A 219,050-nucleotide genomic window follows, 5' to 3' on the forward strand; every position below is an offset into this window, starting at 1 on the left:
CTCTGAGTTGCCCTTACCCTGAGGACCCCCTTCCCTCATGTAGAGGGCCACTTGCTTTTCTATCTGAGGTAGGGATTGAACTAACAGGAGTCACAGTGGAGGAGAAGGCCTCAGCATCTTGACTGGCAAAGTCTGCCAGGGGGTTTTAGAAATGGATGAAGGCCAAGGAAGCGAAGTGCTGGAAGCTGAGGAGGAAGACTGTCTGAGAGGAAGAAGCCTCCTGAGCCTTGCACAGCACAACCGAGCAGTACCACCACTCACACTTGCTTGCACAAGCACAAAGACACATTTCTGAAGAGTCTCTTGATTCGTGCTTGCAGGCAGCCAGCTGGATCCAGTCTTCCTGGCTCGAGAGAAGATTCCTCTGGCCAAATTGGCAGTGAAATACCAAGAGGAATCTAAGGGTATTGGAGGTGGCAGAGTCAGGTGAGTCTTCTGGAGAAAACTGCAGGGATCGGGGCTGTGAGGGCAGGTGAGCACACGTTGTGCTCCTGTTGTCATGAGAGTGAGATCTCTCCTCTGGCCACGCTGCCCATCATCACACTGAAAGGCTCTGGATCATTGCAAGGACCGTTGGTCTCTTGCTGGCCACATGGATTTCCTGCAGCACTGCCCTGAGTTGCAGCAGCCGGGGCACAGGCTGTGAGCCCAGCCCGGAGGAACGGGCTCAGGTTCTGCTCCCTGAGACTCTCCTTGTCCCGTCTCTCCAGATTTCTGCCATCAATTCCGGAGAGGCTCTCCAAGACAGACTGGCAGCCAAAGCCTGAAGTCCAGCCCCAATCTGAACTCCCTGCTTGTGCTGATCAGCCGTCAGGAAAGGTACAAGGGAGGCATTTGCCAACCCTGTGTGGGCCTCCCATCTCCAGAGAGGGGGCAGAAGAGGGGGGAACCACACCACCACCACCCTCAGCTCCATCCCAATTCTCCTGGGCCTGCCTTTTGGAAAAGAGACCCAGCTATGTGCAGCAGTGTTTAAGGGAAGTCTCATCTGCCTTTGCAGAGCACCCGTCCCTGTGTGATTAAGGATCCAGGAGCTCCTTCCCACATGCTCACAAAGGAGTACGATGAGAAGCTCAAGGACCAAATGAAAAAGCGAGCGCCAAAGAATGGGCCCCGTGGAGCCTCAGAAGCGCGAAAACGGGCAAGGCTCCCAGAGAGAGCCCAGAAAGAGTAAGTCTGTGCTGGCTCCTGCAGAGGCCTGGAAGCATTGGGTGACCGTGCACCACAGAGTCCACACTTCCCTGAACTCGGGGATTGGCATTGTCCGCTTCTTCATGACACCGCAACGGCCTGGAGTAGATGCTGCCTCCAGGGGCAGCTGCAGTCACAGCAGAATGGGATGAAACTTGTCCTCGGGTCTAACTGTGGCTACTAACAGTGACGGCTGTATGAGCCTGGATATGTGCATGTGTGCACATGTACACACGGGGCCTTAGGGAAGGGGAGGCATGGGCAGCATCCCAGCCAGAGCATGACAGAGAGCGTGTCCCTGCCATTGCAGCTTCCATTCCCCACGAGCCAGCCTCACCCTGAAGCTGCTGGAGACCTACAGAGCACAGCAGGATGAGTGGGCAAGGAAGGCTGCTCTCAACAGGGACTCAGTAAAACAGCAGGAGAAGCTGCTCTGGTAAGGGTCTCCCCATGTGCATGCGGCCTCCCTCTCCTGCCATGTCCTTCAGTGCCACTGGCAGCAGCCCCTGGGGAAGAGGGTCTTTTCTTGATGGCCTTCATCACTTTGGAGGCAGGTTAGCAAACTGGCCCTGAACAAGGGAGGTGTCATGGTCATCCAAGCCCTACTTGGCTGGCACTTGGAAAAGCAATTCAGTGCCCCCCCTCCCTGCACACGGTGGCTGAAGCTGAAAGCACTGCTCAGCTGTTCGGCCTTCGCTTGGTTCACTGGCACTGCAGGTAGCCTGTTTTGCACACACGGGCCCAAAGCCCACCACACACGCCACTGAGCTGGCCCCAGCAGCTCACCCAGGAACAGGGGCCTGAAGGAGGCCTGCAGCGTTTCCCTCTCACGTGCCTCACCACAGAGCTGAGGCCCTTTCTTTTGCATTCTCTAGCAAGGGGGAGAAGAAGCCGCTCTTTGACCGTTGCATGACAGCCCAAGCACTGCCAGGCATACCAGGAAGCCATGACCGGACTCAGAGAGTCCAAAGGGTGGCTCTTCAGCCATCGCAGCAGATGCTGAAGGTGGCACCAGGGACCATCTATCAACAACCGTTTTCTGCAAATGCAAAATAAAGACTGTTGGTCCCTCTTGCAGCTGCAGTAATCTCTCCATGCGGCCTGCAACACCCTTCTCTGCAGGAGCCCGTGGAGCTGCACAAAGGCCCTGTGCTCTCCCTACAGCCCTCATGGCTGGCCCTTCCAGGAGCCCTGAGAGCTGCCTCTGCTGGGGGAGGGCAGCTCCACTGGGAGGGACATAAGACAGGGTGGAGGGTCCCTGCAAAGCCAGGAACTCATTGGGCATTGGCCGCACTGTCGCTGGGGCCCTTCTCCACTGGAACGCCACGGTACAGGGGAGCTGGGGGCTGTGGCATCACTCAAGGGTAAGGGGGGACCAGCCTGGAAAGTGCAAGAGGACTAGGAAGCTGGGATGGGGCCTTCAAGGGGTGTCACCATCAACCCTGCTGCTCCTCAGGCCCGCTCTTGGCTTCCTGCAGCAGCAAATGGGCTGCAGGCTGAGGAGGTCTATGCAGCACTGGCTCAGGAGATGCACACCCAGGAGAGCCACTGTTGTGCGACCTGGTGCCAGGCGAGCTGCCTTTGAACACTGGTCTCTTCCTATAATGTGAAATAAAGGGCTGTCTGCCTTTTCACTGGCCCTTAACACAACTCTTGGGATCATTCTATCACCAGAAAGGACACTGGAGAAGTCAGGATGTCTCCACTCCCCTTCTGAACCCTCGGCCCTCGCCCTGGCTGAGATGTAAGTGCAAGAGCCTCACAGGCCCAAGACTCCCCACACAGTGCTGCAGAACGCCTGCCTCCTTGGTGAATGGTCAGAACACAAGCTTTATTTGCCAGTGCTTGCAACAGGAGAGAGGGCACATGGCAGCAGGAACCTCTCCAGGATGCCCTCCATGCTGGAGAAGCAACAGGGCTTTTATGGACTTTCTTACATCTTCTAGAACCTTTTTCTGAGTGCCTGTCCCCACCCCCGCCCCGCCCCGGCTGGGCTCACTCCATGCCCAGAGCCTGGGGAAAGGCCAAGGAGCCTGAGCTCGCTCTTCCCAGAGACTGACCAGAGGCAGCAGCAGCCCTGCTCTTCCTTCTCCTTCTGTCCTCCCCTTCCTTCAGGGCAGAGTCCAGCACAGACTCCTTCACCTGCCCACAATTGTACTCCAGTGTCGCCAATTTGGGGACACCTCCAGAGTCCCTTTCCCCAGGACAGCCCAAGTCTAGGCACCCCCTTGTGACCTCCCTGCCCCATGGCCTCCATCGGGGCAGGCGAGGGCAGGGGGCAGCATCCTACAGTGCCCCATTCAGCTCCTCTGTGCACACTGGGCCCACACCTGGCTGGGCCCACACTTGGCCATGCCCATGAGCCAAAGGGGTCGCAGACCTCTGTGACATGGCAGCGTGTCACAGCAGGGCACCCGCCTCACCGTGACACCTCCCTGCCCCCACCAGGCCCCGGACAGACTCCGTGGCGAGGCCTGAGTGACGCCAGGGTCTGTTTTTGCCAGCGCTCTACTGCGCCAGAGTTGCTGCAGCAGCAAAGGAGTTGCAGAAGAGGCGAACAGCAGAGCGGCTTTGCCCCTGCCGCAGCGCAAGCTTGAGCAAGGGTGTCAGAGATGGTGGACTACCGGGTCCTCAACCCCCCATTGGGACCTGAGAGGTTTCCAACCCTCAAGCAGCTCAGCACCAACGGTAGGGCTTTCCCTTTCCTCCCTCAGCTCAGTGTGTGCATCCTCCAGGCTGTCAAAACCTCAGCCATGCCGCCCCAGCCATGCACGTGCATGTCCTCAGCCACAGTGGGGGACTCGAGTTATCTTGACTCCGTGCTTAGGAGGGTGTTGCAGGGCAGGGTCACTCGGAGCATGACAGATCTTTTGCTTGCTTGCAGACATCGTTAAAATTTGGGATGGTGCCTGCTCCTCCCTCAGAAGAGAGCTTCTGCAGAAGAAGGTGAGCCTTGCATCCTGCTCATCCACTGGTCCCGGGAGGCCTTCTGGAGCCCTGATGCCCCCCTCTGTAGTGCGGACTACCTTTTTTTCCTTCCTCAAAGAGCACAAGAGACAGGAGGCTTAAGAGACTCAGCCCACCTCACACCCCTAGCCAAGGCGCACCCACACGCTGAGGCACTTGCCACAGCACACGGTCTCGAGAAGAGACGGGAAAAAAGGCGTCTGTCCCCCCTCACGCAGGGGCAAGGTGCCAGCAGAAGCCCTGGGGCATTCTGAGGCCTTTGAACCCAGCCACCAAGCTCACTGCCCAGCCAGGCAGCATTTGCTCTGCCTTTCATACCCCAGAAATGCTTCTGAGAGTGAGGAGGAAGAGGAGGGAAGTACCTCGCAACAGTGAGTCTTGCCCTGAGCTTTCAAAGGCCCCTTTGGATCTCTTAGAGCAGCCACGGCCTCAAGCACCATGCCATGGTCACCCAGGTGAGAGAGCAGCCTTCCCCCCAGAAGGCGCTTACTTTGCTTCCTGTGCTCCGCTTGTTTTTTCCAGGCAGTGAACATTGGCATTGGAACATTTGCAGTCTTCAAAGACCACATCTTTGTGGAGAAGGGTGAAGCTGTGGTGGTTCTAAGGCCCATGTTCCAGCTGTGCAGTTTTCTGAAGAGGTTTTATGCGCTCCGATATGCACAGAGGGACATTCCTGGTAAGAAGGCAGATAAATATCCTGCTCCCCGTGTGCAGCCCGGGTATGTTGCTTCTTGGGACACATCCCACGCATGGAGGAGCCAATGCACTGCCAAGCTGGATGACACTGAGCTTGGTGCACTTAGAGCAGCTCAGCCCCCTGTCCTTGCCAAGAGGACTGGCTCCCAATGACACCGCAAGTTCTTACAAGAGAGCAAAGTTCCATTAGGCTTCCTTCAGTCCTGAAAAAAACCTTGTGGACCCTTTGCACCCCCACTTGCAGAGGCCTTGGAACTAGATGCAGGAAGAGCCCTCATGAGCTCCCTTCTGCAGATGTCGTCAGGGTTAAAGAGGACCGGTCTCGCGCACTGTACTGCCAGGGGAGGGCGTGGAGCTCCAGATGCTCAGCCTGCATCAGCTCAGTACTGTAGGAGCAACTAGTTATTTTCTGCTTGTCTCCTAGCCAAGATGCCCGTTGTGCAGCTAAGCTATAGACAGATAGCCAAGGACACCGGCTTCCCGACAGGAACCGTGAAGCACTGCATAGAGGAGACCTTGCTTTACTTTTCGGGAACACTGGCAGAACGCAAGGATGCCACACTGGTGTTCAAGGATGTTGGCGTTCTTTCCGTAAAGAGACAAGTGGTCACCATGAAATTTTTTGATCACCATCTCATGGAGGTGGATGCCACAGGCACCATGGTACCAACTGTTCACATGGTGAGTTTGTCATTTCTCCAGGGAGCTGCAAGGAGCTCTCTGGAAGGTCCATCAAAGCTCCCTCAAAATGGCTTCCCAAAATGGTGGGTGCCTCCTGGTCTAGACCACTACGGCTGGCCACACTCTCCATGAGCAACAGCAGCTCTTAGTAGTGTGTCAGCTCGTTGAAATAAGGGCCGTGTGGTGCTGAAGAGAACATGGTAGGCTTTCCGAGAGGCAGCTCCTTCTCTGAGCAGCAGAAAGGGAGGCTGCGCAGGCAGCGACAAGCACATGTTCCTGATGTCACCTCCCATGGCTCTGTCCTGCTGTAGGAGTCAGAAATGACGGACATCATCACTTTTGATACGCGAAACGACTTCCATCGGTTCAGTCATGATGGCATCATTGTCTTGCCAAGGTGAGGAGACTCATTCCTGCAACCCCCCCAGCTGCCCCACAGAGCAGCTTCTCAGCTCAAACTTGGGACATCCTCTTGCCAAGACTTGCCTTCCCACACAACTATTCCAGGTCAACCCTATGCAAGCCAGGGCTTCCAGTTGCCTCCGTGCTCTCTCCTCCACAGCCGGGGCAGGGCAGACAAAGGGGCTGATGTGTTCTCAGTGGACACAGAATGCAAGACATGGGAGGCTCCAGTGACACCAAGGAGCCCTTGTGTAGAAGGAACTGGCTCTCTCACAACAAAGCAAGGGAAGCACTGCCAGAGATTGATGGAAACTGGTGTGGCCCTCCGGGCTCTGCTGTCATTCCCTGCACCCCTCAGATCCCACTATTGTTACCTACTCCATGAGTGCACAAGGAACTCGAAAAGCTCTCAGTAAAGACGCTATCGGTGCAAGCGGCCAAGGGACCATGTTGCCCTTTGTTCAAATGAGCCTCTTCTTTCCAGGTTTGCCCTTGAGTTCCCAGGCAAATCTTCACTCCATGCACGGTCTGTCAAGCCCAGGGAGGAGGTGGTGCCTGGTGAGCGCCGTAAGAGCCAAGGTAATGTCACAGCCCCCTTCTGTTAGGTGTTTTGCCTTCCCCTTTCATTCTTGCGAGGGAGGAAGAGCCAAGGCCATAATATCCCAGGGCAAGGGACACGAGAAAGCATTTGGGTGACTTTATGGACGTATCCTGGTAAATCTCCAGTGACTTCCCAGTAGATGCTCCCAGCACTCCCAATGGCAGCTGATGCCTGATGCTCTCAGGGTTGATACTCTGAGTTGCCCTTACCCTGAGGACCCCCTTCCCTCATGTAGAGGGCCACTTGCTTTTCTATCTGAGGTAGGGATTGAACTAACAGGAGTCACAGTGGAGGAGAAGGCCTCAGCATCTTGACTGGCAAAGTCTGCCAGGGGGTTTTAGAAATGGATGAAGGCCAAGGAAGCGAAGTGCTGGAAGCTGAGGAGGAAGACTGTCTGAGAGGAAGAAGCCTCCTGAGCCTTGCACAGCACAACCGAGCAGTACCACCACTCACACTTGCTTGCACAAGCACAAAGACACATTTCTGAAGAGTCTCTTGATTCATGCTTGCAGGCAGCCAGCTGGATCCAGTCTTCCTGGCTCGAGAGAAGATTCCTCTGGCCAAATTGGCAGTGAAATACCAAGAGGAATCTAAGGGTATTGGAGGTGGCAGAGTCAGGTGAGTCTTCTGGAGAAAACTGCAGGGATCGGGGCTGTGAGGGCAGGTGAGCACACGTTGTGCTCCTGTTGTCATGAGAGTGAGATCTCTCCTCTGGCCACGCTGCCCATCATCACACTGAAAGGCTCTGGATCATTGCAAGGACCGTTGGTCTCTTGCTGGCCACATGGATTTCCTGCAGCACTGCCCTGAGTTGCAGCAGCCGGGGCACAGGCTGTGAGCCCAGCCCGGAGGAACGGGCTCAGGTTCTGCTCCCTGAGACTCTCCTTGTCCCGTCTCTCCAGATTTCTGCCATCAATTCCGGAGAGGCTCTCCAAGACAGACTGGCAGCCAAAGCCTGAAGTCCAGCCCCAATCTGAACTCCCTGCTTGTGCTGATCAGCCGTCAGGAAAGGTACAAGGGAGGCATTTGCCAACCCTGTGTGGGCCTCCCATCTCCAGAGAGGGGGCAGAAGAGGGGGGAACCACACCACCACCACCCTCAGCTCCATCCCAATTCTCCTGGGCCTGCCTTTTGGAAAAGAGACCCAGCTATGTGCAGCAGTGTTTAAGGGAAGTCTCATCTGCCTTTGCAGAGCACCCGTCCCTGTGTGATTAAGGATCCAGGAGCTCCTTCCCACATGCTCACAAAGGAGTACAATGAGAAGCTCAAGGACCAAATGAAAAAGCGAGCGCCAAAGAATGGGCCCCGTGGAGCCTCAGAAGCGCGAAAACGGGCAAGGCTCCCAGAGAGAGCCCAGAAAGAGTAAGTCTGTGCTGGCTCCTGCAGAGGCCTGGAAGCATTGGGTGACCGTGCACCACAGAGTCCACACTTCCCTGAGCTCGGGGATTGGCATTGTCCGCTTCTTCATGACACCGCAACGGCCTGGAGTAGATGCTGCCTCCAGGGGCAGCTGCAGTCACAGCAGAATGGGATGAAACTTGTCCTCGGGTCTAACTGTGGCTACTAACAGTGACGGCTGTATGAGCCTGGATATGTGCATGTGTGCACATGTACACACGGGGCCTTAGGGAAGGGGAGGCATGGGCAGCATCCCAGCCAGAGCATGACAGAGAGCGTGTCCCTGCCATTGCAGCTTCCATTCCCCACGAGCCAGCCTCACCCTGAAGCTGCTGGAGACCTACAGAGCACAGCAGGATGAGTGGGCAAGGAAGGCTGCTCTCAACAGGGACTCAGTAAAACAGCAGGAGAAGCTGCTCTGGTAAGGGTCTCCCCATGTGCATGCGGCCTCCCTCTCCTGCCATGTCCTTCAGTGCCACTGGCAGCAGCCCCTGGGGAAGAGGGTCTTTTCTTGATGGCCTTCATCACTTTGGAGGCAGGTTAGCAAACTGGCCCTGAACAAGGGAGGTGTCATGGTCATCCAAGCCCTACTTGGCTGGCACTTGGAAAAGCAATTCAGTGCCCCCCCTCCCTGCACACGGTGGCTGAAGCTGAAAGCACTGCTCAGCTGTTCGGCCTTCGCTTGGTTCACTGGCACTGCAGGTAGCCTGTTTTGCACACACGGGCCCAAAGCCCACCACACACGCCACTGAGCTGGCCCCAGCAGCTCACCCAGGAACAGGGGCCTGAAGGAGGCCTGCAGCGTTTCCCTCTCACGTGCCTCACCACAGAGCTGAGGCCCTTTCTTTTGCATTCTCTAGCAAGGGGGAGAAGAAGCCGCTCTTTGACCGTTGCGTGACAGCCCAAGCACTGCCAGGCATACCAGGAAGCCATGACCGGACTCAGAGAGTCCAAAGGGTGGCTCTTCAGCCATCGCAGCAGATGCTGAAGGTGGCACCAGGGACCATCTATCAACAACCGTTTTCTGCAAATGCAAAATAAAGACTGTTGGTCCCTCTTGCAGCTGCAGTAATCTCTCCATGCGGCCTGCAACACCCTTCTCTGCAGGAGCCCGTGGAGCTGCACAAAGGCCCTGTGCTCTCCCTACAGCCCTCATGGCTGGCCCTTCCAGGAGCCCTGAGAGCTGCCTCTGCTGGGGGAGGGCAGCTCCACTGGGAGGGACATAAGACAGGGTGGAGGGTCCCTGCAAAGCCAGGAACTCATTGGGCATTGGCCGCACTGTCGCTGGGGCCCTTCTCCACTGGAACGCCACGGTACAGGGGAGCTGGGGGCTGTGGCATCACTCAAGGGTAAGGGGGGACCAGCCTGGAAAGTGCAAGAGGACTAGGAAGCTGGGATGGGGCCTTCAAGGGGTGTCACCATCAACCCTGCTGCTCCTCAGGCCCACTCTTGGCTTCCTGCAGCAGCAAATGGGCTGCAGGCTGAGGAGGTCTATGCAGCACTGGCTCAGGAGATGCACACCCAGGAGAGCCAGTGTTGTGCGACCTGGTGCCAGGCGAGCTGCCTTTGAACACTGGTCTCTTCCTATAATGTGAAATAAAGGGCTGTCTGCCTTTTCACTGGCCCTTAACACAACTCTTGGGATCATTCTATCACCAGAAAGGACACTGGAGAAGTCAGGATGTCTCCACTCCCCTTCTGAACCCTCGGCCCTCGCCCTGGCTGAGATGTAAGTGCAAGAGCCTCACAGGCCCAAGACTCCCCACACAGTGCTGCAGAACGCCTGCCTCCTTGGTGAATGGTCAGAACACAAGCTTTATTTGCCAGTGCTTGCAACAGGAGAGAGGGCACATGGCAGCAGGAACCTCTCCAGGATGCCCTCCATGCTGGAGAAGCAACAGGGCTTTTATGGACTTTCTTACATCTTCTAGAACCTTTTTCTGAGTGCCTGTCCCCACCCCCGCCCCGCCCCGGCTGGGCTCACTCCATGCCCAGAGCCTGGGGAAAGGCCAAGGAGCCTGAGCTCGCTCTTCCCAGAGACTGACCAGAGGCAGCAGCAGCCCTGCTCTTCCTTCTCCTTCTGTCCTCCCCTTCCTTCAGGGCAGAGTCCAGCACAGACTCCTTCACCTGCCCACAATTGTACTCCAGTGTCGCCAATTTGGGGACACCTCCAGAGTCCCTTTCCCCAGGACAGCCCAAGTCTAGGCACCCCCTTGTGACCTCCCTGCCCCATGGCCTCCATCGGGGCAGGCGAGGGCAGGGGGCAGCATCCTACAGTGCCCCATTCAGCTCCTCTGTGCACACTGGGCCCACACCTGGCTGGGCCCACACTTGGCCATGCCCATGAGCCAAAGGGGTCGCAGACCTCTGTGACATGGCAGCGTGTCACAGCAGGGCACCCGCCTCACCGTGACACCTCCCTGCCCCCACCAGGCCCCGGACAGACTCCGTGGCGAGGCCTGAGTGACGCCAGGGTCTGTTTTTGCCAGCGCTCTACTGCGCCAGAGTTGCTGCAGCAGCAAAGGAGTTGCAGAAGAGGCGAACAGCAGAGCGGCTTTGCCCCTGCCGCAGCGCAAGCTTGAGCAAGGGTGTCAGAGATGGTGGACTACCGGGTCCTCAACCCCCCATTGGGACCTGAGAGGTTTCCAACCCTCAAGCAGCTCAGCACCAACGGTAGGGCTTTCCCTTTCCTCCCTCAGGTCAGTGTGTGCATCCTCCAGGCTGTCAAAACCTCAGCCATGCCGCCCCAGCCATGCACGTGCATGTCCTCAGCCACAGTGGGGGACTCGAGTTATCTTGACTCCGTGCTTAGGAGGGTGTTGCAGGGCAGGGTCACTCGGAGCATGACAGATCTTTTGCTTGCTTGCAGACATCGTTAAAATTTGGGATGGTGCCTGCTCCTCCCTCAGAAGAGAGCTTCTGCAGAAGAAGGTGAGCCTTGCATCCTGCTCATCCACTGGTCCCGGGAGGCCTTCTGGAGCCCTGATGCCCCCCTCTGTAGTGCGGACTACCTTTTTTTCCTTCCTCAAAGAGCACAAGAGACAGGAGGCTTAAGAGACTCAGCCCACCTCACACCCCTAGCCAAGGCGCACCCACACGCTGAGGCACTTGCCACAGCCCACGGTCCCGAGAAGAGACGGGAAAAAAGGCGTCTGTCCCCCCTCACGCAGGGGCAAGGTGCCAGCAGAAGCCCTGGGGCATTCTGAGGCCTTTGAACCCAGCCACCAAGCTCACTGCCCAGCCAGGCAGCATTTGCTCTGCCTTTCATACCCCAGAAATGCTTCTGAGAGTGAGGAGGAAGAGGAGGGAAGTACCCCGCAACAGTGAGTCTTGCCCTGAGCTTTCAAAGGCCCCTTTGGATCTCTTAGAGCAGCCACGGCCTCAAGCACCATGCCATGGTCACCCAGGTGAGAGAGCAGCCTTCCCCCCAGAAGGCGCTTACTTTGCTTCCTGTGCTCCGCTTGTTTTTTCCAGGCAGTGAACATTGGCATTGGAACATTTGCAGTCTTCAAAGACCACATCTTTGTGGAGAAGGGTGAAGCTGTGGTGGTTCTAAGGCCCATGTTCCAGCTGTGCAGTTTTCTGAAGAGGTTTTATGCGCTCCGATATGCACAGAGGGACATTCCTGGTAAGAAGGCAGATAAATATCCTGCTCCCCGTGTGCAGCCCGGGTATGTTGCTTCTTGGGACACATCTCACGCATGGAGGAGCCAATGCTCTGCCAAGCTGGATGACACTGAGCTTGGTGCACTTAGAGCAGCTCAGCCCCCTGTCCTTGCCAAGAGGACTGGCTCCCAATGACACCGCAAGTTCTTACAAGAGAGCAAAGTTCCATTAGGCTTCCTTCAGTCCTGAAAAAAACCTTGTGGACCCTTTGCACCCCCACTTGCAGAGGCCTTGGAACTAGATGCAGGAAGAGCCCTCATGAGCTCCCTTCTGCAGATGTCGTCAGGGTTAAAGAGGACCGGTCTCGCGCACTGTACTGCCAGGGGAGGGCGTGGAGCTCCAGATGCTCAGCCTGCATCAGCTCAGTACTGTAGGAGCAACTAGTTATTTTCTGCTTGTCTCCTAGCCAAGATGCCCGTTGTGCAGCTAAGCTATAGACAGATAGCCAAGGACACCGGCTTCCCGACAGGAACCGTGAAGCACTGCATAGAGGAGACCTTGCTTTACTTTTCGGGAACACTGGCAGAACGCAAGGATGCCACACTGGTGTTCAAGGATGTTGGCGTTCTTTCCGTAAAGAGACAAGTGGTCACCATGAAATTTTTTGATCACCATCTCATGGAGGTGGATGCCACAGGCACCATGGTACCAACTGTTCACATGGTGAGTTTGTCATTTCTCCAGGGAGCTGCAAGGAGCTCTCTGGAAGGTCCATCAAAGCTCCCTCAAAATGGCTTCCCAAAATGGTGGGTGCCTCCTGGTCTAGACCACTACGGCTGGCCACACTCTCCATGAGCAACAGCAGCTCTTAGTAGTGTGTCAGCTCGTTGAAATAAGGGCCGTGTGGTGCTGAAGAGAACATGGTAGGCTTTCCGAGAGGCAGCTCCTTCTCTGAGCAGCAGAAAGGGAGGCTGCGCAGGCAGCGACAAGCACATGTTCCTGATGTCACCTCCCATGGCTCTGTCCTGCTGTAGGAGTCAGAAATGACGGACATCATCACTTTTGATACGCGAAACGACTTCCATCGGTTCAGTCATGATGGCATCATTGTCTTGCCAAGGTGAGGAGACTCATTCCTGCAACCCCCCCAGCTGCCCCACAGAGCAGCTTCTCAGCTCAAACTTGGGACATCCTCTTGCCAAGACTTGCCTTCCCACACAACTATTCCAGGTCAACCCTATGCAAGCCAGGGCTTCCAGTTGCCTCCGTGCTCTCTCCTCCACAGCCGGGGCAGGGCAGACAAAGGGGCTGGTGTGTTCTCAGTGGACACAGAATGCAAGACATGGGAGGCTCCAGTGACACCAAGGAGCCCTTGTGTAGAAGGAACTGGCTCTCTCACAACAAAGCAAGGGAAGCACTGCCAGAGATTGATGGAAACTGGTGTGGCCCTCCGGGCTCTGCTGTCATTCCCTGCACCCCTCAGATCCCACTATTGTTACCTACTCCATGAGTGCACAAGGAACTCGAAAAGCTCTCAGTAAAGACGCTATCGGTGCAAGCGGCCAAGGGACCATGTTGCCCTTTGTTCAAATGAGCCTCTTCTTTCCAGGTTTGCCCTTGAGTTCCCAGGCAAATCTTCACTCCATGCACGGTCTGTCAAGCCCAGGGAGGAGGTGGTGCCTGGTGAGCGCCGTAAGAGCCAAGGTAATGTCACAGCCCCCTTCTGTTAGGTGTTTTGCCTTCCCCTTTCATTCTTGCGAGGGAGGAAGAGCCAAGGCCATAATATCCCAGGGCAAGGGACACAAGAAAGCATTTGGGTGACTTTATGGACGTATCCTGGTAAATCTCCAGTGACTTCCCAGTAGATGCTCCCAGCACTCCCAATGGCAGCTGATGCCTGATGCTCTCAGGGTTGATACTCTGAGTTGCCCTTACCCTGAGGACCCCCTTCCCTCATGTAGAGGGCCACTTGCTTTTCTATCTGAGGTAGGGATTGAACTAACAGGAGTCACAGTGGAGGAGAAGGCCTCAGCATCTTGACTGGCAAAGTCTGCCAGGGGGTTTTAGAAATGGATGAAGGCCAAGGAAGCGAAGTGCTGGAAGCTGAGGAGGAAGACTGTCTGAGAGGAAGAAGCCTCCTGAGCCTTGCACAGCACAACCGAGCAGTACCACCACTCACACTTGCTTGCACAAGCACAAAGACACATTTCTGAAGAGTCTCTTGATTCATGCTTGCAGGCAGCCAGCTGGATCCAGTCTTCCTGGCTCGAGAGAAGATTCCTCTGGCCAAATTGGCAGTGAAATACCAAGAGGAATCTAAGGGTATTGGAGGTGGCAGAGTCAGGTGAGTCTTCTGGAGAAAACTGCAGGGATCGGGGCTGTGAGGGCAGGTGAGCACACGTTGTGCTCCTGTTGTCATGAGAGTGAGATCTCTCCTCTGGCCACGCTGCCCATCATCACACTGAAAGGCTCTGGATCATTGCAAGGACCGTTGGTCTCTTGCTGGCCACATGGATTTCCTGCAGCACTGCCCTGAGTTGCAGCAGCCGGGGCACAGGCTGTGAGCCCAGCCCGGAGGAACGGGCTCAGGTTCTGCTCCCTGAGACTCTCCTTGTCCCGTCTCTCCAGATTTCTGCCATCAATTCCGGAGAGGCTCTCCAAGACAGACTGGCAGCCAAAGCCTGAAGTCCAGCCCCAATCTGAACTCCCTGCTTGTGCTGATCAGCCGTCAGGAAAGGTAAAAGGGAGGCATTTGCCAACCCTGTGTGGGCCTCCCATCTCCAGAGAGGGGGCAGAAGAGGGGGGAACCACACCACCACCACCCTCAGCTCCATCCCAATTCTCCTGGGCCTGCCTTTTGGAAAAGAGACCCAGCTATGTGCAGCAGTGTTTAAGGGAAGTCTCATCTGCCTTTGCAGAGCACCCGTCCCTGTGTGATTAAGGATCCAGGAGCTCCTTCCCACATGCTCACAAAGGAGTACGATGAGAAGCTCAAGGACCAAATGAAAAAGCGAGCGCCAAAGAATGGGCCCCGTGGAGCCTCAGAAGCGCGAAAACGGGCAAGGCTCCCAGAGAGAGCCCAGAAAGAGTAAGTCTGTGCTGGCTCCTGCAGAGGCCTGGAAGCATTGGGTGACCGTGCACCACAGAGTCCACACTTCCCTGAGCTCGGGGATTGGCATTGTCCGCTTCTTCATGACACCGCAACGGCCTGGAGTAGATGCTGCCTCCAGGGGCAGCTGCAGTCACAGCAGAATGGGATGAAACTTGTCCTCGGGTCTAACTGTGGCTACTAACAGTGACGGCTGTATGAGCCTGGATATGTGCATGTGTGCACATGTACACACGGGGCCTTAGGGAAGGGGAGGCATGGGCAGCATCCCAGCCAGAGCATGACAGAGAGCGTGTCCCTGCCATTGCAGCTTCCATTCCCCACGAGCCAGCCTCACCCTGAAGCTGCTGGAGACCTACAGAGCACAGCAGGATGAGTGGGCAAGGAAGGCTGCTCTCAACAGGGACTCAGTAAAACAGCAGGAGAAGCTGCTCTGGTAAGGGTCTCCCCATGTGCATGCGGCCTCCCTCTCCTGCCATGTCCTTCAGTGCCACTGGCAGCAGCCCCTGGGGAAGAGGGTCTTTTCTTGACGGCCTTCATCACTCTGGAGGCAGGTTAGCAAACTGGCCCTGAACAAGGGAGGTGTCATGGTCATCCAAGCCCTACTTGGCTGGCACTTGGAAAAGCAATTCAGTGCCCCCCCTCCCTGCACACGGTGGCTGAAGCTGAAAGCACTGCTCAGCTGTTCGGCCTTCGCTTGGTTCACTGGCACTGCAGGTAGCCTGTTTTGCACACACGGGCCCAAAGCCCACCACACACGCCACTGAGCTGGCCCCAGCAGCTCACCCAGGAACAGGGGCCTGAAGGAGGCCTGCAGCGTTTCCCTCTCACGTGCCTCACCACAGAGCTGAGGCCCTTTCTTTTGCATTCTCTAGCAAGGGGGAGAAGAAGCCGCTCTTTGACCGTTGCGTGACAGCCCAAGCACTGCCAGGCATACCAGGAAGCCATGACCGGACTCAGAGAGTCCAAAGGGTGGCTCTTCAGCCATCGCAGCAGATGCTGAAGGTGGCACCAGGGACCATCTATCAACAACCGTTTTCTGCAAATGCAAAATAAAGACTGTTGGTCCCTCTTGCAGCTGCAGTAATCTCTCCATGCGGCCTGCAACACCCTTCTCTGCAGGAGCCCGTGGAGCTGCACAAAGGCCCTGTGCTCTCCCTACAGCCCTGGCCATGGCTGGCCCTTCCAGGAGCCCTGAGAGCTGCCTCTGCTGGGGGAGGGCAGCTCCACTGGGAGGGACATAAGACAGGGCGGAGGGTCCCTGCAAAGCCAGGAACTCATTGGGCATTGGCCGCACTGTCGCTGGGGCCCTTCTCCACTGGAAGGCCACGGTACAGGGGAGCTGGGGGCTGTGGCATCACTCAAGGGTAAGGGGGTCCAGCCTGGAAAGTGCAAGAGGACTAGGAAGCTGGGATGGGGCCTTCAAGGGGTGTCACCATCAACCTTGCTGCTCCTCAGGCCCGCTCTTGGCTTCCTGCAGCAGCAAATGGGCTGCAGGCTGAGGAGGTCTACGCAGCACTGGCTCAGGAGATGCACACCCAGGAGAGCCAGTGTTGTGCGACCTGGTGCCAGGCGAGCTGCCTTTGAACACTGGTCTCTTCCTATAATGTGAAATAAAGGGCTGTCTGCCTTTTCACTGGCCCTTAACACAACTCTTGGGATCATTCTATCACCAGAAAGGACACTGGAGAAGTCAGGATGTCTCCACTCCCCTTCTGAACCCTCGGCCCTCGCCCTGGCTGAGATGTAAGTGCAAGAGCCTCGCAGGCCCAAGACTCCCCACACAGTGCTGCAGAACGCCTGCCTCCTTGGTGAATGGTCAGAACACAAGCTTTATTTGCGAGTGCTTGCAACAGGAGAGAGGGCACATTGCAGCAGGAACCTCTCCAGGATGGGAGAGAGGGCACATGGCAGCAGGAACCTCTCCAGGATGCCCTCCACGCTGGAGAAGCAACATGGCTTTTATGGACTTTCTTACATCTTCTAGAACCTTCTTTCTGAGCGCCTATCCCCACCCTCCCGCTGGGCTCGCTCCATGCCCACGGCCTGGGGACAGGCCAAGGAGCCTGAGCTCGCTCTTCCCAGAGACTGACCAGAGGCAGCAGCAGCTCTGCTCTTCCTTCTCCTTCTGTCCTCCCCTTCCTTCAGGAAAGAGTCCAGCACAGACTCCTTCACCTGCCCACAATTGTACTCCAGTGTCCCCAGTTTGGGGACACCTCCAGAGTCCGTTTCCCTAGGACAGCCCAAGTCTAGGCACCCCCTTGTGACCTCCTGGCCCCACGGCCTCCATCAGGGCAGGGGGCAGCATCCTACAGTGCCCCATTTGGCTCCTCTGTGCACACTGGGCCCACACCTGGCCGTGCCCACGAGCCAAAGGGGTCGCAGACCTCTGTGACATGGCAGCGTGTCACAGCAGGGCACCCGCCTCACCGTGACACCTCCCTGTCTCCACCGGGCCCCGGACAGACTCCGTGGCAAGGCCTGGGTGACGCCAGGGTCTGTTTTCGCCAGCGCTCTACTGCGCCAGAGTTGCTGCAGGAGTGCAGGAGTTGCAGAAGAGGCAAACAGCAGAGCGGCTTTGCCCCTGCCGCAGCGCAAGCTTGAGCAAGGGTGTCAAAGATGGTGGACTACCGGGTCCTCAACCCCCCATTGGGACCTGAGAGGTTTCCAACCCTCAAGCAGCTCAGCACCAATGGTAGGGCTTTCCCTTTCCTCCCTCAGCTCAGTGTGTGCATCCTCCAGGCTGTCAAAACCTCAGCCATGCCACTCCAGTCATGCATGTGCATGTCCTCAGCCACAGTGGGGGACTCGAGTTATCTTGACTCCGTGCTTAGGAGGGTGTTGCAGGGCAGGGTCACTCGGAGCATGACAGATCTTTTGCTTGCTTGCAGACATCGTTAAAATTTGGGATGGTGCCTGCTCCTCCCTCAGAAGAGAGCTTCTACAGAAGAATGTGAGCCTTGCATCCTGCTCATCCCCTGGTCCCGGGAGGCCTTCTGGAGCCCTGATGCCCCCCTCTGTAGTGCAGACTACCTTTTTTTCCTTCCTCAAAGAGCACAAGAGACAGGAGGCTTAAGAGACTCAGCCCACCTCACACCCCTAGCCAAGGCGCACCCACGCGCTGAGGCACTTGCCACAGCACACGGTCTCGAGAAGAGACGGGAAAAAAGGCGTCTGTCCCCCCCTCACGCAGGGGCAAGGTGCCAGCAGAAGCCCTGGGGCATTCTGAGGCCTTTGAACCCAGCCACCAAGCTCATTGCCCATCCAGGCAGCATTTGCTCTGCCTTTCATACCCCAGAAGTGCTTCTGAGAGCGATGAGGAAGAGGAGGGAAGTACCCAGCAACAGTGAGCCTTGCCCTGAGCTTTCAAAGGCCCTTTGGATCTCTTAGAGCAGCCACAGCCCCAAGCACCATGCCATGGTCACCCAAGTGAAACAGCAGCCTTCCCCCCATAAGGCGCTTACTTTGCTTCCTGTGCTCCGCTTGTTTTTCCAGGCAGTGAACATTGGCATTGGGACATTTGCAGTCTTCAAAGACCACATCTTTGTGGAGAAGGGTGAAGCTGTGGTGGTTCTAAGGCCCATGTTCCAGCTGTGCAGTTTTCTGAAGAGGTTTTATGCGCTCCGATATGCACAGAGGGACATTCCTGGTAAGAAGGCAGATAAATATCCTGCTCCCCGTGTGCAGCCCGGGTATGTTGCTTCTTGGGACACATCTCACGCGTGGAGGAGCCAATGCTCTGCCAAGCTGGATGACACTGAGCTTGGTGCACTTAGAGCAGCTCAGCCCCTTGTCCTTGCCAAGAGGACTGGCTCCCAATGACACCGCAAGTTCTTACAAGAGAGCAAAGTTCCATTAGGCTTCCTTCAGTCCTGAAAAAAACCTTGTGGACCCTTTGCACCCCCACTTGCAGAGACCTTGGAACTAGGTGCAGGAAGAGCCCTCATGAGCTCCCTTCTGCAGATGTCGTCAGGGTTAAAGAGGACCGGTCTCGCGCACTGTACTGCCAGGGGAGGGCGTGGAGCTCCAGATGCTCAGCCTGCATCAGCTCAGTACTGTAGGAGCAACTAGTTATTTTCTGCTTGTCTCCTAGCCAAGATGCCCGTTGTGCAGCTAAGCTATAGACAGATAGCCAAGGACACCGGCTTCCCGACAGTAACCGTGAAGCACTGCATAGAGGAGACCTTGCTTTACTTTTCGGGAACACTGGCAGAACGCAAGGATGCCACACTGGTGTTCAAGGATGTTGGCGTTCTTTCCGTAAAGAGACAAGTGGTCACCATGAAATTTTTTGATCACCATCTCATGGAGGTGGATGCCACAGGCACCATGGTACCAACTGTTCACATGGTGAGTTTGTCATTTCTCCAGGGAGCTGCAAGGAGCTCTCTGGAAGGTCCATCAAAGCTCCCTCAAAATGGCTTCCCAAAATGGTGGGTGCCTCCTGGTCTAGACCACTACGGCTGGCCACACTCTCCATGAGAAACAGCAGCTCTTAGTAGTGTGTCAGCTCGTTGAAATAAGGGCTGTGCGGTGCTGAAGAGAAGGTGGTAGGAGGCTTTCCGAGAGGCAGCTCCTTCTCTGAGCAGCAGAAAGGGAGGCTGCGCAGGCAGCGACAAGCACATGTTCCTGACGTCACCTCCCATGTCTCTGTCCTGCTGTAGGAGTCAGAAATGACGGACATCATCACTTTTGATACGCGAAACGACTTCCATCGGTTCAGTCATGATGGCATCATTGTCTTGCCAAGGTGAGGAGACTCATTCCTGCAACCCCCCCAGCTGCCCCACAGAGCAGCTTCTCAGCTCAAACTTGGGACATCCTCTTGCCAAGACTTGCCTTCCCACACAACTATTCCAGGTCAACCCTATGCAAGCCAGGGCTTCCAGTTGCCTCTGTGCTCTCTACTCCACAGCCGGGGCAGGGCAGACAAAGGGGCTGGTGTGTTCTCAGTGGACACAGAATGCAAGACATGGGAGGCTCTCCAGTGGCACCAAGGAGCCCTTGTGTAGAAGGACCTGGCTCTCTCACAACAAAGCAAGGGAAGCACTGCCAGAGATTGATGGAAACTGGTGTGGCCCTCCGGGCTCTGCTGTCATTCCCTGCACCCCTCAGATCCCACTATTGTTACCTACTCCATGAGTGCACAAGGAACTCGAAAAGCTCTCAGTAAAGACGCTATCGGTGCAAGCGGCCAAGGGACCATGTTGCCCTTTGTTCAAATGAGCCTCTTCTTTCCAGGTTTGCCCTTGAGTTCCCAGGCAAATCTTCACTCCATGCACGGTCTGTCAAGCCCAGGGAGGAGGTGGTGCCTGGTGAGCGCCGTAAGAGCCAAGGTAATGTCACAGCCCCCTTCTGTTAGGTGTTTTGCCTTCCCCTTTCATTCTTGCGAGGGAGGAAGAGCCAAGGCCATAATATCCCAGGGCAAGGGACACGAGAAAGCATTTGGGTGACTTTATGGACGTATCCTGGTAAATCTCCAGTGACTTCCCAGTAGATGCTCCCAGCACTCCCAATGGCAGCTGATGCCTGATGCTCTCAGGGTTGATACTCTGAGTTGCCCTTACCCTGAGGACCCCCTTCCCTCATGTAGAGGGCCACTTGCTTTTCTATCTGAGGTAGGGATTGAACTAACAGGAGTCACAGTGGAGGAGAAGGCCTCAGCATCTTGACTGGCAAAGTCTGCCAGGGGGTTTTAGAAATGGATGAAGGCCAAGGAAGCGAAGTGCTGGAAGCTGAGGAGGAAGACTGTCTGAGAGGAAGAAGCCTCCTGAGCCTTGCACAGCACAACCGAGCAGTACCACCACTCACACTTGCTTGCACAAGCACAAAGACACATTTCTGAAGAGTCTCTTGATTCGTGCTTGCAGGCAGCCAGCTGGATCCAGTCTTCCTGGCTCGAGAGAAGATTCCTCTGGCCAAATTGGCAGTGAAATACCAAGAGGAATCTAAGGGTATTGGAGGTGGCAGAGTCAGGTGAGTCTTCTGGAGAAAACTGCAGGGATCGGGGCTGTGAGGGCAGGTGAGCACACGTTGTGCTCCTGTTGTCATGAGAGTGAGATCTCTCCTCTGGCCACGCTGCCCATCATCACACTGAAGGGCTCTGGATCATTGCAAGGACCGTTGGTCTCTTGCTGGCCACATGGATTTCCTGCAGCACTGCCCTGAGTTGCAGCAGCCGGGGCACAGGCTGTGAGCCCAGCCCGGAGGAACGGGCTCAGGTTCTGCTCCCTGAGACTCTCCTTGTCCCATCTCTCCAGATTTCTGCCATCAATTCCAGAGAGGCTCTCCAAGACAGACTGGCAGCCAAAGCCTGAAGTCCAGCCCCAATCTGAACTCCCTGCTTGTGCTGATCAGCCGTCAGGAAAGGTACAAGGGAGGCATTTGCCAACCCTGTGTGGGCTTCCCATCTCCAGAGAGGGGGCAGAAGAGGGGGGAACCACACCACCACCGCCCTCAGCTCCATCCCAATTCTCCTGGGCCTGCCTTTTGGAAAAGAGACCCAGCTATGTGCAGCAGTGTTTAAGGGAAGTCTCATCTGCCTTTGCAGAGCACCCGTCCCTGTGTGATTAAGGATCCAGGAGCTCCTTCCCACGTGCTCACAAAGGAGTACGATGAGAAGCTCAAGGACCAAATGAAAAAGCGAGCGCCAAAGAATGGGCCCCGTGGAGCCTCAGAAGCGCGAAAACGGGCAAGGCTCCCAGAGAGAGCCCAGAAAGAGTAAGTCTGTGCTGGCTCCTGCAGAGGCCTGGAAGCATTGGGTGACCGTGCACCACAGAGTCCACACTTCCCTGAGCTCGGGGATTGGCATTGTCTGCTTCTTCATGACACCGCAACAGCCTGGAGTAGATGCTGCCTCCAGGGGCAGCTGCAGTCACAGCAGAATGGGATGAAACTTGTCCTCAGGTCTAACTGTGGCTACTAACGGTGGCGGCTGTATGAGCCTGGATATGTGCGTGTACACACATGTACACACGGGGCCTTAGGGAAGGGAAGGCACGGGCAGCATCCCAGCCAGAGCATGACAGAGAGCGTGTCCCTGCCATTGCAGCTTCCATTCCCCACGAGCCAGCCTCACCCTGAAGCTGCTGGAGACCTACAGAGCACAGCAGGATGAGTGGGCAAGGAAGGCTGCTCTCAACAGGGACTCAGTAAAACAGCAGGAGAAGCTGCTCTGGTAAGGGTCTCCCCATGTGCATGCGGCCTCCCTCTCCTGCCATGTCCTTCAGTGCCACTGGCAGCAGCCCCTGGGGAAGAGGGTCTTTTCTTGACGGCCTTCATCACTCTGGAGGCAGGTTAGCAAACTGGCCCTGAACAAGGGAGGTGTCATGGTCATCCAAGCCCTACTTGGCTGGCACTTGGAAAAGCAATTCAGTGCCCCCCCCTCCCTGCACACGGTGGCTGAAGCTGAAAGCACTGCTCAGCTGTTCGGCCTTCGCTTGGTTCACTGGCACTGCAGGTAGCCTGTTTTGCACACACGGGCCCAAAGCCCACCACACATGCCACTGAGCTGGCCCTAGTAGCTCACCCAGGAACAGGGGCCTGAAGGAGGCCTGCAGCGTTTCCCTCCCACATGCCTCACCACAGAGCTGAGGCCCTTTCTTTTGCATTCTCTAGCAAGGGGGAGAAGAAGCCGCTCTTTGACCGTTGCATGACAGCCCAAGCACTGCCAGGCATACCAGGAAGCCATGACCGGACTCAGAGAGTCCAAAGGGTGGCTCTTCAGCCATCGCAGCAGATGCTGAAGGTGGCACCAGGGACCATCTATCAACAACCGTTTTCTGCAAATGCAAAATAAAGACTGTTGGTCCCTCTTGCAGCTGCAGTAATCTCTCCATGCGGCCTGCAACACCCTTCTCTGCAGGAGCCCGTGGAGCTGCACAAAGGCCCTGTGCTCTCCCTACAGCCCTGGCCATGGCTGGCCCTTCCAGGAGCCCTGAGAGCTGCCTCTGCTGGGGGAGGGCAGCTCCACTGGGAGGGACATAAGACAGGGCGGAGGGTCCCTGCAAAGCCAGGAACTCATTGGGCATTGGCCGCACTGGCGCCGGGGCCCTTCTCCACTGGAAGGCCACGGTACAGGGGAGCTGGGGGCTGTGGCATCACTCAAGGGTAAGGGGGTCCAGCCTGGAAAGTGCAAGAGGACTAGGAAGCTGGGATGGGGCCTTCAAGGGGCCTTCACCATCAACCTTGCTGCTCCTCAGGCCCGCTCTTGGCTTCCTGCAGCAGCAAATGGGCTGCAGGGTGAGGAGGTCTATGCAGCACTGGCTCAGGAGATGCACACCCAGGAGAGCCAGTGTTGTGAGACCTGGTGCCAGGCGAGCTGCCTTTGAACACTGGTCTCTTCCTATAATGTGAAATAAAGGGCTGTCTGCCTTTTCACTGGCCCTTAACACAACTCTTGGGATCATTCTATCACCAGAAAGGACACTGGAGAAGTCAGGATGTCTCCACTCCCCTTCTGAACCCTCGGCCCTCGCCCTGGCTGAGATGTAAGTGCAAGAGCCTCGCAGGCCCAAGACTCCCCACACAGTGCTGCAGAACGCCTGCCTCCTTGGTGAATGGTCCGAACACAAGCTTTATTTGCTAGTGCTTGCAACAGGAGAGAGGGCACATGGCAGCAGGAACCTCTCCAGGATGCCCTCCATGCTGGAGAAGCACCAAGGCTTTTATGGACTTTCTTACATCTTCTAGAACCTTTTCCTGACTGCCTGTCCCCACCCCCCCCCACCCCGGCTGGGCTCACTCCATGCCCAGAGCCTGGGGAAAGGCCAAGGAGCCTGAGCTCGCTCTTCCCAGAGACTGACCAGAGGCAGCAGCAGCTCTGCTCTTCCTTCTCCTTCTGTCCTCCCCTTCCTTCAGGGCAGAGTCCAGCACAGTCTCCTCCACCTGCCCACAATTGTACTCCAGTGTCCCCAATTTGGGGACACCTCCAGAGTCCCTTTCCCCAGGACAGCCCAAGTCTAGGCACCCCCTTGTGACCTCCCTGCCCCATGGCCTCCATCGGGGCAGGTGAGGGCAGGGGGCAGCATCCTACAGTGCCCCATTTGGCTCCTCTGTGCACACTGGGCCCACACCTGGCCGTGCCCATGAGCCAAAGGGGTCGCAGACCTCTGTGACATGGCAGCGTGTCACAGCAGGGCACCCGCCTCACCGTGACACCTCCCTGCCCCCACCAGGCCCCAGACAGACTCCGTGGCGAGGCCTGAGTGACGCCAGGGTCTGTTTTTGCCAGTGCTCTACTGCGCTAGAGTTGCTGCAGCAGCGCAGGAGTTGCAGAAGAGGCGAACAGCAGAGCGGCTTTGCCCCTGCCGCAGCGCAAGCTTGAGCAAGGGTGTCAAAGATGGTGGACTACCGGGTCCTCAACCCCCCATTGGGACCTGAGAGGTTTCCAACCCTCAAGCAGCTCAGCACCAATGGTAGGGCTTTCCCTTTCCTCCCCAGACCTGAAGGTCACACCAGAGACCATCTATCAACAACTGTCTTTTGCAAATGCAAAATAAAGACTGTTGGTCCCTCTTGCAGCTGCAGTAATCTCTCCATGTGCCCTGCACCACCCTTCTCTGTAGGAGCCTATGGAGCTGCACAAAGGCCTCGTGCTCTCCCTACAGCCCTGGCCATGGCTGGCCCTTCCAGGAGCCCTGAGAGCTGCCTCTGCTGGGGGAGGGCAGCTCCACTGGGAGGGACATAAGACAGGATGGCGGGTCCCTGCAAAGCCAGGAATTTGGCCGATGGGAAGGATGGAGCTGACTTCACTTGCGGAGGGATTCTTCATCTTGGGAACAGGCAGTTTCAGGGAGACCACATTGTCATCAGGCTAATTCATATGTTGGGAGGAGGGGTGTTGCCTGCGTTCTACCTACTGTCCACTTCCAGGACCATCCTCTACTGGCAAAAAAATGGGATGACATGGAGGTCTCTAAAACACTTGGCATGAAAGGGCCTGCTAGACTTCCTGGAAGAAGACAGCTGGTGTGTTTGCGTCTGTGCACATGCACACACACTGCTTTAGGCCTTCCCTCCTTGTTTTTGGGCAAACTATTCCATAACCCACGTAGGATGTAGAGTGGCACTTCTGTTACTGGAAGGCACACGCTGTCCTGCTGTAGGATCTAGTAGTTAAACTCACTACTATCAGTATAGCAGTAAAACTATAGTTTTAGCAGTAAAACTCACTGTAGGAAAAGGAAACTCATGAGAGTAGCAACTGAAACAAAACTGACTAGATGGAAAGTAAATAAAGGAAAAGAACAGAGGCAGAATAAAGAGTCATTTATAGAACAGTTATAACAGCTGCATTTATCGCCTTTGTTGCCAAAGAAGAAAATCAGCATTTAACCATCAGTGGTGATCATGAGGTTCTTCTTTCAGTGGTGGCATAATTTCTCCTGTCTCTAAAATTCTGTCCCCCTAATGGAACCAAAGAGAACATAGTCAGTAATTTATCATAAATAAAATGTATTCCTTTATACAGTATATTCTTTCAAGAAAGCTCTGACTTAATTATCATGTTTTAAGAGTTAGATTTAAAAGACTTGATAGCCACATACAATCAGGTATGACTTTTTGCTAAGTCTCAAAAAGAAAGAAAAACACAAATTCTGTGGTACCTGAAGAGCTACATAATCTTTCAAAATCAATATGATGCCCAATTTCTCCTTATTAAAAGTTCAGGCACTGTCTTGGCCTCCTGAGCTGACATAAGCCGAGTAGTTAGGCTGATGTGAGAGGCCCACAGTTTCATCTTTAGTATTTGGCTATGTAGTTGTTAAGAACATTACTGTTGTTTGATAAAGCACAATTACTTCTCATCTGTTTTACAGACAAAAAAAGAAAAAGGCAAAACTGGCAGAAATAGCTGAACTAGACTTATGCGAAAATATTTACCCACCACCTCACTATGCCAATCAATGAAAAACATCTCGGAGAGGTCCACAGCAATTAAGATTCAACAACCCAGCAGTTACTCTGGACCTCATTAACTCCCCCATCTCAGTGATCAGTGGCAAAACTCTGCCTGGGGGCAGCTGAGCACGGAGGGCTTCTGGGGATGCCTGGGACGAAGCCCACACAGCTGCAGGCAACACTCAACCTCTTCCTCCTGACTACTGAAATTACCACTCGGCATGGAGAGGTAGACACAGGCACTTTTCTGTAACTCTCTATTGTTCTATACATTAATAATCACATTTCCACAGAGGCGTTAAACATCCAAACTCCTTCATACTGGTCCTGTTACTGCATGGTAATTAAGCCATGCAGTTAGTCTGTCCACAGCAGGCACACGGGCTGGGCTTGCCCCTTTTCAGAGCTGAAGGATATGCCAGCACTTGAGAGTGTTATAGACTCAGCACTTCAGCTCTCTATACAACTGGGCACAAGCAACCATCTGAGAACCAAATAGGAAAGCTTTGGATTTCAGCAAGCTCTTTAGCTACCGTTCCCTGTATGTACTTCACCATTCACTATGAGACATCCCATAACACAAGGGAATGTTGTCTTCTCTGCCCAGGGCCACTGTGCACCATCAGCCAGGCAATAGAGTTTGTGGTTACAGAAAGAAGGTGCCCCTGAAACAAGGACTGCTCAGAAGCCCTGCAATCACTACACAGTGCTCATTCAGGACAGCCTGTCCACAGTACCAAGCACATCCTTTTAGACATAATCCTGGCAAACCTACTGCACAATCTTGAACCTTTTCTCCCCAAGCCACCCCTTTTACTGCCTGTATTTTATGAAACTACAAGATAAAAGAAACTTTAACAGACTTACTGGAAATATCGGTGGATTCGATTCAACAACACCATATGGCTTTTTCTGAAGGACAGGCGGTAGGAAGAGGTAGGCAAGGAGAAAGAGAAAGGAGTGTTACTGAGAGGATGTATGATATCCAAAACATGCAACATGTCTCTTCTAAAATACAAGCTCTAGAGAGTAAATGTCACATTAACCCTGCTTCTTCCCATGAGATAAATAAACACCTGGGGCTGGCCAAATTGTAACACCAGAACAAGATAGGACTACAGAATGGGAGGTCTTGCCCATCGTCAGTTTAATGCCCATTTCCCCTCCCCATACCAATAGCTGCAAGTCTCGTTGTCACCAGGAAAGTAACGGTCACTGCTCTCAGCTTTCTGGCTCCCAGGGAGGCAGTAGAGTGAAAACCAATCAATACCATAACAGATCACAGAACGTTTTCATAGCGCTCCCAGCACAAAAAGTAAAGCAAGGGATGGATAGGCTGGGAGAAGCCACCCTACCCAGCAGCCAACACTCAGGCAATATGTTCAGGAAATCCCCTGGGGCTGCTAGGGCGACTTAATCCTCTTCCTGCACTGCTTAACCTGGAATCCCTCCGTGTCCTTTTATGCCCCTGGGTCACCCTCTTCTCCCCAGCCAGGTGGCCTTTATGTCTTTAGGAGACCATCTCTCCCCTAGCCCTTCTGCCCTCTAGAAGGCTCAACCCCTCTCCTGGCAGGGCCACGCTGCATGAGCAGTGCTCATTAGGAGATGCAGCCTCCACCACCGCTGCACCCACGGCAGCACCGCGAGTGCCCGGGCCGCACTTACCATAACGTGGTACTTGATTATGTAGAGGGCGAGCCAGGAGGGCAGCAGCAGGCGCGTCACGGTGAAGACCCCACCTCGGTAGAGCTTGAAGACCTGCGGGCGACAAGGACATAGTGCGACCCGGGCCTGGGCCTGCTCCTGCTCCAGGCCCTGTCCCTGTCCCTGTCCCTGCTCCAGGCCAAGCCGCGGCCGCGCCGCTCACCTGGTGCCGCCACAGGCTGCCGGGCTGCAGGAAGCGCTCCCAGAAGGCGGCCACGGGCCCGAGGCGGCGCGGGGGCAGGACGGGCTCCCTCTCGCTGAGCTCCTGGTCGCGCAGCCAGCGGCGCCGCAGGACGCGCAGCTGCTGCAGCCGCAGCTTCTCGTCCGCGCTGTAGCCGCCCATGGCGCCGCCGGGAGCGACCGCCGCCGGGCGCCCTGTCCTTGGCGACGTCGCGTGGTGATGACGCAGCCGGCACCGCCGGGAGGGGAGGGGAGGGGCGCGCGGCGGCCAAGGGGACAGAAGTGCCACCAGGGGGCGCGGTGGCAAAGCCCCGCCCCAGGGCATGGCCCCGCCCCCTCATAGCCCCGCCCTCCGGAATAGCCCCGCCCACGGTATGGGCCCGCCCTTTGGAATAGCCACGCCCCTGTTTTGCCCCGCCCCCGAGTAGCCACGCCCCGTCACGGCCCCGCCCCCGGGCCACCTCCCCCCGTCGCGTCCCGCTCTGCTGCGCGCCACAAACCGCGGGGAAGGGGCTGTCCCCGGGAGCGAGCGCGCGGCTCCCGGCTCCCCTCGGGCCGCGCTGGTTCCTGCAGCGCAAGGCGGCTGCTCGGCGGGTTCAGCGCCATCGCGGCTGCGGGTCCTCGCCCCGTTCCCCCGGCTCCCGCGCGGTGCCCGGGCTGTGCGGAGCTCAGGGCGCGCGGGTGGCCGCGGGTCGTGCCCGGGGGAGCTGCTCCCTGGCGGCTTCCCCGGCATCGCACCCGCCGCGGGGCGCCAGCCCCGGCGCTGGCAGAGGTGCTGGGGGACACCGGGTGCTGCTAACAGCCCCCAGCGCCTCTCGGGCCTGCCGGGGAGAGGGGCTGCGGGGGGCAGTTTGTGCAAGAGGCGGTGGGAAGGGCTAGGGGTGCCCAGGGCTGTGTTTGAGGCCCGAAGCTCGGGTGAGAGGCGCAGTGGGAGCAGTCATGGGGAGTGCAAGGGTGGCCGGCGGTGTGTGGGGCGGGCCCGTAGGCACCTGTGTGCGCCTGGGATGGGCGGGCAAAAGGAGGCACGTGTGTGTTTGGGGCGGGGGGGATCATTTGTGTGCGTGTGGATGTGTGTGCAAGGGTGCACCGGGACGGGGCAGGGGCGGAGCGAGCAGCGGGGCTGTCACCCGCGGTGGGCTCTGCCCGTGCGGCAGTGGCAGAGGCGGCAGCGCAGGCAGTGGCAGCAGTACCTGGCAGCGGCAGCAGCGGGTGGCAGCAGCAGACACCAGCGGCAGCACCGGACACTGCAGCAGCAGCAGGTAGCAGCAGCTGCACTGGCGGCAGCAGTGGCACCGGCCACCAGCAGCAGCATCGGACACCAGCAGCAGCACCGGACACCAGCAGCAGCACTGGCTGCAGCGGCGCTGGGCAGCTGCCCGCAGCAGGGTGAGCACTGGCACAAACTCGGCCAGGTAGGTTCCTGCAGGCGCTGCCACCGGGACAGCCGGTCCTGCCGGTGCAGTGGGCAGAGCCAGGCACGCTGCCCGCCGTGGTGGAGCAACCGGGAGCAGGACAGGGTGCCGGGTCCTGCGGGGCGGGCGGCTGGCGGGCAGGGAGCCGGCAGAGCGCGGGCGGCCGAGCTGCGGCAGGACAGGGCGCCCAGGCTGCCCGAGGGGCTCTGGGCTGCCAGGGTGCTGGGTGCTGTCACTGAGGCTGAGCCCCGACCTTGCCAGGCAAAGGGGACTCTGCCTCGCCCGACAGCAGAGCAAACGTGGCCTCGTGTTAGTAGCTCTGCTGTATGAGTGGGAAACTGAGGCACCGTGTGCTGGGCACAGCAATGGCACCAGCAGAGCGACCCTGGGAGTCCCTGCTCCCACGTCTTCCAAAACAGCAAAGGTTCCCTTTGCCTGTTTTGAACCCTTGGTAGAAAATGCTGAGTCTCTTGGGGTCCTGTTCCAGCTTGGCCACTCATGGGGTTCTCAGCCCTGGAGACACGAGCTCCCCATCACATCTCCTTTGCCTCTGATAACCCTGTGTAGCCGATACTGTGAAGACATCACTCTCTGCCAGAGATGCTCCGAGTGTCTCCTTGCAAGTCACTTAGCATTTCAGCACCCCAGCATGGGGTAGTTGGCGTATTCCACATAAGAGAACATAAGGAGCAGCCCTGCTTTCACCCCGTGCTTTTTCCCATCTTCTGCTATCAGCATTGTGAGACTGCAAGAAGCTGGGGATCTGTCCCAGAGCTAACGCATTGGAGACTAAGATGTATTTCTCTGCTGTGTCAGTGAGCACCTGCCCTCTGTACCTTCTGTCTCAGTTCCTGCCCTTAAAGGGACTTGACCTGCAGGAGCCACAGGCCACCAGGGAGAACCTCCCCAAAGAGCCCAGGGACGTACAGCAGTGGCAGGGCTACCTGGCGAGGCACTTAGCCAGCCAGCATGTCCTTCCTGGCCCTGTGCTCCTCGGTGCTGGCTGCGCATGGAAAGCACTCACCGAGCGCACTGAACTCCCAGTCCTACCTGCTAAGAAATATGCTTGGTGCTGAGTGACAAATGATAACAGTAGTTATCATTTCCACGATAGCTAGAAACAGGTTTTCTAAAGTAAAGCAGAGAGGCAGAATGTATCTCCCTTGTCAGCTGTGTTACTCTGAAACGAAACCAAGGACTGTCCCATCAGAGCTGCCCTCCTTGGGGAATCCCAGACTTGGCACCACATGGGATTGTGCAGCAGCTGCTACTGCCAGAGGCATTTCCAGTCCTGCATCTAGCGGGCTGTGTTCATTCTCCATCAGCTGGACCAGCTGGGAGATCCTGGCTCCATCCCCACAGAGCAGGACTCTGCTCCCTCCACAGGGAGGGATACCGGCCTCTCCTCTCCCCCAAACTCCAATTTCTAGCATAGTCCATCCAAGAAGGCACCCAAGCTTGGGTTGCACAATCATTCCACAGCCAGAAGAGGGGAGCAGGAGACTCCTAACCGCCAAGCTAACCCTACCCTATGTGTCTTGCAGGCCAGCAGCCTTCGAAGGGACTTGCCAAAAAGCACATGGGTCTCAGAGCTAAGAGCTGGGCGCCAGTTGTCTGCAGTCAGCCATGAGCACATCAGCAGGCTAACAGGCCAGGCAGTTTTTTTCTCCAGACTCTCACATCTTGGCCTGTGTTGCTCCAGGTTCCGATACCTCATCACAGCCACAGCACAGAATGACGGAGCACGAGGACTTCGCCAGCTTGGCTGGATACTGGAATTCCTCCAACAGTTACCAGTTCAATCCTGCCAGTGTCATCGTCCCTGTGGTCTTCTCCCTCATATTCCTCTTGGGCACAGTGGGCAATAGCCTGGTGCTGGCGGTGCTGCTGCGCAATGGGCAAATGGGCCACAACACAACCAACCTCTTCATCCTCAACCTCAGCCTGGCTGACTTCTTCTTCATTGTCTTCTGCGTGCCCTTCCAGGCTACCATCTACTCCCTTGAGGGCTGGGTCTTTGGCTCCTTCATCTGCAAGGCCGTCCACTTCTTCATCTACCTCACCATGTATGCCAGCAGCTTCACACTGGCTGCTGTCTCCGTAGACAGGTAAGAATCTAAAGACACCTCGAGGCTGGGTGTGGAGGGAATGGTTCCCCAGTTGTTTAGTTTGACCATCTCATTGGAGGGAGAGCAGGGAAGGAGGGTGGTTCAAATTGCAGTGGTGCAGTCCAAGCCAAAGGCAGTTCAGGGACTAGTCATGTCTCCCTCTAACAACCACAGAGCAGCCCTTCCAGCTCTCCTGAATGCAAAACTTTTGCTGATCCTATCAGCACCTTCCCCAGGGAAGACCTGCCTGGTGGTAAGAGTGCTTCAGACTTGACTTCAAGTCCCCAGCAGATCACAAACTCCCACTAGGAGAGTTGCCTATCTGTGTTAGAGACGGCACAGAGGGAATAACAGCTATCCTCAAGCCAACCTTGTAGAGAATCATCACATGATAGCAGCATGGCAAACAGGTAGTATTGTAAGACAGATGCTCAAATTTCAGTCCTGCACCAAAGTTCTTTTTTCTCTGGCCTGCTGGCCTAGCACAAAATCTGTCCTCCAGCAATCCCTGGGCCTCGGCCCTCCTATACCCTGTGCAGAACAGTGTCCATGTCACAGGCTGAGCAGCTCCTGGCATCTCCCTGAGCAGCTTCCATGTGGACGCGGGGCTTGATTCGACCTGCGGCAATATAAGCAATGACCCTTGACTCCAGTCATGGGAACATGCAGCATGGAAACTCATTTCTGAAAAATTTGGGCCAGTCACCCTTTACTTAACAGAATTAAAGCCTGTCTTCACTGTGATCTGCTTCAGGTTCAGACTTGACTAACACATGCCTTCGCTTACACTAATGCTGTCCCCAAAACAGAGTTCAGGCAGACTCAGCCAAGAATTTGGCCTCCAAATTTGCAGAGGCAGGCTCTTGGGAGATTACACTGTTCCCTCTGGTCCCAAGGCACCTTCAGTGCCACCCAAATCATTTCCAAGGGCTCTGCATAACATGCATAACAGCCACATAACACTAATGTGTCAACTACCCTGCTCCTGCAGGAACGATGCAGCACAAGGGAGAGCTCTGTGTGGAGGTAAATGCCCAGCGTTCCCTACTATCCATGGGAACATGTCCCGGACTCGCTTGCTGTGCTTGCTTCCAAAGGTACCAAGACAAGACAGGGGTGGCTGCATTTCAGCGCAACATGAAATGCTTCTCACAGAGTCACGGGCCTCTTTCAAGACAAAATACAAACAACAGATTTTTACAGACTCTTTACACCAACAGCCTGTCTTATCCACCTGCTCTGCGTGCCTTGCAGTGCATAAAACAAACGTCATTCTGTGCCTGCTGGCAGGCTGCGGCTGTGGCAGAGACGCGCTCCTGTCTGCGCTGACAGCTCCTCTTCTTCCTCTCCCCACCCGCACCAAATCCTCTCTCCTCACTGTCATCCACTCGCAGCTCCTGCAGGAATGTCAAAGCAAACACGGGAATTCGCCTCTGCTGCTTGTCCACCTCCTCCGTGACGTGTGTGATGGAGCGGAACACGAGAGCAGTTCTGTGAGCTTTGCCCCGTGGTGCTGCCGGGAGGTGCGGGAGCAGAGTTGGCCCAAGCTGGCCATTTCTGACCGCTCTTGCTGGAGGGGAGCAAGCAGGCGGCTATGGGCTGGTCTAGAAACCAGACAGTGCCAGGAGGCAAGGTTTGCCTTGCCAAACCTGGCCTGTTTTGTGCCCAGGTTGGGGCTGCCACCGCCTCAGCTCCTATGAGCTAATCTCCTCCATGCCTGATGTGAAACCCAGGGAAGGCTGGTGAAGTGTCCTCAGGGAGACGGAGTCTGAACTGTGTCTGTCACCCAGTGAGATTCCTCCTGGCCTTGAATTCTCTGTTCAGTCCTTTTTCTGCTGGATAAGTGGGACTGTAGCCCAAGTGACAGTGATCTGTATGACCTCCACAGCCCCATCTCTCTGGCTGTAGCTTAGGGCCATAAGCCATCCTGTCCTGGTTTACCCCGGACCACTTATCCAAGAGGGCATAAGATAACATGGCGGGCCATTGCTCAGGGACCATTCTGAGAAAGAAACTCTTGTGTCCCAGAGCAGTGTTTGAGTGGCCAGGTAGAGCCTGGCTGCAATCTCAGAGCTGGTTGCTTTGATCTCTCCTCCAGATACCTGGCCATCCGCTACCCATTGCGCTCCCGGGAGCTGCGGACCCCCTACAACGCCGTGGCAGCCATGGTTGTGATCTGGGGCCTCTCAGTGGTCTTTGCTGGACCCTACCTAAGCTATTATGACCTGATTGAGTGGGAGTCCAGCTACATCTGCATGCCTGGCTGGGAGGAATGGAGGCGCAAGGTCATGGACACTAGTACATTTGTCTTCGGCTACGTCATCCCAGTAATGGTCATCAGCCTCTCCTACACCAGGACCATCAAGTACCTGTGGACATCAGTGAACCCTCTGGAGGACATGTCAGAGTCCAAGAAGGCCAAGCGGAAGGTAACCAAGATGATCATCATTGTAACCATCCTCTTCTGCCTGTGCTGGCTGCCCTACCATATGGTCATCCTTCGCTATCTCTATGGAGACTTCCCTTTCAATCAGGCCACCTATGCCTTCCGCCTGCTTTCCCACTGCATGGCCTATGCCAACTCCTGTTTAAACCCCATTGTTTATGCCCTGGTCTCCAAGCACTTCCGCAAGGGCTTCAAAAAAGTCTTCAGCTGCCTCCTGAGGAAGAAACCCCGCAACAAGGTCCATGTGGTGCACGCTGCTCGCATTGTGCCTTGCTTTGAGGCAGGCTCCACTGAGGTGTCCCAGATGCACGAAGAGAACGAGTGTGAGCTGAACCCGGCCTCCCTGGCAGCGCCCTCCAGCTCCTCCAAGCCTCCTCACAGTTCTTAGTAGTCCAGCCACACTACCTGTGTCACCAGCCTCAGGCTACCCTTTCACACTGGCAGAAGCTCTGCTATATCTTCCTCCTGGCCGTGCTATTTCTTCTTATTCCACAGACCAGCCGTTCTCCTAAACCATCTCCCCATGATGTGTTGCATGCAAAGGTGGGGAGGGAGCCAGACTTGCTCCTGATTCTCAGCCCACCTGAACTTCAAGGACTAAAGTTCCTTGGGACCGCACTGGCTTAGCGCCTGTCTTGGCTGCCATCCCTCCAACTCTTTTGTTTAGCGTCCTCTCTCGGACCCACCACTCTGGACATGTTGATTTGCTGTCACACAGTGCCTCCCACTGCCCCAATTCACCAGCCCGAGCCCCACAGCGGGGGTGGCAAAGGAGGCAGGCAGCACAGGCACCACCAGCGAAGGAGGTGGTGGAAGTGGTTGGCACAACCTGCAGATGGTTGCAGTGGTGGCTTTGGCACATGCTGCACTGTCCCAAGAGCAGAGTCCTCCTCCCTTGGGCTGTGGGGGTGTCTGCAGGCTATCTGCATGTGTGGGATGGTGCTGTACATGCCAAAGAGGTGTCTTTCTAATCCAGAACAAATAAACACACTTCTCTGACTAGGTAATAGTGCGGCTTACAGTGATCATTGGGATGGTGGATGGGCTGCCCCATACCTCAGTGGGGTCTTTTTCCTAGCTGATGTGGTCAGGAGAGCATCGTAAAAATCAGCAAGGAGCCAAGTCTTCAGAGGCAAATGTGACTCGTGTCACCTCTCCCTTTCAATGGCCACATTCAATGACTGATATGATCACTAGAACCCTTTGCCAAGCCTCAGACAAGGGGAAGCAAGGGACCTTCTTGTCCCTTCTTGCTGTAGTAAATTTACCTAATGGCTAGTGCCATAAACAAACAACATTTTTGCATGGTTCCTACCGGGGAAGAAATCCTCAGTCACCTCTGCCAGACTCTGACTAATAACAAACAGCAACCTGTGGTCCTGAAATACTCATAACACATCAGAAAATCAGTAACCATTCAGGTGCTATCACTGTCTATCATTGGCGCATCAATTAAGGCAAATTCATTGAAGCTATCCATCAAAAAAAAAAAAAAAGCAGATGTAGTGTACACTGTAGAGAGACTCTTTTGACCCCAGGAGACCTAGGGGAATAACCTGAGGGATGCTCTCAGGGTTGTCATATCTTCTGGAGAAGCAGATTCAAGACATCTGTCACAGCTCCAAGCACAGGGTGTCCCAGCAGGTGTTGAGCACAGCGCTGAGCTCTGGACACTGTGGCCAGACGGTGCCTCCGGGTGCCCCTGGCACCACTCACCCACCACCCATTGCTGCCTTTGACTAGATGTGAGCTCACAACCTTTAACTCAAGGCACAGAGCCCTGGGCTTCCAGCCCCGGGACCAAATCCCTGGAGAGCACAGCACTCAGCAAGCCGGGGCTCAGGGTTGGTGGCACTATTGGGACGCACTGGTGGCAGGGAAAAGACTCAGGGGTGGGAGCTGTGGCCCAGCAGAGCCAAAGAGGGGCAGTGTGTGAAACCCCCGTGAACAGGACCAGCGTGGCCACTCTGCAGCACCCGCGCTCCGCACGCAGCACCGAGTCAGTGCCTGCTCCCCGAGCAACAGCAGCCAGCCCTGTAATTACTAGGCTGCTTAGGGGGGCACTTATTTATTGGCTCACCAATTACAGCCAAATCAGATGCTGACCCAGAAAGAAGAAATGAAGATTTTTTTTTTTCATGGCTTGCGTCACCCAGAGTGTCTCACTACAACGGTTATTTATGAAAAACAGAGCCCAAGCAGGGAGCTGAAGAAAAAGGATGGGCAAGCAGGGCACAGCCTCGTAGGACAGCTTTGCCCAGGCTGGCAAGCAGAGTCAGAACATGAGCAACCTTCGCTGGCCGAGAAGCAGCTTTGTAGCTGTGCAGGACTGACCCCACGGCCTCCAGCCAGGCAGCTCAGCCAAGAGCAGCTGCTGCTGCCTGCAACACCTACCCTAGCTCTTCCAGCAGAGCTGCAGGGAGGAGGCCCTCCACATCCAGTTACCCCCACCAGCAGGTCCCAGGCTTCACTGGATCTCTGCTCTTGGGGCTGAGCATCCTGCTGTGACCATGCTGGTGCAGCCAGGAGGGAGATGACTGCCATTCAGCAGGCTTTGGGCCATGCCTTATCCTTTTGGTTGTCTTGCATCATTCCTACATTAGCAGAGGGCAAGCTATATTTCTGGCATACAAGAGTCTAAGCAAGGATTCCCCTCCCAAAGAAGTGTACTACTTCCATTTGTCCAGAATCCCCAAAGAAAAGGCCACAGGGATAGGTGACCTTTGCAGGAGCTACAAAGAAATCAGAGGTGGATGCTAGTGACTTCCTACTACTGGTCGTGCAGCAATAACTCAATGCACACTCATTCTTGAACTACAGTAACATGATCAGCAGCACCTCCAGATGGGGAAATGAAAGAACATGCTAATAGCCACTAGAGACAAAAAGGGAGAGAAATGGGCTGAAAAGGAGATTAAATCAGGAGAACACCATCTTTTCAGGATCTGAAAAGGATATTCCTAGTGGTGAACACCTCGTACAGTCAATGAGTCTTTTCACACTTGACTCTTTGCTATGACTGCTTTTCATTTATTTTTATTTTTATGTCCAAGGACAATGGAGAGCAAGGTGAGGCACAACAGTGAACAGAACTTTAAGTACCACCTCTAATTTTGGAATCCTGATATAGTTCAAACCAGACACCCTCTCAAAGCCGTGGAGAAGCATTAGCAAAGGCCTGCAATGCAGGGGAGCCCTGGAGCAAAACACGGGAGAACACAGGGAGCCCAGCACCCATGTAAGGACATTGTATGCCCAGATAGTCAAATGTCAATAGTAATACAATCAAAACCTGTTAAGTAGCAAACAAATTAACTCCAGCCGAGCTTCACTGGCTTCCTCACTAACTAGTGCAGCGCAGAGCTGATGGTAGAACCACAAAAAAAGGCTGCCGAGAGGCCCCAGGTACCCAGGCCACAGTTGGCAGATTTTAAAACCTTCCCACACGGGGCTCCTCCATCTTTTCCATCAACTCTTTTTTTTAGTGTCTAATCTGTCCCCCCAAAAAAATGAAACTATGGACTGTCTGTCACAGACTGAAGATAGAGAAAAGGTGTTGCACTGGCTTTGCAGCAGTGATTGTCCTATATGAAGACCTTGGCCTTGAGAGATGGAGAGAAGCAGAACAAGCCTGGTTCAATCTTCCCTCATAAATCAATTTTTCTAGGCCTCTGCTTGTTCTATCTGTCCCTGCCTTGACATGAGGGTTTACTGATACCCAAACAGGTATCTCACATACTTTGCCTTTAATTCCCTTCTTTCTATGTCTCAGGGAAGCATCTGCCTTTTCACATATGGATTACTTCCTTTGGCTCATATGTCCAGGAAAAACTTTCCAAAAAAAAATCCTCATCTGATCCAAATGTCACCATACGAGGTCATCCGATTCATGCCCTCTTGTACATGGAGATCTTGAATCTACACATGTGAATATGGCACCCACTTCCAAACATATACAATAAACTGTGCACAAAACGACTTCCACCACCAGCATTTCAGATCTCTCCTGCTCTGTGCCAGGGTGAACATGTCAGCAGTCTGGTGACAAGGGACCCAGCTTGGATCAAGTCAATCTCCAGCTCAGCAGGTGTCGTGACCATGTCTGTGAAGAGCATGCTGCTCGCTTTGAAAGGTGGCACCTCTTGGTGACCTTCCTTCTTGTAACACTACTTCAGACTTGTCATTCTTGCAGGGCACAGCTGCTCCAGATGACAGGTAAAAACACCAAAAAAGGGGAAGTGGCAGGATTCACCTGAGACCCATCAAGAACCAAGGCTACGTCTCAGTCTGTTGGGCAGCCTGGCTGAGTCTCCCATTCTGTGGCGGACACCTAGAGCAAATCAGGAATTAAGAGTCTGGCAAGATCTTTTAAGGTCAAAGAAAACTGAAAAAATAAAAAATGAAAGATTGAAATAAAATAAATGCAACCATGGGAAGAAGCAACTGCATTTTATATAGACATGTTCAATTAAAAGTAAAAAAGAAAAACCAGCGCCATGAACAACACAATATCCCCAACAGAAACCTCCAGGTAACAGAGAGTTCAGCACACAAATCCAGGCCACAAACACTGCATGTGGCGGCAGCAGGCAGCCGAGCCACGTCCCTCTGCACTGCAGGGTGTTCCAGCAAGGCTGTGGCGCAGACGGCCCACACACCCCCTGCCAGTTGGGGTGACAAGGACACGCAGACAGCTGTGCACAGCTCGGTGCCAAGGCCGGCCACAGCTGGCGGCGGGACTTCCCGCACAGCGCGACTCGGCTCCTCGTGTGTCAGATACACCTGCACCCAGCACGAGTCACACCAACAGAGAACCCCCTGCAGTAGATGCAGTAGTAAGAGCAGCGAAGTTTGACCCCCTTTCTGTCCAAGGGTTTGTTCGATGCAAAGGTTATAATATGATTTAAGAAGCAGACTGTGCTTCTTCCCTCCCAACCCAGGGGGAAGACCACAGCAGCATGCAGTGGGCCCAGGAAGGCTGTGTCACCAGCATGAGCAAGCAGGGAGCTCCTGAAGAAGAAAACTGGCACTATTCCATATTTCAGTGATTTCTGGGAGGCACCTGTCCCCTGCAGGGGCTTTACAGCTTTCCAAGGGAACTGAGGCTTGTTCTAAGGCCAAGGAGGGACCCCAGTGGGAGCAGAAAGGAGCACGTACATCACTTGGAAATCATCTCTCTCAGAGGACCAAATAAAGCAGATGAGTCCCCCAACACTGCCTCAGTTTAGTGCTAACCTTTGGGTAGGTGTCCTCCCCACTGGCAGAAGGTGTCCCTGGCCATGCTGGGCACAGCTGTTCCCTAGAGCAGGGCATCCCTTGGGCTCCTGGCAGGCTCCAAGGCACGCAGCTTTCTGGAAGGCAGCAGTAGCAGCTAGGAGAACAAGATATTGCATTTGCTGAGTTATTTATGGATGTCTTCAACTATAAGTAACTTGACAAATCTTATTTCTGCCTGACCTGCAGAGTGTGAACAATTTTCTTGGGTTTCTTTGTCACCTGTATCTATTCCACTGGACAGAAGAAATCCATCTCCATCCAATAGCACGTACAGCAGTAATGTCTGGACATGTGGTGAGTCGGATGAACACACACAGATGAGCACGGCACCTATTTCATGCCCAGCTTTAGCAACGTGCCACAAGTTGTCGTGCTCTGCGAGGGCAGTGGAAGGAGCTCGCTCACGCTTGCCCAGGCCATGCAGGACCGTGCAGGAGTAAACAGGCACCGGCTTCACACCAGTGGCCTCCTTCAAGCTGTAGCAGAGCAGCGTACGGTGCACTGGGGGTTTGGAGGAGGACCTGGAATGCGGGCCCAGCGCACGAGGGAGGGCACAGCAGTGGGCACAGACACGCAGCTGAGCAGGGTTTGGCGAAGGCAGGCAGGGTGGGAGAGCAGGGACACGTAGCCAAAGCCTCAGCAGGCAGGTAGAGAGCTGGGGGCAGGCAGCAAGCAGAGGCAGAGCAAGCAGAGCTCCTGCCAAGGCGGCCTCTTCCACCTGCAAGGGGTGAGATCCAGAGCCCTGGCCCTGCGCTTGGCCATGGCTGGACGTGCTCAGAAAAGCCCCCACGCCAAAGGCAGGGAACGTGTTTTAGTTGTCCTGGGTGCATAGTCGGCTCAGCAGGGTCTCCTGGGGTTTCTTTGTGGGACATGGTTGCCCTCTAGTATCACAGGTACCTGTGGGCTGTCTGGAAATCTCCACTTCTGCTCTGCACTGGGATGATTTGAGCAGACTAACACATTGAGGTTTTCTTCCTCATACGAAAGACCATTGCTCTCCATGCCTGGTACTGAATTGCTTGTAATAACCCTAATTATACACCTCTCTCCTAACAGCAGACTAAGACCAACACTAATTCAAACATATTGGCATGGATATGAGCCATTATTTAGCTGGGTGGCAAGTCCTCGTGCAGGGACCCCTGTTAAATGCAACAATGTCAGAGTAAAGGAAGAGATGCAAAATGAGCAAATTTATCTGGACCCAGAGACACACAAGCAGGGACACATCTCCACAGAGCATGGGGAATGTCTTCTGCGGGGCTGGGATGCATTCATGGGAGCTCCCTCTCCCATGCCTGCTTCTCCATCCTCCCAGCATAACAGCTGCACAAATGTCACCATCAGGGAGCCTGCAGCACAAACTGGCATTAATATAACCCAGGCTATGCCTTTGAACAAGAGTCACTGCACTTCCAGATGCCTTCAGAGTACTAATCCAGGCAGAAATAAATGTCTCCATCTGCTCTTACACCAAGTCCATCACTCCCTGCTGACCAAGACCATTCAGCTTTCAGAGGGCAATAATTGCAGTTGGATGAATAAGGCACCAGTCAATGGGAAAAGGAGCAGGGCTGGTGGGATACCAGGTTGTTATTCTGTTTGACATCTCTGGGTAGACATGCAATTTATTTATAAAAGTATGTTCAGTGGATATATTGGATTTAGCTTCAGGGTTCACACGACTGCCATACAGTCTTGTGCTCAAGTCATATTTTTTCCTCCTACATAGCTAGAGAAAGTCAGTGAAAATAATCCAATTGTTCCCACATCAAGTCATGAACCAAGAAACATAACATCAGACCAGACACAAAATCCATTCAAGAGAGAGTAGATTCCCTCTTGGATGGATGGATGGATGCAGGAATTACAAGAATTACTGTCCCACGGTGACAGTTAAGATAGCAGCTGTCTTCAAAAGTGGAATTCTCCTCAGCAGAGGAAAGTAGAGAAGTAAAATGCTCTGGTAGAACTGCAGACTCCTACCAGAGCAGGAGTCTCAGCCCTTGCCCCTAGTGCCCCTTGCTTGGCAGAGCCCCTCGGTCGCAGTCACCTTCCCTGCAGGCAGTGCCCGTTCCAGCCCCTGCACTGCGGTGGGCTGTGGCACCTGCTTGCCTGCAGCGTGGTCTGCGTGGTGGCTTGCTCCATAGCTTGCCAAAATCTTGTCACTGCTTTTAACTTGGTCTCCAGTAACCTTGAGACAAGCTTGCGAGGGCTATGTCTCATCCTTTCCATTTCTTCTGCCACTTCCTGGGATTCTGCACAAAAGGAGCTGATATCTGCAAAGGATGAAGGCCATCAACTCCCCCATACTCATCCTCATCACAGTAGGTACACACTAATGTGGGAGATGCCACCTCTTGGAAAGTAGCAGTGGTTTAACTCATTGCTCATCCTGGGACCTGCAGACACAGTTATCCCTGCAAGACCAAGCCTGAACAGCCCCCGCAGCCTTCTCAGCCTTGCAACCATTTTTCCTGGACTGTGGCTGCCTGAAATTTCAGATCAGCTACTACTATCAGCTACTGCATCGACAAAAGGATCTGGGTGAAGTCCATGACATAGTTTCCATTTTTCTGTCCAGAGGAAGACACATTTAAATGCAAATTGTTTAGTGCCTTCTCACATTACATACATTGATGCATTACAATCAATTTATGCCAAGAGCTTTGACACATGAGAAATACCTTCCATTAGGGAGTATTCTGCTTTAATAAAATTACTTCATCCTGTACTCAAGCCACATTTTCTCATCGATTTGTCTTGTCAAAAAAAACAGAAATGGAAGACACTTGAAAACAACAGAGAGACCTCACTGATGAGAATGGCAGAACCTGGGAAGAATATGTGGCACAGGAATGCAAACACACAGATCCCAGAGCAGAGCAGGCTAATGACTTTCCTGGAGCATCTCAGCACTTTTTTGCAGCACAAACTGCAAAATTTTAGAATTGCAAAATATGCAGCTTTTGCTGCAAAATATAAGACCATTAGCACTGTCTGCCTCCAACAAACTGCTTCCTCTTGACTTTTGCTAGACAGAGAAGTCCTAGTCCTGTGCCCTGCACGGCTTCCTGTCTACAACAGCCACCTGTGGTGTTCCTGCCCAAATGAACCTAAAACTTTGCAGCCATAGCTGAAATAATAGTCACAAGCTGAGTCCTCTTCCATGCCTCTACTGCAAGTGCTTGACCCTGTACTCTCACAGATGACCTTGTGAAAGCCTGTCAGGGCGGCCGTCTCCCAGGCCCCATCTGCTCGTCACTTCTCCCCCATCCCAGGAAGAGGCGCACAGATACCTCAGCACCTCCCCAGAGGTTTCCAGCTTACCTGGAGCAGCACAGAGCTCTTCGACCCCAGGCTGCTTCCCGGCCAGCAGACGGGCACACAATGGCTTCACCAGCCAAGGTTGTCTCCCCGTCGTGGGCCACACACTCAGGTCACGCAGGAGGTTCCTCACAGCCTGCCCTTTGGCAGGACGCTGAGGATGAACGTCACAAGGAAGGAACGAAACCGAGACCAGGGCCTGAGTTCAGGACTTGGGCTTTGCTTGAATTTGACTGAGCCACAGTGCAGAGCGGGTACAATGCTCTCCCGAACACCCTCTTCTGAACATCTGAACACCCGAAGCAGGACAGGCATGTCCTTTGCGACACCACACAGCACATGTCCAAGTCCTTCCAGTGCGGCCCATGCAGCATTACCTCAGCTCCTCCACATCATTACAGAGTTTGCAGCACTTTTTTCTTGTTTCTCCAGCATGAGACTTTCCCTTATATATTCATATACACACATTGGGCTAGAGACTAACTACCTACAACACAGGCCAGAGCCCACCTGGAAAACCAGTCTGTCAGCATGGGCTGGGCACCAGCATGCCCACAACACACCTTCGACCAGATTTGGGTGCCCAGGCTGGGGTTAAATGGGCACCCTGGATGCTGGGCCTGTGGGGAGGCCCAGGTAAGGTTGGCCCATCACCGCACTCAGGGCTGGTGCCTGTGAGAGCCCCACGGGAATCTAGGATGAGGACACAGGTGGACACCAGCGCTGGTGTGTCACACTCCTTTGGGAAAAGCAAGTCATCAGGTAGGACTTCTGCAAGCAAGGACTGAAATGAGACTGCTCAGCATCTGGTCATCACCCAGTCCCCATCACTGAATGCTGAAAACACAAGAGGAGCAGCTCTTGGTGCAACCACTTATCCTAGGAGAGGACAGGAGTGGTGCTGCAGCTCTCCAAAATCTCGTCTCTGCTGGCTTGGGAAGGTTTTTTCTGGGAGAACCGTGTCTTTCAAGAGGTCTTTTCCTCAGATTAATTGAAAGCAGAGTGAACAGAACAGCCTTGAGAAGTTTTTAATAAACGCAGCTAGGAATCTCCCCCATCTTGCCAACACACAGAACAGCTGCTGCATCACAGGAAATTTCCACCCTGAGAGGTAACACTAGCAAGTGCTTCCTGACAGAAGCCAAAGGTCCCTGGACCTTCTAAGAGCCAGCAAAGAGAGCTTCCTAACTTGAAGCACTGCAGCATGAATTAATTATATTTCACACTTCAGCTTGACTGATTAACATTCCTCTCTGGTTGATGGACCTGCGAGCTGAGAACGTTTTTTACAATGCAGCAGGAAGAAAAATGTTAAATGTAGTTAGATATATAAAAACAAGTCAAGCATAGAAGAGAAAATGAAAGCAGTTAGGAAAGAGCCTCTCCCCAGCCAATACATAATAAATAACAAAAGGAAAAAGTAAAGGCAATGAACATAATTTACAAGCTTGAAGCTAAAAAGTGTAGGAAACTACCAGTAAGGGAAGAAAGAATATTTTTACAACCAACAGAAGGAGTTCAGGGAGCTGCAATAAAAGTGCAGACAGGACAGAAGAGTTAATGAACACTTTTGTTACCCCTTGACGAGCACAAGTAATGTGTTCATATCACAGAGTACTGAAATGCTCCCCAGCAATAATGAACAATGACAATTCACAGAAACCCCAGAAACAGACAGTTATAAATCAGCAGATGCAGAAATCTTGCACTGAAGTTTTCAAGGCACTCTCAGGACAGCCAACAATGGCTTTCACTAAATCTCCAAGTTCTTGCGACACTCACAGGACTGGCATAGTGATTTGCAAAAGGAAACAGGATAACACAGGCCTGTCAGACTGATGCCAGCTCAGGAAAGTAATGGGAAAGCCGAAATAGGGTTCATTAATTAATATATCACATTATGGCAGGATAGAGCTTTTATGGATGTCTTTTTGCATCAAATACCCAGTTGCATTGAAAGCGATCAAGTGACTTTGATGGGAGCTATTTTCTGTAACATCACTTGATTGGAACTGTCTACCACACCAACCCTGAATGCATGATTAACGCACCAGAACAATACAAAATCAGAATAATACACACTAAGAGGTTAAAATTCTGTTAAAATGGCTGTGCTGCAAATAACTAGACATGGTCATTGCTGTGCGAGTACTGCTAGTGATGTGAGAGCCTTCATCAACCAGCTTGTTTACTAGGCTGAGAAAGGCACTTCAGTCTGGCTGAACATCACTGCTTTGTGCTGGGCTGAGAAGCCCCATTTCCAAGCCGGGATCTCAGACCCAGCTAGAAGTGGAGGTTGCACAGGCTCAGGCTGGAGCTGCACATGCATTTCCTTTGCCTAGGCAAGATCCCAGCCATAAGAATTGCTGACAGCAGATCTGCTCTGACAGAGGAAAACATCTGTGCCCAGGTTAAAAGCTTTCTAAGAGAAAAGCTCAAGGGCAGCTCCAGCAACGGGATCTGCAGGAGCAGGCGCAATGCAGCCTGCAGAAGAGCAGGACCCATTTCTGTGACCACACAGTGTGTCCAGAGCTCAGAGCTAGAAATCCCCTCACAGCCTGGCAGCCCTCCTGGGAGCAGCTTCCCCAGCCTCTCTCCTCTGCCATGCTAAGACCTGCCCCAGGCCTCCCCAAAGCCACCACGGTCCCTGCATTCCCTCCCGGTCCCCTTCACTCGTGGCCTGACCCGCCGTGTGGGATCAGAACCCCAAATCTCTGCATGCAGCATGGAGCTCATCACACTGATAAGCTGAGCTGCGTCGCCCACAGTATTATAAAGTGCACAGAGCCTGGGGAGCTAATTAAGGAATGGGAAATTGCTCTCTCTTGTCTTACATTTCATTACCCCTAACAATCAAAGCTGCTGAAAGCACAGCCCGCTCCCCTGGGGGTGCCCAGTGAGAGTCCCATTCCCAAGGTTTAATGGGGAAGAAGGACAACACAAGGGTGGACGGAGCAGCCTGGCTAGCTGGAAGGCAGCAAGGGGAGAGCAGAATGAGTGCTGTCCTCCCAGGGAGCTCTGGCTGTGACAGGAGCAGGGGGAACCGCGCAGGATGGCAGTGCCTCTGAAGCTGAGCCTGGGGGTTGCAGGATGTGCAGGATCCCGTTGTAGCTGGTCACATCACACCGGGCTGGCAGGGCTGCACGCGCAGCACGGCTCCCTGCCACTGCTCCCCTCACGCTGCAGAGGTGCACAGGGGGGTCATCAGCTTTCCTGCTCTCACCACAGCCTTGGTGAGATCCAACAGGGACATACAGCAAGATGCTGAGTGACCTGGGTGTCCAAAAGCCATGGAGCACCATGGTGCTGGTCCAGTGTTTTGCACTCACACTTCCTCTTGAACCACAAAACATTTCAGCACTAAGGTGAATGTGAGTCACCAGACTTTTCACTAGCTGCTTAACGTAGTTTGTGCTTATGTCCATTTACACCTATCTAGCCACTCAGCTAATAACTACATCACTTTGCCTCTCGCTCAATCAAGCTTTCAACCTCCCCATCTAACCACCATCTGCCTGTGAAGCCACTCAGCCCTCCAGCCAGCCAGCGGATTGATTTACCTAGCCAGCATCTCGCCTGCTGCTGCCCCTCATCCCATCTCTTACAAAGAGCAGCCCAACAAGAAGACATAAATGTGTTCCTGTCAGCAGGCAGTGAATCAGCACACAGGGATATCTTCCAGGGGAATTACAGACTCTCTTGATGAGAAACTGAAAGATAAAGCATTCACTTGTCTCAGCTGGCTGTAAAGACACTTTTCTTCTGACAGTTGTGGAATCTGGCCCTAATTACATCTAGGAGAGAGAAGCAGGGACACATTGTACATCCTGCGGTTCACAACAATCAGGACAAGCAATTCTCTCACCCCAGGCCATGGTTGAGGGGAAGGTGTATTTGTCCGTGGCTCCTTGGGTGCTGGTGCATCTCGTTCTTTTCCAGGCACCCCGTCAGGCACAGGAAGACTCCAGAAGAGCCACAAAGCCTGTTAGGACTCTGCACTGTAACTGCCCCCAGCCAAGTGCCAGTAGCTCCTTCCTGACTATGCCACAGGGTGAGGATGCAGCCCAGCACAGGGCTCAACACTATGCAGATTAAGCTCCTACCGATTTCTGTGCAGCGCCAGGATCACTCTTACAGAGCAGCAAAATCAATGTACACATCTCCTTCTTTCCCATTTCTACAGGGCACCTGGTGCATTGGACTGCTGCCAGCGCTCCCTGGAAGGACCATGTGCTGGCCCCTTCCCAGCTCTAGTTCCCACATCTTCATGCTCTAGGTGACCCTGCGTGTGCAGGGGGGTTGGACTAGATGATCTCTAAAGGTCTCTTCCAACTTTAATGATTCTACGATTCACTCACAGCCCTACCACGATGCTCCCATCTACTGACCACTCTACAAGGAGCCCTCAGGGATGATCCCCTGGAAATAAGCACTGCACCAAGGTTTACCTGTCCATCACTTCACCCCAGGAATGAGATCTGGGGCTCTGAAGACAGGGGATGCTAAAAGGAAGAGCTCTGCTACAGCAAATACCTTGAGACCCAAAATAGGAGCTGCCTAATCCCCTTCAGAAGCGGGAGGTTCTCTGTAGGGCAGCACGTCTGTGCCTAAACATCTGTGTCCTCTCCTCCCTCCCGCTCAGGGGGACAATGACAGCGGATAGGCATGACACACTGCTCAGCTGTGATCTCACAGAGCAGAAGCCATCTCAGAAACCATCTGTCACATGAGCTGTCACATCAGTTCATCTGTTGTCATATCAACGCAAGTTATCATGCCTGGGGTGTATGAGACCAACCCTGTCTCACCCACAAGAAGCAGGGCTGTCAGTGAGGATGGAGCAGACCCTGCCCGGGCAGCAGGACTGCCCATGCTCTGCTCTGTGCAGACAGGTAGACGCAGCGTGTCCCTTTTCTTCCAGACTGGCACATGTCACCTCCAGCCGGGGAAGCATCGTCCTGCTTGCACCTCCACGGGGCTGCTGCTAGGGCTGCTCTGAGCCAGACCCGGGCTCTGACCCCATGCTGCCTTCTTGGGAGAGCAGCACGTCCATCCACCTGAGCTGAAGGCCTCTTAGACTCCTTCAGGCCAAGTTATGCCAGGTGCCCCCAGCCCTTGTGAACCAGAGTCAAAACTTCAAGCCCTCGCAAGATGGCAGAACTGCTGAACCTGGACCTAAACCCACATCTTCGACTCATGACACTTGGTCAGCCCCATTCCTGCTCCAGCTGAAAAGCTTGTCCTGGCAAGTCATCTTTCCCTTCTTTTTTCTTTTTTTCTTTTGGATGCAAAAATGAAAAGCGCCTCTCAGTATTAGATTTTCCTGTCTGTAAGCAGCATTCCCTTGGGACTACTGTATTCGCCAGTAACTTGCACAAGATCTTTACCAGGAATGTATTTTTGTGGCCTCACAGAAGTCAAACTCTCTAGTCTGAATTTCCAACTCGGCTTTACAACTTTTAATGAGAGAAGGCATAGAGTAAAGGCAGTAAACATTGTCACGATTGGGGGGAAAAAACCTAACAGGTCCTGGGGGTGCTGCGCTCTTGCCCCACAGAGGGACCAGGAGGGCAAGGGGCTGTGCGGGCTGACCAGCTGGAACAGGGCCTCTAACGCGGACCCACCAAGCAAGGTTAGACTAGGCAGCCATTTTATGCCTCTCAATCAAAACACAAGCGAGACACAGCCCTCCCACGGGAGCTGCTTTGGGACTGTAGGAAAGCAGGGGGGCAGAGCGGCACCCGCACGCCTGGGGATGGCTGCGGGGGTCCTGCAGGAGGAGGCGCTGCCAGTCAAAACGGGACCTCCTGCAGCACCTGTGTCCCGCGGCCGCTCCCGCGGGCTCCCTGCCCGCCAGGCCCCGGTGCCCAGCACCAGCCCTGGCCTCGCAGCAGCACCAGCCAGCCCGGAGCTGCGGAGGGAGGCCCAGGCGCCAGCCCGTCCCCAGAGAGCAGGGGCTGCAGCCCCGTGCCAGCTCAGCAGGGCTGGCACGAGGAGGAGCTCCCAGCTGGGCCTGCTGGAGCCACAAGCGCTTTCACCCAAGGTGCGAGGGGACGACGCAGCCTCCGCAGCCCCGCTCAGAGCTCACCCCTGCTCACGTACCTGGCTGACGAACACTTCCTCCTCTGACGCTAATTGCAACCCATTCTCACACTGCCAGATATGTCACGCTGGTCCCTGCTGTGCCGGACTCGAGGTTACAGGCTAAGTGCGGCAGCAATCAGTCGCTCTGTGGCCGGCAGCGGAAGGAGCAAGTTCTGACCTGCCTTTCTTCGTCTGTCCTGCTTCCCTCTGCTCAGCCCTCCCAGGGCATCTCTTGGGCTCTAAGGAGGAATTTCTGAAGTGACAGCACACCGAGGCTTCGGGCAAAGCAGCTGTGAGCAGCTCCCACATAGGGCTGCAGCACTGCTAGTGCTGCTGATGACAGGAGCAGCGGCAACACGTGCAAGGGTGTCCAAGCCTCCACAATGGGGTCTTCCTTCTCAGTCTTCTTTCTGCTCCCCGCTCACCTCATCACTCTCTGGCCTGGGAGAGCGACAAGGGGTCTCCCACGCAGCAACCCTGGCTAAACCGCTTCCCAGGAACAAGCAGCTGCTCCTTTGGCTGCCCAAATCCTCCACCACTTCTCTGGAGTGCCCAATAAATCCTTGATAAAGGGCAAAGAGGCAGGTTTCCTGGCAGCCCGGCTGAGGTGGAGCTGACCCCACGGGTGCCAGGCCTGGGACACGAGCAGCACGGTGGCAGGTCTCCTTGCCTTAGCTGGCTCACAGGGACCCCTCAGTGGCCATGCACCCACTGGCCCAGGCAGGGGGGCTCTTACCAAGTAATTGTCCTCCAGAATGCCCTCGAAAGGCTGAATAAGAGGCCAGCCTGTATTTCTTTTCAGGGTCTTGTGCTCCATTCCTAGAACTTTTAGATCTTGTAAAGCCTTTTGGAGCAGCGAGCCAGTCTCCCTGATGCAGGTGCTGCATCACCTTTAGAAACTGTTTTTCCTCACCCTCCCCAGGGGACACACAAGCATGTGAAGCTGGAACTGCTCTGTGCAAGGCAGCAGTGACATGAGGCTTAGCATGGTCTTTGCGGAGGGTGCCTGGGCACAAAAGGGCAAGTTTGCTCTTCATCTCAAAGATCAGCTATGCCTCCCTCGTGAGAAGCATGGCCTCCTCACCCCGCCTCCCTGCAGCCCCTGGGGGAACCAGATGCAACCTGGTGCAGTTCCTGCTTTAGGGTGATATTCGGCATCTCCTTTGGGCTGGGGCACACACAGAGCAAGAAAGGCCAATTTCTGCCCCAAGATCCTTGGTTCCAGCACAAGGCACTCAGAAACACAGCCAGGGACTTGCTTGTGCATGGGAGCCTTGGTACATATCCTATCTTGTCAGCAGCCCCTGCCCCTGCAATGGCTCTCTGGGTGTTAAAGAACATTTTCACCATAGTTGGATGACAGGGTGAGGCTAGGAGTGTTGGGGACCACACAGAGCAATTCCTGGCAGCAGCAGTAGGCCTCAGCACACACACAAATACCTTTAATTTCATTTCCAACTCCAGGGAAAAAAAAAAAAAGTGATTATATCTTTATAAATCATTGTCTCTCCGATTGGCTCTCCGATGTCTGTTCAGTGCTGGGATATTGAGACAACTATCCCTGCATGCACTCACAGAAGGGATGGCATGAGATTCTGCTGGCTCTCTGTCACTACTCAGTGGGCAATGCATGAATAGCTGTTCAGATGGAGATAGGCTACAGGTGGGCATAAAATAAACTTTCTTCTTGCTCTTCATCTATGGTTCTGCTCTGTCCTTAGCTTGCTGCAGTGCTACTGCTGCCCTCCAAAACCAAAGTGGGCTATTTTTGTCAGAAGGAAACAAAACACACTGGGTTGCGTGTAATATCCCTCACAGCAGGGAGCTGGGCTGCAGAGGATGAGGCAATATTGATTTGACACACTGGTGTGAATTGAAAGAGGAGCCTCCATCTGCACACAAGGAAGGTTAAAGAGAAGATCAGGCAGCTCCAGAACCAGCAGAGAGGTGATTAACTATCAAAACACTCTAATCTGAGAAGCTGCTGATGGTGAGCAGTTCCACACATGCCTAATTGCTCTCTAAGCAGAGAAAGATCAGAAACAGAGCAAAGGCTGCTAAGTGCATACACAAAGCCAGGACTGCAGCTAGTTATAAGACTAATTACAGCATCAGTAATGAGTCTGCTATTGCATTAGCCCGTCCATGCCTCTCTACCTCCCACCTTTCATTACTCACTAACAAACACATTTACTGATCAGCTTGATACTCATTTGTAAGAACTATTACTGTCTGCAACCTGCAAAACAAGAACACACTGGACTAGGTACAGAACCAGCTGCCAAGTTCCCAGACAAGGAGACTGCAACAGTAATAGGGCTGGCACTTGGGGGCTTCACAAAAAGGCAGAAAGGGAGATCGCTAACATGAAGTGCCATATGTGTCCAGAGCAGAGATCTAGGCAGCAAAATCAAAGCAACCTGCCTATATTCCCATTTTGAGCAGAGGTTTTGATAGCACTTTGAACACACCAGGAGCCTGTGTGCAGTCAAGACAAGCTGTGAGGTGCCGTGTCTTGAAAGGAGCTAGGCAAGGCCGCAGCCCTTCCCTCAGCACACACCTAGCTGGGCTCCTGGGGAAGGCCCCCTGGCCAGGAAATCTCCAAGGACTGTCTGCAGGCTGGGCAGGGCTAGCTGAAGCCAAACAGGAGAGAGGTTACGCATCCTTTTCACTTGACAGACAGTTTCTACAGCCCCTTCCAAACATGATGGACAAAAAGTTTGAGAAATGCTTCAGGTACCACTTGGGTGTTGGATGAGAGCTGGAAGAGCTGCTGGGAGCAGCACTTTAGGGCTGCATGTTCAGGCTGCACAAACCAATCCCAGCCTTTGAAGAGCTGTAAAGCTCTGGCCTCTAGAGACCACTACAGTATTCTATCCTCCACCCTAGCCAAGCAGTAATCAAGCATGCCCAATACCACACCTAAGCACAGCTTAACCTCACTTGTGAACAACCACAGAGTCTTTGACACTTTATTCTCAGCACTGACACCCACAGGAGCACAGCAGGTTTGAAGATCTTTATTTCACAGCTATCATTGGCTAGAGGAATGAGTTACATACTGCAGCATCCACAGATAGGCAACAAGTCATAAGAACAACGTGGTACTCACTTTGGGTTTAATGACAGGATGTGAGACTGCACAGTGGGAACCCGAGCTCTGCTCTAGGTACTGGGGCAGCTCCAGAAGCTGAGAGTGAAAACAAGATAATAAACCTGGAAAAAAACAAGTGGCCCAACTAGGGCTTGGGAAAAAATATTAATATAGATGATCACATTGATGCCAGGGAAAAAAAGAGTTCAAATAGCAGCAAGTAAGAATAAACCCCAAAGGGGAATCATTAACGTGGTTAGGGACAGAACAGAAGAGGGAGAAGTTCAGGGCTAGCCAAAACTTCAGCTGGACCAGGTCACCACACCGTATTTTGCTACATGGAGCGGCAGCCCCGCACTGCTTGTGAAGGGTGAGATTAGTCTGTTTTCATCACTTCCCAGCCAGCTCATCGCCCAGCAGTTAGTTACTGCACTATGTGCAAATACAGTTAGAGAGAGTGGTCCACAGCCCTACACTGTCTCTTTGAACAGAATTACGCGGATCATCAGGGTTTTGCAAAGCACTAACCACAAACCCAGTTGTGAACAAGGACAGGCAGAAGCTCTTGCCAACCACACAGCACTGCTTAGTGTTCTGCACATGCAGCAGTCTCAGACAAGGCTACTGAAGGTTCCTCTCCAGAAACACCAGACCTACCCTATGGTGGGACATAGGGCAGTGAACCACAGCACTCCTCCTCTGGCTGACCTGGACTCAAATAAACAGGGAGACAGTGGCAGTGCTGTAAGGGCTTGGACACTCCACAGAGAACTAGTACGGCCTGTAGTTCCAATAACTGGAGAAAACAGAGATCTGGAAAGCAAGAGAAGAGGCAGGTAAGTTCCCGGTCCACCAGACTATAGAATAAAAAGCATACAATGTGTGTCAAGACTGAATTTTACAGCATTTCCCAGCACTGCATTTCAGAAGGGCAGATTTGCTACTGTTGTCACCAGAGCTTGCAGCACAAAGTTACTTGCTCAGGGTGGCAGGTCTACTGCAATTTGGTTTACTGAACAGGTTTCTACACCTCCTTTCCAGGACCTTGGCATTTCCCAACATCCAACTCATGAATGAGAACACACTCCTCTCCATCTAGTCACTAGGTCAGCAAACACATCTGCCATGCTACTACATCCATCCTAGAAGTCTGTCTGATGAGCAGTGCCAACCAGCTGTTTGGTTCCAGAGTACTGTAGTATATTCACCACTTGCTTTCTGTACAATATTTTTTTATAGATATACCTACACACACACACACATACTGAATAACATCATATAACATTTTTAGGCAATCTGAAGTCCTTTTAACAGCTGGGATCCTTTAAAAACAAAGCTTCTTTATTAAGGCCATTACCTTGTCCTTCAGCTGCTGGCAAAGCTGCAGTGAAACTGTGAAGAAGACAAGGGCGTCATTTAACCACGGCACAACACTTTCCACTTTATGAACATGGCTGACTTCATACCTCTGGTTGCCAAGCTCACTGTGGAGAAACAAGAGCACAGCTTCACACACACCTCCACTGTTCTCTTTTCATGAGAGATCACCACGACTTCTACTACACTTAAAACAGCACCTGGCAAAGTTACAGAACAAAAACGTCTCAGTCTGCTCCTGATCAGACTCAGAGACAAGCAAAAACTAAATAAAGTTTAAGTAGGAACATTACCACTTTCCAGAGAGGAACAATACAGGAAACGCAGATTGCAATGCCAACAGTTAATGCGCTTTTTGGCTGACAAGTCCAATCTCTTGCCAACCTCATCACAGTCTATGCATGGGCTGTATCCTGAAAAACTGGATCTCTGGGCCTCTCTAACAAAGTCATTAAAGAAACACTTTAAAGAAACACAGGTACACATGCATTCAGAGCCAGAGCAAATAGCTCAGTCCTGATTTCCCACTTAGCAGATGCTCCTCATGGGCCCTTTTCAAGGCTGCTTACAGCCACTTCAATCTTATCCTCAGCATCCTCCTATCCACATTACACAGCTCACAGTGTTGTAGTAACAACACTTACAACATAGCGCCAGGATTGTGCAGAACAGACCCTCCAGCAGGCTTGAAGTTCTAGAGGAGAAAGCAGAAGCCATTAGAAGTTGGCCACAGTAAATAAACTATTTAGAGAACCTTAAGATTTGCGGTTACATTAGCCTTATATCAACAAATATCTGTATTATATATGCATCTGTTTAAGAAAGTGTAATTAACATATTAAATCTGTGATATTTGACTCCTTGCTTCATCAGAAAGAAAAGTCTACAGAGTGGCTGAGGCTAATTTAGCTCTAAATTTTAGCATGACAGGAGTATATTTGTACTGATCTGAAGATGCAGAAGGAAAACAGAAGAGAGATTTTAGGAAAAACATCCTTATGGAGCGATTGCATTTCATTATCCTTAAGAGTTTAATTCTGTTTATATGAGATATCAAGCTGATCTATGTGTAACACTCTCAATGTAGAAATGTGAAACAGAAGAAAAAACATCAAAACTCAAATTATAAGACCTGGAGATGCTATTTTGATTAAAAAGGAAATAATACAACTATAACCTTCCAAAAATTCTAAAAATCACCATTATGTCATGCAATATAAAGCATTATTTAGCAAAAAAAAATACTCACTAGCTTTTTCCAGAACACTGATACTTCCTGCTTGACTAAAGTGGCCATGTGCCAAACTAAATTTAAATACAGTGTTTCAGCTGCAGCAGTTCTAAATACAGACATAGTCATTTCTGTTTTAACTTATATATAAGTTAATACATGAAGTTATATAACTTATAAGCAGTATACCACCTAACAGTGCAACCTCCTCCTCAGGGAGGAGGTCTGGGAAAGGTGAATAAAGGAGGCTGAAGCAACAGAAGGCGTCACCTTGGTTGTGCTGGGCTGCAGCACATGGAGTTGGTAGACAGTCAGGCACAGCTTATTCAGGTTAATATAGAAATTCACAAGGATGTCTGGAGGCAGAGCAGGGGTGAACATTTTCTGGTGAGAAGATAAGTAGTTTCTTCATCAGTGAAAGGACTGTTATTTTTAAAGCAAAGAAATCAATACTTTTTTTTCTAAGTGATACTGCAGTTACCTCACAGTGAGAGGGACATTAGGAAAGCAACAAAGATATCGAGCAAGGAGACTAGCATGCAAGGAACAGTTGTTCCTCTTGCTGAACCTGACCAAGGGGTACAGGTATAAGCATTGGTGACGGAGGAGGATGGAGCAACGTTCCATGATTCCTCTTACTGGTGCTCACAAGGCCAAATCAGCCCGACAAGTTTTCAAGGCACACACCAGAATCTCGTAGAGCTGGAGTCCTTACGCCCAAGCTCTTCCACGGGGAGATACACAGCAGTCAAAAACACCACTGAGCTCAGAGTTCTCATCTACTTCTGCTTTCTCTCTTTGGGCCTCAGGGGCACTTCTAAACCCCAATCCCACTGAAATGCAACAAAAGATCCTGGCAATTGGGTGCTGCCAGGTTGTATGCAGATGTAGAGCGGCACATACTTACTGTGAGACCACCGCAGGCAATTTCTGGTAGAGTCAGGGTGGCTGGAGTGGTGAGCCGATTCCGAGCTCTCGTGAGCTGCAACATCACAGCATCCATGAGCTGCAAAAATATAAAGAGCACACTACTGAGAGGTGATCCCTACACAGTCACACTGCAGAGTGCTGCAGCCTTTTATAGATATTAAAACCAGAACAATCCAGGTGAAGGAGAATTCATGTAGATATTGGGCCAATGGAGACCAAAGATCTCTTGACCTCAGATTGGGTTAGACTTGCAATCTGCTTGATCAGTGCAGGTAAGTTAGAGGCATGTCCTGCTAATTGCACTTTTATCTCCGCATCAAAACTGCACTCATTAGCCTGTTATCTCTTGCAGGATCCCTCTCAACCAGAAGTTCCTCTGTGGTAATAAGTCATTGAAAGTGCAGACACATCCCTCAGGAGCTCTTGCTGCTCCTACAGCCTGCCAGCACAGAGCCTGTAATATTCTACTGTCCTGAATTTCAACCAAGGTTAGTTTTAAATCAAATTTTTCCTCTGAGAGAGATTTGCATCCATAAGATCCCTATGGCACACTAGAGAAAAGTAGGAAGCAACACACATCTGGTATAGAGCTCATGACTGCTAAGATGGGGACCAACTTCTCTCTCTTCCCTTTCATCCAAAGGTAAAAAAGAAATAGTTTGATTTCTGCACCTCCTCCTCATTGAAGGCCCTTGCCTGTCTGGATACTAAGTTGGTTTAGCTTTCTTATGCTCAATACTGTGGTGAGTTTCTAATAAATAAGTCTGAACTCTATATGGTCCAGACAGCATTTCCAAGGAGACAGCTGGGCACTGTGCCACACAGCAGCTGGTCTGTACCAGACAGCAATGCCATTACTGCAAGTGAGAAAGCACTTTCAGATCATCAGTAAATCGTGAGCAGTAACCATAATCCATAGTAGTAACCATAGTTTGCTGACGGCCACCTCATTTCTCCTCTGCCCAAAAGCACTGACCAACTGGGGAGAGCATGACTTACGTAACAGCATCATTTAGAAAAGAGCAGAGGAGATGCTCTCAAAACATCACCACTGTGCTACAGGGCACTAACTGCTCAGGCAATCACAGAGATTTACAGCCACGTTTCTGATGTCACACTGCTACAGTCCCATATCAAATATGAAGCAACTCTTGACCCAGGTACATATGCCTAGGCTGGGGAATACATTTCCAACAGAGACTCAAACAGTAACATGCACTTTAAAGAGGGAGGAAAGAAACATGTGCATTCCTTCCCAAATTGAGTGCACTTTCTTCTCACCTTGAGGACCTCCGAGCCCGTTTTGAACTGGTAGTTTACATCTCTGTTCATAAGCAGGTAAATTGCTTGATTAACATGGTTTCTAGCATCCTGGATCTGCAAAAGTACAAAATACAGACCTATTAAAGAAGCACTCCCTACAATATACACTAGAAATTAAGGGTTCCCTCGACTATCTCTTTAACTCAGATGAAATAGTGATGACTCAAACGTTACAAAGGCTGTTTTTCTCTGAAGAGCAGACACCTATTCAGATGCATTAGTGATCTCTGCTGAAGAACTGGACATAGACAGTCTGACACCTACAACCTGGATTAGCAATAAAAATAGGGCTGCTGCCCTGAAGGACCAGTGATGTCGAGCACTCCATTCCTGAAAGCCATTGCAAACTGCACTCAAAGACCAAATACACTGATTACCTGCACTCAAAAAAAAAAAAATCTAAGGTATGGCATAGTAAAGTATCTGATATACATCTTTCTCCAACCTGCTAAGCTATGACAGATTAACTGTGGGAAGCTATCTTCAAGTCAGGGCCTTGGATGCTCTGAAATTAAGCTTCTCCCACTAAATCTGTGGGAAGAGTCAATGCTCTGACTAGTCACATTCTTTTAACTCCTTTATGGAAGGAATTCAGCTATGCTACAGAAAAACAAGGCAGTGAGATTTGCTCTCGGCAGTAAGAAGTGTGTCAGAACAAAAGTTATTGAGTTCAAAGCCTTCAAAATCACTCTCTGCCCTAACAGTCTTGGTTTTACAAAAAGTCACAAGGCCAGGACTGTGCAAGCACCCAAGGCACCCCTTTTAAAGTATTATGACTGCAGCTAAGGAAACCTTCAGCTTGCTAGTGCCTCAGGAACAAGCAGCACAAACCTCTGTACTAGCTCTGTAACTCCAATTTACTTTTATCCATTTCCTCCCTCAGCTTTCGCCATTGGAGTTGGATAATGCAGAATGGAGATCACACTCCCTCCCCAATAGCAAGGAGCTACACATGCTGATGGGGAAGCACAAACTCTGCACAAGGGCAGTTACCTAAAGCTAACAGTACCTGCTGCAGCTTCCACTGTTTGTCTTCCCGAAATGCAAAGTGCAGGAGCTGATTATTTCTGGGCATTTTCAAATTAATGTCCTTGAAGGAAGAAACAAACATGTGAGAGGAAGTCACCCTCATACCCAAAACACAGGATCTGCCAGTCCCACCCCACTCGAGCTCACAGGCTGCCTTCGCAAGCAACTAAAGGAAGTCCTGGCACAGCCAGAACCACCTTCCTTTTCCAGCAATAGGTTAATACAAAGGATAAGCAATGAGGCATTCAGTGAACTGTGAGCCAGGCAAGACCCATCAGCTCCAGTCAGAAGGCTGATGAGAAAATCTGATATTGCACCAAACATTACTGACAATATGGGCAATAAATCCATGTACAATCCCACTGCCTCATTCACCACAGAGATTTGGTATTAGCAGCACTACCTGCCATCACCATATCAACACACTTCAGTCAGGGGCAGCAGCTCACCGACTGCCTTCACCCAAGTAACTCAACCTGGAGGCATCTCACACCAAGTGCACAGTTCAGCTGGCACCCCAGCTTTTGCAAAACCATCCTTGGCACTGGCACAACTCAGTAGCATAAATAAGCCAGTTGTCATCGGACATGGGTATGTGAGCTGCTGGATCCTGACAACTTTCAATAGTTGCTAAAATGTTAAGTATTTCCAGCCTACCTTAAATAATAAACATAATAGGAATGAGTACTCCATCATTCCCCAATGTAGTACAAAGCAAGAAGCATGGCAAGTACTCACTGCTTGACACAAGGCATCTCCCTGAAGCGTTAACACACCTTTCACCTGGTCTGTGCTGAAACGACAAGAGGCATCCAGGCAACAGAGGTCAAGGAAGGCAAGAGACACCCACAGCAGCTGCCAGCACAGCAGCACCCGCCCCACGCCACGCGGCCAGCCAAGGTCCCAGGGCAAAACACAGGGGCAGGAGACAAAACATCTCCACTGCTGGACAAGGGTTTGCTTGGGGGATACAGATGACATCTCCAAAGAGGGTCTCGAGCTCCTCCATGGTATATGCTTTCTCTACACACAATTTCAAATCCCCAGTTTTCAGCCCTTTTAGCCTTCTCAGCTGCTGTCACATTCTTTATAGCCACATAACTGCCCTGTCTACATTACATTCTGTTCTGAACCCAGCTGACTGCATGTATTACCTATCAACAACTCGGTGGCTGTTAAAAGCGGCTCTAACAGGAACAAACATGAGATATGGAGAGATTATGACACAGGAGTGCTACGTGCTTCATGTACAAGTGCAGAAAAGCACTGCAGTCTCATCAAACTGTTTCCAAGGATTAAAATTCCCCTATTTTGCAGCAAGCCTGCAAACTGCCAGAGTGCAGCTGTCCAGACACAGGACTACACTGAAGGTCAAAAAAAGAACACCTATTTCAAATGTAATTTCAGAACTGCACTTCAGTAGCACCTTTTGCACAGGTGTTGGTTGGCTCTAACAGGTAGATTTATCTTTGCTATTTTAGGGAGATTAAGACAAAGGTTAAGATTTACCCAAGGTCAGAGCCAGAAACTGAACCAAGGCCAGAATTCAGGTCTTTTAACTCAATCCACCAGCCCCAGGAAATCAGACTAGGTCCCCTTGGCAAGGACTGCATAGATAGCAGTGCCCTGACACAACACAGCTGCGAAAGGTCAGGAAACAGTAACTGCATTAGAGATTTCAGTAGGAAACTGCACAGGTCTAAGGCAGCTCCCAGAACACACTCGTAAAACAGCCTTCTGTGAGAGTACGGGATTTGGGTTGTACTGAAGGAAACCCCTCCGCTCTGGAAAAGCCACGCAGACCATCAGTGAAGATGCTCACGTAAGTAATAATGCTGTTTTCCAGACTACAATATAATAATGCAGTTTTATGTTATGCATAATATAATAACGTTGTTTCTCCAGAAACAGGAGATTTCTTGAGCGTCACAGGCACTTCATGGAGCAAGGACAGCAGGAACAGTTCTCTAGCACCCCTTCATCTCACCAGTGACTTGCCTCTGGCAAGCACAGCCAAGCACATCCCCACCTGAGAGCACCAGCAGAGCAGAAGGAACGCGCTGGCAGTGCAGCCACTTACCCTGAAGTGCTCAGCACAAAGTTCTCCTGCTTGATCGCTCCTTCCGAACCACTCACAGGCAGAGCAAACCTGTGAGAAGCCTCCTGTCCAAGAGAGAGCACGTGGTAAGTGCGGGAGTTTCTGTGCCCAAGACAAAGACAACACAGGAGCAGAAGATAAAAGGCCGGTGAGTGGTCTGAGACGGCACAGCAAGGTTTGCGAGTCTCCAGTATCCTGACTGGTAAAAAAAAAAAAAAAAAAAGGAGCAGGACAAGGATTTCCCTCATTCTTTTCTAAGAGTGAGCTTAGCACAGCAGAAGGCTCAGTTTGCTTCACCACAAAGCTGTAGGAAAGCAGCAGGAAATTCACTGTTATAGCTCAGGCCTCTAGAACCAGAGGAAGATGTTAGTGCCCACACATGAGCTGGGGGAATTGCTGAGCTCCACACAGCAGGAAATTCACCTTACACAGCCCAGTACGTACGTGGCCTTCGGACTGCTGGCGCACTGCCCCGCTCTCAGGAAAACACTGGGCCTGGAGCTACAGTACAAAAGCAAGTGTTTTTTATACACAAGATAACCTTCAAACTGTAACAGGACCCCAACTGGTTTTACTAGCTAGCTACTGTCCTTTTAACCATGCTTCATCTTGAAAACTATGAGAGATTCTCCAGAACAGGTACTGCAGATTAGCCTCATCTATTATAAAGCTACATTCTGAAACAGAGCTAGTGTTACCTTCTTTGATACTTTTCCCTGCCTACATCTTCACGTTGGCGCCCCTGCTCTTGAATCACCTGTTATTTCTCATGGTAACTTCCCAGCATTAAGGGCCTGGCCTGCTGAAAACTGATCTAGCAGGAGAACATACGTTATCCTCCTGCATGTTCCTCTTCAGCCCCTATACCTGGTGCTGCGCGGTTGCCAGGGCCGGTGCGGGGAGCCGGCAGCCGCCACGAGCCCGCACAGCTCCGCGGCTAGAGCCGCCTGCGCCCGCGCGTGGCTCCGCCGGCACCTCGGTGCTCTGGAAGAGCAGCACGTGCTGAAGAAGAGGCTGTTTCAAATGCAGCAAGCACACGCTGCTGACTACTGCACAGCACTGGCTGGCCAGCTAGGGGTTATCAGGTTAATACACCTGCTTTCCACCATCACATGATGGAGTCTAAGGAAGCTCCCGATTTTCTGTTGCGAATGTTCACATCTCAGGCAAACGCCTGGCGGACACGTCCCGATGCCTCCAAACGAGCTCTCTCAGCAGAGGGTCAAGAACAGAGCAAACTAGGAGACTCCTACTTTATAATGCAGTTGTGAGAAGCAGGGGGCAAACAATGAGTGGTGACTGCACTGGACACAATGACCCGCTGCCCTTCTGCTCCAGGGAAGTTTACCCCTATTCCTCACATACAAGAGCAAAGAAAAATCCACACGACCAAACCAGACCAAGCAACCCTTACCTTCAAAATATCCTGCAGCTGTTTCAAGACAGCATGAACCTCTTCTTGTAAAAGCCACTTAAATTCTTCTTCCTATGCATGGAAAAATAGCAGTACAGTCATTTGAAGCGTCTGCCAAACACCCACACTAAGCATACTGCTAGGCACAAGCAGTTTACATCAACTGCTAAAAGAAAAACATATATTTTTTTCCACCTGACCTGGTCAGGTGCCTACTCTTCACTTTTCCTCCACAGACAAGTGAATTGTTCCTATTCCACTTTCAACTTTGTTCGACAGAACAGCATCCACACAAAGCATTGTACCAACAACCAGAGCAATGGGAGAAACAGACTGTACAGGGTGAAAGTTCCACCAAAAGCTGTGATACCTTTAAGTTGCACTCCTATTTCTGCACTTTACGAAACAACCACAACTTAAAAATAAGGCAAGCTAAATTAAAAAACAGGGGAAAAAATAACAACAGAGGATTCAGAGTTATCTGAGTAAACGCTGCAGCAAACAAGTCTGGATCTGACGACACCATGGCAGGTCTCGGCCAGCTGGCTGCTGTAGAAAAGCCTGTATAAAGCAGATCCCCAAAACACAAGCATTACTGCTAAACCACAAGCCCTGGTCAGAACATTATGTGAAAAGTGGGGAAAGCAACAAGGGATGAGGAGACTGAGCCCAGCTACCTTATGGAAACTCCTGGAAGGAAACTTTAAGGCAGGCGAGTGAGACGCCAGGCCCCTGGTTTCTCTGCTAGACACCTCTTGCTCACCGCGAAAAACACAGAACGACCAGAGGCTGCTGCAGGAACACCCGCTTGTGCAAGAGCGGATGAACAGACGCAAGCAGGAGGAACGCGAGTCGCCGCATCCCTAACCGTGCCTTTGGGAAAGAGCTGGGTTCCTGGGCTTTACCTATTGCTTCCCGCCCGCCTAGCTGCGTATCCATGAAAGTTCCTCTCCCTCTACAGGAATTTTTACTGCTTCTTCCACCTGCCCTCCGCGGCGGCGCCGGCACCACGAGCTGCGCAGCGTTTTGCCCACGCTCCAGCACCCAAACAAGCTCCGCGCAGCGGCCCAGGGGGGGCTTCCCGGGCCCCAGCGGAACCAAGCGGCGACGCCAGGGGCCGCCGAGCGCGCCCCGCTGCTCCAGCCCGGCGCGGCGCGGCACGGCACGGCCCGGCCCGGCACGGCACGGCCCGGCCCGGCACGGCGCGGCACGGCGCGGCACGGCACGGCGCGGCGCGGCACGGCGCGGCGCGGCCCTCACCAGCACGGCGCGCTCCGCCGCGCTCGCCATCGCCGCCGCCATGGCCGCCGCGGCCCCGCCCTTCGCCGGCCGCGAGGGTGGCGTCAGAGCGCGCCGCGTGACGTCACCGAGGCGGGAGGGGAAGAGTAAATAATATTTTTTAAATAAGAGATGCGCACGCGGCCTTTAAAAATCCTTCCACAGAAACGGGTCAACAGCTACCCCCGCTCTGACCCCACAACGTTACACTGCCCTGAGCAAGTGCCCAGGCCGGTTGGTACCCGAGGAGGGCCAGGCTCGCAGCGCGGCAGAGGCACCGACACGGCCCGGCCCCTCTTGCACAGCAGCTTCACCAAGCTCAAGGACGGTCTCTTCACCAGGCGAGGAAGAGGGTTCCGGACACACAGGCATTCCTCACTGGAGGCAGTGCAGCAGCAGCTCTCCCCATTCCCAGGGCGCTGTGAACCCAAGCACAGCTCCGCCACACATCACCTTCTGCTTTGCTTTCAGTCACAACATTCATTTTCTTTATCGTCCCTCCTTTTAACTAAAGCAGAACATTTACTAACTGCTGTCAGCATGAGCCCCTCTGGGGGAAGTATCAGTACATCTATGTTGCCATGAACAATGCACAGCTGGTACTCAACAGTAAATATTGCCTGGTTCTTCAGGGAGCAGTACTACAGTTTTTGCAAACTCTTTAAGTAAAGAGATCCTGTCTTCACCTCATTGGAAAATGTCATTCCCCACTGAGTCTACAAGAGTTGGTGCTCAAAAAAACACGTGCTAGAAGAAAGGGGAGTCCACACAGAGTCTGTTGGGCTCCCAACAGCACGTCACTGGGACAAGACAAATTTCTAATCACTGGAAAGTTCATGAGCTAACATACCTCGTGGTTCTTCACTCCAAGCTTCATCTTCCCTTTGGTCCAAATGCAGACAGCTCTGCTGTGCGTGGGAGACTGAGTTTATCCAAGCCCATCCTTTGGGGAACCTCCCCTGCAAGATCAGGCTGCTTCTAGCACCAAGATGCTTTCTGAGGTGTTTTTCAACCTCCATTTTGGGAGGGTAGGAAGCACACATGCGCTTTTTAATGCTACCACAGGCCTGAGGGGCTTCAGAAACTGCCACAAGAACATGGTGTTACCAAGAAAGGTTTTTATTTTTTTTCCTTGCCAGTAGCTTTGTTAATTGCACAAAAATCGTTTTGTTTTGCCATTTAAACATTTTCACACATCCTATTCTGAATGACAAACGTTAATTAAAAACAAGGCAAAAAATAAAAATTCACAACCTTAATTAACTATAGGATCTATCATCGAGAAAAAAAAAAAAGAAACTGCTTTTCTTACAAGCTTTTCACAAGTGTCACATTTTCTCTTTAAAAAGGAGGGTCAAAAAAAAGAGCAAATTGCTAAAACAGAAATTCTCATAAAAAGGAACTTTACAGAATTGTCAACAATATTAAGACAACATTTACTAGCCAGTTTTATTAGAGCATCTCTCAATCCACGGCTTCCCTCCCACGCTTTCCCTCCCCTCGATCTCAGGCCTAGGAACAGAATAAGATCCATGTTCAGAGGCTACAGAAATAAATATAAGGATCCAAGCGAGAGTGCCACTTGAGTCAATCTCAAACAGCATCTGAAACAGTCCAATTTTCACCATTTCCACCCCTGCTCCTCACTTGGGATGCCCTGCTGAGCTCTCGGGGTCTCTGCTCCCGGCGGGGTGTAGCTGTGGAGCCGGCAGGCAGCACCCCGGCCTGCAGCCCGTCCCCGTCCACCCGCCTCGCCGGGGAGCTGCAGCCCGGCTCTTACAGGACAAACTACAGGGCTGACTGGGCTGCGCCTGCCACTCCCACGGGCCCAACTGTCTCGGTTTTGAGGGCTACGGTATTTCTGGGAAATAAAACCTGCAGTGCCAGGATGACTGGGGAGGTACTGCCCCCACATACACGATTCTTGGGATTCGCTATGAAACACACGTCACGAGATTTGGATTTCCTCTTTTGGGCCTATCGCTGGTGGAGGCACCAGTGCGTAACAGAGGGAGACCCTGGACTGCGTGGGCTCAGGCCCAGCCGCCTCCCAGCCATTCCCGGTGGCCTCCACGGGGAGGGCTGCCCTGACTCTGCCCAGCTCCGCTCTCCTCCAGCTGGGTCTGACACAAGATCTCCCTCCCCAAGCATCTCTTACACAGTAAAACCCATGGTCTCCTCTCCCGTCCCCAAAATCACCATTTCCCCCAGATGCCCTCACTACGCAATCACGGGATTTCTTAACAGCAGTGTTTTAACCAGGGATTTCCAATGCTAATTGACGAGTTCTGCCGGACAGGGGAAAGCGTAACTGTGTCAAAAGCAGGCTAAATGGCTGGTTATCCTGGGTAGTTACATGTGCTTTAATATGAATATCTACATGCAGGATGACAGTTGTACTGCCAAAGAAATGTGTACGTTTTAACTAATATTGTTCACATATACCACTGAGAAACAGGCGAAGTGATGTAACAAGTCTATTACTAGATGTTCACCACAGGACATAATGCATAATACAATATTAGCCCACAAATAATAGTGATCAGCAGAGGTGAAATATTCAACACAAAGTAACATTTACAGCATTATGAATTAGATATCATGTTCCATAAGGGGTATCCGATTAACTTTCTCTGCTTCTTAATGAGGTGCCCCTGAGCGTTGCCCAAAGCAGGATTGGTAAGAAGTCTTCAGCCACAGGAAAGTTTCCCTAAATAGCCATTAAGTGCCTAGAAACATGAAACAGCAGGAGGAGCAGCCCTCAAGGCTTTAAAGGAACATGGCCTACTTGGAATTTGCTTTTTTTTTCTCCTTCAAAATCCCAACCCAAGGGAGGAGATTGTGTCACCAAGAAGCGATTCGAGCTAGTAAAGCTTCTTATCAGCATTTTACTAACTCTCAAATCTAAAATGCAAAGACTAATACTGAAAGAATTAAAAACTCCATGCTTGATGCATATTTAGAGACAGGCATCCTTTGGACTCTCTGTTGCTCTGTCAACATGGGCAGCTTCTCTGCTCTTAAGCATTGGCTATCTGCAGCTCAACTCCTGTATTTCTAGGCTAGAGCTCAGCAGAAGTCTTAGCTCCCATTTTATTTACCAGCCTTTCTAGAAGTTGTATCTGGGTACAAGCAGAGTCACAAGTACAGGGAAAACTTTCATGTTGCACTAGTGATATACTCAGAGCAGTAACACTATGGACATGTATGGAAAATCTGACATGTACAAAGATCACTGATCAGTACACAAAATACTCCTCTGAGGTAGGTAATTATCACCCACCTTTAAAGATGGGGAAACAGGTTAAGAGATAAAAAGACTATGTAAAGGCCAGAGAGAGCGCCTGGATTGGTGCTCAAACTCTTGGCTCTACAATCACTCCTCTTACCCCTCTTAGTCTCATCACCTTGCTTGTGACACTGCTACAGTCCAGGAAGCCGTTGTAAATATTAACTATGAGGGTACTTAAAAAAATTAAAATAAAAAGCAAGAGAAAATTAACATAAACTAAGGCCCGGAGCAACCTTAAGGTTCGTTCCCTCACCAACCAAAATACCCCTGGCCTAGTTTTAGGCCGTACACTTTTCTTACGGTTTTCTAGGCAAACATACTAATCTCCAATACTGTTTGTGGGATGGGCAGCTGTGATGAACTTTTTAGGAGGCTACATTTACAATGGCGTTCTCTCATTCTCCCTAAGGACTGTGTTCCCTAAGCTAAAGTTGTCTGTACAGGGGAAGACGTGGATGCAATCAGTTCTTCCCGTCAGTATGAGGGAATTCCTCCATCAAGGTGCCAGGGAGATGGAAGTTTAAAAAGGAAACAGAATCAAGACAGCATTGCATGCAACCCCAATATTACCTTCTGGAACTGCCCTTCTCCTCCATGGGAGGTGCTTTGTTCTCTAACAGTGGGTGATGAACAGGAATGCTCCTCACCTTAATTGGGACCAAGGCTTTTACTGATATTCACAGGTAGATGGGACATATGTGACCTGTCCCCTTGATGCAGAGAGTCCAACACACACATTATTTCACAGCAAAGGAGAAAAGGAATCATTAGAAACAGCATCTTGGACAAGCATACAAAGAGGAAAACAAAAGCAGCCAAGCAGCAGATTTCTGGCAGAGTTGCCTCAGAGCTTCTGAACAAGCCGCCACTGTCCTGTTCCATGACTGTCAGTGCATGGCATGGATTTCCTAATCAGAGCGCAACAATCCGAGCCCCCTCCTCCCCCCCGTTTGCCACCAGGGGAAGGTCACCGCAGCAGCTGCCTTCGTGGCAGGTCTCAAAGTCTGTGTATAAAAGGAAATGGAGAGACAGAGATGGACTGGTCCAGAGTTAAAACCCAGTATCATAATAATATTAATCAATAATCATAGTATTAACAGTAAGAATGGTGCAGCCTAGTGGATGTAGGCCCTGTACACTGCAGACATATCGTTGTCCGATTGGTCCAATGCTTTTGCTCGTTTATAGACCTAGAGAAGAGAAGTTGGAAAAGGATCAGTGACTACGCTCAGGGGGAAACTTTCTCTGGCACAAATTATTTTGCAGACCATTGCAAACAGAGAACTGTGTAGTATTCCAAGCCACTAGAACAGCACAGATCAGAACATGCTGGGCCTTGTTTAGGCCATCTGCGTTTGCTGAAGGTGACATTTTAAGGGCTTCCACAAGTACATCAATTCCCTTCCCTCCTACCCAAAATACACTACAGTCCCTGCTCCCATGTCTCAGAGACCAGGCTGCTCTTAAATTTTGTCTCTTGTTGGAAAGCGGCTCTCTACCCACTGAGGAAACACTGCATAACATACATCTCAACACTGACTCACCTCATTGGCTGCAGCTGCCATGGGAGTTGGGTGGTTGACAGAATCGCCCAATGCAATAGCTAATCTAAGATCCTTCTGGATGTATTTCAGGTAGAAATCAGGTTTAAAGTTTCCTTGCAAGATATCTGCAAGAGACAAGGGGGTGCAAAAAGCATGATAAAAGTAAATCAAGCCTAGCACACTGAAACAGCATGTAAAACACCATCAAACTTCCCTTTCCCACCAAGAACATCAGGAATGCTACTTCTAGCTCTTCTATTTCTCTGCTGTCTCCGCCCAGCTGCGGCAGACAATGTCACTATCACCCTCTGACAAAGTGAGCTCAGATTTCCGAGGAGCTTGCCCTCCATTTCACTTATTATCCAGCCCCAATGTCAACTCAAATTGTCAGCCTGCTGGTGGCAATGCAGAGCTTGGGGTGTTAGATTCCCAGAAGCCCTGGCTGTAAATGGGGAGGAAGGAAACTCAGCTCTTCATTTCCAGAATGCTTAAAAGACCCATAATCCCAGGCTGATGAAAATGGGATGGTTACCTTCTTCCTTCTACTATTAACTGAACTTTCCCTAGGTTGCAGCAAATGTTTGTATAATAAAACAATGTAAGATAACTTTACTTTGGCACTTCTGGTCCAGGAAGATGCTGGCAAGTTGACCCTGATTGAGGATATCCAGAAGGGTCTGTTGGGACTGACCAGTTACTTGAGCCAGAGTCAGTCCTTCTGCTATCGTAGCCATGAAGCTGCCTTGGACCATGTTCACAATAAGCATCATCTTCGCGGCGTTGCCTACTTCACCTGTGAGTGAGACACACCATGGGGCATTCCTCCAGAAGAAATGCAGCAGCCCTGCTCCCCCATCCCACACAGCATTCACACTACTAGGCTCTGCGTATTGTTCCCAGGCACTTGGTAGCTCTCCCTTCTCCCAAAAGACCTCAGAAACCTTGCTCATCTTTCCAAGCAGCTAAGGGAAGGGAGAAACAACTAAGTATGATTTAGAATAAAAAGCTTCACGTAAATCTCCAAAATTAGTCAATATTTTAAAAAGAAAGCGTAGGCTAGAGGCTCTGAGGTTGGCCAAACTCCACAAGTGCAGGCCAGCTTCCCATACTGTCTATGGAGATTGCCAGCCCCTCTTACCAGTGGCTTACAAAGATGATATGTGTACCTCCCAGACTCCTTTCTGGACACCTCAGTTCTTGTACTAAGAAACTGCTATCAGATCCCTGGTGTTTCAATTACCTAGAAAAAAAGAGGTCTTCCCCATTGCTTGGAAACAGCTACTGCAGTCCTCATATAAATCCTTGTCACCAGCTGCCAGGATCACGAGCATTCCATCGTTAGACAGCTGCTGATTTCCTGACACTGGTGCCTCCAAGAAGCGACCGCCCCGGGAAACTATCACCTGGAAAAAGAATGTCTCTGTTTAGCTGTGCATAAACACCAAGCATCCGTGCTAAGCAGTCAGCACAGCAAGAACATTGTTTAGGGATTCCTACCCCTAAAGACAGAATTTTAAAGCAGAGCAAGGAGTTCAGGCATACAAACAGGAGAGTGAAGCACTGTAAAATACCTAACAAATAATGCACCACATCCAACAAAGGAAAACTCCAGACCAAAAGCTGCTCTCACTTTCCAGAGCACCAGTAGTTCTCTGCCCCCCATCATTACCGTACATACATATTTTCAGCAGATGAGCCTATATGTTCTTGCCATTGCAGCCTGTAATAGCCGAGGAACAATGCTAAAGGTGCACAAGAAGCATGCGAATCTCACATTTACTTTTATTATCTTCCACAGAAAAAAGGCCTCTGACACACATCTTCAGTCAGAGATTTACTAACGGACATGACTCTACATTCTTCAAATTCATATGTTATACACTCCTGCGTCACAAAATTGACAGTCCTACCTGTTCCCCCAGAACATATACTGCTTTTAGGGCAGAGAAAAGCAATTAAGATGTCAAAAAAGAAATCAAAGATCTGCCTGTCAGAAGAACTCAAAGAACTTTTACAGAAAAATACAGAAATATAGAGAAATCTTCTCATAAAAATAATTCTACAGAATGAAACATGAACACACTCATTTCCCGCAACTAGAACATTTGAAATAAACAGAATATGGATTTAAGACAATTACTCATCCAGACAGTACTTCCTCCTCCTATTTGCTACAGAGTACTAATATGGCTGTAGACTTCAAGTTTCTCTGGCTGCTTACAATGGTGCCACATGACACTTCTGAGAAGTTTACCAGTTTTGCTGTTACTATCACAGTATTTATCATTCGGTTTCGTTCACTGGACAAATTTTGAAAATTTATTTTGTTTCATTCGCCTGGGACTTGAGTTCCCTCTAAAAGAATGTGGAGCATCTTAAGATACATCTGTATTAATTGACAGTTAAGTGCCTTGAACAACAAGAACCGCAACACTGCTGTTATATCACAAATATTAGAAGTTTGGTCACAAATATTAGAAGTTTGGTCCAATATTATTACCTGGGCCAGCTCTGTGACTGTATCTGCATCCACAGTGGACATATCCACATAACACTTCCCTGGGCGAATCCCCTGCAACACTCCACTCGGACCAAGTACCAGCTGTGGGGAACAGAAGAGCGGTAAAGCAATAGGGTGTCTGCAAAGAAACTCCAATCCTACAGGACAGCAGTTCAAGCAAGCCTGACACTGCACTAGAGGAATATCAAAACTGTCCCCTCAGGTATTACTTCAAACAAGTGGGATTTGAGGGTAGTAAAGGAAGAGGGAGGAAGTTTACTTTTACACAGGTGCACTGCTCAGCATGCAGATGCCAAGTCTACCATGGTCAGTAGGATAAGAAGGGGCATTCAGGGACTGCATGCTGCAGTCTATCTAGCAGAGGGAAAATAAGAGCTAATCCTTACATCCTTTGCTGCCTTGGGATCTGATACACAGGCAAAGGTGATGTCACAGGTGGAGACAACTTCAGCAGGGGTTCTTCCCAGTCGTGCCCCCTCCTGGATGAACAAATCACACTGCAAAATTCATAAATCCAAACGTAAGGAAAACGATGTACAGAGCAAATGGGTTCCCTAGTGTTCTTGCTGTAACAGAAACTCTTCTGGCTGGACCCAAAATAAAGTGAGTCAGGCCTGGCATATTAACTATATAATAACTTATTTTTTTGTTTGCATACCCCTCCAAAAACAAGGTCTCCTTTGACACTTTTCTGAGTCCCTAAGTGAAGAACTTAGGAAGAAAAAGAGATGGTTACTCAGGAGAAATCAGAAGAGATTGAATACCACGATTTTTGGAGAAAAAATGAGGAATAAACTGGTAAATAGACACAGCAAAACATGTTGCTGGCCAATAAATAGGAACCTGCACAGCTGAGAGTGGTATGGGTTATAACTTTTTGGGTAGCTCTCTGGTCTCAAACGAAAGGGCAGCAACATGGTGACTTTTCACCTAATAATGACCTTTTCAGGACAGACCACGCTAATCAACTCTGGCCATCAACAAGCACTTAGGAAAATATATTAGAACAAGACAATCCTTGTTTTTGTCTTGTGAACAAGGCAAGCTCTGCATTTTCCCAGTATCCCCTCCTAGGGAATGCTGACCCAAGGCCCTCCTGAACTTGAGGTGCTGCATACACACTTAAAAGGTGGTGGATACGTGTTTAGAAAGGCACTGTCTGTGCATAGCTAGAGCACGTGTTTACCTTCTCAGCAGTCCGATTCCAGACAGTGACAGTGTGACCCATTTTCAGCAAGTTGGAGACAATGCCACTTCCCATCAGGCCAAGTCCCAGAAATCCTATCCTGAGGGGAAGAGATAAGCATCAAGGCAGGAAAAGGAATGTGCAACAAAAAGTAACTGATGTTGGCACCATGGTCCTGAAACGATGAAGAACAAATCCTGGAGTATCACAAACAAACAAACAAAAAAATATACTGCAGTCACAGCTAGAATAAGAGAATGTTTAAGTCACCCTTTTCAAACAGGCAGATATAAGGCTTTAAGAAAAAGATGGCATTTATTTTGCTTATGAAATATTCATAAAAGTTTCCTGAAGAAAGTGTTCTAGTCTGCTTCAAAAGGCTAATTAAAGAATGAAGGTTTGGGGAGTTTTTTCTAAATTAAAATTGTGCTGTCTTTGTGCTTTCTTTTGTCACCCACTGTCTTACTGAAGAGAAAAAGGTAACATTTGGAGATCAGTAGATGCTTCTCAAATATATCTTTTGATTTTTATACTGAGTCATGGATACAATGGTTGTTCATACTGCTGAACACATCACAACTTCTCTTTTTGTAAGGCCTGGCACAGACTACTGGGCTAAGCATCACACACAGACCAAAGACCTAGTCCCTGCACTGCAGACTTGATTTTGGACAGACACAGAAATAAAGGAAGTAACAGGCCTGTACAGGTCAGCATGAGTGACAATAATCTCAGATATCAGCTGCTCAAGAGTTGGCAAAGGTCTTGTACTGTTTTAAAACAAAACAAAGGGGGAGGAGGGGTAAAAAGCAGAGGGGGAAGAAAAAAAAAAAAAAAAAACAACCACGAACATACACACCACATTCCTTCTCTATAACTACCCTGCAAGAGGAATTGTTTTGCATCACAACTGCAGGGATCTTTTTATACATCATACAACTTAATAGCAAAAGAAAAAAAAAATTTAGCAGGAAATGTGTTCAGCTACACGTCCGAGTTTACAATGAAAGTTGCCTTGCAACCCCCACAGTTAATTCTTCGGAATTAGCCACACTACAGAAGCACCGTGGCTTCAGCAAGCTGCCTGCACTCCAACTTGTAGCTAGGTTATGCTCTATTTTGTTAAAATAAACTAGGCAGGTCAGAGCAAGTCACTACAGCTCCTTTAGCGAGGTCCGCCTATTTTCTACCCTATCCAACAGAAGAGATGTTTTTTCTATTCCAACCCACCTCTGAACCACACTTCACTGAGAGACAGTTTTACCTGAATAGCTTCATTGTTATTTTGGTTCCCCTTGAGCACAGCTGAGAATTCGCATGCCAAGAAAACGACCCTAACGGCAAACAGGCCCCAGCCTGAGCTGAATTTGAACAGAGCGGAAGTTAAAGAGTGAAACAGGAAGCTTAACTGAGGCTTCTCTCACTCTAGAAAGGAGAAGAGGGACGTTAGAAGAAACCAGAAGGCTTACGTGCTACGCAGCAAAGCTCCTGTGCTGGGAGAACACGCCTCCCTCTTCCTCATCTTCTACATGCTCGAGATAGCAATTAAACAACCCCAGTCAACTGCCAGACACCAGCGGAAAAAGATACCCTTTTATCTCCCCACTTCATACGGCATTCAGAAATACTGCTCCTTCGTGTTCTGCAGCATGCCCCACAGGAACAGGGCAGCTGCAGGAAAGCCCTGAACTGCAAATGCAGCCGGGCCAGACGTCATGCTGAATTTTTTCTATAGTGTAGCACCTGTTTGTATCTATCTGCCTCCCTCCTCCCATCCAAATCAGTTTCACACAAGGACATAGGAGATCAGCAGTTAGAGAGAAACATTAGGTTTATTTATTCACAGTGACAAACTGGATAATGGCTGCATGTGTGAGATGGGAAGGAGGAAAAGGAAGGAAAATGGCTGAAGTGCGTTGGAGGTCTTACTTTTTGTCTGTAGGTGTGATACTGCCGTTGACTGCTGTGCTGTCTGCTGCCTGGATGGAGGTGGATCCCGTTTCCTGAAAAAAAAAAAACCCCATCATACAGTTCTGGAGGAACTGCAAGTTGTTATAACATTAATAAAAATCCACCAAAGCTAAGATTTGCCTTACCTCTTCGCAAACCTTCAGCTTCTTTGTGATAGCTTGGTAGCAGACAGCTGGCTGTATGAAGAGGACAAAACATTCAGTGGAAGGATGGTGCTGATTTGCTCCACTGAGCAAACAGACCCTATCCCTGCTACATAGGAAACAGGCAGCTCACCCACACACCACCATCTGCAAAGCAGGAAAACTCTCAGGCTTTCCTCAGTGAGAGAAAATAAAATCAGAAACATATTGCAAGGTAAAAAGCTTTTCCCTTCCTACCCTCACCCTAGCACTTCAGCCTCTCTTCTGATGCAGGTACTAAAAACTTCTCCTGCAGTTCACACAGCAGACAACTCTAGAGACAAGGGGCCACGGCATCCTCAGTCTCACATTTGGCCCGGAGAAATCAGAGATCCCTGAAGTCTATCACAGAGCAACCTCATACCTATGCTCAGTATGTCACTGCAGTTGTAGAAACAAAGTCTTTGTGTTAGTATGAGAAAGCATAGAGCTTTCCACAAGAGGTATGATAAACACTGCTCCTCCCTTGTGTTGCTTGTTGGGAGCTCAGATTAATACTGACAGCCCCTCAGAATTTACAGTTAGCTGCTCTTAATCTTTCTGGCTTTACCCAGATCCCCTGCTAGATACAAATCCTATTTCACTTAATTTGATCTCTTTTCCTCTGGATCTTCACTGGCTGAGGATAAAATCCTGCAAGACTACCAACTCCTGACTTTGTGATATACAGACTGTATTTTACATGGAACTTTCCTGGTCCTGTGAAACTCTTCCACCAGATTCAATTAACAAATTTACTATGATGAGAAACTGGAAAGACAACTGTACAAGACAACAGAGAAACAGCGTTTTTAAAAAATGCAAATTTCTTACTTCTCATGTTCGATCTACAGAATTTACTATTGCAGGTCTTTCAAATTCTGGTGCTATATAATCTGCAATGACTTAAACTATTTGTTGTCCTTAATGCTAAATTATTCTAAACCTCAAGGTTAGAAACTAATTAAACTACAAAATTGCATGCAAGAGAATCTTGTTTCCTCTTGCCCCAGAATTGTTCAACCGGTTACACACACTCCTTGTACAGCTGTAGCCCTTAGTCCCAGCAAAGGGCAAGATGCCAGGCTAGACAGACCAGCAGTATGATCCTGTCTGCCAAATCCTCACCTTCTCCGTCTGGCTCAGCAGGAAGTGATGGAAGTGTGGGTCACTGTCCTTCACGGGCTACAGAGAGAGAAGTACAGGCTCAGAAACATTCCAAGAGAATCACAGAGCATCCACAGCTACTTTCACAATTGCTTAAATTGGAAATACTTAGTCCATGAGAGCTTATCATGCAGCCTGTATCAACAAAGCAGTTCACATTGTGTTTTGTTCTCAAAAATAAAGTCGTTGACAACAAGTCACTGACAATAAGACAACAAAGTCAAGTCCCCCATTTACAGGCATCTACAGGAAAACCAAAGAAGATTATGAGCAAGATTAAGAAGGGAAGGAAGAGATATGTCTCCCTCTGATCAAGCTATTCACTGGTGCAGTCACAACTGCATCACTGGGTTCTCATATCTTTCTTCCTCCTTTTCCCAAGGTGAGGAAACCACTTCATTTTCCAGGTCCCAAGGGATTCCTTAAAGCAGCGATCTGAGAGACAGCTGTAGGTTTTTAATGCTAGCACTGTCAGATGTCCGGAAAACCACATTCACAGCAACAAGGATTGGAGTCCAGGTACCTCATCTCAGATGAGCATCCTAAGCATTAGCCTGGAGTCACAATACTCTTATTGATTAATGCTTCTTTACATATAAAAGGAAAGGTTTCCAGCAGCTAGTTATGAGGAAAACTGTTAACCTCCCAATGCTACACCAGAAAGTCTTTCACTGTTGCTCAGGGGAATGCCTTTGTTCCCCCGCTGATTTGGGGAAGCTAAATACTTTTGAAACGACAGCAAAAAATGCAGAAACAAGTCCAGTAAATTACATGAACCTACAAATGGTTCCACGATGAGTGAAATCTCACTTCTGAGCATACTTACCAGTTGCTCAGGATATTGTCCTTGCACACAACTGAATAGCATCTTATTTTATTCCTAAAGGAGCAGGAGAAGCTACTGCCATTTTAGAGTCCAGTCAAAAGGTTCTAAACAAACTCCCCCATGACATCTGTTTCTTGACCATCCCCAGCTCCCGGATCTTCTCTACAAACCCAGGGCTTCTCACCTCACTGACACTTGGTGGCCATTTGAATCCAGCCACTGTTCCAGTCATCACTCTCTTCACTGTACTTGACTCTGGAATTGTGAGGTCCTAAAGAGAAACAAGGCGGATCAGAAAGAGCTTAAAATCTATCTCAGTGGTTGGCCACATCACGTTGATCATAACAGCACACATACAGAGTTTTGAAAAGCACTACAAATGCCTTCTACTTCACGTGCCACTTCACAATGAAGTCATATGTGAGCACACAGTGCATTATCTGCACAGGTGAGATGAACATGAACCTGCAACAAAAGAATTTAACCACAGATATGGCTTCCATTCTTCACATGCAAGAGGAAGTACTGAATTTGTATAACCATGCAGTGAGCAGAGAAGCAAATGAACACGCCTCATCCAGCAATTCCCTCTGGTAGATGCATAAAGCTAAACAAAGGGGTCAAGAACATCACCACAATCAGACAGACATCTCAGCTTTTCTCAGCACATCAGTGTGTGTGTGTGTGTGTGTGTTTGTAAAATAGCAACCTATGAGAGGGAAAACCTTCAAAACATGAATCTGATGCAGTCACACCTGCTCAAATTAGTAGAACATATGAAATAGGGTCTGAGACGAGAATTGCCCCCCATTCACTTAAAATGCACTACTCTGCAATGCCATGATGATACAATGCTTAATGAACCACTGTGTTACTGTTGAGCACATCAGAATTTATCTGTCTTCTTTTCCCAAGATGCACAGGTTAAAATAAGTTTTCTACATCCTAGGTTTTATCTTCCTAAATTGAGAGTTCAAAAACGGAATCACACCTCCACTCCCCCCGCCCCCAAAATTACTTCCTGCAAACGCACATTATACCTCAGTGTCCACACAGAGCCACACGACAAGAGCACTACTGGCCAAAAATGGAAGATCGGCACTGTCATAAGTGATCCAGGTTAATTCCACTGCTTCATCTGTTGACAGGGCAATCTAGACATCACTTTCCAACATTAAAATGCTATTTCAGTGTAGAGGAAAGCTTGCATGTTAGAATTGCCTCCTTAGAACCCATGCTGTTGATTCAGCTGGTAAAGTGCGGATGAAATCTGCTCTGATATATGCAAAGCCATGCTGCTCCTTTGAAAATATTCACACAAGCTTAGAAGTGAGGTATTTGAATCATCATGTATGCCTGCCATGCATATCTAGACATGGCACACCTCAGCAATGACTGGATCCTTGAATTCTCTGCATCCCTATTACTCCAAAAGCCAGAACTTGAGACTGTGATGGAAGAAGAAAATATCTATCTACATAATGTACCAAACAGTGTAGCACTTCCGGACAATGACGTTAAAGGTTTATATACTTCTATCCTCAGGGTGAAGAATTTGAGTAAATCATGAGAACCAAGCACGCATAAGAAAAGATTTTAAAATTATTTTCACAGGCAGGGTAATAGCATTATGGTAGCACTATTATATTTTCATGATGTTTTCTCTAATTGTCTGTATATTACCTTTCCAGAAGCAATAAGGTTATCTTCATACATTAGCCTGCTTAATTTACACAGTTTGTGGCCAGACACTTATCACCTAGCTCGCACTTGTCACCTCTTTATGATAAGCTGTTTGAATCCACGCTTGCAATTTGCCAGTAAAATAATTTCTACTGCCACAATTAGCTCATCCCAACCTCTCTGATGCCGCAAGGTAGCTAATGCAGTACAACTAAGCATGCAGCATGATCACAATTCTTCTAACTATTCTTCTAGCTTAAAGACACAAAAGCATTTTGCATCAGAAAAAAAAAGGCCCAGTGGCTTCTCGTAACAAATGTTTGACAGTACAACATGCTTATAGCAACACACTTGAAGAGGGGAAAATAAGTTGCTGGTAAAGTGCTTTCCTGCATCAGTCAAGTCACAAGGTTCAGAACTATCAGTAAGAATCCATAAGTATGCATCCATTCCTTTCCTTTCCCTCCCCAAAAAGGAGAAAGTGATGTGCTCTGCATGGCCTTATTTCATAGAAGCTGGTTGTAAAAATTCAGACAGACAGATGAGAGAGAAACCTCAGAATCAGTATCTTGTTGCTAAATATTTTCTGCCAGCAGCTCCTTCATATCTAAAATCTGAGACAATCAGATTCTTTTTACTAGCGAGGCATCAAGAAAAAGGTTGCAGTTCATCAAGTCAAGGCCAATCCATTCATGATTTTGGAGATCAAAGACTACCATCTTGTGCTGCATCCTGAAGTGCATGGAAAGCAAAGACTGTGAAGCACACACATAATATGATCCCTTTGAAGCATGACTGAGCAAGCAGGCTGCCACATCCTGTATCAGTTGAAGTGTCACAATGGTGTTTTGGTGGAGTCTGATGAGCAGGTGCATCGTAACAATCCATTGAAATAATTATCCATTCAGAGAAGAAAGATCTGGACCACTGCAGTGAGGTCCATAATGAAAATGAAATGTTGGAATCCTAGATGAGGGTAGACAAAACACTGCTGACTGCTGTTGCTGCCAAGACATCCAGAAATAACAGGAATAAAACTAAAATGCTCAGATGTTAGACTTTTATCAAGGATGAAGAAAATATACTTAACAGCACAGATGTAGATGTTGAAATAAATGCAAATAATTCTTCTTGTGGATTCCTCGGGCTACAAGAATTTCTTCTTTTGGCCTCAGCCCTTAAGTACACCACACCTTTAGTAAGTATTGGGGATGAAGGTAATTATATATAAATCAATTAACCATACAAAGCAGATGAGATGGGAGAAGTCAGGAATCAGATGAAGGCCCACATCTCCTCACTAATTCTTCCCACACCAACTTAACTTGAGGGATGGCAAGATGGAAGGTGGAGTCTCATGAGAAGGCTCTCAAAGCTCTTCCAAAGAGATAAACAGAGCTACTCAGAATGACTAACTTAAAAATCCACAGGAAGAATCAACAATATGCTTGCCAAAGGTATCTGACAGCCAACATGTTTAGAAGCAGCAACATGGAACAGCTTAAAATAAATAAATAAATAAAACTGATACTGAACTGCATTCTTCCTGCTGGCCTGTTAGCCAAGGTGCCAGCCATCCCTAGAGTCCATCTGTAAAGTCCACAGGGCACTGGCTGACATGCACAACACAAACCTTCTCATCCTTGGGTGGACGCCCCCGCTTTCGGGGGCTCTGATCCTGGGCTCTTTTCAAAGGTGATTTTGATCCTCTCTCTGACGATACAGAAGAGACCCTCTTTTTTCCTTCCCCTGTGCCCTTCTTCAACTTCCCTTCAGACAAACTGGCTTTGCGCTTCTCTTCACCAGCAGATTGCTTGCCTCTCTCTTCACTGGAATTACGACGATTCTTCTCTTCACTGGAGTTATGGGAAGATGCCTGAGAGATTACAGAATAGAAGATGGTAAGGAAAGAAGAGAAGAGCTTGAATGATTTTCATGCAAAACCAAGGATGCGAAGAACCCTGTGCTGATTACTATCAGGCAAACCAACTGCACAGTAACATGAAAACTATGATATGTTAGCCCTTTGAAGTTGGTGAATGAAGATCCTGGTTAGCTCTCCTGCAAAAACACATCAGTTTAAGCAACTGATAAACAGAACAGGCCACTCGAAGACTTGCTGGGGAGGTGTGTGCTTGCACACGCTTCCAGTATACTACAGACAAGATTAGGAGATATTAAATTCTAGCCCAAGAGTTAAGACTGATTTAACAAAACATCATAAACTGATCGGTTTCTCCAAGAATATGCTCTTTTCTACCAAATGAGACTCAACACCGAGGGAGAAGAAGATAGGAAAAAATAAATAAAAAATAAAAAACATCACACTCACAAAGAAGCACACCCAACTTGCCAGAAAAAAAAAATCAATTTATTCCAGATAAAAATATGATCGACCATTACTCATGCCATGATTTGTTTTGATGCACACAGTAAATAAGAATCCACTCACCTGGTCCTTGCCTTTGGTTTTTCTAAGAAACTCCTCTACAGCATCCACGGCTTGCTGGAAGCGCTTACCCTTGTTAATCTTTATCATTTCCTCTTTGTGCGCGTGATAAGGCTTCAGCTGCTCCACTTTGATCCAAGCACTAAAAACCACAAAAAAAAGGTTAAGTATATTCTCCAGACAGTAACTTACTTAACCACCACTCTTCAATAGATACACAAACATATATTTTTTTTCACAGAGCAACTGATGATAGCAACCCGCTCGCTCACTTTCTATAACCTGAAGGGCTGTGATATCTACATTCACCAAGAACTTTCTTCTGGGACTTTCACTTGGCTTCTCCCACAAGTTTGATGCCCTCTTGTACAAGCAACACTGCCCTCGAAGCATTATTCAAATGACCTGTCAGCAACCTAGCTTTTGGATATGATCACAGGCACTTGTTCGGAGCAAAGGCATCAGGGAGACTGTTTTTATATCATCAGGGAGAACAACCACAATCAAGGGACTCCAAATAAAGTAGCTACTAATATTAATCTTCTTTCTAAGGCTGTTGCAAGAATAAGTCACTTAATAGTAACCAACTACATCAGTTCAAGCACACTGTGTATACACAAGTATCTGCAAAAAAACAGGAAGATTAAATACAAAATTAGATACCTAAATACAGCTGACCACAAATAAAGCAAGCGTAAACACCATACCTCACTGCATACATACTATGTTTCTGATGTATGTTGATATCCTGCATGAAATCAAATCTCATTTCTAAGACACATTTTTCTTCATTGTAGATACCTGATTTAAGATAAACTGGCACTGGTGTATTTCATAATTTAGCAGTTCGAGAACTCACTCGAGTTGTATGAGGAAACTCAAACAACCTCACTGTTTCCACTGCCGCTTAAAGGACTTCTTGACTTTTACCAAATGGATAAGCTCTCAACTACAAGGTCATGACTTCCCCTTCTATCAGGTTGGGAAGTTCTACCACTCTCTCCCCATGGCTCAGAGGAACACCTTTGCTCTCAAAGAGTTCAGACTACCTCAATTTCTAACCAAATTCAAGCCCACGTTTATCTGACATTGTTATAAAACTATTTCCACCCCTACGATGGAAAACAGTCCTGTATAAGCTTTGTAAGAGATTTTCTGAGCTCAGAGAGCTCAGCTTCTCAGCATACAACAGCACAGATCATCGTATAAGCCAGCTGAACTGTTTTTACCTGACTCCAAAACATCACTGTTTTACAAACAAAGTAAACATTATATTTTTCTGAGATTTCAATTTCTAAATAAAAATAACCTCCTTTCTACCCAGACATTCTTTTAAGTGTGTTTTTTTTTTCTCCCAGCCTGTATCTTATCCCTCCTCACTGCCTGTGCCATTAATTCCCTTTTCCATTACTTTTCGTTTGGGATGGAGAAAGGCTGAAACACAAAGCGTTCTCACTCCTGGCTGTCAGGGTAAACTTTGGTGCTTAGGATCACCAAGGACAAAGAGCTGGAGCTCAGAGACAAAGTAATGTGAAAACAGAGCCTCAGATGCTGCCTCAGGAAAAAAAAATAAACATATATGTTCACATATTTATGTATGCATCCCTCAGCCTTTTCCAATTTATCCTTTGTGTGTCTACTTGGACTACTTCCTACCAGACAGAAACACATCTTTTAACACTCAATGTCCATAAAGCATTTTCACGTAATTTTCTGGTGCTTGAAACATTAAAGAATGTCTCAAAGTCATTTATGTTTATACTGAAGATCTCTCCGTTGAGCAATAACCTCATAGCCAAAGAGCAATATTTACATAAGAGGTCTCAAGGATGCAACAGAAACAGGAACTATTATTTCTCTCCTGTTTCAGCAATGGAATAATGCCTTAGAAAAGCACTGGTGATATTACATTACTGAAGAGGTTGTATTTAAGATGAGATTGCAATGATATTGCTGCACAGTTATTTAATATCCATAAAGAAGGGTTGAAATGGAAAGTGAAAAGAGAACTATTTAAAAGGATATGTTTCAGTAATGGTTCTATTTGCCCATTTTCCCTCACCCTCCCTTCTTCCCTCTAAAATGACATTCGTTCAAAACCACAACTCACAGTAAAACCCATGTTCTATTCATGAGCAATAAAGACTCAGAGACGCAGCTAGAGATGTCAGGCTCAAATCCTTGATACAAGCTTAGCATAGGCAAGATAATTCCAAAAAACACTTTCTAGTCACTCTTTCACTCTAAAGATACCAATTCCTAATGATAAATTACACGAATGAAAGTGACAGAACCTACCCATATACCCACTTTCGCAAGCTTCACAGCCAGGACTGCAAAATGCAGCCACTGTAACTCAAAGTTTCTTTTAGCAAGTAAACTCCAGATAAGTTTTAATAAAGTTTACATTGTACTATTTTAGTTGCCTACATTAAATGCTAGTAAAAATCAATTTTGAAAGACAAAAACAAACAGCAAGGCTATTTTACAACCCCAGCATGCACGGGCACATAGCATTGGAAAGAAGCAAACGCTGAAATCTAGCTATGTTTCCTGCTCAGATGATCGTGTTGCAAAGTCTAGTCAGAGGCCTGTATATAGTCGTGCACCGCACGGTTCAACAGGGGGTCCAAAGCTGTTCAACATCCTCAGTGCCCTGGATGAAGGGACAGCGTGCACCCTCGGCAAGTTTATGGATGATATAAAACCGCGAGGAGTGGTCTGTGCTGCCATTCGGGGGACCTGGACAGGAACCTCATGAACAGAAGGGCAGAGTCCCGCACATAGGGAGGAATAACCCCAGGCTGGGCGCTGACCTGCTGGAGAGCAGCTCTATGGAGGAGGAGCTGGGGGCCCTGCTGGACAAGAAGCTGCCCGTAAGTCAGCAGTGTGCCTTTGGGGCCAAGAAGGCCTAAAGGCCAAAAAGGCATCCTGGGCTGCATCAGTAAGAGAACCAGCCGTTGGTCAAAGGGTAGCTGGTCTCCCCCTTTGCTGAGCCCTGCTGAGGCCACATGTGGAGTCCAATGCCCACGTCTGAGCCCTGCAGGATGAGACACAGAGCTACTGCACTGAGTCCAGCAAAGGACAACTAAGATGATTAGGAGAGTGGAGCATCTCTCATATGACAAGAAGCTGGGAGAGCTAGGATAGCTCGGCCTGGAGAAGACTGAGGGTGGATCTTATCATTAATAACTGAAGGGAAAATATAAAGATGAAGCCAGCCTCTTCTCAGTGGTGTCCAGGAATAGGCCAAGAAGCAATGAGCAAAAACTGCAACAGAGGGAATACAGTCCAAACATAAAAAAGAGCTCTTTGACTGCAAGGGTGATTTGAACAGGTTGCCCAGGGAGGTTGTGGAGTCTCCATCCTTGGAAATATTCAAAGGCCATCTGGACAGGGTCCTGGGAAATGTGCTGTAGGCAATCCTGCTTCAGCAGTGGTTTGGACTAGATGATCTTTAAAGGTCATTTGCAGTCTCTGTTCTGCTGTGAAGAGACTGCCCCAGTTTTCCTCAATAGGATAACTCAAAAGGCTGAACTCTAGAACCTGACATACAAATACCTTCATGGAAAAGAACACAAAAACACTACAGTACATTACACTGACAACCCATGCAGCTGAGAGAAGATACTTAGCAAAAGAAAGTGAGCAGAAGGAAAACACTGACAGAAGTACTTGATTTTTCAAATGTAAGCAGTAGTAAATTTTACTGGGTAATTACACTTCCAGAAATGTCAGCAAAAAGTAGAAGAGTTTTGACTTTATGGATTATCTACGGCACTCTTCCTACAGGGCTATAGCAACACTGCAGTTAGCTCTAGTATACAGTAGCCTACCTTTGGGCAAATGGAACTGTGCAGGGGATAGTTTGGCCAACAGAAATGCCAGCAACTCTTGCTAACCCTCTTTGTCCGCTTAGCTTATACCGCCTGGCTCCTCAGATTCCCAGTATTATATGCAATACCTGTCAAACTAAGAGTTTTCTGATGCTAGGAACTGAAAGAATACACTGTAAATATCCCATCCAAAAGTTTCTCTCTTCCCTGGAAGCCAGAGAGCATAGTGGCAGAGAGTATAGTGGTGTTAGCATTCCAACAGGATAGGGAGGATGGGAAAGCAATGACTGCTGCACTAAAAATCACTGTATCTGATGGAAATGGGCTGCAGATGATTATACTTATCTTGTATTGCAAACTTCCTCTGATTTTTCCTTAACCTTTCAAGTCAGGAAGCAACTCCTGACCTCGCTGCATTTAGTGAGACTATTTAGTTTTGTACTGCTGTGGTAAAAAGGTACTAAGAGTGAGAATGGGCTACTCTAGCTTGATATTAAGACTTTGATACCTATAACCTGCAAGATCATTTGGCTATTAAAGTACATCCAATGGGTTAAATGAATACAGTGAATGTATATGTGCATGTGTTCATACATGTACATTCACGCACATATACATATCCAAATACAGCCCTGACCACTATGCAACTCTTTAATACATCACTGAAGCAAAGTAGAGTGACAACACATTCATAACACCAAGCTATATTAGTTTTGACATAAAAACTCCTAAATGGGCAATGAAATGTCAGAATGTTTTAAACTGCACGAAGCACACTGAGAATTTCTGTAACACCCGTAGGCTACAGGCCTGCCAGTCTAGTAGTTCTAACTATTAATAGTAATGAACTTATCATAGAATCACAGAACTGTAGGGCTTGGAAGGGACCTCTAGAGATCATCTGGTCCAGCCCTTCTGCTGAAGAGGGGTCAGCTGGTTGCCCGGGACCATGGTTATAAATGAGCAAGTGTAAAAACCAGAGTAATTCTTGCATTGCAGCTCTTTCTTGGAACGACAAAAATCTCTCACAAAAGTATAGCCTCAGAAATAAAGGAACTCTCTAAAATTTCAAAAGTGCAATTAGGAAGATTTATAGCAGATCAGAGTCCTACCACTATTCAGAAAGACGAAATCAAATTTGTTGTTTTTATTCCAGTAACTACATGTTGTTACGTGCTTGCCAGCAAATTTTCTTGATTTTGGATGAAGAATCATTTTAAGGCTACTTCCTCAGGGGACAGCCATAAAAATCCACAAGAAGAGCTCCTAGGCAAACTAGAAAAAAAATTCTTTGCAAAGAAAAGTTAATAACAGAATTAATTATACAAGTGTATGTAAACATCTAGCACATCACCCAAAAAAGGACATGGATACTATTATCACTACCGTGAACACCAAGGCAGCTTTCACTGTGGTAGAGTGTAGGAGTATTCCACAGCTTAAGCAAAGGGAAAAGAAATCTCTTCCACAAAAACAAAATAGTTATCTTGCAGAAAAGCTATTACTTTAAAAAGTGATAAAAGCAAATAACACTAGCAACATTATAAAAGACCACAGGGCTCAGCAGAAACTTTACTAAAAGCACAGTAAACTTTACGAGAAGTCTGAATGCATTCATACTCTCGCTTTTACATCTCTGGCCAAAACTATGTATGTTGACTGGAGGGCTTTACTCCTTAGCCACCAGGAATATCACCCTCGGCCAATAAGCATTAGTATTCAATCCACGTGCAAGGTCACAGGTAAATAAAAATGGGCATTCTCTTTTCAGCTGTATCCAAAGCCATTCATGATTTCAGAAATAATAACTAGAGCCTACCTACATATTACACAAAACACACTGCCACGTTCCTCATGAGTGCATTTTCACTCACCCTTTCTCTCTGCTCAGATGCACAAAGTCACACTGCCTACCAGTTTACACTTCTAAAACGCTTCTGCCTTAATCTTTGGCATAGCACACTGCGGCTACATTAAGTCAGAAAGAAATAACTTTTCGCTAGCTAGAAAGAGTGGCCTTTCTGTCTGAACAGAGCTATCATTTGGGAAACCTCAGGAAGAGGAAGGAAGAAAAAAAAAAGGCAAAGAAAAAAAAAAGGCAGTACCTATCAAGAGCTTAAATGTGCTTGCCTGTGGATAAATTAGCAGGCAAACATCAGCTGAATTTTATTAGAGGGCTTCTACCTGCCAACTATCATTGCCTTAATCTTGCACCCTCTGGACAGTAGGCTTATGTCCACATGGAGTAAGGCAGTAACAGAAGAGCTACAAAAAAGGGATCCACAATATAATAATGTCATCCTATAGTCTTGAAAGAGGCAGAAAGAGGGAAGAACAAGTAAACAGGAGTGACTTGCACTAAAATTCCAGTATGAGTCAGTCTATGCATCACACCACTGATTACATTCAGTGATCGGAGTTTAACATCCAACCATTTATTATTTTGTTCATTTTGTAGAATAGTGATAGTTGGTGACTAGGTACTTCACTTACTGTTTATAAACATCTAAAACAAAAGTATTTGAAAAACACATTAGCTTACTTGCACAAAATAAAAGGACTTTCCCTTCAGGTTCAGATTTTTAGTGAAATAAATAACAGAATCAGGAAAAACTTAAATTGACTATGATCAAAGACGAAGATTTTCTCGAAGAGCTCTAATCAGCACACTTATAAAGGTCCAGGTCAGGACACTACAGGTTTCTCTCTCTCCTGTCTATAAATCCTGTTTTATAAAGAGACCAAAAGGGTCAATATTTATTTATTCTTAATTTTTAGGTAGGATATGCCAGATAAAACAACTGGATTTCTAATTCATGTGATTATCCAACAGGAAGTGATTAATTAAATTTCACAAGCTGGGGCGGGGGGCGGGGGGGTTCAGTTGTGGCTCTGTTAGCCTGCCAGCTGATTGGATTTTCCCTAGCCTGAGCTCTAGAATCATGTAATAAAACCCAATTATTTTGCAGCAGTGACCTCTTCACCTGAGATCAGGCTGCTAATCTCAGCTAGAGTACCCTTATTTATAACCGCTATTTCCAAGCTTGTCTTAATACAACTTACCATGAACACTGCTGTATCAGCACCAAAAAATATGCAATGCAAGATGAAGAGCAGTCAGGGGAGGAATAGTCAGTCTCCTCTGATTAGGTTTCATTAGTCAGTCTCAGTTTTAGGACCTGATTAGCTCCCAAATGACTATGGTAACAGAAAAGTCACTTCCACCCCTCCTCCTATCCTTCTCCCACAGTAAGAACTCAATCTCCCCCACACATACACCCCGCACACACACCTGCACTTGTCCTACGTTACTAGAAATCTAGCAGACCTTCCTATCAACATGCAGCATCCTCTCCAACAAGTTTAGATCTCGGTTCTTAATGGAAAATTACATTTTAAATATTCAACAAAAATAACATGTCTGTTAAAAATAATTTTCTAGAGAAGCATCTATTAACTGTTCTTAATTCTTGGTAGTTTCTATGAAAAAGAAAAGTGTTTTCATTTCTTACAGAAGATTATAATTTCCTCTCTCATTACATGACCAAATACAAAAGGCTATCAAAATAATTTTCAGTTTCATAAAGTATCTGCATTTTCTGGTTTTTTTTTTTTTTTAGTTTGCAAATATCTGAATCTAAAACGTGATTTTTCATGCATGATTGTAATAGATGAATTTTTCCTTGTGAAACGGTGGTCTATACTAGTTTTGCTTACCCTACGCTGCGAAGTCCTCCCAAAGCACAGCAAGAACCTTTTCAGTCGTCGTGCATGAGATATATCCTTATTACTAATGACAATTATAAAGCTGTTTCACAGTTATACTGGAAAAGCGAATGGACGCTCTTAGCTGCACCTTTCTCAAACATAATTACATGCTAAGTCTAACCCAGTCACATCACACCTACTCCCATAAAAATGGCAAGTTACCAAGAACTTTCCTGCATGGGAGCAGCTAAAATCCTAACACGCTGGAGTCCTCACAGCCCTCACACACCCACATGAGCTTCTACAACATGCAATAATAGTCACAATCTTTTGCATGTAGACCACCTTTTGCAAAGCTAAATTTTGTGTTCACAAAAAAATTCTTCCATGAAAGATCCACGTTACGTAGGTCAATCTTTTCATAAGATGAAAGCAAGGAGGTACATACTGATCTTCTGTTCCAAAAAACTTCACAAAGAAGCACTTTTTTCCACGAGGTTTCTTCAGGTCTTTAGGTGGATTAACAATCTGAAGGTGATTAAAGGAAAAAAAGTTACAAAGAGACTGTTTCAAACACACAGAATTTATTCGCTATGATTTTCTTACTAAATGTTTCATAGCTCTTGTAGGTTTTTGGTTTTGCTTTGTTTTTTTTCCAATTTGACTTGAAAGAGAACTTGAATTCATGACAAACCTCCCAAGTAAATTTGTAATCCCTATACTTCCTTAGATAAACCTATGCTGCAACATGGTACAAAAAACACAAAGCAAAGATTCACTGATCCATTGCTATGTTCTCAGTGAGGTTTTTGCCTCTGTATCCCCAATTAAATAAAATATTGGAAAATATTTTAAAAAGTTTGTTCCACTTTTAATTTACAATGCAAAGCTGTGTCTTTACCTGCAGAAGAGATTTCTTTAGTAATATTTTCAACTTTATAAGAGAGAAGCAGTCATTCTATTACTCAGGTGACAGCTGAAAGACTGCAGGTGAGCTTGAATTTAACTGGACCTGGTAACCAAAGTGCAACAAAGTATTCATGGCTGTCAACCACAGTGACAACGCTTTCTCCTGCAGCATGCTGCTATCTAAGCATGCATAGTTCTCAAACCTACACCGAAAACAAAAACACAGTACTTCTAGGGAAGGAGAAAAAAAAAATTTTCAGATATTATCAAAATTATGTTTTTGGCTCTTCATCAGAAAAAAAGAGAAAATGCAACACTTCTTCTGCCTCTCCTCCCAAATATGACAAAAAAGCATTAAAACAGCATTTCTGGAAAAAAAACAAAAACAAAACAAACAAACAAAAAAACCCACAATCCTCATTCCTAATATTTTAAATATTTATTATAACTATTTATTATGGTAAGAGAGGAACCTGTCTTGCAGAAAGTGACAAGAATTAAATTGCTAAATCTGAGGAATGCAATCAGCTCTGGGAGGAGATAAATTGCTGTTCCCTCTTGCTTTTCATTCCATTTGAACTAACAGCTGTTGGTAACAGGCTGAACTTCTGGATCATATAAAGCCCTTCACGCAGCATTTGCTTCACAGTTCAGATTCATAGGGTTTGTATTAAAAAAAAACATTTTTAACTAAAATTCATTTGGTGAAACTTATTCTGTGTGTGGTGGGGTAGGATAGAACACTCACCTTTCCAGGCCATGGAGGATACCGGCCCAGCTTCCCCCTATGAAAGAATGAAAAGATTAGGCACTAGAACATGGGGAAAAAACACCTATCCCGAGTCTGGTTTTTTATATTACACCGTATTTTCTGTATTAAGAGAGCACATTTTCAAGTAAAAACCTACCATGAAAGATGAGACACAAATCCTTGACAAAAGTATTACATTGCTGGATACCTGCACCTAAACTAAGCCCCTATATAATCCGTATAAACTCAATGGAGCATCAGCATTTAAGCCAAAGAAAGAGCAGCAGCAGCAGACTGCCCAGAAGACCTAGCGCAACAGCTCTTACTACTCTTTTAAGACTGAGCATTCCTTCACAAACTATTGAGCCAGAGTATTGATGCGGGCAATGAAACCAAAGTTCAAGTCGATAACTTGAACGATGCTTCAGGACAGATTGGTCTAGGAGGCAAAGCAGCCGCCGATTTCCAGCTCAGGCAGATGAGATTCTTAGAAGTTCTAACAGGAAAATATTTATGTCAGAACCCATTGAAGGATATCATTAGTTTCTTTATAACTTTCTTCAGATGCTCACCATCATAATAAGATACGCTAGAGATACAAAAGAACCATAAGAAAAGCTGAAATGTTTATTTCCTGCACTAGCAAATACGTCCATTATAAAAACTACACAACTTGCTTGCAGAAGAGAAAAAAGCAGTCTTAGCCCAAAGCATAGCAGCTTTATTATTACCTTTCCCTTCCCACGTACAGAGCTGCAGTACTTCCACAAAAAAATATCAGTTATTACCTTACAAGAGATTGGCAGAGAACCTCTGGAGCCCATCTGCTGCTGAACTAAAAACTCTCAGCAAATAGCAGCATTTCAGCCCCTCCTGAGATGACAATTGTGCACAGGAGATTCAGTGGTGACAGTCAGGCAGGGACACTGCCAAAAGCTTCAGCTATGACCATGGCTTATATCTGACACTTCTGTTCTTGTACTGAACAGGAATTTCATCTAAGCTGTTCATCTGTTGCCTTATTGTTACAATTCTTCCATGATGGGTCTAGGGATAGTACCTGTCTAAGTTGTCACGTGTGAAACTAAAGCTGGATAATCTGCATTCCAGCACTGACAGCAGTGCACTCCCCAAATGCTCATTTGAACAAATGTTGCTAAAAGGAACCAACCTTTACTTACTTTTCTATAAAAGGTTAGATAACTTCACATCACTGTCAATTTTTCGGACGAGCAACTGCAGTTGTCACAGACGGGAGCACGTACTTCTTTTTATCTGGGATATAAATATAAATGCATACACTTGCGTGTTGGGGATTAGCTATTTGTTGCAAACCCTAGCAGGGTGCTCTAGCCTGTCAAGTACAACAGAGTCTGTGTACTCAAAAATCGATGCTTGGAGGCCTCAAGAGAATCCTCTCAGGTCTCCTGATCAAAAAACTAAAGGGGGGAAAAAAAACTGACAGTTTCCGGATTGCTTGAGGATAAATCTGCAGTGACGTGAGGAAGTGGCAGTTTTTGTGAGTGTCAACAGGAACCTCCTAACCTGTAAAAATAATCACCCTCCCGTGCCGTTGTGCTGCTCCATTAAAGCATTCCCAAGGAATATCACCACAGCTCTTGCTGACTTTATTTACTTTTTATTTACTTCCCTGTCACCTCCCTTGGGAGGAGACGGTGTTTACAGCCGAGCTCTGAACAGTTGCTCCTCTCCCACTCCCCTCGCCCCTTCCGCCTTCCTCTTCCCGGTCACCTCCGGTGCCAGAGCTGAGCGCGGCTGCCCCGGCCCAGGGATAGCGGCGGGACCGCCCTCCCGGCCCGGCCCTGCCCTGCCCGGCTCGGCCCCTCCTCGAAGCCCTTGCCGAGGCGGCCGCCCCGCGGCGCAGGGTGACAGCGTTGCCCGCGCAGCGCCCAGGCTGCGGCGCTCCGCCAGGCCGGGCCGGGCACAGCCCCGCCGCCGCCCGGCTGCGCTCAGCCGCCACGGGCGGAGTCTCTGCCGCGCTCCCTGCGCGCTGCGGGGGATGTCGCGCCCCACAGCGCCGCCGCCCGCCCGGCGCCCGCGGCAGCGCCCGCGGCCGCCCCGCGCCCGGCGCGGCCCGCGCCGCCACTCACCACACCAGATCTCCGAGCCTCAGGCTCACGGCCGCCATCTTACCGACACCGCCACCAGCCGCACGGCGCAACGCCTGCCGGGAAGGACGCGCCCGCCGCGGGGCGGGGCGGGGCGCACGCGATAGGGCGGCCCTCGTCACGTGGGGGCGGCGGGGAGCCCCGCGCCGCTCTCTCGGGGCGTGACTGCGGCGGCTGCGCTGATTGGTGCGCTGAGCGTGACGTAAGGGGACGTGTCGTGACGTCGCTCGTTCCCTGCACGTGACGCGATAGCGCGGAGCGGAGGTGACAGCGGCCGCCGCCTCCGCCTTCCCCGCTGTTCCTCTGGCCACGCTTGTCTCCGCTTTCCTGCGCTCCGCACGGCCCGCCCGTGCCCCACGGAAACCCGCGAGCGGGCGCCCGGGGAGGGGCTTGCCCTGGGCGCCGGCTCCTCACAGCGTGACTTGCGCTCTGCCCGGCAGCAGCCGCTGTAGCTGCTCTGCGCTTTGTCCCGCGGCTGGGCGGACGGAAGTATCTCGTTCTAACCAATGTTAGCAGATTACGTAGTCAAATCTGCCCTCCGTGTTACAACGCCTCCCTCCTGATTTTCAGTGCTAGGAGAAAAGTCCGTGTTTTAAGAGAAGTAGCAGCCCTTTAAACCAGAGTGTGTGACTCGTTTTGCCATCCACCCCAACCAGCCTTTTTCTTCCGAACATTGACTATGGTTGCCTGCTAAGCAGCTGATTTCTGTGTCTGAGCATCTTTAATAAAGGTCTCTAAAGCAACAGCAGGACAGGGAGGTTTCTTTCTGTACCAGGTGGGGTATTTGGAGCGGACGATGGGTTCAATTCAACACAAACAGCAGCCAGTGCCGGGCGGGGCGCGAGCGGCCGGTCCCGCCGCTCCTTCCCCTCGGCTTCCTCGGCCGCAGCACAAACGTTCCGCCCCGCCGCGCGCGGGCCCGCGGCGCTTCCGGGCGCTGCGCCGGAAGCTGCCGCGCGGCGGAGAGCGGCGCGGTTCGGCTCGCCGTTGGTCCCGGTTCGGTTCGGATCGCATCGCTGAGCCCCGGGCGGGCGGGAGGCGCCATGGCCCGCAAGAAGCTGTACCGGCCCATCGCCGCCATGGCGAAGAAGATCCGCGAGTACCGGGCGCTCAAGAACCGCCCGCGGGACTCGGAGCGCTTCGCCCTGGACTACGAGACGATGCGGCGGCCGCTGACGCAGAAGCGGCTGCCGGTGCTGGCGTGGGAGGACGTGCGGCACGAGAGCCGCCTCTTCACGCTGCTCTGCCGCCTGCCGCTCTTCGGCGTGGGCCGCGTGGTCACGCGCAAGTCGTGGCTGTGGGAGCACCCCGAGCCCTGCTACTGGCTCATCACCAAGGTCAAGGTGGACTACACGGCCGAGGTGGGTCCGCGCGCGGCCCGCGGCGCCGGCCGCCCCTGCCCTGCCCTGCCTCAACCGCCTCTTGTTTCCTTTACAGAACATGGATCATGGCAAGGCCTGGGGCTACCTGACCTTCAGGGGTAAGGACGGCTCGCTTGCTTGGGCATTAAACAAAGCTTCAAACGTTTGTAAGGCCAGGGAATAAAGTGTGGGGGAGAAGCACAGCCTTCCCTTTAGGGAGGGTTTATTTTTCTTGACTTTGCTAATAATAATAATAAAAATATCCATAGCTCAGTTTCTAATGATGGGTCTAGCTCTTCTGTAGAATAGGTTTCCCAGGATATTACGGGAGAGATGGTGTAGGCTGACAGTGGGAAACGATGCTGCACTGACAGGGGTTTAGGGGAGGTAACAGAGTTGACTTCCATCCTTAAACTTCACAGGTAAGACATAGAGTGAAAGCATAAGGATATCCAGGTAAAATGATCAGCAATGTTGGCAAGTAAACTGGAATTGCATGCCCTTGAACATAGATGAGGGAATTTGCCTTTTTAAAAGTCTAATTAATATTTGCTTAATACTAGATATATGTTATTAGTAGAGTTCTTGAAACATTTTTCATTCAAAGTTTTATATATATATATTTCATTAAGCTTCCTATAAACATTCATTATTGTAGAGAGAAATTACTTTTATTCTTTGCCTACAGAAACTAAATCAGTGAGAGATGAAGTGACTTTTTAAATTAAAAGAGGAAATCAACCATAGAATTAGAGCAGCTTGCTTATAGTCTTCTCAATCTGTTTCTGTTTTAATTTCCATGGGCAGAAGTGAGATCGTGTACTTGTAGCAGTGAAAATACCGTGTGATCCTTTCAAAATCTACTGCCAGTTATAGCAGCAGTGATGCTGGAGAGCCTTCACTTGCTGCATTCCCCAGAGGGAATTTGTTCTTGATTGCGTTGTCCACATCATCTTCTTTTACTCAGGCAAAACCGAAGAAGAGGTGAGAGAGATTGACAAAGTCATGTACCATGACTGGCGAATGGTGCCCAAGCACGAGGAGGAGGCCTTCAAGAAATTCACCCCAGTGCCAGAAGAGACCATTCGGTACCTTCCGTACCCGCCTCTGCTCCGAGCCATGATCCTTGCTCAGTGGCAGAAAGAGGGAAAACCAATCACAGAGGAGCCGATGCTTGATCTGGAGAAGGTCACAGCTTCTCGCCCTCAGGTCTCGAAGCAGAAAGCTAAAGGAACACCAGTATAAAGAGTTGTATGATCCGAGCTGCCACGTGCTCTTGCTGGGTGTTAGAAGCATGTCAACTTCTTCCAGAAGGCACATCTGCCTACCGGGCTATGGTGCACCCAGCTTTTCTCACCTCACTTTCTCTCAAGAATGTACAGTGACCTCATCTGAAAGGGTATGGATACATGGAGGGGTTTTTTTTAATATATAACTTCAGTCTGTCACCAGAGGGACCTTGTAGGTTCTCTGTATATTCACTAAACTCATAGCTCCTGTCATTCAGCTACAATTCCGTGGAGCACAGTTCCCTATATAAATCACAGAAAGCTGAAAGCAAATAAGGATTTGCCTTATTTCTCAGAGCTGTTTCTCTAGCAGAATAAATCAGTTCTTACATCTGTAGCACATTTCTAAGAAAATAGCTTGATTTTTCTCTCCTGCTTTCCCTCCTCTCAGCGCATGGAGATCATCAGGATGGTTGGTTGAGGTCAAAGTGGGGAACTTGTGGAGATTCACCCAAGTTACACAGCAGTAAGTGACATAGGAGGAACACAACTTGACTTTGGGTAGGAAGCTTTATTCCCAGAGAGGGCCAGCAGGAGAGGAGAGAAACTTTAATTCTAGTGATGTGAAGTGGGTAGGATCAGCTCTTACTATTTGAAGCCAGCAGCAAACTACCACTCGTTTCAATGCCGTGTCATTACAAAAATGTAATTCCTTAGTGCAGCTCCTGGAGTTGCTGTTGGGTTGGTCACAGTGACGCTTACTTGTGTCATTGCTACCCCAGAGCATAGGGGGAGATTTCTGCACGGTGTCTCCTCAGACTGTAGCCAGAGTGAGCAAATTGCATACCTGGAAACCAAAGGCAAATGATGGTAGAAGACTGACCTGTGTTCAGTGGACTTGTTAACAGAATAGGAAATACAAAAATCACCAGACAAAATGGGATTTTTCCTAACTGCCAAAAAGCTGAGAAAGAAAATACTGCCAGCACGGTGCTCACTAACATGACCCTGTGCTTGAGACTGGCTTTTCACCTCAGCTGCATCGGACTGAGAATATATTTCTAATACATCTACATGCAACTTCTTTAATGGAAGCAGTTATGGATGGGATTTTCCTTATGTTACTATACTATACAGTGGCTTTGTAGGGGAACCACTACCACCCTGAGTGGGGTTAAATCATAGAAGCCCAAATCACCCAGGGTCACAGACAGGAGATACAGAGGCAAAGGTGCCCTCAGCTTCACAGCTGTGCTGCTGTGGCACTCAGTTGATGCTCCTTGTGGAGCAAAAAGGCAAATGTAAAGCAGCAGTGCCAATAAAGCCTCTTTCTTCTCCTGTGCTCTTTTGTGTGTGAGACTTCCCAGGTGGGAGCCTGGGTGACGGGGAATGGTGGGTACTACGCCTGCTCGAGTCCAGCCCACCCTAGTTATTGTACTGGTAGAGATGCTCCTTCTGGGGGCCTGGGGCCTCTTCCAGCTAGTAGGGACAAAAGGTGGATCCCTGATGATCCCTGGGGCTGCAGCTGCAGCCTCATGCACCAGCGGCCTGGTGGAAACCAAGCCCTGTAAGAGGGAGCTCAGCTGCCTCTTGGTGCCCCCATCTCTGCTCCTGGGGGCAGGTGGGGCTGGTCAGGGCAGCAGGTCCCACCTTGGCTCTCGTTCCTGTAGACTCTTGGCACCAAGCCCTGAGACTCCTTGAGCAATGCGTGCTGAGCGCTGTCCTCAATGCTGCACTGAATAACACATTTCAATCGACCCTGTAGTGTGCTGCTAACTGCAATTCTCAAGTGCCCTAGGGAGCCACAGGCAAAGCAGCTAATGAGGAAGCAGCCACGGCTTGTCAAGACATTAAAATCATTTAGGAAGCTAATGGCAAGGGAACCTGCTTTCTGCAACTTTAAAGCCAGACAACTGGCAACGCTACTATTCATAGCCTTATTCACAATCATTTTCACTACTTTCCTCTTGCTCCTTCCATATTATTGCTGCGAACATTCCTTGAGTTAATTAACTCCTATACAACAGGTATGAACTCATACAAATGCTACCAGGACTAGGATGACCAAACAGGTGGAGGGACCCGGCCCCCTGAAGGCAGGATTGCTGAGTGTCACTGACCCCAGGCGCCCCGTCACATAGCACCTTGTATTGAGGGGACGTCGGCAACTCGAGCTCTGGAAGCAGAGACTCAGCTGCTGAACTTGGGGCCTCAGCTGAAGAGGACCCTGCCACCACCTGCAGGGACAGCTGCAGACAGCCAGTAGCTAAATAGTGACCACTGGGGCTCCCTGCCAGGCCAACCCTTCCAAAAGCCTCGCTGCGGGCTGGGCAGGAAGGCCAGTGCCCGGAACACAGCACGCTGGCGCTCGCTGATGTTAACACGTTTATTACATACAGAACAGATATGGTTCGTTGTTTGATAGCATAGGGGACGAAGCATGGGAACGTATTCATACAGCAGTCTCTTTACAGAATGCCATCTTCTGACCGAACAGCGGAGTTTACAGGCCTTAAGACACTTTTTAAAATCCTTTTATAACATACAAGATACTTTACATACATCACAGTGGAGATATGACAGGGAAGTGTGTTGAAGCCAGTCAGCTCTTCACCTTGCTGCCCAGTAGCCACCAAACGCTGAGGAATGTGACAGCAGCAGCTGGTTTTACTTAGCTGTAGCCATCCCCTTTTAAACATGTGCTTCTCTGGGAGGAAAATAAGCATCAAACTGGCAAGGAACCTGTTGATAGAGGCCCCTCCTTATGTCCCATGGGGCTGGTGGGTAACAGGTGACCAGCAGTGTCATCCTGACTGCTAAAACCAGATACAGAACAAGCAGCAAGAGGTAACTGTGGCACTTCTGTGTTTTCGTATGGAAAGTTCTATAGAGCTACAAAAGGGCAGCAACTAGCGCTTTTTTCTCCCTTAAATTAGTTCAAATTAGAAAGTTTACTTGGCATGAACTGTTAGATGTTTGTGGTATCTGCTGCCTAACTGTCTACTTTCTTGTTAGCCTTTATGCACTTTGTGCTGGAACTCAAGGACCCATCCTAGCAGAAAGCATTTCAGGGAAGTGGTGGCAGCAGCTGGAGCTCCCCACTGCACACAAAATCCCCCAGCCGAACGGCAGCCCCAGAGCCTGCTGTGGTGGTGACTGGAGGAAGCCCATCCTGCTGCCTCCTGCTCTCTCTTCTCGAGGAGTAAGTGCGTGTTTGAGCCAGCCCTGCCCACAGGCAGTGACAGCAACACGGCCCCTGTGAATTTGGTGGCTGAAGCCTCTGTTCTCCGGGCACACACCCTTGTCTCTTGGAGGCAGCGCAGGTGCCCCAGCTTTTCTCTGAACTGCAGACCTGAAAAACACGTCAGCTCTGCTAAACCTGGACACTGCCGTGCCCGGCTGGCACTAGGATGTCTCAGTGAGCCCCAGACTTCTGCTCAGCTCAGGGAAAAACAACCACCAGCCTCCCTAAATCCACTGCTAACAACAGCTCCCCGCTCTCATCCTGCACATCCCAAGGGAGCGCTCCAGGGAAGCAGGACTTCTCCTTCTGGAGACAGGGCTGTTTCCACCCTCAGAAAGGAAGGGAATATGTGTTGGACAACGGTTACCTCTGTATCTGGAGCTAGCACTCTAGTCTAAAACTGCTCTTGCTGGCCCCACTTCTTGCTGCTTCTACGAGCAGGACAGGCTCCTGCAATCACACAGTGCTGCTTGCCCAAGTAGGGCAGTCAGTGTTTCCTTCGGGGATCATCATCCTTTTTGGGAGTCAGACACTTCCAGCTTTAGCCCTGTTCAGCAGCAAGGCCAGTCAGTGCTTGTCAAGCTAGGCAGAGAGGCCAGGGGATCTGGCCTCACGCCTCTGTGCGGCCTCCGGCACAACACAGCCCTTCTCTACCTTGACTGCACCCACACAGTTCTTCCTAACCTCACTGCTATGGTGTGGAGGGGGAGACATCCCCTCTGTGCTGAACACCAGCAGCTCCCAGAACGGGACACATCCTCATGAGTCAAGGTGACTTCACTGAGTTAACACACAGCTCATCAATGTATTCTGTACTCGTCTGCATTTTAAAAGCCCTCAAACACTGTACAGAGCCAGCTTTATCACTGAACTTTTCAGATTCACAAAAAGAATGAACTCAAGAGCCTTTTCCTACCTGACATTTTTGTAAGGGGGAGTTGCTGACTTTTCTGTTCTCTAACTAACAAGGTTCCAGCAGCCTTTTGCCACTGCAGATTCCAAAGCCCCTGTGTCCTCTGCCATAGAACACCCATCTTCCATCTGACCCTACTGCACAGCCCTCCCTGGCCACAGTCATCCAGAACAGTCCTGCTAAGACAACAGCAGCAGCAGCAGAGGGAGACCTTCCATTTGTACGTACAAAGAAGGTGTTCCCCACGGTAACTGTTTACGACACTGTTACCCTCTCCAGACAAACAGCAAAAGTAATTCCAAAACCTTGACACTCCTTTCTGTTGAAGATTCCTGGCTTGGTCCTGGCTGCTCTCAGTCTTTGGGATGTTATCCTGTGCTTTCGTGTACCCTGTGGAGAGTGGGCAGGGTGGAAATTTCACTGGTGAAGTAGAAGGGGTTTCCTCTGAGGTGCTGGAGAGTTGTGTTCAACTGTCGCTGCTTTGGTGGGGCTGCTGGGGTGACGCACTGCTTCTCATGCAGGTGGGAGTGAGGCAACCTGCCGGAGAATCCGCACCACCTACCCAGCTCCCGGGCCCTGGGCACAGGGCTTGCACCGTGCTGGCTCCAAGCTTCACTTCATCCATGAGCTGCCATTTCTCTCCTTGTAGATGCCAGCTCCAGAGCAGAACAATAATCCAACCACGCAGAAAGAGCACGGCCCAAGATGAAAGCTGCAAGTTCAGAGGTTAGAAGGGGGTCACAGTCCAAGGCAGGAGCTGTTGCAGTTGTCTGGGGTCGGTTTCCAGCAGTAGGTATAATGCAGGAGTTCTGTATGTACATCTTGGCATTCAGGTGGGAGGAGGGAGACTTACATTGGTAGGAAAGGAAAATTTCTCACTCAGGGATATATGATACTTGCCACACGATAATGTGGCTCCTTTCAGCCTTGGAAAGTACTGGCTTCACCTGGGTGGCATCTCCTGCATTCTCTTCTGTCTCATCATCTTCTCCATCCCCTGAAGAGAGAAAACAGAGTAAAGAAGCAGGAAGGAAAACATAAAGTTACACTGCCCTGGAGTCCTTCACAAGAGGCTAGTACCCCTGCTGCATGACCGCTGCAGCCTCATCACAAACAGCACCAGCTGAAACCTCCCCTGATGCCTGGAGAAGCTTTATAACCACAGGGTGCTCTTCCCAAGCAAGCCTGTATAAATTGGACAAACTGCCTCCAGGAGCAGGGAAGCCTATCACTCTTCAGTTTGAGGAAGCCAAGGTGTATGACACAAAATGACCTAGAGTGCCACAAGGGACACCAGTGTTTGGAGCTGTTAGTACAGCATTTTATTCTCTTCAGAGCCGTTATTGCAGCCTGTGTGGCAGCGCAAGCACAGACAGGGGCAGAGCTTGGCAGCCTTATGTTGCACAAGGAGGTACCCGCTGCCTGCCCTGGCAGCAGGGCGCAGAAGCAGGCGGCCTCCCTTCGCAGGCTGCTCCCCCGCAGCCACGTTCACCCTCTCCAGCGCCGTGGCCGGGCGCCCCGTCCTGCGCAGCCGCCCCAGCACAGGCGCTCACCGATGCGGAAGTCGATGTAGCCTTCCCCTCCGCTCAGCACCAGGACGTTCTTGAGCTTCTGCCCCTCGCTCTCGGTGGCCGCGGTACTGGGGTTCTCCGAGGGGCTATCCAACACGCTCCCGTTCAGCGTCGCTAGAACGTTGCCTGGAACAGGAGGGAGCTGCAGTCAGTGTCTGTGCCCGAGTCCCACACACTTAGCACAATTACACAGACTCCACTGAACAGGTCAATCCCTTCTGCTGGTGAAACCTATTACAGCCTAAACTACCAGGAGATCAAAATGATGCTGACAGCCCTTTGCTGCCGAGCAGCTCCTGCCCCTGAACAGACCACAGCAGAGGACTCTGTACGAGGAAGGGATGTGCTCATCCTTACCAGGCACTGAAACGAAGAATTTGACAGCATCACGGTGGCCATGGAAACAGAGCTGTGCCTGAGCCATGGAGCAATATGGAATGAAACTGCTGGCAGATTTGTCGCTGTTGTCATCGCCGTACACATGGATGACTCCACCAGAGCGGCTGCCCTCTCCAGAGGTGGGTGAGGTTTTGTTGGCTGAGAACAAGGAGAAGGAACATTGTGACAATTTTGGTCCCGTTTACAGATCAAAGAGAACATTTATGAGACATGAAGGAAAAGCTTTAAAGCCGTAGGTCTTTAAAGGTCCTGTGTAAGGAATGTGATACAGAAAACAACACTTGACTACACAGTCCATCTCCCTAATGGGTTGGGTAACACCCACTCATGAAAACAAACTAGATTTCTCATCAAATTTAGTATTTGGCTACTAATGAGATACACATCCCTGGAGGTGGTAAGAACAACCCTAAAGCACACCAGAGACAAAGTCTCTAGGTTGTCCCAATAAATGTCCCTTGCGGCAGCAATTCCATCCAACCTTCAGAAACTGTTTACTGTCCTAGGCATCAGCCTTGGTCTTTCATACTCTGCAGGGTAACCAGAAGTGTTTGCTGCTCCTATGACACAGTAAGGGCTTTTGTCCTTCCTACTCTTGACAAATTACTGCTATTTTTCTCAATCAGTAAACTTGCTCAGTTTCCAAGTCCTTTGCTATGCCAAACTATCAGCATGCAGACTTCTGTGGCTGAGGAAAGCCTCTCTCCTCAGTAAACTCTACAGCTGGGGATGGAGCTGTGGCCTTTCCTCGATTTAGTCCTGATACCAGAAGATGAGCTCTCACGCAAGGAACATCTCCTGAAAGATGTTCACCATCCACAACTTCCAAGGATTTCAGGCTGAGCTCAGGGGCCCACACCAATCATATCCAGACACTGACAGTATCAGTGTTTCCACTCGCAGGCAACAGAGAGAAGTGTTTCCTTTCACATGCACCCACATTAGTAAAAGAAAAATACTACTAAAATTATAAGGCCTACACTTTTTGTTTATTTCTAAAGAGAACCAAATTGCTTGCTTAACTGACAGTAATTCTGTATTTTGACATGGGCTGGATTTCAGTTACTACGGGCCTCAGAAACAAAGACGACTGACTTAGCAGGCTCAAGCCCGGATGCTGAGACAACACACAGATATTTGGATAGGAGAGTGAGAGTCAATGTGTGCAAGTGGAAGATCCCCCAAAACAAAAGCTTTCTGCACTTTTGTGCCTGGGTTTGCTGCGAGGAGCTGCACTTGGATGTTCTCATCTGACTGTAAGGCAGGGCTGGAACTCGTAGTTTGGTCTCCTACCTCAGTATCTTGCTTCTAACAGTGACCCAGCATCAGATGCTTTAAATGGGGGAGAAATATGCTGACAACAGTCCTGGGCAGGCACAGAAATGTCTTTCAGTGAGGAAAAAGTACCTGACTTTTGAGAGGTTGGGGTAAGTCTAAGCATAAATCTGAACAGTGAACTCCAATCCTGTCTTAACTGGCACAAAAACAAGCAATTTGTAACATTTTTCGAAGAAGTCCTTCTTGTATAAAGTCTTGGTTGACTATCCTCAGCTGGGAAGTACCACAGCACCTACTGCCACTGGCCTGGAAACTAATGGGAAAAGCACCCTTGAAAGAACCAGTGAGCAGTCTAGCCCTGGAAATAGCTGACTGAAGAAAACTTTATGGCACAGGTAGAGCTACTCCCCCTCCAAAACCTGTCCTACCAAAATAAGGGAACTACTGAGGAAGAATCAAGTACTCTGGTTACACAAAATAGATGTGATGGCTGGTGAGATGGATGCAAATGTTTTTAGCCATGGAGATTGAGGATATATTCGCTCTTGCAACTGGTCGCTCTTCTGCAACTTAAAATGAGAGAGTGACAAGGGAAATGGCTGGAGAGAACCAAATGGAAGGGCGGGAACGTGATTTCAAAGGTCAATGGGTGCGAAAGGAGTGAGAGCTGAAGGAAGGAGGCAATGGACTTACCCCGGAGCCCAAGGAGTTGGCCTCGGTGGAGGACTACAGCTACGCACAGGCAAGGAGTGGGAACACAGTGGGGCACGGGAAGAAATAGGCAGGATGGGAGAGAAGAAAAAGGTGATTACTGGGAGAAAATTCAGGGAGCAACAGAAATGTATAAACCTAGCAAAACTGTAACAGGAGCTATTGGTTCAGGATCAGTTTCTACCCGCACTACTCTTGCTCATCTTATGCTTATTTTACAAGGACAGATGCAGTATCTGAGGCAGGAAGGGATCACAAAGATCCATTGCTAAAATTCCTAGTGAAAGCTAGCTGTATCCCAACCACACTTTCACAGAAGCCCCAAAGGATAATGTAAGTGGTTTACAGCAGGGAACAAGCATAACTCAGAATTATGACAGCAGCCCCAAGAAAGACTGGGATTAAAACAGATTCAGAAGTGAGATACTGAGATTACAGTGCACAGAGGGGACAGCGTCACTGTCTTCCTCATGTTGGCCTTGGTGATCTCCAGCTCCATGGAGAGGAGGCAAACTGAGTGCCCACTTCCAGGAGAACTAGCACAAATTTGATCCTTTTATACAGCACTCATTTGCTTCTCTGCTTGAAACCATACCTCATTAAACTATGAAACAGACCTTCTGCAAAGGAAAGCTCAATTCTGACCTGGTCTCAGAACAAGATTACCGAGAACTTCAACTAACCTCCCTGCAGTAGAAATTCGCCTGTCAGCTACCGCTGATAGGTCTCCTCACCAGGTCAGATTTAGCTCGATACTGATTTCTGTTTGACTGGTAACAACTGGGTCAAAATTTGACTCAATGAAACTTTCCTATTTTCAGTATCTGGAAAATACTGTCACAGGGATGTTTATATGTCTACACCAATGCAAATTGCCCCAGAGGTCTTGCCAGTGATTTCTCATCTCATAGCCTCCTTTTGAACAAGTCTCTATGTTTTGTTTCTCCTGTTCTCCAGCAGCTCTAGAGTCAGTTCACATCCGTTTGCCCTGTCAAGGTTACACTCAAGAGAAGACTTTGTGGATAGTAGAGGTATGAATGGTCCCCTGAGGAAGAAACGGCTTCAGCTGAACTGAAAGGGACTGATCAAACTGAAAGGGGCAGTAACAATTATCTATTTGGCTTTAGGCAGGTGCAGGCTGAATCTGTTCAACACTATGTTTAATCCCATAATCAAGGAAGTGTTAAACCAAGCTTGAGGTCAGTCGTTGTCAGGACTCTCCAAATACTGCTATGATCCAAATATCACAGGTTCAGAGGAAAAGTATCCAGAAAACCAGAGCCATCTGCCATCCTGCATAAATAACAAGCATTGTTATTTGGGAGATCACAGAAGAATCTCTGATAAATGCCACTTACTCTCTGTCAACGGGATGGAGATGACAACACCGTTCCCTGTCCCTACCCAGAGGCGGTTGCCAGCAATGAGCAGAGCTGTAATCCGTACGAAGGAGAAGCCCAGCTTTCCAGTGCCTAGAAAGGATGCACAAGAATTGGAGAGCCAGTTACATGTGACTCAGGGCAATGCCTGCTAATGAATATTGACACCCCTCTGGTCACAGCAAGAAAGAGGCCATTTACTGACAACCACTACAGCCTCACCTAGCATCTTGCTGACATACGGTTCGATGTCCACATCCTGCAGATGTTGATGGCTGTGGGCATGGTAAAGCCTCAGAGTGGAATCCAGGCGGATAGAAACCCAGACTCCATCTCCAATCCATGCCAGCTGTCGCACTTGGCTCTCCCGACGAGGGTGTGCATCGAAGGATTTCTGAAACGCCAAAAGGTGAATAAATGTGAGTTCATGAACGGTCTACAGTTATCTAGACATATGCTCTGTTTTGTGCAGTTGTTCTCTTACCTCAATCTGCATCGTCCTAGGTTGGATGACGTGGATTTTGTTCTTGTAGCCACACCAGACTCTGTCATACACAACAGCCATGCAGCGGATGGAATGGTGAGTGTGACCCAGGTCCATTAGGTGGTAATTGCTGAGATCCCACTGACCATCTAAGGTAAAAAACATGTTGGGGAAAGATGCACTGGATCTTCCATGAGATGCCAATATGCAACAGAATCATCTATCTTATACTAAATTATACATGTTCAGCTAATACTCAAGTCCGTTTTGCCTCTATCTGTGAATTTTCACTGAATCCATAATGCTACCTGGGGCAATGCCTTGTACTTACCAAACTCATGACGATACAGATTAGTTTGGTGGGCTGAAAGCTCTCCAAATAAGGCTAATTTAAACATCCTTTATGTTGTAATAAAACAAACAGGTTTCCCTAACCATCACGACAAAACCAACAGGGGAATAAAAAAAGACAGTCTAAAGATGACTCTGTGGAAACTTGCCTATGTCTGTTGCATATCCACAGATCGATTCCATCACTAATAGAGCCTTCAACTTCTCTGGGAAGTCATGGGCCTATTTCATTTGCACTGCACAGATGATCTGCTCAGGTACCATACATCTGAGTTGTCTGCATGCATTTAACCTGTGATCTGTGATTGCACAGTACCATCCACACAGCCCAAATGTATCAAACTGTGCAGCACATTTGTTTCCTGGCAAATACTTCCTAGAAATGTTGTATAGTCACTCTGCCTATACTACAAAGTACATGAACACCAATTTTTGTCTAGGAAGTCTCATGAAATGGTGTAAAAATATGCCTATGTCTGTATAATAGCTACTTATTTAAGCATGTATCTGTGTTCAGGCAAGCTGGCACCTTTCTTCCTCAAAGCAGTATAGTTTGTCACACTGCCAAGCTTGCTTTTCTCTGAGTTCTCTTACCCTCTCCTCGGTGGAATATGGCTAGCGTTCCATCTGCCAGCGCAACAAGGACCCTTCCTTTCACGTGTCTGAAATCACAGAAAAGTACATACTTAACAAATCCTGACATCCATGCAAAACACCTTTAGGTTTTCATAACAATTCCTATTCAGTTTGACCCTTGAAGAAATACCCTTCCTTGCACCCTCAGAAGGATCTAAAATTTATACTTTTTATCTTCTGTGTAGTATAAACATAATCCATCAGTTTCTTGTTAAACTTAAATTCCCCTTCACACTATAAACTCCATCAATTTCAACAAATACCACCTAACTTACATCCTTGTGAAATTTGACTTTCTCTTTCCCACTTTTTTTCTCCCAGAATTGCTAATCTCATTTAGTACCTTATTCACTGAACTAGGTCAGATCTGCAACTGAGAAAGCTGTTCAAGATGAGGCTTCCCAGTGCGCCTCAGAAGGGCAAGGAAAAAAAAAAAAAAAAAAAACTGACAGAAGGGCCACCCTCACTAAGTAGTGATCACGCAGGCACTAAGTGTCACCCTCCGGTGTCCCCAAGCATGCACACTTACACTAGGCTGAGTACAGAATCCTTCAGCTTTATTGAGTGCAGACACTTCTTCCAGTTGGATACAGCAGAATGCACATAAAGCCTGCAAAGACAAATCAGAGAGTTAGCAGCAAGGCCCCACACCTTCTGCCTGACAGAGGTCAACTACGTTCCTTTTTTCTGGTAAGAAAAGAATGTACAGAGTGACATTACATCACAGTGCCCAAGATGAGCTAAGCGCTCAAAACAATGATAACTGATGAGTGAATGCTTTCCTAACTCCAGAAACATAAAATGAACTAGAGGACTTGGAAAGTAGATCCTGAAGGACCATGCAAGATGACAGAGTTCTGCCAGCTCCTGGGGCACCTACCAGCCATTTTGTGCTCCCAGCCACATGGTGGGGGCAGCACTGGTGCAAGTCCCAGCAGCATCCCCGTTCAATTCCTGATCTGTTGACCCTGTGCTTGACTCTGTCTTCTGCTGCCCGTTCTCACTGGAGAGAGAACATTTTTATTAATAGCAGAGAAAAGAATTCCCATTTATGCTCAGTCTGCACTGTGCAAATAGATACAGACACTGTACATACAGATGGCTTCTCTTCAGTCTTTTTTGATTGCTTGACTCCTGAATCTGCAATTTGCAATTTATTCTTCCCCCACAAAACAATTAAAAAGTACTTCATAGTTATATAACCAAAAAGTGTTTAGCAGTAGCATCATATAAGCAGTATTTTCGCTGTTCATTTCCAACCCCAAAGAATGTGGGATTAATGTATAGCATTCACTTTTCTAAAAGCAATATCTATCCAAGATTTCCAACTCACTATGTTGGTGCTCCCAGTTCTTCAGTTCAACACTTCAGTCTTTTGCATAAGAATTTTTGAGTCTTCTCATTACGTTTACAACATATTATAGGTACTAGTAGACTAAGTTTATAAGGAAGTGATGAGCTCCTCTGGCAGGAACATTAAATGCAGTGTATTTGACAGGATCTATTTCAACAGCAAAATTCTCTAAATTCACTTTGCAAGATCAAATATTTGCTCTTTAAAAGCTGCAACACAGACTGCTGCAGGCTAAACCATGTTTATTTTCATTTAATTTCTTCCTCTCCCTATCATTCCATCTGTAATACTCTGTGGGCACAAACATGGAAAGAATTGGCACTTTGTGAAACTGAGGAAGTCAAGCTGGTTCTCCTTGCTTACACCTTATGCAAACAGCAGATAAATAGCTGAGGTGACACATGGGCAGCCTACCTGTTCTGCCTAGGAGGTGCCTGAGGAGGGACTGGATCTGTAAACACATGCTCTGTGAGTGGCCCGGGCTGGACCTGAGCAGATTCGGTCTCACTTGTACCATTCTCTGGTATCTCGGTAGCTTCTGTTGCTTCCTCAGTAGACTGGGACTGGTTGATCTTCCCATTGCAGACAGCAGCCACCTCACCTGAAAAAGACACACGTTGCAAGATGTACAGTAGGCTGAAGACTGTGGTGGAAGTTAGCTATACAGAAACCTGGCTTTCAATTTTTAACCTATCCTTCCTTGTCCAAGACAATCAAGCCCTGAACTTGCATTAGACAGCAATTTATCCAGAGTCTTTTCTGCTCTAAGGAAAATACAGGGTATTTTGAAGTCGGGCACAATCTACAACTAGCAAAGCACCAGAAGTTCACTGAAGTTGTCACTACAGTAATTAACCAACAAGAACATAATTTACTTTTTCATGTAGGTTTAATTGACTTAACAACAAGATATGTCCCAGAGAAGAAAGAATTGAGAACAGAAGCAAATGTAGCGGGGCAAGCACTTATCACCTGTCCAAAATACTCCGCTTCACCACAGCCTAGGTGCAGGATCCATCACTCAGAGGAAAGAGGGGCTCTAAAGGGAAAAGTATCAAAGGGGCTTTGCCCTTCTTGTATGGAGTTAAATTGAGGTTCACCAAGTTGTTAAGTTGGGGTCAGGAAGGTGCAGCTGTAAGACTACAAGCTCGTAAGGGATGAGCTAAAACTGGACTACTGTTAAATTTTATGTCCAGAGACTCACTCTGTCCCTTGTCCAGCACAGGCGTGTCACCACGCGAGGAGCAGTTGCTTCGTGGCACATTGCAACGGGTCGCACAGCCCACCAGAGTGATTCCTGCCAAGACACCATCTGTTCCAGACGACTCTTCAGGATTAACATCTCCCTCCAAAAAGATCTCGCCTGGAGGATAATCACTCTCACTGGCCGCTGAAGGGCAAAGAACAAATTCTCCCATAAATCTAGCAGTCACTGCTAATTTAAATGTAGCAGTACTCCTGAGGTAGCCATACAGATGGAAGATGCTGATCCTTGGAGCTCAGTAGCCCCAGGGAGGCACCACAGCATCTACCAGCACCATGGCAAGTGCCCTCATCCTAGCCATCAACATGCAGGGCAGTTAGAGAGCCCTCCCAAACCTGGGCAAGGCTTGTTCCCAAGAGCCATCCTGCATGTGCCGAAGGAACCACTTACTAAATGCTCATCAAGATCTCCACAGAATAGCCCTAGGAGAAGGCAAGATCTGCGTTATGGTCTTGAGGGACATTACTCAAGCAACTTCTATGGGTTAGTTCTGAAGTAAGGACACTATTTGTGACTCCTCAAAGGAGTACGTGACCCTGGGCAGATAGGAGCCAGTGTCTGGGCCCTACTTACCAGGGATGCTGGAGATGCAGAGCACGTGAGCATTGCAGACTGTGAACTGGTCCACCACTGTACCAGGCTGATTGGCATCAATGATTACAACTTTACTTGTTGACAGGGTACTGGTGAGGATCCAGACACGACTGGATGTGGCATCCATTTCATGAAGCTCCTTTGCCTTCAGGAGAGCAAACACACAGAAGAATCAGTGCTCCTCTCAGATCAGAGTAAGCCAAACAATGCTCAACAACATTTGTGTATGTAGAGACCACACTGCCAGCTCTGGAGAGCCAAAATCTCCTCCCAGCTGAGAAAATAAACAATACAAGCAATGCAAATTTCCTTCACGTCACTGCACTTGTATTTGGAACCCCAGCCAAGGGGGTGTTGTCATTAGTTTTTCTTCTAAATTGTCTCATTAATGTGTCAGAGCACGTGTTTCAGATTGAATACCATGGATCTAGGATACACAAACTAACAGACTAAGCAAGCTAATTACAGAAACACCGTAAGACAACATTATGATACAGCTATGAAAAAAAAAACATAAACCAAAAGGATAGAAAATCAAATTATCATCTGCAAGTTACAGCTTGGTTCTTAAAAATAATTTAAGACTATCTTAAGAATTTAAGACTACCTTAAAAAACAGAGCTGGAAAAAATCTCAAGAGATTCCTGAATCAAATGGACTAATGGACTATACTAGATCTGTGTCCTTTTTAATAAAGCTTCTCCTCTCCCCTCCCCTCCCGCCCCCCCCATTTTTTTTTTTTAATTTCCAGAGATGAGGATTTCAGAAGCTTCCTAGCAACTTCATTAACTGCCCTTATCATAGGAAGTTTTTCCAAACTCTAAATGTGTTTCAAAAGCAGAACTTGAAATATTTTATAAGAGAAGACTTATTCCAGACCACACAGAGTTACTGTCAGAGCCAGGACACCACAAACCCTCTCCACAGGACGATGCCTCAGGAATATTGAAACAGCTGTAACTCCAGGAAAAATTTAACCCAGTGAATCCTACTAAGCTACCAAGACGGGAGGCAGATTAAAAATCAGTGGTGAAAAAAAAATCAGCTTCCTTTTCTCACCTTTTTCTTTTCAGGAGATGTATGATTGCTCTTGTTGTTCTCTCCTTCTACTTCTCGGTCACAGGTGAGAGGATCACGCCCAGGTTCCAGTTTCTGTCCATTCCCAGATTCCTGCTCAAAAGGTCTCCATCCCATGAGATTGACTCCAGCTGCACACCACAGCTAAGTAAGAAACAGAAATCTTAATTTAAGAATGCTGGAGACTCCAGGACCTTATGAAATTTTGACACTTTTACAAAGAACTGTATGCACATACTAAACCCCTACAAAATTTAGGTTTGTAACAATAGATTTTGTTGATTTCTACTAGAAGAATTGTCAGTTTTGACAGAGGGGAAAGAAAAGGAGCTCCACTGAAAAAGTGTTAAATATATGTCTTTTCTGTCAGTCTTTAACACGACATAAACTAGATGCACAAACCAGAGATTTTCAAGAGAAGAAAGTAGGGATTGTTCCCTAGGGGTCTGACCAACATTTCCCCTCTCAGTAAAACATATTTAGTACAGGTTGGAAATAAAGAAACAGCTCTTAGAGTGGGTATCTGGGTGTTATAGCCTAGCAGAGGATGAACCCAGAAGGGTCTGATGCTACTCTTTCCTAGTCCCTTCTCCTCTCCCAGCCTTGCACTGTTCTGCTTCCCTGCACTTCCCTCTTTGCCTAGACTTGTTAGATCCTAGAGCACAATTCAAGGAGCTAAGCCAGCAAAAAAATAAACTCCTCCAAAAGGAAATCTGCTTGTTTAGATCCCTACATAGTGAATTGATTAGAAGCACACTACCTATCTCCTGACAAATAAATTCAGCCAGCTATTACCAGGTAGCTTTTTAGGAGAATGCTGGACATAGTATTATATTATCACTACATACTGGATTTGTCCAAAATGATATGGAGAAATACTGAACAGACTATTGCTCACATTTTCCATGCCCTCCTTCCGCACTGGAATGGAATGTGGAGACAACATACCTTCATGGTTGGGTCCTTCTCTACTAGTGGACGACAATATACAGGCACGGGGACGTTCTTCATGCGAGTGTCTTCCTGGCCACCATTGGGACTCAGCTGTGGGGTAAGAGAAGAAGGGAAAGACAGTACAAGAGACTACACACAAGGCTACTGCAACAGAGATGCAACCAATAGCCTGGAATGAAGCTTCTGAGCTTCAGAGAGGGGATGCCAATGGCAGCTGATGCTTCATCTCACATGTTGTGTGAAACAGAGTGTGTAAAGGGATGGGATCAGCCTACCTGAAAGAACGTCTCGCTCATCATAGAGGGTTTTTTGTTTTTATAATTCTAAATGATTGGAAGTGTTCTCATAGCACAGGTAAAATATCCAATGTGCAAGTCCAGATAGAATAACACAAGAAATAAAAACAGGTACTGGGCTCTGGATGAAGAGAGTTAACTCTGTTTTAGGCTAGGTTCTTTCAGCACCATTCATGTAAAAGAATGTCCTCTCTATAGACTTTGGTGCAGATACAAAAAGGATATATTTAATCTCTGTCTACAATTATCATACAGATAAAACATGAATATTATACTTCTAAGTGGAATATTTAGCAACTAAGGCTACAGAATTAGATCTTCCCTGATGTCACTATAAATAGGATGACACATTCTCTTCCCTCAGCCTCTCAGGGGAGTGGTCCCTACCTGCTTGTACTTGGCAGGGAGACTCCAGCCACAGGCTTGCAGTCGCCCATCATCATTCCTCACGTGCTCCCGGACCTGGCGGTACTGCTCCCGCTTCTGCTCGCGACGTGCTGAGGAGGTACAGTCACTGAGGAGAGAAGCCACAGTGTTATTTCTCCAACTGTGTTCAGAATCAGAGGCAAGAGGTCCAGGATGCGTGGCCACAACAGGGAGAAGAAAAAATGGACAAGAAGTCAAAGAACACAAAGCAAAACAAATCCATCCTTGCACAAGCAGAAAGGAGATGTAGGAAATCAGAGACAGGGAAAAAATAGAACAAAACAATAAACAGAGACACCTTAAGTAGTGTACCTAAGCAACCCTAACCTCTAATTCCCTGTTACCTGGACAACTGTCATCTCCATTTCTGTATTCTAAGAACCCTTCAGAAACACGGAATCAACCTTCTATAAGATCATACCAATTTTTGCTTAACAAGCTGTTTCAAGTTGACTGATCTAATGTCTCCATCAAGAAAGCATTCAGACTTCTTCCCTTTTTTATTAGTCAACTGTTTATTTTTCTGTCCATTTTAAGATTTCTTCTGCTGACTAGGGAAATATGCACAAATTGTACTGCTTTCAACAGAATTACTCCAGCTTTGCACTGGCAAATCTAAGAGGATCAATTTGTGAGCTCTTAGGATACGTTTTACTATAAACAAAGGATGTGTGCTGTCAGTTCCAGCCCTCAATAGGTTTTTAAAATACCACAGATCCACAGTACAAACAACATCAGCAAAAACCCAAGCCAAAACAACTCCCCTCCACATATAAATATATATATGGACATACCTACTTAAAACAAAAAAACAATCCCTCACTAAAACAAAACAGTTCCTTGCACATGCTTCCTCTCCCGGGGAGAGGATGAGAGAACAAACAGCTTCTAATGGTGGTTGGTTACATTATTTAATGCGCTATTGGAAAGCACTCAGACGCCACATGATAACTCTGAAATTGTAACTAGAATTGAACTGCACAGTGAGTATCTATAAAATATAAATTCACTCTCAAAAGTAAACCTCTCCAGCCATTCCACTGCCTTTCCTACAAACTTTACCACCACATTCTCCAAAGTCCTTTCACAAAAACAGCACAAACTAAACAGTAACACTTCATAACGGTAAAATGCCATGACACATTCTAAAGTCCAGTAAAGCAGAAAATAGCTTTTTCACTTTTATCAGAGGTATAAAAGGCAGAGGACTCTGCAGTAGCAGTAAGCTCTTTTTCTTCATATTTAGCATTAAACTTAAACACACTGTAGAGAAAACCTTTATTTTTACCAAAATTCTTTGTCAACAGACCTGGATATTTTCTCCTCTATCTCAATGCTACTGTCATACTCTACCACAAAACCCTTCTTCACCCCCTCACACACAAGAGCCAAACTCAGGTTGAGGCCAACTCTGAGGCCTACTGTGGTCCCTGCTGACATGAATCATAATGGCCTAGAAAGCCTGTGGAAGCAATGGCAATCACATGCTTGGGAACACAAAGTTACTGCCAGTTTGCTGAGCTCATCTGTGTGGCAAATGCTGAGTGAAAAATCAAAAAGATAAACACTAGAGTCAGAAACTTATTAACACTACTTGGACTACTTTTTTTTTTCCCCACTGGAAAACAGCTCATGTAAAAAAAGTCAGCAGCTATTTGGCATAACTGCTGGGGGATCTGGCTTTGCACTTAGCACACGACTCACTCTTCGGGGAAGAATTCAAGAGTGCGGCTGCCGGAGGAGATCTGGCACATGGTGTGACTGCGACGCTGGCTGAATCCTGCCGTTGTTGGAGACTTGTAGTGGATGTTCACCGATGGGTAGGTCCTCTTTGCTGGTGGGGGACTTGAAGACGAGCTGAACAGACGGCTGAAGCTAGAGACAGGAAAAGGTAACAAATAAGAGAAAAGGGAGATAATCCAACACAGATTCATAGGAGGGGAAGCCAGAGGAACAAAATCAGGGACTTTAAGCCCTTCTTGAGAACTGCCCTACTTCATTTATTATACACATTTTTCCATTTCAGGTATTTGTTCTCAGATTGTAATCTTTCTGAGTTTGTAAAACCAAATTGCTATGAATGTTCAGAGCTGATTTTAACTAAACAACAAAGGAAGCCCATGTAGTCAAAGGGTTCAGCTAAGAACGCTTTTAGCGTTAACACCAGAGGAAGTTGATGTGTAAGATAGAAATGGAAACACTTTCCCTTTTCTTAATCTTAAACAAACCACCAAAGGACTCACAATTGCCAAATAGTGGACTTCTTTTTCTCCTGGACGGATGGGTGCTCACGGGACGCTCTAAGGACAAACACAGCAGACACAAGTTAATTTCAGTATTTTCTACCCAAATTCATGCCAACCAGCATGCCATTTCCATCAAGCAAGTTATATCAAAACCCCAAATTAAATTTAACAACATTTCAAAACACAGCAGAGGAAGTGACATATAGTCTTCTTCAACGGGAGCACATCTAGCAGGCTTTTCCTTCAACTTTCATATTAAGTGCAAATACGTTTGTTCAATTCCAAGTTTTATCAAGGCCCCTTAATGTTATCAGTACCAGAATGACCCCCTGGTAATCACAAACCCCAGAATTCACTAATTAAAAGCAATCCTCCCCAGTACAATTTCTCCTAGCCTAACTAGCACACAAAAAAACAAGATAAACAACTGTTCAGGCTCTTCAAGTTACTATGGCAACTCTAGTCTTGATTTGGAACTCAGGTTCAGGAATAAGAGTGAAAGAATTGTGTATCACAAGAGGAGCCTCTACAAGTTCAGAAAAACTTACAGCATTTCTCAAACCAGTATCTTCATAAGGGCTTCACCAACCACAAGGCTTAACATGGCCAGGTTCTGTCCTAAATGGGATTGTTCACCCAGCCTTACCTGATCATCTCTGTCCACCTTACAGCCTCCTGGAGCTCCATCAACCTCTCTTTGTATTGATTGCGTTCCATCAGAACCCGGGCCATTTCCACACGTGTGAAGCGGCGACGCTGAGCTATGGGAATGTTGTCCTGTAGAGGGGAGGAGCACTGCTTCAGCCAACAAAAAAATGTAAGGGGATTGATGTTAGTACTGGGGAAGTCAGCAGAGAGACATATTTGTTAGTTCTCTTCCTGTTCTGTTTAACTACCCCCTACCTTCCCCACGTGAGGTGCTAATTCTAGACCAGTGATCTTCAAACTGTGACCCATGGACCTCTTGATGTTCAGCAAACTCATGTAAAATAGAGCAACACCTCTGCATTGAAAACTTTATCCAGAGATTATCATCAATAAGGTGTTTTGGTGGCCTACAAGGAATTTGGAGTTGATAGTGGTCCATTGGTCCAGTAAGTTTGGAAACCACAGTCTTATTTAACAGATTTTGTACCAAATCTAATCACAAGTGGCAGGGAGCAACACAATGCTATGTGTCACCTCGGCAGGAGTAGGATGGAGTCAGTCTGTTAGTACACACTAAGCAGATAAAGCTGCAGGGCACAGAAAACTAAAGAAAGTCCTTCTCCTCTTTACCTGGTGTGACATAACTCACCTGCTCATTCTCAGAATATGGCTGAGGGCTGCTTCCCTCTAACCACTGTGCAGCATGGATAAAAGCACACGTTTGAAATTCCCAGTTTCAGTTATTTCCCTTGCTAACTGGTGCTACAGCCCCAAATGTTCACATATACAGAGGAAGTGTTCTGATAGTGGTCAATAAGTAATAGTTTTGTAAAAAATATTTCTAAGGGCAAAATGAAACACTCTTTACAGTTCACTAGGCCCAAGCTGCCAGCTCAACAAGTTCAGAGACACTAGTTAGTGTCACATATGAGCAAACTTTTTAATAATTCAGCCCTGAAAAATCTACAGTTCCAATATTTGTGTGGCCACCTGCAAGCCCAGAAACATGACTCCGGAACTGCAAGACTCACACAAAAATTAGTACTCAGGAGCCCTTCTGCATCCAAGGATCACTATGGGATTTTAATAATCTCTTTGTCATACAGGGAGCTTTCAGATACGATGTCCTGAAGGTTGTTAAGAAAGGACAGAACAGCTAGCTTCTATTTCCCAATTCCTTGCAATCTCTCTGTTCCCAAGGCCATTCCTACACTACTGCCTTGCATTTCTACAACTCTAGGTTCCCAGGGTGGGGACATAACATGGTCTTTTAAGGAAGATACATGGCTTTGTGTTGGGAAGAAACAGGAATGACATTCTATACCCATCTTTTGAGAGCTACCGGAATAAGCTGGGGAAAATACCTGCCTAAAAAGAAATCCTAAGGATTTGGGAAACTCATTACTAAGAAGTGGCACTGAGTTTGATTCTAGATAGAGGAAATCCAAACTCAGTCTGGCTGAGCTGCAACAGCACAAACTAGGCAACCTCCTCTTCAGGCTCCCAGACTTAGAATAAACCTGTATGACCAGCCAAAACAGGAAGTATGTAAATGAAAAGGAATTTAAGACCATCCTTTTCATCTTTTACAGACAGTCGGTCAGCTCAACTCAAGATGAGCCAGTTCTCTTCTGCAGCTCACAAAAACAACTTGCACATCTTCCTTTCTATCTAAATCCAGCAGACTAAGCTCCCCCTGCTATAACCCCAGTTACTGCATGATATTCTCACAACTTAGAGGTTCATAGTCACTACAAGACAATTTTGAGAAGCCTGAATATTCTAAGACTCTATGCGAATCCCAACTGCACATTAGGCTATCTGTAATTCAAAAGTGGGGAAAACCACATAAAAAGGGAAGGTGCTGGGCAGGTTACTGGTCTAGCACCATTTGGCAGAAACCACTTCTTACATTGTATCCTCGCGGTATTACACATCTATTTTGGCCAAACCATGGTTTGAAAGACATAGGTAGGGGTAATCTCCTATCATTTGGCTATTGCCAAACATCAAGATAATCTGCAGCTGACCTGCTCTGGCTTCATCTTAACAAAGGCTGAACAGTCTCCACCTGAAGACTCATATACACAGAGTAATACAGAATAAGTACATAAACCCCCTTTCCCCGCAGGCATTTTAGTAATGTAATATACCAATTCTGTACAGAGATAGCTGCTTACATCCTCCACCTCCTCTTTGGGTTCTCGTCGGGCAACAATCGCTTCAGATTTCACTCTAGGAAACAGAAAGAAATGCATCAAACCAGCAAGGGATACAGTGACCTACACTGCTGCGAATGAGGTGTTTGCAGGAGGAGGATCATCTACCAAAAGATCTAGAGGCATTACAGGGCAACATTCTCAAACCATGAGATGTACCTCCAAATAATGAGAAGCTTCTCTATTTTGTTTCTTCCACATGGGACATTAGCCCATTTCTTTGGAAGATTTTAAACGGGAGCTAGGCTCAAAAATACTGGTCACTATCTACCTCACAGCCACCATCTATGTTCAGCTACATCTTAATTAAATTGACTGCTGAGCAGCCAAAATCCTGGCTTAATTTCTTCTCCTGGACTGCTTCTCTTTTCAAAGCAGTGAAAAATCCTCAAATATGAAGGACTATATGCGCTAACAGTGAGGAACAGCACACCAAATATATGTTAACAAAATATTTACAGTATTTTTCAGTATTTCTTTTAAAAACATACTAAGCTCCATTCCCATTTAAATCACAAGTATTTTTTATTGACAGCAAAGGCATTGTGGAAAAAAAAATCTCACTCCTTGTCTCTTAAAAAGGTACACCAGCCAGTTAAAAGCCTGGGTCCCTACTACATTACTACAAGATGAGACACTGAAAAAGATATTTCAGAAAATTGCTTCTGTATGTCTGCTGCCTGTGAGACTCTTTTCATTTCAGGCATTTTCAACAATGACAAGAAACTAGTCTGTGTCATTCCTGGTGATGCTCTGTTCAAATTAGAGAATAACAGGTATCCTGGAAGATTCCAGCTGCAAATTAAGCACTGCTCTCCCATTCAAGATTTCATACTACAGTGTAGAGCCAGTCAACATACGATTATGTAGCTCTGAGCCCTACTGGGCAATTTTAGCTTTATGGATGTGATATGATCACAGGCTTTGCTGGGCATTCAACCTTAAATTTCTGTAGTTTGAGCAGAAAATAAGAAGTGGGATCCCTTCAAACACTACCCACATAGGGCTCTAAAATCTCTCCTGTTCTCCTCCTCACTCTTACCTTGAACAAAAGAATAATTAATAATATTGACATTTAAATACTGTTTGCAGAAATCTGTATTGGCTCTTTCATTAAAAGAATGCGCATTCATCCCTTTTAGAACTATCCTGGCTGCTGCAAGGATCAAGATCTTGATAGTTTCCTCAAAAATTATTCTTTTAGTAATCTCCCTATTTCTTTTTAATTACAATTTTCTGAAAGGTTCACTCCAGGGAGACTGGATTTGCAATCGCTGCTAAGGGATGCTAATGTATGGCAAGGGGAAGTTCTGCAGGTTTTTAAAGTTCAATAGCTCACCTCAAACTAAGACAACATTAACAAATAAATACACATACATCCTGGCCACCTACCACCTGCTTTTGAAACTCTCTGTGAGATAGTTTGAAGCTCAGCACTCAACTCCGAGACACAAGGAATTAAACTAATGGAGCAGCGAGATTTCCACTCAGGTTCTCCCAACTCCCTGGAGCAGTGCGAATCACTCACCTTTTCAGCTCTTCCTCCAGCTCCTTGACTCTGATTTCCATTTTGGCTTTGGCCTGTTTTGTTGCCTCCAGCTCTCCCTTCAGCACTTCTTGCTCTCCTGATAGCTGGTCCACCTTAGCAATCAAATCATTCTTCACAACGTTCAAAGCATTTCTTAAAGATGTGAAAGGAACAATAAGCAAAAACGCCTATAACCAGCAGCTGTTCATTAACAGAGACCTGAAAGTCAAGTAACAGACCCTAAAAGGGGATTTGAAATGAGTTTATTAAAATAATTTGGTTTAGCTAGAACTCATGGAAAAGTTGATTTTGTCAATGAGGAGCTGCAGAATGACCATAAGATCACCATAATGGTCAGAGTGAGGTTTGCCCAGTCCTGTATCCTGACTGACAGACCAACATCAGATACTCCATAAGAAGATAGCAGGCCACTAGCAAATAACAGGTATAAAGTAAACCTGCTGAAGTTTACTCCTATTTTTAATAGAGCCTGAACTAAGATTTGAGACACATTTTAAAATTTTGGTTATCTGTACTTATTGGCATTTTTGTGATATACATACACATATATATATACATATGCTTCTCCAATCAGTTCTGAAATATCTTAACATCTTTAAAATCAGCAGATTCCTATTACAGTCAGTTCATCAATTCTGAACCCTGGGAGTTCTTAGCCTTCCTTTCCATGGCTGCTTAGCTTCTTTTACTGTCTGGTTTACCAGCCTTCCCCAAAGAATACGCCTATTACATTGTCTGGGCCTCCTTTATCAACTATTACATCTTTGGAAAGGCTTTGATTGTGTCATTTTTAAGATTTTTTTTTTTCAAATAGAGAACTCTGCAGGTAAAAGCTTATAAACTGCAATATCTTCACAGTCATTTAAGCCCACAGCTAGACTCCCACAGACGTTAATGAAATGCTTGCCATTGATTTTAGGTGGGATCAGACCCTATCAGCACATGTGTGGAGACTTCACCCATGCGACTGCAGAAAAGAAACAGGAAAGCCACTCAGAAGAGGAATTCCTCTTCTATAATTCAAAGAACAAGCATTATTCAAACAAGCAAGCCCCACTGAGGCAGGAGTTTTGGCCAAGACCATCCTCAAGATGATGGTTCATTTATAACTAGACAGGCAATTGACAGCATGCAGCAGTTTCTTACTTGGTCTCCAGTAGCTGTGAGTTCTCCAGCAGCAGATTCCCCACTTCTTTGCCCATTCCTGTAAAGAAAGGCCAGGCAGTTTTCATCTATTCTCCTAGAAACATGGGAGCTTGTGAAGCATTGACTGACTCTCACTTGAGGAAGAAAAGGCACTTCTGTCAGGCCTCCCTACACTCCTGCCTTCTGCTGTGGAGAGTGGGGTGCTTGTTGCTGGAAGACCATGCAGCACAAGCAAAGCCACCCACGTGTTCTTACTCTAAAGAGCACAAATGCAGGCCTAGCCACTTCCCCAAGATTTCACAGACTCCCTTCAGGGGGATGAAGAGAAAACTTCACTAATATTGGTGAAGTTTTCACTAATGCTGAGGGGAAGTTAAGTCAATGACTCCCAGTTCAGACATGAGCTACTACAGCCATCCTCTATCATTACTCAAAGGAAGAAGCTGGGAGTTCATGGGTTCTTCACAGAGCAGAGCAGAACACTGTCCAAATTGCTGGCCACATTTGCACAACTGTGTTTTGAATTCTCACTTAGTATAAGCCAAATTTCCCGTTTCTCAGTACAGATCTGTGATCATGGTTGTTGTACCAGTTTTGTATAAATGAAAGGCTTCCCATTATCTGCCTTTCAACCAGGTCTTCAGATTGTGCATCTCTGCTATTGGCCTTTGACAGCTTTCTCACAGCTGCTTAAATGAATCTGGAGCCTCAGCCCGCACTCCGAATGCCCACATCAGGTGCACGGCACTTCCCCTCGCGCACAAACATGACGACTGCAATATGCACATCAGCGTTGCGAGCGCTTAGAAAAATCTGGGTCTAAGTGTGAAGGTTGAATTTCTTAAAACCAGACTCAAAGAAATTTAGAAACCAAAAGCACAACTGGACTTTTTCCAGCTTGCGGGGACCTGCTGAATCCCAGAATGAGCCTCTACTTTACAACAGGGAACAGAGGCCACCTGAGAACTGAAGGCAAAGAGCCCTCTCCCTTTCAGGAACAGTGCTGAGCTGCAGCTCATCCTCAACACAGGTCCCAGAGCACAAAGTCATCTCACAACCATCACAGTTTGTGCTGAAATTCTTCTATCCTCCTGAACTCTCTCTTCCTTTACAGCAAAGAACTTTTTTTTTTTTACCATCAATTTTTCACTGATTTTTTTTGCAGTAAAATAAAATTAAAAAAAACATAAACTTGAAGTAAACGGAAGTTAGAGAAACATGATAGCATACAAGAACTGTGAGCACATCACAACACTCCAACATACAGATCCTCTTCCCACAGCAAGATGGGATGAATTTATGATGGCAAAAGCGAATTCCCAGCAAGGATGAATAAGAAGCAGCATTTTCAAATAACATTTTAAAAATCAGTAGAGATAATTAATCACTTTGATGTTTCAGGAAACATGTTCTTTGATGCTGTGTCAAAGAATACTGCAAATAGCGAAGAAGTGGGAGACACTGACAACTGTATAAACTAGAACTTTATTTGTGTAGTGGGAAGGTGAAGGAGCTATACCTTTCTTTTTTTTTTTTTTTTTTTTTTTTTTGGATGTGCCATTGTTTGAACAAAGAGGTCATAGGATAAAGATATCTGTTCATTAAACAATATTCTTATTCCCTTTTACTGATTCTATGAATGTCCAAGTCAATATTTATCCATTAAAACACTAAAACAGCACAAATAAATTCCAGGTGCTGAGGGACAAGAGGAGGTGTTCTTCTCTGTTTTTTTTTTTGTTTTCGTTATGTCGTTTGTTTTGTCTTTTGAAGAGGGAGACTAATTCGTCTTCCATTCTCATTCTCAAGTTAGCTAACACTGCCTGGGTTTATCTCTAGGACAGAAAAGAACTCTGGTGAGGTGGGCGAGCTATCTGCTCAGGCTTAAAACCCATGAAGTTCAAAAGCCATCAGTATCCTGACAACAGCTTCTATCTTATTTGCGTGTAACACAGTCATGGCCGGATGCTCTAACCAGGAGCAGCATGAAGGGTTAAGTCTTATAGTGTTGAAATGGACTGAGCCATCACGGAGCAATGCAGCAAATATTAAAAGATAACTTCATGCAGGCTGTAATGGCCAAATCCTACCTCTGCCTCTGGAAGCAAGAACTTGGAGTGACTCTAAGAACCCTTCACTTCTTTGTGGTTGGGAGTGGAGGGAAGACAGGTCTGGACACAGCCATATCTTACAGAGCTATCCTACACTGTGCATCTCCCATATCCAGGCAGAGTGTTTGAAGCATCAAAGTGGATAATCAACTACATCAAAAAAACATAAGAAAATCCCCAAGCAAGTGATATGGGTATAAACAAGCTTCCTGCTTCTTGGAAAGGTGACACCATCACAAATAAAATCAACTGAGGTGATGACACACATATGGAGAGATGGAAGGTGAACAGAATAAATTTAGAAAAAAATGGTTTAAAAAAAAAAAAAAAAAAAAAAAGGCCTTCGCCTTACCAAAGAAATCATCCCGTACTATGAGAGCCATCCCATACGAGAAAGGGAACAGAAAGAGATGGGGACAAAGGGGGAGAAAGGAAGAGAAAAAAGCAGCCATTAAGTACCGATCTGTAAACAGCAAACAGTGCAGCTCGTCAGCGTGTGCGAGGATGTGTGCGTGTGCTGCCAGCATATGCCGTGATGCTCAGCAGGAGCTCATCTACACCCTGTTCTGCTTCAGCCCAGTCTAGCAGGGATTTACACCTGAGATCTCAGAACAAGCTCAACTTGAGCTCATATTTTTCTTCCACCTTCATCGTTTGGGCTCGCCACCCCCACAACAAAGGTACTGAACAGACATTATGAATATGGCAAGGGAAAGACAAGAGGGAGAGAAAAATAATAGGGTGAGAGGAAAAATAACAAAGCTGTTATTTGGGGAGACCCAAATCCATTTTCTAACTTGGTCAAATCCCAGACTAAACTTCATGGGAGGTTTTTTGAGAGAGGACTGTGACAAGGTGGCTTAAAGGAAAACACAGTTTATGCTAAAAGAAAGGTCAATATAATCCCTTCTTTTAACTTACAAACCCAGCACCAAGAGGCACGGAGTCCTCCCTAGCCTGCAGGCAGAGACACACGAGGGAGCTCATCGCTACCTCCATTGGCTCACAGCTGTTATGCCATGTCTTCTAACACACTGCATCTGTTAGAGTCACCTGCCTTTATTACAGAGAAGAACTAATCCAACTTGCACTGAAATCAAAAGAGATCCCCTCAACTTCACCAGAAGTTGCATTAGGCCCCAAATGTTTTATGGAAATGTGAAAGCTGCATGTGCAGAGCCTTGATGGTTGAGCATGGCTCTAGCACAGTGCAGCTCTTTCGCAAAAATAAGAGATGATAGAGATAGATCACCTCAGAGTTCTGCCCAGAAGACAAGGCTTCAGCAAAAGCAGATGCTCTGCCATTCTCTAATTTATCAAGAAAACACTTTAATTTTACAACAGCTGCTCCAGAAGAGGGCCAGTATGCATTAATTGACCTACAATGGCAACAGGCAAGCAGAGGGAGTCCTCAAAACTGTGTTCAGTTGGAGGAAAATGGAAAACCTAATTTTGATTTCTGTACCTTCCTGAGCTCTTCTCAATATACGATTCCAGTCCTGACAAAAAGAAACTTTCCACCCATAGAAAGAGAGACACATCAGGGTTTTCCCAAGACCCTGTGTGTCAGGTCAGTATAATACAGTGGAGCAAACCAGCAGAAAGCCACAAAAAATAAAAAAAATAAAAAGGCTTATCAAAATGCAGCAGCATGTGAGCACAAAGCAGCCACATCCCACTGCCTGGGGACCCACCAGGGCAAGGCAACCAAGCAAGGCAAAGGTGGGACCAAGTCTGCAAAGCCAACCGTGGGTGGACAAGAGCAGGGGAGTATCACACGTGTATACCACGTCATTCAATCTCGACAAGGAAAAAAAAACAATGAAGGAAACTGAACGGAGGAGAGATACACACCTGAGAACTCCCCTACGGGCCATGTCCAGCGAAGCACAGAGAGACAAGGGAAAAAAGGAAGTGAAAAAAGGATCAATCAGTGACTGAAACCAACAAAAATTTTGTTTAAAAAAATTAACAATGATTCAGCCATTTCAATGTCAAAAGGCATGAAATAGTAAGGACAGGATCTGCCATGGCTGCAGATGGCATGATTCTACATACAGGACATAAAAGAAAATCAAGGAAAGGTAACCCGCGGCACAACTGGAACCATACGCCTCAGCCGCCCCCACTTTTCAGACACCAGTCTGAGGAGATCCCATCTTGCTGGACTGGATAAACCTGTATTTTCTCAATCATGTACCATTAAACACAGGTTAATGGCTAGTTTCCACTACATTCTCATGCCCCCTCCCCTTGTGAGCCTAAGATAAAAGCTTTTTTAGTAACCAGATTTTCTCAGAATAAATGTGTACTTCAAGATACTCCGGTCTGCAAAAGACAAGCAGTTGTGTTTAAATCAGTTCTTGCCAATGCAGTGCTGGCACTGGTGGAGTAATCTCATTTCAGCTTCTTTATAAAAAGCTATATATAAACTTACCGCTAACACAGCTGAATTTCTGTCTTCACCACAAAACCCCTGTTATTTGAAGGGGAGGTTTTAGTCTCAAAGCAAAAACAGGCAGGTGTCCTAAAAACTCAAAGGAAGCACCTCCCCACAGCCAAATGGCCAGTTGGACTTTGTGTCCTGATTTTTGGGGGACAGTGACAAACAGGAAGTGGGAAGAAAAGGGGGAATGTGATCAGGATCAGTCTTGCAAAATCTAAAATTAACATGGGAGTATGCATAAAAATAGGCCAAATAGATAGCAGGACTGTTCATACAGCCATAGTGAGAAAGAAATCAGTTAAAATTACTCCAGGTAAATAACTGTTCTTCCACATTTTTTTTCCAAACTACATCCTCTATGAACTAATGTATGTTAGGCAAAAATAGTTAAACAGACTTTACTTGCAATTTTATAATTGAAAATTGCAATAGGGAGTGCCAATTTTGCACCAAGAGATGTTGGTAGCTTTGCAGATATCCAGAAGGCAAGACTGAGATTTGCCAGTCAAGAAGCGTATCTTCTAGGTACTGCCCAAGGGTAATTTCCATAATCTGCTTTTATTTTAAAGTCTTCTTTAATGACGTTTCTCTTCAAGAAACTGAATCCAAAAGGCTTAATAATACACTTCCAACACTGATTTCCAAGCTCTGAGAGGAAGTATCCAAATTTCATTTATACCAAATTGCTCTTTTTAGAGAAAAGTTATCTCCAAGTATGACTTAGAGAGAGAACTTTCAGCTTGGGCATCTCGCTGCTTCCATCATGTCCATATAGCACAATTTCCTCTGCTACTTTTCAGATCCAAAGATACGGAAGAAAAAGAACAATTTATCTAACAAGAAAGGCAAAATTGCGAATAATGTTCACAGCTCTGTCAGTACTGAGATGTAGCCCCTAGTCTCCAACTTTAGCAGAGATTCTTAGGGCTTTCTGTTGAACATAGTCAAAGAATATACAAATTATAGGGATTAATTAAATTAACATTATGTCAAGAAAAGCTAACTAATTTCACCCCATCTCGTCTTCCAGGCTTGCAAAGGGATAAGAAAACCACCTCCCTCCAGCTCTTCTGCTGGCCCAGCACCTAATAATCTCCACAAGTTCTGCTGCTGTGCTCCAAACCATAAAATTGTCCCAGGGAGCAGCATAGAAAAGCTGGTAAATGGCATCTCACATCATATCCTTTGAGAAGCTGGCAGCAAAGCTTTTCTTCAATCTATTTCTTCAGCAGCTTTGTGTAAGGGAACTTGGCACATAATGAACAACACAGCAACTTTCACAGTTCTTAAATTCTTCATCATTAGCAGATCATCCCAGTTATACCCATAAAGAAAAGGATAAATGCACAGAAAAAGGAGCTTTTGGGGCCTGGAAACATAGGGCTGTTGACTACAGTAGAATAGTCCATTTGATAAAGCCATCAGCCAGCACTTTCTAGTGTTAGACAGGGAGGTGGCTGCAGATCTCCCTACAAAGCATTTTATTTATGCAGGTATAATTAAGTTCTTGCTCTTCAGAATGAGCTCTGAAATGCTTTTATTAAATGGATTTTCTCAGTATGCTTCATAAAAAGAACAAAGAAAACATCCCCTGTCTCAGTAAGGTTGAAAACATGAGACCCGTTCAGAGAAGGGGTAACAGGACACTAACACTAGCTAACACTAGACACTATCTCTAATAATAACAGTGCTAGGCTGTAGAAAAAGACTGGTCAGTCCCCTCCTTCAGCGTTATGTCATTTGTGAATAGGCTAAAAAAAACATTTTCTCTGCAGCAACATAGTCTTTCAAAGTCTTGATACAAGGATCATACTCAAAGGTGATGTAAATATCTTCACAATTCTAAGTCTTGCCAAGATGAGCTGCTGCACTTCTGTATCATGACTCAGCTGGTTCTGTTCTGAATTTATATCCAAAAGCTCTTCAGTAAAAACTGTCTTTCCAGATCCAATTTGAGGTAATCCAGAAGCAGCGGTTATGTCAGTAATCACCAGAAAGGAAAGCCATGCTTTCAAATGAGATCTCTTGCTACTTGATGCATGTAAGGCACTTTGTCCTCATGTCCCCTAAGGCTCCTTAAATTGAGCAGCAAACAAAGTTGATAAAGTTCAAAATTGTGTAGATACCTATCAGCTGCCTGCATTGCCTGAGCATTCAAACCTCACTCATATTGTCCTGATTCAGGAAAACATTCACCGGGACAAAGAACATGCTTAAATTCTGCTATGAATTATGGTCTACATAATCAGAGCCCAACACCAAAAGGTGTGGTAAGGGAAGGACTGCAACTAAAACCAAAGTTGCTTCTCTGTTTGCTTCAAAGTCCTAGTCAGAATGTGGAATATAACCACACTTTGGATATGACAGACAAGCTCTTTTCAAGATCAGCCTAGAAAGTGATTATATTCTCAGATAAAAGGGTATAAAAGGGTAAAAGCCACAATTTGGACCATATCATCTCCGTATGAAAACAAGGAGCTATTGTTTGTTAAAACTTCAAAAGTTGGGAAAAGGAGTTATGTTAGTGCAGACATCAAATGAAATCTTTATCCTAAGTGAAGCTGCTGTTGTGCCAAATTACTGGGGAGAAAACATGGGCGAGGAAGGGGAAGGAGCAAGTTTTAAAGCATTTGTGCAGGAGATCCTACACAAAAATAACTTATGAACATAAAGACAACCCAAATTAACACTACCCAAACATTTAAATTAATTTCTTAGCACATTATTACTGTACTGCTGGTACATATGTCAGTCACAGCATGCCCCAAATTTCATGCCACTTTAAAAGGACACAGATCCAAAGCTCTGAAAAAAAAGAGAGAATTTAAATACTTCTAAAAACTCCACATAATTTTCACTGCACCAGAGAGAACAGAAGAGTTCTAGCATTTTTTTTTTTTTTTTTACCTAGCAGATCTGCTCCTTCATCAACATCCCCAATAACCTCGGACCCTGCTGTGGAAAGTTCATGATACAGAGAGTCTGTGTTGATGCCGAATGCTTTGTTCACAATCCCCTGTGTCGGGCTGTTGTTGGAAGAAAAAAAAAAGCAAGGACTCTTGTTACTTGGCAGCATTTAAGCTAGAACATTCCTCTCTGAAATGCTGAGCATCTCAGACCATTGCAATTAAAACCTTGAGAGCTTTATACCTGTGCACCATGGGCTCAACTCAGTGAATGTATTAAGAAAACATACACACACTTTATTCTTTGCATCAAGGAATTTGAATGGACTTATGCACAACTTAAAAGCTGACCTAGCTGATGCCCTTCAAAATCGTAATCATTTCTGACTACTATTTGACAGAAAACTTTCTACTCACAGAAGCTCTCAAGTCTCACTTTTAAGACTGTGCAATGATTCCCACATGCCTAGATAGCCCCATCTAGAGTACAAAATCAGATAAGCATTCAAACAACAAGACTTTTCTTTTTCCTTTCACAAGTTGTAAGTGAAATTAGCCTGAAAGGTTATGTTTCTTTGAGTGAGTTCACATGCACTGTACAAATCCATATTCACGTATCAGTAAAACACATTTCAGTAAAAGTAAATCAAAGAGAAGTTTGGAATTTGCAGATCAAATGTTATTTAATCCTACCACAGGGGAGCATGTTACCACATCTTCATCCCTTCTCCGCCATCAAAAATCTTGTATTTCTAGGCTGTCTAATAGCTCAAGCAGAAAAGAGCACAGTAACAGAGGGGGAAGCTTGTTTCTCTTCCCTGTAGCTTTCACTCTCTAGCTGCATCACAGATTATTCTGTGTTCTCCAATCCTTTCTGAGCAGGTTCAGACTGATCATCAGGCTTAGTTCATCAGACACTTCCATCTTCCACACACAGAGCTGGCTCAGATACCTAGATTCCTCCTGCTGTTGATTCTAAAAATTGCCTATATATCCTATACATTCTGAGAGCATCTTAACTGCAAATACAGTCTCGTCCAAATTATGACCACATTATACTGCTTCACAACTAAAAAATGCATCTTCTATTGCTGCCGATACCTGTTCCCGGTGCGTTCCAAGCGGGGATCTTGACACATATCCAGCTCTGGGGTAGAGTCTATGATGTCCTGAACATCGGACCACTCATCGCTGCTTCCCATCCCTAGGTAAGACAATACATATATGATCTAGAGGATCAGGACTCTCAAGGGATGGTGCTCCCAGAAAAGACGTGTGGGGCTTTGAATATTAAGACTTCAAAACTTCACAGATTATGTGCAAAGTGTTGAGAAAAAAAAAGGGGGGGGGGTGATCATCTGGAATTACAAAGCCACCAGTTCTGTGAAGATGGCCTTCACAATTGCAGAGCATTCATCTCAGAAGACAAATAAGTTTAAGTGAATCCCCATGGGGGGATACATGGGTGCACTCAAGGTCACTGGGTTGGATTGCCAGCACAATGTGATGGTCAGAAATTCTGCATATATTTAAATAACTTCAGAATTAAGTTTCTGCCTCTCAATAAAAACCCTTCACTTGCAAAGTACCTTTGGCCAAGATCTAAGACCAAACAGTAATTTTATACCCTCTTCACAGCAATTATTTAAATTATGAATCAGTACTGAGTCATTTTACTAAAATAATCTGCCAACACAAATTCTCAAACTCACAAGTGGTTTAGATAACCATTGCAGTGGATTCACTGAGAAACTGCATTATACTATATATTAAATCTATTCTGTTTTTGTATAATCTATTGCCTGAAATCAATATTCAAAGACAGTAAGAACTGACAGTTATCACATTGTAAGTATTACTAACATTACCAAACTGTTCAAAAGCCCAGATTAACACCTATTGTCAGAAGTTGTATGAACATGGGGTGCGTTCAAATATAAAATACTTGAAGAATTAAAGACTCATTTGTAAACTATATTCGTCCCCTTACTGTGTCAGATGTGAAATTTTTGACCTTTCTAAACAGCCCTAGCAGCCAAACACATAAAGCAAGGCCCGGACAACTTGAGTGATTTTGTTGTTTTAGGCTGGCATCATGCACCAGTTGGCAACAAGTGCCTTGTTTGAAGACAAAGCTTGATGTGTATCTATTGCCAAACTAGAGATCTATACCCCACTGGTTTTCAGCCTCAGTTATAGAGCATTCCTTCTCTTTACTTTTTCAAGTTGAGAAGCTTTTCTGCAAATGCAATTGAGTACCTTTTTTTGCAGGTTCTGCTCCTAGGCATTTGCATCACTGAGACAATTATTCATGCACAAAATAGATATTTGAATTATAATTATCTAAGTCTATCTAGAGCATGGAGATCTGATCCTACATTACATGTGAGAAATAGCTGAAAGGTTGAATATGCAGAGCACTTACAAAAGATACAATTATCAACCTTAAGCAGATCCAGATACTTTAACCAAAAAAATACAAATTTCCCTCCGTCCAAGGACTTCAGAGTTGCACACCTATATAAGAGAGCAGATTTTGGCCCAGGAAAGCTATTGATAGTAAACTAGCTCATAAAGCAGCAACTGTCAAAGTGACTGCAAGGACAATTATTTACAGGGCATAAGAACTATAGATCTCTGAACCCCATGGAGAAATACTGTCAGGCAAACTTACCTCTGAAGGAAATCCTGGAACCATGATCACTGGGAACTACTATAGCAATTTTCCTTACCTGTGTATCTAGTTTTCAATTATTCTTGTTATAAAGAAATCCTGGTCTCTAGCACAAAGACATCCAACTTCAATTTACCTAGTACTAATCCTTATGCTGACCTGCCTTGGCCAAAATCACAAAACACGTAGCAATTTAGCAGTTGGCTATGCAGAAAGCATATGCTTTTATAAATAATTGGTATCTGTCAGATTGTGCTCTTTGATCAGGAAGCCCCTCGACAGCTAGTATAAACACAGAAAAGGACTCAACTCACAGCAGTTCTCAGCCAGAAGCTGTAACACAAGATGTTATATGCTGTTTTATAGGTTTAATGTGACTCAAAGTCAGCAGGGGATCCAGGGAACCTCCTCCGTGTTACAAGGATAAAAATGACCCTCTGGTTCAGACATCAACCCTGGAGACCAAGGCTCAATCAGGTTTTCCTGCACAGACTTTCTTTATCATCTTCAGCTAGTTTTACAGTCCTTTTGTATGCAAGTTAGTGACCTGTGAAGCAGATCATTTCTCATTTCTGCTGCAAACATAAATACAAAACAAGCTAGGGGCTGCTTAGACCCTACGTTACTAGAACTATACTAAACACCACAGAGCACAGGTGCCTGATTTCCCTAGCAGACATCATGAATTCAAATCCTTAGAGGACTCCAGCAAGTAGAGGAAACTAACAACTGTATCTTCTAAAGATTTCAGAAGTTTCTTATGCTGGAAACAGAGTAAAGAAATCAGCTTATTTAGCTTTGAAAAATACAACGGAAGAAGGATGTAATTGCTACTTATAAATACATCAGGGTATGGGATAAACACAGAGAGGGGAAAACAACTATTTAATTTGACTGATAGTTTTTCCATATGAACAACAGGGTATAAAATACTTGCAAATAAATTCAGGCATGAAATTAAATGGAAGTTTTTTTAAAAACTATCAGAATGATGAGGTCTAGAAATAGCTCTCCAAAAACCCATTTAGACTAAGATGGGACTCAACTGTTCATGAAAGAGGTTTTGTGACACAGATGAGTGCAACCGCAGGGAACTGAACTGCAGTATAGGGAATAACCTATTCCCATCCTGATACTCATGAAACTAGCTAGGAACTAACTGTAGTACTGTGCTTTTTTTTTTTTTTTTTTTTAAATTGTCTATCCATAACACAGTTCACTAACTTAGCGTCTTGACCCTCGTATATCTTTCTAAGAAAGCCTGCCTCAAATTCTATACTTATGAAGCTGATTACCCCTCAGGTTCCCCTTTTTTTTTTCCTGTAACTGACAGACACAAGCACTGTGTAGTTAAGTACTTTAGTGATTAAATCCAGTTTCCATACCTATGCTGACGTTCCTCATCTCCTGCGTGACCTGGACTTCCATGTTCCGGCTGTTCCGCTTTTCTCGTGCCCTCTTATTGCTCTTGGCTGTGCCATTGTATTCACTGACAGGCTGGATGCTCTCATTCAGGGGGGTGACAGCAGCAGAGGGCACAGATGACGTGGGAGTGTTGGACTTGGTTCCAGTGGTGCTCGGTGTGGCAGCTGCTGAGGACTGTCCAGATTCGGACATTTCATCTTGGGGGCACTACGACAATTCCAGGGTGGGAGAAGAACAGAAAGGGAAAAGGAGAGCTATACATTTCAGTTAATTTCCCATGTGTTGGTTATGGCTGCCTTAAAGCATTATGGCCAAATGAGTCTCATCCATCACACCAACTAATGTCCAGAGCTTACTGGTCATGTTTGGCACTGCAACCACAATGAAGCAGTGAGTTCTCGTGCTGAACTCAGCAAGCAAATTCTACCTATTTAAGGACTGATACCCTCTTCCTCTACTGCTTAGCACTGGTCTTCAGAAGCAACAGCATGTGATCTGCTCATCATGTATCTCAAGGAAGATGGTCTTATCAACGCTGAAAAGCACCTGCTATTCCCACTGACTACAGTGGAAGTATTAGTACTTGTAGTAAGCCAGGCCAGTGTTTTCCAAGACTGAAAGGCAACATGGACACTGCTTGGAAAGGATCTGAACTGGCCTTTTATAGGTTCTGGATGTTGTCATTACTATAAGTCATTAAACGACTGGGCTGATAGCCCTTTGAAAGAACAGAGAAGTATTTTTGACACTAAACTGCAGAAGCAAAGTGGATACAAGGCTGGGATGATCTGAGTTTGCTACATGGGAGACCTATATCCACCTATCACTTTATGCAGAAGCCAGCCAGGCATGGATCCAGCTTGACAACACAGCAGAAGCAGATATGATCTCCCGACTTCAAAGTGACAGAAAACAAGACCCAAGAATTCAAAAATCAGAAGTTTACAAATTAACACATGAGATGGATTTCCAGTATGAAATGTGCATGAATGGGTCTTAGATTTGCAGACATGACAGCCCCATTTCTTGGGATACCACCTCTTGTAAAACAAGGGAGGCTTTAAGGACTGTCAGCATTTAACACTGCGACCCTTGTTTGTCACTTAAAGCAGCACTGCTACAAGTCCAGTAATTAACTTCCTAACCAATGGAGTAATCGCTCTCTAACCCAAATGAGATCTTCCTGTTCTTCATGTAGCCCACTCTAATTAGTTCCTGCAGGGAGATGACAAAATAAATTTTCAGTGTTATATGTGATAATGAGTTGCAACTGGGCGCAGTGACATTCAGAAGCTGGACACGCAGACCCAGCTACAATCTTTACTATTTGCCTCTCCTCTCTTGCACAATTGATAGGAAGCTTCTGTTCAGAGGCTGCTTCACGCCTCCCAGCCTTGGAGCTGTGATGCTGTTTCACTTCACTAATTTGGAAGTTTCATTCTGTTGTTCTAATAACTTCATAATGAGACAAAACGAAAAATCAAAATGGGATGAGAGAGAAGACTGAAAAATGGTGACTTAACCCTTTGCAGCCATCTTTTGTAAACCTGGACTCTTATTAACATACTCCTTTAATTAGAATGTTTTCTGTGTGCATAATCTTAAAATATCCTGTTGTACATTGCACTATGGAAGTCAAAGGTCTTACACTGTATCTGTGCCTTTACAGTGAAAAAGATCATTCTTAAAACTATATTGCCATTAAATATGATCCACATTTTTGGCATATTGTTCTCGGATTGTCAGCCCAAACAACACCCACATTCCCGCACGGACTTTCAAATCATCTCCTTGCACATTTGCTGATTTTTAGCATCAAAACTGATGGGGACATTTTACGTAGGCTGCTACATGTGAAAACCACACTTCCCACCTCTACTTCATATGCAGGTTCCAGGAACTATTTTTCTAAGGTGCAAAGAAAAAAATACCAAACCAGAAGCAAATATGACCCACAAAAGCCTTGTGCTACTTCAGCTGCAATTTACCCACTGTGCTTTCTAATTTACAAAGGGACAAAGAGTACCAAGTGTAAAGTGCAATTATAAAGTCTCTTTCCCACAAACAAAACTCCTCTTGTTTGCAATTCAGAGCTGTTCTTGTACCCTCTCTATGCCTGTAGGATGACCACAGTCTGTGAGGATCTTTGCACTGTAAAACAGACCCTCAGTTGGGCCCAGGGTCATTCCGTGTTCTTAGGAGCGATGATGTCATTCAGAAATGCTGCATCATCAGTGTCTGTAGGGCAATACTTGTATCAGAAACATACCCGTGACCTCTTACTGACTGACGCTCTTCCCCTCACCCAGAACGCACCAGTGACGTGATCACTCTGATCTCACACTCACCCTTTGATTATACATGTGGATTTTATGTTTACCTATAAAATGCCCTTCATACACCTACTAGCCTGCTTTGGAGGAATCCACTCTCAGACTGTAAATACTACCAAGGCACTCCTCTTAGCTATCCAGAAGCTCTACTAGACTTTGCTGAATCTTCTTTCTATTTTCCTGAGTGCTACATTAATAGTAACTATTTCACTAAGTTCACAGCTCTCCTCTATAGCCGAGGAAGTGTTCTCCATAACCCATAGCTCACCCCAAAAATACTCTCCATAACCACCACTTACCTACAGCCATACCTGTCAACCTCCTAAACATCAAATGTGTAGTAGTGACCTCCAAAATGCATTGCAAAGGCCCAACATTCATAGCAGTCATATGTCACCATGAGTAGCCACAAGTGTATGGTTACAACACTGAAAGCATAGTACATAAAAACAAAAACGTTAAGGATTTTCATCTCTAAAACATTACAAAAAATAAAGGTACAACTAAATGTAAAAATAAAATATAAAAATAAAATAATATAATGACAGAAATCAAAACAACAAAAAATACATAAGGACACTTAAGGTAATAACTACGAATATAACCCATGGAGAAGGAAAACTAGTCAGAAGATTCAGGATACACAGTTTGGGAAGGCAAGTTATGTGTATGCAGTTAATGCCAGCGAAATATCAGAGCTGCTGAAGAAGAGAAGAGGAGCACATCAGCAGTAATGCTGAGATTTCAGCCATGCAAAACACTTAAGAAACAGCATTTCAGTCAGAGAGTGCATAAGAAGTTTGCAGGAGGAAAATCTCCATTCCAAATTGCATGTCTAGTAAGTTAGTTAATCAAGTCCTTTAATTATTCATACATTTGCTCTGTCCTCTTAGAAAGACCACCATAATACACCATCCACTGGAGTTTTCCAGAGCCTAAGCACTCCAACTGCACCTATTAGCTAGCCTGTCCTGTTTCCAACTTTCTCTAACAAGCACCAACAGCAAGCCCAGCACAACCTGCCAGATCTACCCAGAGCAGCACACCAGAACCTCAGCACGATGCTCCCCAGGAACCAGAGAGAGAGTCTTGTCCCGCATCATGACCACCAGATTACAAAGAGACCCAGTTAGCAACCCATTATCTGAATGGGTTCTAATTTATCTGAATTCCTGTCGCATTCTCCTGCATGTGGATACTGAATCACTGTTGAGTACCACTCAACACTTACTGAAAAGCTTTTAGAGCTCTGCAGCCATGCAGCTGAAAGAACTACATCTTAGCAAGTCCGTGGAAGATGGATCAATCCCCAGCTTGCTCCCAGCTCTCTTCTAAAAGCTAACTCCTGCCACACAGGCCTTAGCAACAGAGGGCTCTGGGGTGTGTTTACACCATACGGTAAAGCACCGTCTTAGAGATTTCAAGAAACAAATTAACTCCAGAGCTAGCAGCAGCACGGTCTCTGTAACGCTTGGGTGCTGTGCAAGTCCTTGGAGCAGAGCTGTGTTGGCACAGACCTTTCCTTCAAGGAAAATATTAATCATATAACTTCATTTCCCATTTCTTGATTACATCAGTGCATTGTGACATTTCTATTCCCTAATTTCAGGAACTGCACTCCAGAAATTAGTGTAGGACATTTTGTGAGATGCGGTGGGTTTCAGTTTTCCCAAACCTGTGCACCTCCAACACTAGAGCAACCTTTGGGTTCCAAGAACAGCCTCCATCCTATCCAAGGATCTTGCTTATGCCCACATTATGCCTTTAGATTTTCAACTTTTTGCAAGAGCAGAGGGTTGATGCAGTGCTAAGATCTGCACTTTGACTGGCTGCTTTCCAAAAGCAGAGTTTAAAAAAATAAAAAAAGAGAGGTTGCTGCTTCATGTTCTGTGTACCGTTTGGAATTTGCCTGCATTTCTTGTGCTGTGCCTTCTGCACAGTCGCTCAGGCCTTAGTGTCATTAGCATAGTCTGCAGACCTGCAGAATAGCTATAATAACCTTTTCTGTTTTCTTTTTAGTGCTCTGTCTCTTTACTATTTTAATAGATTTACAGGATTATTGATTTGTAACTTTTCAAGACAGAGACAATCTCCTTTTAGGTTGCTTTAATACACGACATATGAAATACTTATGTTCTACATAAAACAAGTTAGGGACAGAATATTCTACCAGACACTTCTAAAGCAGACCTGGAAGCATTTCCAGGCTCTGTGGGATATTGGTGGACATGCTGCAAGGGTACATGTGCCACGGGCTGTCACAAGGGATTTGTGGAACATCACTCAAAGACAGAAATTTGGTAAGATTCTAATCTGCATGTATATTATTATTAGTATTAGTCAGCATGTATAGCCTAAAATGGGAACAAAATGCACGCAACTGTCAACTAAGAGTACAAAATCTGGGTTTTCAGGCTCAATATAGTCTCTGAAAGATAGAGCAGAGCATCACAAGCAACAGGCAGGACAATCCAGCTGCTTCAATGCAGGTGCAATGCTGGGAGGTTTCTGGCAAGCTTCAGTGGAGAAGGCAGGGAGTTGAAGATAACAAATGCAGGTTTAGAGCAAACTAAATGTGTGAGAAAATGCAATACCTGAAGTGCAATGTAAAACTTGGATATTCGGGTAAGATTAAGGCCTCTTCTTATTAAAGACAGTAAATCTAAAACTGTGGTCAACCGGAAAGAACAAACACTGGTGAGCAAATGCAACTCAGTGGCTGGTCTCAGCTGAAGTGCAGAAGCATTGCTCTTATAAACAGAGTGGGGTGGACAGGTTCCACCATTTCCTCTCCCAGGTAAACTATAAAAAGCAATGGATTTCTCCTTCCTATATCCCTAACTGCCTCCCAACATACTCTTCCCACTTGGGGCCAGCCAAGTAAAGGAGATTAAACACTGAGGTGAGAAGATGACAGGAAGCATGAGGAGCTGTTAGATCCCTCCCCTATCATACTACAGATCTGAAAACTGCTGGCCTCCCACCTACAGCACAGCTACTAGAAAGAGCAGATCCCCAGGAGGGAGAGGCTGCAAAGGGTTATGGACACAGACTGGTCTCTGTTTTCATGAGAACATGGGATGCTATTGACAGCTGGAGAGTGGGAAACCCTTGCTCCGTGATGGTCTAGAAAACCTTGTAGCTGGAGTTGGACTGCAGCTGGCCGAGGTCACTCAGGTGCCAGTGGTCCAGTGTTGGGACGATCTTGGCCCCTATCTGCCCACGTACCATTCCATCCGCGAGGGGGAAGACGTTCAAAGAGTTAGGACGTTCCTTCCTGCTAAACAGAAAAACAGAGAGAAGGGAAAACAACCAGTTAGCCACTCACAAGGTTCTTATGGAAAAGAAACCACACATTAGCTCATCTGAAATATCAGTCACCAGAAACTGAATTGCACTCCTGCCCCTCACTCACTAGCTGTGCAGACTCTGAACACCCACGCTTCCATGGTGTCCTCCCTTTAGTCCCATGGTACCTACTGCTTGGGCTGTACATCTCCTGGGGAGACCCTATAGAATGGGGAAAGGGCCAAGAGACCACAACAGACACAACTGGCCTCACAGTTGATAAAGGATTCTGTGGGAATGAAAAAGTGCAAGGGACACTGAGCCAATTTAAGTCATTGTGTCCTCTGAGAAACAGAAGGCATTATAGGAAAATAAGCCAAAGCAAACAACTCCCTTCAGTGGATATCATGCAGCTGACACCTCGGACTCGCCACAGATCCCAGAGACCTTATCAGAGAGTCACGAAAGAGGCTTAAGTGAGCATCACCTACGTGGTATTCCTGTATATCACAAATATGGCTTGCCCCAACAGCAGAAATCAGACTTTTGGATTACTTAAGGAAGAAAGTCATTAATCAGATTACTTAGGGAAGAAAAATAACAATTACACTCTCTGATCATCTCTCCATATCAACAATTCATTCAAATTCAGGATATAAATAAACATACAAATGAACACATCAGTCACATGCCCAGATGTCTGTAATGATGTTTTCTTCACACCTCATTTTTTCTAGCAAAGGGAGGTGACTATCTATCTCTGCGTTTGATTGTGAGAAAGATCAGCTGGCACAGCTTTTGAGATTAAATTCCAGTGAGAGAAAATCTCGAGCAAGTAGTGGAAGTAGAAAAGGCTGCAGCAGCAGGCCAAAACCAGCCCTAGTTTTTGTGCCAGGCAAGCCAGCCTGCAGGTACTTTGCAGGGCCCCGCAGCAGCCTCCCCAGCTGGGTTCCAGCACCTCTCCAGCAAGAAACCAAGCTGATCCTCAGGACAACACGTGCCCAAAATGGATTCAGTAATGATAATTCATCAATTCTTTTAGGTGTCTATTCCCCCTTTGCTCAGATTCGCACTTACTGTACAGGAAGAGGTAAAATCTCCCTGTATGAACACAAGAATGAACAACACTAGATCATAATGTGTCTTTCTTCAACGATTAGCAGTACTGGTCTAATTGCTAGGCAAAAAAAAAAAAAAAAAAGGCATGTTTGGCTGTGTGAAAGCTGAACAGATTTGCCTAACCAATCCATATTGGGGCTTCAAAAGCAAACTACACAGATGGGCTTGTTGGAGTCAATGCAGGAGGAACAGGGCAGGAGTAATCCCCTCTCAGATGCAGATGCATTCCCCTGCTAAGCAGGGCTCCATGTTGACCCTGTGGGATATCGCTCCTGGAAGCAGAAATCACTTCTCCTCAGACCCCGCCAAGTGCCTGTTACAACTGCTCCTCTTGGGACCTTGCATGAAAACAACTGCAACAAAACCTAAGACCCCGAGACCTGTGCAAAAGCACCAACACAGAGGCTGGTGCAAGGACCACTCATTTGCAGAGGAAGAGGTGGAGTGTGAATAGAAGCAACAATGTTTGTGCACAAATATCAAAGCACCCAGCCATTCCCTCCTCATTTTCTCACTGACCCAAGGCACTTTGTTTACACGCCAGCGTAGTTCATAGGGAGGAATAATTGCTTACTGTGGCCCATCTGTGACAGGCAGAAAGGGTAGAAAAGTGTTTCCCATGTAGATCAGCAAGAAAATTTGGAATCCACAATTAAATCTTCTGAAGATCCTGAAGGCTCATATGTGGAAGTTTCATAGAAAATCAACAAGTTTTCTTACAAGGGAGCACATAAATGAATTTAAAGGATCACTAATCACCCACACATCCTGAATAAGCCTACTTTGGTTTACAGAGTAGATACAATCACCTTTCAACTGATTCAAAAGCAGATTCATGTATGATTTGGATTACTGTTTTCTTTTAGCCTCTCCATTTAAAAGAAAGCCCTAAAAAATGCTGATTACTTTTTAAAATTAACAGTCACTGTACGCTTACGGAAAATATTCAATTTGTGAGCCAAATTCTTTCCCATGTAAAAGGCTCTTAACAGTTGATTAGTTCTGCCTAGCAGCCAAACATGAGATCAAGATGCTTTTTCAGCTACATCCTAAAGCTTATAAAACATAACCAAACTGCTTGTTTGCCAATACTCGAAGATGAGAACTGCTCTCTTTTTAGGCTTAGGACAGAGGACTGAGGCAGAAGTGCCAGCATGCATCTCTGTCCTGCTCAGAACACACGGATGCTTTGCACTTTACGGTAACCTAAAGAAAAAAAAAGACCTTTAAACATTCAGGGATGGGAAATGTAAACACCAAGCACACGGGACTGATTTGGTTTCGGGATTAAAATTCAGTATCTTTTGCTTCTGAGCACACAAGCTTCTTCTGACTTACTGACATAGCAGCTTGTTGGTTCCCCTTACATCAGCCTGACAAACTGTCACCTCCATGAGCAAGTCTAACATGGATCCTGGTAGGTGAACAGGCTGGTGCAACACATTCCCAGCACTCAACTGCAACCTCCAAAATGAAGATTAACAAAATTAAGATGCAGCAATAGGATTTACCTTTTCCTCCATGACTGGCGATGACTGTAGTGACAAACATAACAGCCAAAACAGAGCAGCAATTGCACAAGAAGCGAGACAAAAAAACAACCATTAGAGAGCAAAGGTCATGCAAACGTGCAGCCCTCCGACGGACGCGGTGTATCCATGCCCCACGTTCCCGCGTGCCGAACGGCGCACCCCACCCCTCACCGATGGCGAGAAACACCCGCAGCCCCCAACATTTCTTGCATAAACATTTCTCAAAGTGACAGATACACCCAGAGCACTTGTGGGCTTATGCAAATATGCAGCTATGGGGAATAACCACACAAAACGCACCCAAGCACATCTAGGGATGAAAATGAACAAGTGGATGCAGAGTCTTAGGAAGGCTGTGAGAAACATATGCGTTTTCTCCCCAGAACACAAATCAGTGCCCCACGATGCACAAAGGCTGGTGCTCATCCACACGTGGCTGCACGTTGACACAGAAACTCACATCCAGCAGAAATGCTTGTACTAATATACAAGACACAGAGGCACACACACACACACACAGGAACAGTACAAAGCTTGAAATGAAGGAAAAAGTCCTGTTTCCCACTGGTTGTTCATACAAATTCAGGTCAGAGCCTTGTCAGGGACTTTGACAGCTGTAACATGTCTAGCCTTTCTTTTTTCCCCTCCACTCCCAGGAGACAGCAGTATGCCACAGCTAAATCCACAAGGAAGTGCCACTTCTCCAGCACAGAGAAGCAACTGCTGATGAATGATCTTCCCCTCGCCCCAGGAGAACGGTGGTCTTGCAGCTACGACCAGGAAGGCTTTTCAGCGTGCTTCACCTTCGCTGAATCATAGCATGAAGCCAAAATTAATTTGAACTTAGCAGAAACTTAGGGAAGGGAAATCTCATTTAAATCAAATGCTACCATGCAGTCCAAACTTGGCAGTTACATATAAGAGCCATCGTTTAAAACATGGTGAATGTCCTTTCGCCTGCATTACGTTTATATTTTATGGTGGTAGAACTTCCACAGATATTCTTATTTACAGAGGGACACGGGAAGAGAAGGAAGTCTAACATTCTTATCCCATTAATGTCGTGACACAGGGATGAGCCTGGGTTCTAGGAACAGGCTAAATTCCCAGACCACCAAGGGGAGAGGAAAAAGAAGAAAGATCGTCAAAACAAAGGAGATTTTATGAATGATACCTGCTCTTACATTCCAAGAATCTACAAGCTATTATTTCTTCTTACACCATGTCTTATCTTACAGTCTGTACCCATCAGGCCTGTTCCATTTGCCCAGAAAGACTACCATCTATCTATTGCCCCTTTTTAATTTTTGTTTTTGTTTGTTTTTATATATTTTTATATTTTAGACAATCCATTTGGATACAGACTTCATCATTATCTTCCATCAGGAAATGGCCAGGCAACTGGTAAACACCTAATGCTGTATTTTATAATTATTTTTATTATTCTAAATCACTGTTTGTTGTGAGATTAGTATATACAATTTTGCAGAAAATACAAGAGCAAGATAACTCATTAGAGCCCATTTAATATCCACGTTGCCCAGAGAGATTGTGCAGTCTCCTCCTTTGGAAGGAAAAATGCCGTCTGGACACAGACCTGGGCAACCTGCTGTAGGTGACCTGGCCTGAGGAAGGGGACTGGACTAGATGGTCTTTAAAGGTCCCTTCCAACATCAACTGTTCTGTGATTCCCTGGTACAGTCTCCCTTGATGTGCACATAACTGTGTTTTCTTTTTTCTTTACATACACTCTGTAAGAAGGTGTACAAATGAGAACATAAAAATCATATTAACTGATTCAGAGTAAAGGCAGGATCTTTCTGTGAGATACCAGCACGTTCCAGCCCTGAGTTGTTGATCTGGTCAGAGTCACAAAAGTATCTAATTATTACAACCGGTGATGAAATAGCAAATTGACACTAATTTAGAAGACAAAACCTGCATTTTTTCCTGACAGAGATGAGAAAGAGCGAGCATGGATTATGCATTAGTTGTTTCACTTTTAGGCAAAACTGTTTTTCATTTTTGAAAAACAACTCTGCAGAGGAGGCATTTGCAGCAGATCAATTCTAGAACTTTGAAATCCTTGGACAAGTAGCTAAGAAAGGAGCTCCTCCAGACCTATTCACAAGCCTCCTGACCCAATTCCTTATGGGTCAGATTCAGAACTCCACCGTAAAACAGAAAACAAGCAGGAGAAAAACCAGGTGAGTCAGCCTGCCGCCGAGTTGAGCAAAAAACATTTAAATCTGTGATTTTTTCTGCCCTGTTTCTACCTTTTCTGTGATGTTGTTCAAACTTTTCTGCCTATTGAATGTCTGTGGGGCTGCTGTAATATGCTGTTATATAGAGAGGTTCTAAGAATTAAATAAATGGGAAAATGAACTTGCATATTACTTCAAGCCATGCTGTGTCATGTCTGCTCTGAAGCTCACAGCTCTCCCAATGCCTAACCGAGACACAAACAGCAGCAGGCTGTAAATGCAGATATCAGCAAGGCTTTTCTTGCAACCTAACTGGCATTTCCCACCCACCTGGAAAGATCTAGTCTGTCCTGTCCACCCCCAGTCATGGAGCGCCTAGCAACTCCTGCACAGGCATCTTCGCAGAGCCTCAGTGCTGGACTGCAAGTGAGAACTGCTTGTAGTTAGGGAGCACAAGTATGTCACCACTATTGAACGAGAGATGGATTGAATGCGATTCCTAATCTAACAGGGTCTCTTGCCTTCCATTTCAATCATGATTCTCTGGCAGAAAACAATGTGCTAGTCAGAGGATGAATATCAGGGCTGCAGGGGCTCTGGCCAGAATCCCAGGCTATTTACCAACGTTTCTGAAGACACATGGCTGCAGCTGCTCCCTTCCTCCCTGAGCCTCTTTCACAGGGGGTCGCCTTCTCTCTCCCCTTCTTTCTCATTTACAACACACAGCCAAAACTTTGGTAGCCTGGGTGCAGCTTGATCCACAGCGGTCTAATCCAGTGAAAGGAAGCCACAGCAGACAGAAGACTTCAGTTCTGGAGGTGGTTTTTGTTTTGTATTTTGTTTTTGTTTGTTTGTTTTTGTTTTTCCTTTTTTTAATCTCAGGACATGAAAATTCCTTTCAATTACATTACCTTGGTGGCAACTGACACTCTGGTATTTAAGTGTCACAGCCCTAAATACTAAATGCAAGGTACTACAATATTCTTGTTTATTTTTCCTTTATTCTATCTACTTTTACTCTTAATTTCAAGTAATTTTACTCCTTCATCTCTAAACTTTGCTCAGTGCTCTTTTATTTTCCACCATTTCTCTCAGATTCCACTGCTTGCTCTTCAAAAACCTACATGACTTTCTGCTTACCTATTTTTCCAATATTTTCAACTTCATGTGTTCTCCCATGCTCTCCAGTGCAAAATCTGTCATACCTCCTTTTCTTAGCCTAATGCTCTCCAAAAATTTATTTTTGAATGAAGTTCACAGATATTAACCAAGTGAAGTTCAGAGATATTAACCAGGATCAGTCAGACATATTTTATAAGATGCCAGAGAGAACGTAGTTAGCTGGTCATCCCTTCTGAGTATTCCTGTGCTGCTGGTACTGTATCTGTATATTTTCAGACCAACAGCTCCCGTGGCTTGTGGTTACGTGCAACCAGTGTGCAAAACCTTTCCATATTGATCGAGGCCGATCAATATAAAAGTTAAAAACTTAAAAAGTTAAAAAAGATCATGCAAGGAGAGCAGAAAGACAGAGTTTCCTTCAGCAGATTACTTAGTCAATATTGTTCCCCTAGGGACTACTGTTTTAGTTTAAATTTTTCTGGGCTAGTATGCATCATAATAGTGTTAATGGTATCATTAGCATGTAATGATTAACACAAATAATAATTTGACATGCCTGAAAATTCCCACAGAGAACATCTTTCTTATGGCTGAGTCATTTAATAGACCATGCTTGATCCCAGTAGATTAATATTGTGTATTACGTGATTTATTACTTCTCTAACCAATATTTCTGGAACTTCTCCTCTGTTATTTCTCACCTAATGGGTATTATTACTGGTATATAAATGCAACATAGAGAAAGCATCTGGTTCCTTCAAGCACAATAATCACAAATATGTGTACTGAAATCAATGCTATTGCAACTTTTCTGCTTTAAATCTGATATAAGACTGTAAGAACTGATGATTTTACACAGTGAAGTTCTTTCCTACTGCTGCCATTCTTTAAGCAAAGCCTGAATCTTACAGGTTCAGCATTATGAAAATGGGCGGGAGGGGACACCTTCTTGGGTATAAAGAGATCTATCAGATGACTGACACTGCAGAAATCTTCCCTTGAATTAGGAGAAATTAAGTATGAGCTACTGCTCTTAATTACTTCAGTTTTGTTGCCTTCTATCATGCAAACACATAAAGACATACACACACAACTATTCTCTCTGCCATCCCCATTTATTTTATAAGCTATTTACATGCCCCCTGAAAATAAAAAACTGTTTTTCCACAGGCTCATAACAGTAGCATGGTAAAGCCTAAGCTTTGTAACACCACAAAGCTCCTCTTCACCAAGCCTTAAAAACTTACCTACAAGTCATTACAAATAAGCTTTCAACTTCAATCCATGCCCAGAGGAAAGTGTCCCTGGTTCTGGTTTCTTTTGCTCTCAAACAAGTGCATTCAACTTTAAAGTGCCTGGATAGCATATAACATGGAGAGGTTATGGCCCTACCTTCTCCCAGGTACACTTCCCTCAGTTTGATTATTTCCACCAACTTGCTGCATCTTGGATCGTTCAATGTGCTCCACATAGGTCTGGATCATCTGGGAAGAGGGAAAAATCCATGAGCCAAACAGAAAAGACTCCATTTCTGTTTTCGCTTGATCTTCTCCAGCATCCATTTCCAATTCCCTTTTTTTTGCATGCATTCTTGTCTTTGCTGTTTTTTAAGCGAGTGATACAAGTGAATGCATTAATCGGACAGAAAACAGAGTCAAAAATGACAAAAGTTTGATACTGTAATAGAAGATTCACAAAATAGTGTATCCAAAATAATGAAAAAAATGTGTCCTTTAGACTAGCTGGCAATGGGAGATGAGGTAGTGGGACACTGTTTAGAAATTTCAGAAGCTACAGTCATCACTAGTATTGTACAGCTCAACTCTTTTACATGATTTTACATATGAGCTAAGAGTTTTTTTGGAAAAAAAAAAAAAAAGAGATGACAGCCTACCTCTGTGTGACGTTGGTGCAAAGCATTATATTCTTTCTTCATTTCTGATTCCCGTTCCTCCAGTCGTGAAACTACCAAGAAAAGATTCCAACTGTTAGCTCACATACACATTAGACTCCCCAAAGAAATGAGAAGGTTCGCTAAGTTTATATTTCAAGAGAGAGAGATTTTGTTCCTACTACAAAACAAAGCAATGTAATAATGCACATTATGGAATTTGATTTTCATTGCAAACTTATTTCATGGTTACCAATATATTCCCAAGATGAGCACATCAAATAGTGTAATGACATTTTAGAAACAGTAGACAACTGGTGTCCTACAAATGTGCTAATTTGATGATAGTTCAAATTATGCTTATGGTGGGCTCCTCTACCTATTTGAGGAACCACACAAAACACCAATTATTTCTGATGGGAAAATCAGAAAGCAGGATCTGAAGCTTCACCAATGGCCCAAATAACACAGCTAGACAGACTGGACATACTCCATATTGCAGAAACAATGTGGCCTCTATCAAATCAGTGTTAGATATACCCCGCATCCTCCAGACGGCTCACAAATTCCTACCAAAACAAGAGATGACTGCGAATTCCAGGCTTTGCATATATTACTTCAAAATACAAATAAATGAGAAATATTTCAGGGTAGCTGCATACACTCATAGAAAGCCAACTACAGAATCTTGACTGGTGCACAACGTGGCTTACTCTGGTCTGCATAGTTTTTGCTCTTCAGCTCCAGCTGTCTAGTCTGAAATTCAAGGTGTTCCACTTGGATTTGTAGTTCTTTCTTCTCCTGCTCCAATGCATCTTCAAACTCTATAAACTTCTAAATAGGGAGGAAGCAGAGAAAAAGTCAAGGGTAAGGAGTACGCATGTTTTCCCTGTGAGAGTTTTTCTCCTCCTCTCTCACAAAAAATGACAATTTAAGAGAATAAAATGCACAACAGGAAATATTATTGTTTTTAAGTAACAGAATCTGCAAAATAGCATTTAACCAAGTTAAAGAGAATGTTTTCTAAGAGAAAATGTTAACTATATTTAGCGTAAAATAATATATAAACTATGGCCTAATACAAGTTACATAAACCAATGCAATTTTGTCATCTGCAGTAATATTGTTCTCTCACATGCCAGGATGATTTCTGATTTAATTTAAGGTCAAAGAAGAAAAACTCTTATCGACTTTTCAAAGCTCGAATCGGAGGTGAGAAAGGTTAGAAAACAATGCAAATAAGGGCTAGACAACTGATAAAGCTAAATGAAAATTTATGTAATTTTGAAAAGAGACTATAAAGATTGTGTATAACTTTAATGGTTGAACCAGTAGGAAATCCTGAAAAGTCTTATTTATTTCCATAAGTTGAACAGGAGCCTGAATCAGCATGGAAAGGGAGAAAGAAATAGGACGAAAAGATGGACTGGCTCTGTAGCTCAGGACAAGTAAGACTTCCCAAATTAATGAAATTTTGCAGGACGAGAATCCCAGCAAGCCTCCCATTGGCCAGAAACCCCTTGGTGCAGCCAGCTTTTCTCAGGTCTTTCCTCCCACTACTCCTTCCCCTCCTGCTTTGGGAGCCAGGATCAGGCGGGGAGCCCGGAGCAACCTCAGCTCCCGGAGACGACAAGCTATCCCAGCACAAACTTGAGAAAGCCTCTGCAATAGAGGAATCAAAGGAGCGGAAAGGAAAACAGAACAGAAAAATACCTCATTTGAGGTTATTGCTTCTGTAAAATTCCACTTTGAGCTTGGGAGTTTTAGTAATTCTCGACATTGGTTACTGTCACACAGAGCAAGGATAAACAGATGGAAGAGCAAATCATACGAAACGTTCTATTCAGCAAAACCGTGGAGGATCCACGCTGAAGCTACATGATTGCTGATAAACTGTAGTTGCAGTAGCTTCCATGAAACATTTAAATCAAATAGGATACCTGAAAAGCAAGTACCACCTTCAAATCTCTGAGTATATTTAAGCAAACATAGTTATTGGGTTATAAATGGACCTTTTGTGCAAAACACTATCCAGCTGCAATAATGACACACAATCCACAGCACAGACAGACTCAGGTAATAAACTGGTTCTGATAGCACTTCCTAAGATAAAACTTAGGAAGAAGAAAGTTTCCTAAGAAAAAAATCCATATGGTTCAAAAATATATGGCATTTGCTTCATTAATCACAAACATCCTCCCTACATAAACCAAGTCTAAAATCCAGTATAACCATGCTTACAATGGAGTAGAACACTGAAACTATCTCCCTGGTTTTACAACAAATCCTATCTTGGTCTTAAAAATAAAAATCCAAAAATTCCATGCACTGAGCCTCATTACATTTTTCCTACAGAGCTAAATCTAGGGAAACTAAAACCACTGCAACAGGTCTCCTCCTAGAGATTACACACACATATAATCACACCATATGCTCTCTTTGCTCATTTTATGTATTTCTCTTTAAAAAAAAAAAAAAAAAACTTAAGAGCCCAGCCAGTTATGAAACAACAGGCCGAGTTGTCTGCACTAGTCCAGTAATCAAAGCATCAATCTGTCCCCTGAGCACTGAGAACAAGACTCAGTACTTGAGTATTTGTGCAATTCTACAACAGAAATACGACTCTACGTCATGCCAACTGCAGAGCCCATCAGATTACCTTTCCTGTCTCCCAACAGTCTTTTGCCTGCTTTGGAAAATGAGTTAGTTATGCACTAACGGTCTGTCAAACTTCATTAGGAAATTCAGGGCCCAGACTTGGAGCTGCAAAGCAAGAGAGGGAGGAGGAGAAAAAAGATGTCTTTAATCTTCCTTAGGATGCTTTATAGAACAAGAGGAGGTCTCAGGAGGGAGAGGGTCTAGTTGCAAAATGCTCCTTACACTGGGTCCTGACACAATCAGCACACTGCAATTTCCCATTAAAACCATGAAAGTTGGAAGGAAAAAAGGCACCAACAATCTGCAATGGTGGAAAGTACTGTTGCAAAAAACAAGGCCATCCTGCAGAGCAGAGGACTTCACCAGCTTCAGCAGTAAATGATCCCTCTCTTTACATACTGCAGTGCTAGAAATCTCAGTAATTTTAATTTAACAAAGTTAAACTACATTGGATTGCAAAAGTCAGGTGCGGGGGGCAAAACATGTTTAGCTAAGACTCCCAGAGAAACAGATGCAACAAAATGCACAGTAATTTTATCACTTTGATTTGTTAAAGCTCTGCACATAAAACAGCATGAGCCGTATTCCAGTACAGCAGTGGGAAGAAGCATGAACGTTTCCTGTTACTTCTAGTGGGAATAGCAATAACACAAGAGTCATCATTAAGTGTGTGAGCTTTGTCTTCGCCCTGTAAATAGCTGAAGGGCTACATCATTTATGATTCCTGCCCACTTTTGTTACTGCTCAGTAAATTCCTCTGAACAATGAGTCGGTCCTCATTCCTGCATAGCTGTATTTAAAGATATAAACACATTTTAGCCATGCCTGATTTGCTGCACTCAGTAGTCTGCAGTGTCTTAAATCTAACTGGGCTTTTATCTTTCTTTCCTCTGCTTTCCCCATTTATTGCAGTAAGATTTGGGGTTTTTTTTCCTGCTGTTCTTACTGCTGTTTTTCTAGCAATATTTTCTAGAGCTATCAGGAATGCCAATACTCTCCTTTCACCATATTCTTAAAAGGATTTGACTCTGAGACTATATTTTTCATTAATTTAAATACTTTTTCATTAAATTCTAAGACTGCAGAAGGATGTATATTTTAATTAAGCATTATTTTCTCTGAAATGTCAATAAAACATTCGAGTAGTCACTAATAAGTGTCCAACAATCTTCTTTATGGATATTGCAAAGGCATCCTACAGAATCACTATGTCACTGAAGAATGAGTCAAGAAAAAAAGGAAATCCTAGCCAAGATCACTGCACTGAGCAACAACCCTAGAGAAGCAGCAGTTTAACTTGCTCTGTTTGGAAGACTGTTTTAAGCCAACAGAAAAGCTATTTTCCCAGGATAATCTCCATCTCCTCTCAGGGGTTTGCTGAAAGTACTCTGTGCTAAAGCTCTATTGACGAATCCCTTTAATTATAGCCCTGGCCTAAATCCCTGTCACATCTCCCTTGTTCAGCTTTCACTCTCTTGGATTTTGAAATGGCCTCAGTTTGCTAGATTCCCATTCAAGAGCATCACACCCAAGGCGGGTAGAATTACATTTTGAAGTGACAATAAAACAAACAAAAAAAAAGAAGAATATTAAAAAAACTATTTCACAGATTTCTTGACAGTAAATTAGGAAGAAAAGGGGGGTATAAACAAATTTATTCCCACTATGTAGGTCATCTTTAATAGGATTCCTGGATTTTCTACTGTTGTTTTGGTTTAATTTAGAGAAATTGAGTGAGAGATTAAGTCTCTTAGACTTTCTTGTATAGACCTGTCTATTTTGCAGTCTCCAAGTAATCAAAGGAAGAGAAAACTAGAAATCAGCTAACGCCATCAGGTTTTCTTAACATACACCGTTACACACTACACTCACAGAAGAAAAAACAGAGACTACGGAATCAAAAATTCACATTATCTTTAGTATCCTCAGGGAAAAAAAAGGCATTTTGGGCAAGCGCATTGCAGTATATCCTGTTCTCTGTCTCGCTGGGGAGATCGAGTGGCAGCATTTGGGCACAGGGCCCCAAAGGCTGTCTCTTCTGTCCGGTTCTGGCCCAGCTTGTGGCTGCCTCAGGGCCGGTCTCGCTGTCTCCCTGGGCATCAGGAAGGGCCGGTGGCTGCAAGCGAGGAAAAGTGAAGGTCCAGGGAGGTGGCTGAGCAAGGGAACCCCCCCTCAAGCAGCCTGGGGGAAGGACAGTTTCACACAGGAGCACTGCAGGGCAGGGCACACTCTGTACAGGAGACAGCTTAGCACGCACAGCACCGCCTCTCAGCTGTCACGGGATGAGGGAGCTCCTGTCAGAGCACCCAGGAGAGCCCTGTTTTTTTTTTTTTTTTTTTTTCCCAGTAAGTCAGATGTAGATATTTCATACAACATCCATGGAAGGATGCGGCAGAGATCGAAATGACCTTGTTCAGCAACACAAGCAAATCCACCAGCACAAGCTGTGCCAGGTGTTTGGGAACAAGCACTCCAGGCATATTTGTATTACTCCCTTGTGCAAAGCAGCCTCTAGAGGTGGCTTCAGTGCAAGTAACACTTCATCTAGTGCCTGCAGCACAGCTTGTGGTTCATGGACCCCCCTAAGCAGCTGCAGATCACCCAGCTAAGCAGCCGCCGTCTCCGCTGCTCAGGATGCCTCTCACACAACTTGCCAGATGCCTCCCCTAGCACACAGGAAGTCCTCCTACTCCACAGGGCTCTGTGCACCAGCTCCTGCTCCCATATGTTACAGAAAGCATTTGCAATGAGGCAGGGAAAAAAAAGGGAAAACACAAATTAAATATAACACTTTTAATAAACAGGCTTGTAGGGGCAGTTAAGCTCTAAAAAACAAGCACATATTACTGAGTGAAATGCAGCTTGAGGGGACACCCATTTGAATGTTTTCCATCCATAATATTTACAAAGAGCACCAGGAGCAGTTACCACAGGAAAAAAATCCCTCAGTTTTACTCTGTTTCTTCATTAATGTTTTTCATTAAAGTTAGTACACAGCCGGGCCTATCTAGGTGCTAGACTCAGATGCACAAAGATGAAGCTCCTCATCTCTGGGGCAGCTAACAAAATCAGCATGAGGCTTCATAAGTGAAAAGAAACTACTCGTATGAATCAAATTCGTACCTGTGGCCTTAGAACAACCTCCAGAGGCTTACTGAAAGCAGATATTAGACACTGCTCTTGCTTCATTATAAGCCTAACTGTGAAAGAGGAAAAAAAAAGGGTGGACAAATAAAACAACTCAGCCTAGTCTTATAGTCTTCAAAAGACATGTTTTAAAACATCTTAAAAATGAAGTAATTTAAAAAGAAATCTGTCAAGAATTAAAATACCAAATGCATTAAATTTAAAACTGAAAAGCAAATTTGCTTGAACACATTCCTTCACTTTGGAGCCGCTAAAAAAAAAAAAAAAAAAAAAAGAAAAAAGCAGAAAGCTCTGGCTAGGTAACATGAGCATGACTTGCTGCCATGAACTGCCCTTCATTTTGCAGAGTCAGGTGCTGTGATTGATTTTCTCCCATTGCTTCACTGTAAGGAGCTCAGATCCGACACGTACCTCAGCAAGTTTACAACTCCCAGCTGTATTTCTACAGAGATGGAGCAAAGACATTTAGAGACAAGATCCAGAAACAAGAAGCACCGGATAACTCCACTGATTGATAAGAAAAAGTACTATTTTTTTGTAAATTTAATCCCACTATGAAAAAGTGGATGGATGTACTTGAACTAGATAGCAAGACTTCCCACAGCTTTACAGCTTTTTAGAGAACATTTGCACGTGCTTTTGAAGAATAATTTGTGGACTGACACTGTTGCCTCTAAAGAAATTCCGAGGTTTGCTTTAATGATACTGCAAATCAAACGTCATACTGAAGGAAAACATCAACAGTGCTTGACAATTACCTCACTTCCCCTGTAAAACTCATCAGTTCTGCCCTCCTTATAAAAAACAATCAATTCTGACATCTGCTATTTTAATGACTCTGAAACTAACCTAGCTTACTTGTTTACTCCCTTTCAGAATCACAGAATGGTTGAGGTTGGAAGGGATCTCTAGAGATTATCTAGTCCAACCCCCCTGCTCCAGCAGGGACACCTAGAGCACATGGCACAGGGTCGCATCCAGGTGGGTTTGGAAGATCCTTCTGAACACCAGAATCTTCAAATTCAGCAAACAAAAACACCAACAAACATAACACTGCTAGATTTATCAGTATTTCAAAACAGATCCTGCATAAAAAGCAAAGAGTAGAATTTATCTAAAACCACCAAATATTACGTATAAAGCATCATGACTTGTTCAGCTGCGCTCATGAGATTCTGAGTTATGTTATTTTTTTTTCAGCACAGAAAACACATTCAAGAGGTCATCCCACAGTGGAATACAGTAGGTCATATTCAAAGCCCATGCTACCAGGTTTCTTCACCTTACACAGGTAAGAGCAGTAAGAAAAAGCAGAGTCTTTTATACTGTTAAACACATCAGTGATCTAAGAATGCCAGATAAAGAGACCACTCTATATAAAAATTAATCACATGGATTTCTTTCCACTAAATTCTATCCTCTGATTTAAATCAGGTTTGTAATAATCCAGGATTAAATTATGACAACCAATGACACACACTACTACATAAAAGGAAAATATCTGGCTTAAATTCGTCTTAGGGCGAAAGAATGACTTTTCCTCGGAAAAGCAGCTGTACATGCAGACCACTTAGCTTCCTGCTTTACTGGATTTGCAAAGGAAGAAAATGACTAAATATAGTAACATACAATCAGATACCATCATATTGCATCAACAAGAAATCAAGCGAAGAGCTAGAGTTGCGCATATATACATATATATATATATGCATAAAACATTACATGGCCTTAATCTGACTGGCTGGTAGTGCGGGCAAGAGCATAGGTTACCAAAGGGAATATTAGAGGCTCGGGCCCAAACCCTCCTTTGCTGCTTGGAGATTGCAGCACTGAGGGGGCAAAAGCAGCGCTTCACAACACGGTGAGGAACAAACAGCCACCAGTGACTTCTGTGGGCTAGGTCACCACTACCTGCAATAATTAGATACTTTTGTGGCTCTGACCAGAAGAACAACTCAGGGCTGGAAAATGCTGGTATCTCAAAAAAGGATCCTGCCTTTACTCTGAATCAGTTAATATGATTTTTATATTCTCATTTGTATGCCTTCCTACAGGATGTACGTAAAGGAAAAAGAAAACACAGTTATGTGCAGATCAGGAGAGACTGTACCACGGAATCACAGAACAGTTGAGGTAGGAAGGGACCTTTAAAGACCATCTAGTCCAGTCCCCTTCCTCAAACAGGGTCAGAGTAAAATTTATGGCACACATCAGTCTAGGAAGTCTTTTTTGTTTATGCAAATATAATTATTTGAATATTTCTGTACTGAATATTTAAGATGCATGCCATTGATTTACATGAGGGGGCTTATCTATGAAGATGTATTTAATATGGAAAAACAAATGTATTTTACAACTCCAAGGAAGGAAATAATTTTAATTAAACATAATCATACGATTAACTTTATTAATAGTACATTATTCTAATTAGCTATAATTAATTTTCATTTCAGTCAATTCAAAAGCAGGATGAGGATCAGTTAACATCATCTCTGACCCCCAGTAAAGCTGACATTTAATTTATTAGTAAAATGGCCAAAACATAGTAGATCTGGAAAAAAAAAAAAAAAACTCTTCCTTTTTCTTCCCATTTTTTTCTGACACATTATAAAGACATTTTTACCATATTGTTAAAAAAGTCTTTGGGATGTTACCTGCCAAGGACACACAGTGCATAAAGTCTCATGATAGAAAGACACTCAGAGCTAAGGCCGATGCCTGACCCTTCGCTATTCTCAAAGACAAACATATTCTGGCAGGACCACGGTCATCTGCATAAAAGTGTACAACTCCAGTCAAAGACTGTAAAGTCTCCTTTACAGTTGCAGAGACTCAAGATCAGATGTTTGCTCCTGTTGATAGCTTCAAGGATACATTAAGACAGCTGTTAGCTCATTTAGATACTCTACAGTTAGAGGTTAATATTTCACAGAATGCCTTCTGTGAAATGAATTTCCCTTCTGTCAATATATGCATGGATTACAATCCCCTACCTTCTTGTTCCAAGGCATCTGAGCCTTTTTTTCAAAAGGCAGGTAACTTTTCAGTTACATTGCTCTCCTTCCAGCAGGTCTGTCCCCACACTTGCTGTTAAACTGAGCCACAAGAGGCTCATCCAGGAGGTCCCAAGGGGACCCATCCATGCCCTTGACCCAGTTCCAGCTCTGCATGAGACAGCAAGGTTGCACTTCATGCACCTCTGTGGCAATCCAGGGACAATAACAATGATTACAGTAATTAAATGAATAACATTTTGGAACAAAAGATGCTGTGGAGTAAAAGGGGAGGTACAAAAAGGGATGAATTACTAGCGGGATTCTTCACAAAAGTCTTGTGAGCAAACTTGTATTTCCATTGGTAAACATGGCTAAGAAAAGCAAAGCGTGTGTCTGAAGTCTTGCAGATCACCCATGAACAGGGGTTGCTGTCACTACCACAGAGAATCACACAGGCAGAAGGGTGACAGTGGACCTGAGCAATGCAAACACAAGGTCATGCCCATAGGGGCAAAAATGTCTCCTGTCATGAGAAGGCCCGAGAGGAAGGAGCTGATTACAGAATGATTTCTCCATCCAATCTCAAGACGATGCGCTCAGGGCCACGTGCCACCGCAGCAGAGGGAAGGCAGGGAGGAGACGGATGAGCAGCCGCTCTCCCGCCAGCCAACACGCCACACACTGCGCCCGGCCAGGCTAATGAAGGGCGACAGCCCTCAGATAAATCTCACCGCGATGACTTTGAAAAAGGCAACTGGAGACGACGATGCTCCCGGGAGACACAAAAGCATGCACGCCACTACACAAAGTGCTGGCAAAATGTATCTGGAAAAGCAGCCACAGTCCAGCCACGTGCACAGGAACGATCGCTATGAACACCAGATGTGGCAAAGTGTTACTCAAAGAACACAGGGATGGGAGAACTTGATAAAGGGAGAGGTTGCTGAGTTAAGGCCAATGCTGGCACAAGAAAAACAGTGAAAACAGGCCACGAAAAAAAGAAATTGGAATTTAGAAGAATTTATTTGCTCTTTCAGAAGAGCAAGAAGATATTTAACTAGTTTGACAACAAAGCTTGATATATGACATAATGCAGTTGCCTACAATTCAAAGGCACTGGACACGATGACTCCTAAGGTCCTTTTCGGTATTCAGCTCCTAGGTTTTTAATTAAGGGTGGGTGTCTTTCCAAGAATGCTGGAGGCAAAACAGTTACAAAGGCAGTGCAAGATGACCACCTGAGACCCTATACAGAAAGAAGTTAGTAAGAAAATCAAATCAGGAAGTCCCTGAGGCTGTAAAAGAGTATCATATTTTATATATATATATATACACACACATACACACACACACACACCCCCCACACACACATTAATATTTCAGAATTTACAGTATCGCATATATGTGTCTATAAACAGATAAAACACTGAAAGCGAACATCAATAACAATGAAAAACGAAACCATATTGATGGAACAATTTTTTTTAAAAAAAAATGTATGGTTAATAATGTAAACTTTGTGAGGATTAAGAGTTACTTCTGTAAGCATGTACTTTATGCATTTTTCTGTCTGCAATTACAGTGCAAATGATGTAGCAATTTCCACTTAACTCAGGCTATACACTATGAAAGTCATCAAGCTGAAGGATCTGAATGGAAACAAACCCTGTTCTATCAAGGACCAAAAAAAATGAAGCTTCATATGGTGAAAAATGACTGAACCACATTTTTTTATGTGGCTGTAACACTGGAGAATTGACTTGTGCAAGAAAAGCCTATTAAGCACTACAGGAATAAGAAGCAGCTGCCACAGCCATCCTTCACCATCTATATCTCTTAATGCTTTTTTCATCCCTATTCCATGAACCTCTCCATCCTAAATGAAAGGATGTTCCTAGCAGAAAAAAATACATATGTGTCATATTGTACTATACTGCACTTTCATGTTCTAAAGTCTAAAAGAAAAAAAAATCTTTTTCTTACAAAAGAATATCGGATCTTTGTTAGAAATAATCCTGAGGTGTCTCAGCTGCATGGCACTTTGGTCAATCTCGTAATACTTCTCTTCTGAATGCTCAGCAGATGTACCTATCCACTTTTGCTATAGTATCTTGATATAATACAATACTGCAGCCTCCACAGCAGGGGTTTAAGATCAGAATGCAATCAGAGATACGACTACCTTATTTGCTAGGAAAACGTCAGAGGGCATTAGAACTAGGCTACATAAGCTCAAATCTAGATCATTTAGAGAAAGGACAAGAAATTCTCTACTACATCTAATATAAATTAGAGGTTATTTCACAACAACAAAAAAAATCCATTCCATGGAATTCTAGGAATAATATTAAAGCTTAGCAACAATTAATGGAGTGAAATAGGGAGTCCCAGACAGCGGCAGTCAACCCACCACAAAATATAAAACTCCTTAAGATTTCCTAAGAAAAATCCTACTTATCGGTTCTTTCGAAACACATCTGAGCTCTGAAACTTCTCACCCTGTGTGATTTTAGTTCTGATGCTCTGAAATACAGTTTGCAGTTTCCTAAGCAACACTGGCAGAGACCATGTATCGTGCATGAAACAAATTAAATGCTGAGATCACCAAACTCTTCTATATTTTACCACCACTGGTAGCTCTACAATGAACATCAAAAACTCCTCAAAACCCCTCCTCAAAAGGCCTAAACTTCTGGTGATATCTAAGTAAAGCAGAAAGATAGCTGACTAGCTGTCAATTTTGCCCATTGATTACAATCTCAGCTGAAAGTACCTTGTCCTGGTCTAGAACTGAAATCACCCTCAATCAAGAAGGGAACAGATGGAAGGACAGCCCTGCACGCATCTGCTCGTGCTTGCCCAGCAGTAAGGAAGGGCTGCGAAGGAAGGAGGGCGCAGGTTGAAATCCGGCCTAGGAGGCTCGCAGGTCACTGCGACCAAAAAACGCTGCTTTGGCGCACTCGGTGCAGCCGCTTAGAACTACCAGGCAGGTTCCACCGCGGCCGTCAGGAGAGGAGCCAGCTGGCAGCTCTGACGTCCCTGCAGCCCTGAGCAGGCGCCGCCTGAGCCGCGCTGCCCCAGTACTGTGGGACTGGGCAGGAAACAGCAACATCAAACAGTAAAGCGGAAAAGGAGCAGGAAAAAAACAGGTCCTCTTGCCTAGGACATCCAGTGGTTTTTGTCAGTGTCCCAAAAGGGTCTTAGGTTGTTCAGTCTTGCCAGAGGCAGCTATGAAAATTTGGAATGAGGGAGCAGGATGACAGGAAAGAAGCTGCATGCCAGAGCAACCACCTGATAGCTCTTCTCTCTCTTCCTGAGGTGAGAAGAAAGCAGGACCATGAAGCAAACTGCTTAATTTCATCAAGAGGGAAAAAAAATCCCACCAAAATATATATGGGGATTACAGTTCAGACTATGTATAAGCCTATTGTGGGGAAATCTCATCATTGCCTCACGTAACTAACATCTGGAAAATTATTTTCAAATTGCTCTTTAAATAAAATAATAGCTCATACTGTTCATGCAGACTGGTTTTACTTTCAAGGTAATTTTTAATAACATCCTCCTATTTATGAATATTAATAACCCCCATAAGCATGAGCGACATAAAGAGGATTCGTAGGATGGATCTATATTTGGACAGAAATATTTTCTTCCAAAAATAACAAGAATCATGTAAGATTACCAGAGGGTTATGTCCCCAGATTGATGGGCATTACATTTTGAAAGCTTGACTGCTCTTAAGGAAGCAATTAAGAAATATACATCATACGGTCCATGTCTGTTGCTGTCACAAATTAATAAAATTGGTAAACTTAAAAAGTCTTTTAAGTTATTTCACATAAGTGTAGATTTCCAACAATTTCTTAAAAAAATTCAAAATACCTAATTAGGTGTTTTTAACAAGTGCATTTCCCATAACTGTTTGTCAAACACCAGCATCTCTAAAAAGCTAAAAAGAGAGAAGTCCATACGGTTGACAAAATACCTGCACACAAACTCTTTATGAGGAGGAGATAAAAAGAAAAGAAGGAAAGACACCCTTGTAAAGCTATGAGAGCATTTTCAGTTCTGCCTAACCCCAAAGTATCTATCTTGTGTTTTAACTTTTGGTCTAAATTTGATTTGCTTGATATCTATATAGCTCATCCAATATTATATTGGAAAACTCACCCAGAAACTTAAAAATAGACTTTTTCTGTTTACCCACCCCCCTATCCCCAGGCTATAGAATAAATAATTTGATTCGTAGTGACATTTTATTTGCTCACATGTCTCTGTGGGCAAACTATTATCCTTATGCTCTTTGGTACATCAGACCAACCTGGTTTCTCACAAGCAGCAGGACATCTCTTGTACATCTCCCTGCACCACAAAACCAGAGCTGACTAGTGTGTCACTGAGAAAGATTCAGTGGGAGACAAGGACCCAGGAATAGACCAGCACAGTCTGTATTTTGCAAGCTGCCACACTGCTGTCAAGCTGGTTTTAATTCACTATGTTGTTTCAGATACACGCTCTATCAAGCGTCTACTCATTTTATAATTTCTGATGATATGCACAAGCAAGGATGTAAATAGAAAGGTCAGCCTCCTTTCTTAATACTCATGTGTCATTCTGTGGGAGAGGAAGGAAGCAGCTTCTGCTGTTGAACCTTTGCAGATGGTCTTTTGCCTCCTGCCACTTTAGAAGAGAGGTGCAGAAAAGGAATTAATTTAAAACTACAGCAAATATTTTTTAAACTTGAAAAAGCAGTTCTCAACCCCCACAGGTTATAAAGAGAAAAGACATCATAAGAATATACAGGCAGATCTTGTATACAGACAACTGTTAGCTAAGCCTGCATATCCATGATTGCTAGTTACTTGTAAATAGACACAGAAGAAAGCATCCACCTAAAAGGCAAAGCCTTTCATTATCTGGTATCTGCTATTCCTGCACGTTTTTGTCTTTTAATGGTATGAGATCATCATCAGACTGCAGAAATGCCCATCAATCAGCTCTTCATGAGATCAGATTTCAGGGTGGGGAAGGAGAAAGTGCCTTCCCAGACCAGGAGGTTCATTTTGCAGACACAGAAGAGACAAAGCAGAAAAGGAAAAAGTGTTCACCGTGAGAAGAGCAGAGCACAAAGCATCACTTCAACCTTTCCTCACATTAAGCAGTATTAGTGTAAGAGGGAGAGACAACATCCAAAGCATCCCTTAATGAACTAGGAGGCCAGATTTTTAAAGGTTTTTATGTTTAAGATGCAGATAGGAGATAGTGAACTTGCACTACTGACAACGCACTTGATTTCCTTTAGGTATCTTGAGCCACAAGGAAATTTGTAACAGCTACAATCTTGCCATTTCCCTGAAAGGATCATTTCATTCTGAAATGATTTTCAAACAGAACTCTAGAGGCAAATTGTTTTTAAATGCAAAATAACTATGGGGACAGCAAATCATAAAGGCAAAGTGATGGCCATGGCAACACGCTTCAGAAGACAGACATGTTGCTGTCTTGTGGAGTTGGGGAAGGATGGCACCCAAGTACCTAGAGAAAATGAGTCCCCCGGCGGCAAGGCAAGCAAAAGCACGTCCTTTTCAGGAAAGTACCCAGAGCAGATACGTACGCAGAGAACCTCGGAGACGAGCTCTCACAGACAGATTACTGGGAATTTCCGAGCACCACAGCAAGCCCTACCTCACTGGGCTACCAGGGAGCACAGGGCACATCCTGGGCCAGCTCGGGGCAAGTGCCCCATCTCTCAGGCCAGTTCTGACAGGGCTTTGGAGACACATCGATACTCACAGCTTGAGTGACTATGACTGTTATAGGGCAACGCACCAGCGCCTCAACTCTCCACAGGGATTTGAACCTTGTCCCTAGAGCTGAATAGGGAAGCTCAAAATAACTCTGATGCACGTAGTGAGGAAAAAAAAAAAAAGAAAAAGAAAAAAAAAAAAAAAAAAAGAACACCCTTTCTACTCCTCAAGCTTGGAAACGGATCCTCTATCACAGGCAGAGCAGCCACTATTCAGAAGTAAGTCACTTTTACTGAGTGACTTTCTTTAGCCATTTGCCAATGGAAGTTGATTCTAGGCCTTACATTGCCTCAGTGCTGAATGCTAAACACAAAAGCTTTCACTAACAAGTCAGACATACTAACTAAAGAACTTAATTTTATGCTACATGTATGCACATATTACATTAACATTCAGTTTAAAACTTCCAATGAGCATTAACTGATGCTGCAAGTCATCAATTAGTTGTAGATTGCACCTCACATTAACATGCTTCTGCTTCTCCGGACAGTCACGACCTTTCCCTTGTGATAATTAAATTTCACTGCAAGTGGTTGTCATGTTACAAGAGGCCAGAGGGCCAGCTCCACACCTGCAGGTCTGCACTGCTCCTCCGACTTCCAAGGAGTAATTCTAATGTAAACCAATTGATCCTGGGCTTCTGTTTTCCTACTCCACAACAGCTTTTAAATACATTAATACTTGCACACTAATCTTAGAATTAGGGCCCAAATGCGAGCAACACTCTTCTCAGAAAATGGTAGCTAAAGCATATAGGTGTCCAAATTTAGTAGCAGTGCTCTTCTTCCAAAGAGAAAGGGAAGAAAAAGAATACAGCAGATTAGAAAAGAATTTTACATAAAATGAGTAGTTAACAGTAGACCCCCAAAAAAATGTTGTTGTTGTTTTCCCCACAGGGATTTTCAATGACTATTCCCTGGTTCTTTTCTCATCTAGTCACAACACTTCCCATGCTCCTTTGGAGTGGCTGGGAGGACCACCTGGCAGAGCAATCACATTAGCTTCATTTCTTTAAGGGATAAGGCTACAAACAACAAATAAACAACAAGATGCATTACGATACAGCACCACAAATACCATATCGTACATGAAGCAATTACCATACTTTAATAAATGATATGAAACAATTGGAAGAAAACCGAAACATCGAAAATCTGGTGCAATCTCCCATAGCAAATTGCTTGGAAGTCAAGGAAAACCTGAAACCCCAAATCACAGGGACTGACAGCACCACCTCATTTTAACTAACTTCCATTTGCAATCTATTCATCTCAGTACTTCTTCTGGCTTATTTTAGGACAAGCAAAAATTATTGAGTCACTCTGCAGCCACAGCATTCAGAAGATAAAGTGTTATTTAGCTTCTGGCAAATACTGCTCTAAAAGATAACCTATACAGGCTACTTAAAGAAAGAGACAGAAATACAGTGGGAAGGAAACCTTCCTTTTAGAGCAGTTAGCAAAAGCAAGATGAGAGCTGTTAATAGCAGTCCTAATCTACCAAAACGGACCAGAGAGACCCATTTGGGCGCAACAATTTCTTTATAAACATGTACCAGGCAAGATTTATTGGCTCTGCAGCAGTGACTAACAAGAGAATACAATGCACCTTTTAATGCCCCAGAACAATGCCCACTTGCAGTTTTAGTCCATTTTGTATTAATAAACTAATATAAAGAAAAGAGAACTTGGGGCCATTTGACAATATTATACACAAAAGCTCTGTTTCTCATCTTCATCTCCCAACATCTCCATATCATTGTGATTCTTATAATTTGGAGTAATATACAGAGGGAAGTCACCCCTGGGATTAAATCCAGTTCCCAGAGGAGGATCCTCCCATTTAAAGCGGCAGGGCAGAGACTGGAGCTAAGACGCAGCACAAAGCTGAACCCGCAGGAGGAGGTGGGATGGACCTTCCCTCCTCACTGCTACATAACAGCAATGCATGGGACTGCTGGGAAAACTGATGTTTCTTTTTGTTGTTTTGCCTTTTTGTTTGGTTTGGTTTGCAATTTACGAAAGGCAGAATTATCCGCAATACATACAGATTTGTGCCTCCATAATTAGTTATTAGTTTATCGATAACTAAAATTTTGTATTAAAAATTTGACTTAATTCTAGCTCCATTGACTGGCTCTAGCTTTCACAAATCATGAATATCCTCCTCATGTTTAAGTTCAGAAGGTTCTACTATATGATTATTTAGAAACAAGAACACTGCTAACATATTTTAGTGTTCTATATTCTTATTGAAATCAAAAGCTATTTCATTAATTACTGTTTATCAAGTCAGAATTTGACTCTTAGAAAGATTACTCAAGTGTTAAAGCAGTCTTTTTAGTCTTCTGCTCTCTCCTACTCTAAAACATGGCCAAAAGAAACATGCTGACTTCAGGCTAAAAAACAGTTTTTATGTAATTGTGTAAAGAAACAAGGATGATGTGGCAGGTGATGAAACCCTTCCATCATCAGTTCTTTATTTCAGTTTACAGGCTGTTATTTCAGGAGGCCAGAGAGAAAACCTGTAGTTCACAAGCCTCATTTATATCTAGGGAAATGCTCCTGATTTCAGCAGGGACAAGCAAAGGTACAAGCGACCAGGAAAGAAGGTACCTCCCTTCTCTTTTGTGGCTACTGCCATGTCTTGGCAGCCCAAGGGTTTTGCTTTCCTTCCATCAGAGGGAATCTTTTATGATCCACTTTCAGATGCCCCTTCAGCTGAGCAGCAGGGCTCTCTATCAGGGCTCTCACGAAAGCAGATCCGCACATTTGGAAACTGCAGGCTCTAACACGAGATACTGTGTTATTAAGGCTCAAAGTAAAATAAGATTTTACCAAGGCAGCCTTGATAAAATACGATTCAGAAAATCAGATGTCAAGCCCTATAAAGCCTATTTTTTGCTCCAAATAAATCGCTTACAGATAGGATTTGAAAGACTGCACTAGGCCACTACAGTGAAACAAGCCACCATTACTGAGCCAGGTTAAGCGCAGTGCAGAAAGTAAACACAATTTTTAAAGTACATTTTTTCCTCACAAGCCATCCGCGTTCCCGGCGGGCATCCAGGGCTAAATCGCACCAATTCGGGAAAACGCGGTTATTTCCGTAGCCCTGCTTTTCCTCTCCCCCTCGGAGGGGGACACCGGGCGCAGCGGCACCCGCCGCCGGGCGCCATGGACGTTTCCCGGCTCATCCTCCCGCGGGGATGCGGTAAGCGGCGATGCCCGAAGCCGGGCCTGCCCCTTCCATCCCCCCCGCCCCGCCCGGGCCTCGCCGCAGTGCCGGGCCTGGACTCCCCGCAGCCCGATGCGACGCGGCCCCGCGGGGGAGGCGCTCGGTCGGTACCGCCCGAGGCGGCGGCGGACAGAGCCGGGCCGTGCGGAGGGGCGGCCGGGCAGGCCCCGGCGGTGGCCACGGGGAGGCGGAGGCTCCACCGCGCAGGCCCCGGCGGGCGCACAAGATGGTCGCTGCGAGGCCGGCGACAGCGGCGGGCCCGGCGAGCGCTCCTCACCTCCTCGGCCTGCTTGCGCAGCGCCTTCTCGCGCTCGTACTGCGTGAGCAGCTGCTCGTTGTCCTCCCGCAGCAGCTCCAGCTCCACCTCGTGCTCCTGGTTGTCGGTGAGCACCGAGTCCAGGTTCTCCAGCACCGTCACCACAAGCGGCATCAGCTCCTTCACCACCTCCTCGTCGTAGCAGTGGATAAGCCGCTCGAACTCGCGGTAGATGCTGTTGGCCAGGCCCGACACGCGCTCCGACATGACGGAGCCCGAGCAGTAGTCGTCGCCCGGGTACCCCCCGACGCCGCCATCGTCCAGCTGGATCTCCAGCATCGTGCCGGCCTGCGAGGGCACCGCGCGCCGCACACTCCCGCCGCCGCCGCCGAGCCCGCTCCGCCGAGCCCCGCCGAGCCCCGCCCCCTGCCGCCGCGCCCCGCCCCCTGCCGCCGCGCCCCGCCAATGGGCGCCGAGGCTCCGCCCCCACGGACGCCGAGGCTCCGCCCCGCGCGTCACGAGTCGCCCCCGCGCTGCCCCGGGGGTCCCCAGGCAGCGGCCGCGGCGCCGGGGGTCGCGCGTTTCGGTAGCTACAAAACCGGTGGCTGCACGGCGGGGTATGCGTGGAGAGGGAGCGCGGCCTCCTCCAGCGAGCCGCACAGGCACTGCGCTGCTGCAAAGCCATGCGGGCCACGGACCAGCAAATCCGGCTGCTCCCGTGTGCCGGTTCCATTCGCTCACCCTAATTGAAATCCAAGTGCAGGTCTGCGCAAGTGAGCAAAAGAGCAGACTAATTCAATACAGTCATCCCAGGGTTGGCTACATTAAGCTCCAATGAGCATGGCCTTCAGCACAAAGGTCACAATAAAATACTCATCTATTTAAAACTTGTAAGTTTTCCATCTAACAGAAAACAAATGAAGCAGACCTGCAAGTTTCCTCCTAGTGCCTGCAAAAATCAGGGCACTCCTTTACATCCACACAGCAGTAAAGTAGTTAATTTAGATAATTACATTCCCAAGATCAAGGTAGCCATAGTCACCACAGTGAAAGCAGAGAATTTCACTGCAGTGAAAGCAGAGCCATTCAGACAGGGACAAGGGAACAGCTAAAACTAGGGGTCAAAAGTCACCATTTTAAGTTCTCAAGAAGAAAGAAAACAAAATGCAGCACCTGAGCCTTTGAAAGCAGCCGCACAAGAGAGACTAATCAATAGATTGCTATAAGCAGCAGCATCCTCTGGAAAGCAACACACTGCCAGGAACCAGAGGCAGCCTCCAGCACTTAGAACACATACTATAAAAAAGCAGACTGAGATTCAAACAATACTCATTCACTTCATGCAACATATTTGTAGGGATTCTATCAAAGGTGTTGCAATAGGAAGCTATGTTCCAAAACACATATATTATTGGCATTCTCCAGGTCTTGCTGCTGTGACTTAAAATTTTCCTTACATTATTATTCATCTTGGTGCCCTTTTGTGAAATATCCTTGTGAACATACGCGTGAAGGATACTGCTTTTCATGTCTTGGCTGAGGAAGCAGAGGGATTCAAGGAGGTGCTTTACTGCTCTTGACAAAGAAATGGCAAATTAGCAAGTTAAATTCTGTACTGATATCTGAAATCTCAATGTTTTTTCATTTAGATATTCTCCCTGAAGAGGCAAATCTGAATTGGTCACTACGAACAAAAACGGTTTACAAGCTGGGTAGGTGATTTACATCATTGGAAGAAATGAACAGAGCAGCTGACTGAGAGGTGTTAATCAGCAAAGCTATTAGTGTCTTTGAAATGCAGCACCTAAACCAGATTTTATCATATACAAAGTAACTGTTCAATCACCAGATGACCACAAATAGTCAAAATAAGCATCTCCAGTTCTTTGTAGGATTCTCTCCATTTGCAAGGCTTTTCCAACTAATTGGATTTGGATTTAAATCTCAAACTCTTGCAGGTTTACAACTATGGTTGCCATTTCTAGTTTTTAAGTAAAATAAAATATTTCAGATTATGAAGCAAAATTATGCACAAATTTATACACACACACATATATATCCCCAAAAGCTAAACTTACCTTTCTAGCATCTCAAATTTGTCCAAAATTTCCATTAGCCTAATGGAGACTCCAGTGATATTTATTCATGAAAACATCACAGTTTTCACAGCTGGAATGTCCACTATCACACTAGTGCAAACTGGCTATCCTCAGAAAGATACTTGTTCTATGTTTGTGAAATTAAGAACAGAGCCATGTTGTCATGTTCTCTGACACTCGTCTGGTAGCTAGTGGCCTTTCAGTGGTGTTTACTTGGTGATACTGTCTCTTCTGGTTGCACAGAACAGACTCTTAAACTGATAACTAGGTAGTTATTTCAGTAAAATGATAGGTATTAAGTATGCCTTTTTTTCTTTTTTCTTTCTTCCCCTCTTTTTCCTCATTACTGTGGCAAGACAGCAACCTGGGACAAACATTGTCAGCAGAGTGGTAAAAGAAGGCAGCTAGGCAAATAATTTGGGGAAAAAATGTGAAGCGAAATGAAACCGAATGGTTTATATTCACTGGAGTAACAAAAATCATCCTAGCTATAATCAAGGAATCGCATGCAAAACCAACCAGAAAATGTTTCCGCAGTCCAAACTAAACAGGGTTTAAGGAAGATTAAATTCTCATACTCTGAATAGGGTCATTTTCTATCATTAACGGTGAATGTTTTTTTGTACCGAAGTAGCATTGAAATCTCCAAGTATGAACCACAACAGCAGCATGCTAATCACCCCACCATGGCTGTAGGATGAAAAATAGTCCTAACCAGAAAAATCTTATGATCTAGAAAAAAAAAAGAAAAAAAGTATTGCAAAACACAGGCAATTGGGATTTTTTCCATGCAGCAAAGGAATATTAAATACCAAGTCAGTACAATAGCACAGCATGCAAACAGAGGTAATAAAGAATAATGAAGTGTGAGATTACAGATATATACATATTAATAATTTCTAAAGAATTATCATTGTGTATAAAACTAAAGATTAACAGCAATATACTCAGTAACATCTATTTAGGAAATGCTAATCAGGTCTTAGAAATTCTTGTGCATACCATCTCTGTTCTATAGATTGAAGAAACTAAGGCAGAGGTAGTAAATGGACCACAAAGACCACACGGAAGGAGTGCTGGAGCAGAGCTTAGAATAAAGGAGCTCGAGGGCTAAATGCAGATACAGAGTGTGCACTTGATCTCAGTCTTTTCATTTCTCTATGGCAATGTAAAGCACCAATGTGCCAGATAGGCTGCCCTCAGCACACTGGCACGTCCTGAATGCAATAGAGATGTCAGTGTTAGAGGCATGCCAAAATGGGTGTACTTGGATAAGCTCATATTTTACTATGCAGAATAACTGTAGCAAAGCCCTGAAAGCAAATCTGACTGCTCTGCCAAGGCTCAGACTCAACTGACCTTAGGCTGTGCAGTGTGAGTACAAAGGCAGCAGAAAGGAACTTCCCATGTCCACTTCCAATTCCTGTAGCAAGTCTAACCCAGGAGCATAGAAAATTGAGCTTGCCATTTGTCAAAAGGCTCCTAACATGGACATTTGATTTCACTGATCCTAAAATCTTTCAGTTACATGAAAAGAAATTAGTTTATATCTACCCCAACAGGATAATTGCAATGGGAATATCACATCTCATCTGTAATTAACAGCTCTAAGTCTCATCACTATTCCATTCTATTTTATGTTATTATACCTGACTCCATTGCTACATCTGTATACTACAGATTCACTGCATGACATCTTTGGGGAAAAGCTGCATTTATCATTTAAAAATAAATAAATACAAATAAAACTGCCTGTCTCTCCAAAAGGAAGGATTGGCAGAGGAATAATGGTTTTGTCAGGTCTGTAATTATGCTATGATGTATTTTGGTTCATTCCTCATTACATGCAAGTACTATGTTTCAATTCCATATAATCTAGAGGGTATATAAAAGACCTCTAGACAACAATATAAAGTTTTCTCATGTATCGCTCATGCACATAATAAACTATAATAATGAGCAGCACTGACAGAAACCCATTAAATTGCAAAGCCTGATGAGTTTATGGTAGTACTCACACTTCTAGATTGTAATCTCCAAAGGGCCAGCAGGCATCCTTGAGGTGAGGTGATCCGAGATTAATTACATTCTCCTTTCTCTGAAAGCCAGCTTGTTTGGCTTCAATGGAGTTGTTAAAGCTCCTATTGAAAGAGACAGGTGGTTGCCTAAAGTTAAATTAAAAATATATTTCTGTATTTATAAATCCATAAATAATTTAAAGTCTACTGATGAGTCAAGAAATTAAAGAACCACTAAATGCTGCTACATGTGAGAGAAAGTCCAAATAAACACTTCCACATGAAGAACTGGAAAGGAAAAAAATGCATATGCTACCTCTCTTATTTTCATATTGCACATAGCACAGAAACTTAGATATTATCACTTTGTCATTTTTTTAAGCACCAACAGTAGGCTAAAAAATAAATATTCAATGGATACAACTACACGATCCGTGCTCTAAACCATTTCCTTATCCATTCAGATAATACAAACAGACAACATAAAAGCAAGGATAAATTGAAACCATGTTTTAATACCCTTATGTTCTTCATTTAGCTTTTTTCTTTTTCTTTTCCTTTTCTTCCTGTGCGAAGGATTAAATGTTTTTGGTATTTATTTTGATAACACCTGGTCAAGGAAAATATTCGATTAATTTTTAGTTGCTAGATGTTCCTTTTAAGTTCAATTCAGCTGAAGTCCAGGGTGTTAAGTTGTTTCTGCAGAAAATGCTGGCATCACATGCCAATATTACAGCTGTGGCAGAGGCAGGATTTCTGTAAACCAAACTTTATTTTTAAGAGATTATTCCCATGTAAAAATAGCCATTCAACAGAAATTGCTTGTGCTTTCTTCCTCCCTAGTAGTATCTGGGAAGTGAAATGGCAAAATTTTGCTGCAGGAATGGTAAGTATATAAATATCTTCCAAAAAGGGGGTAATCTTGTCTAGCATAGAATTGTTTATTGTATTCCTTTTAAGTTTAAAAAGTGGCATCCAATAATCCAATGAACCCCTGAAGCATCTCAGAAGACTGTATTTTTGGAAGACCTCTTAAAATTCTATAGCAACACTAACCAATGTACATAAAATCACAGAAGCTTATTCCATACTTGTTAAGGTCAGGAAAATTACACTGGTAATTTTACATCATGTCATTCACCTGGTAATTTGTGAACTGTGTAGTGACTTGTGGTTTGACTACAGCATGTATTTTACAAAGATATCCTGACTTGATTTTTTAATTAGACAGTCTGCCACATCTGTTGGAAATACTGTGCTGTATTTCATTTGGAAAAAAAAAATCTTTCTCTTCAGTTTCTAGCTACTGGATTTTATATATATGTTTTGCAGAACTTGAGAGCTGTCCAGAATCAGCCATCACCCCTTAGGAGATACTTACACACCACAGACCTTGATATACTCTTTGCCCTGAACCCCCTTTCTGAGATTGTCTAGTTCTCTTCTGAATCAAGAAAGTGGCATAGAGTTTCCTAATTATTATATGGAATGTTTGCCATTAAATGGACTGTAAAACACGCAGGATACCTTCAAGACCATGAAATTAGTGTTCAGATTAAGTGGGTACATCCATTGACTCTACTGAACGCACGATCATTTTTTCAATATTACTCTCATTTACTCAAAAAGTACCTAATTGCTTTTACGTGATGCTTCACTCTTTGCAACCAAGGCAGAGGGTTTATCCTCTCCAATCTCCTACATTTCTTCAGTAATGTGAATAACAGTAGTATAAATGCACAGACATCAACAACAAAAAAATCCAATCAAGGCGCAAGACTGTGCAAATACCAGACAAGATCTTCTCAGGCACATTTGCAGGAAGCAGAATGAATCAGAGTGTTATCAGAGGCCATGTAACATAATCCATCCCTTATCCCACCCTAATGATTAATCAATGAGGTATTTTAAGGTTCTGGTAGAACTGTAAAAAGAGACTTAGGCTTCAGAGGGTAGCAAAAAAAAAATAGGAGGATGCTAGGCCATGTAGGAAATCTCACAAGAGATTTGTTTAGTGTTCATAAAACACAAGTAAAAACAACTTTTGTTCTGGATGAAATCTGAGATTCACAAACATGAAGGCAATTCCACTCCCCTTTTTTTTTTTGTGAGCCACTTTGAGTGTTTTAAATAACATAAGAAAGTAGAGGTGCATCTTGAATTCAGGATTAGAACTTTCATTCTGTCTTTGAAATGCTGTAATTTTATTTATGACAACAATATTTTGATTTAAGCACAGACTTATAAAAGCTTCTGACATCATCTTCCCACATACTGGCTTGCTACATTTTTTCAACTGCACTACCTATTGCTGTGATAAGATTGAGAAATTCAAAAGTTTCTCCTCTATTCCTCTCCAGCGAATTTCAGTATCAAGCAAGTATCTTTTGGACACAGTTCTCTGAAGTCCATATACACTCAGTTATTATTAAATATGTATTATATATAATATGTTAGCATATATCCAGTCATTACTATATATGTATCTTCTGATCCATCAGAGTAAACTTACTGCTCAGATCCTTGAATGACTAGGAAACTGTCCTTGTGAACACATCACTTCTGCACAGAGGTAGCTCAAACTCCCCATCGTGCCCACATTCATCACAGAGTGCTGGCATACTTCTTGATTTGTGTTCAAAGCTTTGGAGAATGGCTTTGGCTTTCATTTATTCGTGCACTAATAAACCCATGCACTAAACAACTTGCCCTCACTACTCTCAGCTTAAGTTCCCTGGAGAGTTCTGTAATACAAGAAGGAGCATTATGCAAATTGTATAGCATTTAAGACAGTACTGTGCTAATCACCAGCCACTGTCTGCAGTAGTGATCTGCTCTAGGCTTTGTAGAATCAAAGTTCCATCTTCTACCTCCATATTCTATTAATTCCCATTGCTTTTTTATTGATATCCAAGAGTGTTTTTCAGGCCAAATGCTAATTACGTTCATTGTGACTATTAACACCAAAAATCCTTGCAAATTGTAAGTTCAGGGTATTTTTTTCACTAATCTTCACGTGGACTTTTTTTAAATTAGATATTAAATTGATGAGTATCTTGAACTACCAGGAAAAAAATTCTTAAATAAGGCCAGGATTTCTAGACCTGTTCATTTCATCCTAATAACCAACTTTGGCCCCTTTACAGTAAAATATAAAGAAATATTTTTTTAAAAAGCCACATTATTAGAAATGTGTAGATGTACAGGACACTTCCTTTGAACATTCAGGATCTCTTTTACCCCTCCCACAAAAGCTTTGACAAAGGCAAGGAAGGGCATCTCATGGCACACAAAGAAACCTATTATACAGTAGAGCAGAAACACAGTAAACGGTGCAGAAGTTTATTTTTGAAAACACTGACCACTGTAATGTTTTATAATAGCCCTTCTAGATCTAATTTCCTTTCATACTAATGAGAAGCACATAGAAACATGAAACAAGATATGGGTATAAAATATAGGCATCAAAATTGACATTTGAAATTCCTTGTTTTGCCTTTTCCCCCCTAGTTGAGCCTAACCATGTTTTTCCTCCTCTATTTTGAGTTGACAAACTGCAGGTGACAGAGACATGTCTCACTAGGAGCAATCTTTCACACTCAAAAGAGGCAGCTGCATTTACCTTAGTGCCTAGAAACTTAAACTCCCTCATTTCTTTCCGTTTGCTTTTTTATAAAATGAGAGGCTCCTGCAGACTCATTTGCAGAGCTTCTGGAAACCTAAGGTAGATTTAAAAGAAATCTTCAATACAAGCTTAAGGTGACAGATAAATGCTCAGTTACAGCAATAATGGATGCAGCACAAATACCTAGAGTCAGCTTGTCATTATTAGAAGCTCAGCAAATGGAGAAAATCCTGCTGATGAGACATGAGTAAAGAACACAATGAAATAATAAGACTCCCTACTTTGGTGCCATATTAAATCCATCATTGATTTTAAGGACAGTCCTGAACCTGAGGGAAGGAGAGCTTTGAAACTAGCTGGAATGAGCATTAGCAAATGGAGCAGTAATGTACAAGGTTTCCATTATTAATTAAAGGATTCCCTCATGAACAGCGAGACATTATGGGAGAAAGGAAGAATAGCTCATCCCTCACACACATCAGCACACAAACACACACAGAAGGCTGGGTTTTCCTGAGAAAGGCTGCATTTGTAAACCCTCCTTCCACCTGCTTACGTTGTGCACAGGGAATTTTCCTCCCATCCAGTCATTCAGCCTCTGAGATGAGCAGCAGAGATCATCTGACAACGGAGCCTCTGGCAGCAGCATCAGCAGAGATGATGCTTGGTGGTAGAACAGCCTCGCTGGGGACTCAGCAGGTTTCCGAGTGAAGACATTTACTGGTCAGCAAGAAAGACACGCAGTTGTAATAACAACAGCATGGCAAAATATGTTAAACATTTTAATATTAAAGCTCCTTACTCTTCTGTTTTTAGAAAAAAATATATATATAATTAATTGCATTAAAATCGTATGTATTACACTAAACTGTCAACGTAAAAATCACTCTTCTGTTCGAAGAAACACCCTTCTGCTCCAGTATTTACTGGAGCTATGCTTATACCAGAGATCTTATGACTGAAGGGATGATAACAGAAATACGATCTCTTTTCTTTCCTCCCCAAAATTGACAAAACCTGTCACAAAACCCATTTCACTGTTCTCTTTCACACAAGTCAATCACTTGGAACAGAGATTGCAAATAAAGGCATGTTTTAATATGTTATGCATTAAACTGAAAGGACTGTTCACAACACTTGAAGAATTGATGGGATTCAGGACTTGGTGGTAGAAAATCCAGACAGACAAGAATAAACATACACCGGAAGTGGCTCCTGGTTTTAAGTTAATAAGAAGATTTAAAAAAAAGAAAAAAAAGAAAAAAAACAAGGCCAAGAACTTCAAGGGCAAGAAAAAGACTTGATACTGCTTCTGAAGAGCTTTGTACTTTCTGTAGTAAGAGAATTAACCCAGGACTGCTCTAGTGCTGAGACAAGCCTGAGCACGAGGCAGCGCTGTGGCAGTGGTGGCTGTAGGTGACTGCTCAGCGCACCTGGGCCCTCCCCAGGCTATTCCTTGTCTGGGGAATACAGGGGATCCCCAGGGAGGGTCTTGGGCAGGGAGCTGCTCACCTCAGCTCTTATTTCAACACCCCCCAAGTCCTGCAGGAGCAGTTTCAAGGAGGCAGTGCTGCTGCTTTGCTGATAGTGACTCAGTTCACGCAAGGTCACCTTAGCTGCTGCCTCCTGGGCCACCAGAGAAGGAACCTTGTAGCTCTCTGCCGCATCCAAGCGGCTGCTTTGACTGTTGGCCAAAACACTACGGGACCAGAGGTTGGCAAATGGAGGCGATAACCCTACCTTACTTCAAGGCTTACTGCCTCCTTGTGGTGCTGCTCACACTTGCCGTAGCCTCGCGCAGTTCTGCCTAAAGAAACGTGATAACCACGAAGCACCAGCAGCGCTACAGCCTGCGGTGTAACTGCTATTCCAGTCATTAGCCCTAACGTGGCAGGGACGTAAGCAAGGACCAGAACTGGGACCAAGCAGCCACCGCAAAGAAGCCCGAATGCGGCGCCCGCCCTTTACCTCAGCGCCACGAGTGGGCGGGAGCGGCCGGCGGCACCTGCGCGGGGCGGGCCCGGGAGGCGGGAGCGGCCGGCGGCACCGGCGCGGGGCGGGTCGCTCAGGTGCGTGGCCGCGCACCCGCCTTCGCTGAGGTGCGGCCGGCGGCGCCGCTGCTGCTGCTGCCCCGCGGCCATGGCGGCCCCCGGCGGGCTGGGCCGCTGCGTGGTCGCCTTCTGGCTGGCACTGGCCTTCGACGCGCTGGGGCTGGCGGTGCTGCTGGCGGGTGTGTTCGCCGACGTCTTCTTCTCCGACCTGCTCATCTACGGCGGCGGCATCGTCATCTTCCTCAGCCTCGTGTGGTGGGTGTTCTGGTACGCGGGCAACGTGGAGGTGCCGCCCGAGGAGCTGCGCGACGACGTGGGGCTGGTGCCGCCCAAGGGCAGCCTGCTGCGCGGGCTGGTGCACGGGCTCAGCCTGCGCCTCTCCTTCGCCTTCACCGGGACGCGGTCCCGGGCCGCCCGCGCCGGCCCCGGCTCCGGGGCTGCCGACGTGGAGCTGCAGCCGCCTGCGGCCCCCACCCGGCCCGCGGCTGCCACCGCCGCCAGGTGAGGCCAGGCCTGGAAGGGCCTCGAGCTGGGGAAGGCAGGCGGGAATAGCAATGAGGAAACAGGGTTTTGCCTGGAGCCTTGGAGAAAAGTGTCTCTCCTGCCCGTGAAATTTTTCTTGTCTGGGGATGTTAGAAATGGAGCCAGGGCAAGTCACCCGAATGGGGCTGCCTGGTTCAGGAGCTTCCCCAGGGCACGGAAGCCTGGGTGGCGGCAGAGGTGGCGAGGCTGGCGCTCGCCAAGGTGCCCCGAGGCCTCTGCTCGGCCGCGGGCGCCCTGCGCCTCCCCGCAGCAGCCCGGCCGGGGGCACGTGCGGCGGCGACGCAACCTTTAACCGCCCGCGGCGGCCGCTCCTGCGCGGGAGCCGCCTCTGCAGCGATGCGGGGCGCCGATTTCTTGGAGAGCAGCGAAACAGTGAAGTAACGTCTTGTTTGGGCTTAGGAACATTCAGAGCTAAGCGCTTGAAACTCGGGAGTGCAAGCAGTGGTTAAGCTGGTGCTTGTCATGAGCGATAGTCCCCTGAGGAGGGTCTGCTGCTACCCGGTGAGCAAAGCAAGAGCTCGAGTCCTGCTCAAACGTTGCTAAAGATAAAGAAGCCTTTCAGAAGTGTACTTGACATGTTCACTAATATACTTATTTAGTATGCTTCAAGTATGCTTCATGATTTGGAAAAAAAGAAAAAAGAAAAAAAAATCTCGCCATTCATTATATAAAATGTTTTGAAGGAACGGTAAAATCTACTTGGCTCCGACTGTCAGAACTGGTGCAGGACACTGAGCATCTCACAGTTCTGGATCACTGTGTACAAGGTCAGCCTTTGCTGCTGTGTCTTGAAACTCCTCCTGGAAGCAGCTGTTGGCTCACAGAAACTTATTGTGAAAATTGCCATAGGTCTGGGGTGTGTTTTTGTGACTTTAACAACAACAAAAAAAAGCCTTGAGAGGAAATTCGAACACTAAAAAGAAAATAAACAGGTACCTATTGCTTAATTAAAAATCTGTTTCAGGAGGAGAAAGAATAAAAGCAATATAGCTTTTATAAGATTAGTTACTAGTATTTAGTTTATTATTAACTCTAACAGTAATTAGAAAACTGGCTTACTGATAATGAGCTAGTCTCCTGCTAGGCCTTTTTTCAACTGAAGTGGGTTTAGTATTTGACAGATCGAGATCCATATTTTCAGGATAGAAAGGTCTGTTACTGTGCCCAACTTCCTTCATTTTAAGCTTAGGGCAATAAAGGAAACAGGTAAGGTCCTAATAGAAATATCCAATGAGTATTTTGCTGTAATAAACTCCTCCATGTAGTGAAAGTTACCTTTTTTTTTAATCTTTCAGATCTGACAAACATTACTGATTTCATTTAAAAATAATCTGTGGTACATTATTTCCTATGCAAGAAGATACATGGATTGCTTTGTAGCAAGTTCTTCCAAGTAAACAGCATCCTCTACAATGAAGAGCCTTTGATATAATTGCATTAGCAATTGTAATTCAGAACAAACAAAAACAGAGTGTATGAGAGTCATGTTACAACATGCAACATGAACTATTTTTTTCTTTTAACCTTCAAGGTAATATAAAGGGTAACAAATGGTTGTATTTCCAAAGGTAATTCAGGATTCTGAAAGAACCCTTTGGAATATGTTCATTGGAAGTATTTGGTTTCTCCTCATAAACAAGTGTTTAAATTGGAATCTCTCTTACTTGTAGACTCTCCCATCTGGAGAAATTCATACTGTTGGGCTAAAATGTTTGGAAAGATGCTATACGGAAGAAATCTTTAAATTCTAAGAAACTACAACAGTGCAATAAAGCAAATTGCAAATGATAGAAATATGAACTCTTGCCTTAATAAGGATGCTGCCATTTACAAAAATTATTTCTGTATTTTTTGGTCATTTATATAACATGCTGTTTTAAATCTATTCTGAAGTAATTTTTTTAATGTATTATCTTCAGGGTTTGTTGAAGACATAACTACTGACGTTAACTGCCTCTAAAAGTGGGGGAAGCGTTGCAAATTGTGGAAAGAGAATAGCCCACTTAATGCAAAAGGATTCTTTTACTGTGGAATATCTTTGTGACCATCACGAACTCTACAAAATGGACACAGATGTATCTCTGCCAAATGTACATATTTCACTGTTGGACTGGATAATTTTTATTGTATATTTCAACATTTCAAAGCAACCTAAATCTTTAAGAAGTGAGAACTAACAAAAAAACAAACATGAATCATGGAAAAAATCATTACAACATTTAATATAGAAATACCTCTTTATAATATATACCCATACACCCAAGAATGTTTGGATGAAAAGCTCTTGCACAATGAAAAGCTCTTGCACTGTCTTACCAAGGTCTGGAATTTAAATTTACTGTGAACTTTTATGACACCAGTGCAATACTTTTATTTGTAAGGGTGCTTTTAAAGTATATATATAACACTATTGAAGCAAAGTTACAAATGTAGCATAAATTGTTTATAGTGTAAATACACAATTTATTGTGACTCTTGTAATATTTCATCGTTATCTTGGATTAACTTGGAATTTGAAATTTTGTAAGTAAAAAGTGATTTGTATGCTAACATCACCGCTTTTACCTTTTCTTCTTCATAGCAGGAAATGATGTAATATGACTCTAAGAGGAAGCTTTTTAAATATAGTGATGTTACAGGAATTATTTTTCTAACACTGAAATTTTTAGAAAACTATAGATTAATAAATGCTTTGCTTTACAAAATCCTAGCAAATCTACATCCAGATGTAATTACAATTAGAGCAATTACAGATTTATACCAGAGCTAAAGACACAAGAAATGAAAAATGGGACATAAGAAAACACTTCTGTTTGGTGCAGGTGGCTGAACACTGGATCAGGTTGCCCAGAAAGGCTGTGGAGTCTCTGTCCTTGGAGAATTTGAAGCCCAACTAGATGTGGTCCTGGGCAAACTGCTCCTGCTGACTCCGTTTGAGTGGGGTTAGACCTGATGATCTCCAGAAGGATTTTCCAGCCTGAAGTGTTCTGTGATCAGCCTGCCTAAAAATTATTTGTAGAAATTCCTAATGAATTCCTCTCTTTCTGCACTAACACTAGAAGTTTGAACCTAGCAAATATGGGTAGGTCTTCCTCATGTAATAGATAATTGATTTTATGCCACACCTCACTGAGCACTAGGGGTGGATTTAAGGAAAACATATAGTAGTTCTACTTCCTTGTGAGCTCTTGAAATGTCTTTCAACTTACTGTTCTAAATATTTTGTAACTTCCTCTTTTACCTTCCTATGCGTATTTTCTTTTAAATTGTTTTCCAAATGCTATCAATCTTTGAAGAAGTTTAGGTAGACACTAGACTTGAAGGTTTGTAGAATTTTAGTTTCTTCTTTACTAACTGTAGCTTCGAGGAGATATCTAAGGTTGCTTCCTCCTCCTTTTAGAGGAACTGCAATGTGACACCAATCTGTTGTTACAATATGTTGTTTAAATAGTCTCCTCCTCTAAGAACCTGTTGTTTCAGTGTTCACAGGAAAAAAAAAATCTACTTGTTGTGAACAGAGATAACTTTCTGCACTGTTTTGCTACAGTTTTCATCTATTTTACTGAATTACGAGATGTAGTAAGTGGAATGGGTAGTAGCATCTATAGACCAACCCCAAACTTGCATGTATCTGTTCTCCTGCTTACTCTGATGATTAATCTCGAATCTAACATCAGATATCCCGTGGGAGTTGTGTAGGATGGTAGATAGTATTGCCTGTGGTGATAACACTGTTGAGGAACTGCAAGGGATTCCAGCAATGGCATTTATGTGTAGCCTATGCATGGTTTTTTTTTTTTTTTTTTTTTTTTTTTTTAAAGGAGTTGGCACTTCAGAAAAGAAAGACCTAAGATAATTATATAAAAATGCTAGAACGTTACTAGTATGATGTGTCTAAATAGTGATAGAATTCTTTGCACAGAAGCAATGGTAACTATTGTAAGTTATCAGTCTTTTTTAAAAATGTAAAATCTTTTCATGTAATCTATATTTTATGTTGTAAATACGGAAGACTAATACTAAATAGAGACAGGCAGGTCAAACAATTAGTAAAAGTTAAACATTAACGAACATTTAACACTATTTTAGTCTCCCAGCATCCTTATCAGTTGTAGCTCAACGCAGAACGAAGTCCATTCAGAACTTACATCTTGTTTATTGGAGGAAAAAAAATCACTTGTTCATTGTAAGGATTGCTCTTATTATTTGAACTTTGAGTTCTGCCCATAAAGTGAGAGGCCTTTTTAGACTTAAAGGACCGTCCTTCTTGCTCTGTGTTTGAGAAGCAGCCAAAATAACAAAGAAAGCTCGCAGAAGTTTGGTTGTATAGGATTGTTTTTTTGTTTGTTTTTTAATACTTGGTTAAGCCTGAAAACTTAGGCAAAATGGCATCCTCTATTGCACTTTATTACATGGTAACTAAAGGAAAAAAGCCAAACCCCAAACTTACAGTCATGAGCAAGGATAGAATAGAATCTGGTATGGGGGCTACATATAAAGACACCTAATGCAGTATATACTGTGTACTTAAACAGAAACATCTTATGAAGGGAGAGTTTAGTAAAAAAATAATATATTAGTATATTTTACAAAAATTTCCCATTTGATCTTTGTTTGGTTTATCTGGGGTGAAGGTGGGCGATTGGTAGGAGGAAGATATTTATTCCAATAATAGCCCATGTAGACAGCAATAAGCAAACGTGTAGCCGGAAAAGAGAACAAAGGTCCCATAATCTCATGTGTTGCTCTACCTGTTTTACATGAATTGGAGAAGGAAGCTTTAGTTATTCAGGTGGACTAAAAAAAAAGGGGGGTGGGGGGAAATAGAGCACTATGGGAGAGCTAAAAAATATTCTTGCTTCCTATTCATATTTAGGCAGGTTGTTTTGAAAGCTATTGGAGGCTTTCATGCATTTAATATTTAATTCGCTTGAATTATATGATTTCTGAACTGCTATGACCACTAATAGTATTAGTTAAGTCTATGAAAAACATGCTTATGCAATAAAAGCAGCTAATGGTTTTCTCAACAGTTAATTTTTATGTATAGGTATCGCTTTGAGCGGAAAACTGGTTGCTAGCATAGAGATAGAAGAGTCCATAATGTATTTTTTATCATTCTTCAAATGTGCCACTACCAGTGTTGTGCTTTAATATAGACCTGTCTTACCTGAAGAGGATGGAAAGGCCCAGAGAGCTGGATAAAACTCTCTCCCTGCCCCTTTGTGCAAATGTTCATTGATTCAAAAGTCAAAACCTGCTTTAAGTGAAATTTCAGCAACCTTTAAGTAAGTGGAATCATTTGGCAGGTTTTGTTTTTGTTTGTTTTCCTTTTCCAGGCTGTAGTAGTGCAGCTTGCCCGAAGAAATGTGGAAAAATCAGACTTTCCTAGCAGGCTGTTGCATCCTTGGTAAGGGCTGTCTTGAGGGCTCTCGGCATTGGGGAGTTTGCAAGGGGTCTTCTCGGACAGCAGCTCGCGGCTCATCTCCTATCAGCCCCAGAGCCGGGATTTGGGCGGTTTTAATCAACTGAACTTCTGCAGGGCTGGTGCTGACAACTGACCTCACCTGGCTTCTCTGTCCCCGGCCACCTTTCAGCTGGCGAGGTGGCTCGCGCGGCCCTCCAGCGGGGAGGATGCGGCAGGGCCGCCGCTATTTCCCCGGAGCTGTGCGGATCCGCAGCGCAGCGGGGAAAAACGCAGGAAAAACGTGAAAACGGGGGGATGTCACGCGCGTGTCCCCTCACGCCGCCCCTGTGGCACGGCGCAGTCCTCCCGCAGCAGCGATGCCCGGGCCAGAGCGGGCACCGCTCCTTCCAGCCGCGCCTCTCTATGGTGCGGGGTGGGGGCGGAGCAGCCGCTGTTTCCGGCACGCGGGCGCCCTTTCCGCCCGGGGCCGCCATGGGCCCGCAGCGCCCGTTAGCGGCGCGCGAGAGTCGCGGCGGGCGGCGCCGCCGCCTGCGCCCTTAGCGGTGCGCGGGGCCGGGCCAGGGGAGGCGGCGGGGCTTGGGGGCGGGCGGGAGCCGCTGCGGCCGTTGGCGCGGGGCTCACGCGGCGCGGCCTCTCCTCAGGCGCGGACCCGTGGCCATGCTGGGAGGGGACGAGTTCATCAGCTCCCCGCCGAGGAAGACGGTGCGTTTCGGGGGCACCCTCACCGACATCCTGCTCAAGTACGGGAAGGTGAGTGCGGCGCCCTGCCGTACTGCGCTCCGCGCGCTCTGCCCCGGCCCGCCTGGCGCGAGAGGGAGCCGCGTGACGCGGGGGAAAGAACCTGGAGGTGGCGGAGTCCTCCGGGCACGTCTGGGCATGTCCGCCTGAACGGGGCCCTTGCTGCCTGCAGAGCGTGACTGCTACCAAAGGGTGCAGAGCGATCCCGGCCGCTTCTGTAGGGAGACAGACAAAAATGACCTGAGAGCTGAACCTGCCCTTCAGGGAGAGCGTCTTGGCGCTGCCGTTTCTGCTTTAATTCAGCTTTCACGCTTATTTGTGTCACTGCTAATAGTGTCAGCTTGTTTAGATGTGCTAATGGCAGTGTATCTACTGACAGAAATACCTGAAAGTTTCTTTTTTTTCTTTTTGTCTTCCTTCTACTAGGGCGAAACCACCGATTTTGAGTTATTAAAGCATCAACTGTCAGATCCAGACATAAAGGTAAAAGTTTTTGTAGCAGAAGGTCTCATGACTTAAAGCTTAGTTTTGGGCGCGATGGATTTTAAGGATTTTGTTATTTTGTATTATTTACTGAAATTGTTACCTGTTTTTTTCTGACTCTTAAGGATGCCCAGATCATTAACTGGCTGCATGAATTCCGAGCTTCTGTGGCATACTTGACCAAAGACTTTGAACAACTGGTCAGCATTTTGCTGGTAAATATCTGTGTGTTATGTGCGAGCATTTGGAGTTAGTGCTCAAAATATCTCTGTGTTCAACATCTTGCATCTTACTTGGTTTCAGAAGTTGCCATGGTTGAGAAGAAGCCGAGATGTAATCGAAGAATACCTGGGTTTTCTTGGCAACCTAGTGTCAGCACAAACTGTCTATCTTAGGCCATGCCTCCGCATGATAGTATCACAGTTTGTTCCTCGTAAGTTACTTTTTTAAAAAATTATTTTTATTATTCTGAAATACAAATAGCTTATCAAAATGTCTCTTCTAGATTAATTCTAGCATGCATGATATTCACACAGAATTAATCCAATAACTGTTTTTTTTTTCCCCCTGTTGATTCCTGTCTTCACTTGGACTGTAAACCAGTTCAGTTATTCATTTGATATACATTTGATTTCAGACAGCTAATACCATCAGTTACCATTTGTGAAAATGTCTTGCAGGGAGATGAAGTGTATTATGTTATTATCATTGAAAAACAAACGTTGAAAAGAGGATTATGTCAATGTTCTAGGGAACCTCCTGATTCTTTGAATAAAAGAGTCTATTTGATAAGCACAAGCTGATGTAAGCTGATTATAGACAGTCATGTGGATAGTTTTGATGTTTTAGTCCCGAGTCTGTCATCCAGCGTGCTTTGATTTTGGCACCAAAACTGTTTCCTGTAGGATTTGGTACAATCTTGAAATAATAATCTCACTTTTTGCTAGCTCGGATAACTATCAGAGAGGATGACGTGGATATTTCAGATTCTGATGATGATGAAGAAAGTGAGTATAAAAGAAGCGTGGGTTGTGCATACCTTTAGTAACCAAGTGTAGGGTGCATGTTTGTCCTTTTTTACAGAGATAATTCAGCTGAGTTAATTTAAAATCTCTGTGAAGAAATAGTAAGTTCTTAAATTCTCAAGTGAGAGGATTTCTTGAATTTTTGCAAATCAGTTTCTTGAATAAATGACATGGTGACCTGGTCCATTTTCCTTTTAAATATTACTATTGGTACAGTATCTTTAGGAATAAGACAAATGAACAGGAAAGAGTTCCCAAGCTATAGATTGTTTTTAAAAACAAAAACTTTTTTTGTTGCTTTTCTCACTAAATAAAACTAGGTAGTTGTGGAGTCATGTTGATTGCTTTTTAGATTCTTGAATCTTTTATTTTTGCCCGCGGTTCAGCTGGTATAAGTAATAAAAATGCTGCATGGTTAGTGTGTTTATTGAATAGGCCAGAGAATAGCCTTTCAAGAATTTTATGTTTTTGTCTTGCACCCTGGAATGAATTCGAGTTTTGCTGTAATGAGTGAACTACAGTTCTGATCTTCACTGTGGCTCTTCTTGGGTAGACCAATTCTCCCTCCCCCATCAAAAACCAAAGAAAATAAAAAACCCCACCACATTTTTGTACTGTTACAGAAATCTAATCAGTTCCTCATTGACTACCACGAAAATGAGACATGATCTTTCAGTATATTTTGGCCAGTTTCAGACTGAGATATAACATTTTCTAACTATTTCTGTATTCCAGACTAAATTTGGGATGTTAGTGCTTAACATTTAGTGTGACCGAGCATAGCAATAGTACCTGGCTTCGGTGGTGGCAGTAGATTCAGCAGTCCCTAATTGTGATACTATGAACTTGGATCAGAATTACTGTTCACAATCATTTTGGTAATAAGCAGTTCAACTCCGAAAACCAATTTTGGCAAATATGATTTCTTTGGAAATCTTTAGAATATATAGATGATAAGAACTATTTTAGATGATAGAACTATTTTCACATGTTCATGAATTAGTCTTCTGCATCAAATTTGGTAAGAGTACTTTTTTTTTTCCTTTTCTAGACCTTTCTGAAAACTTTAATACATGCCATAGAGCGTTGCAAACTGTAGCAAGATACGTTCCTTCGTAAGTATATCATCTTGTAGTTTTGTTTCTTTGCCTTTCACTGCAGATTTAAATCTTGTGAACTGATTAATTAATTTTTTTTTCTGCTAATTGGAACTGCAATACTTAATTTCATGGCGTGATTTTTTTTCCTGGTATTCAGTAGCCGTGTCGTATCATTCTGCAATTTGCATAGACCTCAGCAGCTGAAAGTCTTGCTAATTTTAATGGAAATGGAAAGTGGAAAAATTATGTTGATAGCAACATGTTTGAAGTGGCTTCCAAGAAGTCAGCAGTGAAAGTTCTGCTGTACTGCCAAAACAGATTTTGTATAATCACTTGTCTTAAAATTTAGAGAAAAAAAAAAAAAGTTGGGAAATAAAGTTATTCCAGTCTTCTTGTATAGAGCTAGAGCTTTGATATTTGCTCTCATGATGACTCTTTCAGGTTATTTATTTATTTTTATTTTTATTGCAGAACACCACAATTTCTTATGTCAATACTGGTGGAAAACTTTCCTTTCATTAATAAATCAGAAAGAACTCTGGTAAGAACAAGGAAAATAATTTTGTTATATGTAAGTTGCAGAGTTCTGTTTTGTATCTATGTTTGTAGGAGAACATGCACATTCACATAACTTGCCTGTTCACATGTTTGAATTATATGCAGAAGAAATGTAGGAAGACTTATGTGTAGAACTTAGAATTGTTCTTGAATCTGCTTATTGCAGTAACCTGAACTAAAGATTTTAAACGGTTCTGTTAGATCTGAGACTAGACATAATAAGGATTATGCGTGTAGTTTTCATTTTTTTGTAGAGAACACTTGAGCCAACTCCTATGGAAATTAATATTTAACTTTTCTGCATTTATACTTCCTCTGTTTAAAGATACTTTTAAAAATCAGCATGGAAATGGCAGATTAAAAGTTAATGGTAACACACGGTTTGGATTTTCCATTAACATATTCTAGTCTGAATGCTGTCTATTTCCACCCATTTTTGTAACTAAGAAATTAAGCAGTTCTTTTTAAAATGTTTAACTGGAATATTCATTTCTGCTAACAGTGCTATGGATGCTGCTTTTAACTTTGTGTTGCAGGAATGCTATGTTCATAACCTGCTACGAATTACGGTGTACCTGCCAATCCTGAGGCTTGAAATTCTGGAACTTATTATTGAACGGTTATTAAAGCTGGATGTAAGTTTGTTCTGCATCATCTTTTAAGGAAGCTTAATGTTAAAATGCATAAATTCAAAAGGTAGAAAGACTTTCCAGTGTTTATCTCAACAAGAAGTTTGTTCAGTTGATCTGTTTCACTGTTGCCTTGAAGTGAAGGGGTTTTTATTTTTGAAAACACAGAAGGGGAAGCATTGCAAATGATCAGTGCTTGTTCCGTTTTATGTAAGGGCAAGGCTCATCTTTTGGAATTGAAGTTCTGAGCAGGCTGTCCGTATGTATTAATCATATTTAGTCATGGATGACATCTAGTAAAAGTTGTTATTATGTCTTGTTCAACTAATAAAGCTTCATATTACTCCCATAGGCTTATAAAACTTAATTTCTCATTTTGCAACTGTAGGTTAGCACTCCACAGCAAGATATTGAAGATGCTGAAGAAACTGCTAATAATTCTGATAGTGAGGAAAAAACTACAGAGGAAGGACTGTTTGACATGGTGGGTGATTGTGCTCTTCTAAAAGCTTTATCAAATATTTTATTTCTGTGGTAACTGAACTAAAAGAATAGCGTAGGAATATATTACTACTACTTATATTACTACTTAAACATATGAAACCCAGATCTTCAAACTCGGAGCAGCTGATAAATACCTAATCCATTTTCTGGGTGTTGATTTATTCACGTAGTATGGAGCCTGCATGCACATGGTGGAGAATTTCCTTATGTAAGAACACAAGCAGCTATCTGTAAACCTTATTAAAGAGTTCATGCTAATTGGCTTAGCTTACAGAAATGTGCTGCGATAAAACTGTAGTTAGAGGTACTGGGAATTTTTGGTTTTGTTTGTACGTGTTGAAGATGCATCACTGCCATCATTGCCAGGAGGAAGATGAAGAAACAAAACGGAACAAAGTTGCCTCTTCTGGTAGCGAGAGAATGGCCCATCCGCTTGCAGAGCGCCTAGACATTTTGATGACTATTCTATTTGCTTATATTAAAGATGTCTGCCATGTAGATGGTAAGAGCACACGAATTTTAACTGATTTTTTTGTTTGTTTTGCTGAAAAGCAAGAAAAACACAAACTTTTATTGTACCGTATGGAGCCATGACTCTTCATGGTCAGATTCTGCTAGCAGCAAGCTGCAGGTCAGATTCTTACCTTTGTGAAGTTTTTGTCAGAGGAGGATACGAGGGTCATTTATGACATTCAGATCTGTTTTTCAGTCTCAGGCATTTTCGTTATGTATTAGAATTATGTATTCTTTCTACACTGTAAGCCCTAGAAGTAAATTAAAACACCAGCTATTTCACTCAGAATGCAAAAAGAAAGCTTTGTATTATAGGAAAAAAACTGTCTTTTTTGATGGAGCAGGCACAAATGTCTACTGGCATTTTTAAGGTGCTAGTACTTCATAGAAAATGCTTTTCTTTACCATCTTCACATAATTCAGGCTATAATAGCTTTTCGCTTAGTATCTTCTTCTAGTTCTTCTGAATTAGCACATTATTGCAAAGTTTGCATACCTGCTAATCTTGTACATGTACACAGATACTTTTCAACATAATGATTAGATCTGAAATCTGGGAAACTTTTAATACTACCAACAGTTTTATCTTAAATGTCAAAAAAACCCAGAGACAGGTTGACAGTGTTTGTTTAAATGCTTGTTACTGGTTTAGAAAGATATTTATAAATGTTGTTTTTTCACAGGCTGAGGGCAGGAAAAATTCAAACTGTTCTGTTTTTCTTGTTGTTATGTAGGCAAGCTTGATATTGGCAAGACAAAGGATTTGTATCGAGACCTGGTTTCTGTTTTTGACAAGCTCATTTTACCAACACATGCTTCATGTCATGTACAGTATTTCATGTTTTACATTTGTAGCTTCAAATTGGTGAGTATACTTGTTTAATGAAATACCTTTTGTTATTTCTGATTGCCCTTTTTTTTTTTTTTTGATTTCCTACAAAAAGTTCCTATAAAAAGTGTCTTGTTGCCAGGGATTGGCTGAGGCATTTTTAGATCATCTTTGGAAAAAACTGCATGATCCAAACAATCCTTCAGTGATCAGACAGACTGCTGGGAGTTACATCGGCAGCTTCTTGGCCAGAGCTAAATTTATCCCGGTTGTGTAAGTTGCTTTCTTTCAAAGTTGTTTTGTTCAGTTCCTTTCTGCAGTGCTGTTTCAGAATTCTCTTTTAAGTTTTTTAGACAATTTTAGTATTTACGGAGTGTAGACTAGTGTTTAGTGGGATTCAGGACTTCTTGTTAAATAAAGCCTTTAACAATAAGTGTTGAGCAGTCAGTCACGGATGTGGTTTTTCTTTCTGATTTTTTTCATAACTTGACATCCTTGATCAGTTCAGATATTATTCTTACATATTGTTTTATCCATTATAGTACAGTAAAAGCATGCCTGGATCTTCTAGTTAACTGGATGCACAAATATATCGATAATCAGGATACGGGGACTAATGCTTACTGTGATGTAGCTCTCCATGGGCCATTTTATTCCACGTGTCAGGCGGTGTTCTATACGCTTGTTTTTCGTCACAAGCAGCTTTTGGAAGGAAACTTAAGGAAAGGTGAGTATGTTCAGTTTGAAGGGAGTTAGATTTTGTTGCAAACTGTATTGTTGATGTGTCTTATAATGGTCAATTCAGTCAAGTAACTGATGGCAACTTTAAGTTGTTGTGTTTTAAATGAAATAAGGTGGCTTTTATGTGCATTGGCCTACCAAAGTAAATGATTTGGGCTTTTGCTCTTCAAAACAAAACAGTAAGTCCTCAGCCTAGATTTCTAGCCACACTTAACTGAGCATGTTTGAATTCCAGCTGTCCAGTACTAGTGTGCAGCTTCAATTAATGATCTCACAGAGAGTCTGTAATGGTTCTGTGCCTTTGTCAGGCCCTGTAATGCAGGTGTATAAGTGTAGCGTCCGTGTTCCTAGGTTATTGTGGCTGGTAGAAGAGTCCCTTGTGATGGACCAAATATTTAGAACTTTTCTGCTAAATGAGCTGTGGGCTAGATGGAGACAGCCCTTTTCTCTCTTGCAGAATGTGTTTCTGTGGTTTTCTGCAAAGTTCTTAGAAATCAGTTTAAGCTTCTGTGATGTATAACAGGTACGTGTAAACTCTTCTTGCTTTTGAAGGTCTGTCATATCTGCAGAGTTTGAATTTTGAGCGCATTGTTATGTGTCAGCTAAACCCTCTGAAGATTTGTATACCATCTGTCGTTAACTTGTTTGCTGCCATTACCAGGTACTCTTCATTTAGTTCATTTTCAGCTTGGTGCAATTACTATAAGAGTGTGCATACAATAATAGCGCAGCATTGAAAACTCAATTGTGGGCTTTTTTTTTTATGTTTCATAACTGTTAGGCATGCATAATATTGAGTACTAGCTCAAGACTAGTACTGTGATATTGATCATGTTTTATGTAGGATAAGTTTCTTTCTGATGCCGATTCAATGAAATGTGGAAGTATTATAAAATTGTTTCATTGCCTTATGTTAATGCTAAAGCTTGTAATGTATGATGGTGCTAATGCTCCTTAGAGTGAAGTTCTCTGAAGTGCTGAGGAAGAGAATGGACTTTAAATACGCTTGTGTTCTATGAACTGCTAATAACAGTTGCAAAACAGTAGATAGAAGTGATGTTTCTTAAATATAACACTGTATTTTAATAACATTGGAAGTCCTTTCTGTTTTCTAGAAATATTTATATTTTTCTTCATTTCTTTTACTTTTTAAAAAGGAAATACCAGCTGGTGTTCTGCTACACAATTATTGAGAGGAACAACAGACAGTTTATACCAGTTGTTCGGAATGGCACTGGGGGTGACTTGGTGCAGACTTGCACTAACCCACTTGACAGTTTCTTCCCCTTTGATCCATACATACTCAAAAGGTAAAGTTCAAAAATAATCAAATAATTTTCTGCCTTGTAGAAGGTAACTGAAAAATTTAAAGAAACTTTCAGTGTTTCTATAATACAATTTCTTGCCCATTTTCAGTATCTTTCCCATTGAGTGTTTTAACCAGAGCTTGTCAGAGATTTTTAACCCAATTAAGATACATATATATGGAAGGAAAAACAAGATCCAGGTTCCTGTTGAGGTCTAATTAATGTTGTTTTTGGTGATTTTTTTTTAATCTCTTCCAGATCAAAGAAGACCATTGAACCTTTTTATCAGTTTTGGGAAGAACTGAGTGCCGAAGATCTTGAGAATCTGAAAAAGCCTATTAAAAGGGTAATCTTTTTTTTTTTTTTTTTTTTTTATGAAAATGTAATTCTTTTGCCAAATCTCTCTCAGCTGCGTCTATTGCAGGATTAATTTTTAAAATGAGTGTGAGTGTAGTTAACCTTGGTGGGATTCTGTGGCTGAAATTAGTGTTCCATTTGACCTACTCATGACAATTGTAAAACAGCTCAAGTTTTGAATTATTTCCATATTCCAGCTCTTTTTGTGTATTTTGTTCACTTTTTCATGGAGAGTGTCAATCCTGTCTCAGCTTTTTGTTCGAGTCCTTGGAACTGTGATTTTTTTTTTTTTTGCTTTTATTTTTCTAGACTTCCTGTGATAACATGTAAAAATACTTATTTCTGTTCGTAGCTTTGTAAATGTCTTTGTTATCTGGGTAGTTTATAATCTTTGTTGTAGTTGTTTGATTAGCAGATGTTATTACTGCAGCATTGAAAAATTTCAGAATTTATTTAAAAATATCTTTCTGGGACTTGGCATTCATTACTTCTGTGACATCTTAACTGAGACCAAAGTAGAAGACTCTTAAGGGACTGGAGTTATCTCTCTGCTCTTACTGATCCTTTTAAATTTATGCAGGGTACTTCTGAAGATGAAGATGATGACTTTTTGAAAGGAGAAACCCCTCAGAATGATGGCATGGTTGGAATTGCTCCAAATTCTTATGAGTCAAATACCCGGAGCCCAGTGAGCCCCACAGGCTCCCCTCTAGACTGCTATGTGCAATACCCACACTGACCTGCAGGAACAGAAGTGAACGGATTAAAATTGTGTGCAATTTTCTGCTCTGCAAAGAGACTTTAATTCAAATTTCTGAACTGGCAAATGTTTAAGTAACTGCATTGAAGAAAAAAATGTTTCTTAATCAGATTTCTACAGATAAATTCATATGTTCCTAGAAAGATCTAGTGAATAAATAGGGTCGTATTTTACAAATTTCACATTGAAATGTTTTTATGACTTCAAGGGTTTTGTATAGTTTATTTTCTTGACTTTGGAAGCTTTTGTTTACTAATTTATCTCCACAAGGCTTTGTATATTGGGGAGAAATTCTGGGGTTTCTTCCTCTTGATTTCTGCAGCACCGGGGTTCCAAGGTTAGCATTTAAACCCTACTCTGCTGGCTTTGGTTTTGAGTGAGTTTCAAAGGGTTGGTATGAGACTGTGAAAGGGAAGGCATGATTCCAGTCTGAATATGATTCTTCTTGCACACATCTCGTAAATGTTTCCTGTCTGTAGAATAGTGTTTGGTGAAGCCATTTGGTAGTGGAAAGTATATTCAGGTGATAAGTGTTATCACTGCTTAAGTATGTAGCTGACAAAACTGATGGTTGCTGGAAGTGTAGAAAATGACAGAGTAGGTGACTGGTATCATTTGTAGATAGCTTTCTCTGAGATGCCTAAGAAGTACTCTGAGAAAAATATTTATTTTCAGACTTCGAAGTTTATATGTGAATGCTGAAAATAAAAAAAGCCCATGTAGAAAGAAGTGATGGTGTCATTGCGGTCTCATGCGTCAGTGAAGAGCTGCGTCATGTACGTGTTTCATCTTTTTTCATGGTTGCTGCCTCTTAGATGTGAGAGAGAACATAATGGTGGAAGAAAAATAAATGTTATCTGTATAATGTTTAGTTGAAAATTTCTTGCTTTGGGGTACAACTCTTAATAGCTGTGCAAGTACAGTTGTCTGCTGTTCTTTAGCATGTGACTTTGTAGGCTTTATAGAGCCCCTGCTGAGCGACACAACAGTGTCAGAACCGACACTGGTCACGACACTGGGCCTCTTTCTTCATCAGGCTTGTGCCTCAAAGCAGAGGAAGGCAGACGGCGAGCAAACGCTGCAAGCCCTACCGTTAACCAGGAGCGGGGCTGGAGCTGCCTCCCTGGAGGCTGCTGCTCGCCTATAGCTGGCAGGAGCTGGAGCTCTGCCGCGCTGCGGTCCCGCCTGCTGCGCCAGGGCCGCTCTGCAGCGGGGCTGAGGGAGAGGAGCCGGCGGCGGCCCCGGCCGCGCTGCGAGCCGAGCCCGGCTGAGGGAGAGGAGGCGGCTGTGGCCCGAGCGGGGCTGAGGGAGAGGAGCCGGCGGTCCCGGCCGCGCTGCGGGCCGGGCCGGGCTGAGGGAGAGAAGGCGGCGGCCCCGACCGCGCTCCTCCCGCCCGGGGCGGCTTTAGCCCCGGCCCCGCCTCGCCCTCCCGGCGCCCCGCGCGCGGCGCCGCCTCAGCCCTGCCCGGCGCGGGCGGCGGCGCGGAGGGAGGGAGGGAGGGAGGCCGCGGTGCCCGCCATGCCGCTCCTCGTCAACGGGCAGCGCGTCGACCTGGCGCGGCCAACGGCCGACATGGTCCGCGCCCACCCGCAGCTCGAGGTGAGGAGGCGGCGGGAAGGCCGGGCCCTTCCCCAAGGCCGGCCCGCTGGCTGGAAACGAGGGGAAAACCCCGTGTCGGGCGGGGCGGGGGCTGCGCCTCAGCGGGCGGCGGCCGGGAGGCACCGTCACCGTCACGGGGCCTCAGGGCCCTCTCGGCGCGTCTGGGTCGTGTCTGCAACGGCGCAGGGAGCAGGGCTGCCGGGCTGGGGAAGGCGTGGGTGTGTGTACACATACACATGTGGATTATATATACATAAAACATTACATAAGAAGGGAGGAAGTGTGTATATACACACACACAAATACATGCACTCTGTATATGTGTGTGTATATAGACATGTGGAAGTACACATTTATAGAAGCAGAAGTAGGTTTTTCTTTTCCAGAAAAATCTAATAAAACTATGTGCAATGTTTTTATTTATTTTTATTTTTTGAAGCCCCAGGGTGGAAACTCGCCGCCTGCCCCGGGGTTCAGCGCCGAGCGCTGCAGCTGGCCCAGGCCGAGGGAGCTGGGCTTGCTGGGCAGGTCACGCTAAGGACTAGCCGAGTTTTGATAAGTCCTAAATAAATGTGTTGGACTGAGGCAATAGGAGACTGGAACTTTTATATTTCAAAAGTTTCCAAGAAGAAGAAACCTGTTTCCTGTCATGGTTAAGCATCTAAGATGAGCTCTGGTATCAAGTGTCTAGTGCAATATTGAACAACTCATGCTGTCCTTGTGCCTCCATTTTATCATCTATAAAGCAGGGAAAGGTGGGATTTTTCTTTTTGTTATTGTTTTCCTTTTGGCTGCAGATTTAAAGTGTAAAGAAAGTGAAAAATCCTCAAAATTCTGAACCTGCTGAAATATGGGATGCGACTTCTTTTTTTCTCTGACTTGGATTCCTTTGCTTTTCAGAGGTGACGTTTCTCTCAAGTAACGGAGCCTGAGAAATCATCCACTGTAGTCTCTATTATCATTTATCTTTAGGAAAAGGCAAAACTTCTTAGAAGTCAACCTGCTAAAATTGTGGAACCCCAAGGTCTCCTCTATATCCAGCAGAGAGAATTTGCTGTGACTACCCCTAAAGATGGTATGTAGGAAGGTAAAGATTCTCCCCCCCCCCCCCCATCAACACCATATGTATGAGAACAAAGTTCTTACTGTGTTTCTGTCGTTTGCCTTAGGTTCTGTTTCCATCCTTGGCTCAGACGATGCGACTACCTGCCATTTGGTTGTGCTCCGTCACACAGGTACCTTAGAGGATGCTCAGCGCAAAATCTGTCTGTTTGAAGTGATGAATCTCCAATCAGTATTGGTTTATGCTGCATTAATAAAACAAACTGCAGTTAGGTTTATAAAGACTTGAATCTCAAAAAGCTCTTTAATGTATTAATTAAATGGCTCGCTCGGAAGTCCAGTTTATTCACTGTCAGGAGCTCCTGACAAGTTAATTGTCTCAAGTGACCAGTGGGTAGTGGCAGTATTAGGCCCTGCTCATCTGCATATATAGGATGTGAGGTAGGAGCTGTTAAATGATGGTAGCGTTAACAGCCTCCAACTTTGCAGTTAAGTAACTGTCTTCTCGTGCCTTCCTCAGGTAGCGGAGCTACCTGCCTGACACACTGCGATGGACTGGACACCGAAGCCGAGGTGTCGCTCATCATGAGCTCAGTAAAGTCTCTCTCTAACACGGCAGAATGTGGAAGGTCAGTTCTGCGCTTTTATTTCTCGTGTGCAGTTTTTCACAACGGTAACTGCAGTTCGTAAGATGGGGAATTTTGAATATGATCATATGGGGCTCAGACATGGTAATTGCACAGGAAATCTCTCTTGATCGGGGGCCCTGTGACAAATAAAAATCATTTCCTTGATGATTATTTTGAGGGAATTTTTAGCAGTGTCTTAAAGTATGGTTCTACTCCGAATAGTGTCTCTGTAAAAACACCATTGTTGGGTCTCACGTTTACTGTTTCACAGTGACTTTCATTTCAGATGTGCCAAACTTTCCAAACAGATACTTTGGGTTCTATATTTTATTTTTCCTTATGGACTGTTGGTTTTGTAAACACTTTTTGGGATCTGAGAATCCGTATGGGATTTATCTAGCTCCTGCATTTAAAAGAAAAATCCCCCAAAACAGAATCTTCCTGGCTTCTTCCTGGCTGTGCAGGAAACTTGACATTTGTAGTTTGATATGAGCAAAAACTCAGTGAAATTGGATAATACAGTCTCTAAAAGCTCATGATTTGGGTTCCCCAGTTTTGAAATGCTCAACTATGGAATGGTTGCCATATGATATCTTCTCACTTGCTTTGTTTCTTGTTGGAGACCTGCCCCCCAAAACAGATTGTGGTCCCAGTCATCTTTTCTGGAAGTTTGGCCAAAAGATGCATGAATGAAACTATCTTTACATGGACACTTCTCAGAAAAGAACCTTGTGGTCTGAGATAGTTGTAAGGAAGCCACTGGAGCGAGTTACTTAACTAGCCCTTTGCTGGTAAATGAAAGATGAACCTGAGATGCTGACAATTGGAGGGACCACTAGGATAGATGGAATTGCATGTATGTAATGCTCCCTAAAGCTCTTAATTTGTGCTGTTTCCTGGGTGATTCCTGGAGTGTTGAGAACAGAATTACTGACAATAATTTGCAATATAATGCAGATGAACATGGTGCATGCGTCTGTAACAAATGAAGCTGCTTGAATGATTGCTTTGCAGTTTGGGCTGGGGATTATTTTGTAAAGCTGTTTACTTTGGGATGTTTTTTTAACTGCTGTTTCCTGTTATTCCATCTCTGTTAGGCTGGAAGTGCACCTAGTTGGAGGTTTCAATGATGATAGGCAGTTATCACAAAAACTTACTAATCAGCTTCTTAGTAAGTTCACGTTTTTTCCACTCTCGTGTCCAAAAAAAAAAAAAAAATTGTTCTGACTGCATTTGGGCAAAATTTAATTGTAATCTGAACCTCCTGTCACCTAAAGGAAAGAAATCTGGATGTGTTTTGGAGGTGCTTTCTTCCTTGAGAACTTGGCGTGGAGAGGGGTTGGACTTGTGAGGCTTGTGTATGGCCAGGATGGGGAGGGAGGGTATTTACTTGGCAATTTGCGGCTTATGTTTTAGTACAGAATTGGAGTGCAGTGAGCTGGGCTTGATTCCTGGCCCTGCTGGTGCAATACTGTGTGACTTTGGTCGAGTGGTTTGTCTGTCATTATTTAAATCCATCCGCGTGGGTGGCTTGGTTGGTAACGATTCATTTCATCTCTTACCATCTGTGATGGAATTTAATTGTGGCTTGAAATTGTCTGATGAAAGATGTTACGTCTGTGTGAGATGTGTGTTCTAGAGAAGTGACTGGAGCTTTACAACTCAATGGGCAATGTAAGGTACTAGCCTAGTCACTTGAAGTGTTCTAACCTGCTCTAATCAAGTGTGAGGAGGCCTTGGCCACCACTGCTATTGGGAGGGGGCAGGGGCAGGTATCAGTTATTGGGGAGGGGGCAAAGGATGATAAACACAGGTTTGAGGGAAGGAAAGCAAGTGTGAAACATTCCGAGATGCGTCCTTGTCATCCTGTCATCCAGTGTTTCCTATTGTGTGTGTTATGTTGTGTGATAGTTTTCTGCAGAATAAAGTATTTTGGTTTTTAAGTTATTATTTTAAATTTTCCAATTTCCATGCACAAAATTTACACAATTCCTATTAGAAGTTCAAAAAAATTTTTTTTTTTGTTCTGGATGGTGAGGAGAAATAAAATCCCTTTAATGAAAGACGTGGTTTGTTCGCTATATATTTAACATTTTGTGAAAATATGTTTAAATGGCAGCTGTTAGGTATATAGTGAACGAAGGGAGAGTTCATGTGATGCCAGAGCTACTTTAAACCAGCACCAGTAAAAGAAATAAGAGGAACAATACTTTGAGCATTTTAGTTGCCATTGCAAATGACAGCTCTGTAAATTACTGTTACATGCAGTAGCTGTGGCTTTATTTTAGAGAAGTTAGTTTGAAACACGTCTGCAACGTACACTGCTGCACTGCCTGCGGCAGCAGCAGTGGTTCTGGCAGCCTTAGTGCCCTGCCCGTGTCCTCTGCCGTGCGCAGCACTGCTCATGCCCCACGTTTGTGTATGGCACCTGCTTTGCCACCAGCCAGTTTTATACATTGCTGCTATCGTTGTTGCTGTAGGAGCGTTTGATCTCCAACCAGATGATGTTCATTTAGTGACTTTCTGCGTAACAGGTAAGCAGACGTTTCCTTGGTTTCTGGAGTATTTCAGCCACTGAAATCAAAGGTGCTTTCCAGGCACTTTCTCTCTTCTGTGAGGAAGAGCAGTATGATTCCTCTGTAATGATTTGTTGGTTTTAAATTGTTTCTGCTGGAAATATGTGGTGATGTCAAATGGGAATCTCTCTTCTTACTGCTGGCTACCTGTGATCATTACTGGATTATTTCACCTCCTTTGTCCTGCGGAAAGACACTGTATGTCTGCCAAATCTTGAGAGGCAACTGAGGAAGGAACATGCCAACTCTTGATGTTAGACCTTCCTTCCCGCAGTTTTGAATGAGTTTGTAGCGTGTGAAGCTGCATGAAGGCAGAGATAACTTTCTTGTATTGCATCTAGGCCATGATATTTCTATAATCTGTGCCTTCTATCAGAGTTGGTAACTTGCATCTTTCAAATATGGCATCATGGAAGTTCTGTATTTTGTGTTTTTACTTCCTCATAAAGCAAGACCAGAGTCTTTTCCCGAATCTTATTAGAGTCCTACGCGAACTCCCAAGAATGTTGATTCTGATCTGTCCCTTCTCTTTCCATATCTCATTTAGGAGATGGGTAATTTTGCTAAGTAGTAGCACTTGCATAACCTCATTTTTTGATGTGGCTAAATGGTGAGGAAATAGGAGCTGCTTCATATCTATCTTTAGCATATTTTGCTCTATTGAGATGGAATCTTCTATACCTGCTGATTAGGTTTTCATCTTCATGACCCACTCAGAGTGAAAATGTAAACTATTTTGCATTTTTGCAGGACTTCTCAGGCTTTTTTTTTTGGTTTAATTCAACCTTATGTATGTTTTTCTTTAATACATGCAATGTTTTCTTTTCATCCATGAACAAAATGAATGCCTTGGGGGGGAAAAATCGTATGGGTCTGACAGTGTACAACGACTTTTTTCTTTTTTTCTTACAGAACTAAATGACAGAGAGGAGAAGGATATTCACTTTCCAATCATTTATGGAATAGGTGAGTTAAATTGTTAAGTTTTGCAATGGGATTGCTTTTCAAATTCTGAGAGTAAATGGGTTGTCTGTAATACCTAGCTAATCCAGTCTAAAAGTACTGTCAAAAGAACACTGAAAATAAGTAGAAATATGCTATTGTAGGTGAAGAGGTGTGGGGTACTGAGAAATACAGAAGTACTATTTGATAAGTTCTAGAACTTAACATTTGCTTCTGCTTATCTGAAATATAGTAGTGTTTGGGTTACGGGCTTTTTAAGTGATTTGGAAGAGTTGATAATTCTTGTTCTTATATTGTTATTTTCTGCTAGCTGTAAATGTTAAAACAGCAGAGATTTTTCCTGCAACCTTTCCAGAGAAAGGGCCCGATGAGGATTTGCGTTCAGCCCACATCTTAACAGGAGCAGCGGTAAGTCAAATAAAACCAAAGCAAATCTGGGCTTCTTGTTACGTTTGAAGGGGGCAGTTTAATTTCCTTAATCCTATATATCCAGTACTGTGACTTTGTTGGAATGATTGGCAAACCTTAATGGCTAAGCTGGCAATGAGTACATCTGGGACAGAAACTGCTGCTGACTTGCAGATAAAGTGAATGTGCTCTCTTCTGTATAAAGAGTTATCTAATATTGAGGTTCCCTGCAATCTGTTCTGTGTCACTGTAGTTGACTAACATTTATGATGCAAAGATGGAACAACTACGTATAGGACCTTATTTCTGGAGGCCTTTCCCCCATGTGGACTTCTGGCTGGAACAAGATGATAAACAGATCTTACAGGTAACTTTAACTTAAGCTTGTATTTATCTATTTTAATCTTAGTTGAATGAAGAGATGAATATAGCATGTGAAATCCTTAGGGGAAGGGTGGAAAATAATCTTATTAAAAGCCAGAATAATTCAGAAATTAATATTCTGAAATTTAAACATCTCTTGCTCCTGTCTTGTTTTTCAGAACCTTTCCACATCGCCACTGGCAGAGCCACCCCACTTTGTTTCCCACATTAGATCTACATTATCATTTTTAAAAGAACACCCCTTTCCCTCTCATTCCCTGTTTCCTAATAGGAAACCTCGCATCTATAAAAAGAATGAAGAAGGCTTGTGGGAACAGGTTTGTTCTGACAAGATGTAACCTGGAGATCAACACTAGCCCTTTTAGGGAGTGTAACCTTGCCAGAAGAAGATCAATTTCTTGTGCAAAAAACCCAAAACGTATTTCTGGTAAAAATGATGGCTTTTCAAAATAAAGTTATTTTGTGAGAAGAATATGGCTTTTTCTGCACTACTACTTTACTGTAAGGATTTTTCTGTTGGTTTCCCATGATCTTGGGTGGGGTGTCTCTCTCTCATTTTGGTGCTGGCACGCTCTCCCCTCATCTTGAAATACTTAATATTAGTAAACGTAAGTAATTATTGCTGTTATTAAAAATGTTAACATTTTTTTCTTTCAAAACTTAAGCTGATTTGAGGGAATAACTCAAGACATTTCTGTCAGTCAGAATCTACATCATTGATTGGTGATGTTGGGTCAGCCTTAATGAATTATATCAAACCTGCAGCCACCCTGACCTGGCTAACATCAGTTCATGTATTGAGTCGCAGAAGAAACTTGGAGCTGGACTGCCACTCAGTTTGACAAGGCAGTAGATTAAAGTTAGGTGTAATCACTAAAAATCTCCATTTTGGAAGAAAAAACAGAAAAAGCTACATTTCCTTTTCACTGTTCTTACAGGTCTATGATCAGTCAAACCAGGGCCAAGACAGGCTGCAGCTCTAAGTCATTCTTCATGATTGTTTAATAATTTGTCTAATTTAGCATAGTTGTGTAATAATCCAGTTTTCAAAACTCTGTTTCAAACTGAAAGGTTGTAAGGGGAGAAGTAAGCGTTTCTCAAACCTGTACTTTATGTTTGTATTTCTCCATACTGCTGGGCAGCAGCAGCACCTCCCTCCTCAGCTGCTCCTTCATCCTCAGTGAGGAAGCTCCTGCTGTTTGAAGCCAGGCTCTGGTGCAGGTGGAGCTCCGTACTGTAGCAGGCCCTCGGTGGAGCAGCTGCGTTCTTTCTGTTGCTCTAAAATCATTCACTTAGCATAGATCAAGAGATGGAGCAGTGCTGAGAAACTGAAAAAATTAAAGTCATTATGGTGATTTTTTTTCCTTTTAGAAAAAAGCTTTCTACACAAAGCAAAAAAAAAAAAGTTGCCTACACTTTCTATTTAGTGACATTTAGCAAAACCTTCTTATAGAGTAATTTAATTCAAGAGTTATAATTTGAAGAATCTTTATTGAAACATTTAGGCAGTATCTAAAGAATGGAGCTCATTCCAACAAACCTACTGCTTTAACAATTCCAAATATAAAAACATTAAAAATTTATCTTTATGGTGATAAATTTATCCCCAACAGATTACTCTATTAATATACTTCATTGCACCAAAAGAAAGTGATAAGGAAGACCAGTCAACTTCATTGTTTTTGCACTTAGAAAAATTGCACTCTGATTAACATAAATTACCCCAACCGCAAAATTAATCACGTTTAAACCTGCCCAGCCATGGATTCTAGAAGCTGAAAGTCAAGTTAGGTGACATACAATAAAAAAGAAAAATCTTTTAGATTATCCGAGTAAATCCTGCTACTACTACAGCTATTGGGATGTTGATTTACATATTTGGGGGATGGAGGTTAAAAAAAATATTCAAAAAAAATCAAATCAGGTTACTGTACTTTCAGTTCTGTTACGGGATGGGACTCAGGCTTTTTCCCAAAATCGGATGCCTCGGAGAAAGCAAGTTTTTCCTAAGATTTCTTTACCAGAGGAAACTATTGCAAGCTCTGAAAACTTACAGCAAAGTATCTAAGAGAAAAATAATTTAGTGAGGAACAAAGACTTCTACACTTTAGTTTTTGATTTAGTCAAAGATTAAACTGTGCATTAAACAGTCCTAGAGATAATATGAACTTGTGCAGTAGTGTAACCTATTTAATCTCTTTGAATCTGTACAAGTCCTACCATAGGTAAGTTACTATTGTTCAAAAATAAGTGTTGACCCATTACAAATGTATTGGTTTTCCAAGCTTTACTAACAAGCATCTTTAAAAATACACAACAGAAAAAAACCTCCAGTTACACCTTATAAATGCGTCCGGTAAAATTTGGTTTAGAAAGGACGTGCAAAGGAAAAAATAATGAGGTACTGATGATTCCTTTCAGGGGTAGAAGCAAGAAGCCATCTAGGCATGCAGGAGCACTAGTGCTTTCTAAAAGCTTACACCTCAGTAACTTGGTCCTCGCTCTATCTAGGCCCATAGCTCGATGGGTCAATTCATACAACAGAAAGGAAGAGAAATGGCTGATGGAAAAGTAACTGTCCAGTGACTCATTCATACACAGGTATCTATCCTTGCTACTAACTGCACCACAACTGTTTGGTAATATACTTTATAAGGGTGTAAAAAGAAGCAAACCAGTACAATTAAGTAGAGTTTTGCAATAGAAGCCAAACTGATTTTTAAATATAAAAAGGTGAATAACTGACAGTTTTCTTTTTTAAATATATACACATAAAATAAGATCATTTTACAATTGTTGAGTGCAGTTGTAGGCTTAATCTTGTGTATGGCTGATCAACTTGTTAGCAACTATCATCATGCTTAGAATCATACAGGAACTTTAACTGCCAATCCTTGACAAATCTCTACACGCAGTTAATGAATCTCACTATGACTTTGGTGATATGACATATATAGGATAAAGCAACTGTAACAAGTGGATAGTAAGACAAGTCTCTGTCCCATTGGAGGATAAATTCTATATTTGTGCAAAATCCCAGTTAATAAGTTACAGTAGTTGTTACTGTACTAGTGTGTGGCACTGTTCACATTTTAAATGCATCAATAATTAACACCCTGCCTACCAGGGCATATGGTTTCTTTATAAAGTCTCAAAGCGGGAGTGTGGGTTTTATCTTTGACTGCCTTGAGCCTCTGCCTGCACGCAGGCGCTTGGCGATTTGTCGCTTGGAACGGTGTCACTTTCTGTAGCTGCCACCGGTGCGGCCGCCTGCTGCTGCTCCTTCCATCCTGTCTCTGGCCGCCCTTGTTCGTGGCCAGGAGAGAGAACAGGGGGTCTCTGCTCCATCTTCTCCAGGTCGTCACAGTGGCTGACTGAGCTGGTCTCACTGAATGCATCAGAGCTTCTTAAAGACCTTTTAAAAATTTTTTGACCTGTAAAAAGAAGACAGTTTAGGAATACAGTTGAAGAACAGGGCAAGACAGTAAACGCAAAGTGCAGTGTAGACAAGTTGCATTTTGAAGAACGCAGATAAAATTAACAGCTGCAAAGAAACAGGTTTTATTTGCGTGCTAACTTGCACCTTATATGTAAATACTTGTTCACAATTACAGTTACCTATGCAAGTCAATAGTCTCTGCTACTTTATCCTGTGTAAACAAAGACTTGGTTCAATTTCAGATGAAAAACAGGTTGTTTGCATGCACAGTCAAATTATTTTACATTTAAAAAGTTACAGCAGGATTGCTATTCCCTGGAAAAATTTCTGGTAGAAAATTTACTATCCCAGACAGAGAGCCAGCAAGAAGTAAATGGTAAGTTAAAACAATACAGCTTCTCTCCCTGCCAGGCCTATAGTAATTACTAATATCACTATAAATAAAATGTCATATATTGAATAGCTTTTCACCCCAGAATGACTTTGCCTATCACATACCAGCTAGCAACAGAAATGCAGTTGCTCAAATACATGCATATTCATTATTTGTTTACCTGCTAATTTCTAAAAGTCAATAATCCTGTATTTAATATTCATGACTCACATTATGACATTCAGTTTCATACAATATTCCTGAGGCAGATTCTAGACTTCAAAGGCAATTGTTAATGCAGGGAGTAATAACTTCCCATAATCTAGAAAGAATCCTTGGGGAAACAGATTAGGCTGTTGTCCCATGCCAAATTCAAATTAAGGATTTAAGGTGTATTTCAGTTCCAAATATTATGCAAGATGGAGGACCACACTGGTCCGCCTGTATCATCTAACTTGGATTTGGGCTGGGGCAGAAGGCTCTGGCAATTCCAACACGCGAACACAGAGCAGCAGCTCACCGGGAAGGCGCTGCTTGGCGAGGCTGGAGGTCGGCGTGGGCGGCGGAGTGGTGCCCGTTCCTTGTGCTTTGGATACGTATGTGGACTCGGTGGATTCCAGAGAGCCTGTGGGGAAAAACAGTGCAGAAGTAGTAAACTGAATGTAACACCAGCCTTTCATCTGTATTTGAAAGGTACATAGCAGTCAATGAATCAAAACCCAAAAGGGAGGAAGGAAGGTTGCTTGTAAACACAGACAGGCTACTGCTCTAGAGAGGGCAGACATTTTTCTGAGTTTTCTGACTCTAGCACACACTATTTCAACAGGCAAACTGGTACTTTACCAATAGGGCACTAGTTAGGTGATAGAGGAATTCAGGATTTCAGACACAGAAATCACGTTCAAGTAGCACAGCAAAACATCTGAGTGACACTTTGCAAGCTCTCTCAAGCAAACACACATGCACGTACATGGAGGGAATATTTTAAGACTGGAACACTTGCCACAGTGCAAGCTTATATATAATTTATGAATATGGCATAAATCTCAAATAATATACACTTTTGCAGAGTATGTATCTAAAGGTACATCTATATCTTCAAGATATATCAGAGATATATCTAGAAGGCATATAATGATTTCTTTCTTAACAAAAGATAATGTCTAATAGATCTTGTGGAATGTGATTCCGTATATAGGAACAAAACATTAACTAGGCCAGTGCGGTTAGAAGATATTTCTCATCAGATGCTAGAGAAGTGGTGAAGAGGTTGTTCTTGCACATCCTGAGGGTGGATTATGTCACTCATGCACAGATCAGCCCCAGAAAGTCTGTTGCAATTTTAGTACAAAATTGGAAACATTTAGAATGACAGCGTAAGATGGCTGCACTTAGTCCTACCTGCTGTTAAATTAAATGTTCTTCCCTTTGGTGAGGCTTGAAATGGAGAAAACCAGTTCAGCACCGAGCTTACTACAGGAATTTGTCGCAACAGTCCCTGCAAAGTACACAAGGAAACACTGTCTGGTGAACGAGCTCCTTGTGTTGGCACAAGTTAACTGCAAGTTACCTAAACAACAAATTTTTTAGACCTTTACCTCTTCCAGAAGTCGTTCTTCATTGGCTTTCTGCAGCTGAAGTTGTGCTTCCTGTATCCCTTTTCTAACAACTTCAGTCATGTTTTCCAATAGCTGACAAATAACACAAGTGATATATAGATTATTTGGACTTGAAACTGTCTTTTCAGTTCTGGATTTGAAGATTTAAATACATTAGCCAATTTTCTAAAATATAATTTTAAAAATATACCCAGAGGATAGAAGATAATTTTAACAGAGATGGCACATATTTTTCTTTTACTTGGAAATGACCCTTTAACCAATTCCTCTAAGCACGAGGGAGCACATAAATGTGCCTCAGGGTGCACTGAAATTGACTGAAGAATTCTTAGCTTTATCACAGGTACAGTTTTATATACGAAAAAAGTGCTGAAATACAATGATCTATTAATACATACTCGTGAATTTTCTTCAATTTCTCTGCCTGTTGCCGCAATAGTTTCAACCAACTCAGACACGTCCAAATCCTCAGTTACCATGCCAATATAAACACAATTCTTCTCCCCTCCAAATTCTGGGCCTGTGAACAAAAAGAGAAGTTTGTAATACACAAAACTGCATTTTCACAATAGGCACTATGCGCACATGGGTACATGTGTTGGCATATGTGCAGAAATCCTTCTGCCCTCCATCATGCACTTTAGGAATTCAGTGCAATATCAGCATATGTCTAAATTATGCAAACCATAAAAGCCGAGTCCTGTGGGTCTTAAGGCAAAAAGGAAAAATCACCTACATCTAATCAACAAGAAGAGTTGATATTTAATACAGACAAAGACTTACAGAGCAAAGAACAGTATTAAAAATCCCTGATTCCTTTTCTGTATCTACCAGTTATTTGGTTTCACATTTCTAGGGTACTTGAACAACTTTTGAAAGCTGAATAGAAAGGATCAGAGTTATGAGAAAGCAAGATTTTTTTTTAGACCTATATTGTGACATTATTTACCAATTACCATTATTTGGATGGGAGATCATTTTTAAAAAAGTACAAATAAGCTGTTGTAAGGTAACAGAGCTAGTAAGATGACTCTTAGCTTGAATGCAAGTTTATTAAATAGTGTAGTTACCCGAAGAGAAAGCCAGATCCGACTCCAAGTCATTTAGTTTTTTCAGAAGTTCTGTGTTAATTTTTTCTAGTTCCTTTTCTTGTTTGTCATCATTCTTCCCATCACTGTGATAGCTGTATCTTCAAAAGCCAGAAGACAGTAATTTCACTTTACAGAACATACAAAAATATGCAAACAGATGTGCACACCAAGCATGCTTCCATAAACTAACCTACTCTATGAAACCAAAAACTGAGCGCAAAGATGGTTTAGATTAAGAAGGTTATCAGCCTTTGTAAACAGAGATTTTGAATGAGTGGAATTCCTGCTGCAAATGTGACTGAATAGAATGGATTTTTTTAAATGTAACATATTACTTATATACCAACTGTTTTGAGACTAGAGCAGCCGTTCCAACGGACTATATAAATGATCAGAATAAAAGACTTGACTTTCTTGGCAAATGAATAAATCGCGTTGAAGACAAAAATGCACGCAATGTTTGGCTATATAATGTAGGATCTGTATGCACTTTACAGCACCATTTAAGAGATCCACAGGCTGCTTCCAGTACTAGAATTGTTGTCCTAATATTGCAAAAGCAGCTCTCCATTTTTTTACATTGTTTACTCTGTTTATTTAAGAATACTATTTTTCTTCTTTAATTACACTCAAAAGCTTCAGTTGAGTGCAGAGAGAGATATTAACCAGCAAACAGTACATCAAGATCACTACTCAAGAGATCACACATTCCTTTTGGTTGATGCTCTTTACCTTACGACACCCAATCCTGGCCAGCTGAGATCCTCGACGTACACCAGGCCTACTGTTCTCTTCACTTCTTGCTTGAATTCTTCTCTCAGTTGCAGTGTACTTGTCAGTACCGATATCTTCATTTTTAAGCAGTCTACTAACTGATCGACATCTTGTATCTCAGTTCCTAAAACTGAAGAGCTGATGGGTTAGTAGGCGGTAAGCCTGAATGGACATAAAGATTACTTATACTTATTTCACATGTTTAATTGTTAAGAAACCTCTTAACAAGCTAATGTTAATATAATTTACAAGTACTATGAATTATCTTGATCTATCTATGAGTCTTTTCTTCAGTAAGCTACCCACCGATACATCAAAATAGCTAAAGACTTCCAAAAAAGAAGCCGGGAAAAAGAAGAATTTTTACGTTACAAACTAACAGTGACTATACCCTTGTTTGTTGTGTCAACAGCTAGTGTCAGAAAAAATTCTCATCCCATAGCCAGAGAGATAAAGAATTAATTGCTATTCTGTTCAAGAACCGAGAGCATCACCAAATAATATTACTTTAAGATTTAATTTTCTATATACATCAGAATCCTCTCACACCAGCATCGAGGTATTTTGATAGCTTAAGCTCTTCCGCCACCCAAGAGTTAGGGCAGCTAAAAGGAGACATCACACTCAAGCAGGGCCCCAGCGAGCTCCTCTGTGCATTGGCTGAATCTACACAAACTACGTATATGGTGCTAGCTTAAACTCTGAGTTTAAGACACTTTCCAGAAAATAGTTTTTTTCCACTACATAAATAGTTTAAAAAAAAAAGAGAGCTTTCATAAATAACTCTAGGTAATTATATTTGAACACCAGCTCCATTCCAGTGTCCAAACACCCATGTAGGAAAGGTTAAGTACCTTCTTGTGTTAAGCATGAGAGGAGGAACTGCAGGGTGACTCATCCCTGGTATTCTTTTCATTACTGCAAGAAAATGGAGCTCCTCCCCTTGCTTCTCCTAATGAATTTAAAAATAATCAGTCCAAATCTGCCTCTGCAGATGCAGTGAGGCAACGTCAGGCAGAACAGCTGAGCTGCAACAGCATAGCAGAATGCCGAAGCCGAGAGGTTTATTTAAAACAATTTAAATCCAAGACATGAAAAATCCCCACTATGGGAGAACATAGTAAAGCCTTTCTTGAGCATATCTACTTTTATAATCAGTAGAGTGTTGTGCACTCTCATAACAAATTCCATCTTTACAAGTGGCTGAATTAAGTGAATGTTACCTGCAGAAGTCATCAATGGGCTGAAACGCACACACGTGCCCTCATCTTCCAGTTCCACCACATCGACCCCACTGGCAGGAACCAGCTGCGCCAGCTGCTCTCCTAGCTGGAGGGATCAGGGCAGTTAACGAAACGCCAAGAGCAGAAGCCTCCTGCAGTCACTGCCTCAGGTTAGGCTGTTCCCACAGTTCAAATGAACCACGGCCCAGTTCAGTTTTACCTGAACTTCTCAAAATTCTAGAATTATTTCTTGCAGCGAGAGTACATTAGCTTGCTGGTGATAAAACAAAGTTGGATATTTAACTGAAGTTTTCACAATTTTAACTAAGCTATGAGCGTCACAAATCAGAAGTTCTTTCAATGCTGTCATCACATGAAGTACACCACAATTACTGAGCAAATAAACCATAACAGTTCTGCGCTCAGTTCTTTGAAAATGCTTCTAAATGTTTCTAAAGTTTATGCTGTTATAATCTGGAAGAGAAAGTCTCTTCATGAATGCACAGACACTGTCAGTGAGATACCAAGTTGACTTAAGAGACTTAAAAGTTTCCAGACAGACACACAAAATTCTTCCACCCCCAAATTTTCAATATCAAAAGTTCAAGATTCTGTAATAATTATTTTTTACTTGTAATATAATCAGAAATATGAAGCTAACTGTGCTGCAGAACGAATTAGTATTTTTTAAAACCCAAAATACACATCAGTTTTTGCAAAGGATAACACATCAAAAGTAACTACCAAGCCAATTTACTGAGTAAAGTTTTACAATCACTGATAACCCTCTAGAAACATTTAACTCTCCATCCATTCTTACCCACTGATTGAAAGTGTCATAAACATGTCTCTCGTTCCTTATTACGGGCTGCTGAATTGCCGAGGTCGGTGCAGCATGTGGGGTCTGATCTGAATCCAGAGATAAAAGAACCACAGAACTGTGTTTTTATTTAATTAAGTAAACAAAAGGCAAGCCATATAAAAGACAATTAAATCTCCTAGATAAGGTAACACACCTAAACTGTCTAATCTGTGGGATTTTTTTTTTAAGGTAAGATGAACATGGCAAATATGAAGTGTAAAACAAAGAATTGGACATATTAATTTTAAAAACAACCAACAAATACTTCTCAAAATTTTGAAATTCAAATACCCCCAAGAAACAGTTTTTTTTTCACATCCTGAAATAGCAAACTGCAATATTTAATGACGTGTTGAGCTACATTAAGCTTTAGTTATTGCTTTCTGTTTTTAAATAAACAAAAATAATTTAGGATTATAAGCCCACTATATTTAAAGATTTTTTTTAAGAGCTACAGCATAATTAATAGAATTCTACCTTTTATGTCAACCACTAAAAAAAGCGGTTGTGATTTAGAAAATCTAAAGACAATTAAAATCAATTCATACTATGAAACTTCACGATTTTCCTGGAGGTCCCCTGCCCCATCCGAGCGGGTATTTCCCCACGCTTGGGATGGACCCCTACGCCGAAGATGTCTCACTCTGGTAGCCCACAGGATAAAGCTGCCTTCCCAGACCACCCCCCAGAGCTGCCTGTGCTGGGCATGTTTTACAGAGCCGTTCCTATTGTGCTCTCCTATTTTTTTAAAGCTCTTGCACCAGTAAACAATAAAATACAGCTTTTGCACCTACCCACTAACATATCAAAAGAAACAGAAAGCCTGAGTAAAATCAAGGAAAAATCTTCTGTCATCAGTGCCCTCAAACACAGCTTGCTGCATATGGCAGTCTTTCATCAGCCTCTCCCAAGATCAAAACTCTCCACTCAAGGAGGCAGAAAATGATTTGCTATGAAAATTTAAAAAAACTGCAGCTTATCTAAAAAAAGTAGTTATCATACATATGAATTCTATCACACTAAATCATGACCTGTATTTACAACCTTTTTAAAAGGCATGTTATGCAAGAAATGTATACTGCATAGCATCTATCAAATCAAATTAATTTTGGAAATTAATAGTTTCAAAAGAAGGCAGACATTTTTCTTTTTCCCTTTAATAAATTACATACCTCTATTTGCATATTCCTGGAAGAACTTGAATACAACCACAGGAGAACTCAGTTCATCTTCAACCTTAAAAATAAATAAATAAATAAGAGGCTGTGAAAAAACTTACATAAAGATTTAACAGTGAATATACACTTTCAGATTGCTGAGCAAAGCATATCATTTTGTTTAGACAGCAATAACAATGTTCACATTATTTCAGTTTTAAAAGTTTCACAATCCTGCAAATTACACCATTTTTTTTTAGCTAGGTAAGAGGGGGAAGTGCTACAGTAATCCAAACCTCCAAGGAAAAATGCATTAGAAATGAATCTATAAGATGCAATTTCTAAAACATTACTTCTGTTAAAAAAAACCTCAACTGGGATTAAGTATTTTGTGTATCGATTCCATGGACTTCACAGTATCATCTCAACAACAGGGCAAGAGGCGGTCAGAAAATATTAGTAAGATTTATGAAAATTAGTTTCATAATCATATTACTGAACAAACCAATGTTTTAAAAGAAATCAACCGATTTCTGGATTTTTTTTCTGTTAAACTGACTGAGTAGAAGAGCATGCAGCAGTGGAACAAGTACAAAGCAGAGGCCAACAGGTGCTACACACTAGCACTAACACGTTGCAAAATCCCAGTGAATGCTTGAAATAAATTAACTAAGAAGCTATCGAGTATCTTCACAACAATGACTACATTTTAGATAATATTCCTCAAAAATTTCTTATGCATCTATGTCATTATCATTTAATAGCCAAAACTCAGCTGTACAACCAAGGTATTAAATGCAAACTGTACCGAAGTTTTAATGAAATCCAGGTTTTTCAAGTTTTCCAGCAACCTTTGGCTCTAAAAGATCACAGCAGAAGGGTGAAGGGAAAACAGAGATAAAAAATATAGTTTTAGAAGTTGAAAGTTACATTTATAAACATTAGTTACCACTATCATTTCAATATGTTACCAGTTCCCTATGAAATGTCAGTGATTCACCCAGTTCTTATAATGGAGAAATAGTTAATATTTTTAGTAAAACACAGGCTACAAAGTGCTTTTTGTTAAAATAAAATCCCCATAAAATATTGAGATAACACGTCTGAAACTATCAGCTAAGGAAAGCACTGTGTGTAGCAGAACCAATTGATTTTTTCCAAAGCTACCATAGCAACCAGTTATAATAGCTTTCTAAATTATTTTCATTAGAAAGACATTCTTATAAAGTGACCTAAGACTATTAATAGACTATTATAAAAGCAGAGATCATTCTTAGATGCCTGAGATTCTAATGACTAATGACGCTTCGTCGCACTCTGAAGTCTTTCATGCCAAAAGCTTTTTTCCTAGTGAGTGCAGAAACTGTTTATTTCCCACAAAACAACCTCTTTGGCATTCTTCTAATCTTGAAGAAGGGCTATATATTTAAGAGGAAAAATGCACTGGTTGTAACCAGAGATTTTTTTTTTTTTTAAACTAGCATATTACACTTAACTTTTAACGAACAAGGATTCAACATGGAAAATAGAGAATTTGTCACTGTATTTAGGAACTGTTTTGAAATCCTTTGTCAGCTGCTTATATTTACCACTCTGTATCAGTGCAATGCCTAGTAGAGTAGGAACATAAGAAATTGTCTCTCTGAACAGCTTTCAACCAAAATAGAAAAAAAAAAAGAGAAGTGACAGGCAAAAAAAGAATTACTAGTTGTGATGCGTGCTTTATCCTCTGCACAATCCCATCATGGCCCAGGTACTGCAAGGAGAGCCACAGCGGCAGGGCACGAAGCTTCTCTACAGGCTGACTTGATGTCAGCCCAGCTGCTAAGGACTAAAAAAGGAAAACAAATGACAAAGAATCATGATCATCAGCTTTTTACAGTTATCATCCATTCACTCCAATATTTACCAGTTACAGAAGTCTTCATAATTTAAATAGAGACTCTTTTGCAAATAATTATTTAGATGCTTATGAAGAACAAAACACTAGGCCATGGCTGCTGCTGCAGTCTCCACATCTTCAGAGTAACAGGAGTTAAACATACCAAGGAAGGATCCTCATGTCTGTAGAGTGTCACAGCAGGTACAGCTGGGAGCCCCAGCCAGGAGCCCAGGGTAAGTGTCATGCTGTCACATTTTGTAGCCGCCTTAAGTTCATTACAAAACAGAATAGAAATCATTTATATTTTGATTAGATTGTGACATTAAAATATACAGCATAAAGCTTCTAATGCTTATGCTTCTATACAGCATAAAGCTTCAGAAGCATAAAGCTTCTAGATATAGTAAAACATACCAGTACAGAAGAGGAGACATAACCCAAAGCCAAAGTTGCCAAATTCACACTAAAAAACAAAAACCACCTTGTTAAATATTTATGAAGACATAGCATTTTAATTAGCATTTTAATTTTCAGTTAATATATTTCATGCTGTTGTGTACAGAAAGGTTTTTTTTTTAAATAGACAGTAGATATTGCTATTAAATATTCAGAAATTGAAAACCCAAAAATAAAAATCAGTTTCAATGTAAAAATTTATCAGTTCAGCCTCCAGGGACTTCATTCCTACAAGTCCTACCCATAGCTCAGCTCCAATGTTTTACCAGAAATATACAGCATGCAAATAAAACACCATGCAATGAAACATCAAAAAGCAAGGACAGATAAAATTACTACCTGAGCAATAACAACCTATGCTGAAATAATAACCACTTCAGTTAGCTACTGAAGTGTAGTTTACCTGTATAGGTAAAACAATCTGTATCTTGTATGGTGACAAATTTACTACTGCTCTACCAGATTGTTAGCTATAAAATTGTGAGCTATCCATTACACTGATTTTTTAATTAATAAAGTTAAAAATCTCAAGTTTCATACCCTTCTACATGGAGCCACATGTTGTACTGTTCACAAAGTTCCTTCAGACGCCCAAGTTTATCCGTGTGCCCTGCTCCTGGTGTCCCTTTGTGGGAAAGGAAAAAAAGGGAGTCATGAAGGGTAAGAAGGCAAACTAGGACTTACAGGAGAAGAGGATCTTTCATCCTGCTGAAAAAGTGTCACACAGAAGTAGCTAGAGGGATTTTTAAAAAGGGCTCACTGCATTGCTCAGTGGTGAGATACGAACAATCAGAACTCTAGACAAATTTTTTTGCTATTGTTTGTTCACAGCACTTGCCTGCATTGGCCACAAGCAACAAAGGCAGTTTTCCAGATTCAGCATCATCTTTAATCAATCTGTCCAATAAAGCAACATCCTGTTATCAATAAGAAGAAAATATATATTTATAAATGCATGTCTCAAAATCTCACTATTTCTGTCAAACTGGAAAAGCATGCTGAAGTAGAATAGAACAGTATTCCTCAGTCATGCCTTGATTAAATCCTTAATATCTTTCTGTTTATGACTTGTACTTTCTTTTACCCAAGGGTAAAATAAGCCAAAGGTCAGATTTGTGAGAAAAACAACAAATACATCATGTACTTTGTAAATATATCTCTTGCTATACATATTCTAAATAAGCTCTTGCACTACATAGCACTTTCTGCAAGACCAAGATTTCAGCTCCTGGTATCAACAATTCCTTCCCAATAACATTCTCGGCATTCACTTTACGTTTCACAAAATATGTAGGAAGACAAATCAACTTACCATTTGATGCTGAGATCCAAACATAGTGTTACAAGGCACCCGGCACATGCAAGAAATGGGTAGCCCTAGCTGCAATGAAAATGATGGAATATGAATAAAGCTTTAGGATGCTGGTTTCAAGCGTTCACAGAAATACACAGACTAAGCAACAAGATGCAGAAAACAGAAAATACAGCAATTAAAAACCTGGATATTACATTTCAAAGCAAGCTTTCTGCTAAAATTTATGAAGAAATTACTAGTGAAGAGAAGAACATGGGAGAAATTGGGAAAAAAAAAAAGTCAAATTTTGGTTAGCACATGAACTGCATACAGTATGTCTAATGAGACATACTGAAAATTGTGCTCTATATTAGCCCAAATTCATGCCTGTTTTCTTGGCCACCCTTCAATTAATACATCCTATAGCCAAACAGGCCTTTTTGCCAGACATGCCAGGCTCTGCTGAAGGTTCATTTTAGTATCACTAACTTGCACGTATTTGGCTGGTGTCAGAGTATGTCTTTTCCACCTTAATCAACCTCAGACTTCTACCCCCTGTGTTGCTATTGTTCACATTGCTATTGTTTCTACTTTGAAGATAAAGAAGTAAATTTTCCAAATCATCATGCTAGATCGAACAGATGACCTTCAAGGCAGACACATGGGAAAACTATCACTAGTCCCAAACAATTAACTGCTGCTAGTATAAAATACCAGTCTCTTCCAGGAAAGTCTGAATAGTTTTTTGGGGGTTTTTCTTTTTTTTTTTTTTTAACCTAAACTTCCAACAGGTAAAATGAAACCAGACAGATTCTACTTGCAACTAAACCCCCAACTAATTCACTTTACCTGATTGCAGAGAGCTTGGCCCAAGTCCATTCTAGCTGCAGAACTAATATATATGACAGGCTGCTTAGTGTATAACACATTAAATCCTTCTACTGTATAATCTTCATAGCGTGTGTGAATAACAAGCCGACAAATTTTTAAGAGACCTTCACGATCATCTTCATGATAATAAGCTGACCCATTTTCATACCTGCAAGAAAAACTGAGTAAGTATTGACAAACGAAAACAATACCCAGTTTAATTTTTAAAATATCACTGACCATCTAAGGAGTTCACATGGGGGAAAGGGTAAAAATAACATAGAAATCTTTAATTTACCCAGAATAAAAGGAAATTTTGCTCAGACGGGCTGATATTAACAAGGCAGGAAGCACATATTTTCATTTCAATTCAGAGATGAAGAAGGAAAACATGTTGGACTTTAAAATTTCTTTAAGAGAGCTCAAAGTCCACTTAACAAAAGCATGAAAAAAATATTTTAAAAGACAGGCTCAGTGTTTCACCTGAATTCAACATGTATGTTAAAGGAGAATGCAACATGATGTTCTTCAGTTGTAAGTTGGAAAAAATGGAACGAGAGACAAAAATATGGCAAGCGTGGGCAGAAACTTGCCAGTTTTGTGGTAAAATCACAAATAAGGATATCTCATAAGCCCAAAATTACTGATATCGTTTCTATTTTAGTAAGTTTAAAAATAAGGCTGCAATTTAGTAAAATTTATTCAGAGTGCTACAAAGCACTTGTCTAGAAGCCTTTTGAACACCTGAGTTACATAACTAAACTGTATTTTTTTCTCAGCAGTACTTATTATTGATTTTATGCTGTTTTTCTGCCTTCAATTTGATTTATTAGGCACACTTCTTTAGGGCTTTTGCGGTGGTTTAACCTTTTTCTTTAAAGCCCTCTAAGCACCAAACTCAGATCAGCGGAAATAGGAGCAAGATAACCAAAGAAGAGAGAAGGTATAACTGAAGAGAGAAGGTACCTCCCCCTCCAACATAGAGCCACCTATCCAGAAGACTTCCAGCCTTTTTCTCCTGTGGGATAGTTTAAGACACCCATACTGAATGATGAAATAAGCATTGATAAAATAGACAATTATAAGATATTTCATTCTACAAAAAATTTCAATACCATACCTGAAAAACAGAATGAGACCCCAGAAGAGCCAATAAAAAGTTAACTGACAATGTCTTTTAAAAATATGAAGTATCACAAACTCCAGCAACAGAACACAGGGCTCAAGAAATAAAAATTTAATTAAGTGGTCAACTCTCTGCCTGCAACTGCACTTGACCCTTGATTCCATCATATATTTCTTATAAAATGACTTTTATAACAAGCATATTACTAACAAATTCCTGCCTTTCAACAAGAGACATTTACTTTTTTATTTGTTATAACGTACCTAAAGGATAACCTTTCAAAGAATATTAGTAAATTTATGGCACCATAGTTTCTTTTCTGGATATCTTGATTTCAGGTAAAATATTTTTAAACAGCCATCATTATTTAACCATATATGTTATTCATAATGACCCACCTGAAGAGCCTGCAAAGCCAGAGAGTAGTATCCGAAAGGATCCTTGTGGTCAGTTTTCTCAGTCGTTCTCTGTCCAGAACTGATATATAAGCAGCCAAACTATGTCCCAGTAGAGCCATGTGACCCTGTTCTCCAACATTTTGCAGTCTGCAAGCCAAAACACTGTATCACAGTAACTGCCAACTAAACATAAGTCATGAATATTACAGGAATTTCAGGCTAGCCTATTTTTACTGTAGATAGGCAGAATTTGCTGTTAAGCAACTTGAAATATTTATCAGAATGAAGCACAGTTCACCACAGTGACCACAGTGCCACCGGGTATTAACATACTCAAACCCTGGGGGAGACAGTGGCACTTGCGCTTGATTTGGTCAAGCTACTTACGATAACCCTTCTTTTCCTCCTGCAGACAAAGCTCAGAAGGTTATCATTCATCAAGAAGCTTTCATTTCCTTTTTTCTTTTTGAATCTCTCTAAACTGTAAGTTTAAGCACTTTAAAATGCTTAAATGTATACATTCTAAAATAATCACAAATTGTAAGAAAATCGCGTATTTTCTACTTACAATTCAAAGTGCCTTTACCTGTAGGCCTGTGAAGACTCCTCCTCCTCTTCTCCATGCATGAGGTTCTGTACTAACTGAAGTATGCTCACCATATCCTGGCCACTGGCAGCCCGGGGCGAGGAAACCAAACCAAAGCAAGAGGTCAGTACCAGTATCTAATGCCAAGGCCACTTAGAACACTGCACAGCAAGAAAGCTAACATTTATAGGAGTGCAACGTAAAGTTGAAATGTTTATTTAATTCTTAGGAAAAGTCAATTTCATGCCGCAACTCAGGAAAAAAAAAAAGTTCCATTTATGCACACAAGAGCATCCATTAGATTGCAAAGTTTACTAGGTGTTAACTTGGACTTACGTAAAAATCATTTGCAGCGCAGAGGCTGTGACAGATTTAAACCTTAGCTTTCAAATGCAGCTATCTGGTGCATTACACACAAAAATGCCATGCAATTTTTCAGACTGCTGTGATACAGTAAAAACCTTAAAAAAAAATCCAATTTATCCAGAAAGAAACAGTCTCAGTTATGAATTTCTTATCTGGATGCTTTATGAATCTTTACTACGTAGCACAAGTTAATCTGTATCTATCTGTATCTACTCAATCACAGCAATGCTTCATTAGCTTCCAGGAGTACAAAATTCCAATCATCAAGGACAAGTGATCTTTTTTTTCTCCTCTGCATAAACATGGAAGTAGTCACAAAAGGACATTCATGCCTGGCAAATGTTCATGTTTGCTTTAATACAGAAGTTGCCTGGAAAGCAAACTTACAGACTCTTAAAAAAGAGCATTATTTAAAATCATCATTGCCTACCTGCCCTGAAGGGGTCCTGGAATATCCTTACGTGTGTATCTTTTTTCATTTTCTTCCTCTTTTCTAAATAAGAGAAGCAAAAAAGAACAAACTACTATATCTAGTTTGTATTACGTAGCATCAAATATGCATTTGACTTGGATTCACAGGAATACACACTGAGATGCTTCACAATCTATGACTTCACTTAAAACATTTGGATGAATAAACCAAAAAAGATCAACATAAAAAATTAGCTCAGACTGGAATGCGAAGTTTCTAAGGTTTTTAACTCTTTAAGAGAAAATATCAAACTTGGTGAATGGCCTCACATAGGAACGAAAAGTTATTTGTATTGCAATAGGAAGAGAGCAGATGACTGCAGAAAATAAATAAACCAAAAAGAAACACTCACTGGATTCATTCTGAATACTGCACAGCATGCATATAAATACATGCATTTATTTGAAAAATCTCATCATTTCAGAAACAATAGTGATTTGTATAGTGGTAAACTTCAAATTACAATATGACCTTAAGCTACTAAGAAGAAGAGTTCTATCTGCTTAATGACAATGACATTAATAATCACCTTCAGGAAAGAGTTATTTCTTTTGTCGTTGTTATTCTTTACACATACCTTTGATTGTCTTCTAGCATCTTCATTGCTTCATTCAGGTTCTTTCCCATCTCTGCTAGAGTCGGATCCACCATCTTTGAGCGGGGGGAGGAAAAACAACTTTTCAGAAAGACTGATAAATCATCTGTCTTACTGGGCTGCCCACATCCTTGATAAAACATAATGCATGAGGCAGATGCTTTTTAATTATTCAGTGTGCACTATACAAAATGAAAATAGAGTATGGAAAATATGACGATACCCAAAATACAAGTCTTTCAGTGGAAAAGCTCATTTAAAAGTTATCCTTTCACTTCACTGGAGAACTCATTTCTACACTGCTAGACACTACCGTCTTCTCATCGCTTTGACTCCAGACTAGTCCCTCACACATTCAGCTCTCTTGCAATAAGTTGATCCTTATTTAAAAAAAAAAAAAAAAAAGAAAAGAAAAACTCTAGCCTCTCTGCCATGGTAGTAACTGGAAAAAGACACAGAGGAAACAAAGCCAGATCAGAGACAAGCACAATATTATTCTTACCTATTACCTCCTAGAAAAGATGCTGCTCAGGAAATTAAACATTAAGAACTTTGAGTCTTTTGATGTAAACTCACAGAAAAAATATTTGCAAAAATGGAAAGTTTGTGTTTTAAGGTATTCATACATATTCAAGTATTAATTTCTATCAGAGGTTAAAAAGGCAGTATTTCTTAACTGTGGAAAGCAAATGTTGTTAAGACTGCTCTAGTAAATGTAGAACAACAATTTTGTAATAGAGAGCACAAGCAGGAACACAATGGTGTCATTCAGGTTTTACCTGCCAAACTTTGACAGCAATTGCCAAAACAGATGGGAAACCACCTCATCTAAACAGTCTTATAAACTTATTTCAAATACCTTTAAACCAATCTGTAATCTAAGTTTGAGAAATGCCCTTTAACAAGACAAAAGAGGAAAAAAAAAATCTGCAGCTGGCAAAAGAATGACCCAGAACTTGTTTTCCAACAGTGAAAGCCCTCTAGCTACACAAAACAGGTTAAAAAGCCAGGATTCACTGCTGAAAGCAGGTATAACACATGATTGTTGGAGCCTTTTGGGATGGAAAAGAACTTTAAAAAAATCACTGAACATAGTTCTTCTGAACCATCTGACAAACTCAAAGACCGGTAAGTAGTTTGTTCAAGGCAAAAAAAAATAGTTTTCTAGGAAAAAAAAAAAAAGGAAAAAAAAGTGACTGCCATCTAAGCACATTAAACCCAACAGCCTCTCTTCAAATCAAAGCATTTAGTAGTTAACCCTTTAGGTTGTTGCTAAGGTTTGGGGATTATATGTTTTTAAAAACGAAATCCTGAACAGGCTCAAGAGAATTTAAGTCTACATCAGCCACAGTGCAGGGATACATGGCTGATGCTATAGCAGTGAGCTGAGAAACAGCCTTGCCCAAAGCCTGCACATGTTTCCCAGCACTGGCACCACAGGCACGCCAGCTACACAGGCAAGTATGTTTGCTCATGCACAAGGAGGTATAACAGTAAAATTAACTGCAGAAGGGAGTGGGATTAATTTACATGAGGATTTTACACTGTTTTCATCTGGAGGGCTGATTAAGAAAAAAAAAAAAAAAAGCAATTTGAGCTTCACCATATGTTCAAAGGCTATTTTTTACTAAAATATTTAGAGATTTATGTCATGTTATAGCAAGTGGTAGGTGGCTAGAAGAATCAGGAGCCAGGCATGGTCGTACTGTCATACAGCAACCAACTGACAGCTCTGCATTCTGCTGCTTTAGAAACAGCCAGTAAAAAGTATTTGAGGAAAGAACAAAGAAAGCACAAGTATTCATTCAGATAATAACAACAACAAAAAACTAAATACGATCATGATAATATTTCCATGTATTTCCAGTGGTTTCTGTAGAGTTACACCACACCAAAGAAATGTTGAAATCTTAAAGTAATTTTAAAGACTTTTGAAAGGAGTGATGGACTAGACATAATGTATTGATTATGCCAGCCTCTATGGAGAGATGGTAATAAAACAAAACAAAAAACAAATGGCTAAAAAGCAGTTATTTGCTTAAATCCTTTTCAGCATTAAATGCTACATATTCAAACATCTGCTGCAGGTGATGCTATAAGATGTAGAGATATTACAAAAAAAAAAAGCATCTGATCTGCTATATTTGTTACTAACACAAAATCACATCATGTATTTTAACTCGCATGTGCTTCCCTTGCAGTTTACACTGTCTTGCTTTCTGTACCTACCATGCATTAATCCTTTCTGCCAATAAGCAGACAGAATAAGGGCACTGCATACAGTTTAAAAGTTATTTTTTCTGCCACAAAATGTTATTCTAAGCTTCATAGAGTGCTACGAAACAGCAAGTCTTTGAATTCGGATATGGGTTTAATGGGAAAATAAATCCCTTCTGTTTTTTTTCCAAATGCTAATTTCACACACAGCAACTTATTTTCTCCCTTGCATCAGAGGAAGCCAAAAAATCCCTATTACTGCTGCATACCGAATTTGATATATACTTTTCCTCCCCTTGCTCATTAGCAAGGCGGTGGAGGTGGAAAGCACATGAGCTCTCTGCTTAAACAGCTAAAAAAAATAGACGAAGTTTCAAGGAGCCAGTCCATTATGGAATGTTTCTGAATACACGTTCAATCATGTATCATAATAAATGCAATGTGTTCCGATGGTTTAGTTTGTAAATAAACTCAAGTGTTGAGAAGAAAAGACTGTCATGCAAGTTTTGAACCTTACCTCCTAAACCACAGGTCAACACATTTCCTTGGGCAGTGACAACTGCATTAGATGCAAGTGGCATGATGCCTGTATTGGATTTTTCATAATGATGCACAGGAAGGCATAACCCTCATCCTGGGAAAATAAATTTGCCCAAGCAGTGCAAGAACCATGAGGGTGCAAATGCTTGTCATCCCAAGCATTAGTCCTCGTTCTTCCAAAGCTTTTAGCATTTGCTGATTTAGACATTGCAGAGCATCTTGGTGATCTTTCTTAGGCACCTCCTGAGCATTCTGCTTTTCTTCAAACTTACTTGACAGTTTCCTTCATTCCCCATATGAATAGTCTCCACACCCATTTTGGAAAGGCAAATAAAGGCTGCACAGTACAAGAAACAGAGCAAATACAATTTTAAAGCAGGATGCACCAGCACTCTGCCTGAGTTCACTTCCCTTCAAGCGCAGGCTCCATCCCCGAGCTTGCCTGACTCCTGTTTTAGTGGCCTTCTGCCGCATTCGCATCCTTCACATGCACCATCTCTGTGATCCTTTCCACCAAGCACTAGGAAACTCTTTCCACCAAGTCACTTATAGAAAAGCTGTGGCCTCTCCTGGGTATTCCATCCAGCACAGCAGAATTGACATGGCTCTAAGCTCTCCTCCACCTTTTGAATTCAATTTACTTAAAAATTATAAAGCTTACTTTTGCTTTTTCTATGGAAGTTTCTGACATTATTCACCGGATCAGTTAGACGTAGAGTTCTTGAGAAACTGAAGGATAAAGAAGCATGTTTGCTTTATTTTAGGTTCTGTCCTCATGTGTCCAGGAATAAACTACGAAGATAGAAGATTAACTGTTAATCAACTCACTTGAAAGTATGTGCTTCTGAACATTAATATGAAAGCCAGATATACGTTTTTTAATATTTCTCCTCTGCTAAAAAAGAAACTTAGAACTGCGAACTGGAAAGTAACTACAAGAACTAGGACACTACTTGCAAAATTATCTCAGAAACTGAAATTGCTTACATTAGCCTTAGCTTCTGCGCTCATTCCTTCTCCTGGAATCAAAGGAATTGACTCTGACCACAGGTAGGTTTTTGCCCCTTTGACTAGTTGAGTTACAAGACACACAGTGTCATTTCAAGAGCTAAGGAGGCACCAGCCACTGCTTCTTTCCATTTGGCATCTTGCCACCTCTTTCCCCTTCAGTCCTTCAAAAAAACTGATGTTCACTAGCTTGCACTGATTTTTTTTTTTAAGTCACATTGCCTTCAAAAATGTACTAATCCAACTCAATTAGGTTAATTTGCAGTAAGTCTGAATCATGCTTACTTCCGAATTTTATTATTTTTAGAGCACTTTGAAGTGCAAACTGTTTGTCATTTAAATGCAGTGGTCTCACCATTGAGTTACTTGGTAATAGTGGAAGGATGTGTGGCCATCTCTAGTTGTGATAAAATGGAAGGTTAATTATAAACTTAGAAATGAAAATACTGTTTCATATACCAATGCTGTTTAATCTCAATTCTGCATTCTCAATAGAGTGTACCTCAGAAAGGGACAGTTTTTAACAGTCTGCTATCAGTTTACAAAACTAAACTATTGTGTCTGCAGATTCACATGTGTAGGTTATTGAATATTTCTTGAAAAGTATATTTCATTTTTTCACTACACTATTATTTTTGCTAAAGGAAGTTTTGTCACCAAAACCAAAAACCACTCTCAACAGTAAATAGTCTCAAACAAGATCAGTTTACTCTTCAGCCAGAAAAACACTATTTTTGTTCACCAGGATAAGAAAAGATATATGAAACAAAAACAAAAAGCAGCCGCTTTGTGTTTATTAGTCTAAAATGAAAAAGACATCCTACTACCATAAGGTATTTTGCTTTCCTTATCCTTATCACTTCCCTGTCATGCAGCAGAATTGGCACATGAGTCTGCTCTGACAAGTTTTCCATAAAGTAACCAGGATGTTAGGGCAATTAATGCAGTTACAAGCGACAAAAGACAGAGGCTGAGTAAGAAATCAGAAACTTTTTCATATGTAGATAAAACAGTGTTATGGAGTCACAGAAAGAATTTGCCATGTTCATGTATTATCAAGGTTATCAGCCTGAAACTTAGAATGTTTAAATCCTTCAGAAGATGTGTCACTTATGTCAAAATACAGATGGGGGACAAACAACAACAACAACAAAATCACAGACTCATTTGCCAAACTCGTTCTGAAATTAATGTAGGCTTCCAGAAGTATTACAAGTTTAAGTTCACACAAAAAGGATTTCTGCATCTCATTTAAAGTTCATTCTAGTTCTAATCTTATGCTACACATATTCATACACCGAAACAAATGAGATGTTTGTCTGCTAAAACAAAACTAAGCTACTAGAATGTTGGTGAGTAAATCTGTGTATCAGACTCTACAGGTTTCACTCACAATCCTATCGCATAGTATTTTCAATTCCCAAGAAGCTTTTCATTTAGTAAATATACACACACATATACACAGACACACACACACTTTTTAAAATTTGTACAAAGCTAATGACTGGAGTTGTTTGATATTAGTATAAATCAAAGCTAAACATATGATTCTATCAAAATGTCTTCTTTATTAAGAAAAAAAAAAGGCATTAAAATTTGCCAAATCTTTGTATAAGTTAAACGTACTTATCACAGATGTCCCAGTAAATGATATGTGTAAATAAATAAAAAGAAGGGACTCTTTAACATATTTTTCATGGGGATGGTGCTATATCTACTGGTTCTGTTGCCCAGTCACTAATCGCATCAGAAAGGGCACTTTCCAAGTCTAGCACTCATTTCACTAGACCCCATCCCATACGACCTTGCAGTCCTGATGGCAAAGATCTCAAATACGAATCACACTGTGTACAGTAAGGGAAGCAGACGAGAACTATTAACTTCTCTTAAGCACACAAAATAAAGCCATGGCAAACGCACTCTACCCGGAAGGTGTACAGAACCACGGATAAGCTCTACAAAGCAGCCATTCTGGCCTCATGTACAAAACAGGCCTTGCGAAGCACAGCAGGTGCCATAAAAGCCAGCAGATGTGTGACAGCTCCGGGATTACTGTACTGGAGCCTCCCTGACTCACAGGGACAAGTGCTGCCCGTGACTTAGGGCATTACAGAATCAATATTTGCTTTACACAGTGCATCACACAGGATAAAGCAAACAGCAGGATGAAAAAAAGCCCAATATAAGAGAGGCGGAAAAAAAGCTCAAGAGTATTTCCTCTACCGTCTTTTTTTTAAGATTTTTTTTTTAGAAAAATTAAAACGAACAAACGAACAAAAACCCTTCTCCCTAGAGCGTTTTCCTCACAGTTTCCTCACAGACCCCTCAGACTCCCCGCGGAGTCAGGTCGCGGGGATCGCCCGCGCCCCGGCCCCCTCCCCGGCGCCGCCGCGGCCCCGCGCACCTTCTCCAGGGAGGCGTCCATCGCCGGCGGCGCCCCCGCCGCGCGCCGCTCCCCGCCGGCCACTTCCGCCTCGGCCGGCTCCACGCTGGCAGCGCTGACGAGCGGCGGGGAGGAGGCGCCCGAGCAGCGCAGCGCGCCGCGCCTCACCTAGGGAACGGCGCCCGCGCCGCCGCCGCCGCCGGAGCGGGGCACGGACCAACGCGCGGGGAGCGCGGGGAGGCGGCGGGAGCCCGCGGGACACGGAGAGGGTTGGTCCGCCCGGCTCCCTCAGCGGGCAGCCGCCCGCGTCCCCTGCGCCATCTCATGGAACAGGCCTGGAGGGAGGCTGGGAGGGAGGCGACAGGTACTGGCGCATGCGCAGCGGGGCGGGCTGTAGCCCGGCGCTCCCCGCGCCGCACGGGAGGGCGGCGGAGGAGCGGGCCGGATCTTGCCCGGCTCTACCGTTCAGCGCGGGGAGGTGCCCGTGGCGGGGCCTGGCAGGCGGCTTTGGGGTGCGCTGCCCCGTCACCCTGATGCCAGTCGGCCCGCCACGCCTGTCGCGTGGGCACGGCGTCCTCCAGGCGCCTGTGCCGCATGCGCGCGTTGTGCCACGCTGCTCGCTGCGTGGTTACTGCAGCAAAGGCCGCAAATGGCATCGCTGCAGTACCTGTGCAGAAGCACTTAGAGTAGCAGGGCCTCCTTACGGTGCATTCTATAAAAAAACAACAAACGTCCTACTCAGCTGCTAGGGTGAAGTGTAAAGGCAAAAATGCAGTTATTGCTGTTTATGAATGGGGAACGAGGCATAAGACCTCATGGGTTCATTTTCAAGCGTGTCAAACACCTACTAAACCCGTCTGAAACAGCAGGAAGGCTTGGTGCCACTGTTCTTATTCCAGGGCCAAACA

The 219,050-nt window shown here is 44.8% G+C and overlaps 10 protein-coding genes across 45 annotated transcripts; 5 read left to right on the plus strand and 5 right to left on the minus strand.

Moving 5' to 3' along the window:
* Positions 1-24,901: 24,901 nt before the first annotated feature.
* NDUFB6 (NADH:ubiquinone oxidoreductase subunit B6) lies at positions 24,902-27,670 on the minus strand. Its single transcript, XM_088522991.1, has 4 exons — positions 27,421-27,670; positions 27,219-27,311; positions 26,421-26,465; positions 24,902-25,058 (listed from the first exon to the last, which is right to left on the minus strand). Exons 1-4 carry the CDS (start codon positions 27,598-27,600, stop codon positions 24,990-24,992), a joined length of 387 nt encoding a protein of 128 aa, XP_088379117.1. The 5' UTR covers positions 27,601-27,670; the 3' UTR covers positions 24,902-24,989.
* Positions 27,671-30,576: 2,906 nt separating this feature from the next.
* On the plus strand, positions 30,577-33,799 carry LOC104577857 (galanin receptor 2b). The gene is made up of 2 exons (XM_010225364.2): positions 30,577-30,957; positions 33,056-33,799. The coding sequence occupies exons 1-2, from the start codon at positions 30,584-30,586 to the stop codon at positions 33,789-33,791; spliced, it is 1,110 nt and encodes a 369-aa protein (XP_010223666.2). The 5' UTR covers positions 30,577-30,583; the 3' UTR covers positions 33,792-33,799.
* A 17,255-nt stretch (positions 33,800-51,054) lies between these two features.
* Positions 51,055-61,943, minus strand: ROGDI (rogdi atypical leucine zipper). Its single transcript, XM_088523150.1, has 11 exons — positions 61,848-61,943; positions 60,588-60,659; positions 59,156-59,238; positions 57,814-57,868; positions 57,056-57,136; positions 56,005-56,100; positions 54,701-54,799; positions 54,064-54,177; positions 53,207-53,256; positions 52,543-52,669; positions 51,055-51,998 (listed from the first exon to the last, which is right to left on the minus strand). The coding sequence occupies exons 1-11, from the start codon at positions 61,887-61,889 to the stop codon at positions 51,957-51,959; spliced, it is 861 nt and encodes a 286-aa protein (XP_088379276.1). The 5' UTR covers positions 61,890-61,943; the 3' UTR covers positions 51,055-51,956.
* A 3,866-nt stretch (positions 61,944-65,809) lies between these two features.
* On the minus strand, positions 65,810-90,087 carry GLYR1 (glyoxylate reductase 1 homolog). 5 transcript variants are annotated; one of them, XM_088523147.1, is made up of 16 exons: positions 89,981-90,087; positions 87,867-87,903; positions 86,658-86,737; positions 78,669-78,807; positions 77,850-78,092; positions 74,718-74,804; positions 73,669-73,725; positions 72,505-72,555; positions 72,338-72,411; positions 70,409-70,508; positions 69,609-69,701; positions 69,202-69,303; positions 67,942-68,104; positions 67,315-67,494; positions 66,702-66,826; positions 65,810-66,347 (listed from the first exon to the last, which is right to left on the minus strand). In XM_088523147.1, exons 1-16 carry the CDS (start codon positions 90,016-90,018, stop codon positions 66,273-66,275), a joined length of 1,644 nt encoding a protein of 547 aa, XP_088379273.1. In that variant the 5' UTR covers positions 90,019-90,087; the 3' UTR covers positions 65,810-66,272. The 5 variants fall into 5 exon arrangements, with proteins under 5 accessions (XP_088379273.1, XP_088379271.1, XP_088379272.1 ...); XM_088523145.1 differs by having other exon boundaries at positions 69,609-69,719; XM_088523146.1 differs by having other exon boundaries at positions 69,202-69,297; positions 69,606-69,719.
* A 911-nt stretch (positions 90,088-90,998) lies between these two features.
* On the plus strand, positions 90,999-92,756 carry MRPS34 (mitochondrial ribosomal protein S34). The gene is made up of 3 exons (XM_010218029.2): positions 90,999-91,359; positions 91,436-91,478; positions 92,327-92,756. Exons 1-3 carry the CDS (start codon positions 91,042-91,044, stop codon positions 92,602-92,604), a joined length of 639 nt encoding a protein of 212 aa, XP_010216331.2. The 5' UTR covers positions 90,999-91,041; the 3' UTR covers positions 92,605-92,756.
* A 4,111-nt stretch (positions 92,757-96,867) lies between these two features.
* Positions 96,868-160,859, minus strand: MAPK8IP3 (mitogen-activated protein kinase 8 interacting protein 3). Of its 30 annotated transcripts, none has more exons than XM_088523172.1 (33): positions 160,504-160,859; positions 143,092-143,212; positions 142,382-142,452; positions 141,880-141,971; positions 137,141-137,164; positions 134,451-134,499; positions 128,850-129,096; positions 125,892-125,994; positions 124,792-124,910; positions 121,293-121,304; positions 119,791-119,808; positions 117,328-117,385; positions 116,161-116,313; positions 114,567-114,648; positions 112,412-112,563; positions 111,763-111,819; positions 111,224-111,394; positions 109,481-109,607; positions 108,792-108,887; positions 107,826-107,987; positions 106,746-106,911; positions 106,113-106,298; positions 105,323-105,509; positions 104,435-104,557; positions 104,084-104,164; positions 103,513-103,580; positions 102,568-102,716; positions 102,306-102,477; positions 102,063-102,176; positions 100,687-100,725; positions 98,674-98,853; positions 98,299-98,442; positions 96,868-97,742 (listed from the first exon to the last, which is right to left on the minus strand). In XM_088523172.1, exons 1-33 carry the CDS (start codon positions 160,819-160,821, stop codon positions 97,621-97,623), a joined length of 3,963 nt encoding a protein of 1,320 aa, XP_088379298.1. In that variant the 5' UTR covers positions 160,822-160,859; the 3' UTR covers positions 96,868-97,620. The 30 variants fall into 30 exon arrangements, with proteins under 30 accessions (XP_088379298.1, XP_088379278.1, XP_088379299.1 ...); XM_088523152.1 differs by having other exon boundaries at positions 134,358-134,499; XM_088523173.1 differs by having other exon boundaries at positions 112,412-112,542; positions 134,451-134,502.
* A 9,504-nt stretch (positions 160,860-170,363) lies between these two features.
* On the plus strand, positions 170,364-170,780 carry LOC148594979 (transmembrane protein 238-like). The gene has a single exon (XM_088523237.1). It carries the CDS (start codon positions 170,364-170,366, stop codon positions 170,778-170,780), a length of 417 nt encoding a protein of 138 aa, XP_088379363.1.
* Positions 170,781-176,688: 5,908 nt separating this feature from the next.
* On the plus strand, positions 176,689-185,865 carry RRN3 (RNA polymerase I transcription factor RRN3). The gene is made up of 18 exons (XM_088523184.1): positions 176,689-176,788; positions 176,888-176,996; positions 177,411-177,467; positions 177,593-177,682; positions 177,771-177,900; positions 178,415-178,474; positions 179,544-179,607; positions 180,064-180,133; positions 180,687-180,785; positions 181,168-181,263; positions 181,650-181,785; positions 182,531-182,661; positions 182,768-182,898; positions 183,168-183,352; positions 183,919-184,027; positions 184,524-184,676; positions 184,932-185,019; positions 185,611-185,865. Exons 2-18 carry the CDS (start codon positions 176,904-176,906, stop codon positions 185,767-185,769), a joined length of 1,851 nt encoding a protein of 616 aa, XP_088379310.1. The 5' UTR covers positions 176,689-176,788; positions 176,888-176,903; the 3' UTR covers positions 185,770-185,865.
* A 1,406-nt stretch (positions 185,866-187,271) lies between these two features.
* On the plus strand, positions 187,272-193,883 carry NTAN1 (N-terminal asparagine amidase). 3 transcript variants are annotated; one of them, XM_088523205.1, is made up of 10 exons: positions 187,272-187,389; positions 188,290-188,476; positions 188,559-188,624; positions 188,972-189,080; positions 190,178-190,251; positions 191,561-191,614; positions 192,569-192,622; positions 192,930-193,027; positions 193,281-193,394; positions 193,570-193,883. In XM_088523205.1, exons 4-10 carry the CDS (start codon positions 189,037-189,039, stop codon positions 193,747-193,749), a joined length of 618 nt encoding a protein of 205 aa, XP_088379331.1. In that variant the 5' UTR covers positions 187,272-187,389; positions 188,290-188,476; positions 188,559-188,624; positions 188,972-189,036; the 3' UTR covers positions 193,750-193,883. The 3 variants fall into 3 exon arrangements, with proteins under 3 accessions (XP_088379331.1, XP_088379329.1, XP_088379330.1); XM_088523203.1 differs by having other exon boundaries at positions 187,278-187,389; positions 188,362-188,464; XM_088523204.1 differs by having other exon boundaries at positions 187,278-187,389; positions 188,362-188,464; positions 193,683-193,883.
* Positions 193,884-196,415: 2,532 nt separating this feature from the next.
* PDXDC1 (pyridoxal dependent decarboxylase domain containing 1) lies at positions 196,416-218,303 on the minus strand. The gene is made up of 23 exons (XM_010217656.2): positions 218,164-218,303; positions 211,977-212,050; positions 211,358-211,420; positions 210,562-210,645; positions 209,976-210,122; positions 208,431-208,620; positions 207,600-207,668; positions 207,126-207,204; positions 206,828-206,912; positions 206,246-206,294; positions 205,995-206,096; positions 205,655-205,780; positions 204,758-204,808; positions 203,965-204,028; positions 202,751-202,839; positions 201,931-202,036; positions 200,666-200,837; positions 199,913-200,031; positions 199,241-199,362; positions 198,822-198,914; positions 198,625-198,721; positions 197,744-197,848; positions 196,416-196,845 (listed from the first exon to the last, which is right to left on the minus strand). Exons 1-23 carry the CDS (start codon positions 218,182-218,184, stop codon positions 196,583-196,585), a joined length of 2,370 nt encoding a protein of 789 aa, XP_010215958.2. The 5' UTR covers positions 218,185-218,303; the 3' UTR covers positions 196,416-196,582.
* Between the last annotated feature and the right edge of the window lie 747 nt (positions 218,304-219,050).

This window comes from Tinamus guttatus, unplaced genomic scaffold (genome assembly GCF_059628265.1).
Source record: "Tinamus guttatus ecotype Peru unplaced genomic scaffold, ASM5962826v1 Tinamus_guttatus_pri_ptg000172l, whole genome shotgun sequence".
NCBI classification, from domain to species: domain Eukaryota; kingdom Metazoa; phylum Chordata; class Aves; order Tinamiformes; family Tinamidae; genus Tinamus; species Tinamus guttatus.

Excerpts from the sequence above, each read along its gene's own strand:
- NDUFB6 (XM_088522991.1), bottom strand. The coding sequence starts at position 27,600 with ATGGGCGGCTACAGCGCGGACGAGAAGCTGCGGCTGCAGCAGCTGCGC. Across the intron at positions 26,466-27,218 it reads TAATCAAGTACCACGTTATG|AAAAAGCCATATGGTGTTGT; the intron begins GTAAGTGCGGCC and ends CCTGTCCTTCAG. Across the intron at positions 25,059-26,420 it reads CGAATCCACCGATATTTCCA|GGGGACAGAATTTTAGAGAC; the intron begins GTAAGTCTGTTA and ends TGGTTCCATTAG.
- LOC104577857 (XM_010225364.2), top strand. The coding sequence starts at position 30,584 with ATGACGGAGCACGAGGACTTCGCCAGCTTGGCTGGATACTGGAATTCC. Across the intron at positions 30,958-33,055 it reads GCTGCTGTCTCCGTAGACAG|ATACCTGGCCATCCGCTACC; the intron begins GTAAGAATCTAA and ends TCTCTCCTCCAG.
- ROGDI (XM_088523150.1), bottom strand. The coding sequence starts at position 61,889 with ATGGCGGCGGCGATGGCGAGCGCGGCGGAGCGCGCCGTGCTG. Across the intron at positions 59,239-60,587 it reads AGCTGCAGGATATTTTGAAG|GAGGCTTCTCACAGGTTTGC; the intron begins GTAAGGGTTGCT and ends TCTCTTGGACAG. Across the intron at positions 51,999-52,542 it reads GCCAGCAGCTGAAGGACAAG|ATCTCTGTTTTCTCCAGTTA; the intron begins GTAATGGCCTTA and ends CTTGCTTTCCAG.
- GLYR1 (XM_088523145.1), bottom strand. The coding sequence starts at position 90,018 with ATGGCGGCCGTGAGCCTGAGGCTCGGAGATCTGGTGTG. Across the intron at positions 70,509-72,337 it reads ATCACACCTACAGACAAAAA|GATAGGATTTCTGGGACTTG; the intron begins GTAAGACCTCCA and ends TCTTCCCCTCAG. Across the intron at positions 68,105-69,201 it reads CAGTCACAGAGCTGGCCCAG|GTGATAGTTTCCCGGGGCGG; the intron begins GTAATAATATTG and ends TTCTTTTTCCAG.
- MRPS34 (XM_010218029.2), top strand. The coding sequence starts at position 91,042 with ATGGCCCGCAAGAAGCTGTACCGGCCCATCGCCGCCATGGCGAAGAAG. Across the intron at positions 91,360-91,435 it reads AGGTGGACTACACGGCCGAG|AACATGGATCATGGCAAGGC; the intron begins GTGGGTCCGCGC and ends TTTCCTTTACAG. Across the intron at positions 91,479-92,326 it reads GGGCTACCTGACCTTCAGGG|GCAAAACCGAAGAAGAGGTG; the intron begins GTAAGGACGGCT and ends TCTTTTACTCAG.
- MAPK8IP3 (XM_088523151.1), bottom strand. The coding sequence starts at position 160,821 with ATGCTGGAGATCCAGCTGGACGATGGCGGCGTCGGGGGGTACCCGGGC. Across the intron at positions 109,608-111,223 it reads CTTGAATTCTTCCCCGAAGA|TGACTGTACCTCCTCAGCAC; the intron begins GTGAGTCGTGTG and ends TTCTCTCCTCAG. Across the intron at positions 104,165-104,434 it reads CTGGGAGCACAAAATGGCTG|GCTTTATGTGCATTCTGCTG; the intron begins GTAGGTGCCCCA and ends TTGTCTTTGCAG.
- LOC148594979 (XM_088523237.1), top strand. The coding sequence starts at position 170,364 with ATGGCGGCCCCCGGCGGGCTGGGCCGCTGCGTGGTCGCCTTCTGGCTG.
- RRN3 (XM_088523184.1), top strand. The coding sequence starts at position 176,904 with ATGCTGGGAGGGGACGAGTTCATCAGCTCCCCGCCGAGGAAGACGGTG. Across the intron at positions 181,264-181,649 it reads AGGAAGGACTGTTTGACATG|GAGGAAGATGAAGAAACAAA; the intron begins GTGGGTGATTGT and ends CATCATTGCCAG. Across the intron at positions 185,020-185,610 it reads TGAAAAAGCCTATTAAAAGG|GGTACTTCTGAAGATGAAGA; the intron begins GTAATCTTTTTT and ends AAATTTATGCAG.
- NTAN1 (XM_088523203.1), top strand. The coding sequence starts at position 187,309 with ATGCCGCTCCTCGTCAACGGGCAGCGCGTCGACCTGGCGCGGCCAACG. Across the intron at positions 187,390-188,361 it reads GCGCCCACCCGCAGCTCGAG|GAAAAGGCAAAACTTCTTAG; the intron begins GTGAGGAGGCGG and ends ATTTATCTTTAG. Across the intron at positions 191,615-192,568 it reads AGTGACTTTCTGCGTAACAG|AACTAAATGACAGAGAGGAG; the intron begins GTAAGCAGACGT and ends TTTTTCTTACAG.
- PDXDC1 (XM_010217656.2), bottom strand. The coding sequence starts at position 218,184 with ATGGACGCCTCCCTGGAGAAG. Across the intron at positions 210,646-211,357 it reads CCAGGACCCCTTCAGGGCAG|TGGCCAGGATATGGTGAGCA; the intron begins GTAGGCAATGAT and ends CCGGGCTGCCAG. Across the intron at positions 207,669-208,430 it reads GCCAAGCTCTCTGCAATCAG|CTAGGGCTACCCATTTCTTG; the intron begins GTAAAGTGAATT and ends TTTTCATTGCAG.